This window comes from Xiphophorus hellerii, chromosome 16 (assembly GCF_003331165.1).
Source record: "Xiphophorus hellerii strain 12219 chromosome 16, Xiphophorus_hellerii-4.1, whole genome shotgun sequence".
In the NCBI taxonomy this organism is placed as follows: domain Eukaryota; kingdom Metazoa; phylum Chordata; class Actinopteri; order Cyprinodontiformes; family Poeciliidae; genus Xiphophorus; species Xiphophorus hellerii.
Genome location: NC_045687.1, coordinates 12,568,833 through 12,857,190, shown reverse-complemented (window position 1 = coordinate 12,857,190; position 288,358 = coordinate 12,568,833). Strand labels below are relative to the sequence as shown.

At 39.0% G+C, this 288,358-nt stretch overlaps 9 protein-coding genes across 22 annotated transcripts; 2 read left to right on the top strand and 7 right to left on the bottom strand.

Annotated features, from left to right (window-relative positions):
- Positions 1-20,410: 20,410 nt before the first annotated feature.
- Positions 20,411-42,785, bottom strand: pdgfab (platelet-derived growth factor alpha polypeptide b). Of its 3 annotated transcripts, none has more exons than XR_004342450.1 (7): positions 42,105-42,785; positions 41,278-41,374; positions 35,795-35,929; positions 33,741-33,931; positions 23,917-24,043; positions 23,263-23,388; positions 20,411-22,259 (listed from the first exon to the last, which is right to left on the bottom strand). XR_004342450.1 is itself a non-coding variant. In XM_032588011.1 (6 exons), the coding sequence occupies exons 1-6, from the start codon at positions 42,162-42,164 to the stop codon at positions 22,246-22,248; spliced, it is 627 nt and encodes a 208-aa protein (XP_032443902.1). In that variant the 5' UTR covers positions 42,165-42,775; the 3' UTR covers positions 20,411-22,245. The 3 variants fall into 3 exon arrangements, 1 of the variants encoding a protein (XP_032443902.1); XR_004342449.1 differs by having other exon boundaries at positions 41,278-41,377; positions 42,105-42,783; XM_032588011.1 differs by lacking the exon at positions 23,263-23,388 and having other exon boundaries at positions 41,278-41,377; positions 42,105-42,775.
- Positions 42,786-56,537: 13,752 nt separating this feature from the next.
- Positions 56,538-124,710, bottom strand: prkar1b (protein kinase, cAMP-dependent, regulatory, type I, beta). Of its 2 annotated transcripts, XM_032587537.1 has the most exons (11): positions 124,569-124,710; positions 121,798-121,985; positions 108,517-108,687; positions 103,836-103,927; positions 85,435-85,496; positions 81,957-82,003; positions 77,805-77,963; positions 71,008-71,068; positions 67,462-67,583; positions 59,526-59,607; positions 56,538-59,309 (listed from the first exon to the last, which is right to left on the bottom strand). In XM_032587537.1, the coding sequence occupies exons 2-11, from the start codon at positions 121,969-121,971 to the stop codon at positions 59,137-59,139; spliced, it is 1,143 nt and encodes a 380-aa protein (XP_032443428.1). In that variant the 5' UTR covers positions 121,972-121,985; positions 124,569-124,710; the 3' UTR covers positions 56,538-59,136. The 2 variants fall into 2 exon arrangements, with proteins under 2 accessions (XP_032443428.1, XP_032443429.1); XM_032587538.1 differs by lacking the exons at positions 121,798-121,985; positions 124,569-124,710 and adding an exon at positions 111,679-112,103.
- An 865-nt stretch (positions 124,711-125,575) lies between these two features.
- dnaaf5 (dynein axonemal assembly factor 5) lies at positions 125,576-153,138 on the top strand. The gene is made up of 13 exons (XM_032588324.1): positions 125,576-126,137; positions 127,568-127,752; positions 127,961-128,085; positions 128,326-128,444; positions 129,953-130,185; positions 130,512-130,736; positions 137,766-137,909; positions 139,535-139,700; positions 142,903-143,050; positions 147,190-147,340; positions 148,914-149,070; positions 149,349-149,540; positions 152,544-153,138. The coding sequence occupies exons 1-13, from the start codon at positions 125,606-125,608 to the stop codon at positions 152,687-152,689; spliced, it is 2,523 nt and encodes an 840-aa protein (XP_032444215.1). The 5' UTR covers positions 125,576-125,605; the 3' UTR covers positions 152,690-153,138.
- Positions 153,139-154,172: 1,034 nt separating this feature from the next.
- Positions 154,173-157,983, top strand: LOC116735787 (MAPK regulated corepressor interacting protein 2-like). Its single transcript, XM_032587881.1, has 5 exons — positions 154,173-154,624; positions 154,701-154,770; positions 155,194-155,333; positions 156,811-156,909; positions 157,642-157,983. The coding sequence occupies exons 1-5, from the start codon at positions 154,570-154,572 to the stop codon at positions 157,710-157,712; spliced, it is 435 nt and encodes a 144-aa protein (XP_032443772.1). The 5' UTR covers positions 154,173-154,569; the 3' UTR covers positions 157,713-157,983.
- On the bottom strand, positions 157,109-165,330 carry trap1 (TNF receptor-associated protein 1). The gene is made up of 18 exons (XM_032587880.1): positions 165,123-165,330; positions 163,683-163,853; positions 163,511-163,593; positions 163,281-163,421; positions 162,402-162,473; positions 162,065-162,225; positions 161,871-161,980; positions 161,710-161,783; positions 161,441-161,596; positions 161,153-161,273; positions 160,974-161,043; positions 160,054-160,201; positions 159,787-159,972; positions 159,569-159,707; positions 159,407-159,492; positions 158,750-158,895; positions 158,593-158,665; positions 157,109-158,497 (listed from the first exon to the last, which is right to left on the bottom strand). The coding sequence occupies exons 1-18, from the start codon at positions 165,229-165,231 to the stop codon at positions 158,396-158,398; spliced, it is 2,148 nt and encodes a 715-aa protein (XP_032443771.1). The 5' UTR covers positions 165,232-165,330; the 3' UTR covers positions 157,109-158,395.
- A 3,304-nt stretch (positions 165,331-168,634) lies between these two features.
- On the bottom strand, positions 168,635-208,878 carry crebbpb (CREB binding lysine acetyltransferase b). 7 transcript variants are annotated; one of them, XM_032587753.1, is made up of 31 exons: positions 207,993-208,878; positions 196,564-197,183; positions 190,318-190,485; positions 189,290-189,542; positions 187,090-187,203; positions 185,419-185,658; positions 185,212-185,311; positions 184,965-185,105; positions 184,769-184,886; positions 184,498-184,672; positions 184,322-184,384; positions 183,989-184,104; positions 182,681-182,866; positions 182,244-182,594; positions 181,139-181,321; positions 180,877-181,057; positions 178,053-178,171; positions 177,721-177,960; positions 176,706-176,794; positions 175,723-175,833; positions 175,574-175,630; positions 175,397-175,474; positions 174,643-174,710; positions 174,392-174,542; positions 174,123-174,269; positions 173,915-174,028; positions 173,668-173,833; positions 172,715-172,882; positions 172,372-172,533; positions 171,997-172,278; positions 168,635-171,864 (listed from the first exon to the last, which is right to left on the bottom strand). In XM_032587753.1, the coding sequence occupies exons 1-31, from the start codon at positions 208,075-208,077 to the stop codon at positions 169,582-169,584; spliced, it is 7,329 nt and encodes a 2,442-aa protein (XP_032443644.1). In that variant the 5' UTR covers positions 208,078-208,878; the 3' UTR covers positions 168,635-169,581. The 7 variants fall into 7 exon arrangements, with proteins under 7 accessions (XP_032443644.1, XP_032443649.1, XP_032443646.1 ...); XM_032587758.1 differs by having other exon boundaries at positions 175,723-175,803; XM_032587755.1 differs by having other exon boundaries at positions 180,877-181,054.
- Positions 208,879-209,902: 1,024 nt separating this feature from the next.
- On the bottom strand, positions 209,903-248,279 carry adcy9 (adenylate cyclase 9). 3 transcript variants are annotated; one of them, XM_032587761.1, is made up of 11 exons: positions 247,423-248,279; positions 244,953-246,778; positions 222,820-222,977; positions 219,576-219,683; positions 219,007-219,263; positions 218,693-218,795; positions 218,000-218,208; positions 217,290-217,449; positions 216,700-216,842; positions 215,260-215,280; positions 209,903-215,016 (listed from the first exon to the last, which is right to left on the bottom strand). In XM_032587761.1, exons 2-11 carry the CDS (start codon positions 246,763-246,765, stop codon positions 213,669-213,671), a joined length of 4,320 nt encoding a protein of 1,439 aa, XP_032443652.1. In that variant the 5' UTR covers positions 246,766-246,778; positions 247,423-248,279; the 3' UTR covers positions 209,903-213,668. The 3 variants fall into 3 exon arrangements, with proteins under 3 accessions (XP_032443652.1, XP_032443651.1, XP_032443653.1); XM_032587760.1 differs by having other exon boundaries at positions 244,953-248,279; XM_032587762.1 differs by lacking the exon at positions 215,260-215,280 and having other exon boundaries at positions 244,953-248,279.
- A 2,640-nt stretch (positions 248,280-250,919) lies between these two features.
- On the bottom strand, positions 250,920-270,988 carry srl (sarcalumenin). Of its 2 annotated transcripts, XM_032588230.1 has the most exons (7): positions 270,888-270,988; positions 261,994-262,086; positions 261,586-261,681; positions 260,138-260,173; positions 255,356-255,472; positions 254,858-255,091; positions 250,920-254,281 (listed from the first exon to the last, which is right to left on the bottom strand). In XM_032588230.1, exons 1-7 carry the CDS (start codon positions 270,946-270,948, stop codon positions 253,470-253,472), a joined length of 1,449 nt encoding a protein of 482 aa, XP_032444121.1. In that variant the 5' UTR covers positions 270,949-270,988; the 3' UTR covers positions 250,920-253,469. The 2 variants fall into 2 exon arrangements, with proteins under 2 accessions (XP_032444121.1, XP_032444122.1); XM_032588231.1 differs by lacking the exon at positions 260,138-260,173.
- A 1,940-nt stretch (positions 270,989-272,928) lies between these two features.
- On the bottom strand, positions 272,929-283,001 carry tfap4 (transcription factor AP-4 (activating enhancer binding protein 4)). 2 transcript variants are annotated; one of them, XM_032587984.1, is made up of 7 exons: positions 282,568-283,001; positions 279,649-279,814; positions 278,859-278,963; positions 278,591-278,761; positions 278,364-278,507; positions 276,594-276,761; positions 272,929-276,451 (listed from the first exon to the last, which is right to left on the bottom strand). In XM_032587984.1, the coding sequence occupies exons 1-7, from the start codon at positions 282,654-282,656 to the stop codon at positions 276,299-276,301; spliced, it is 996 nt and encodes a 331-aa protein (XP_032443875.1). In that variant the 5' UTR covers positions 282,657-283,001; the 3' UTR covers positions 272,929-276,298. The 2 variants fall into 2 exon arrangements, with proteins under 2 accessions (XP_032443875.1, XP_032443876.1); XM_032587985.1 differs by having other exon boundaries at positions 278,865-278,963; positions 282,568-283,000.
- Positions 283,002-288,358: the final 5,357 nt, after the last annotated feature.

The following is a 288,358-nucleotide window of genomic DNA, read 5'->3' as shown; positions in this document are numbered from 1 at the left end:
CATCTAAATATACAGATAGGGCATCTGTAATAATAACCTGTTGTTGTTGTGCGTGCTCATATTCTTTGAGAAGTACTGAAGTGTTGTAGTGTAGGAATTATGATTACCTTACCTAGTCTACAGGCCTGTGGTGGAAATGTTTTTGATTTTTTGTTTGTGTGTTTAAATATCTCTTTTTTTCCTTTCATTTGTGAATAAAATATCTCTACATAGCCCATGTCTGTTACACAGCTCCTCCATCATCTTTACCAACATGACTGGTAAGAGCGGCGCCCATCATAGAACAATAAAGAGACAAACAGGACAAACTACCACCCACACACACCAGAACCAAAAAGACCATTTTTGAGGGGAAACCCAATTAAGCTTACAGTCATGTTTTTTTGCTGTGGGAAGAAAACCAGAGTACCTGTATGCAAACTCCATGCAGATAAAACCCAGGCTGGGATTTTAACCCATGACCTTCTTGTGCAACTCATTTGTAAAATATTTAAAAAAAGAAAACTTTGGGGGAACCCCCGGAACTTGGAGGGCATACTGTTTGTGTAAGCCCAGCCCAGGAGTTGCTACTAAATCATCTTCACATAATCCTGTAGATTCTCTGTAAAGAGAACATAGGAGGTGTATTTAAATATTTTCTCTCCCATTTTTGTTGGTCATCAATCATCCTCTCAGCATCACTTCCTCTGTATACAACCACCTCCTATCCAGTTTGTTCTCTCTCATCCAGTCTAACATAGATTTTGATCAAAGTGTTACATTTTCAAACGTGGATGGCTCATAAGTGAAGCTCCCTGTTTGGATGGGTTCGTCGTAAAGCTGCAGGTGTTAATTTTATACTCGTAAAGTTGTTGCTTTTTGACCTGTTCGTCCTCAACGGGGGTGTGGACTGAAAGGCAAACATGCACAAACCAAAGACAAATACACACCTCATGGATGATGTTTTACAAAGTGTCAGCAGATGGACTCAAGTACTTTTGGTGCATTTTAACGGGCTACTATTAAAGTTGAGGGGGAAACACATTCTCTTGATTCTGGGAGGGAACGGTATTTCAGGCCAACTCTTGGTTTCAGCATCTGTTTGTGTAAACCAAATGGAACTTTGCAGGAGAACACACAGAGCTTCTTATATTGAACAATTAACACAAGTAATGTTATCTCTGTTCTACCCTCCACACATAAAAGCTTATTCCTGAAAATATACAATTTGGGTGGTTGTGGTAATGGAAAATAACATGTAATATTCTGTACAGAGTTATCAAAGTGTGGAGAAAAGACTTCCTTATAATTATCAGCACCCCTGGTGAAGATTGGCACAGAAGAGTAGAAATAAATGACAATGAAGATTTTTTTTATGCCACTGTTGAACCAAACTTCTTCTTATGCAGACCTATTTTAAGTTGAGGTTGTTTAAACTCATAAATTGCTGCTCTATCTTTAGCCACTGGCAACTAAAGGTCAGGCATCTTCCACAAAAAGCAAAAGTATGAATCAACAAATGCTTCAAATACTTTTATTTTAAGGAAACTGTTATCAAAATTTGAGGCATTATTTAACTAAAAACAAAAACATCTTAATTGTGTCATCACTGTATAAATGTAACTAAATTAAAGGCTCATGTAACCACTACTTAATTTAATTAGCAATAAATTCAGTAGGAAAGTTACTTTTGTTCTAGGGTCACACAGGAGGATGATAAGCATACAAGTTTTAACAACTCAAGTTTATTTTTCTTTCCCCACAAAAAAAATAATAATCCAGGTAACACTAATTACCTTAATAAAATTAAGGTATAAAACTTAAATTGTCCACCCTTATATAAAAATATCAAATTAATATATAGAAAATTGAGGGTAGTTTTTTTTAACAGTAGCTTTAAAGCTTATTTCAACAAAAGAAATTACATATTCCAGTTAGTCCTTCAATATAACAGTTCAGTCAGTCAGTTCAGTCAATGTGCACATAAGTTGTCCGTTATGAAAATGTTCATGAACAAATAGTTTGTGGAATAAAAATAAAAAATTTGGGGGCCCCCTTTTCGTTCAATAAGCTTATCTGTTGTCCACGCAAAGTATCCAGCTCCAGCAGCACCAGGCCCTCCGTCTTTCCAGGCTTCAGTCCGAGTCACAAAGATGGCGGCGGAACCCTCCTGCTTCTGGAACCACTGGCTCGTTCAGGTATCGGTCGTCCAAAAAAAAAAAAAAAACAACCAACCTGCATGCAGAGAGTAAACCGATCATGCAGGTATACGGAAATCATATAAATCTTTCAATTACTTCTCATAAACAGTCTCATTTCACAGAGCTATGCTACTTACAGAGCGACACTTTATACTCCGGTTTGGGTTTTTTTCCAGTTCGAAAAAAACTGAGCAACGTTAGCTCCCGCTAGGTAGCCATTCTGCGTAAGTAAGCAGCTGAAAATAAAACAACAGACTCACCGGAGAACTCTCAGAACAGAATGTACATTATCCAGTTCAAAATAAACAGATTTCTCTCATATCACAGCAGCACTTATGCGTAGTAACTTCTCTACTTCTGCTTAGTCTGCATTTCTTCTTCCCTTTTCTTTACTCTTCTTCTCGTACCGACACAGGAGAAATGTGGGTCTAGTGCCCCCTACAGGACATTCTAAGAACTAACAAACACATTAAACATAAAGACAGATCAGCATAGTTTATGGGGGTTACACTCAGGTTTTTCTAATAGTCAAATATTTTTCAGTGAGAGATTATATAAGTGCAATAATAGATGAGTTTATTTTTGGACTTTTTCCACATCTTAACCACCTGCAGTAACATAGTCAGAAGCAAGGCTTTTTAATCTTAATAGTGAAGACTACCTGCAAACATCTAAGCAATATTTATGTAAATTCTTGGGCCAATGTACATAAAAATAAATGTCATTTAAACACACAGATACTACGTCTGTCATTTAGTATCTGTCATTCATTGGTCCAGTAATTACAATATTCAAAGAAAAACACGTAGTTTGTGTAAAAGTTAGAATCCACACACGTTTAATTTGAATTGCAAAGAAATTATGAGCCGAAATATCAATGAGTCATATCAAAACAAAGAGGAGACAAGCTAACATCAGACTAACATTTCAGCAGATGTACCCCAATGAAGACCCCTCTGTAGCCATAGATGCCAAGTTGCTCTCTATAGAAATAAAGGATGACACTTTATATGTGTTAGGTAAACTGTAGTTAGCTCAACATAATAGTTTTCGATACCTAATATTTCGCCATAATACAAAAACAGAGTCCTGTATCTGTCAGTCACTTAGATGACTGAGAGACACATTTTAAGAGTGTATGTCAAATTATGTAAAACAAAACTAAAATGTGGAAAATTACTTTTAAATATCACCAAAATAATGTGAATAATGCCGTAAAATTGTACTCCACAAGTTTTCTTTCTACTACACTCAGTTTTTATTCTCTATAGCCTGTGCAAGACAGCGCAGACTTTCCTTTTATTATCACAGGGCAGAACCAACTGGTTGGATGCTTTTCTGGTATCAGTGAAGGACACAGATATTTGAGTATAAATAGCGTGAAAAGAGGAACTGTGCCAGACAGGAATGTCCTCCTCAAGGGCATCGCTTGGACAATGCCCAGAATGCCATGATGGGTGTTAAAATTTGCTGAACTGCAGCCAAAGGCAAGAGCGGGAAACAGTGGTCTGGAAAAAGACAGAGAAAATTGTCCAAAGGGAGGCCTGTATAATGTTTTCTCTCCTCTTTAATCTATTTGGAAGGGAGAAACATATCAAGATCCATGTGGCAACAGGATCACACATCTGTGCAGCTCAGACTTGAAAGCAGGAATAATTACATTACAAAAATTTGTAAAGAAGAAGCCAAAACAGACAAATCTGTTTTATAGACACTCGTGTAATTCTGTTGGAGAAATATGCAACAGCCAGAGCGTAAACATAATGACTAAAAGGCAGAATACAAACCAGCCAATCAGAAGCTGCCATGTTGATAAACAGACCAATAAGAACTCAATTTTAAAAAAGTAATTCCATCAAATGTTATTGTCTGTTTTTTTAGTATGCCATATGTATTGTACCTTATAAAAAATGCTCTGTTACATGGCTTTAAAATCTTTTTTTTATTGTTGTTTTTTTTTTTTTTACTTTTCTTTATGGGAATTTTGAGCATTTTTGTCTGATTTTAAAACTTACAGATTATTTCAGAAGATAAGCTACAGGATGGTATTCAATTGGTTTCCTACTTGGTCTGGGAGACTGGCTTTGCTTTCACTCAACTCAAATAGCCGCTCAGCTGTTCTGAGCCACCATTACCTGAATGTGAAAATCATAAAAAATGCACTTCTTGAAGAGAATTTTGGGCCACAATAAAGTAACATGCCAGGAAAGTCTTTAAGAGGGCAGTATTTTACTTATTTTCCAGACACAAAGTGTCATTTTATAGCACAATCAAGTAACTAAATTGACTTCAGTTGTTATAAAAATGCTGTAAATATAAAACATAACATAAAAGAAATTTGACTTTGCAAATTGAAGCCTAGAAATTTCCTCTGTCTCTTTAAGAATCTCCTACTCTTTCTTACACTCTGGAGAGGAGCATCACAACAATGCTCCTCCATTATGCTGTTTACAACAGAAGTATTTTGGCATGATTTTGTATGATTTGGTGCATACTTTCCAGTGTTGAAGTCCTGTGAGGTTGCACAGCTGTGTATCTATATGCATGCAACCAGTAGCCTTGTTGCCTTGTTTGTAGCAACAGGAGCTCCTGTCAGTCGCACAGTGAGCCTCCTATTTTACAGAGGTCAAGGGTGAGAGGTCAATGATGTGACACTGGGATTGTTGGAAGACGTATAGAAAACCAGCCAAGACCTAACTTAACAACATAGAGCTATGGGCTCTTTCTCTGTTAACGTTTTGGCATAGAGATGGTGAATCAATAAAAAAGCAACAGGAAATTTTGAGGACATTTGATCATTTTGCCACTGCTGAAAAAAGCCTGAGTGTAAACGAACAGTGTCATTGGCGTGTTGCAGCGTGACAACTTATGAATCAAATTGCTGACAATGTGGAGACATTTCGTGACTTCTGGCAACAGCTATTCACTGAAAAATGAAGAAGTTATTGTCAGTGATTGTGAAATTTAAGATTATTTGATTGTGACACCAAAGAAGTCATTGACCTGGCAGTTCTAGGAGGAGTTCTAACTGTTTTCACCATTTCTTTCTTACAGTTATTGTGAAGGGTCAGTTTCCTCTCAGTAACCACTGGTTTAAATTTCCAGTCCAAAATTACCAATATGTTTTTGGTCAAGATTTTTAGGTAGATATTGCTGTAAGATGAGTTAACTACATTATAAACCCTAAAATTATCCAGAAAATATAAAACATATGAACAAATAAATAATAAAGAGCAAGAATATTCTCCATTAAATGTTCAACAAATTGTTCGTGTACTAGGCAAACAGCAACAGAAAAACTCAGAGTCAATAATCACACAAAACACAAAAATATCTTGCATTGTTTTTTGAACAACAGCAACATTTGAATAAAAGGCTAAATACACTTATGTGATTCAGAAGGAAAAACTGAGAGCTTTGGCAGGAGTTCTTGGGTTTTTGACAGTTGTTTTCTTCCAATACAAATTTGATAAACATCTTCTCATATTTAGTTTATTTACAAAGCACAAATTCATAACAGATGTTATGTCAATACACTGTACATCTAAAAGGTTTATTAATTTATTTGCAAGTGCATTTTTATTTCTTTGGCAGTTTTATATGCAACATAATTTTTACTTACAAGGCAGCCATATTGGATTTTGAGATCAGGTTTATTGTGCATCATTTGACTTCATTTTTGCCGCAGGATGGTTATTTTTTTCAACTTGAATTTTGACATTTCAATTGCTAATGGATACAAATGTTTTTCATCAAATAACATAACAGTCCAAATCCCTACAACTTACTGTAGAGAAATTTCGATCCATATGGTGGAACTGGGAAGCCTATTCCTCATAAAGTGGTATATGTGCTATATAAGGTGTACAAAACTGTGCAAAGCTAACTTTCAGTAAAAAGTACAGGGAACATGCCACCCATACATCATCCTACAGGTTTCAATGAGTTATGCTGCTCCAAGTGTTACAAAAAACACATTAAAGCAGGAAGAAGACTGGGTGAAAGAGCAGAAGGTTGCCATCAATTTCCAGTAATTCAAACATTTGATTTCACATCTTTGTGTGTATCACAGTGTGGAGATCAACAGAGAAAGAGACGAAGAGTGGGGGTGTGTAATGAGAACAGTGTGGGCATGTACTGTATGTTGTTCACTTGATTATCTCGCTCCTCCATCAACTCTAAAACTATAAGGGTTTTTTTTTACAGAACTGAGGTTGCAGCAAAATAACTACATAAATATTTAAACACAGTACATCTTACACTACAACTGCTCTTTTCATCTGTCTTATAAAAGTGATTTCATTCAATAAATTCACAAGCATTCTGTCTACTTTGTTATGCAACTTTGTTAACCTGTCTTCAATTTAACTGGAGCTTCTGTTCTTTACTTCCTCCTCTCCTCTTTTTTCCATGTACCTCACTTCTATCTCATCCTGCTCTCCTCTCCTCTTACATGTCATTATACTGTACATTTACCCAGGTGGCTGCATGCCAAGCGATCACACACAGCAGCCATTGTTCCGATTTGCTCTGAGACAAGCGTTTAAAACCTTAAATATCCTCAAATTATAAAACATAAACATTTACCCATTGAAGTATTGGTTTCCGCTGTACAAACATGCTATCACTGTCTTTGGACTCCCATAAACACACACACACAGACATAAGCCTTCAAGCATTGAGTCTTGGATGAACTTAGCATTGAAATGTACACTTGTGCCACTGGCATTGGAGCAACAAAGGTCTACACAGGCCCTGTTGTCCTGGGACAGTAAGGTAGTTATCTGTGCCACAGTGGGAACATAAAGCAGTCAATAGATGAATGCTATCTTTATATCTACTGCACCAGAGGTGAATTGAAATGCTGCCACTGGACGTCATGGAGCCCCGCTCTGAAGCACTGCCTTTGAAGCACTGACAGCAAAGACAGAATCAGGCCAGCTCTTTGATACGGGTGTTGGGGGAGAGGAAAACTTGAACCTTAAGAGGGAGCATTATTTAGTTACAGCTCCATTTAAAATTCAGAACTTTACGGAAAAGCCCTGGAATGATAATAATAATAAAAAATAAAAAAACATGAGAGAATTGCGTTTAAAAAGGCTTTACTTCCAAGTTTGTGGCTTTTACAAGTAAAACAACAAGAATTTAAAATCTACTTTGGAAGAAATAATCTAAAATACAGAAAAGAGGTGTGCTATTGCAATCAACAAAACTGTGGAAAAAGTGCAAGGGTTATGTACTCAATTAGCCCAAAGGAGTTTAATTATCTATCTATGTCGACTTGTTTTACCCAAACTTCCTGTTTTTCAATCCTATACCGTCTCTTTTTTCACTTCCTGCTAGTGGGGCTTCAGGTAAACCAAAACATTACATCATTATAAGGAAACCCTGAAGGCCTTTCTGAGAAGAAGGATAAACACCACTGCTGAGAGAGTTAATTGCGGCCGCTGATTCACTTGCTAATGGCTGGATCACTTTCTGCGGGGTGTTTTTAAAAGGCTCCAGGAGCAGCAGCGTTGTTTTTAATGGGACTCTGAACATTTAGAGCTGGGAACACAAAGTGAACCACTGCTTTTACTTGTGGTGCAAAGAGAATGATCTCATTAAAGGCCTGGTAATAAAAGAATCCCGGAGTGATTAGATCATAAGGAGCAGAACGAAACTTAACATCATTAACAGTTTTTTGCTACTTAAAACACACCCTGAAGCATTTCTCTCACCAAAATCACTCTTAATTTCTATTATTGTACAATTGCTCATAAAACTTTCACTTTATCTCAAAGTCATACTGTACAGTTTCTTGTCTTTGCAAAGAGAATACCATTCAGAGAACGAAAAAGGGTACACTACACATTTGACGCCAAATTTTTAGGGTATATATATCTCTGCCATAAATCCCTCAAACCAAATTAAAATGGACTAAACCAGTTGTTAAAAAGCATAATAAATAGTTTTATACATTTAAGAAATGACTGCATGAGATGAAAGCAAATCAGCATGGAAAAGCTTTTAATTCCACAGCTGTTACCATAAAGCAATAAATTCTAAATTTGGAAAGATGAAAGCTAAAAAAAAAACAGCAGCTACAATATAATGTGTGTAACTTTTCTAAGTCTGGTCTCACAAATGTAAATTGACTTTTTAACGGCATATTTTGTGGTGGAGGCATGTGATGTGTTAAATTTATGTGCCAGTTCCACAGAAAGCAGAAAGAGTTTCCAGTGTTCACTCAGTTACCAAAGTGACAAGTCCAAACTGTAGGCGGCATAAACCTGCTGTTTGAAAAGTAAAGATAATAGGGAAGTGCAAATTGTATGAAGGAAGGAAGCAAATGCAGTGGTTGAAAAAAGGATGTCAAATTCAACAGAAGCATACAGAAGAGTTACTTCAGTTCTTGCTTTATTTGTCACTTTTTGAAAACATTACTAATTGCTGGCTTTTGTCGTATTGTTTTTTTTATTATGATGTAACTTGCTTTGTGTATTCTATCTAAAGAGTTGAAAATAGATATTTACATGCACTGTTTAAAAAAACACCCATTTTTTCTTCTGCAAGACTGAATATTTTATGTTAGGTAATTTATGATTACCCAAACTATATGTATTTGCAAAATTGCAGTAATTTAACTCAACACCTCCAACATTCTAGCTTCTTTTACAAAACATTTCCATCATAAACAAATCCTGCAAACCTGTGAACTTTCACAAATTAATCCATCAGTGTGGAACACCAGGAAGTGTAGCCCCTGGGAACAATTTGCAGATGACTGAAGGTGCCACATTAATCTGTTCAAATAATTATAAGCAAGTATAAACAGCATGGGAATGTCCAGTAATCATACCGTTAATACTGTTAATATAAGCAGAATATATTACATCCTAAAACATTTTTAAACTTCAACTCCAGTGACCAAAATGTTAGAAGTCTCCTGAGTTCATAGTGTACTGGAGTTTCTGAGATTGATCTGCCCTTGTCTGATACACCTATTTTAAGACATACAGAAGACCACAAGTCTTGAGGGAGCACTAAACTAAAATCTATGAATACTTGACACCTTCTTTAAAAATGCTAATAGCTGCTTATTTTAACTGTTCAAACACCAAATATATCTTACTATATACTAATATGCTCAGTAGAAACTGTCTTACGCTAATATTTACACTCTTCCTTATTTCAGCTTCTGAGTGCACAGTGACAAGGAAAATGAAAGCAGCTGCAGGATTGGCTGCTTTGCAAATGCCAGCCAGTAGCATGTTGAGTATCATTGCAACTAGATCTGCCAGCTTCCAAAGTTGGATTTTCTTCCAAATATTTTAGATGTTCTCTATGAAAAATATCTGTGAGTGAATGTATTTTCCTGCAGTTAACCTGGAGTCGCATTCCACAGAAAAATCAGCAAATTAAAGAAAATCCATACAATAAGAAAAATAATAATAATGCTGATTTCATTTGTCATCATTAGAACCAAAACTGATGAGGCTAGTAATTGTTGTATTAATCTTGATTATTTATTTTAAAAAAAGAAAAAAGAAAAACATTTTAAAGGACATTCTGTAATATTCTAAACTTGACACTAAAGGCTAACAGTTTAACATCAGAAGCTGGACCATAGTAATACCATTAAGTCTAACCATTGTCACAGGTCTCAGTTGAGTTGAACTATTTGTTCAATGATGTTAACATACCAGTTCAGCGAAGACAACGCATCAATTCAGCTTCAACTTCTCCGTGTTTGGGAAAGCAGATATTCATCTTGAATTTACTGTAAGGGATGATGTCAGTGCTTCCACCAATGAAAGAAATGATTATGAAAAAAAAATCTGTTGACACATTTACAGCTGAGGTAGTCACTTCACATCAGCACTCCGTCTGTGACGTAACAAGAGGAACGCCTCTTGTCTCAGTTCATTCGGCAGGTATTATAGTCTTGTTTATGCTGAACACAGCTTTCCTGTTTTATGGGAGTATCCTGAAATCACTTCTGAAGTCAATTGCTGCCTCTCCTCATGACTTACCTGTGAGTCATGAATCTTCACTTTAGTCTGAGCACGAGGCATATTTCCAAGTGGAAAATCACATTACAGTCTGGTTGTCAACAATAGTTTTTAGAAACTTAATAGTAACAAAAAGAGCCTGTTTAACCTGGTTTGGCCTGGTAGGAAGGAAAGATTCAAGACTGTGTTTTACAAATGTGAAATTAATTACGTTTAGCACAGACGGTGTATGTAATGTCTGACTCTGACAGCAAGAGACGTAATCAGCGATTACTAATTAGAAACATGCTCATTGTGTCTCGCTTTTACTCTGAGAAGAGAAAAGGAGTCACATTGATCTGAACCCAACACGTCTGCCTCTCTGACTGAACAAACACATTTGCTTATTTACCTCCAGCTGCCTCCTACTGTACTTTGTGGCGTCTTTGTTTAGGCTTATATGAGCCTTAGCATCAGATCAAACTGAGACTGAAAGGAATGTTGTTTATTTTTTGTTTTATTGAGTGTGTTTAAAGACCATTACATTTTGCAATTTTCTAGGCGAAAATCGCATTAAAACTGCTTATGACTAAAGACAATAATTGTGCAGAGTTCTAAAGGATTTTATAAGATATCACTAAAGTAATGTTTTGATTTTTAAAGAATCAAAATCTTGGAAGCTTAATTTTGTATAAGTCATAATGACAGCTGTTGCCAAACTTAATGAGTTTTTAGGCTGGTGTAAATCTGCCTAGATGCTGAAAATATGGCACTTTCCTTAGAGGATGTTCTGACAGCTACTGAAAACAGATTGCTGTAAGTTTCTTTCTATACTACACAGCAATCCTTCTCTTTAACACTGACCTCAATAAAATTATATCCAACGTTTTGAGTTATATTTGAGTCAAATGAACAAGTCGTATAAAAACAGAGACAGCATGCTAATGTTACTCTAGCAGATAAAGAAATTTTCTCTGGCATCAATTGGAGAAATGTTTGCCCCACTACTCAGTTTCAACTTTGAGACGTTTGAGGGATTTCTTTAAAGCTGGAAGCTAGTTTTAAATCACCCCACAATATCTTAATGAAATCAAGGTCAGGGCTTTGACTTGTCTCAGCACTTTCCATTCCTCATGTTTTTGCCATGTCCTCTGTGGATTTACTGATATATTTTGGGTCATTATAATATTGTGCGGTCCAGTTCTGCTTCAGCTTTAATTTTTTTCAGATGGTTTCAGATTTTACTTAAGCATTGTCTGATGCTAGGTTGAATTCATGGCGGATGAACTCAGTCAGTAGATGGGTTCTACTGCAACTCGGAATTACATGCACCACAGTAAAAGGTTTTCACTAGATTATTGTATTTGGTTGAAGCCGAACACGAGCTGTGATCTGTTTTCAAAAAGAAAAAAATAATCTTAGACTGAGCTCTAAAGAAAATGATTCCTAAAGTATTGATATTGGTCTGTGCTCTCTCAGACAAACTTTAGTCAGGTTTTCTTCTCACACCTAAGAAATTTAAACTTGTGTAACCTGTTTTTGCCATTTTATAAGGTAATAAATGTTGGTGTGTCCTAATGCTTTAGCTTTCAATTATACTTTGTTTTTTATTTCATTTTTGTTGCTTATTTACATTATTTGAATTTAGTATCACACATTCATGTGTCTAAATCTGTTACAAAAGTAAACAGGTTGTCATAAAGCATCACAATAATACAAAGCTGTTTTTTTAAAAAAAATAAAAGAAATAAAAATTCAGGACATTATAGTAACATTAAGAATCTCTATGAACAAAAATATTGATGAAAGAGAATAAAAATGTCTGGAAGAGACAGCAGAGTCAGTAAAATCATTGATGTGGGAGAAAACGGGAAACAATCCATGTTTATGTAATGTTGTCTTACTGCACTCTACAGCAGCAGATGTTTCGAGTAAACACTCGAAACATTGCTACCTGAAACATACGAAACAGACGGAAATGTTCTTTGCCTGTAAAAATAAATAAGTAACCCAATTTTAAAGCTGCTTTCTCTGATTCTTGTTCATGTTTGCTATTTTACAGAGGGAATCCCAACAAACACAATTAAAAATGCTGACCAGACAAAATATAACATGTGACGAATGAATGTGTGTATGCTGCTGAGTAGAGCTCAAATACGAAGGGAAGGGAATGAAAAGGGAATTCCTGGATGCCGAGCAAAGACACTTTGCTCTGCTTTCGCTGCTCGTAGAGTCGGGGATGTCAGTCATTTGTGCCTCACTCAGTCACTCACAATGATTTACACCTTCAACTCAACACAACAATGAATATGTCATTTAAAATAGCAGGTGTTCACATGCTGCTTAGCTCATGGAAAGCAAATTAAAGAGGAATGGGGTACAGTCAGAAGGGTGTGGGTGTCTGTGTGTGTGTGTAAGGGAATAGGACAGGATGGGGCTGAACCTGAATTAAACTCTTTAAATTGGTGTAGTCAAGCTGGCATGCAGGTCACTGAGTTTCCCAACCACCAGCGGGCCTGTTTCTCATCCCACCACAATAACTTTGCCAGGCGGCTTCCAGCAGCCCTGGTAGCACTTATGCTGCTGTTATTAGCTTTTGGTGAAAGTCATCTCAGAGATATGCGGGTCAGACTAAAACCGCTGAATATAAAACACCAGGGTTGGTGGGAACTGTGCATGCATGCATCTGCGTGTTTTTGATTTTGCCCAATCTGCGATGACATCACCCTAAGTATTCCAGCAACAGACACATGAAAAAGGACTGCAGATAGAAGCAGATCAAATGAGCCAGTGGACAAAACTGCCATTTTATTTCAGGGAGGGGTGGGGAAGGGTTGACAATATGACGTTAGATGGAAACCCCGAAAGAAAAACAAGAGAAACTATAAACCTTCTTGCTATTTAAGGCATGACAAGGAGAACAAATGGAGTTCTGTGAAGTCGGAGAATTACTAATGTTACCGCCCCCCAATATCCCCTGGCACAAAATCCCTTCAGAAGCCCTCCGTGAAGGCGGCTTCCACTCAGCATCTTTCAGCCTCACCTCCCATCAAAGACGGTCATATGGGGGGAGTGGGGGTTGTCTTTAGAAGATAAGTTCACAGAAACACATCCCAGCTTTTAAGTGGATGTGGCAGGAAGTCCACGGCCAGTTCTGGAAGGTTCTCCAATAAGAGAGATCAAGAGGTTATCAGGGCAGCTCATTCTTTTGCTCTCACACTGAAGTTCACAGGCTTCCTCAACATGTCAGACAATTCAAATTTACATAAATTATTAAAATTATACAATTATGTTTTAAGGGTGAACTAGAAAAAAGATATCTGACATCTGTATCTTTTGTATGTGTATGCCACACAATCACTTTGCAATTAATTTGAAAATAGAAAAAAACTTTCCTCAAATTTGGTGACTAAAGTGGCTAACTGGGCTCAGTTTTCACTTAGGGTTGTACTCGCTTTTGTTGCCAGTGGTTAATAAATAATTGGCAGTGTGTTAAGTTATTTTGAGGGGCCAGCAAATTTAGAGTATTAATATTTATGTAAGGGCTCTACTCGTACTCACTTTGTTAAAATGACAAAATGAAAGCAAATTAAAGAAGATAAAGAGATGTGACAATAACACTGAAGCAACCATTTCCTTCATGGGTAAGTCAAACAGTAATATTTGCTCTTCTGATGTGAAATAGCCAGAGTATCCAGATGTTTTTAAATGGTCTCAAACTCCCGGTCAACTATTTACTTAATAAAATAAGAAAAATCTAAATCCTGAAAGGCATACACAAGGACCACAACAACAAGATCTAACAAAAGAATCTAACTAACAGAGATATCTGGACTGGAGAGTTAATTTCTGAACAATGAGTAGGTGGTTAATTAGAAACAGGATGCAGCTGAGAAGGAAGTGAAGTTGGTTTAACTCAGGAAATAGGAGAAATTGCAGATGTTATACATGGGGAAATACGAAGAAGACTATAAATACCAAATTACAACAAAGCACAAAAGATTATAGTCTTTTGATTACTTTCACACTGAGCTCATTTCTGGTAAAAGGAAGTTTTCTTTTCTTCCGTTTTGTCTATAATGAGGGACAGTCTACTGTTGCTACATGCCTGTCCAGAAGGAACAAATGCTCCAAGTCAGTGACTTGATGCAATCTGCTTTGTTTTGTTAGATAGGAAACCTCTTGACCAATTTGAGTAATAAACTGAACTTCACTGCATTGTTTGATACCTACAGTCAATTTGAAATGTATGGAATTAAGTCTGAATCTGTCTGTACGATTGGATTGGATTGAATTGGATTGGATTTGCAATGTGCCTTGAGACAATGTTTTTTGTTTTTTTTAACTGGTGCAATATAAATAAAATGAACTGAACTGAATAATTACTAAATGTTGCCTTTTGATTGGTTCTCATCACAGAATGAGCAGACCTTGGATGTCCTGAGGGTTTAACATGGTTCATTTACCAACGATGGAAAGACTATAGTATAACAACAATTTAAAGCAGAGTTTGAAAATGAAACATCCCAAGGACAAATAATTGCTGAGTACAAGAGCTAGAAGTTCCTGTTTTGTAGTTTACCACAGGCCAGAGGAAATGGCAAACATGTGAGAGAAGATGCTCTGGTCATATGAGACTAAAACCGAACTTCTGTAAGTGATGGAAAACTAATATATATCATGTTAAGTGCTGTCTTGAACATTTCTTTTTGTGTTCTTAACCCTGATTGTTTACCAAATAGTCCCTTGAGGGACAGTAAAGGTTTGCGATGAACACAACACAACATGCCATCCTAACAGTAAACCACTTTGGAGGTTCATCTTCCAGCTGTAACCTAAGCTACTGTGGAGTTGTTTAGCTCAATGCATTTTTGTGTTAGAATGTTTTTTTTTAAATACATTGATGCTTGTGGTTGTTGTGTGACACAATGTATAATGTTATAACAGCAATGAAATCTACCTATAAAGTAAATGACAATTTTTTTTTTCTCTTATTTAATTTGCACTTGAAGAGAAAACAGAGCAATTAAATTTTAAAAAACATGATCTGCTTCGGAAATGTCCACAGCGTGTGCTTAACAATAGGTCCCACAGAGATGTATTTCAGATCTTTCTTTTCTTTGTGAACATGTCCGTTGATCCACTTTGGCACCAGGTGTGTTTGCCACCTGCCAGCTGGGCTGAACAGTGTGAGGTCTGTGATGCTCTCATCATACCCTCATCAGACAGATAGGAGGGTGCCTGCTACCTCACTTCTTCCTCATGCCATCTTTTCTTCTTTTTGTCAACACAATCAGGTCTGTGTGTGTGTGGGCGTGTGTGCGTGGGTGTGCACTTCTGCCCAGTTTACTGACAAGATTTTTCCTTGAAGATAAGGGAGTGCTGGGTTTCTGTGTGTGTCCATGGCTGCTAAACCAGGTGGTGTCATCAAACAGCTGAATTATGGGACTGTTCAATTCATGCTTTTACTTGGACTGCGTCTTGACTGGGCTCAAAATAACGAGGCGAAGAACATCCTGAATATCATCATCTCAATGAAGTCAAGCATCTCTGGGAGGCCAAGTTCAGCTGAGTACATTACTCCTCTGATGATGACGGATCAAAGTAAACACTGATAATGGTTACACTGCAATCAATAATACTGCCGGCCCAGGAATGTCGGTTGCACTGGCTACTCCCGACCTCACACATACAATCGCACACACGCACATAAGTCCTTATTTCTCATCAGCAGTGACAGATTCTGAGCTCTCATCCTTTCTTCCCACAAGCCAAACACTCCTCACTCCTTACTTCTAATTGTAGACTTTTGATTTATTTGATGTGCAAAGGAAAACTGGCTTCTCCTGCTGCGCTCCCATCAGAAAACATGCACCCTCACACACTAATCCTCTCTCGAAAGCAGCCACTGGAAAGCAGCGCTTCCCCCTTTCTAATTACAACACTTTCGCCCATTAGAGGCTGACTTATCGCTCTCGAGAGACATCTACTCTGTAGTTTCTATTCTACACCCACTTTTTCTCCCTTCTTCTCTTAACTCTTCCTTCCTTGAGTTTTATTGGGACCGACAGTAGACCTGTCACACTCACCTCAGCCAGACACCGAAAAAAATATCTGTTGTAAAAGGAAAAGAGATACAGTTTCTAGAAAGAAATTCAAAACCAATTTCAATACTGCTGTTAAAAAACTGCGTACACAAATGTGAAGGAATCTGTGCTACTTGGCCGCAAGTTCTTATCTTTAAAAGTGCCACAATGAATCTATGGTCCAACTCCAGTTTATCAGCATTCAAATGCCTCTCTTCACTTGACCGAGGTCAACACTGAATTTCTAGAGCTATTTCTTTCCTTTTTTTCTCCTCTACTGCTTTAACTTGAGTGTAGTGGCTCAGTAAGGTTAGAAGTCCATTAATTTTACTGCAAGAATATAACTTGATTTTATTTTATTTTTTTATGCAGGTGAAGGGTGAGGTGAGGAATGGGCAGTGTCAGAGAGGACTCTGGACAATCTAACAAGGTTAGCCAAAGAGGAATAGGAGTTAAATAAAATTAAATGTTAGATATTTCAAAATGTTTCAACATCAAATGCTATTTTAATAGAAGTTGAAATGATTTGAGGTATTTACTCATTGTTTAGATAGTACATTGACATGCATCAATAACTTTTAATTGAATTTGTTGCCCTCATCTTTATACTATTGGTCTGTAAGCAGTAAGGTGCTTATATTATAAACTTATGAATGTTATATTTAGCTAGTACCCAACATTTTGTGGCTTTTGGAGCAACGCTACAGTAATTCTCCGAAATGAGAAGGTGAAGGTTTTAAATAGAGCCCAAAAGGTCATAAAATAGTGTTTTGCATCAACACACATCTTTAAGTGATTAAAAGTTTGACCTTTTTTTTTTAAACACAGTCAACATTGCTTCACCTGAATGAGGTAAGAGAGTTAAGTGTTTCTGAGGGACATGCCACCCAGAGGTGAAACCAGAAAGTAGAAACTCCAGAGCACAGTCAAAAACCATAACCTCAACTATCTGTCGCTTGAATAAACCTTTCCTGCCCTAATCCAGTGTTTACATTCAACGCTGGGCAGTAATGATAGCCATGAGACCATGGACCACACCACGGGCCCTATACACCTTCCCCTCTCCAACCGCCTCGCCACCTTCCACCGCTAACCCCCGAAGCTGTTTCACAGGAGCCAAATACCTTAAATACATAATTAGCGGGGTCATTTGTACAAAGTGGGCCCCAGCAAGGGCATGAGTGTCTTGGTGTGAGATTGTGGGGGGCAGATGGAGGATACTGAGTGAAGCAAGGGGGCGGTGGAGGGAGTAGGATATGAAGATGTAGGAGGACGGCGAACAACAAAGACATTCATTCATGGCTGTGGCCCCAGACAAACTCGGCTGCCGCCTTCTTCAAAGGCCACCTCTGCCTTTCCTCAAAACCCGGAGGCCACAGGTTGGGGAAGAGAGGAGAAACATAACAGGGGGGGAAATTGGGGAAAAAAGTTAAGGGGCAGATGGCGGGATGTAAGAAATGATGGTAAAAGCCATGGCTAATCCTGACAATGTTGCTCATTAAGATCTAGATAACATCTTCAGAGACATGCATTTAGAGTATTATGAGCTGTAATACAGAACCAGAGGAAGCTGATCTAAGCTTGACGATTCATTTAGCACCACTTGCCACATCCTCTTATGATCTGTGAACCCTGAACTCCGACCCTTTGTATTGTAGGCATTAAAATCTCAGTTTGCTCTTTGGAAGAGCCTAAAATTCCAGTGGGCCGTGTTTCACACTGGGAGACCTCCTCTGTATTGTTCATATGCATGCACAATCACGCACATTTGCAGACTTTCGCATGCAAAGGCATACATGCACACAGCGATATAAAGCCCATTCAGCAGCCCGCTTTTCACACCTTGCCTGACCTTTGTGCCCCTCTGGTATTGTTTATAGAAGCACGTCCACTTAAGAGCTGACCTGTCTGGCCTCTCTTGCCGTGGTGCCGATTATCCACATCTTGAGTCCACGCTGTTCCCTCTTTTCTTTATTTTCCAACCCCCTGTCTCCATCCTATTGCACTCTCACTCCTCGGGGTATCCCCTCTCCTCCTCCCTCTTTCCACACCATGACATATTGCTTTCTTTTCTCTGTGTGGTGAACACGCCATGCACTCTAAATCCCCACTTCAGCCTCTCTCCTCGCCTTTTTAAAATAAAGCCGTGCATGTCAGATAAAAACAATAAAATCAATCAATTCCTGTGCTCTTCCTTTTATCTCTACTTTTTTTGACTTTATCCCTCCCGTTCCCTTAGCTTGTCGAATTGCTGTCTCTCTGATCCTTTCTTCTCTTTCATGTGTTGCCTTTCTTTATCTGGCTTCCTATTGAGGTAATAAGATGGGTGTATAGCAGGGAAGTGGAAAGGAGAAGGACTTTCATGTCCCTCCACCCTGGGATTAGGGTGAGCTCCTTGGGAAAAGCAATAAAGCCCCCTGAACCTTTCGTCTGTTCCTGATGTGTACTAGAGTAAAGCTCAGCTCATGCTCGCTGTGCAAACCTGCAAAAGCTCTTATTTCCTTTACATCACCATCCTCACTTGTGGTTTTTTGGGATGCCTGCAGCTGCAGTACTTGTTTAAGTAAACTTCACACATTTGACAAATAGTACACAATGTTTAGTCCTGTTAGAAGATTTTAAGAGCTCGAAGTTAATAAGTCTCTTGGCATCTCTAGTTTGGTATGGACCCACACCCAGGTGAAACCAGATCATATTGAATTTCTACTGTTGTGTACAGCTTCAGTCAATGCACAATCAGTAATAATTATAGCAATGAGTGTGTAGAAAAGAAATTAAATCCTCGTTTGTGGAAGGTTAAGAGCTATTCATATGGAGTTTTAGCTGATTTAATCTTTAGCCAATTAAAACAATTCAAGTGTTTAAAACGTTTGCTGCCTCTTGCTCAATCAAACAAGCTACACTTGCCAATGTAACTGTAGAAGAGTGACATTCGGCAACTTTTTTTTTTTTTTTTTGCAAAAAAAAGTTGCAAAAAAAAAGCTCTGCCGTAGATAGTTTATCTAACCTTTCTTTGGTTTTGCAACATTTTATTCTAAATTGAGGCCTGTTTGTTTGCTATTGTAACTATTTTGTACTTTGAATAACATGATTAATTAAATTGTCTTTTTTTAGCATGTGATAGCTTTCAAAAATACGTGGCATAAGTTTTGGAACTAAACATTTAACAGTTTCATTAACAGAAATGCATTTATTACTGAAAACAAAGGAATTATGATTATTTGCACATTTGTCCAACGGAAGTCTAACATATAGCATAATGGCATTGTTTAATCATGTATGAGCGCTACGCGTGGATCCTGAGTTAGAGGAAATACGACCGTACATTGATGTAATCTTAATGTGAACAGTGTTAAATGATCCACCTCATGAACATGGCACTAGTCAGCTTTTCCAAAAATCACAAGCTGTCGTAAGATTTTTTATGTGATTCTACTCTGGTGACATTCCCTTTGCGTTGTAAAAATAATCCCAGTTTTCTGCTGTTGATCCACATTCATCACTGTTAACTCACTGGTAAAGGAAGCGGTTGTTTGTTCAGATAGGGTGCAAGGTCAGGCCAGCACTGTAATGTTTTCAGACCACCTCAGTGAACTCATCATTTGTCCTGATTGTACATGAGTGCATAAAGAGCAAGCTCCCTCCACAGGGTGGAGTGATTTGTTCTCCTGTCAACACTGGGAGTAAAGCCTGACTAAACAAGGAGGGCATTCATGCAGTCGTCGATTTGCTTTGCTCACTCATTCACTCTTTCAAGGCGGACTTTGCTCTTCGAGGCATAACATGTGCACTTGTGAAGCTGATCGGGCGGGCATCTTCCTTATCAGCTTTCGAGATATGTGTGAAAAACAGCCTCTTGTTACAAATACACAATCTACAACTATCTATACAACACAACTTACCTTTGTGTCTTTGTGGAAATGTTTGCACTGCAAAAAAGTTTTGCTTATTGTGCCCGCAATCAAAGTAAAGGCAAAGCTAAACCCAGAGTTTTAAACATGACAGAAAATCAATCCACAGGTATGTTCACACAAAATGTGAGCTCAAAATGTACCTCTTAAACAGGGCATATAGATTTTTACTTTCAATCCAAACCAGGATATCATAGATGTGTCTATCAATGTTAACCATTGAATTTTGCTCAACAGCAAGCAACACCCTGTAACCTGGATTAATTTAACCTTTAATTTATTTGTAGACAGGGATTTTCAGTTTGCAAAAAACAATCACTAAAAATATGTGTAAAAAAAAAAAGAAAGAAAAAGGACTTCAGTGACTTATATAGTTGTGCTTCATGATATGGACATAAAATACCTCTAACCAAATTTTCCTGTTAATTTAGATACATTTTGCATACCATAATAAGACCAATGTTATGGTATAATTTTATGTTGTTGGGTTTTTTTACACATTTAGAAGTACAGATCACTGGAAACTAACAAGAAAGTCAGTATTCTAGTTTAGTCAAGGATTCTTAACTGGATTCTTTACTTTGTTTGGGCCATTTCAGCACATAAATGTGTTTTGATCAAAACCATTCCATCCTACGGTAGCTCCGGTTATATTTCTGCTGGATAGTGAGTTTCTGCTGCATTTACAAGTTTTTAGCATCCATTAACAGATTTTTGATCTACAGGTATCCTTACACAAAACAAGGAATGTATCTTTAATTCAACACAAGCGCACATAAAATTTTCTTTCACTTCTGACATGGATGTCAGACAAAAATGTCTGTAATTTGGATTCAGCTCACTAACCTGTAGCATTTTCAGACCCAGCTCCAACTACATGTTTACTTAGATCTGCACACTGTGGTGCTTTTTCTGGCACAGTTATGAGATTGTCATCAATATATTGTGATATCTACTTGTTTGTTTGTCTCAAAAAAGGAGCCTGACTGCAGCATAAGGAAATGTAAACCACCACTAGCTATTGATTCTCCTTTTTTATACCCTTTGCACAACAGTGATGCAAACAGATTTCAACCTTACCAATTTGACCATCTGTTAAAATTATTTGCATTTTCAAAAGAAAATAAAGAAAACATAATTCCTGCTTGGATATAAGTATGCATAATATATTTCATAACAAAAATAAAACATCTTCCTTTACTGACTCTCACATCTCCTCCTTGCACACATACATCTGAACCATATGCAAGACTTGACATCAATCAGATATACTGCAATATAATACGAAACATGGTTGACGATGGAAAAAAAAAACTGCTAAAAAACAAAAATGACACTGAGATTGTGATACTGGTGAAAGCAAAGGACTGGACCAAACATATCAGTATGTCTGCGAAAATTAATAAAACATATTTTTTTGTCCTTTCTTGAAGATTGAAAGTGACAAAAGCAAATGTCCACACGCATAAATAGTTTGTAAGCAGCGGCGCATCCTCCGTTTTTTTTTTTTAGATTTATATGTACATAGCAGGTAAGGCAATTTCAAAACCGGAAGTCTCTGTGGCTGTTTCTTCCTTAATTAGAACAAATTGTCCACCAGTTTCAATGTTTGCTGCCTCTTATAGTCCTGCAAAATGAACACTCCCAAACTGTTTCCTTGCATCTTTATTCCCATCTTCCTTTTGCTTTCTTCTTATGAATGCAACAGTTTTTCTATACAAACAGGGCACTTTGAGTTATAGCACTGGATTCACAAAAAAAAAAGTCTGATCCCACAGTCTATTTTCCATTTTGCGTGTCTTTTGAATTGTTCATCCCAAATTCCTTCCATCCTCTTGAAGTCTGAGCTTCATGGCATCTTCTTTTTTACTTCGTAATCAGCAGCACAGTTCAGTTGCCCTCATCATTACTGGTTTTGAAAGCACCTTTGGCATTCTGTATTTTAGTCTGTTGTCTATTTTTCAGTCTCAAGACTTTTTGGAGAAAGTATATTTTCCTTAAACAATGTTTGCATGGTGGGTGGAGAGACAAAGAAGATGGTGTCCTCTTCTGGTTTAGGTCCATCCCGTGATGCTGCCCCTTAGTCTGGGAGGTTTCACCTCACATCTGCTGTAGGACAGAGAGACAAAGCTGAAATTACTATCACAAATGCAAAAAGACTCCCATTTCATTATTACAAAAGAAATCTTTGTAGATCTCTGCAATCACATCCCAACCTCGGCATTTGAATCCATGCATCTCCTGCAAACTGACACAGCACACCAATAATGTTCTGAATTAAGTTTCCCCAGATACAGAACAACTTGATCAGTTGAAGCACAGTTATGTTCAGGGTGATTTTTCTGTGTACAAAGGATAGTACAGGGAAAAAAAATGTGATGATACAGTCAATCCCAAAAGTATTTACACCCCATGAACTCTGTCACATTTTGTCCATAAAGCACGAATTAGCAATGTATCTTAATAGTATTTTATACAATAAACTATTTGAATCTGAGAAATGTGATGAGCATTTGTTTTCAGTCCTGTTTACTTTTAAACTCTAAGTAATAAAACAATCGTTTCCAAGGAGGATTATTTAAAACATCATCTGAAATAGAAAATATACAGTACAACTGTAATTGGCAAAAAGAAAATGAGCACATTACTCTAAACATACTATCCTGACAGAGAAATATGGGGATTGTTTTACAATACATTACTTGGCATTTGTCTATTATGTAAAATTCCAATAAATGGAATTGAGGGTTTATGATTTTTAAAGTGACAAGTGAAAATGTTCAAGGGGTATGAATAACTTTGCAAGGCACTGTAACTTAAAGAGGAGCAAGAGATAATTAAGAGAGAAGGGTGCCTCTTTAGAGGTTAGACAAAACAAACTGCTGATGCACTCAACAAGTCGCAAGACCACTGCTGTGAAACAAAACACATATACAAAGTGAGCATGCTCAAGAGGCCACAAATTCAACATGCACAATTGGGACATGGAGGTAAAACTTGGCAGCCCTCCTTCTCCTCACACTGTGATTGGTGACTGTGATTGGCAGGCCCAGTTTTGGCCTTGGTTGGGCCAGTGTGACACCAAAAGGTGACTTCAGTGCTCTATTCCTACCTGTGTCCTGTCACAGCCTTGCAGTGGACTTTGGGTAATAAGAGCACCTTTATTATGTCACCAATAAGTCCTTGGTGGGCCTTAGCTTTTTAGGTTTCCTTTTTTTACCTTTAACCCTACGATGGCCTGAAAACACAAAAGTTGGGGAGGGTGAAAAGGAAGGAGGATTTAAAGCAAGAAGCAGGCTTTATGGAAACTAAAGATGCCTCAACAGCCCTGGGACAGAAGCAGAGAGTGCAAAAATTTAGCTCAGTTTAAATTCTTCAGGTGCCTTATCTGCGCACATTACAGCGCTTATCTGCACACAGATATAGGAAACCTTCAGATCAAGGCACGTTAACTGCTGTCATGCCAAGCAGCCCTTGAACACACACCCTTAACACACAAATTCTCACAGAGCAAGGCTCAAAGCTTTACAGTTTTCAAACAGAGAGTCACCTTGCAGGTGTGCATGTCTGCTTGGAAGCATTTGGAGGTAAAGGTTCATTTAACCCAAAGCAGACAGAGAGAATAAGGAGGTGTGCACAGTGACAAAAGTGTAAGTGCAGGATTTCGGCCATCAAACTTTAGAATAACAAACACAACATTTGAAAGGGACTTCGGAAACATCATTCAAGGAAGGTGTGAAGGAAATCCCAGCTTGTATTTATTTACCTGTTTCTGCATCTAAGTGTTCTACCACATGATGTTGTGATGTACACACACACTCCAGGTGGTCCTCTAACCTCACAAAGACCTCCTTCAGCTTGGGTCTCCTCCTCACGTACTCCACTTTGGCTACCTAAGGAAAGGAAGAGGAGAAAGATTAGCTATAGGCTCCTGCACATTTACTCTTCCCTGTGTGTGTCAATGAATGCACACTCTATTTGCACACTGGCAAACATCAAGAGATGTAGTCCCATGACTGATGGCACATGCATGAACCAATTCATAAAAAACTCAGCTAAGGCTTTGCTTGTTGTGTTTGGAGTGTGACAGGAGCATTCCTCAGTGCCTGATTCATTAGGTTTCACTTGTTGTGTGCTCTATGGTCTGTACGGATCTGAATGGAGTGTATGACCCCGCTATGAGTTGAAGGAAGAGGGATGAGGGGTAGGATAGAGCATACTGCACCCTCAGGCCCTGGGAAGGTTTGCTCTGGCAAAAGAAAAGAAGCTGGGAGATCCCCTCAGCTCCGACCCAAAGCATCCACATCCAAACAGACACCTAAACTCATTCACCTTGCCTCAACATGTTGATTTTAAGCCGTGTTTCTACATGGATTATGGAACGTTCTGCTTTGCTTGCATGTAGAAAATCTACAGTACCTTCTAAAATATTCATAATACTTGAACCGTTTTATATTTTGTCACCATACAACCACAGACACTGTTGAAAGTAAGCCGGCCCTGTTTGCAACTTCCCACAAACTATGCAGAGTACACACTTCTGACATATGCAAGAAGGCATTCCTTTGCTGATATTCCTTTATATCAAGCACGTCAATGAAGGCAGATGGATGCTTTCAGTACTACACACACAAAAGAAGACTGTTCCAGGACACAGAGAAAATTTAGACCTGTTTGGTGATTTCTATGCTGCTGATGGTCACACTGCTCACAAATTGACTGGTTTGTGGACCTCTGTGTTGGGAGGTAGAAAAGATATGAGACTGTGACAGAGGTTCGCCATTTAACAGGACAATTCCAAGGATACAGTCACAGCTACTAATGTAAAAGCTTAGAACAAAGTATATTATTAAGTATTAGTCAAAGTCCAGACCTAAATCAATTTGGTTAGCAAAGAATTTGGGAAAAAAAATGTGCAAAGAGGCCAGAGACACAACTCAAAACACTCACAGCTATGAATTACTTAGTTTATTAACTCAGGGAAATCAAATGTGAGTTTGCACCCAGTTTCATGATTTAGAAAATGTAAATCACTATACATATTTTATTTGTACAAAATAAAATATGTGACTGCAATGTTACAAAATTTGTATAAAGTTCAAAAGAATATTTTTTCTGGGCTCTGCACTATCAGGTCTAAGCTCAGAAAATGGTCAAACAAGCACAAAAAGTGCAACAAGAATTCCAATCATTCCAAGACACAGCTTGTTACAACTACCAATCCAAGGGTTATGAATGTTCTGAGCCTTCATCAACAATACACTACTGATTAAAGCTCAGATGAAAGCTGAGTAGAAAAGGTTGCATGGAGGTTATGATGATATTGTTGTGCAACTGAGAAGAAAAGTTGGGCACATACTGTTGCCCCGCTGACCTGAACACCAAGAAAGGTAACATCTCAAATCATCCCTGAAGGCTCTGGAACCACAGGGAAACAATTTCCTCAGCTTCACCTATGCCAGTTGCAGCACGAGAAAGGATATTGGCTGACAACCTCCCAGCACTCAGCAGCGATATGAGCAACACAGTCCTGTACTCGGCATGAAGCTTCTGCACGCACAAAACCAATGAGTCTGTTTTCCTCTATCCCATGATGGCACAGTGCCAAGCCTGGCTCTTGGTGGTGAGTCAGTCATGCAGACAAATCAACATACCAATCCCTGTCTGATAAAACAAACAATAATGCTGAAATTCAAAAAGACAGAGAGTTGCTTTTTGTGGTGCGGGGGGCAGGGGGGATAGGGGGGGCGGTTCGACGGGAACTGCGGCAGCTAAAAGGCAAAGGGCAAGCAGTTTTTAGCAGCCACTCATTTGCAATAGTTTCTATCTGTGGAAAAGAAGAGAAGAAGAAAGGCAGTGAAAAGAGGATAAGCAGGCAGGAGAGGTATGTGGAGAGCAAACAGAGGACAATGGTGTCTGGGTTATTGGTGGATGTGTTTGCTGTTTCCGAGCCATGAAACAGAAGGGGAGCGGGTGAAAGGCCAGAGTGAGGAAGAAACTAGGAGTAGGAAGGTTAACCACCGTTCTCATTAGCTCTCGCAGGGGAGTATGCATGTGTGTGTACAAACAGAGGTGGTTATTTAAGGACGGGAAGGAGAACCTCACTATGATCATGACTTGCATTAGAAGGCGTTCATGTGTTACCTATTAACACTGAGTTTCTGGGTTACCCATTTGGGAAATTTATTAAACCAACACTGACACGACAGATAGAAAACTTATCAAAGGTTTGCATTTATCTACAAAAAGTGTGCTAAACATCCCCAAATGGCACGACTTTCTCAGAAAACCGCTGCCAATGTTTAATCCAATTATCTTACTGGAAAATACGGATGAAAGGAGAAAGGGATGAAAGATGGAGCTGCCTTTGCGGACAGCTTGTCTGCTGATGCCGGTTACAAGAATGTCTGTGCTCGCAACTTCTAAGCGACTGCTCCAGAAGTTGCGAGCAGGAAGCAAAGAAGACAAAGTCTTGTCTAAGACTTACTGCTGACGCTAATCTTAATGACTAAGACACACACAAGCTCTGCCGGGCCAAACAAACAGCTATTGACAGAAGGATGAAGCTATGGCCTCCCTGGATGTGAAGCCCAGGGGCACATTTGTTTCGATGACCTGCACATAACAGAACCATAATCGCTCTCATATCAAGCAAACAAACATAATTTCTAATTATAGGTATACCTTCCTACACCATGTTCCAAATTATTATGCAAATTGGATTTAAGTGTCATAAAGATAAAAATTTTTGTTGTGCTATTAAATTTATAGATGGTATTGTGTGTCAGAGCTCTTTGAATCACTATAATTAATTTCAGAGAGCTGGGTTGATTAGTTTGTCTGGTGAGCTCAATTAAAGAAAATCTACTCAAGTAGGATGTTCCACATTATTAAGCAGGCCACAGGTTTCAAGGAATATAGGAAAGAGAAAGGATCTCTCTGCTGACGAAAATCATCACATAGTGTAGTGCCGTATGACAAGGTAAGATGTTTTTGATTGAAATAGCTGTTGATTTTAGTACATGTGACCACTTAATGCTGCATATTCAAAGAATGACAGTTTGCAGTTCTTTATAATCTAGAAAATGTTTAGAAAATCTGCTGTGCATAATAACTTGAAACAGTGCATTTTGAGTTTTTTATTTTTGAAAAAATACTGTTCTCCTGGGGAGCTTTGCTCAGTAAAATTTACTGTAATAGTTCATGACTTGAAAATTATACTGACCATTATTTGCATTGACCATTTAAGAAAATCTGAGAAAATACCACTTGCATAATAATTTGGAACATGGTGTAATACCAAGTAAGGCACGGGATTCTCCATCAGAACTCCCTTAAATATTCTTGGTAAAATTCAACACGATGTCAAAAACTTTCCTAGGAGAATGTGGTCCATATCCTGATTTGTCATTTGCATGTCCATGAAATCGATCTCAATTTCAATTTCACTGAGTTTGTGTAAAATTCTTCCCTCTGAGTTCTGACCTCAATAGGCATTTTCATCCACACAACTGCCCCTTGTATTGTTTTTAATCATTCTCTTTAAATTGATATTTTAGTTGAGTCTTTAAAAACCATATCCAGCAGTTTCTGAAATATGCTGGGCTGGCAATATAATACAAAATGCCATATCACGTTTCAAGTTACATACATTGCCTTTCTTCTCAATTCCGGTGCACAGTGTAAACTTCAGAAAGTTGCCTTCATCACATCTAGATGCCTAGATGTATTGGGTTGCTTTCTTGTGTTAGAAGGGAGCGCTGATGAGGACTTTTGTTGCAGCCTTTCTGTGCATTGTTGTCTTATTAACAGAGACTTACACTCTGTTGCACAGTCAGTGACTTCCCATTTAAAACCTAGATAAGAAAGCACCCCTCTCCCATGCTACGACACAGGGCCCCACACTCTCTTTGTATAAATCAAACAGCTTTAAACTCCCTGGAAATCCAGGCCCTGAGAAAGAGTCCCCTGAGTGGCAGTGGAATGATATCCAATCCAGAGGGTTGGGGGTGAGGCTTGAGGGTCTGGGAATCACACCCCCTCTTGGTTTTGGCTTGTCCCCAGTGTCACCAGCAACCCTTCTGTGTGAAGCCGTTTGTCCGAGTCGGGGCTAATTGGGAATTCCCTGAGCACAGAACACTGACGATGAGAGCATGATGAAGGAAGGGGAAAGTTTTGCTCCGGACTTCCAAGCAAAACAGAGCAGGGATGTGGATGTGCACTGCGGGCCATGGCAAACTGGAACAGTGACAGATTGGAGCAAAAATAAATAAAAAAAGTGCATGTGTATGTTTGCAGAATGGAGAGGGGTGGAAAGAGGCTGGGTAGGGTCACAATTCATCCATCAGGAGGGAAAACAGGCAACAGAGACAGTCTGTGTTTACTGCCCAGAAAAAAGAGGAGAAAGGAGAGGCTTTGTGCATCTCCATCTGTTACTATTTCTGTTTGTGCAATGACATAAATAAAAGAAAAGAAATTACATTAACAAAGCACATTTGGTCTAACAAACATGCGAATGATTGAAGTCTGAAGGCTCATTTCTTGCAAAATGTTGCATAGGCTTCAATATTGCCCAAAAGCAACACTTATAAAGTGAAACTGTGTGACCACAGTTGTATATAGGAAATACACTTGTTCTAAGTTCTTCTTCAGTTGTGAATTACTGTTTACAGACTACGCAGTGACATCTACTGTTTGAAATAAGAGCTACAGTGAGAGTAGTGCGCCTGACGTTGATGCAAGAACTAGCTTGTGCACAAAACCATACCAATTCATACCCAAAACTTTACGGTTTCAAAAATACAACATTTTTCCTTCAACTCATCTCTATGATTTAAACTCCTTTAAAGGGGCAGCAAGGAAAAAATGACTAAAGTAACCTGAGTTTTATCCAGCTGTAGGGAGCACAAATTAGTACCCCACCCCTACATGTTGCTCCATCCTGCCAGTCAGCTTGATGGCTTTTAAGAACGATAAATACAACTGTTTAAATATATCCCCAAAAGGACAGTTAATAAAAGAATTATTATAGTTATTGCCTGAGTAAGTACCATTAAAATATCTGTTTTTTAAACTTGTGTTGCACTAAAGAGAGCAGAGTATTAAGAGGTACGTGAAGTTAGGACAACACATAGCTTTAGAGTATTAATTGAAATTGAAATAAATGTTGTAAAATCAATATGAGACCAATTAAATCCTATTTTAGATTTTTGTATTGAATTATCTTACCAATACTAAAATACCGTGAGAGTCTCATACCAGCCCATGCCTTATTGCAGTAGTCAAAAGTGAAAAAAAAGAAGCAAACTCCAAGTGCATAGACAGAAACCATAATTTCAGAAAGGGACATTACTAAGCAACGCAAAGGATGAAAAGTGAATGAGATTTAATGAAAGAGCACAGATGATGCAGAGACTTGACAAGTGGGGTAAAATTAGAGATTTGCAGATTCAGGAGAGACAGAGGGAGTGAACAACTATTTCACACATCAGACAATCAGACTCCAACACTGAAGTGTGCAGAGAGGAGATCTGGATGGGCTGAAGCATGAGGAGCAGGAGGGAGGACAGCAGGGAAGGAGTGAAGTAAAAATACAGACTATTGAGTCAAATATGATTTAAAAAATACTGCTTCTCTCCCTGCTGAAGTGTTCCAGCCTCTGCAGCAGTAGCCAACATCTCAGACACTCCCATGGTCTGCGACCTGCCCCGCCATGTTCACACAAACTCCCTCACCCTGCTTCATCCACCAGGAGAGTTGACTGAATCAAAGGGTAAATAATTCACAGCTGCAAGGCACTTCAAACACAGAGGCCCCTCACTCCCATCTGAACCCCCCCCCCTATCCTGTCCCTCACATAACCATAAATCATTCTCACTGTATCAGCGCCACACTTTTATTTATGAAACACCCTGTAAGTCAGAATCCCACAAAACCACAGGGGTACAGCTACCGCTATCCCCCGGTACCCCGCCATGACCCACCGTCTGCTGGGATAATCATGTGTGAGTATGTTTGCGTGTAGGGGTCGAGGACCTGGAGGCTGGCGCTGAGAGATATGTGGGACCCCCACATTCTGTACCGGGCCATTTCCGCCTGGCCTCAATTGTCCTCCACTTTGATCCAGTAGCCATCAACACTTCATTACTCTGCAGTCTGTCTTCCTCTTGCTGCAGCTTTGCACAAATGGCCTCATCTGGGTTTGCATCGTGTCGAGGACTCACTCTCCCTCACCCACACTCATGTCCAACAAAGATGTGCCCTGACAACCCATTCTAAACACTGCAAAATGCTTGCTTGGAAGCCAATTATAGGTTCCCAGCTATTAAAAGCTACTAAAAGGTAAAAGTGATACACCCTTTAGATTAGATTAGGAACATCATGAAGCTAATTTAATAGGTTGGTTCTCGTGTTTTGCTTGTATTGTTGCAATTGAGTCTCCAAACTTCCTCTTTCCTAATGTCATTTGTAAACATAACATGTAAACTCAACTTTTTACTCATTTCTTGCGATCACTCACTGCTGTATAATACTTTTTCTTTCAGAAATCTACTTGGTTTGTGTGCCAAGCATTTTTTTTTCAATATGACTTTCTATGGGAAAAAATATATGTAGAGGTAATATAGGTCACAAAGCATGTATCAGTATGAGATGATCACAATATCATAATCTTACACAAAAATCCAACACTTTCACGGCTTTAAGTTGAACTATTAACCTTCCTACATTTTCTGCAAAAAATTTAGATTTCACCAGCTCATTTCTGCCTATTTCAAACTCTTTTCTCAATGAGATGTTTTTTGGCTATGTCACTATTATGTAAAGAAGATGTGCTTTCTCTCACTAGAACTTTGTAAAGTCACTACCCTGCCAATGAACAATACAGGCTTGTACAGAACAGGGCCTGCACAGACCTATCATGCTTCCTTTAAATACCCAGTCTCAAGTGAATGGGCAGAATAAGAGCAGATGTAGAGCTGATTTAGACAAATCTAGGTTGGTATAAGGTGGAAAGAAAACACCAGAAATCTTCTATGCTGATCCTTGGCTTACAGAAGAAAAACAATCCAGACCCCTTGGCAGTCTGAGAGAATTTTTAGCTTTCTAAGAAAAGAACGAAAATGAACAAACTGAGCCTCTGTTCAAAGTCAAACCTTACGCTGAGATAATGTTTCTTACACACAATGTGATGAATGTCACTTGATCAGAGAAAGCCCTGAGGGATGCCTTCCTTTGGGACAAAACGCCTTTCACCCTCCCTGCCACCCCCAAAATATCAGTCTGTTGTCTGTGTGCCCATTTTTTCACCCATGTCATGAGGGGGACACAAACAAAGCTGGATGGAGCATTCCGGGTGAAGCTGAACCGAACGTCTTGAAATGCTGTCGCCAGCGTCTTTCCATCCCTCTACATCGCTCCGATTACAGACAGAGCTCCTATTGAGGATGACATTCACCAACTGTTTGGCAAACAGAAAGGCTGAGTCGCTTCCATGCAGACAGACACAGATGATTGTGTGGTATATCAGAACTCTCGACTTTGACCGCAGTATGAGTCAGCATTTCTGACCAAAAACCTGATGACCTTCGCCCCAGTCTCAAGTCTTTTGCGGCCTAGTATGCTTTCTTCTAGGATTGATCTGAACTTAGATCCATCCATCAAACCAGTAACTCTGTCCAACTTCAGTGTATCTGTTAAAGAAAAGCTTGTTTCGTAATGGGGATGTTATGTTGCAAGTGATGTGCAGAACAATTTCAGGCATACTGAACATTTTGAAAGTTGCCAAAAACCTTAAATTTTGTCCCACCTGGCCAGAGCACCTTCTTCCACATGTTTGCTGTGTCTCCTACATAGATTGCAGTTAATTCCACCTGAGCTGTGGGTCCTCTAGCATTACAAAGAGCCTCGCAGTTAGTTCTCCAATTAATTGCAATCTTGTTCAGTTTACGTGAAAAGCCATATCTTAGAAGTGACAGGTTTTTTTCTATTTTGGATGATGTATTGAACAACTCTGCATGAAATTTTCGAAGCTTGAAGTACTTTTCATAACCATAAACTTGTATTTGTCTAAACTGTTGAAAGCCATGCATCCTCAATGCAGCTTTGTGACAGCCTATTACACAAAATCCCAATAAAATACAAAAACTTCCATTAATAAAAGCTCCATAGCCCAGATTGGCATTTGTTTTATGACTAGACTAGTCTATCAGGCAGAGATCTTTAAAGACTTGGATGAAGGGCAAAAGAAAAACAACTCTGGCAGTCCCAGTAACTGGGCAAGATCAAGCTGTCTGCAGCAATAATTAAGTACAGATATAGACAAACACAGTCAGAGTATTCTTGGCTACGCTGTTTATACCTTGGTTGTCTCTAACTTCCACAGGGCAGACCGCATAGTCCCCATACCTCCGAAAAGAGCAGTTGCCCACTCAATACCGCCACTGTAAATATAATGAGAAATTCATCTCATCTCCTGCCACCATGTCTCCTCTGATGCTGCGCAGAGGGACATGTTTTCAAGAAAGCTATGCTCCTCATTCTTACTGTCATTTTGTCTTCCAAGGGCACACTGTTTCCACAAAAGACAAAAGGATAAACAACAGGAAGACGTTGAAGCAGTCCTGCAGCATGTGACACTCTGACAATCTCAAATATTGTTTTTTTATTTCTTGAAACCTGGCATGAGCTTCCCTCTCTGGGCAATTCCTTCAACAGATATCCCAACCAACAGCTACCTCTTTCCTTTTTCTTTCATCTTCTCTTATTTGTACCATTCTGATGTTCTCACCTTGAACTTACACCAAGCAAGAAACAGAGTGATGGAAAGGGGTTTCAAATGGTAGGGAAAGACATTGGTAGAGGTCAGATGGACAATTTTGTGGGAAGGTATCAAGAGAGGTTCTCCTAAATAAGATATTGGCATGTGATTTAGTGTTCTGTCAAATTTTTCATGTCAGAATTCCAGATATCCCAGTCCTTTTAGTCAAATTTTAAAGTAGAAATATAATTTCACAATGAAGTTGTGAAGTTTCATAGTGTTTTATAATTAGATATTTGAATATCATGCTGATGAGCTACTCTAAAAGATGAAGGATGGGCACTATTGTTGGATACCCTAGATTGGATGGATGGATGGATGGATGGATGGATGGATGGATGGATGGATGGATGGATGGATGGATGGATGGATGGATGGATGGATGGATGGATGGATGGATGGATGGATGGATGGATGGATGGATGGATGGATGGATGGATGGATGCTCTAAAATTACTGTAGTATCTATTTAACTTCTTTGGTGAATGAAATTAGAGAATGGATGGATGCAAAGGGAAGGTAAACATTTTTGCATTTCAATTTTTTTCTACATTTTGCCAGACAAACTCTCTACTTTTGCAGATCTCAGACACGTTGAATGCTACAATTTTTAGGCACTGGATTTAAATTTCCAGATTTACTTTCCCAAAAAGCACAGAGAAGCGTGAGTTGTACAGAAAACAAAGCCAGACAGACTTACCACATGAGGGTAAGAGACATGTTTATACTTGGCTTGATGATGATAATTGGTTTATTAAGGAATCCAGTCTTACCTTAACGGTGCGGTGGTGCTTGCGTGAAGGGTGACAGCGCATGTTACTGGTGTTGCAGCATCCTGTGCAGCGCTTCACCTCCACACAGGGTGGCCATATCAGGAAGTTGGCAGATGTGGGATCTACCTGGCTCCGGGGGATCTCGTAGATCACCGTCCGCGTCTTGCATGCTGCCGGGACGGCCTCTTCGACTGGAAGTGAGACAGTGGCTCAATGCATTTGTTGTGCATGTTACAACATCTGGTGACGCATTTCCCGACCTCAACTAAGTGCTTATGTATTGTTGGAATCTGATCTTCACACACACAGCTGCTTGTACTCTTGATGACTCACTTGATGTGAGAGCTGCTTGTCTTGCCTCATATCGTACCTAGCATCTTTTAGGAGTGTTAAGAACACAAACTTTCCAAAAGCCTGATCTCATATCAGTTAAAAGTCTAAGGAACATGTGGAACTTGAGAAAACAGCTGCACTAAAGGCCCTCGCTGAGGTTAGCGTAGCATGACTTGGCAGGACAGCCATTACTTCAACAGGTGGGAAATTTAATAATCACAGATGTTTAATCCAAATGCTACATAAAGCATTTGTGTACAACCCACAAAAAAGGAATTTTTGTGGGTTGTATCATTATTTAAATGAATCACAAAGGTTTGAAAACACAATAGGAAATTGTTACTAAATTCTAACAAGTTATTTTATGTCTGTAAAAATATTGTACTTAAATATATTGATTAGAAATGGTTTATTCAAATGGGTATCTTATCTCATTGTTTATGTGTAGTGTCCAGCATTCAATGGCAAAGTAGGTATGTGTCTATTGACTATATTGTGGATGAAAATTTCAATTTGGTAAAAGTTAAGAGCCATAAAAAACTTGTAACTGGGAGAATGTTTGTGTTAGAGCAAGACGTTTGTATCCAGCGTTAGATAGTTAAGCAACAGGGGCTGGAGGGGTGTTGGTAGTGGATGCATTAGGCGTTGCCATGGCATCCGCAACCCAGATGGGGGGGGGATAAGAGAATCAGAGGAACAGGGGGAGGTTCAGACAGGAGGGTATGTAGGGTAATCTCATGCCAAAGAGGCCGCCCTGGGAGGTTGCCCATTTGTCTGTCAAACATAGCCTAATTCTTATTTTGTGTTTCTTTTAAACTTGGGAATATAAAATTGTAAACTTAAAGAGTTAAATGTAAAAGAAAAAAATAACCAATTTATTTAAGATTTTCTTAATTTAAAACACACCATTTTAGTTTCTTAGAGTTATAATTTATTTTTAGAAATACTGATTAAAATATGCTTAAATAAAATGTTTGCAAATGTTACACTCATTTTGTTTTATAGTTTGTCTTATCTGTGTCCAATGGCTTGAGATGTGTAAAACTGTTTGCATTCTAATAATTATCCTGTAGAGATGAAATTCCAATCATGCGTTGAATGCAAGAGCTTCTGTGGAGAGCAGCCAAAATGCCATCTATCTCATAATCCTATGGTGCCGGACAAATAAATGAAACATGACCAGCAGCTTCGTCCACGTCCAACTTCTCCACTGCTAGGAGTAACGTGGAGAGCATGCACTCTGCAGGCTCCACGCCTCGATCAGATATCGTACCGCGTGGCATTTTAGGAAGAAATCTGACTGAGGGAAGAGGCGAGCTGCAACTTGAACCCTGAATGTCTGGAATTTCCACGCTCGAGGATATATTTCTCCCTTGACGCGTGTGTCTTTAGATCTGCAAGCCTCGGGGCAATTAAAAGGCTTGGTGTCAGACGTCCCCGTCAACCCCGCGCTCTAGCCTCCCTTTCTCATGATTCCTTGATTGCAAATAAATACTGGGTAGATGACTTCATTAGGGTGCCTCTCATCCCCCTTAAAAAGCAGTATAAAAACCACTAACTGTTAGCTTTGTTGGAAATTAGTGTAAAGCGATCTGTTTCATGTCCTGGGAACTTCTGTTTTAGAAGTGAGACTTCAGATTATTTTCAGGGCATGTTGACGCTGTGTGTGCCAAGTTGTCACGCATGTAATGATGCAACTTCTGAGCTCCGACTGGTCTTACCAATGCTCCTCTTGCGTCGGCTGTGCAACTGGGAGCTTTTCAGTTCATTGTAGTAACCATGATGATGGGACGAGTTCTTATGGTGGTTGTGGTGCTTGTGGTGCTTGTGCTCCTCAACAACATCGTTTCCCGTACCTCGTCAGAACAGAAGGACGGCATGTTAATGATGTCACAAACAGGTTATTCAACAAACAAGTTCAAGTTCAACTTTTATGTTGCTTGTCATGTTCACAGGAGAAACATTTTTACCAGAAGCACCTAGACCCCATTGAACAGCAGCGCTGTTTGGCTTGGTAGACCTCAACAAAGGATTACATTTGAACTGCAACTCAGTTTAAATAAGCTAAATGTTGTTCTGTACAATTTTAAGTCAGATCCATTTTTGCAGCACCAAATTCCAACAAATCTTGGCAATGAGCGCCAATTCACACACATTTAAGTAGAATAAAATAAATGCAGTTCATTCCAGTACAGTGTAGTTACATAGTCACATTGACATTCAATTACACAGTGCAGTTCAATCCTAGTTATAACACAGTGTAATCAAGAAGCTCCTGAACAGATAAGTAAATGTTTATAAGATTGATTTGCAACTGTTTATTCAAGAATTTTAGATAAGAAGTGGAAGTAGGAAAAAGACAGTGATTTCTTATGTAAGAATTGAATTAAAGCATCCTTGTAAGCCTTTGATACTATATGAATCCTAACACTAAGCATAGGTTTATCACACAAAATATAAGGGTGGGAATGAAAAGGAAAAAAAATCTCCCTAAATAATTTCGAAGAGGCCTAAAGTGCAAATTGAAGGTTTTAGATGAAGAGAACAATCAGTCAAAGACCTCAAGATGTTATAAACTATTTAAATACAAATCATGTTCTACATTTTCGTCACATTAAGAACAAATTCTGCCTCTCTCAGTCATGACCTAATTATGATATTTGGAAGGATAGAGTGAATTTTATTTCTGATTAAACCAATTCTATACGTAAAGGTTTCTATGAAGGCACTGGGAGCTCAAGGAACACAACTGAATGTTTCTATGACTGGAAGCTATAAATTGGTGATACACTGGTTCCTATACTGGAATGAATGCTAAGAATTACATTTCTCAAAGAAACAATGTTATTTATAGAGAATCCTGTGACATCACTACAGCTCAAAGTTAAATGGACATGCGTCTCAACAAAGTTATGACTCAAACATATGACACATTGTTAGTCTGGCTACTGTACTGGGAAATACGCTATAAATTGTATTCCTGATAGAGACAACAATGTCATGAAGTCATCACCGCAGAGATAAAGGAATACACGACTAAACAGAGATGTGACTCTTTGCTAATCTGGCGACTGCAGTAAAAAAAATGCACTCTTGTTTTTCGCTTAATGATGAGCAATACTCTGTTATAAAAGCATTTTCAGGATTAAGTAAGAATCTTCAACTGCAATTCTAAGAACCAAGTATTGGTTGGCCACATAGCCATAATGAAATAAAGTATCTTTTATGTTCCCAAAGGGTTTATACAGTTCTCTTAAACATGCAAGCATGGTAACTTCTAGAACACTGGCTGAAGGTAGGAGGTTCAGTTGTACACTGGTTAATTGCTGGCATTATATGTCAGCCTCCCTCAGTGACTAGGCTAAACTTTTTTTTAGCTGTACAAGATGAAGGTGAGTCAGCACTGACTTGAAAAAAACAACCAGCTTTCACAGACACAGAGGCTTAAAGTGGTCATTTGACAGGTAGGGCCCAGTCACCTTTATTTTAGGCCTAATTAGTGGTTCTGTGTCCCTCATTTACTGCAAATGTTTGCTTTTCAATCACTTTGTGGTTTTTTGGGGAAAGTACATGTTTTGCTAACATAGCCAGTTCAGTTTTTTCATGTTCACGGTCATCTGATAAGACGTGCTTGTTTTGGTCTCCACCCAGACTTTTAAGGTGGATTAAGAAAAAGTGCAAGAACAGCAATAAAATTTTAAAGCTTGTCTGCAGGATTCCAAGAGCGTCTGACTATATTTGCAAACTGGGTGGGTCTGCCTTTCTTATGGTATATCATGCTTGTATAGGATTATTCTACACATGTACACTGAACAAAAAGACACTGTATAACAATCGGAGAAACTCTTCTCATTATCCTACATAATGTGGAAAATCCTTAAGTACACATATCTGAACAGAGTTCAACTGTGGGCAAACACAGTCCACTCTCTCAGCTTTTTTGTGCATTCGACCAAAGTAATTCAAAGGGATTTCCTCAAACTATACACCGTCCACCACTGGGATCGGTTGTTTATTTGCTTTTTGATCATTTCTTTTTTCAGGTCTGTCTGTCAGAGGCAGTTCAGGGAATTTCCTTCCAGCTTGTCATGGAGTCAGTCAACCAGTTGGCGACCCAGGACTAAAGGTTCACTGAAGGGAAGTGTTGCCTGCAGCTGAAACTGGGTGTCAAACAAAGGGCTGAGCTATCATTCTTTCAGACCATTACACTCCAGCACACACATACTGTACATAACATCCCAATCTATAAATCTTTTCATCTCTTACTGTCAGAAATACACAAAAGGTAGGAGAAGAATATAGCAAATATGGAAAGTTTGATGTAAGGGAAAGTTATATTAGATTTGACAGAGAGGTCACATAAGAAACAGGAAAGAAAGGGAGGTGGAAAGACTACAGCAGTGGAGTGAGGGGGCTTGATCCTTTCCCGGTTCCAGGTGACTAAGATGTATGCACACGCCCAGAGTCTCTAGACAAGAGACCAGAGGACAGGAGACAGTCTCTTACCATGAATCAGGCTTTCAAGACTGGCAAATTACTCCCTCCATTAGCTAAGGGCCTTAACTCCCTCCTTTTGCTTCTTCTCCTCCACTCTCTTTCATTCTCCCTCTCCTTGAACAAACAGCCAGCATGTTGTTGACTTTCAGTGTAAGGGACTCCCTTCATCTGTCATTCTTTCTCATTTGTCTTCTTTTTTTTAACAGTTTTGTGGCTGAGTTGACAAAATGTAGGCTTAAGTCTAATAGGCAGCAGGGTACTTCTGCGGTTGTGGGTAGTAACAGGTGGCAAGCAACTCCCCTCTTTAAGTATCAGAGTTATCTGTTAACTGTGCGGGAGACAGAAGACAAAGCAGATTGCACAACAACCTGCGGCTTCTCCGATTGAAGCCGGAGTGCCGTCTCAAGATGTCTCCGACTCCCTCCTCCACCTCTGCCCCTTACCAAGAGTCAGGTTCCCTTTTCTGTCAAAGTTCTTCACTGAGAGAGATAAGAGCAGGCAGGCGAGGGGCCACCTCAGAAGGGAGACAGGGACAGAGAGGAGGAGGAGTATAACGAGGAGAGCAGCACCTCGGGGGCCAGACAGCCATCTGCAGACTTCAACAGGGTCATCTCATCTGACAGTCAGAGCTGAGGACAGGGACTTTGTAAAAACAAATGCAAGCCTGCACTGAGCACAGGGGTATTGCAAGCCACCCCTGGGCGCCCTATTTATCCTGCCACTTCCAAACTTCACCCCCTCCTGGGACAGAAATCACAGAACAATTAAAAGCTAATTCTGAAAAGTTCACCTATGTTTTAAAATCTCCCCTCCTAGATGATGTCATGTTACATAGTATTTTGCCTAACACTGATAACTTCGCTAGTTCAAACAATCTGCAACAAAAGCTCTGAAAATACCCCTCTGGCTGGCGTCTGGGGTCTTTTAATGGGCTGGCCAGGGCTGACCAAGCTGACCCTCAAGACAGATTTATGTCCTCGTATAACAATAATTAGCCTACTGCTGTTACTCTGCAAAGCATTAATCTGTTTGAAGAAAGACACGTTAATTCAATTATAAACACCTTTTCTCATCTATGAGGTACCAAAGCGGTATGTTCTGGGCTCAGAGTAAAGCAAAATGATGCCTGCTGTGGAAAGCAGCCTGGTTTAATGTTAATTAAATCCACCACTGAGGTTGTTCTATTAATTAAATCCTATAAAACTTTGCTAAAACTTTCCCACATTTTGTTAGACTCCAACTACAAACTTCAGCATATTTTATTGGGATTTTATGGGATAGGTCAGCACATAATTGAGCTAAATTTTAAAGTGGAAAGAAATGACAATATGGTCTTCTGAAAAGCATATTTCTATCCAGGCCCTTTACTTTGATGCCCCCAAATAAAATGTTCTGTGCAATTACCTTCAGAGATCACCTATTTCCAACCATGTGCAATTTAACGCCAAGCGTCTGAGGCAGCTGTAATTTGAAGGCTTCAGAAGTTTGTTTGAGAATGTTGGTGAGTAATAAGCTTGATGTAGACTAACAAACGGAGAAAGTTATATAGATGTTTAGATCAAGGTGACATTATGGATAGAGTTCATCGTCATAGAATGAAAAAGATTTGGCACAACTGCAACTGGTTCAACCATCCCAACAGTGAATCATGGAGGTGGTAGCATCATGATGTGGGATGGTGGTCACAGTTGACGACAACTGGGAAAACATGGGAAAAATCCTAAAGTTGAGTTAAAAGTTTCTGGACTGGAGCAGAGGTCCTCCTTCTAGTCAAACAGCAACCTTAACCATACATTCAGATCAACAAGAGATTGGTTTAGTATGTGTGGGAAAAGCCTAGTCAAAGTCTAGACATAAATTCAATTCACTTTGTATCAGTAGGTGCTCTCCATCCAACCTGATTGAGCTCAAACTATTTTCCAAAATGGAATAGACAAATGTCAATATTTAGAAGAAAACATGCATCCAAAAGCCTACAAAGTATTGAATTAAGAGGCGCTGAATAGAAAAAGTCTCAACATAAGCACAAGTCAATTTCTGTCTATTGTAAAATTGTGCACTATAAAATACATTGAAATATGTGGAGGAAGCTCAAGAAAACACAAAACGTTGCTATTACAACCTATAAACAACTCAAATTCCAGTCTCTGCCTTTGTTTGCTGAATGTAAAATCTAGAGAGTTGTAAAGCAGGATAGATAATTACCCCTTTCTGTTGGCAAATCTGCACAGAGGGAGCCCTGAACTTGATATATGACAGCAGCCTGTGTAAATAGAGGCTCATGTGAAGGCAAACAAGTTCTTCCAGCACACAGATGTAATTTAATCAGTAAGACAGTCTGGGACACAGAGGGAGAAGAAGCCAGCTTGACCTGCAACCTGCTACAACTTTTCACCGGATTTATGGCACAAAAACATGCGGCAGTCTGGAGGCAACAAAGCAAGTTCACTGAACTCACCCTTCATCACGTGTGCAGTAAATGCACTTGTCTTGGATCATGCGTTTTCAAATGTGCAAACTATTATTTAGGTTAATCATAAAGCCACAACATAAGAGTCTTGACTTTCAGGTTAGGTTTAATCAGATTAATATCCAAAAGCCGGGGTATCCGACTTGCAGACACATTCCGCGCAAAAAATAAATAAATAAATAAATAAATAAATAAATAAATAAATAAATAAATAAAGTATCAAGAGGCAGAATTTACCTATGGAGTCAATCTCCAGTAACCGCTGGAGGTCGCTGATGCTGTGGATTTCACTGTTGGAGAGTCGATCGATCAGCTCCTGTGGAAACTCCACTTCCTTCTGTGGCAGGGAGCGGGGCAAAGAAATCACACAAGAAAATAAGGTTAGAGATGTGTCGAGTGATTGGGAAGCACATGGGGATTTGTTTGGCTGTATAAATAAAGGCTCAACTGAGGAAATCTTTTCAGAAGCCAACTTTGCAACAAGGTGCCAGAGAAATCCGTTGCGAATTTAGTGAATAATCAACAACATTAGACCCCTGAAATACACATCACTTTCTTCCTCTAAGCTGGAGCGCGAAACTCAGACCGCTGGCTGTAAGACTGCGGGAGCGGCAACCTCGCACCCTTTGCACTTGTCGCGCTTCATCCAGGCACCTCGGGTTGAGCAAGACGTGCACAGCCCTTACAGGAACAGGAACTATTTTTATCAGCCAGAGCGGTTCCCATGGACGCGCTTGGTCCAACCAAAACGTTTGCCCAGTTGCCCTCAAGCTACAAACAGATTTGGCACCAAAAAAGACCAAAAATAACTGCGTTGTGCGCCCAAGCGCATGCAGCGGTGTTTACTTTGAGAGGCGCACTTGTGAGAGAAGCTGCCTCAAATCATCTTAGTGGTGGTTTTATTGTTTTGATTTTCTTTGCATAGGCATTAATTCAAACTTCATTCCTATGGAGTTTAAATTAAACATCGCGTTTCAGTGTTATGTGTATGTATGTGAGGCCCTTGAGGAGAGGACCTTTGCACTCTAATTGGAATAAAACCTGGTTGAACCTGGTCACTTTACCTCAGCAGTGGCCAGCAGGTACGTCGTCCACAGCAGGAAGCAGCAAATTGTGGCTCTCATCTCCTTTTACTGTAAAGTCTCCCTCAAACACGAAAAATGTGCTGCCGCGTAGGAGCCCCTGAGTCGCTCCTGGCTCCAGAGGATCCACAACCATCCCCTCAGGGAGGGAAACGGTGTAATCAGAGCAGGTCGGCCAGACGCGCTGCTTGTACTTGCTTGAAACTCTCGGGCTTAGCAGTCTTCTTTTTATTCACATTGAGCTGCGTCCTCTTGAAAAAGCCCTGCGCTCCAGCACAGCATATACCTTCCTTACGCACGCCTGAGGCAAATCCAATAAACAAGTCTAGCGCACATTGCACTTGTCCTTCACCTTAGCAAAAAAAAAAAAAAAAAAATGACTTCACACTTTGACCCAATGCAATGAGAAACCACACATTAAAAAAACCGCTGCTTGTCTCTGAGGACAAGTGAAAGCGCACTGTTTTTTCTCTGTTCTGAAAGTCTTGAATGAAAAATAATCCAAAAGATGCCCTAATCTCCAATGGAGAAAGGAGTCCGTGAGGGGCTGTTCAGAGCGTGTCTGCGCGCAGGTCCTTGGACGTGTAGGACTCTGGAGTGAATGGTGTCAGAGCGCCTCTGAGCCGCTGAATATAGAGAGCCAGCAGCTCTGTGCCCATTGCGCCTCCCCTCGCGTTTGGGTGATCGTGCATCCATTCAGCAAGGGGAGCTGGTTGGCTGATGACTTAAAACTCCAAGATCCGTCCCCGTGCCCCTCTTACCGCCTCCCCCCTCCATCCTGTGTGAGCGAGTGCATGAGTGTCTATGTCCTTTGAAAAAGAAAAAAAAGAGTCCTTCACAGATTTAGTGTGTAGTCCGTTTTTATTTACAGGAAGACTGAAAAATAGATCCATTTTTCAAAGACATTTCCTTCATCTCATTTCCCACCACTGCACGGATTGATAACTGGATTAAGAAGAAGTAGGAGGATGCTCTGGGTTTATCTTTCTGCAAATAATAGATAAGTCGCTCCGGATGCTTTGTCTAAAGGACATCATGGTGAATCTTATTTTCAGCTGATGGTCATGACTCATGACTAGAGCTTTCTAGGTTTCTCTGTTTACTCCTCCCAACTTGTTTTGCTTTACAAAAATGTTTCACCCGCTTGAACATTATCACAGTTTTTTAAGTGAAAGCTACAAACTTTAGTTTAATTTTGCTGTTTATGTGACCACCAGAAGCAGAGCTTCATTGTCAAATGAAAAGAAAGGCATACATCTTTCTGAAAATACTTTTTGAAGTAAAAGCCTTAACAGTCCACGATGCAGCTTTTGATCAAGTGTCGCCAGTTTCTATCCCCACAGCATCATTCTGCCACCACGAGTTTTCACGGCAGAAATTAGGTATTTAAGGTGACATTTGTTTCCCTGCAATTCAGAAAGATTGGTCATCGCTTTGTATCATATGTATGTACTGTGTTTATTTACTGCATGATGACTGAATAATTCAGCAATGTTTTTTTGGGTTTTTTTGGCCAGTTGTCCATAGAAGCTAGTTTAAAAAAATACATTTTAACTAATAATTTGATTACTGCAGTTCCTTTAGAATTGCCTTAGGTCTTTTCACAACTTCTGTTTACTTGGGGTTGCAGTTATGTCATAATTTCTTTCCATTTTCGAGGATGGACTGAATAGTGCTACCTGTGAAGTTAAAAACATGTTGTTTAGCCTTTAAGCTTCTCCCCAACTGCATGCCTTGACCTGTCAGGTGACCTTTGTCAGCAGCTGATTGCATTAATTTTACAAAAGTTGTCAGAATAAATGGATCTGAAGAAAAAACTTTTAAAATCTTTATTTGTGTAACTTTTGAAAACCACACATCACTGTCCTGCACCATCACTGTTACGCAACATAATCTAAAATTTCAATAAAATACCTTTATGTTGGAGGTTATAATTTAACTAAATGTGAAAAAAAAATCAAGAAACTGTACTTTCTTGATTACGTAGGATTTCTGGACACAGGGAGTCACTGCCTGCCTAACATGCCGATTCACAACCAACTGGTCTTATCTTGCTCGGGGTCTCTCGTCCTGCACTGGGAGGTCTGGGAATAAAGCCTGAGGGTCATCTCGGAGGAGACATGCATGCAGGAGCAGAGACACAGACAGACAGAGAGCGTGCAGACACATTATCAGCCAGAGGTGAGAATCGGCAGGGAGCTACAGGTCAGCCGGCCAGGTGGTCCAAGCCTACACCTTGTCCGCTCAACCCTGGAGGGTGTTGTGGCTGGAAATCCTGCAAAGAGAAATCACTCCAGCAGATGGTATGGTAATTAATGCAACCATTTTAATAGGCCAGTTGAGCTCGGTTGGTGTCATAAAATGAATCAAATATTTTTACAGTGGAATTCCCTCTGCTGAAGTAATTTATGACAAGTTGTTGCAACTGAACCGCCTTTCCTGAGGTGCATGTTTCCTTTTAAGAAGGCTGGTTTGGTATGCATGGAGTAAACAAATGCTATGGCAACAGGCTCCATGATGTTAACATATTAATTTTACTCGAAAGGGTTTATTTTTAAGTTTAAGACATATACACGCGGTGCAGATAAAAGATAGAGAAAACCTCCGATGCATTATTCTTCAAGGTAGAAACATAATCTTGAGAGAGGAGAGATATGTTTAAAGAAACAAAAACAGAAAGATCTCTCTCCTTCTTTTGCTCTCTTCTGTGTGAGCTAATAAGCAACATGTTTACTGGCAACTGAGGCCTGTGTACCTAACAACATTAACCCCATTAAATGACTTTATAGATGCTGCTGCACAGTAAATAGAGCTATAAAGACTGCAGAGAGGACGTTGGGAGTGAGGTGATGACTCCTATTTTGCCCCCGGGCCACACATAGTTCCCAGTGATTGAGACAAAAGAAGACAGGGGAACATTTTTGAAGAATGCGTTAGATATGAGTTGCATAGCCTCTGGAGAGCTGATGTGAGCCTTTTAGTCTGGGTGATCTGTCAGTTTGATTAATCTTTTTCCATGCTTGAGAGATATTGAGAAACATTCAACTCTTTTTTTGACATAAAATTTTTATTCTTATCATCAAAGACCAAAAGAAGGATTTTATGTGGTATTTGGTATTAGAGTGCCCTCTCCAGTCAGTTTTGTATTTAGTAGAAATCAAGAGAGATTGGGATTGCACTTAGATTGTTTTAACATCCACAAAATAAGATGAACTTTAAATACTGAAACTGAAAATGGATGGTTTTTATTTGTGATATATAAAAAGGGAAGATGCTGGAACACCAGTGTCTCCCGTCCAAAGTTGAAACATGTTTTTAACTCTGCCTTCCATAAAGAATCTCCAAAATCTATGCCTTTAGGTATGACCGACAAATCAAAAGTCTTCTGAGCAAAAGTCCTGGTCTAAGATTGAGTTATTTATCATATCACAAGAAGTACTCTTAGGAGGAGGTCTTCAAACCCAAGAGACTGTGCCAGCTGTCAGTCATAGTGGGCAGCAGCATCATCATAGCATAAGTCAGTTTTCCTTCCAGTAGTCCAGGTACATTGCACTTTCAAATCCTGCAACTTCCCATTTACTCAACAGGTAGATGTTGATTGTTGTAGATGTGCAATTCTGTGTTTGCGTCACTCTTCCACCATGAAAAAAAATAGTAGTTCAAATGGTTTTGTGTGTGTTTTAAATGCTTTACTAAACGTTTTGTGACCTGTCATAGTAGTTGCGATGACAAAAACATAATTATCTAGGGCTTCATTTTAGCTTGAACTTTGACCTGGCAACGAAAGCAAGGAATCTCACACTTCAGTGTGCCAGAAAATCATAAAAAAGATAGCAGGACTGACAATAGAAACTCCATGAACTGATAGCCTCATGTCCCTCATTTGTTTTATAGCTCTAACTGTGATATTTCCTTCAATAGAAAGTTGTAAAATGTTTTCCACAGGGCATCCCCCGTCTATAACACCTTCTGATGACAACAGAGACAGAGACTGGATTGCCTTGCAACAGAGAAACAAACACAGATCTTAACCTGGTGTCCCCCCCACCTCGAGCACCACCCAGCCGTATCATGAGTATGAGTCAGGCCCTTCGTAAACTACTGAGTGATTCCTTCCCTCCTCCCCAGGGCAGAGCTTACTAACTCGAGCCGTTGCCAGTTCATCACTGTCCATGATGACAAGGTTGATGTCATTAGTGGTTTGATGTTTTGTAGTTGTACAAATTAGGAGCGGTGGTACCGTTTATGGTTAGGTTACTCGTGTGCACGTTCAAAAGCACACGCACACAAGCTTAAGTCATTCAGGTGAGATTTTCCAGGAGCAAAGGTGCATTCCACACGCTGGCCATAATATAGATTGGACTTGGAAATTATCCAGAGCAGAGTGCATATCCAGGGCAACCTCTGTATTCATAAGCAAACACACAGTCTTACTTAAATTATTGTTGAGTATTGGAGACAGTAAAGGTGCAGCAGCCGCATTTGAAGTTGGTTCTGGATACAGCTGCTCTTTTATAGGGACAATTACTAGAAACCATTTAAGGGACTTAATATGTCTAACATGCACTGCAACCTGAATGCATTGCTCTGTGGGGCCTCTCAGTAACCCTCCGAACCCGTTTCCTTCAAGGCTCTCTAGGTGCGCAGCCATTCGGGGGCACAGTACCCGACTGCTCTTTCATAAGCCACAATACAGTCGTCAAATTGGCCTCAGGGATGAAAAAAAAATGACACCACATGCACACATAAACGTACAAAGATGTCGGTGCAAGGTATGTGAGGCAGCTTTCCAGCTGCAACACATTATACATTACAGCAGCACACTTTAGTTGTTAAGGGACCATGGCATCCTCTCTCTGCGATCTCCAGATCTGTCAAAGTGGGGTCTGGTCTTGTCATAACTCTGACATGATTTTTTTTTCACTCTGACATTCTTGATGAAATGTATCCTCGGAGAACTATACTTGGTCAGTGAGAAAGAGAAACTGTAAACACAGTGGTAAGGTATTTTTGAACCCCTTTAAAGTTTTTCACATTTTGTTCTATTGCAGCCCCAAATTTCACTGTAGTCTCTATAGATTTTATGTGCCACAAAAAAAAAACAAAGTTGACAGTAAGTGTGGACTTAAGTATGGTTTAAAAAGATACTCAAATTTTCTAAACAAATATTTTCAAAACTTTAGCATACATTACCAGTCCCCTTTACATGGCACCAATAATATCCAAAACAAACATCAGATTCAGATCAAAACTCACTGAATCAGCAAATGGAGACATGTGGGGGTGGGTGTGGGTATGTGGGTGTATTGTCTCGGTATAAATCCATCTGTTCTGTGAAGGTATCAGAGTTTTGTTAGAGAACGTTACTGAATAAACAGCATCACAAAAACCAAAAAAACACAGCAAACAAGTCCAGAAGAAAGTTGTGGAGAAATTTGAAGCAGAGGTTTCTTCTCTCAAGATCATCAGAAAACTGCGAGTATACTACAACTCTAAGCCTAAAAAAGACATGACAGCCCACCCCAACTAAGGCAGAGCATTGTTAAAGAAATAGCTAAGACACCTGTGGTAACTCTAGAGGTGCTGCAGAGATGGAGGAATGCAAAGCACCATGTATGGTGGAAAACTAACACTGTGCACACAGCTGTATAATGAAACATGGTAGCAGCAGCATCATGCAGAGTGGATGATGTCTTCTGCCTGAAGAGGAAACTTGTTGATCTCTGTGTTGATCTGAGGATGGATGGAGTTAAATACAGGACAAACCTGATGGAGGCTGCAAAAGACTTGAGACTGGATAGACAGACAGAGCGGCAAGGGGATTGTTTAGATCTAAACATATTTATCTGTCTGATTAGACCAATTTTGCTTATAGTTCAAGCTGCATGAATATTTTTGCAAAGCATTCTTTATTTCATTGCTGAGTCACCATCTAAGTCCCATTAGACCCATGGAAATGGACTCTCAACCACAAAAGTATAAAGAAAACCTCAGGCAGCAAGCTTCAGTCAAACAAAATTATTTAAGGGATTTCAGTTCTCTCACACTTCCATATAGGCTACATTTGGGAAACTTTACACATTTACACACCTCCACCCCCTCGTGCACATTTACCAATTTCTTTAACTGGACAGACAGACATGAAGCAATGTGGGCACAAGTCCCTGCAAGCAGCTACCCGTTCCCCCTGTCCCAGCTCATTTTCCCCTTAAAACACTGCCTCTTTATTCTCTATGAGTGAAAAAAACCCCAACTCTTTCTTACTGCACACACACAAACATACACACACGCATACACTTTCTCGCACATGAAACAGGGGACTTCCAGCCTCTAAGAAATAGCAGTGTAATTGCCGGTGCTCTGTTGTCTATCAAGACCTGACCTTTTCAACATGTGTGCGTTGTGTTGGGAGCGATGGGAACCGGCGAGGAGGAAGACAGGGGTCTCCCCGACTCTGCGGTGGTCTGACCCAAATCCCCCTCCTCCTTTTCCCCCCCTCCAACTCCAACGAATCTCTGGGAACTCCCAGTGTGTCCGGGCATCGGGTGAGTTCGGAGGCTAGTACAGGGGAGGACGTGACTAACCCACAAATCAGGTTCTTGGCGGGGCAAACATCAAAGCTGGGACAGGACGATGTGGAAATGGCAGACAGGGCACAGAGCTGCCCTGTCTCGATGGAGTCTCAGGGGACAGAGGAAAATTAGAAGTCTATAAGTAGAGTCCAGACTTTATGGTAGCAAGCTCTTTTACCAGTGCCAATGGGAAAGTTGTGGACCAGTATTGCCTTACATTATCTGGCCCTGGAATAAGTGCTTTATAGAATGTAACATACACAAGGAAACATTCATAATAAATACCTAACAGTTTGCAAGATTTTGCATCAAGAGAAGTCATCAAAACAAACAAGAAGCAACCAATACAGAGGGTAAAAGAGAAGATGTAGAGTTCATGGGAGAGCGTTCCTGAGGATGCAATAAATACAGAACAGGCAAAAGAGATTGTCCACAAATCCAATGAAATGCCATCTTCACATCCATACATGACAGACGAGCTCAGAGGGGGCACACAAAGCTGACTTCGGTGGTTTATTTGGAGACTATAAGCTCATGATTACTCCAATTTGCAAGTGTGGCTTCCACCTTCTTACCTTTCATTTTACTTGTCTTTCACTTGCTATAGTATAGGCACAATTTTTGGGACTTTAAATCGAGGGTAACCAAGGTGGTTGTGATGATGGTGGTGATATATGGGATTAAGAAAAAGATTTCTAAGCTTGGTTTAAGGGACAGAGGAATGAAGATGACTTAGCTGAAAAACCGAATGGGGTAAAGAGACTGGAAATGGTTGGATTCAAAGACGTCTTGAGAATCCAATTTGGTTGCTTTATGTCCTCAGCATCAGCACCAAATGTCCCTGGAGGCAGTTTCGCAAGAGTTAAACGGAGATTTTCCTCAACACACTGCAACTCCTATGGCAACCACACCAAACTTAGCTCAAAAAGCACTTAGACTCCAGGAGAGAAACCCCTTCCTACTTTATGGTCCGTACTGCAAAGCTGTTTCGCACGCATCATGCTAACGATTAACTGAGGCTAATGTAATCCTTCGACCCCCTGCCCAGGTAGCTGCTCTGAAAACAGCACCAGTGCTGCTTTTAAAAAAATAATTACAGAAGGTCTTTTATTGTTGTTATTATTGGAGGCCATAAAAGCAGTAGCAGCTATGATCCAACCTCTGGGATCAGGAAAGACTTTTTCTGGCATTCTTGTCTTCAGTAGAAGCTGCTGATGCAGGCACAAGTGTACTATACGTAAAATACGTACTATGGAGTTCACTGGAGGACCTGCATTAGAAAAACAAAATATTTTAGGTTTTATTTGACAGAAATCCATTCTGTCATCAAGGTGTAGCGAGGTCTGCTGTCTCTGAACTTTTTTTTTTTAATACACTTCAAAACGTCTTTGTGGAAACTTAGGTCTAGTCAAAACAATGTTTCATTTGCCCAGGTCATGAGCTGCTATGGTTAAGGTGTATATACAAGTGTCAGACAGCAGCTATTAAAGGTCCTCATAAAAGGGACTGAAGTAAGCTGGTTCAGTAAAAGATGCCCAGCGCATATGATCAGGTTTGAGTCTGTTCAGTTCTGTTATGGTGACTCTGGAGCAAAAATCTAACAGATGATGATCACTTATCAATAAGAACTTAGACCAGATCATGAATCCCATTTTTTAGGCTTCTGTGGGAATGGTAAACTCCATTTTGGTTTACTGATCAAATCCATAGTGGGGCATTGGAATAGAATTTATTATAACTACAGTGTACAAAGTACTGTTAAAATAATGATTTCTCCAAGGGAAACAAAAGCTTCCCAGAAAAGTTGCTCCCTAAACCTAATAACTGGGTTTGGGTTTTTTATGTCACTGTGGAGGAACTATGCCCTCCTCTCTTTTCCAGGATTGTTTTAATTCATTCTCGCTGGAGGGTTTTTAAGCACTAAGGCTGAGGAAAAGCATCTACAACTGTATTTAAGTCTGGACTTTGAATAGGCCTTTTTTTATTAATTTATGAATTGGCTCATTCTCCTAACCAAAACCCGATGAATGTGCACACTCCTTCATGATTTCCTTTGAGACAGTCCTGGAAAAGTAAAGCAGCCTTTGACAAAGAAGTTCCACCTTTGTCTTATCAATTTCATATTTTCCCATCAGTCTTGGGGATCATCATGTTATTTTTGGGGGGGGGGGGGGAATATTTGCTGGGATTTTGCTCACTTTCTCTTTGAGTCATTTTGGTAGGAATTATATTGCTTTGAAGATTCACCACTGATTCATGTTTCCACTGTTTGTGGATAGTATGCCACTCACTCTGGAGTCCTGGACTCCCAAAGTATTAAACATGGCTTTCTAGCCTCTTGCAGACTTTGTTTCTCATCTGTTCTTGAATTTCTGTAGGTTGGGCTGCTTTTTGACATCTTTTAGCCTACTTCAGGTCGTCTGACATGTTAGCCTACTTCATGTGATTTCTTAAACTTGAATGTGGCTGGTTAAGATTAATAAGGTGGCTGATTAGTTTTTCACATGGCAGCAGCTTATTTTGGACAGGTTTTCTTTTTAATTTTCAAACCGTTATTTGCATTTATTCAGATTAACTTAGTCTGACATTAAAACTTAATTGATGAGCTGGAACAACTGTGAAATAGAGTGAATAAAAACCATAAAAAGATATTGGCTATTTTCATTTTCTACAAGTCAAGATGAAGTGACTAAAGAGAGAGATCACAACAAGGTGATTATCAGCAGGAAGTGGCTCCATTATGAGCTTAAAGATGGGAAAGAGTGCTCTTTGGTTACAGCTCTCAGTCAAATCTACACATTCCATCGGGGTTTAGGGTAGAGCTGGGTCACCCCTCTGATGGATCCTGCAGGGTTTTAGGGATAGGTGGGCCACCCTCACTCATTTCTCCACCTGCTGCCCCGGTACCTGGAGCGCTGCTTTGGGCACAGTGGAGGATGCTGGACGGATTCTAGGACACTTGAGGAGGAAACGGAGGGTGTGTGGATGTCTGTCAAGAGACACTTGACAGCTTTTTGCTTTGACCTTGTGAGAAGTGGTGTTGTGAAGGATGAAGGTTTTCAGAGGCGTTGGGAGGGGAGGTGAAGCACTCACACTTAATTATCCCTGAAATGTAGGAGTTTCTGCGGGGGCTGAACGTCTATGCATCAATCAGTAAAGATATACTGTATCCGATCCAATCCGGAGAATCAGCAAGAGCAGACAAGCAGTTTGGAAAGCCAAGGTGCTTCAAGAGTGTTAATCTGAAAATTATGAAGTAAATCACATCAAGTTCTAGAATATCTCATCTTCTGAGTCAGCCTTTGTGACCATTATCCTAACAACTCAGCAGGGACTTGTTTTTTTTTTTCTCATGGCATTCCTTCATCTTCCTGATGTGATTAGAAAAAGAGTGTGAGCACTTTTTACGATCTGTACTCCAATCCCCAACAATTCCCCTGAGAGCAGCAGCAGGGGAAAAAAGAAATAATTGAGACAACCGCCGAGCTGCCTCCCCTGGGAGTGAAGTCAGAGCCCGACTGAAGAGATGCATTGTTCTGGGTTTGGATCGATGTAGGCAGGAGACTGCAGAATCATGTGCATGATGGAATATCTTACTCTGAAAACTGCTTCTGACTCTTTCCTTTTTTTTTTTTCTTTCTTTTTTGTCCGTCCGCCTCGGCGATGCAGAATGTCGGGGGAACATTCGGTTTGTTTTCTCTACACGTCGTTTGGAGGCTGCGCTGACTGGGAAATAGCTTTGAAACTGAGGCCAAAACTGAGGCAAGATGGGGAGGCCCGGTCTCAGTGTTGGTACATGTATACATGTGAATTATTTACTTGTCGTCCAGCAGGAAATGAGGAACGATAACAAGCTTGGGAAAGAAAAGCAGAATAACAAACAGATGGTATCGCATCCACTTCTCTTTTTTTTGTAGTTTTCTCTTTTTGTCTTTTTTCTCTGTTTCTAGTCCATAATTTCTTTTATGTGCCTCAGTGGGATGAGTTTGCTAACAGGAAGAGAGGAAAAAAATAACTTTCTGTATCTGATTCCCAGCTGCAATTGCTGGGTTACATTGACCAGAGTCAGAGAAACACCTTTCTGGCTGCGTCACTCAAATTTGAAATATTTCTTCAAGCAATTTAGAAACAGACCAAGTGACACAGATGTCTAAAACCAAAACAAAAAATACCCAGGATTTCAGCAAGTGGGCACATGTGGTCCTTTGCAGAGTCATTGACAGGGTTATTTTTAACTATACACAATAATATTTTTAAAAAATGCAACAGAAAAATGGAAGTTATAAGCTCAATGAGAAATCTACAAAATTATGATTACAGATTGTCACTGAAAATGATCATTTGTTCTCAACCAACCTACCTAGTAACATAAAGATAAAATAAAATAAAAAATATAAACGTTTTTAACTCCTGCACTGATGATACTGCAGCAGCATTTTTGAATGGAAGCTTTTATGTGAAGTTTGTGAACAATGTTAAGGTTTATTGAATATTTTTATATTATTTCTACAGACGTACCGACACAACTAACAAACTATCTATATTTACGCTGTAGAGAATTTATTTATTTTTTTTAGCTCAGTATGGAGTTTTTCTCCTCATCATCGCTCATCCTTAAAGTCTCAATCCTATCAACCTCACTGTTGCTCACCCACCTGTGACAAGCCTTGGTGGTGGCCTTTGACCTGAGAAGGTCACGATTAGAGCTGAGAATTAGAACTGGGGACCCAGCAGAGGAAGAGGATGCCGCTGGACTGAGATTTTTTTCAACTAAACCAGGCTAAACCGGCTCTGAAGCCAACAGGTCGCCACACCCAATATATCCTGACAGCTGAGTATCAGAGTCCATGATCATTAGTGCAGGTGGTTGGGGTCGGGGACTGAATCGGAAAGTGGGAAGCAGGAAGAAACAATGGAGATCACCAAGCATTTTAATTAGCCTGAATCCCTCTGGTGGAGAGGAGGGGGAGATGGAGCAGAGGTGGCATCTGTGGGAACACGGAGAGCAAGCAAAGAGGGCAGAAAACAAAAGAGGGAGTCAAGAAAAAGACATGGGGGGAGATGATGATGCTGCTAACACACCCCATGGCACTGTGCCAGGTTTAAATATCTTCTCATAAAAAGAGTGTGTGGGTTTATACAAAAAAAAAAAAAAAATGCACAAAAAACACCAAATTCCTTCCGGATAGTTAATCTTGTAAATTTTAGGCACTCGTTATAAAACTTGGAATTTGGAGGGATGTGCATGAGAAGCCACACTGTAAATGAGTGGGGAAAATGTTTCCATGTCGGGATGAACTCTAAAGCGCTCATGTGAGTTACTCTCAGAGGAGTTCAGAAAAAACTAGAAAGCCATTGTTAAGGGTCCCACAGTGTAGCTTATGTAATCTTTCACTTCTGCCTCTTCATTGCTCATTACCTCCTCTAACTCCATCCTCATCCTCTAGTCTCGTCCAGATTTTCGGAGACAAGGAGTCAGCAGACTTACTCATCAGTGAGTGTGAATATGGAACAGTGTAAGAAGTAAGGTTGAAGTAATAGTAGATACCAAGATCATCAGTAGTTGGCATCATAAAAGTATTTCTTAAAAGTTTACCCACAAACTTCAATTTGTTTTGGTGACTTTATGTGATAGACCAACACAAAGTAATGCATGTTTGTGCATGTTTTTCACATTTTCACAGATAACAATCAGAAAAATTTAGTACATTTTTATTTTCAGCCCTCTGCACTGCATTATACCCAACATTCTCCAGTGGGAGAATGCAAACGACTTGAGGTGGGCTGGGCATCGACCTTCTGCCACTAAACATGCAATCAAAAGTTCAAAAATGACTTAGATAAAGATGCATTAAGGTCTCAGAACTGACTACTCAAAGTCCAGACGTAAATCCAATTGAGAAGCTGGTAGCTGTAGCAGCAGCTCAGGGTTGTTAAACAAAGATTTGCCTCAGAAAAGCTGAACACAAACACACTTCCCATTTTTTAGATTTTTATTTGTTAAAGAAAAAAAAAGGAAAAGGAAACCATCTTTCTTCGATAACTCTGCACTGCACTGTGGTTGTCGTAAAGATTCTAGAGCTGCTATTTGTTTTTTTTATACTCCAACGAAGTCATGGAGAGTTGCGTGCCATTGAGAACCTCTGCAGCAGGACCAAGTGATCTAATATAAAAGTAGCACAGACTGAAAGTGTGTGTTTGTGTTTACTCCTATACTGGCTCTGTTCCATCGTGTCAGGGCTTCATAACACTGCACATGTGACAGTGCCAAGATTTGTCCTTAGCTAGCCCACCCAGGATGGCTCGGTAATGGCCGTGTCTAATCTGGTACTCTGAACACACACACACGTACGCAAGCCCCCCCCACAGATACAAAAGGGAAGGCTTAGGTGACCAGTTCTTCTTTTGTTAATTTAGGCGTACCCTGTCATACAAATGCTGCATTCTTTGGTAAATGCTTGAATAGTAGTGGTACTTATAAGGTTCAGTTTCATGCTATTTCCAGAACTTTGAATCAAAATGAATGGATTTAGTGAGCTGTCAGCAGGCTGGGCTGTGAAATGGTTGGTTTGCACCTGTCCTGAGGTCAACCAAAGAGCCTAAAATACCTGGTAGCTAAATTCATTCTTTCCATTTCCTCACAATAACTTTAGTCAAGTTTTAACCCAGCAACAATCTCATTTAGTTTTCCAGTCAGTCATGTAGAATGCTGTAAAAAAGGTCTTCCAGACACAGACAATTAGACAAGATGCACTTTCAAATGATTTTTTCTGTTAACTATGAAAAAGGACAGAAGAAATCTATCCAAACCTACGCTGCCCTGTGTGAATCCCCTCTAAGCCTAATGAACAGCTTTGCTTAATGAAAACGAATATGTGCAGGATTGTTTTAATGAAGACATTGTAAAGTTTTCAATACCACAGCATCTCAGTCAGATTTAAGTCTGCACTTTGACTAGGCCCCACTAATACCTTCAATTTGGCTTTTGTGAGCCAGTTAGAGATGGATTCGCTGGTGGATTTTGGGTAAGTGTCCAGCTGTGTACCCTTAATGTTCTTGAGCTCAAGGTCAAAAGCCTATGACTGGACTTTCTTCTTCAGAGGTGAGAGTGGCTCAGAAAATAGCAGAGCTTTTTGTAACTAGTAGGTTGCTGGTTTGAATGCCAGCTCTTTCTCTCTCAGTCATTTTGTCCTTGGGCAAGACACTTAAGGACCAAAATTGCAGTCAGAAAATGTTGAACCGATAGCTTGACACCAACCTGAGGAAAAACCCAAACTTGTTAAGGTCTGTTAGCATACATTGTGAAAGCAAGGAAGTTGTGCCTGTGTGGCGAGGGGAGTATTAAACTCAATGTCAGCGAGTTGGGGGCACATTCCTCAGTTGATTTAGTGGACATTAAGATGAAGAGGAATGTGTCAAAGCCGCACAGGCTTTGGTCCACGGTGGTGTAAACCGCCTGGGAGGAGCTCCGTGCCTTTCTGACAGCCCCGCTATGACGGATGACTGACACTTGGCTTAACGTGAGAAGGAGGACAGAGAGCAGACAAAAGACAAGAGCAGAGGGTGGGAAAAAGAGGGAGAAGCCCGTAGGAAGAAATATGAGAGACGTGACTGAGGAGGTAAACAGGAGAGAGAAGGAAAATTATCAAAGATCCAACAGCTAACAGAGGTTATGTGCAGTCAAGAATATGAGGTGAGGTAAAGAAAAGAGTAGGAACTAAGTCCAGTCAAGGGAGGCGGAGAAGGTGCCAAAAGCTGGGATAAACGGGAGGAAAGAATGTGAGGAAAAGTCACACTCCCCCAGGGACCAAAAGGACCAAGACGAAAATAACGTCAAATCAAAAGAGTTTCTGAAGCTTATCTTTATTTGCTCAAGATGGTTTGATAGTTGAAAAAAAAAAAGATACACAGAAGAGAAATACAGAAAGACTCTTTTTCTTAAGGTCCCATTTTTACATCGGGTCAGTTGTGCAATGCTGACAGAACTGTAGATCGAAGGAAACCAACACAAGTTCTTAGTTTTCTCAACTTTCTCTTATTGAGAACATTTCAAAACATTTGAATCAGACTACGGTGCTGTCCTAACGTTTTAAACTTGAAAGTGGTGCAAAAGTACTAAAACATCAAACAAAATCACCTCAAAAACAAGCAGATTTTTTTATTCAGTCCTGAGACGTGTAAGCCTTTAAGGTTCGGTCGCATGGAGATGACACGACTGAATCTTTGGAGAACAACAGCTCACAGAAACATTAGAATCTCTACATATTTTTGTTAATTTTCAACTAACCTGACAGAACAGCTAAAAACAGGAATGAAGAAGTGCTCTCAACAAGTACTGTCTGTGTATCAAAAGTGTGATGCTGGGCCGCAGTTTCTCATAAAGTGGGGAAAAATGGTAATCATATCAAACTGAGAAGATGCTATTATTATCTTCACAGAGCTGACATCTTCAGGCTCCAGCAACTGATATATTGACCAAGATGAACTTCCAGTTTAACACTGCTCAAACCATTCAAGTAAAAGGTTTAATAAATGTGTTTCTTTTCCCCCAAAATAGTGTTAGAAAATTCTTCAAAAAAATATTTTCTTTAAGAAGTGAATGTCACACTGAAAATTTAGAAGAAGAAAAAACCTGAGTACATTTATTATAAGTAGGGGGGAAAAAGTATGTTTCCAGAATCCAAAAGTTTGATTATTTTTTCCACATATTTTAAGTTAACCAGAAAGTCTCTAAAGTTTTGATTAGTAATCAAGTAATCTTGTTTCACTGGGGAATAAATATGATGTGACTCAGAAGCCAGGTTCACACTGTGCAGGGAGAGCCTCTGGGAATAAATATGACAAGAAACAGAGCATAATTTCTCTCACCCACACTTCATAAATGAATATGATTCAAAAGATGCAGGGTTTTCACTGAGCAAAGCCAACTTATAAAAAAATATTAAGGGGACATTTATAAAAGCTTATTACTTTCCTATTCCTCTCATCTAGGAAAGTAATAAGTGTCTCCACAATGTCTTCTTTTCTTCGTTCTCCACTCCTTCTGTCCATGATCCAACTCTGCTTTCCCATCCAAAACTTTCCATTTCTGCTGTGAATCTGCATTTGCAGCAGCCCTGCAGTCTGCCATCTCCCGTCGCACAGAACGGCATTGTTACCAACAACCTTTTATATAATCAAGCTCACACAGTGTGACATGTTCAAAATCCATTTCAGAATCACTCGGTGTGTGCCTGTGTGTTGATCTTCCTAATTCAGGAAATGGCTACAAGTTAATAGCTTCTTGCCTCGACTTGCTCACAACTGCAGTGAGAGTAATAATTAAAAAGATTAAAACACCTGGAACTGTGTCAAGGACGGATGGATGATGATCCAAGTTTATCTGAGCAAGATGATGTGGGAGGTAAAAGAAAATATCTCGGAAGTTCGCTCTGAACATCAGCTTTAAAATTCAGATCCAAGCTCCGCAGAGTGGTTTAAAACAGGCCCAGAGAGCAAGAAATCACCAACTGAAGAAAATTGAGAGAGCAGCATAACAGATAAAGTAGGTAAAAAAAAAATGTTTCTACACTGCAGTATCTGACAGTAATTATCCATACCATTCTGTCAAATTGGCCCCAATAGCTGCTAGAGTTAGGAAAACCAGTGCAAGAAAGAGCTGCATCACTCTTTGGATGCACAGACAGTATATTTTAACCCAAATTTAATGTTTTTTTTATTGTTGTATATGTTAGCAATAAAAAATCTACAAAGTAAGCCCCCAGCTACATGTAACAATCTTCAACCTGATAAGGATAACAAAGTTATTCCTTCGACGCAAAGAAAATATTAAAACAGCCAAGAAAAGTTTTCTTCATACCTCTCTGACTACGGTACATTTCAGGAAAGATTACAAAGATCTGTGTACTGCATGTTTGTTTTGATCGAGAAAAGATGCAACGCACAGGCAGAGATAAAATAAAAAAAATAAAAATAAAAAGGCATCAAAAAGCAACAATATCCAGCGAGCAAAGAAATGTGTACCCACTTCCTGACGCTTTGCGTAAACATAACTTCACTTCCTCCGTGGTTCCTGAATGTGTCCGCATGCTCCGTAAAATACATCAAAGTGCAAACACCATTTTTATGCAAGTCCCCCGTGCATCGTAAAGCGACTCATTCACATTAGATCATGATTTAAATGGTTTCTGTCCTCTTCTGATTTTTACAGCTACATGACAAGTAGTTTGAGTCAAAGTGCACAGGATAAAAAAACAAAAAGAACATAAATTGAAAGAAGTAAAGGTAAGAAACAAGCTTTTTGTGTCATTTTGTATTTAAAATTGCTGTTCACCCTGTGTCCCAACACTCCCCTTCGTTCCCAACCCTGACGCTTAACCTCTGATGCTGCTGATGATGGTGCACAACCCTGCTGGTGGAGTGGGAGCTAAGGGGCCGAGCTCTCACACGGTGAGGGAAATGAAGCTGTTGTATCTCTGGATGTTCCTCTTGAGGATCTCGGAGCATGGCCCCAGCACGCGCTCGAAGCGGGGCCGGTCCAGCTTCACGCACTTGAGGGGTCCGCGAGCGACGACGGTGGCCGCCCGGGGACGGTTCAGCAGCAGGGCGATCTCACCTGAATGCAACAGGAGTCAGAGACAAAATCAGAGACAGGTGCATCTCAGCAAATAAAAACATCACTAAAAAGTTCATTCATTTTGCAAACTAATTCCACACAGAGTAATACAATTTTGTTATCATCATAGGCCTACATATTGGTAAAAATGCTCAGATTGGTGCATTCCTAAAATAGCTCTAAATATGAGAAAGTAATGAAAAAGATTACACTCACCAAAGTAGTCTGAGGGTCCGAGGCGTCCGACCTCAACATACTCCTCATTGTCAGATCGGCGCTGCAGAACAGAGGCAATTCCCTGCACACACAGAAACAGAAAGGTCCTCAGCTATGTAAAAGAAAAGCAAAACTGTGGAAAAAGTGGATAGGAGACTGAAAATCATGAGGAGGATTAGGCTGAGGAGAAAATTCCTCTGCTTCATAAGAACACAGGTGCACTGGATTTAGTCGTCTGTGCTGTGGGACGAACACCTGTTTGAGTGGGACGCACATGAACAGCAACGTCCAAGACGGGACAGGACAGAAAAATCAGTTATCTCTGCCCTGGTTCCTCCACTGAATAATAAACACAAACATCTAAGCCCACTTGGGGATGAAGTGAGTCATCACTGTCTCCATCACAAAATCCTCTAAATCAGAATTAATCCGTGAACTGGAAACTGCTGTATTGTCCAACAAAGAGGAGCTTAAAGTCCTTAAATGACCCTCAAAACACTGCACACACACACACACACCCCTCCACACACATAAATTCTGAGCTAATATTAGAAAACTCTGAATCAAAAAAGCACTTTAGACTGTAACAACTCCAGGTGATGCATATATTCATCATGCGTTTTTGTTGTTGTGGGAAGCTTGAGTGTGTGATTCATCTATCAAGCAAAGGGAAGGGGAAATTATTTGGATTTATTTTGGCCAACAAAGGATTAGTCCTGCAGCTGTTAGCAAACTTCAAACTACATGCCTGAAAATGTATGTTTTTCCACAATCTCCCAGACATACGTTTGAAGCTGCACTCGATGCATGCTTTGCAAGCATATTCAGCGCTAATCTCGAAACATGTGACATTTAAAGAGCTGCTGTAATTGATGGCAGGTAAAAAAAAAAATTTAAAAAAAAGGAAAGTCAGGACGGGAACTTCCTGGCTTGTCTTGGACTGCTTTAGAAGACAGAGTTGATTGTTCCAGCAATCCCTCAAACGTTTCTAATCCCTTTCTGCTTTCTGTGCTCCTGGTCGCTGACCAGGCTAATAATGCTAAATATGAATATAATGAGGCTTAATGAGAACCCCCCTCAAACTGCCAGCTACTCACTGCTGGCAGACAAAGGTGAGACTGTATTTCAACAAAAGGATGTGTGTGACTCTGTGAGTTTATGCTAGAAATGAGCTGTGCAGAGTATTTCAAGCAAGGAGTAATTTGCGAATCCCCTTTTCAAATCAGTGCTGGAAAATTTGTACTGTGCAGTTACCATGTTGACTATGCAACACGTTGCACAGTGTCAGTGACAGTCGGAGAGACCATGGGAAAGTCATATACCCTGTTGTGCAGCAGCACTGTCTTCATATGGCACTTTATTCAGATGACTTGAATGTGATAAAATGTGATTTATCTGATAACTAATGTAATCAGCCAGGAAAAGGAGAGTGTTAAAAGAGCAGCCAAGAGGTCTGGAGGAACTCTGGTGGGAAAATCTGTTGACATGACAACCACAAGTCCTGAACTCAACAAATCTGGCCTTCATGGGAAAATGGAAGATGTGACTTAAACGGTTTTGCTTAAATTCCAGCAACACCGGATATGGAGAAAAATTAACACTTCAAATCAATGGAGGTGGCAGCATCATGCTGTGGGGAGGCTTTTATTTAGAATATCGAGGGAATCTGGTTAGTGTTGAGGGGAAGTTTAATGCAGTTAAATCCTGGAAGAAAATCAAACTGGATTTACAAATTTTATTACATTATCATTTTAGCAAGCAGGTGATGAGCTATATAAATATACTCATTTCGTTTTTTTGATGGTTAACACCTGGTTGTTTCGAGATTAAAAAATACTCATCAGTACTTCACAGTTTTTTAAAAGTTTTATTGGCCTTTATTTAGCTGTTTTTAGACAGAAAGGTGGGTTATGAGAGAGGGGGGAGACATGCAGCAAAAGTCGGGCCAGGACTTGAACTCAAAACAGCCGCGTCGAGAACCAAGGCCTCCATACATGGGTCACACTTTACCCCTGCGCCACTGATGTGGCCTAAAATTACTTCACAGTTGCTGTTTATGATGAGAAAAAGAATTTTAAATCCCAATAAATGGTGAATCTCTTTCAAATTTAACTCCCCATTATTGTTTCTTCACATTTTTAGCCCATTCCAGTACTATTTTTGTAACTTATAAACTGCATTTGTAGGATTGCAGTTGGATCTTTTTCAAGCTAAAGGAGAAATGAATAAGCTGGAAGGTAGCGCTCCTGTGTTTACAACCACTGTAATACTCTCCTTTCCATTCATGTCCAAACAAAGAGAGTGAGACAGTACAGCGCTGCAACAACAGTTGTTCATGAACAGGCCTCATCCAGTGTGGTCCAGATAACCATCTCATACTGTACCACCTCAGGGGGAGTGCTCTGCTCCACAGATATTTCTTTTATAAACATTTAAGAGCTTCGCCTGCCTAACAAAAGCCGCTCCAGACTGCTGACAACAAAAGACGACAGGAGAGGTCAGGCATAAAGAAAAACAAACAGAAAATAACAGGGAAACACAAGCGAATAAAGAGTTCACGCCAATTAAATAAGAGACAAGCCGCCGTCTGTCCCTCAGCAGGTCCTTTGTAACAGCTCATGCACAGAAATACATATTCACATGCATCAGCACTTAAATAAATACGCCACAGGCGGAAAGTAATGAATCAACTTGGGATGACAAGTCAAAATGTAACAGCTTGCTTGTAGGAGAAGCATTGGAACTCCAACACGCTCAGAGAAACACAGACAGGGGCACAGGCCGAGATGGAGAAAGGTGATATCCGGAATAGCCTGTTCATGGGGCCACCCAGCGCCAGGAGTGTCTGCACCTTCTCATTCAAACACACACAGCTCCCTGGCTGCAAGCAGCACTGTTTCTAACTAAATTTGCTCTCTTCCATCCGCGCCTGAGGGCTACGCTAAAGCAATTCCAAAAATGGCTTTACTCCGTTAGGACCTGGTAATCTTTACCTTCCTCCGAACCACCTTTCGATATGAAAACCTCAAATAAAAATGACCTGCTTTATGAACTCCATTGATCTGCCCTCACTCAAATCAGGCATCAGCTGAACCGCACGTCAGGAAACAGGTTTGGAATACAGACGAACAGCAGATGATATATGCTGTTGGAAATCCACAGAGGGTCTTTGTTCTGCGTGACCCACAGGGACCCTTTAAGTCCCGTCAGTGTGATTACTCTTGTGGGAGGTCAAAAGACAAATGTGAGACAGCTTATGAAATACTGTTTAGAATGATGACTGGGGGAGACGAGGGCAAATATATGAGCAGAGAAGATGACTTCATGACATGTCTTACCTTTACAACCTCTGTGTTTTATTTACATAATGACATTTAAAAGAAAATTATAATGTTTTCTACTGAACTAACTTCATATTTGGAAATAAAAATATAAAACCTTAAATATTTTCTCATTCAATTACATTATAACCACAAACTTCAGTATATTTTTGGGGATTTTATGTGATGGATCAACATGCGTTCACGTGATTTCAAAACACTGTGTGTGGGAGGAAACATCATTTCCACGTTGAAACACAGTAGTGGCAGCAACATGCTGTGGGTAGGCATTGGTTGGAGGTTATTATTTTGTCACATCACCACCATCTCCTACAGGTTTTCTTTCAGGACCGCCCTGAAAGTAGTTCTGTCTGTCTTCCCATCAACTCCAACCCTTTTCCCTATCTCTGCTAAACTCAGTCATTACCCCAGCATAATGCTGCCATGGCCTTACCTTGCATAAGGATTAAGGATTATTTTATTTGTATTCTAAAATGAAAAGGCTTCCATTTATGACCACAGAAGAAGAAGAAAAGGAAGAAGAAGAAGAAGAAGAAGAAGAAGGCCAGAAAAAAGTAGCAAAAGTGGTTGACGTTAAGGAAGTTGAGATTCAACACCTCGTGGCCCCTGGAGCCTGTGAGGGCTTGTTTGTACAGTGTGAGAATAAAATGTAAACATGTCCTTTTTCATTAAAGCCTCAATCTTCCATCCAGGCCACAAAAACATGATGTCTCTATAAGTTCTTTCTTGTAAAGCAGTACATATTTAATGGTGTTTTTTTTCTTTTGCTGATTCACAAATAACAGTGAGAGGAGACAGATTAGGACACAAGGGAGGTATGAGCAAAGTCATTGCAATCATATAAATAGCAATAACAACCATAATATGTGCACATGAGAAGACAGAAAAGGGGAGAATATGGTGAGATTGCAGGGAGCTTTTCTTGCAATTAGTCACACTTTCAAAATCCTCCTTTATTTTGCGGTCTGCCCACATGGCCTGCCCTCCTTTACTCATCCCTTTCTGCCTCTGTCTGTCTCCCTCGCTCTCTCTCGTCTCCCCTCCGGGGAGGCTGGGTCTCCTGACCCCGTGTGAAAGTCAGTAACACGCATTCCAACCCAGTCCACGGCACGCTGGGAAAGTTGGGCTGCCATGAGACATGAGGTTACAAACAGAACCGAACCGCTACTGGGCGCAAAAGTAGGTGGAAAAACAGTGGGTGTGTACAGGCCCCGAAAGATTTAAGGTGGGAAACAGCGATAAATCTTGTATAAAATGTAGTCATCGTCCTTAATGATAAGAGCGACTGATCTGTGATAAGCACAAGCTAAAGCTTGTTTGTTGAGTCGGAAAGCGCATTCCCTCTTTGCTCCTACTTTTACTGTATCTCCATCTTCTATTCCCCTCAGTCCACAACATATTTTTCTCCTTTTGGCATGTATGATCGGTGAGTCATGCAAAGCTGATTGTTTTTCTTTCTTTTTCTATTTTCTGCAGAGTTAAACTGACCTTTGAGGGATGTCTGCAGCTAAATTTGGAGGCCTCAGACACGACCAGCTGGTGAAATACAATGTTAGGAAGTTTAAAGAGCTCATTCAGCTAAAACCTTCCCAAATACTCTTGCATTATGACACACATCAATGCACTTTCTTGGCATTTTAAGTAATAGACCAACACAGAGCATAAGTAACTGCAAGGTTGGAGGAAAAGAATGATTTTTCAACACTTTTTGTCAATACAAATCCAAAAAGTATTGTGCATAAATGTAGACAACCCTTGGGAGAAAATACTTTTGCTGCAATGTCTCTGCTCTCTTTGAACATCTACAGACTGACAAATTTGTTCATTCTCCTTCACAAAATAGCTCAGATTCATTTAGATTTAAAAGAGAGGATACTAAGTGTTGCCACAGAATCCCAATAAGTTCCCAATATACTCTGGATTTTGATTGGATCATCCTAACACATGAATTTGCTTCAATCTGAACTATTCCATATTACTTCAGATCGTATCTTTAGTCTTGTTGTCCTGCAGCAAAGTGAATCTCCGCCCCAGTCACAAGTCTTCTGCAGGATTGCCTTATAATCTGCGCTAGTCATCTTCCCATCAACCCCGACCAGCTATCCCTGACCACACAGGAGATTACTTATCGATTCTCCAATCTGATCTACAGCTCCCTGGGCCTCCTGACTGCTTCATGTTGCTCTGTCACATAAAATCCAAACACAAAGCTTGTGGTTGTAAAGTGTGCAACTGAGAAAAAGTGTGAAGACTTTGCAGAGTTTAATTTAGATTAAATATTTTGCTTTTTATGGAAGCAATAACGTGCTTAAGGAAAAACAGGTTCGGAAAATGAATCAACTAATAGCAGGTTGTTGCTTTAGTTAGTCTAGGTTTACAGATTTCTGATAGCCTTTAAATCATCATTTATTTGGGCACTAGCATTCTTTAAAGAACATGAGTAAGAGGAAAACAAGGAGAGGTTGGGGAGTGACACAGACACTAAAGTCACTGCTCAAATCAAGGATGGCTGCAAGTGCTGTTGCAGCTAAATATAATGTTTCACCATGTTTGCTAAAGTACAGCCTGTAAACATTACATGTGGCCACTGTTCACGAAGAGCTCAATTTATTGTGTGTGAGATTACAACCTGCTAACCTCATTTTACTGCTCCACAATAGCTGGTTTACTCAGTGTAGTGTGTGCGTATGTGTGTGTGTGTGGCATCCTGGGTGTTGGTCATTAGGGAAACTGGTCTTCATTGCCACACATTCAGTTTAACAGAGTGTGCACTTCTCACTCATTATGCTGTCAGGCATTTTTTTCCCCCAATTCTCATGGCTGAACTGGAGCCAAACGCAAATACATGTCAGTGTCAAGATAAGACTTGGTAATTTTACGGCAACATCTGGAGGTCCTGTACTGACTTGTGGTCAGTAGTAAGAGTGACAATAAGCTGTCCTTAAGAAAGAAGATTGTAGCAGGTAATGTAAGGGACTTGTGGGGTGACTTTAAAACATTTCACAGCTGAAAGTGAGGAGTGGGGAAAACTTTCCACAGACTGACGTCAGAGGCTGGTGGATGTCTGCCTCACTGAAGTTGTTTCAGCCAAAGGGAGTAAAACTAGTTGTTATGGGGGAAGGTGTTCTAGCTTTTACTCAGTTAAGATACACATTTTTTGTTTATATTGCTTGACTAGTAAAACAAGGCTGTTTAGTTGCAATTAAATCTGTTTATTTGCAAGAAGCAAACAAAAAAATTACATATTGAGAAAAAAATCTTTTTTGGGGGGAAGTGGTGTCTTATTTTGTTCACATGACTGTATTATCATAGCAACCATTCCATTATCAAACATTATCTCTTGAGAGGCAGGATACACCTTGGACAGGTTGCCAGTCCATTGGAGGGCAACAAAGACAAACAGGACAAACAATCATGCACGTACACACACACGCAAGCGCGCCTTCTGAGAATTTAGAGAGATCCGTCAACCTGACAATCATGTTTTTAGACTGTGAGAGGAAGCCACCCATGACCAGGGAGAACAAACTCCATGCAACGTGGATTTGAATCTTCTTGCTGCAAGGTAACAGTGCTACTGCAGCACTGTGCACTGGGCTTCTGTAGTTCAGAGTGATTTCAGCAATCCCAACGTCAACCATCTTGTTTGACAAGTGTGTTTTACAATTTCTATTTATTTGGACTTTGAATTCAGGTCAACTCTATGATAATACATCACTTTCACAGAAGAAATGTTAAGAGTCACTTTCTGAAAACATTTTCTGTCATCTGTAATTTACTTTTAGAGAAAAGAAAGTGAAAAAAAAATATTGAAATCGGAAATTGGATCTGGAATGAGAAAAATCTGAGACATTGCCCAGTCCTAATTGGAGTTGAAGCCAGGCACAGTGATCAGAGTGAAAAAGATTAATGAAAAGAGATGTAGAACAAAGGGAGAGTATTGTGTAGGAAGGAAACAGGTGAAGAGAAAAAAACTGATTCAGTAAAACATGGGATAAAGTCTGACATCATTCAGCCTTCTTACATTTCACCTCCGCCTTATCTAATCTTGCGTACTGTAATCAAAGCTAAGAAGAAATCTCGACAGACACGGACATTACTACTGGCATGTGATGAGGTGAGCATCACCTGCAGGAGAGTCTGAAAAGAGGAGAGGAAAGAGAAGCAGGGTCTCCCTCCCATCAGGAGCCCTCCGGTCAGAATCCTCCTGGCCTGACCCCGCTGAAAGCTATACAAGTATGGAGTTAATCAAAACTGTGTTAGGATGACAGGCAGGGGGCCCTCTGAGAAGCCATGCCAGGGGCCCCTTTTCCACAAAGCTTGCACTGTGAAGGGGGCCTGCTCTTTGCACAGGAATTGTGGTTGAGGGCCAGGGCAGGTAATCTGTCTGCTGGTGGCAATAAACTAAAATCAGTTCTGATGTCAGCGGAGCCGTCTTCAAGGCTTCGGCTCAATGACATGAACGTCAACCCTTGTGCCCACCTGATGACACATGCATATACTCAGGTCCTACATGTCAGCACTTACACTTTAGAGGAAATGAGACAAAGCGTTGAAATTAGCAAACGTAATGGGCAGACATGACAGATCCTTACCTCTGTAATAATGAAGAAGTCATCTCCAGGCTCTCCCTGCACTACGATCTTCTCCCCATCCTCAAACTGAACTGGCTCCAAAGCATCAGCCACAGTCAGGCGCTCCCACTTATCCAAAGACTCTGTGAATAAAGCACATTAAACTGTGAAACAGCGGACGCACAAACTCATATTCAAACAGTGTATGTTTCACGCTCACAGACGCTGCCTTCACGATTCTCCAGGGAAGTTGTGGGGATAAATCCCATTCCAGGCTAATCCGGTTATTCATCAGGAACCATTACATTTCAGATCCTTTGACTACTCCCTCGTTTCATGGAGGCCCAGGGAGCTTAAACACCTTAAAATTGAGCCCTAAATCTGTTCTACTTACGGTGGCTTGTGGTGACAGAGATATGATTTATCCCCAAAAAGAATCTTTTACTCAGCAGTAAGCTACGGTATGAGAGCATGCTGAATGCAGCGCTTTGCAAAAGTATTCAAACCATGTGAACGTTTTAATATTTTGTGGCGTTGCACCCACAAACTTCATTGAGATTTGATGTGAAACAACAACAGACTTTTGAACTAGTAAAAACAAAAAAGCACACATCTGGTTGTTGTTGTAGAGAGAAAGTAAAAAGCTACAAAACGTCCTGCTTAAAGTTTGCAAAAAGCCACATATAGACCTATGCAAACATATAGTATATTATAAAGATGCATAATATTGGGGAAACAGAATGCTAACCAAATATTGAAATCAAGTTCTTTGTGATTGCAATTTTATACATATTCAGGGCTGCAACTAATTATTTTAGTAAATGGTTATTCTGACAATTAAGCAATTAATCAGATAAGAAAATGAGAACCTTAATATAATAATATTTAAAAAATGCACAAAAATTTATATACAGGAAGAACCTAAATACAGGAAAGTCTTGGCAACAAAAAAGGCTGCTAACAACTTGTTACTGGGATGGAAATTCACCTCTAACAGGAATGGAACACCACATTAAATCGCACTAACAAATTTGTGGTTGCAAAAAGAAAGAAAAAAACTCAAGAGGAAAGAAATTAGACCGATTAAATAAAACTTCAGGTCTATTTAGTTCCTTTTACAACCAGTAAATTAGTGACCAAAAATAGTGGCTAATTATAATTAAATATTTCCAAAACATTTTACAATAAAGCAGGATTTAAAGTCTAACGAATCAAGCCTGGAAAAAAGGAAAATCCAATCAGTATTTTCTTTCAGTTTCTGGGAGATCTTTCAGCCAGCTGGTTGTTCCAACTATCCGACCACAGAGACATTGACGTGGTTAGCCCGAGATATTCCTAGAAGCCATTGGTTATTTCACAGAAACCAAAGCGGATAGTTTCTCATCTCTCTTGGAAAAGAAATGCTTCAACCAAAAGAGATTAAAGCAACGCAAAATTTGATGTTTAAGAAAGAACGATCGACCGGTAATAACCGAGTATCTCCACACAGATGTTTGACCAGATGATCTCATCCTTCATTCACAGTTCAGCAGATCAGTGTGGGCTAATCTTCCCCAGTCCTATCCATCTGCATGTGGAATGTGGCTTATCTGCAGCAAAAACACTCCTCATCCTCAGCTTTGTCTAGATAAAAAGATGATTCCCTGTTTTTATTTGACTAAGACGCGAGTTAGAGGCATAAAACTGCGGCGGGCTCCCTTTGCCTGGCAGCATTGTCTCCTGATGAGCTCACAAACTGATCCTGTTGTGTCTATTTATCTGTGTGTATAACCGTGTATGCATTTAGGATTAACTAGGATAGGCCTGGCAGTTTGGAGGTGTCCAGTGTCCTCTCCGGTGGGGCCACGCTGTCTGCCGGACCCAGATGGATGTCTTCTGTCTGGCTGCAAACTAAAAGGCAGCAGGTCCTGTAGAGAGGTGATCCTTAACGGCAAGGCAAGTAACACGATACAGAGATGTCTTGACTAAAGGGGCTACATTTTACGCTTCACAGAGCCTGCACCCACTTGGATCGGCTCGCTGTAAACATCTAGGGACCTCACTGCTGGGATGTCAAAGCCTGTTGAAGTGCGGGTGCGACAAACATTTGTTATTTCTCACTTAACACCAAAACATCAAGGGCTTGCACCCAATTTTGTGGCTATCTCTGAAATCAAAGACAAACAAAAACACTCCCACCCCTGTCCCTCCTGCATTTGACAGAGGGCGAGCAGAGAGGCAAAGCGGCGGAAAGGGGGACTGAAGAGAGGTATTCTACCTCAACGAGGGAGGCGGGTTCTCGAATTCAAGCCTCAACAAAGCTGTCAAAAAGGGAGAATAAAAATAAAAAGAGCCGACTTCAGAGAGACAATCTCCTGAGTCCTGAATTGAGTGTATGTGTTTACTCACCCAGCTAATAACTCTGTACAGGGGGCACGGCCTTAACCTATACACCACACACACACGATCAAGCGGATGGGGATGAGACGTCACTTCCAATTGCAACTCAATTCAAAAGTCAGAGTGAATCTCATTCACCTTCCCTTTAAATCCAGTGGCCTGTGTAGGCTGGGTGTTATCCAAATTCCAGCAGGAAAGAGAGGCTTATCCTAACCCCCTATACTTTAATTGTCCACACAGAGACATTACAGAGTGTGGCAGGCTTAAGGGTGAACACTGTGAGTAGATTAAGACTGTAAACACAGACCTTACTCAGCTATAGGCCCCGTGTGACAGCGTATGCCTGTGTTTATGTGGGCTAATCTATAATATATGTTAATTTAACTGCCTCGACTCTGGATGCTGGGACTTATAAATCAACTTAGACCACAGGTTATTATCGCTTGGGCAAAAGTACATATTCTTTATTAAAGAAGAAACAATAAACGAGTTGTCTTTCTCGTGTAAATTTCTTCAATCACTTTGTCTCATTAAAACCGCAAACCTCAATGTATTTCATGGGATTTTTTGATAAAGCAGTAAGAGGTGAATAGACAGCATGTGTAGCTTTCCAATTTTTTGAGAATAAAAATCTGGAAAGTATCTCTTGTTTGTTCCTAGCCTACAGTATGTTTTTTGTTCAATCCAATCCAGAGGACTTAAAAACGTTGAGTGAGTCAGGCTGCCTGATGAGCAGCCGACTCAATGGTTGAAACAGTAGGAGCATCTTTAAATTTTCCCTTTGAGAGAATGTGGAGGACCATAGGGTTGAAGCTTAATTTACGGCAAGGCATTTAAAAACAAGTCATTTTAAAATTAAATCTCAAACAGACAGGAAGTCAGTGGTGTGGTGCTAAAACTGAAGTAATGTGTTCTCATTTTTTGTACCACTTAGCAGACAAAAACTTGTATTCGACACATATAAGACTCAAATTTGATGACTTCCGAAGGAATTTGGTTGTGCTGGATTTTGATTTGTAGAATTAAAAAGAAATGTAGCCCACACTTTTCTGAACTTTATTTAGAAAACAAATTGAAAAGAATATATATTTCCCACAATTTCACAAATTGTAAATGACCTATGTGAAAATGTTGAAGGCTTATGAATACTTTTAAACGGCACTGTATTGATCTGACAAATACACTTACCGAGGATGGAGACCTTGCTGAGGAACTCTTCGTACATCTTTCTCTTTCTCAGAGTACTTCCCTGTGAGACAAACAGAAATAACATTATCTGATCGATACAGTCCTAAATCAACTGGTAGCACAGCAGTTTCATTGTGCTGCTAAATACTGAAGTCATTCTTGGAGTGGCTCGGATTCAAAAAGCACATTCTGATTCATTTTGCAACGGTTTTCATTTTTCTCCCACTTTCATCACTGAAGGATTAGCAAAAGCAAGTGTCAGCAAAACATGAATTAAGTTTTTAATATCTAAAAATATTTGAATGGTTATTACTTTTCTGTATCTTGCATGAACATTTTTGCACTGGCTATCAATCATACAGCAAGAAAAGTCCAGTGCCCATAAAAGTAAACTACAATACAACGTTTTTAAAGATTAACATGTCACAGTTCACGGGGTCATGCTTAGGGAGGTTTGTATGAGATATGGAGTAAAGTTTACTGCGTGTGTGTCTGTCTGTGTGGCCCGCCCCACCCACCAGGCAGGGGACTTTCCCTCCCTGGTTTTGCCATGAAAATCAGGTGCTTCCTGGCAAGTCCAGACCCAGAGGACCCCTTCCCTAATTGTGTTTCTTCTTCACTGCACAGAGCCACTCAGGGAGAGCGGTAGAATAAAGAAGGCAAAAAAGAAAAAAGAAAAAAACCAGTGAGGACGGGCAATCTTGTCTGACCCGTTTCTGCCGTTTGCATGTGGTAGTGATATATGTATTGAGGCTTGGGGTGTCTTCAGCACAAGTGCTTGAGTCCCACTGCTGCCTCTAATTTCATATAATTTCACATTTTGTCTTAAAAGGGGAGAAAATCTTCCCAAGTGAGTCAACGTCAAACTGAGGATCGTAAACAACTTGATTAAAGGAATTCTAGGCTGCTCTGCCTCCCTCCTGGATAAATGATTTGAGTGCGTGCAGGCAAGTCTGTTTTTAGTTCGGCCACTTATGTTTCAGTGCTATCTGAGCAGGGACAAAATTTTGAGGCTCTACTGTTAAACTTTCACATGCACACTGCGCTCCAACTTTTACAGCCTTGCTGCGAAGCTTAAAGATTCAAAATGATTGCCATGCAAACATAAAATGCATACAGCACGTCTGATTTATGCGAGTGCTGCAGGAACAGCAGGGTGGGCCCAAGTAAAGTGAAGGATTTGCATTTCCAAAAGTTACCAAATAAAAATATGACGCTACTGAATGTCATACTTTCTAGCAGCCGTCTTTGTTGGCATCTATCCTAATCCATCCTGTCTACCTGGGAGGGCTTCAGCACACGACCATGTGTAAAAATGTCCTACTTCTCTTTGACCTAGTGTCTTCACCATTTATGTGGTTAAAGATGAACCAGCATTTTTGTCTGTTTGCCGTCTTTGAGGTGGAATCATCAAAGGCTTGAGGTGTGGAGCGCAGCCAGACTAAACCAACTGTATCTTAAGCCCCATCGCTATCGCCTTCATCTCCGTCCAATGTGACACATAACCGCTCCCTCACCCTTCATCACTCCTTTTTCTTGCTATAATTTCCCCTTGTTTCCTTTCGTCTTGTGTTCTGTTTGTTGACAGTGGTCTGTCAGTTTGATAATAGCTTTGGATGTAACTGTGTCTGTTTAAATACCAAGATGACACAACAACACTGGTATTGTATGACTGATGGCAACACAATGGAGAGAGTGTGTTTACTACAAGGACTGGTATTACATTGTTTGCTCAACTCTTGAATAAGGAAAGTGGTGGGATGTGTGGGTGTGGTGGAGTTTGAAGGGGCGCCTTGGCTTTACTTTACAACATCAAATGAAATGTTACACATATACTGTGTCGTCAACATGCCCATTGGTTAAAATTATTTATGATAAATTTAATAATGTGATTTACTCTTTACTCTTCCAGGAATAGACTATGGTTTTCATTTCAACTTTAAATGAAATCTATAGCTGTCCCTTACCCTCCAGTCTCTGTACAAACAATACAATCATTTTCTAAATTACTACCTCTTTGAAATATTTATTTTAATTTTTATTTAAAAGTAACAGTCACCTTTAATCTTACACAGCTACACCATCATTTACAAATCTACAGAGCTGCAATGAGGAGTTCCTCAGGGTTTGGTTGTGGGACCTGTCTTGTTTTTGTTATGGATTCTGCCATTAGGTCAGATAATTCAGCAGTTCAAAGATGTTTTTTTTCTGACAACAAGATTAATTAAAAGGGTTAACAAGGTCTGATTTTAAATGTCTTAGTTTAGGATAAATTTAAAAGAATTACAGCATAAAACAATCAGACTTTAGAGATATCTTTCTTGAATATAGACAACCATAGACCAACATCAAATAACAATGTTATTCGTGCCTGTAAATGAATAATATTTGAACTGACAGTAGTATAGTCTTATAGTACTTGCACTCTCTTTGACCAGTACATTACATTTGTATCAGTTAATACTTTCAACATTTCAGCATTTCATTTTGAAGCATACTGCAAACATGCACTCCATTACAGATGTCTCATCTGTAATGAACTTTGTAGTAGCTGTGATTTGATGTTTATTTACTTCAGCTTGCTTATGTTGTTTGATTCAGGGTACTCATCTGTTTGCTGTAGAATTCCCAGACAGAGTTTCCCTCCTCAGGGAATACCATAATAATAGAAAACAGATCAGTTTGTTAGCACAAGCTTTCTTCATTTTAAACAAAACCCTGTAATCACGTAAAACATAAAATCATTTATAGAGGCTAGTTCTGTGTACTACTTTTGTGTACAATTTTTCGCTTATTACATAATCAAGGATGTGTGTTGTTATGCACAAAACATATTTGAAACATTTCTGACCTCCAGGCACCAATTATTTCACTAAGGGGAATAAGCCATATCTACAGAACATATTTTAGGAGCCCACTTTATGTTAATGATAGTGTTTATATTCATTTTTCTGTAGTGTCGTCAATCAATTAAAAAATGTGAGGTTAATTAGATTCTGCTGCTGTGATTAATCATTATTAACTATAATGTATAACTTTGCAAGCTCCTGCCGCACTCCAATTAAAATACAATCAATTATCATTTTGTAGCAGAAATTGGTAACTAAGGGAAATGTACTACCCTACTCATGCATTCATAGTAGCAAATTTGTTCAGGGAACAACTGATGGATAAGATATATCTTATTTTCTAGTTCTTGGATAGACTCCCCTTTCTGATGTTGCCCTGGGCAACATCAGAAAGGGGAGTCTGTAATGAATGCAATCTGGGCAACTGCCCAGATTGCCAATATATAAAAAAAAAACTACCACCCTATTTTTATAAAATGTTTATATTTTGTTGTCCCAAACCAAATATTTCTGAGGATTCTCAGTTTTCCATGTTTCAGGAAGGTTTGAAAGAAGTCATATGGTTTTAAGCATTAATTTAGAAATGTGCCTCTCCCTTCATTACTGACAGTCACTTATCTTCATCCAGAAGCATACGTAGCATGTAACATAATGGGTGTGTGTCACAATGCAGGGTGTAAAATGAAAACACACTGCTGTGTAAGGACAGAGCAAGTCAAATGACTTTTGACGTCACCTGTCATTTTCTTCCTAATCTAAATATAACAATTGCCTAACCATTTTGAACTGAAAGTTAAAATCTTTGCCCACAGCCCATGACTGGTTGTAAGTGATCAAATAATTATTGGCTAAATCAATCAGAAATTAGATCCAACTCCATAGCTACGCTAGTCACTTCAAGCATCTGGGATGCTGAGTTGAGTAAATCTTCATTAGTGCAGACACAAATGCCTGCATAGTAACACAGGAGAAGAACATTAATGGGAAGGCTCTGTCTGAGAGGAAAAAGCAGATGTCTCGCAATCGGAAAGTCCAGTTTCCTCCACCATCTGTTGAAGCTCTATTGGCCAGACGCTTAACCCCAAGTTGCCTATCAATCAATGCTGGTGAATGTAGCTCTAGTGTGAAAAGAACACAATGTAACTTCAGTCAATTTATCTTGTCAATGCTCTGATGTTTGTGTAGCATTTACTGAAATTTTACAGCAGTGGCACATATGTGTAATATACATGGCATCTCTAGATTTTGGCAGTCATGTTACAGAATATTTCAACATCTCTTAAAAAACGGTGGATGCTTTGCTTAGCTAGAGATAAAATTTACTTTGCTTCACAACCAGATGTGTGCAAAGACAATACTGTGTTTTTTAATGTAAACCACATAAATTTGCATGTTTTTGAACTCCAAGAGTGAGAATGAGAATGCTAATGAAAGAATACTGTGACAAATATATGTAAGTAGTTTTTTTTACTGATAAAATAGGGATTAGAGGGATTGGATTAAAGTAATGTACAGTATATCCTTATACCATTAGAGGCCCTTGTGTTCTGATTGTGTTCTTGCTGTGTCTTAATGAACAAATTGTGTTTTTGTCCTAGTTGTGATTCCTAATCTAGTTTTACTCAGCAACATACATCGATCCATTTTCATTTCTTTCCTAATCATATTCAGGGTGTTTAGGAGGCTGGATGCTACCCATCAGTCCACTGGCTTGTCTAGCTAAATAACTCCAAAGAAATGTCAGCACAAGTCTGTGCAATTCTACAAATGAGTTTGTCTTGAAATCAAATGGATCAGTAACAAGTTAAGTGGTAAAGTGGTTAAATATTACTTTATCTTATAATTTGTAGATTATGCAGACAAAGAGGACAGGGGAGCAGATGCGAAAAAGTCAAACAAACAGCAGTGCCAATGCATATTTCAACCTCAGTGCTAAGTAGCTGCAGACCCAGAAATTCAGCATAATTTTTTTCACTGGGAAACACACATATTCTTACACAAAGAAAGAATGTTCATTGTGTTGGCCAAAGAAGCTGCCAGAATACCAGACTTTGTAAAAAAAAAAAAAAAAAAAAGCTTTACAAATCACTGACAGCAATAATTAACTACAGGTTTGTGTAATTGAATTCTGTTTTCAGTCCCGCCACCCCCCTTCTTCTAGCTGCTGCTGCTGGAAAGAACGAAGGAATGAGAGCAGCAGTGAGCGAGAATCCTCTCAAAGAAAGGTTACCCGGGCAGATTGAGCCGTCACTTTAACTATGCGCTTAAGAGGTGACATGAGTGCTAGGCAGATTGCTGCCAACTTTACAATGAGCTTAAATTCCACTTCTCAAAGAAAAAAAAAAACCCTTCTTCCATCTCCATGAGCTCTGTTTGACATAAAACAGAATTTTCCCTGCTGCCGATGGCAAAGTTTAGATACACACAGGAATTAGGAAGGTTAATTGGTGTCTGACTAATTTATTTGAAATAAAGTGTTGGGAACGTCTGAAGTAATGTTTAGCTAGACAAGGAGGTCTCACAGAGACGTACTCAGACGTGCAATAATTAGTCATTCTTACAGAACAAAAATATGTCTGTGAGTCTGACAGTCACTGCAGAGTACCTAATGTTTCCACTTTAAACATTTAGACATTCCTACTAGATAAGCTCCTGCAGTGGGAAGTGCATGTACAGGCATTAGGACTGACCCTTTCTCTCCTCATCAGCCCCCACACACCCACTGCTTTTACTTTTTTCCCTTTCTTCATGACTAAGAAAGAAGAAAGGAGATCTAGGGATATATTAAAATGGGAGGATGGACTCCTGTGTGTGCATGCATGTGTCGGGGTGCACATGTAAATGAAAGCAGGTGCTGCAAGTGTTTAAGGAGTTTTAAGTGGCTAAGTAGGAGGAAATATTGGAAGCAAATGAGCATGAAAGATTAGTGTTGACGACCTACTGCAGAAGATCTTAAATGTATGCACATATATCATACTTACAGTACTTCAGTATTAAATTACAGTATGACTGATGCTACACTGCATTTTTATGGTTTAATGCTACTTTTATCTTCATTAAAATGTCAGATTTTGGTCAATTTTAAACTACAAATGATAAAAGTTCAAAGTAAGTTTTTCAGTCAATTTTGTTTTTAATATGTGGAAGTGTTACGTATCCCTTAAACTTTTCCACATTTTGTCACATTATAACTAGAAACTTAGAAAAACGTATTGCAATTTCATGCTGGAAAGTAACACATTATATGCAGAATGCATACAAGAATGATTTAATAAAAAAGTAAAAATATTACATTTCACTAATCTCAATCCTTTTGCAAAATCTAACAAGTTTTCTTTCAGGATTGTCCTGTATTTAGCTCCATCCATCTTCTCACCCACTATGTCCCTGTTAAAGTAAAACCTTTGCACAGCATGATACTGCAATGTGTAACCACAGGAATGGTGTGTTCCAGTGATGTGTATTTATACTGAGATTAATATACACATCCATGCTGGCTGCAAAGATTTTATTTAGGAGCATGAAAGTAAAGAGTTAAAGAGACAAATGTACGCAACATTTTTGGATTTTCCTGAAATTGTGTCGTTTTCTGTCCACTTAACAGTAACACACAACATGTGTTGATCTGTTGCATAAATTCATTAAAAGTTCATTGAAGTTCTAATGTGACAAAATCTGAAATAGTTTAATAGTTCACAATACATTTGCAGGGGATTCTATTTGCAATTTAATGAGAGTTTGATATTCAATTACTTAGAAAAAATGTAATTTACTGTATTTTATTGTGCTAAAATGTGCTAGGTGTATAACGATACTGTTTTTTAATACTAGAGATTTGGCCAATTCAAAGTAATTATAACAGCAACATTGGCTTCATCCAAACTGCTCAGCACTCAGTACGTTACCAGAGAGGATGCAGATTGGATTTCAGCTTGTTGGGTTACTTACCATGAGGATGCGGCGATAGCTGTCCCGGTCAATGCCCCACAGTTTAAGATCCGTTTTGGCCTTGACGGTGGCAGCTCTTGGAGTCCCATAGATCAGGGCCAGCTCGCCAAAGCTTCCTCCCTCTCCGATATTGGTCACCAGCTCACAATTCACATAAACCTGCAGAGATACAAAGAGAAAGAAAAGATGGACAGGCCATGAGATTGTCTGCTTCAAAGAGTACTGACAAATGAAAACCGGTTGCACTCTAACTTTTGCAGCTCTCACAAACCTATTGACTTTTTTTATTCTAATCTAAGCCTTCAAATGAGATCCTCTAAGGGAATCCATCCCATCTATTTCTTCACTTTTCTCTCCAGTCATCTGAAAGAGACTGAGTTAGACAGATGTGTAAAACAGTTCTATCCTCAAGTCAAACTCATACACACTCCCTTGCTTACATGTAGAGCTCTATTTAGGCCAGCTGGTAGAGCTCTAAAGACAATACAACCTCAGTGAGGCCGTCTCTGGGGCCGTTACAGTTTCAACTGTCAACACGCTATCCACTATCTTGTTGACTTAATAACACAGGGAGACAGGAGGGAGGGAAACAGAAGGAGGGTTTATTCCTTTGCTCTTTGCTGTGAATTGCGAAAATAGTTAGAAGACATTATTCAGACTCTAAGGGGAACCACAAGGGGCCCATCCGTCACCATATGCTGGATTCTGTTCAAAGAGATGCAGAGTACTGACTGTGGTTACGTCAAGGTTCGAAGAACAATTATCCGTTGCAAAAGCGTTACATCAGAGCAGAATGGCGGTGGTGTTTTTACGACAGTTTCCAATCCTGTTCCCAGGTGGTAATTATTTTGACTTAACTGTTGTACTAGCAAACCTTTATTCAGATCCCTGGAGTAGTCGAGTAAATTTGAGGTTTTGGTAACACTAAGTGCAGCTCTATAAAGAAAGGCTGAAATAAAGCATGTTTTGCAATTTTTACAGACTAACTATGAGCAGAGAGTTGTGTGGCTGATTGAAGATAAGAAACAAAATCAAAATGTAAAGTATGAGGATAAAGCATGAATTTGTGCTTAAGAGTTACTTCATTTGCAAAAAAAAACCTAGTTTAGGTTGAAAGTATCAAGCCTGCTATTTTACAAATTTCTTATGTGCTGGTTTCTCTTGGACAAAAGACAGTGGCTAAAAGTAAATAGATTTGTGTGCAAACATAAGGGGGATTACATTAGTAGCAACTTTCAGGCAGTTTATGAGTCGCTGGCTAATTTACACCCCTGTCTAATGAGAGACATCTTCACACTCTCGTAACATCTGCACTGTTCTTGATGTAGTTTAGTGCCAGGGTTGTGGCTGGGAGGCAGCCGCTGTCTGTATGGGATGGAAGAGAGGGAGATGAGGTGAAATAGATGTAGAAGAGGGCGAGGTTTGGCAATGGAGGGAGGTGAGCTTGAGGATAGTCTTCCCACAGCTTGGGTGCAGGCAGAAAAGAGTCTGTGGGAGCAGATTCAGTGGTGAGCAGGACACATCTGGTTTAACACATCGAAGGAGGAGCAATCAAGGCAGAGCAGAGCAAAGCTGCAGCTGCAGGATGCTGCAGCTGTTGAGTCAAAACTTCATGGAAAACTTTAGGAGCAAGTGGAAATATGATAATTTAAGCTCGGGATATGTTAAAATAAAATGCAAAAGATGGAAATCAAAACTACAGAAAGAAATCTAAAAGCACAGCATGGAGAAATTTTGACTATATAATTCACATTTGTGGTCAACATTTTTAATGTTTTAAATCATGCTTAAATTTCTTTATAGATTATAATGTTAAATGTATAGGCTCACACAGCCAAATGATCAAGGTGTTCCAATCACTTCCACAATGACAAGATGTGTAGAATCCAACTAATTAGTATGCAAACTGCTTGTACAATCATTTGTGAAAGTATAGGTCAGTGAATTTTAGTTTCCTACAATGAACTGTGAAACCGCAGTAGAAAATTTTCTTATAGCTAAATATTCCAAATTCAACTGTTGGTGTTATTATAGCAAAGTTGAAGCAACTGGGAACACAAGAGTTAAAAACATCTCCAATGGGATCAGTGGTTATATCGTTTCAAACATGGCTTTGGATTAGCTCAGGATCAGTCTGTAGAGTGCTTCATGTAGTGGCTTCCAAGGCCAAGCAGCTGTTTCCTAACCTTATATCATCAGGTGCAAGGCAAAGCCTCCGACTGGTGAATAGCACAACACCACTGGACTGAGAAGCAGTGAGACATGTTCTCTGGGTGGACAAATCAGTTCCAGCCACATGGAACATGTTGCAAACAGACTGGAAATTTAGTGAACATGATTCACTGAGCACTTTTAAGTCCAGACTGAGAGCACTAGAGATGACTTTCTTAAATTGTGACTGTTTTTAATGATCATTTGTAAGGCATTTTAATTGTGTTACTAGTTGTAATTATTGTGTAACCCTTGCTGCCTCTTATTCGGGACTCACTTGACAATGAAGTTTTTAATCTCAATAGGACTTTCATGGTTAAATGTATTCAAAACATTTTTTTTAAAAAGCCCCTTTCTCCAGGCTACTTTTAAAGTGCACTAAGACTTTTGCACATAGCAATGTTTCAATGGGTTTAATATGGATTCATCATGTCCTTGTCTGCCTGACAGAAACCAGAGACAGCGTTGAAACAGTTCCTGTTGAGCACGATATCTTACAAGAGTAATAATCAAATTTCTACTTAAGTCCTTATCTTCTATCTAAATACACTTTACGTTTAAACAAAAAACTGAATGATGTTTTGTGCACAATTGTGGCTCACTTCTCTTTCACATGAATTTCACTATAGTTTAGATTACGGTACTTATCTAATCACATCAATAAGACAATCTGAAACAATGCCAGTCAAAATAGGAAGATTAGAAGCTATTTAAATTGTGGCGGTTGTAACAAGGCACCATCTCAGGGCTTTGCTTCCTACTTTCAATTTAGGATGGATTCCTGGTGTTGGAAACCTTAAAAAAAACTCACCAACCTGCCTCTCTTCTCTTATCCAGCTTTTTTTTTTTTGGTCACTGCTGTAAGCTGATAAGGTCACTTCCTGTTTAACTTTCCATCAGCTCCTGTTTTATCTCTCCATTTAAGTCTATCGGTTGGTGTCAGGCTCGCAAAGACAATAGATCTTCTCAATTTGGGAACCGTCACGGGGCGCTCACCTCTGAAGCGCCATGTTCAGATTGTCATCAGACCAGAACCAGACTTTGAAGAGGACAAAACATGAGGGCAGCTCAACAAACCAGCCCATCTGTAAGGGTGCAATTTTGTCTTGACATGACTGGAGAAGTAAGGTTTCTTAAATCAGGTCACAGTCTTGTTTTACGAACTATCTAAAAACAGTGGAATGCAAATTCACACTGATAAAGTTCCAACTAGAATACCTTCAAATATATTTTTTGAGTACTTTTCTTTTAATATCAGAAGAATTGACAAAGTGAGAGGACACACAGAGATACAAAAGGTGTTTAGAAGAAAACTGTATTTTCAACAATGGTTGAAAGAGAGCATGCCTTTCAACAGATAACAGGAAGGGTGAATGTATTGCAGCAAAAGGTCCGAAGTAATTTTTTGAATTTTTAAGCTGTTTGTCACTGGACATGTCACATGTTGGAAATTTTTGACACAATGTAAAGATCTGCATTCTCTACAAATACACATGACTGCTGTTTTTGCAATGGTAGCTGCACTAATCGCTAATATTAGAGCTACACTTGTTTTAAGAATTTAAATATTACTATAAACCTATCTAAAAGTGACTAGTCTCTTAAATGCATTCATGGCATGAAAGCTATTAAACAAAAAACATTAGAGTTTTGGAAATAGATTTAAAAAAATTCTAACTAGTGTGTCTAATTAGTGTGTAAAAAATATGTTAAATTTAACAGTGGGACAAACAGCCTGTCAAAATTTAGCCTAAATTAAGACATTAAGGACAACATTTGTTAGGTTGTTTTATTAACCTCAACATTTCAAAGACATTTAGACATTATCAGACATGTTTATGTAGATATTTTATCACCATTCAGTCACATGTTCATGCTGTTTGGACAGACGACAGCAGCTTTTTGCTTGGGGTTGTGTGTTTGTGTGTGCCAGACACTTACATCCACTTCACCTTGGTCAATCACATAGAAGTTGTCTCCTTCATCGCCTGAAAAGGAGAGAGGAGGAATCATTAGTTAATAACAATAAAGAAAATAACTAACAGGCATGCAATCTAGCTTACTTCATTATTTCCTATAAAAGGTTCTTGACAAATAAATCCTGAATTATATATTAGATAGGAGTAGGTCTGGACTGGATTCAAATGCAGACTTGTTTCAGTAATACTCAATCTTACTACCAAATTGAGCTATAATTGTAAACTAAAATGGTTTAAACATACCAAAGGACACAAATAACTTCACTCTTAAAATAATAACAATGCAAAATGGAAGGTCTGTCTGATTTGTTTATTTTCCAAAAAGAAATAAAACAAATTAAAGAACAGTTCCAGTACTTTAGGTCCTTATAAATAAAATGGCTTCGAGCTTCTGGGTAGTGCTAAAAGTGCTACTGCCATATTGAGAATACGTATTTCATAGGCCATGGCAATAACTTTGTGCAAATGTGCTCTTGCCAGCAGAAAGTTGCAGCAATGACAGTATTCATTACTTTGGTTTAATAGCGGAAACTTTGAAACATAAGTGTCTGAACATGCAAAGCTTTAACACCTCAGTGGGTTGGAAGAGAACAGTGCTTAACTACAGGTGGTTGCTTCATTCATTATGGTCTTTATATTACTGAAAACTATATTTATACTTTAAAAGCAACATTCAATCCATAAAATGTGGTCTAATTGCCTCACTGTCATAAAAAAGCTGTGCTTTTAAGGTAAACTCTCAAAGACATGAATGGGGTATGTGATTGATATATTCTAAAAGCATCTCTGGATAACAAAAACAGTAAAACATAACTAAATTTAGAAGAAAAAGTAGGCAAAGTGAGTAAATGAGACGTATATATATAACTGCAGCCTTTTGGCACAAGTAAAGGTGCAACTTTGAGTGTATTTTTGATCTAAGTTTACCTGAAGACTTAAGAGGACCATGTGAGTAAAGTTCACAGAAGTTCACATGGCTAATTAATTCAGGGAGGATTGGAGGGCTCATTAATCATAGTGCCCTATTTGTCACACGAAATGTTCGTTGTCTGTCTGAAAGCCTACCCCTGAAAAGACCCTAAAGAGTCATGCGCACACACATATTCACACAAACCTGCTGCAACCTGGCCCTGCCATAATTTTTCTTCTTTTTCTCTCTTTCATCTCATCTATCCCTCTTTCAATTTCCTCTAACTGTGTCTGTCTTTTCTTGTACTCTTCCTGTCTTTTATCACTTTGGTGGCCAGGTCTTTGTTTTGTGTCTTTCACTTGAGAGTGCAGACAAATATTTAACCAGAACTTGTGCTCACAAACACACACAGATATACGTCCTCACACAAGCTGAGATACCTCATGTGGCCTTGTTTCAATAGATTAATTTTCATATATACTGATATTGAACCAAAGGACAACATGGGTTATATCTTTGATCTCCAAGGTGTTGTTATACCCAGAGCACCAATATTAGTGGTTTAGCAGAATAATATTAAGAGAATAATTGGTTAAGTAGCAGCAGTAGTATGTTTCAATCGTATTGCGTTTATTGATATTGAAAAACATGCAAGTTCCAATGACACAAGCAACTTATAGCTCACTATATGCAGCTTCATTAGTGTGCGTATTAATTGACATATTTATACAGAAGTCATAATACTACTGAAATTTTGATTAATTTTTGTCCTCTATAAACATGCTGCATTTAACAATTTTGCTAGCATCCCAATCTAGTAAAAATAAAAAAAAATAGGCAATACATAGCTTTATTTTTTAATCCTGGGTAGGGTTTATATAGTGCATAAGTAGCTAGTAGTAAGGTAGGTTTTGTTGAAGCTCTACAGTAGTCCAAACACTAGCTATGACATCAGCACTTTATACATCACACTCTTGGTGTATATAACAATGGGTTGTCTGGGTCGGAGGGCCCTGCATAGTAAGCTAGACTTATTATCACCAAATTAGGGCTGATATACTCCCGAAAGCTGTTTTAAGAGTAGGTGGGAGGCACCAGCAGTTATCCTTCACTTAGTGTCTGTTTATGAATTAAATTTTTTTTTTCCCGTTTTTTTTTTTTTTGAGTGCTCTACAGCTGTAACACTAGGTGATATTGTGCAGGTGTTAACATGACATTATCTAAAGTGGAGGCTTTTCAAGAATGTGTGTTTTTTGGAGTTTTAAAAATATATGATTAAATGTCTGTGTTTGATAGGAGCTTCAGAGAGGGAAATACAGGAAAACACGCAGTCTGGTTCTCCTGGTCTGTTTTTCTTCCAAGTCTAGGGATGACTACTGTGGAGGTTTCTCTGTAAAACAGAGGAAAGGGACGAAGTGATGCATGTTTGAGAGGAATGTGTGAATAGGGCAATGAGGGGAAAAGGGAGTGGTAGGATAAAATAAACATGGCCAATGGTGGCAGTGCAACTGATGTATACTTTGAGATAAATCTATTGTGGATAATCAGTAAAAGTAGTGGTGTCTTAATTGCTTCCTTTCTATTTAAGTGGTTTAGTGGTTCAAGTTTATGATAATAGGTCACCTATTATCATATCAAGGAGCTAGCAGCAAAATAGATTCTGTACATTGTTCAACACCAGTCGTCATCCTAATTTAGTCAAAACTTCAATCCTATTGTCTATTAGAATTTAGTGATTTAAAAGAACGAATTAGGGGAAGTACATCAAAAATGCAAAAGTTTTCACATCCCTTTAACTTTTCAAGTTTTTACATTACAACCACAAATCATGTCTAATTTAATCTGTTGAAATTTTTCTGTTTGTGAAACAATGATTTTTGTCTGGAAGGTGCTACATGAATCAAACTTAATGGTAAACTTCTATGCATATTATTTCCTTACTTTTACTTCCACCAGCTGAATGTTTGTGGCAGAAAACCCATCTTCATATTCATCTGATACATCTTACGGATCCCCTAACCTGCTTTAAGTCTGGAGTCAGAGACTAGAAGGCAGAACATTTGCAGTAGCCTTCAATACGTGCATGTCTTCTGAATTTCTTTCAAAAGTGGTTTTCCTTTGTCCAACTTTCATAAAAACAGATTTGATAAACCCGATAAATATCTTCTTTAAAGACTCTCCCATTTGGGCTGTATCACTATACTCTTGCTTAATCCTGTCAATTGGGTGGGTGGCCATGTTTCGGTAAGTTTTCAGGTGTGCCATTATCTATCCATTTTCAGATTATTGATAACGATCTATGAGATGCTGAAAGTTTAGAATATTTCTTTATTACCTAACCCTGCTTTCAACATGTCCGCAACTATTCACTGATTTGTTTTCATTCATCCCACAAAATCCCAACATGACAAAACATTAAAAAGTTCCAGAGTTACAATACTTTTGCAAGTCACATATATAAATGTTCTCAATATGTCATACAAAACCATATTTTAACACAAATTTTTCTAATCAAATTGTTTGTACTAACCTTGTTGGATAACTATTTCCCCTGCAATGTGGGTGACAGGGAACATGGCATCAAATATGTCACTGCAGAGAAACAGGAAAAAAAGGAAACAATTAAAGCACACATGCTTTCATTCTTTACATTGTATTTCTTGATTTCATTATAAATTAAATATGCAACACTTTCAAAACTGCATCATAAACTTGCAACATGAATGTTTTTCATCATCCTCTGAATACAACCAAATACATGCTGTCCCCAGTTAAAGCGATAAAAAAAAACCCACTCAAATACAATTTCACAATTCATGAATGAACATTTGTGAAATAAGTTGTTATGGTTGTCATATGAGAATTCCATCAAAGACAGTCAAACGATTCAGCCACTTAGTCTGGATCTCTGCACAATACAGGTACAGTACGTGGGCCGATTTATGGCTGTTTTGTTTCAGCTCATGATCAAAGCTTGTATCTCTGAGAACATCTTCCTTCAGAAGAACAGAAAAAAACAAACAAAATGACAGTTGAACCCAAGCACAAGGTTTCTGCTCCATTCCGCCAGGTAAAAGCGCCTGTTAGATGGCTGCTAATCGCACAGTTTAAATGCATGAGGCCTCAGAAGATTAGAATGTGGTGGGACAAAAGACATTATCCTCCTCTCTGGGTGTCTCCCCCCTCCAGGGTGTACTTTTTCTACCTAATCAGTTGCATACCATTTGTCTTATAGAAAAAAAAATACAGAAAAAAAACAATAAACTAAGATCAATTATATCAAAGACTTACAAAAACTACAGTGAATTTGGGGCAAGTTTGAGCTTGCGCTGAGTTATGTCTCTATGTGTGTGTGTGTGTTTCATTGAATGTGCATGTTTAAGCCAGTATGTCTGAATCTGAGTTCATATAGCCTATGAAAACACTCAGGTTTGGACTAAATAATGTGTGGGAGAGGGATAACTGCATGCTTCTTAACCTGCAGCACACAAAATACACATAAAACACAGGGAAAAAAATAACTATATGTCAACAGCTGTTACATGGAGATCTAAGGATGTCAATGAGTGGTTTGGAAGGGAACGTACCATGCTGGTATTTATTTATGTGACACAGAATAGAAAACAGACTTAAGAAAGTGGATTTCAGCCAAATACACCCACAGGTAAACCCAGTGCACTGCAGCTGGTCATTGACTCACACCCACACACAAACACACGCCAATGCACCCCCGCACGCACTGGAGGAAACACTTACATATGCACAAAAAAATCATGCTTGCTCTTTGAAGTGCGGAAACCCAAAATAAAAAGATACACAACCACCATACAACATGTAAAGAAATCATCAAATGAATGCAAGCCGTAGGTGAAGCTTTGCATGTCAGCACACTATTAACACACATTGGGACAATAACAACAAACCTGTAGACAGGCATTTTTGATGAAAAAGTCCTAAATGGCAAGATGGCAAAGAGCTTGAACACTTTGATGGGGATTAGTCAGAGCAACATCTGCAGGTCTGCCCTCAGTTCTCCTCACATCTGTGACCACCTGTGATTGGTGCGACTGCTTGAGCAGGGAGCTTGGAAGCAATCAGTTTCAGGTCTCAGCTAAAGATAAAACTAAGTTTTATTTATTTATTTTTTAAATTGAGAACAAGGCTGGTAACTAGAATCATTCCTCATCTGGCCCATTTGAAACTCAACATCACTCAATATAAGATACCTAAGCACCACAAGGTTACAGTAATACCAACATTCTTCACATTCTTCATTTGTTCTGAGGGAAGAAGAGCCGAAATGATTCATTTTTAAAGTAAAATGAAGTCAGTAGATACAACGATGTTCTGGATAAAACCAGGACCATAAATGGCCAGACAAGAGTCATGTTCCATTTGTACGACTGGCAATAAATTTCAATGCAAAACTAAGCTGGGCGATCGACAGTGTGTCACCAATAAACTGCAGGAGCAACAAAGAAAACCAAACCTGACTTTAAGTAATTACACTTGACCACCTCTTTCTTTCAATGTCCCACCTCTCTGCATCCCTTCAGTGTATGCATCAGTGAGTATAACAAAGAAAGTCATGATGGTAATTACTTCCCCCTGTCTCTACCCATCTCTCTATTCTTAGTCACCTTTCTCCCTTCCTATACCCTCTGAATGCCCCCCTGCTCTTCCCTTTGATTCATTTCTGCCCCACATTTTACTCCCCACCCTTCTGTCCATTCCCCCGCTCCATGTGTCCTAGATGAAGTGATTAATCTTGTCCTTTCCGCTACCTGTTGCCCCCGCCTGACCTTATGAAAAGGCAGAGTAACTCAACCAACAATGGATGTGCTGTTCAGACAGAGACGGATAGAAAGACAGGGAGGCAAAGGCACCTAGCAAAAAATGGTGATGGCGGTAGTGAGGCTACGAAGTTCATCTCAATCTGCAACCTGTGTAAAGTGTTTGACACACACAAGAACAAATCCTGGGCACAAATCATATATTACCAAATTCAAACATACAGTGTGTGCATGATGGCATTAAGGATTAATTAATTAAGAATTTAAAAATGTGCGGTGCGTGCCGTGGTGGCGTAGGAGTTAGCGCGACCCATAGTTGGAGGCCTTCAGTCCTAGACGCGGCCGTCGCGGGTTCGACTCCCGGACCCGACGATATTTGCCGCATGTCTTCCCCATTTCCTGTCAGCCTACTGTCATATAAGGGACACTAGAGCCCACAAAAGACCCCCTGGAGGGGTACAAAAAAAAAAAAAAAAAAAAAGAATTTAAAAATGTGCAAATTGTGAAGCTACTCATAGTGCCAGACTAAAATACTGTTACCTCCAGTTGCAACTTGCACATTACAACAAGTGTGGGACAGGAACATTTTATTTTTGCCCTTCACAATAGCTTATTATTGTTCTGCAACACTCATAATATAATTTTTAGCTCGGGGCATTTCAGTCATTAATGAAGTCTAATCAGGCTTGCTTATTGTGGCTGGATTGCTTGTTGTTGTTCCAGGTTGGCAGTGACAGCCGCTCTCGCTCCTTCACCTCCTACCCCGCCACCCTCCTCCAGTCTCTCTTGTTTATTTCTTCAGCAGCAAACATCTTATCTTTTACATTACTGTGTCAACAAACAGCGCTGCCATTATTCCATTAGCACCAAACAGGCTCTTTGACGCTGCCGCGTGCCGCCTGTTCTTTGGGTTTCTAAATGACCCGCAGAATGTTGACTAAAACAGCCAATCCAGACTCATCAGTCCGTTTGGGTGGAAGAGATTTTGTAATAAGCAGAACAATCAACAGTCTCACCGCGTATTGGGAACTTCCCTGTTTTTCAGGCCGTGTCTCAGCTTGGCAGCGACATGCCACTGGTTTGGCTGTGTTTATGCCATGAGGGCCTGAAGGAGTAATTTTCACTGCCACTGTTGATTCCAATTCATTGTGCTGATTGTGCCGATTCTGCACAATAATCTTTGTTTTGCCAGCATAAACAATTCCAAGCAAAAGGCGATGGGCTGAGATTTGACAAGTTTCACCGGAGAACGAAAACAAGCAAAGCTGTCTTTAATGTTCATATAGAACGAAAGCAGTAAAAGAAGTGCATCTTTTATTAATGTGGTAGCTTTGAAACATCTTGTTGTGGTTTATATGTTCCTACATGCTGTTTTTTCCAACACCTCAGAAAGATAGGAATGTTAAAAAAGCCCGCTTTACTGCACTTTATCCAAAATCAAGAGCTTTCTGCACATTCTCAACAACCTAAGTGGCAGCTTACCATGAATACCACACAACTCCATGCAGATATTTGTTTGGCAGCTGTTGTGATTAGTCAGCAAAACATTTAAGGCTCGACTTAATTCACAAATATGGCCAAGCAAACATAAATTAGACTTCCACTGATAAGTGGAGGTATAAAAAAAACTGTATAGCCTGTGATGGTTCGCTGGAAAACAGCTTTACGAGAGCTGACTAAGAGCTGCAGTTTAATGTCCAGTTTAAATCTGTGCTCACCAAGCCAAAGTTACCCACATGGAACAACCAACTCACACCACCTTCAGCCATGCTGTTTGTGTAGATGCAATCATTGTGCTTTCAAATTGCATTTTCAGTTATATGACCTTTCAAGTAACCACATGCAACGTCCTCACACATAGACAGATACCCTCCAACATTAACAAAGAGAGAGTGAAATGCTCAGAAAATAGGGAGATGAGAAAGAAATAATTACAAAGCGTTGAATAATTCCGTGGAAATATTTATGACATAAAAGCTTGCGGCACGCGGTCCTATTCATTCTGGAGACCAACACATAGGAAGAAAAAGAAATCATTATGGGGCTACTGCCCCTTGCTTTTATACTGCCACTCAGAACTATGCAAAGAGTGTTAAATGGTAAAAACAAAAATCACAACTACAGTCCATTTCTTAAGCAATTGTTTATCAGAATAAAGTTAACAAGAAAATAGGCGCATTGTTATGTTCACACAAATCAAGGGATTTATCGGTTTGGATTTGACTTGGTGTGAGTACACAAGTCTACCTGTGTGGAGTTACAGTGCAGAAGAGGAGGTCAAGCTGTCTTAACACAATTGTTGTCAAAACTAGAGTGAAATGATGTTTAGCAGCACAAGATTTCAGCTAATACAATTTTTCTTCATCAACATAATTTGTAAGGCTGATGGCATTACTAATAAGAAGACATTACCTCTTTATTGTTCTTACTTTAAATCATGGAATTAAAAAAAAAACGTCTTTCATTCATCCATCTCAAATTCTATGGACAAGAACACCAGAACTATGAATAGTCTGAAATGATTATCGTTTCCAGATGTAAAATTAATTCATTCAATTACTTGTAGATGGGGATTAGCCAATAGACACAGTTTCACATTATTCATGCATAAAACTTGTCCTACCATTATTTCTAAGACCAAATCTTTACCAGTTATTAAAATAAAGCTGACTGAAACTATATATATGGAACAGTTTCTAATACAAAAGCGTCAGAGATAAAACATAGTTGCAAATGAGACTACGAAAGTAGATGACAATATTATAATTTTCTCATAGAGTTTCAGATTTGTCTAAGAGTACATATCCAGACAAATAATTTGATTTTTATTTTAGGCCATTTTAGATGCCTTACCATACACTGCACAGTGCAGACTGTAAACTAAAGATTAACTGGTTTCATATTTCAATTCCACTGTAATAATCCTATTACTACAGCTTCCATACAATGGAATAGGCTCTATTAATAATAAGAGCTTGTCCTTAAGGTTTAGAGATGGACATTTGTCTTGATAAGGACCAGTAAGAGATGGATGGAAAGGATGTCCAGAAAAGAACATGAGAAAGGCAACTTTCACTTTTAAAAATACTTAATTCCCGTGGATTTGGACCTCGACCCTACAAAAACCCTTCTTATTAAATTGCAACCTGAGAGTCAGTTTAAACAGTGAAATAAACTGTTGCTTTTCTGTATCATCCCTATAAACAGAGGTTTTAATATAAAACGAAGGCCATTGAGCCACACACCTGGCTCTTGTTGTTTATAGGGGTGTAAACCTGAATGCATCCTGTTGTCTTAAAGTGTGAACATGTGCCTCAGGATGTGTGTGGCAAAGCCAGAGCACCTGAGGGCCAGTGCTTTCGCTCTTATGAACTGTGTGACCTCTGAACGCCTGCTTAAACCTGATGACAGGCACCGCAATGATCAGACCAACTCATAGACAAAAAGAAAGTCATGTAGGAAACAAGATGCATTAAGTTAACATCAATAGGGTTTATTTAGGCTACCCTGGACGTGGACGATAAATAATGGCTGTAAATGCCAAACTAAGATGAGGGTGATTATAGCACTAATTAACAGAGCAAATTTGGATGTTGTACTTATTAATGAATCAGGTCCATAAAAGCAATTTTGTTTACTTAAATATGTGCCATACTATTTTCATAAACTGCTACAATTTACATTCAAATTAGCTGGTGTAAACTTTTGTTTGAGAATGGTTGCATTCAAGTTCTCAGCAGGCTTTACTGCTTTATGAAAAGGTTTTTTGATTTTTAGCTCCATGAGCTACAAAGAGTGTTCTCCAGTTTTCAGTGAAGTTAGGCACAATAATGGTGTGCGGAAGATATCAGCCAACCAAGCTGACCAAACAAAGATGTGAGGAATGTGCAGTGTGTTTGGAGAACTGTGACCTGAATGAAACAACTACACCAGTACAGTTTTATAGTGATCTTTATCCTTTGAAAACAGGACAGATTATTTACAACTTCACGAAAACAAGCATGTTGTAGGATAGCACAGGGGCTCTAATCTCCAGGAGCTCATCAGTTAAACCAGCGCAATGACTGGTTACCATGGGGAATCAGGCAAACGCAGGCATGTGGGGAGATGCTGCTGAACAAGGATTTAAACCAGATTATAGAGCAGGTGGTTCTGCTTATTTCACATTAAGCGCTGTCACTGGTGAGGCTGCTTGATCTTATAACTTTCAAAGCAAAGGTGGGAGGTTTTTGCTCTTTAAGGACTAAACAAACAAATGTCACTGTGCCAAACCTTGCGTAATATAGTTGATAGAAAACTAAGAACAAATGTTATCTTCTGGCTACTTTATTTCATACTTTACTTAGCATAAGTTGTTAAAGTTTTCTTTTATCTTTTAACAAAAGCCGTCTGAAAAAAAAACAAATAAAAGCAACATATTCTGATTTGTGCTTTATGCATGTTTTACTTCCAATTAATTTTTCTACATAGAATATTAAATGACAAATTAGTTGTTACTTCATAATAATGTGAAATGGAATAGTTTACGGCCACTTTCTTAAAGTAAATTTAAACTAACTCTAAATTTATAGAAATCTGAAATATTTAAAACAGCTGTTACTATTAATAGAACATAGTTCCTATTTTTCATAGAAAAATGCCAAACCCTTTTAGACTCAGCTTTTGATCCTTCTGAGTTCTTTGTGTTATAAAATAAAAACATTCACCAAGAATTTATAGCACCTATAAAACACGTGCCGTTTACACATGGTACTAGCAAGACTAGAAGGAAGGACATTAATGTATCGAAGGAAGGACGTAAAGGAAGGAGTGAAGGTAGGACACAAGGGTAGAAGGAAAGGTGGAAAGAAATAAAGAATGAAGAACATGAAAGAACAAGGATTTGAGTCTAGATATAAGAAAAAGAAAAAGGAAGAGCAAAATATAGGAGGAAAGACAAAGGGGAAAGACACAAAAATAGGCAGACAAATGGAAGAAAATAAAAAGGACACATGGAAAGGACAGAAAGAGGGGAGGAAAGTCAAAGGGGTAAAAAAGCACAAGAGATGGAAAGAAAGAAGAAGGGATATGAGAAATTGAGAAAGGAAGGAAGGACATAACGAAGGAAAGAACAGCATGAGCCAGGACATAGGCACGGAAGAAAGCAAAGACACAAGGATGCAAAAACACAACAGTGGAAAAGGATGGTGTATAGTGTGCTAACACACTATACACTATTATCTTTTCCATCCTTTTCCATATAGTATAGAGCTGTTAATACAACAATGACAAAACATTTAACATATTTAATTTTTTACTAAACGGGTCCCTGTTCAGGTGGGGAGAGCAACTAGTGAATTGTACACTAACTTACACAGTAGCCTTCTTCGAACCTTTGAGCCAAAGTTAAATCAGGAGCCCCAAAATAAAATACCAGACTGAGCACCTTGGACCCTGCAAACCTGCCAATAACAACCTCAAGAAGACTAATAACTGTCTTATCACCTCTGGTTGCCTTTCCAGCCTCCTAAAGGATGAAAAGCCCTTTTTACATGTGCAGAAAAGGCACAGTAAGAAAGATTTTATCTATCAGAAGAAAAAGATATTAAGATATGTAATTGGTGCCAGATCCACATTTGATTTGCATCTCATGTTCTCTTATATAACGTGATAAATTATCTTAGTAGCTGTGTGATGACACAAGTCCAGACTCTGCTCTCTTTTTAACGCATTGTTGCATGTATCAAGAGTGACAAGCCTGTTTTACATCCCCACCTGTGATCCAGCACACACCACCTGCTGGTGAAGCCATGATGTCAGCCTACAAGCACTAAAAACATCACAAGCAGGCCCCATCCTGCTGCCTCTCCTCTGGTTTCCTCTCCCTTTTCTGTTTTTTTGTCTTTGCCACCAAGCTGCCGTGCTGTTGCTTAACTTTACAAGAACTTCTTTTTTCTCTTCTCCTATTTCGGACCTTTCTCCTCATGCTGTCAGTCCATATCACATTTTCAGCGATCAGGGATTTTCACACTTTCCTAATGCCCCCCGCTCTCTGTTGTTGTTTGCCCCAGGGCAGGAAAAAGCGAGCTCTTCCTCCACTTAGAGACAAAAAGGGTCAGGTTGAATCAGGCGCTGACAGGACTAAGCCTCTGCCTCTCTGATGTGTCTGCAGCAGACATGTCACTGCAATGAGGTAAAACAAGAGAGAAAACCTCTTCCTTGCCCATTAAGAAGACATCAAGAAAAGCATTTACCTCAAAGAATATAAATATAATAAGTTTAGTTAAGGTAAACATAAAATATTAAGTGAACTGTATGCGCCAAGAACTTTATCCCCTTCAATTTTCTCTCTGGTTTGAGAACAAACACATTTCCTGACATGTTCCTGAACATCACAAGGAACGCCGCAATCTTGAGGGCAAGTGTTTTTTTCTTTTTTCAACTCTTCCCTCTCCTCCTTACCTGTCATTCTCAGCTCACAGAGGACAACACCTACAATGGGATAAGGTTGAAGAAGCAGATCAGGACGTAAATTGGTCTTTGTGGGGAATTAGACCTGCGAGGTGTTTACACAGGTATGTGGCACATTACACATACCTCCTGGAACACATTTACATGCTGAAACTGAGAAGGAAAGAAACAAAGAGGCAATCAAACGTAGATAAGTAAATGAGTAAAATGAGAAGACTGAGGGCAAAGTATCCATGGTTGAAGTATTCATACCCAATGGCCATTTTTATTCTCAGAAGCTGAGACAAGTTTCAGGATGCTGAAACCATAGTGTGAGACTCCTGATCTAACCCAGTGGCTGTTTTGTTTACAGTAATTGTCCTGCTGGGAGATGAACTTTGATTTGGTCACTCCAAAACATTTGTTCTGTTTATTTCAGTAATTCAGAGGTGGAATCAGTGAGTGAATTGATGCACACACCCTGCCAAAAAAAAAAAAAGATCATTTATTTTACCTCTTATTCCAAACTGATCTATGACTTTACTAAATAATTTTGTACAGTTGTGAATTGAAAAATGTAACCAGTTATAATTATTTGTGATCCTTCAATGTTAGAAAAAGAGACTTACACAGCAATAACAACTTTTTTCAGGAGACATTGGTGACATGATGACGTGCAACAAATGTGAAATACAAGCTCCATGAGATGCTCCTTTCTGAAAGTCCTCAGGCGTGGTAATGCACTGAGCGCCTCTAACCTAAATAAAACTCTAACAGAGTGACACCATTAAACCAACGAGTAAGTCATGGGAGAATTAACACACTTTAACAAGACTGTTGTCTGTGTCTGTGAACTGGAACCTATCGCTGTAGCATAGACAAAGCAGACATGATGTATACAATAGGAGGCCATGGGGCAACCCTGGCAGTTTTGTCAGATGCAACGTTGCTCTGTCCCCAGCTGATGCATGGCGGTCAGTGTGTGGCTTGTTATTTGAGCCTGATTGAGCTACAAAAAACACAGAAAGACTGCAGGAACATCATGTTCCCACACTGAAGGGAAACAGAAGCAGATTTACTCTGGATATTCATTCAAATGAAATAAAAGTGATCACAACTAGCATGAGTGACTTCTACCTAGTTTACCTTTCCTTACTCCAGTGCCTCTTAGGACACTGTCTCCTAAGAGGCAAGAGGCAATTTATTCTCTTGGCTTTTGACTCTTGAGCAATTTTTAAAAGTTGGACTGGGTCTCTAATGGCATAAGCTCAAAATAGTCAAGTCAAATCTACAGTTCTTTTCAAATGAGAAGCTGTGGCAAGACTTGAAAACTGATGTCCATAGATACTTTACCTGTAATTCAACTGAGCTTGTGCTATTTTGAAAAGATAGATGTGAGAATTTCAGTCTCAAGATGGGTAAAGGTGGTAGAGATAAACCAGCCTTGCATGTGTCACTACACTTCCACTACTTTGTGTTGGCCTGTCATCAAAGAAAAATGCACTGAAGTTTTTGGTTGTGATGTTAAAAAAAGGAACATCTCAAGAGGTATGAATAGCTTTGGAGGATAGAAAAAGGACAATATGAATTAGAATCAAATTGCAAAAAAAATTTACAAACATACACAGGAATATAAAAGAATATTTCTGTGCAGTTTTGGGGTGCATGTGAAAAGAATACAAAGGTGTAAAGAGATTCCAAACACGAATACTGCCACACTTCTTACTTGTTTCTGAGGATTTGACAGAGAAACTGATGCAGGTGAATGATATGGAGCTAAAGTTTCCAGTAATCTATCTAAATACTTGGTTATGTCTACATGTGTGCACTGGCTGTAATTTAAATATGAGTACGTGTTCAACAGCATACACAGATACAGCTTGCCCAATACAACCTGCCTTCTGATGACATGTTTGCATGTACACCTAATGATTAGTGTAAGCGTTAAGGTGAAGTTGTCTAGACCTGAATCAAAGACGGGACAATCTGGGGGAGGTAAAAACTGCTGGCTTGTTAGCTGTCTGTGCGCTGGACGGTGGTGGGGATGGTGGCGGTTCAGTGAGGCCTGCAGCTCTCCTGTGGTGAGTGACCTCACCGCCTGGCCCCTGGCATTGTGGCAGCAGCACAAAGCCATCCAGGGGACAGAGACAAGGGGCATATACATCAGTATGGGGGGAGGGAATGGGTGAGAGTGGACGCGGACATGAATGAGCAGGAAACAGAGAGAGACAGGGAACAGAAATAAGGGAAAGACAGAATGTACTGAATAGAAAAAGAGATGAAAAAGAGGACCACGAGACTTTCAGGAAAAGCACTCATAAGAGCATGTGGGAGTAAAGCGGGAGAAAGTTACAAGAAAAGTAGTCAAACATCCCCTAAGAAATGTCTGTTGTCTGTTTCCTTCTGCATTCGGTTTACTGTTCTCTGTGTGCTGCTAGTAAGTGAGAATCTGCAAATTGTCCCCCAACTCCAAGAGAAAGGCCAAAGCCCAAGTTAATCTTGAATAGATGCACTCCTTTATTTAATGTCATTACAACAGATGAAGAACTTATGGAGAAATGCTACCTGTTTTATCCATATATGGCTAAAACAGCTATAAGGCAACAACAACAGGCATTACCTTTTCTAGAGATTAATGATCAGCTGTGGTAATGATAGCTGATTTGGTTAAATGCTGGGCTATCCGTCTTCCCACCCTCTTTGTAGCTTTGTCTCATCACAGAATAATTCTATAAACAAATAATAAAGCAACAAATTTGTCTCTGGTTTGTTTTATTCATTACTGCACCCATCGCCAGTACACGAAAGATGTTCCCCGTCAATCTGCACGGCCTAGTGATGAAGGTGCAGAGGTCAGAGTTTAAGGGGCAGGGGTCAACTAATCAGTCACTTCATCAACTCATTACTCAGCTTGTTAATTAGAGGATTAAAGCAGGCAGGATGAAGAAGCAGCACCTCTTCCAAATCCCTCTTCATCACTGTACCTTTACTTTAAAGTTGAACAACATTTGTCTTTATGTATCTTAGAAAAAAACTTTTCTATAAAGAATTTAATTATTTACGATGTGAAGTATTGCATACATTACATTGTGAACATTATATCTCTTGAGCTACAATGACTGAATAACTTCTTCATTTAGTTTGATTTTTAAATGCAGAAGCATGTAGATTTGAAGAGTACACATGCAAATGGCAATGAAAGAGCTTGGATGTCAAAATTCAACACATTCACAGACATGTAAAATGAATGTCAAGTACCAGAAATATACAAATTGTGAGAATCTGTGGAAAAAAGTAAGAATTCAACAGGAAAATTTTCATCTGCTGATTATTTTTACAGAAATGTGCTTGGAATGTAGTCTCATTAAGAATGAGCGTAGGAATGTGTTTGATTTTAATTCAAACATCCTACATGTAAAGGTGAGCCTAACTTTGTCAGCCCAGAAACAGAACCTTTATACTGTTGCCTGATGCTAAGTGATGTTATTGAGTTATTGCAGCAATATTTGCGTAGCAGTATTGCATATATGCGGTATGCACAATGTGCGACCACAGTGTTAAAAACTAAGGAAAATGATGCTGACATGTTCTTTACCTAAGATAGCATTGTTTCTATTTTCCAACTTCTTGTCCCATGTCTAGTATTTTCTGTCATTTTTAAACTAATTTCTTAAGGAAAAACCTTAAGGGGAGTAAATGATTTACACTCATTTAGACTGTAATCCTATCATTACCCAACATTAATCACATCAAAACCACATGCTTTTTCATTTCGAAACATATTTACAGTATATAATGGGTGCAGCAACTAGATTGCAATGCTATTTTTAACGCTTGTAGGAGAATTTCCTCATCCAGGCTTAGCAGACTGTTTATATGGACACAGAGAACAAGGCTTTAAGAGTGTGTTTTATTCCCCAAGAGTGGTTTGTGGTATGGGGGTATTAGAAGACTGCAGACAGGCAGGAGGAGACAACTTGATATGTTTATATGGGTCTTTGTTTTATCACAAGAAAAGCTGGAGATCATCAAGGTGTGTAGAGAAAAGCAAACCAACGCCCCTGAAAACTCTATTTATTACTATCAGATGTCTTATTTCATGTCAAAATTTGTACTCGGATAAGAAAGTAGTTTTACATCAGGATCTATGTAGAGGTGATAGTGCCTCCTCTGAGCATTTCAAAGCACATATTTTGAATGAGTTTTAATTTGGGGAAGTGATGAAAAGATAAACTAGCAAATTAAGTTGCACCTGGACGACATGGCTATTTATACATCACAGTATACAGTAGAAGCTGAGGCCTTACACCTAACTCCATTATCTTCCTGATATCTGAATATTTTAAACTTTTATCTGGGGCATTTCCTTATCTTACTGAAACCTAAACACATAAATCAGATATGCAGGTTATGAAATAATTTCCTCTGATAGGATAATTTTTGTACACCTCTATCTTTACAGCAGCAGGTGGCTGGACACTATGTGAAATCAGACACCTGCTTACAGCTTATCTTGAGAAAGTATGTATGTTTGTGAGGGCGTGTCATAATGAGGTCATTCTGGCAGCTAATGGGCAGCAGATAGACGGGCCTTTCCTTCAGTCTGCTGGCAACAACATCCTAACAGATGTTCAGATATAACTGCAGAGACCAACAACTGTCTGAAAAATGAACAGATTACCACAGATTTCTCTAATGGTTTGGCGTTTGCTTATTTGCGGCTGTTATACCTTTTAATTTAAAGTTATTGCAACAATTAAGTTCTGATGGAGCTGGTCTTATTTGATCCAGTCAACTAAAGTTTAGAGAACTAACTAAGTTTAGAGAAGCCAAAGTTAACCTGATGCAGCATGTCTGGTCAGAATGTGTCATCGACTTCGCTGGACTGATGTTTCCTGATACATATGCCACTTTTCAACATCTATTATGAGGCGTAGCCATGCCAACAAGAGATTTGTTTACACGCGGGAGCAGCTGGAGGAGCTTTTCAAGGCCAAAGTAATGCCTGGAATAAGACCAAAATCTTTGACAGGCTGACTTGGAGATGTGACGGATGTAGGGCAGGGGCATAGCAGAAAATAAGAAGGGGAAAGTTTAGCCTTTCTTTCCCTGATAGCCACAGAGGTTGTGTGATGATTGACAAATAAAGAGGACAGAGCAAACACTGTGATATGTATGTAATATTCAGCTTTCAGACAATGTGAAAAGCCAGAAACTGCAGAGCAAAGGTTGACAGTATTTGATGATCTTTGTATGCTGAATACCAAAACATTGACTGTGAGTTTCCATTCAGATTGTCCACTGAGCCAGTTCACCTGTTTTTTCCTCCTGAAGGTGACGTTATCAACCCGGTTGATGCCAGGCCACAAACAAAACCCCAAAGCATACATGGAAATCTCTAAAGATTTTAATAAAGCCTCAATCTCTGATAGATTTCAACTTTCTTGAGGTTTGTCAACTCACTTCTTAATCATGCTTTTCTATTTCATTTTAGTTTTCCTTTATTGTCCTTTTTCCCTTTAATTTAAACAAGAATATGTATTCAATGTTTAACATTAATGATTATAGTACAATTTTTTAAAATATGATGTAAACTTATGACAACAGCAAAGCAAAACTGCATTAGAACCAACTTTATGTATCCTTCAAAGAAAAAAAAAATTCTTGGAGTCAAATTATCACAGGAGATATGGACATTACTAATTGAAGAAAGTGGTTCTTCAGGTTCCAGCTGGTTATCACTACCACATATGCTATAGATGCATCTTAATCTACTAATGTTCTGCAATGAAACTCATTAAAATGCAATAAAAACTCAAGTGTGTATGATCTTATAAATGAGATGCCTTTGACTGATGGTAGTTTTCATCAGAATGCATGTATCCATGAGTGTTGGTTTCACAAATACATGCACCGTTACAACCCTAGATTAAAAAAAAAAAAAAAAGAACTCAGGTTTTACTTCTATATTTCTTTACATTCCTTTCGATCACTATAAATGCTACAAACTGGAACCAACGCTGAATAAAAGCAGATTAATTAAAAGTCTGCAAAGCAGCAACATTTTATTTCCAAGCAGCTGAGGAGGCAATGACTACATGCAACGCATTGGCGCACATGCGGCTGGTGGAGCTCAAAAACTTTGAGGCCATAAAGTTTGACATATGGAATGGCGTGTTAATCAAAGACTCCACACTCCCAGCTGGAGCAGACACACTGGGAAAACATTCTGACATGCTTACTTGAGAATGTTCTTATTAGTGTGTGTCTGCATGTGGACACATCGCGCATGTGTGAACAAGTTCCTCATGATATTGTCCTTTGAAGAGATGGTGGTATGTGCACCTGGTTATGTGCTAGTGTATGTGAGCTAGTTTCACACTTACACTATAACTATTAGGAAGAAGAATCAAAAGGGTTCAATACAATGAATGTCAACATGGGGAACTTTGTGAAACAGACGTTAATGGTCATGTTCTAAAAATGTGTTCATCATCTGGATCAATTATCTTCTGTATGACTCTGTGCTGTAATAATACATTTTGTTAGGCCTGCACAAACGTAAAAATAAAGGTTCAACTTTACCTAACCAAAAAAAGTACCGTCGCACACAGTGAAAATAACATATTATCTAAAAGTCTTAGTCATAATACCAAAAAACAAACCAGTTGAAGTGACAAAATGATTTCATAAGGAAGTAATTCTGGCTGTCCTGTAAAACATGGTGATTAAAATAAATGCTTAGGTTGCTAGGATTGTCCCTAAATTCCTAGAAAGGCAGATAAGTAAGTTGAGAAGATGAAATGGCTTAAGAATGACAGATATGGTGAGATGGGATAGTACAACAAGAAGAAACAAAGCCACATAAAAAGAAATGAAAGCAGAAGAAGAGCTCTGCAGACAGCAGAGAAACAAAGAGGCCTTCATTGTTTCTAATCTTGCTCACTACTGAAAGGGATGATAGCATAATATGTTTGCTAATGGGGGAACAAATCTTTGGCGCTCAGCTTACATAACTGCTGACTGACTAATCATACATGCTGCCTGAAACACACACGACTGTCAGTCAGAACATTTCTCCCTTTGTGTGAGCTAAAGTTGAAACAAGATACTCAGATATGCTGTACAAAGAGACGAATAATGATTTTGTTCTCACTATCTGACATTAAATCAGACTAAACTTTTCCTGTTTTACATTGGTAATAATTATAACAATTACTTCTTTTTGCGAAATGCCAGAATAATGAGGGTGAGAGTAGAGAAAACGGCTTAATTTCAGAAGTTTACATAAACTGACTCAGTATTGTACGTATGGCTCAAATTCACTCAAAAGGTTAAAACTTATCGTTATTAAAAGATTACAAATCCATGCTATCCTTTTCCACCCTTTCAAAAATTGTTTGAAGGGATAGTAACATTAACTTGTGTAGACTTCCTACTCAAGTTAATGTATTTAGCAAATAGAAATAATTATGATAATTCTATCCTAGCACATGTAAAGTTTGGTCTGATTTTTTTTTTAAAAAGTACAATTCTATTTACCATGCATAAATATCTGGTTTCAAATGTACCAAATTAAAGGTATTTACACAATATAAATACATATAACTATATTGCCTAATGTACTGACTGATCTTCAGAAGATGACATTTTAATAATGTACAAGTATTGTGATGTTAAATACAAGCTAATACCAGAAGTAATTGTCAACTGTCACTAACTTCTCACACACTAGCACCAGATCTGCAAGAACATCTGACAAGCCAAAGAGCCAGCTGCTTGCAGTCTGAGAGGAGAGCAGAAATGAAAGGGTAGGAGGCTGAGAGGCGGCTCCATCTGCTGATCTGCGTCAGTCAGAGGCAGCACTGGCACATCTTGAGAAAGTCAACGTCCCTTACTCTCCGACTTCGCCAGTGCTTACAGCAGATGGCATCAACTTATTCTTTAATTTGTAGCTTTGTTCTGCTTCTCTCTTGTGGTTTGTTGTAATTGTGATTTTAAATTACAGCAGATTATCAAAACTGTGCATCATGGTACCATGTTATACAAAACTTCGCCTTTCAATTCTGTTATATTCTTGGCTTCTAAACCAACTGATTCATGTCAACAGGCACTCTGGGTTTATTTGTGCTGTTTTACATTTGTAAAAGTCTACACTTTTGAGCATAACTGCTAACTGTTCAAGTTGACAGTGAATTTATGAAAACCTCAAAGTCATAAAATACTATCATGGCTACAAGTGAAACAAAGAATAGAAAGGACAACAAAACAAAGAGTAAAAACAAGTTGCCAACTTGCTGCTTCATAAGTTATTATTGTAAAAAGATAATATGCTTGGGAAAACCACTTTAATTCTCTCCATGAGCAACCCTAAGTTTTGTTTCCAGAGTTAGCTGATGTCTTCAAATACATTAATGTAATTTTTATTATCATTTTTGTCAGATAGTATCTGTGCAAGATATTATATCTCATGGCCATTTGATCAAAACTGCAGAACAATCAAATAAATTTATTTAGCCATTTTCCATCTGTGTGTCTGTTCCATCCACCCATCCTCTTATGTTGCAGGAGAAATCGTACCTTTTACAGATTTAGCATTCCCAACATTCCCCTGTAGTTTCTTTCCAGTGGTTTATATGTTTTGATATAGATATTATATTGTACTATTATAACATAAGTATAATTCCAGATTCACAAGCTGCTTCAGAACAAGAAAGCACATCTAAAAATCCTACTGCATGTTTACCCAAAACTTTCAAAAGGAATTCTTGTATGAATGATATTAATGGTATATGCTAACTATGCCTTTTAGAGAAAGCAAACAAGACAGCCAGTCAAATAAAATCAATTTTTTGCATGGCTTCATGAGATGATGTCAACTGCATTACATGGCTTGGCATTGCAAACAGATTTGTGTATATTAAAACCCGATGCCTTATCGTCTTTTGCTAGGTACTTTTCTTGTTGGGCCCGTAATCTGCCATGTCAAGCACTCAACAACGTAGTTTTTTAAACTGTCCGGACTCATCGCATGTTGCAGCCCAGTCGAGGCTCCTTCAGAGGCAGTGACAGGCAATCAGAGGCACGCTTGCCAGCGCCAAGGGAGCATTGAAGACTGTCAGCTGATGAAAGAAAGGAAAAACTGTGTTTTGGGTTTGGTCCGTGTGGGCTCTAGCCAACAGGAAAGCGCCAGTGTTTTCCTCTCCATGGGGCATAATGGATTCTCTCCGCCAATGAAATCCTATTCCAGCTGGGACAGATGTAAGCATGATGAGAAGACGGCTAAAGAGAGGAGGAATATGAAAGAATACAAGCAGATGATGAAGAACGGAGGGATTGGTGAGGCTTGCCAGCTTTATGTTAAAAAACAAATGGGAATAATTCTTGGCTTCGAACTAGCCTCTAGACCACTGCTATATCAGTGTATGCAACATGGTCATGTTGCCCAGAGAGGTTACTATATCAACCAAAAACATAATGCAATACAAGTAGACAGGGCCCTGCCCCAATCATCAATGTATCACTTCCTTGGCTAATTCTGGCAATGCCCAGCTCCTCGGCTTGAGTCTTCAACATTCAAGCAGCATTGACAGGCAGTGGTCACCAGGTTAAAACAATGGCACTCATACATATTTAAAAGAAAGTCAAAGTTTCATCCATCAAAACTCATTCAAAGTTGGCGTACACTGGGCTAAGAAAGACTTTGTACCTTCTCTCATTGTCATCCAAATGAGCAAACAACACATTCTTTGAGATGGCCTTGGCCAAGGCAGTCATGGTCTTGTAGTCCTTAGGAATCACCTGCATAGACAAAGACATAATTGCAGTTAAGTGGGCAGCAACAACAAAGCACAGGTGGAACCATGAAACAAACCAGGGCAAACTGACTTCAAAAGCTGACCAAGATGAGTAATTAAAGAGCAGCACATTGGCAAACCCTAAAAGACATATCCCACACATGCATCTGAGTATTTTTGGGAATGCCCATCTGCTCAGTCATAACACTAAAATGTCACAGATCTTAAAAAAAAATTCACAAGAGACCTGAAATTATTCATAAAGCATGCATTTTTTTTTTGTCCCAGATTCTGCGGTACATGTTCAGGCAAAAAGGGGAACAGCAACATCTGAAGCCACAAAAAAGAAGCTGAACACAGAGGTCTGTGTTTATGGTATCTAACATATGCCAATTAGAAAAATTCTATAGAGAGCACAAATAATATTGAAAACATAAAAAGGAAGAAAGTTTTATAAACCCAGTGTCTTTCTAAAAGACCAAAGAGATGTAGACTAGTGTGTAAGTATGTGTATTTGCCTTTCATTCTAGGAAAGAGGAGGGGTTAGGCTGTAATTAAGTTAAGGCAACAGATGTCTCCACATGAAGACAACCACACTGCACAGTGTACAATATGCACACAAGTGCACACATAGCCACATCACACACAAATGAAGGAATACTACATTTGTATCATCTGTAGGACTACAAATATGACTATACAGCAGACAGAAAGAGAATGATGCTGGATTGAGGAGGGACACAAATTTTTAGGTTGGATATTATATGCAGGAGATTATTAATTATGAGGATGCTGGGGCTGATATCCAGTACAAGGCTTTTGCTCACCAAGATACATAGTTTTCGGACCAAAAGTGGCATCCACAGAACTCCCTGCAGGAATCAGCAGTGAACCTCTCATGTTACGTGCGGTAGAAGAAATAAGACTAAGGCAGTTTTTTCTGTAACTGTGTGAAGCCTTGATGATGCATATTTCTCCTGCTTAAATTAGCAATTGAGCTTCCCCTGCTAGTGAAAAAACAGGGAGAGAAATGATAAGACAGGATATAAATATATGATAATTGCAATGAGCCAAAAAGCACTGTTTTACCGACTAAATCATCCATGTTCTGGTGTATTTTCTTAGATGTGATAAATCCTGTGTTTAGCGACTGTGAAAGGCTGTTGCACCACAGTCAATGTTCAACCATTTTTATCTTTGGCCACAGCAAAGTGCTGTGTGTTGAAAGCAGTATTCATTTTATACTGTTGCATGGTGCACACAATACAAATGAAAGACTTTCTGGGTGCAGAGCCACGTGGAGCCACTTGTGGTCTGAAAACTTCACTAGTCCACAGAAGCATAGCTCCTTTCTAGAGCCACTTGTGTCCTCTGCATTAACAGTGTTAGTTTTTGTGATGCAGCTTGAGGCTCCCAGTGGACATCGCTACAGAGCTTCTGCAGAACTTGTAGCAGAAGAATCTGAAGGATATACATTTCTAATATTCAAATATAACTACACAATTTAAACATTAACTGGAATGTGTGTTTATTTGAGCTAATGTTGGATTAGCTTTTCTCTTTTTTCTGTCTAAAAGGGACGAATAACTTCCATTTAATTGGCTGATTTGCTATTTGTGTAAACAGACTCTTCAACAAGTATGGTTAATAAAGTGGCTGGTGTGTGTACATCACACCCATGTATGTGCAGGTAGAAACCAACATCACACCCATGTACGTGCAGGTAGAAACCAATAAGGTTTAAAACTCTAGACTGCTGCTTTTCCTGCTTGGTGAGCACCTTGTCCCCTCCAAGCGACAGGTCTATTTTATATTAACCTACAACAAAAGTTGTTTTTTTTTCCTCATCAGAAATGTTCAACATATTCTGGTTTTAGCAATGAGACACGCAGTCTGAGCTGCTCAGTCTGAAACCCCGACTGAGTGGAATCTCGACATTTTAAGACAATCTGCTTTTTATGGCAAAACCATTTTAATCATATGAGCAGAGTTGCTGATTGTTAAAAACCAACATGGAGTTTCACACTGGATCTGGCTTCATGTTCTAATTTAATTTTGATTAACTTTCCTCTGACGGGCTTGTTGTGTAAGTTAAAGACATGCAATAAATTGTCTATAAACGCCACTGATGTGGTTTTGTGTATTGTGTGTTGGGGTATACATTTGTGAGAATGTGAGTCTATAAATGGGAAAAGAGGGGCGTAGAAAATACACGAGCTGAAGATAAAGGCGGGGCTTTCACAGCAGCACAGGCTCTGCCAGCAAGACACCTTAGACCGAGAACTGCTAATGCATGTCAGCGCAGACACACACCTCTCTCTCTCTTTCTCTCACACACACACCCCCACACAATGTGCACTTCCTGCAATTACTATGTGGTGATGTCGGCTTATGCTGTAATGTCATTATCTCACAATTCATGTCAGGTTAATTACAATTTAGAAAGTATAGGACTGATGCAACGTCTACGCTTCACTGTGCATATGTGTAGATGAAAGAATGTGTGTGAGACATGAGTAAACATAAAATATAATTTCTGCAAAAAGTACAAGCTACAAAAGCCTCAATGAAAATGTGGACATATAATACTGACAACGTCCTAATATTTCTTTCATTTGTGTGTGTGTTCATTAAGGCTGTTGTAAACAAATATTTTAGTAATCACATTCTATCAATTATTCTTATTATTAATCAAGTAATCGGATAAAAAAAAAAATAAAATAAAATATTGGTAAATCTAACATAACATTTCAGAAATCAACTTCAATCCATTTTTATATATTTGAGCCTCCCTAACAATTACTTTTCTGTAGTTTAGAAAATTAACCAGTAACAATAATAACTCACTTTCTAAGTTAACCTGAAGAAAAATAATACAAAGTAATTACTTGAAAATTGGATGTTATGCTGAGGGAACTTAGCAACAACTCATAGGTGGAAGTGATAGCGCTGCCCAACACAAATAATAACCCGGCCAGAACAGGGTGTGCTAATTAATAAAACTTAATTTAATGAAGCTTCAAGGCATATACATTTTTCTCGGGGAATTTTAATAATTTAGGTACTCGAATCATTGGAGGAATCGTTACAGCCCTGGTGTTCATGTGTAACTAGAAGATCAAAACACAAGTACAATTTTTTTTAGAACAGCCCTATTAATTATGGCAGCACATCTTAATTTACTTGGGGCAAAAGCCTTTTGATTAAAATGCGTTTTAGCTTTAGCTACAATTTAGCCATAGACTAATATCTAATTTTCACCTAGCCAGATATCTGGGAAAACAAATAAATTTTTATACATTTTGGCCTTTTATCCACATAAAAACCAATATCACTAGAGATTATTATTAAGACCATCGCTGAGCAAAGGGAAGTTTTAAGAAAACTCTATATCTATGTTTGCATGTGTACATGGAAAAATGGAGAATCGGGGTACCATGCATTTCAGTCTACGACAAATAACGTACCAACATTTCCACATGCTTGCTCCTGATTGACATCGTTGTTTTATTAACTTTATATTGCAATACACTATTTAAAATTAGTTCAATCTATATATATCTGTCCACACAACTGAACCGCCTGGTGCCATGCTTAAATGATTGACTAATATAGGTTTTAGCTTTGTGCTACACCTCCCCCTATCCATTTGGCATGTTTAAAACAACGCTCGGGGTGGATTTGGGTGGGTTAATGTAGATGAAAACTTTTCTGAAACCAATCCGTGTGCAAAGCTGTTTTTTTTTGGTGGCTGTTTTTTTGTTTTTAGAAAGACCTGGGTACGTGTGTACAAGGCCCTCCATCATTTCTGTATCATTTTATTCATAGAAAAATCTCTGTTATTCTCATCATAGTTCTAGACATACTCTATCAGTTTTTATTCCCCTTTCAAATACTGTCACATAACATCCTAAACATTTTAGTTTAGGACTCAGCTCAGATTCAGCTGAGTAACATATTTCTGAAATCAGATGGATTTGTCATGCAGTGTGCCTGCTCTAATTGTGCACAAACCTGAATATTGCTGTTCAGAAATACTCTCCAACCAATCTTGAGCTATTTTGCAAGTTGTGAAGATGTGTACCCCAAAATATCTGCAGCTGTACCTACTTTAAATGGTGGTGATTATAAAGGTATGACACACTTTTAAGTTTTTTTTAATTTGTAAAAAATAAATACATACATAAGTAACATGCTCACAATCACTAATTATGCATTACTTTTTGTTAGTCTATCCACTAAAAAGTCACATAAAATCAAAATAAAATCCATTAAAGTTTGTGGCTGTAAAGTGTCTTGCAAAATAGGCATGAAGGCACTGTAGCTGCATTGTTATGCAAGTGCTGACAATGTGATGCAAATGTAAACCGTCATAAAAATAGTGATTATGAAATGCAGATACAGTCTCAGCGTTGGTCCCGCAGATTTGTTCAGTAGAACATTCACCATCTGTGCAAATAAATTCACTGATGTGTCCAATTCTGTTCGGTGATGGCTTTCATAAATTTTACCGATTCTTCATCTACTGCCATTCTGCTCTTTTTGTCCATCAAGATGGCAAGTTGGAGGTTTTGAGCTGATGTGTAATCTGACCTTGCGTACGTAGCTGACAGCATCCTCCTCGGTGTACACTTCCGCGCTGACTCCTCCCCTGCGGCAGCGGGCCTTGACGACCGGGTTCGGAGGAGGAGGAGAAACCTCATCGTCGTGAGAGTCTGACTGGCTGTTAGATTTCTGCCGTGCCATGATCTGCTTGCATTCTTCCTGTAAAATGAAAGACATAAAGATGTTAAGCAGCCACCATTTTCAGTGCCTGAACAGGAAAAGAAAATGCAAGCAGGCATCGTCCCACTTTAAGATAAAGAACAACAGGTAGCAAAGACATCAGAGGAGACCCAGGAGGCATGAGGCTGGCTGTGCTTCCAAACTCTGAACACAGCGGGTGATGAGTTATTGACTACTTTCTTGATTAAACCATTAGCATACGAACTCAATTAAGGCACTGTAGCTTTGACAAAATGAGAGTGCTTCAAGAGTGGGATAATACCTTCTGCAAAAGCAAAACAATAAACTGACAGCAGCTATCACATTACAAGTGAAATTTAAAGGAGAAAAGAGCAAAACTTTTAATGCCATAAATTGGAATTTTTTCTGACAATAGCGTAAGTGTACCATCTATTTGCAGTTGCTTGTTCAATCTTTCTTTATATAGCTGAGTAAGCAATCTCAGCTATTATTTGTGCCTCCAGGCCAGTAGATGGCTCCAGAGAGTATTTGACTTCTCACACATGGCATATACTGTATGTTAAAACTTCGGAGTTTCATAGCTAGGTTTGTGTAGAATAACCTTACTTTTAAACATGCTTTTATGGTTTCTGGACATCATATTTGGAGCTTGATTTAAAATCAAGATTTAGTTAGGATTCAGAACAACTGAAGGGCTGAACGATACGGCTGAAAAACATCAAGATATAAGCATTTCATATCAGTCGATATCAATAACTATTGACTGGTTTATGTTTTAAATATCCGAAATCCTACCAAACTGGTGGTGTTACCTGTACTCTTTCCTTCAGTTTCTACTGCATGCTGTTGATGTTCATTTTTAAGCAATTAAGAATAACAGTGCGAAAACCTTAAAGTGCTGTGCCAGTTACTCAACAGGTTGTTGCTAAGTAACCAAAATGCAAGTGAGTTAGTTACTCACTTTCATCGTTGTTAGTTACAAACGTTAGTAGTAGATGGTGAGCGATATCGCTAACTGAAAGTGGGGCCCCTGAACACATTCTGCTAAGGCCCTGTGTAATCTTGGTACGGCTCTGTTCTTTACAACTCAGGCAGGCAAACCTTAAGACAAAATAATCTGGTAAAAACTATCACAGCAAAGCTGATGTAATTAAAAACTTCATAGACAACAGAGAGAGCTACAGTAGGAAGAAAAACACATTTTCCAAACTGAGAACAAACATTAATCTTTGGTCAACAAAATATGGAGATGTGTTGGAAGGGAACGAATAACTGATGAATATGGTCGGGCAAAATCCATTCCCCATTTTGTCTTTTGTCAAGATTCCTATCAACAAACACAGAAGCCCGTTTTTGTGGCTATACAGTATTTCTGATCATGGCTCATGTTCTTTTTGAAAGAGAAATTTAGAGCAACTGCTGTGTCCAAACCATGGGAAACTGCCTTTTCAAGAAGGGAATCTTTTTTTCTAATTTTAGCTTTTTATAAAACTATCCTTAAATAATAAATAAGTTTAACTGAGCTTAGCTGAACCTTATTAAAATACAGTCAACAACATTTGTGATTTTACTGTAAGCAATCACAGACAATGACTGAATAAATATATAAGTAGAAATATTTCTTCATCTGTAAGGTAATTGTCTAAAAATCTAACATATTTTTATGCAGAACTGGGCAAAAGTCTCCTTCCATTCCTGACATCTCATTCCAGTCATATGTTATATAAATAGATTTTTTCCTGTATGCAGAACATGTACTGTGAGTTATATTATGGTCTGGTTCATCGGTTCTTCGGGCTTCCTGTTGGCTTTTCAAAGGTTTTATTTCAGTTTTAGCTGATTATCACAAACTGTAACATTAATCAGTTTTCATCGCTTTATGAATAATATTATTATTTGAATTTAGTAGCATGATAAATTGTTTGTAGTTTTGAAGGCTACAAACAGCAAGACGCGCAAGATGTGAGGAACAAACATGTTAAAAAGCTCTGTGATTTGCTTGATCTTTAGCAGCTGAAATATTCTTGTTATTCAGAGTTTTTTACAGCATGGTACTCAAGTTACATCTCAGTGCTTAACATTTTTGGCCAGGTAGCCATTAAAACCACGACACACCATATCTATAACTGTGATGAAACGGTAGCATTTTACTAAAGGTTCTCACACCATGACTATTACAAAGTACCCATTCCTTTCATGAGTATCTAACCAATTAATTAAGTTTAAAAACCATCAATTTGTTGAATCTGACTTCTTGCTATTATGAATGATGCATTTTTATCATTTCCAAAACACTTCTATCCAATTTTATGCCTCACTCACACACAATCTTACTGTTCAACATAGGCTGAGGAGCGGAAGGAAAGAAATAGAGAGGAAACAGACAACTTATGCAAGTTTGAAAACACCACAAGAGATTAAACCAGAAAAAGGCCCCTTTTAGATCTGTGTTTAAATTCTCTAAAAAATGTCCCAGTTAGAAAGTCAACAAGGAATTCATTAGCTTGCACTGTGACCCAGTCTATGAAATAGTACCCAACTAATGAATTAACCACAGAATCGCTCAGTTTCACTGCCTGTCCTGTCTGAATTTAAGTGTTACTCCTCCCAGATTTACACTTACAAACACGAATCAGAGAGGCAAGCAAAAATACTCCCAAGCACACACTTTCACGTGCTTCTTGCTTACGCACAATCGTGAACCTGAGAGAACACAGCCTGCAGCATGAGAGGACAATAACACAACTCTCTCTCGCCAACACATGCACAGGCAGACTGCAGAGGGAGACGGTGAACACACAAACACTGTTAAATTAGGACGACAACATCTGCAATCAGGTAACTTATGCATCCGAAGAGGGGTTAATTTAAGAAAAAAACATGCATGAAAACATGAATCTTTCAGCTTCACATTCACAAGCACTCGCTGGAACTATTCTAAACATGTTTATCTAGTGATAAAACCCAGGTAGCAAACTCCAGGTCAGGTTTGTCTTCAGAGGTATTTACCATGGCATGTAGGGCCCTCGGTCAGGCCTGCTGTGTGTCCCCCAGCAGCATCAAGTCTCACTGTGCGTTCATGGGAATCAGCACACATGGATTTCCATCTCATACACACCTGACACACATGCCACAGTGCATCAGCATCTTCCCGTTAAAAGCACAGGCAAGCAGCAATAATCCAAGCTGGCTGCGTGAGACGAAGAGACAAAGAGCGATGGAGAGCCTCCGGTCCCCACGGCGATGAAAATCTGATCACAGCAAAAAAAGAGCCCGACTTCCCATCGCTGCTGCAGCACAACTCTGTGTCGCTTGTTTTCTGCCCTCTGTCTGGCTCTCTCGCTCTCGCACTCACAATCAGGTGGCGCAGTGAGCGGGCTCTTCTTGCTGCCCTCCGTCACTATGACAACTGGGTGCTGGAGGAGTCTGATCGGGAAGACACAGCAGCTCGGAGATGCGCTCACGTTCGCGCACGCACAAGTTCTTCTGACGCCTGGTCTGCAAAATATCTCTGGTCCAAGTGAGTCAGTTAGCAGAACGGGAAACGTCACTTTTCCTCGGCACGCACTTCTGTTCGGACCAAGTGGTGCGTCTGTATGTTGAGCACCACATTCTCTCACTTCCGAACCTCCTCTTTATGCCAGAAACTTCTTTCTGACCTGCGTATTGATCTCTACTACAGCCTTTCTTTTCAGATCAGATGGTCCAATAATACAGGTAGTTATCCACCAACACTCTAAATCTCATTTACTTTCACCAGTTATTGGTAGGTCAAATAAAACAAACAGAAATGATATTTTGCTATTTTTCCTGGTTCAGTACTGGAAACTTTTCACAGAATAAAAAACTGATCAGAAAAAGGTCTAATTTTGTACATTTCAGATTAGAGATGCATTTCAATGGATTGGATTAGAATAGCTTTGCAAGACTGTATTATATAACTTCCTCACACAGACTGATATGTTTCATTATGCATTTTCTGTTATTTTTTATGATTATGACTTGCAGCTAAGGAAAACCCAAAATTCAGTTTCTTTAATAAGCACATTATTGGGTATGAAGGTTTTAATCTTCCCCTTGAAAACACATTAATACCAATGTACTGGTACTTGTGACAGTGTGGGCTGGAAAACATAATCAGCATCTCTAAACCTATCAGTAGAGAGAAGCATGAAGGGCTCTTAACTTCCTGGATTACAGATATTCTATCAAGGGGGCTGTTATGCATTTATTGTTTATGCTGCTTTTTCTACAACATTTTTTCCTTCCAATTAACCTTCCATTATTGTGCTTGGATACAGCACTCTGTCACAAGCATGATACTTCAATTGTGACCTTTTGTGGTTTACCCTCAACAACCGTCTGCTGGACAACTGTGAAGTCAGCAGTCTTCAGTATGATTGTGTCGGGCATAACATAACGTTTCTGAATTAAAAATACTTTTATTGATTTAATGTAATATTAAATATTAATTGGTTTAATTCTAATATTCACCCATAAGCATCTAAATTACAAGAAATAAATTACTGAAATAATTGAACTTTTTAATGGTATTCTAATTAATTGAGATTCACCTACAGTGAATCTCAATTTACTCTCTCTAAATAAAGCATATAGATTCACCTATATGCTTCGATGCATATAGGTGAATCTCAACCTGCCCCACATGTCAGACGTCCTTTTAAAGCCGACGACTGATTTAATCTGTGAATTAAAGCAAAAATTTCCTCAAATATGTTGGTATGAGATACAGAATATTGGAGCAAGCAGTCAACTCCTCAAAGAAAGCCAAAAATCGGTATCAGATGGGAAGAGCTGATGTTTCAGTAGGCTACAGCTGCAAATACATATTACCATTTACAGTGGTCATATTCTATGCTTGTATGTCTACTATAATAATCTTTTATGCTCATATTTCTAAATTTTTTTATTTCTTGTGAATTTTTTTATGTATATTATATCTTGCTTCAGCTTTAAGGCTGAATTAAAAAACTTTCTAACTGCCTGATTTATCCTGGTTTCTGTTGATGTTTCAGTTTTTCTGCTGATCCTGTTTTCCCTTTCCTTTCTGCAATCAGGCTAAGTCATTTTAGAGCAAATAATATGAACAGCAAGGTAAAAAATGACAATCTGTGTAGGTTTTGCTGCTGCTTTCATAAGAAGAGCAGCACTAGAGTGTTAATATCATCCCTTCGGTTCTGCTTCGTTTTCAGCTAAAAGAAACCGCGCCATTGCCCTACATTAGGCTCTCTCCTTTCGTCTGTACTCTGCTCTTCCTGCGTCATCATCTGCAGCTGCGTGCCAGACAAGAGAGGACGGGGCTAGAAGAAAGACGTTAGGCGACAGAGGACATAAGCACAACCAGTGCTAAATAATAAAATAAAAACTCTCTTAAAAGTGGGCTTCCAATTAGCAAGAACGCATAAAATACAAACCCAACTCCTCACACAATCACTCTAAAAAGTCACTCTTGTTAAAACCATCATCTTTTCCATTTAAAACTAATTCATGGATGATGAGGCTCATTAAAATTAATATATTCTGCTCTGTTCGTTCCCTCAATCAATTTGCACCCAACAGACATAAACAAAAGTTATGTCTGACTCATTTTAAAAGCCGCGACTAACAATTAATAATCAGCACGAGGACCCTACATGCACAAGAACAAACGCATTCAAATCATCAACACAGATTAGTTAGCACTGGCCATAAATATTTGAAAACACAAGTCACTCTAAAAAGTTAATTTCTGATCAGAGAGGGGGAAAAAAAGTACACAACCCTAAGTGGTTACCTTCCGTTTACCTCCTCCAGTGTCATCCACAGTTTCACTCTGGGACTGTTGGAGTTGAAAGTATGTGAGTGAACCAAAAACAAAAACCCACACACGCACACACACACACCATCACATGCAGTTAATGAAGCATGCAGGGGCTGATCCACCGGCAGAGCTAACAGTCTACTCATCACTCTGTTCCACACCATTACAGCACCACAATGGGCTGAATTTTCACTGCTGCGTTGGCTCTGACAGCGCTGATGATGTTCGTTTTGTTCAGTCTTTCAGTTCACAACGAACTTGTCTCCCTGTGTAGTATATGTACATTAAATTTAAAAAATTAGTTTTCAAATTACCTATATCTGAAATCTGCTGACAGGCATAAGTGGACTAAATAGAAAGAAAACAACAAATCGGCTCAATAAGAGCTGATTTTCCTCCACTGCACAGGTCTACTGAGAAAACAATACAAATTACTTTTTGAAAAAACAAATGAGTCTAAAACATCCCAGGAGAAATCACTGCTGGTTTTGAACATTGTTTACCTTTGTTGGCTGCCATTTCTTTCTATAATCAGTTTTGCACAATTCTTCTGTCTCACAGAAAGCAGAAACTAACAGAAGAAAAATGGCAGGAGGCAATGGACAGATGAGAAAAGACAAAGAAGGACCACCATGGAGACAGAAGCCGAGGGGTCCTGTATAACTTTAGGGGCCTTCAGGTGAGCCATGGAAGAGGATGTTTGGCTTCGGGTCACTGCGTGGAACCAGAGGTAATTTCACAAACTACTCTGCTCAAAGTGCAGTGGTGAGTGTGGATACATTGCTTCACTATAACTTAGAAAGTCCTTTTGGGTAAAATACTGATTATTTTGATCTTAACCTTACCTCACAATTTTACATCAGGGGCACTAAAACCATTTGAAACTGTATTCCCACCCGTTGCACGGTTTCATATTTCGGTACATTACAGCCCCATACTTCAGCATATTTTATTATGATTTTATGGGATGAACCAACACAAAGTGTGGCATAATCCCGGACTGGAAGAAAAATATTACATTGCTTTTTTTATTTTGTGCATTTGTATTTAGCACCTTTTCATTCTCACTCTCTCTAAATAAAATTCAGCACCACTATTTAGCTGTTTGGCTTTTTTTTCCACAAATGCACACCTACATTGAGTCCATCTATGTATAATGCAATGTAAATGCAGCTGTTCTGTGAAGTCTTCAAAGGTTTGTTAGAGAACATTGGTGAACAAACTGCATCATGAAGACCAAGGAACCAACTTTAAATTTCTTGAGGAAAAAATGTAGCAAAAAGTTGTTCTTGTCGATGAGACCAAAATTACTTCCTACATCCAAAGAATTTATAAAATAAACTATGTGTTACATTATTGTTCTTCTACTTCACAAGCCTATAGCAGTTTGCAATGGTATATCACATAAAACCCTATGGAATATATTAAAGTTTGTGGTTGTTCCTTGGTAAAATTCAAGTATTTTATTTTTTTTATTAAAAAAAGATAAAAAAAACAGCAACAAAAATAGATAGTTGATACAACACTTTCCAGAATTTCCAGATCAGCTGTCTTTAAAGGGACAGGCTGATTTGTTATGATAGGTTCTTGGTGACGGCAGAATGGCTGCCAGCCCAAGGCATCTTCTCGTTATACTGAAAAAGTGATGACAGCAGCTGATTGACTGACACAACGAAGGAATCCATCTAATGCAATCTCACAATCAGTCTTAATGCAGCAGAGTTGTCACTCGACATGATGCATTATGCAGAAAAATTACTTTTCTTCTCCCTTCTCTTCAGCTCACTTGGCAAAATTTCACTTGTTTACTGAATCTGATTGTAGTTCATATTTTAGCATAATTTTTGCACACATTAAATGGATGGGTGGCAATTATCATTACATATCAATTAAAAGGCTACATTTATTTTTTTAATATTTATACTAAGAAAATATGAACTATTCTCTATTTGTTTCGTTTTTTCTTCCCATGACTTAAAGTGTTGTGTATTCCTAATGATCCCATAATCGTAAATTTGTTTCATGCTTTCCTCCCAGCACTATATATTTTAAATCTTCATCAACCATTTTCCCATCTCTCTGCCTTCAGCATTTCAAAACTTGTCTTTCTCCATTTTACTTTCTCTTTACTTTTAACTTACGAAAGTAAAACTGCAACTTATTTCGTCTCAAATCAAGACAGAAAGAAACACATTTGAAATTTGTTTCATTTGAGTAAGGCTCTAAATTAATTAGTTGTAACTTACACAAGCACTGACGAGAGAGACACGCTTTGTCTTGTTTTAACCTCTCTACACCTGCTTCAGAATGCATTTCAAATTACAGTGTATATACTGTGCTGGCCAGATTTATTGGTGACCCAAGTGAATATGAATAAAAAGTTCTAATTTGAATCTTTTATTGATTAGGCTGTCTTTTCTTCAACTCGTCTCAGGATTTGGGTCTGGTGGCTCAGATGATCACAGAATAGAGCTCGATTTGTGTCTAGTGAATCAATTCTGTGTTGATTCACTCATATGTTTCAGAGCATTGTCCTCAAGAATGGCCCAAAGAAGACTTTACTGGTTAATAAAAATGTAACTTAAAGAGTTTATTATGCATCATAGTATGGTTCCAAGTATCTTTCGAAGGTCCCCAGCATCACGGATCCGCCACTGAACTTATCCTCAACCGTGTTTGGCATGAAGTTCTTTCCTACAACATTATCTTTTACATCACACCAGAAACTTTTGGGGTGTTTGTTGCTAAAACGATTGGTGTAGACAGTTTTTTTTGTTTTTTTCCCCCCAAAATAATCCCACTCAAGCAAACTCCACATGTTTACATTTGTGGACAGAAAAGGATTTTACCAGGCATTCCTCACAAACAATTGCTGTGATTATAGAGACTTTGTGACTCCAAGAGGCTGCTTTAACAGTTCCCTAACACTGAGCTTTGGTGATTTTTTCACATCACTCTCACTGTGTAAATTATGGGTCTTTCCCCTGTGTAGCTGCCAGGGACTAAAAGAAACAGGCTTTTGTTTCAGTTCATATTTAAATCTGAGACACAAAAAGTCATGGGTTCCTCATTATGAGTTCCTGGAAATGTCAATAACCTTAAAAAATGTAAGCATAAATGTAAAAAAAATGCTTTGACTATATTTATCATAAAGGGTTTGTGTTAGGAATATTAGAAAAAAAACTATCATTTCTCAACATAACATTTTTTCCTAACCGAATAAATGGACTCAAATTGAAGGTTGGCAATGTCTTCATTTCTAGTGTGAGATTCTGATTTTATTTTAGGCTTTATACACATGTTTTAAACTATGAACAATAAATGTGGTTCTCTCTGTATTAGAGTCATAGCTTTCAAAGACCTCATCTTATCAGAAAGACACGAAGTGTTCTTCATTATAAATCTTAATAATGATGTAAATCAATATTTCTTATCCACAACCCCAACACCACTAAGATCCCAGAAGGAAACTATAAAACCTGCAGATGCCAAATGCCAGAAAACATCTGTAATGCAAGCTGCTCAATGGGCGACACATTCACAAACACCATTATAGTTTCAGCAGATGCAAACTGTTGCAATTACTGTTGTGCAATTTACATTTAACCATTCAATACAGATGGTGAGAGCAATTATCTATGCACAGATGAAATTTCTGTTAATCACTAATGTATTTCTTTAAAACTAATCCTGTCAGACAAGAATTCAGCTATGACAAAATCAAATATTGCTTTGTGTTTTTAGGCTGAACTGATTATGTCAAAAATTAGGGGCTTGCTTCTCCGCAGTCAGAGCCAGACAGAACACACTGAGCTGATAGACATGATGAGACCAGAACACCCATCTGAAGCCTCTATTGTATGCACAAAAGGCATCATTACCATGCATAAATGGGCAGGAAGAAAGGAACCGAGATGCCTGTCATTTACACATTTACTCTGTAGGCGTGTTAATGTACGAACGCAAAGGCTAAAAACAAAGTACCTACTGTGATGATTGCAATCAAGACAGAAACAGAAGAAAAATTAAGATAGAGAAAGAAAAAAAACAATCATATATATCAGTAAAATATGCATGAAGGAGAAGGTTTCTGAGAGTGGACAATGGAGAAACCAAAACGAATAAGGCTGCATGCACTGTATGAATCTTTTCAGGAGAAAAATGAGGTTGGGTTTGACAAAAGGACAGAAAGATTACACCCAGGCAATCTAATTTGCACACAGAGAACCCTGACCAGATTAGGGAATAAACTTTGTGAATACAGGATTGATCTACAGTCTGTCTATCCTCTCCTGTTGCCTAGGTTACCGCCTGTAGTGGGCGACAGAGGTGGCCCTGAGAGAGGGAAGAATCACGCAATCATGAAAGGGAAAAAGTAAAAAGAAAGATTTTCAAAAAAAAATTCTTATGTTGTATTTTGGAGATGAAAGAAGCATCTTCCTAAGGTAAAAATCCAATAAAGTCCAACACCAAAAATTCTGGCAAAAGTTGAAAATTTAGCATTTTCTCTTAATCTCAGACTTGGTCCAATGTTTGCACAAATAATCGAAAAAGATGAATCATAAAGATTATGATCTTGAAATAAAATACTGGTTATAAATCAGAGCTGAAGGAAAGAAAAACATTAAGCCTCTTAAAAAAACAGGGACACAATGAAAGCGTGCATAGCCTGTTTCAGCTCCACCAGTGATTGGTCTCATAATATTAGCCCAGATTTGGACTGGTTGACTGCAATCAGGTTGGGCTTCTGTTGACCGTACAAGGCTAGAAAAGAGCAGTTTTTATTCCAACTATTTACAGTTCAATTAATTCAAACTGCACAATAGTAAGAACTCTGTTTCGTATTTAAACTAAAAAGAGAGTGCTGCGATCTTGCATCACTTGCAACTTACTGTTAAAAGTCCTGTTGTGATAATATGGGTTCATGCATGGTGGCACAGTTGGTGCAACTATTGCCTTACTGCAAGAAGGCTCTGCATTTGAATCCTGCCCTGGAGGTTTTCTGAGTTTGCATGTTCTCCCTGTGCATATGTGGGTTTCCTCCCACAGTGCAAAAACACATACGACTCTCGTGTTAATTGGCTTCTCCATATTGCCCTTAGGTGTGAGTGTGTGATTCGTTGCTAAATACAGGAACAACGTTTCCAAGTTAGAAATAGTCTAAATAATACAATAACATAAAAAAAAATCAGGTTGATAACAATTATTGTGTACCAAAAAAAAATCCTTTTGCACACACTGATATTGTGATGGCGATATATCCGCAATATATTGGAAAACACAAGCTTTTTGTTGCCCATGACAAGGTTCTGGTATATTTCTGCCTGGATATTTGACCACTATTTTTGTTAGAATATGTAGAGTTCAACTGGTTTATTTTTTTAGCACTGACCCATCTTTCAAATACATAATCCGAATTATCATTAATTCTGACAAGTAAACATCTCACTCAAAGTGCATATGCCACCTATCCTCATATCTTCCATCTTTATCTCTTTAAAAGGGGTGGCCACATATACAAAACAAGTTTATTAATGTGCTTTCCATTCAGTATTCCAATTCTGCACAGACCTGCAAGCATGCAATATTTGGCAGACTAATATACTGTATATGTATATATATAATGTGCCATTCATTCATACTCTAATAATATAATTTTCCAGTTAAATGAAGATTGACTGTTTTAGATGTTCAGATCTGATTTAGATCATTATCAGAATCATAATGACAGAAAATAAAGAAATTGATCAAAAATATTTAACAATAATACATCTTGTTTTTCTAACACCATGCAACTTGACTTATGAGTACATTTTAATGTTCATATGTTATTGAGATTGTAGTGGTGTAGCATGAATCCCATTAAAATTGATTACTTGAGATTTTTATATGATGATCTCTACCAAAATCATTAGTATTCATGCTGCCTCTCTGCTGATGCAGCATCGCAATCCCAAATAACAACAGCACAAGCAGTTGTTTGCAGCACTTTATTCTTTTTGACGTTAACTATTTGTGACCATTCTGAATGCATTTTGAACACGAAGCTGCAGACCATGGAAACCAGAAAAACAAGTCTGCTCTAATTATTTTAGTGAAATCAGTCCCCAAAGAAAGAGATACATGGGAAAAAAAGTGGAGAACGACAAAGAGATAAAAATGCAATTGTTGCTAAAATCTGGTGACTCTCATGATACCATATGCACACACATACACATGCACACATCCCTGCAGTAAAGATGAGGAGCGGTACCACCTCGACCCACCCTGCAGATAATGCAGTCGTGAACTTTAATCCTTCTGCATTTGATTTTTCTGAATTACTTCCCTTGCTATCAGTTATGTTACAGCTACATCCGTGTATGTCGACCTAAACATTTTGAAGTATGCAATCTAAGATCTACATTTCAAAGTAAATAACCTAATGTTTGAGAGGAAAAGCTCTGATTTTCTATTGGATGTATTAGAATGTAAAATGATTCATTAATTCTAATTTTAAGAATCCTTTTATCTTATTCGATTAATATTTTATTCCTATTAGGATCAGAGGCGATGTCACGCTGGGTTTGTTTGAGAGAATAGGTGGTGAAGTAAAAAGGATTGGGGTTTTGATCTTCTGTAAGCCAAGACCTAAGGGTCGCTAAGAGAAGCAAGCTGTTCCCCTGTTGGTTCCAAACACCAGCAAATCATCTAAAAAGATCCTGGTACTCAAAGTCACCAAGAAGTCCCATTACTTGTCAGCAACAGGAAATGTACCACAGGGGTCACCACCTCTTCACCCACTTTGTGATTTATTTTCAGCTGATTCCAAAAATCTCTCTCCTCTCTGTAGGCTGTTAGCTTTTAATTAACGTGTCATCTCCATTGTTTCTCTGCTCTGATGTAGACGGGCTTACAGAAAGAAAGATACAAACAGTCCGCTGTCCGAGTCTGCGAGCAGGACACTGGCCTTTTATGGGAATCTCTGTTGCATCCACTAATGGGTTCTACTATTGTAGCAGAGAAAATAAAGGCTCTTTTATAATATTTCTTTTTATGTTTTGCTTTGGGTTTTTCTCTTATCATCTCTTCTGCTACTGTGGAACTGAAAATGTCCTAACAAGGCACTAGAAAGACTCTGCTGCAATAGAGTAATCCAACAAACAAAAACTGCTGAATAAATCATTGATGTACATTAATCATTGCAAGCATGCATAGCAAATAAAATCTGTCTAAACCTTTTACAAACTCAACCTAAAACACATCAAATTCCCACATTGCAAAGAAGAATCTTAAACTAAAGACTTTTTTTTGTTGTTTTCACTAACCTTCTCCAGCTTTTCAAAATGCTCCCGCAGGAACTTCATAGGACGCTCGGGCTTGGCAATGCAAAGGTTCACGATGCACTCTTTGAGGATCTGCTGGATGTTGTGCTTCTGCACAAAGATTTCACACCCCTTCAAACTCTCGTCTTCTTCCAGAGCTGAGGAGGAGGTGGCCATCTTATCTTTTATCTCTGTGGTAGTGAGATATAAACAGGGTGGACCATGAGAGGAGGGGAGGCAAAGCAGGACAGAGGGGAGAAAGGAAAGCTGTAGCCAGCTTGATGAAAGCAGGAAATACTGACGGAAGGGGCAAAAATGGAGAACTCATAAAGCACAAAAAGAGGAGAACAAAAAAAAAACAGAATAGCAGGAATCGATGTATAAAATTAATTGCAATAATTATGTTGAAAATAAAATTGTTGGCATCCTCCTGAATATAATTACTTCATCAGCAGCAAGAGAGGCAGCACTGAATGTAACTAAAGAACCTGATATGTGTTTTGAGTCTGTTCAACTTTCCAATTTATCAAAAATATTAGCTTCTTCCAAACATGCAACTTCCATGTTGGACCCTGTCCCAGCTAAAATAGTGTTCCCTTTGATTACTGTTTCCATTTTAGATATGATTCATCCATCTTTAGTAAATCAATGAATTCCACAGGCTTTTGGGGTAGCTATCATTAAACCTTTATTTATTCACTCTGCTATGAATTGGCCCTAAATAATTAGCCTCAATTGAATTTAATTCTGAAGAAGTCAATGATATATGTAATCGTCTCTTGGCCATGACTTTCATGTGAACAGTGAAGAAAAATGTTGTAGGTCCTTTTTTTTTTTTACCTTTATTTAATGAGGATTAAAACAAACTCATTGAGAATAAAAATTTAATTCTTGATTTTAGTTTCTAGCTCTCATATTTTTTTTTATTTTCATTCAGCCAATCAGTCTCACTTTTTGTGAGACTGATTGGCTTATGAACATAATTTAACATGGCCTAATATTGAGTCCTAGATGTGCCGTGTTCCATGGATGTTATTCAAGATGGGCACAATTAATAGTAAACAACATCTGTAGATTGATCAGCATATACTTATGTATGCCTTGGCAGATGATGGCTTTTAAGGATCTGGGTTGTTTCAGCATGATAATGTCAAACTACAATGACCAAACATTACAGCAGAATGTTTAATTATATCTGTAATTCAATCAAAAAGGTTTAAAGCGCTGTGGTCTGAAAAGCAATTGTTTTTAGAAAAAGAGTAGGAGTCATATGGCATTAGCAGGTTACCTAAATCACAGTTTTAAAAAGTTATGGTTTCTATTTTACATCATACCATTTCTTCTAAAGAAATGGTTAAAAGTAGGAAGGCACAATATATCGGCATTAGCATTGCTATTGGCCCATGTTGCTCATTTTATAACGTACTGGCATCAGTCCTATAAGTATAATTGAGCCAACAACATTCTATCCTGTTGCCATTCATGGATGTGATTCAGGATAAAAGGGGGTTGGCCATGCGCTAATTTTTCAGGCATGTGTCAGTGTTAGTGATGCTGCGCAGGACTGTTGGGTGTTTAACTGAAGCGAGAAGCTATTTCAGCAGTGTGGTCATATTTCAGAGGCAAAAGGGCAGGAATACACTGATATCAAAAATAGATATCGGTCTAAATGTTTACATCAGTACATCCCTAGCTTAAAGTCCTTTTGAATGAGATACCATAGAAAGTGAGCTGGGAATTTCACTCGTCACTTGAGTAACACAGAGCTACACCTTCTCCTCCTAATGTTACGCACTGCAGGTCAGCTGGATGCAATATTGCTCCTTGGGAAAGATATATAAAATTGGCTGTTTGGAAAAAATACACTATTATTCTGAGTGTAATAATCAATATTATATAAGCAACACGTTTTCTGCTTCAATTCACTTAAATTAGTTTCATTGAGTTCTTCTTATGATAATTGTGTTATAGTTTCCTTTGTTTTGTATTTACTCCTTGATTGTATTGTGCTTGTTGTTTGATCCCAGTTATATTTTATATAAGTATATAATCTTTTAAACAGACAATAATGGCACAAGGGATTTTATTATTTAATGAAGATACTTTGTAAATTATGATCTACAGGCTTTAAATGACTTGGGATTCTTTTCTAATTGTTTTTATTTACATTTCTCCCCATTATCCAGCTTTTAATAGTAACATTCCAAAATAGATTTGCACAAATGATTATGTTTCAATCATAAACAGTTTCGTTATCTTCTAAATTTGGGTAATTGTATATTACTTAATTGTATTATGTTAAGATGCTGGACATGCATCAACAGCTCTCATTGTCAGAATAGGCTAGATCAAATAACACGCTGTGAAGCATGGTATAGCTTGACAGTCCAGGAAGAGGAGCATAGATAACCACCTTGTTTCACTTCCTGAAAGGCATATCACGTTTACAATACGAGTATTATTGCATTATGCATCATCAGATTATAACTTTGGTGATGACTCCTACAGTGTCTTTTTTTTCAGAGTGCATGGTGCAGCAGTGTCCATGAGTAGCAAATTAAATGCAAACAGTGTCGCTTGTGAGAGAAGTGAGCACCTGCTCATCCGCATTCAAAGGGAAGCTAACAGCTAGCATTACAGTGAGCCCCAAACCACAACGTAGGGGAATTACAGCGACTACAGACATCATAAAAGCAAAACAGCGACCCCATCCATTGTATAAAAAGCTATTTTATAAGCACGGTTCCGTCGGAGCTGTGGCGTGTGGTCCCTACCGTTTGTTTGTGGAGGACGCTCAGGTAGAAAACACCTGGGGTTGGCGGGTTGATGATGTACCGCTGTTTAGCTGGGATGCTGCTACTGCTGCTGTTGCTGCTCTGCCTCTCTCTCTCCTGTCCGCTCACTCTGCGTCAGTCTCCATGACGTCAATCTGTCATCCACTCGACCGCAGCGTCTCTCTCGAGGACAGCGGCACCTGGCACGCGGCAACACAATCAGCACAGAGTGGGAAACGTCACAAAGACTTTAGTTAGATTTCAGCCATTTTAAATGTCTACCAGTGCTCATAAATAGAAAAGCAAAGGTCAAATTACTTCAATATTTTTTTACTCAGGTAAAAAGTAGTCACCCACAAATGACTAAATTAAGAGTAAAAATGTTTTGAGTAAATTGCTTACTAAATGGGTAACTGTTTGGTCATAAAATCAAATTTGTGAAAAATCAGACATATAAAATAATTATAAAATTGGGTGCAAATTCTGTTACTTTAAAGAATGAAACAAACAAATTACTTTACATCACTACAAAATAATAATTGATGGAAAAGAGATCAACCTTTAATTTTTTTTTATCATATTAAAACTATTATAGATGCAGTACTGTTTATTGTATATTGTTCTCTAAATGGTAGGCTCCGCAGATAAAAATAACATATAAAAGAAATACGTTTTTTTTACGAGAATTGAGAGAATATACTCTAAAGGTCATCTGAAGTTTAGAAAATCTAACCACTGAGGGAACATTCCCCGTAATTTCCAAAGGTATTGTATGATGCTAATTTAACTGAGAGCTGACGATTAATATGCCATTTCTTCTTCAATTTGCTTATACGTTACACATTAAATGGTTAAATGTAGTTGAATTTCAAAAATTAAAAAAAGGCCTAAAAACATACGTAGTATGTCCTGCAAATTTATGTTGCATTTTGTTACTTTGTAAACGTTTGTAAAGGTTTTGATTTTGAATCTACAGCTGTCGTAAAGCAGACGTTTGTTTTGTCGCGAAGCAACCGGTTGTCATAGCGATAGTTAAGATGGCAGTGGCTGGAGACCAGCATGCTGCCTCTGAGGTTTTGAGAGGTATCAGCCGACACTTAAACTGCTTGAACGAGGACAACAAAGCGACACGAAAGAGGGCTCTTGAGTCGATAAGGAAGGAGACAGTGAATAAAGGATTCCCCAGCGGCATTTTACAGGAAGTATTCTCTTCTCTCCTCAAGCCTCTCCTCAAGTGTCTGTCAGACCCAACGGAAAAATGCCGAGAAACCACCATTGCGATCATAACAGAGTTTATTCGTTGTGTCCCCAAACCGGAGGAAGCGTTGCCCTATCTCATGCCCTGTCTGGGTCAGCGGTTCGGCGACAAAGAAATCTTGGAGCCGTCGGAAGAGCTTCGGCTCTCGGCTGTGGAGCTGTTGACTCTGTTGGTGGAGGTGTGTGGTAAACATTTAGTGCCTTATCTGAACGAAACGATCAACATTCTGCAGAGAACCATCGTTGACCCGTTTCCGGATGTCAAAAAGGAAAGTTGCAGATGCACTGTTGGCTTTGCAAAGTCTGTGCCAGGTTGGTTACCTTGGATTCATACTACACACGCTTTTACAGTACTCTCTACTGCGCAGCCGCAGTTCCTATTAGTTGTTTTTTTTTCATTCTCGGTTAGTAGTTCTCAAAGCTGGAGTATTGAGATGATTACAGGTCAGACATTATTATCAAAATGACAAGAAATAATATTTTGAAGTCAGGATGGAAAGAGAATAGTATCATGGGTGAAGAAGTTGTTTATGGTGTCATGCCTTTTTAAATTTAAAGCTACTGGTCAGATTAATCAGTCCGACTTAACTTAAGTATAACTTTTACTTATTAAATTCAAATTAGTTTTTTTTATTTCTTTTGCTGCTTCTGTTGTTTTTAAGCACATTAAATTAATACAAAATTACTGTCAGAAACCAGGTAAATGTGCACATTCCTTGGATGACATCACGTAAGGCAATAATCATTTACTAGTAAAGCAGTACCAGTCGATAATTTAAAGTCAAGGTTGTGACTTCAAACATGAAAAATTGTCAAATGATCTCTACTATTTCAAATAACTTTATCAAGAGATCACAGAAAATCAAATAAATTTGCAGTGTTGCTCCTCCCCTACCTGTTGCTGTGCACGTCTGGTCAGCTGGATAAAGGAGCAAGGTTACATTGTTTTTGTCACACTTCCAGAAAAGTCCGATTTGGCTGTTTGGAATTAGTTCAGTTGCAAAAACACACACAGACAGTGAAGGCTGGAAAAAAGTAGAGTTTGGTTTCATTCTCTTAAAGGCACCTTACACTCTTGAAGCTGACTTGCGGGTTGTTTTAAGTAAAACTAACTAGTAGTGGTGAAACATTTGAATAATTCAGAAAATTTGTGCTAATGCCTACTTCACTGCCTTCTAAACATTTTATATCAGGTGGCAACTAGTGTTTGCAGGAACTAAATCAAATTGAAAGGGAAGTTTGGAAATGTAAAGAGTAGATGTATCATCCATCTTTACCTTTAACTGACTCAGAAGTCTGGTCCAGCCAATCTAGCTCTGGCTTCCTGTTCCTTAACACTTTGGATTAATGCAACTCAAATGTTTTAGACTGTGCCAAAATCTACTAAAAGACACTTTTCCACAAAATTGTTTAGCACTGACAGCTGATTAGCTCAATTCCAGGAACTCTAGTGATGATTACTGACAGAATCATAACTGGGATTTTTAAAATCCTTTTCTTTTTTCATCCTGTGCTCTTTGTGTCTTGTGAGATCTAGTGAAATTAAATACATTAAATGATCCTTAAATACATTTAAATTGATACAGATGAAATGGATTAATTTCACAATACATCTAAAGTTTTCCATTTTAAGCTTATTTATTGTTTGGTAATGCTTCCTTATGAAATTAATTTATGTTCAAATCAGAAAGTCCAAATTAAAATGTAAGCACGTTGAAATCCGCTTTCTTTCTTTCTTTTAGAACATTTTCACATGCAAGCTGAGAGTCTGGTAAAGCCGCTCATGCAGACCATAAGTCATCAGCATTCACGGGTCAGAGTTTCAGTCATCGAAGCCACTGGAGCAGTCATACAGCATGGCAGTGGAAAAAACGTGGATGATGTGCTGTCACACCTAGCACAGAGACTATTCGACGACTCGCCTCAGGTTTTTCTTTTGTTATTAAGTGTCTTTTAGAAAGCTTTACCTGTGTGCTTTCTATCCCCTTCTGTTTGCTTGTTACTATGTGGCTTTATGGTTTGTAAAAAAAACTACATTCTTACCTTTCAGTAAAGATTTTCTTATTTTATATATGAAATAAAACGAGCAAAAACGTTTTTGGTTTTTTTGCATCTCATTTTCTTTTATATTTCAGGTGAGAAAAGCTGTGACTGCAGTTGTTGGTGACTGGCTTTTAAACATGAGAGATCGGTATTCATATTTCCACAAACTCATTCCACTCCTGCTGAGCAGCATCGGCGATGAGATCCCAGAAATCAGGTTTGAATTGACAATACAATACAATAATATTTACCAAATATTAGATAGATGAGATTACAAATGTAAATGCACCCCTGCTACACATTTAGTACAAAATTCCTTTATGTATTATCCATATTTATTTATCAAGCTCAAAAAATGGGGTTTTAGATATTCCTCCTTTAATAATGGAAATCTCAATGAATTCTATGAGAAAGTGGTTAACTAAGAAATATGGGATGTTTGTACCAAATGTTACAGACTGTTAGCAGCTGATTTGTGGAGACAAGCAGGCCTGCAGTGGGAGAAGGAAAATGAGGATGACATAAAGGACAAGATGGATTTCCTTCTCAGCCCGCCTCCTCACTATCCACCCGGAGGTCAGTCACTGTACCAATAACAAGTTTACTTTCAACTTCTGTGTGTTTCAGTGAAAACAATAACGTGTCACTTGTTTGAAAAAAATGCAACAAAAAGTTTGTACTTGCCTCAAAATAACTGTTGTGTTTTCTGTACTAAAAATATCAGCCTTCCCTCTAATCTGCTGCAGACCGTAGGCTATTTTTTTACAGTCACCATAGTTTGGAATATGTTATGTTTTTTTCTGATTGAACTTATGTTAACCAAATGTCTGTGCACCCTCCAATTGTATTTTTTTAGATTGGGAAACAACAATTTTTCACGCCTTAAATTGATGGAAGAACTTTAGTGTAAGAGTATTTGACCCTGAACTGGAGCTGCACAACAAAGGGGTTTCTCCAAAAAATTGGAGTATCATTGAAAATTTTATTTCTTCTAATAGCTGGGTTTAAAAAGTGAAACTGCACTATCCCAAAGTATAACGTAGATGTCCTTAGTGTTATTTCTGAGAAATGTGTAAAGCCACAGAGCAGTACTAATATTGCCACTTTAAATTATTATGTTTTTTTATTTATTTTCTTCTTTAAAGGGTGTAATAAAATCCTAATTTATATAGCAAGAATTTAAAAAAATCATCTTGTTTTTTTAACTAATACAAACCATTAAGAAAAAAAATTATTTGAGAGTTTAATCTGATTTTTTTTATATGTTCACATCTGCATATTGAGGTAATGTAATTGCACCAACATAAAGTAAGCCATACATTTTTGTTGTAGCTTCTCTTGGTTATTACATTTTATGAAAATAGGCTTTCTATGACTGTTATGTTGTCAGGGCAGGCACTGGCCTGCAAAGATTAATGTTTGCCTCAGGTCACAGAATGAGCCTGAACCTGAACATGGTCACCACGTGTTACCTAAGAACCAGGGGTGAGTGTACTCTGCGCTGCAATAAAGCTTCTGTCCAAACCTCAGAGATAGCAAAGCAACATTATGGATGAAAACCAACTCTGCCTACAGAAGGAAAAGAAAAAAGAGGAGGCTTTTCTTTTCCTCCTCCTTTTGTCTTTCACTTTCTTGCCATCATAAATCTGCCGGCTCACCCCGAGTGAAGAGGTCACTGTCAGACAGCAAGACATCCAGAAATGGTCTTGTTTGGGCTTGTTGTGGTTTGCCTCTCTGATTTATATCCGTCTGCTGTTAGTCTTTGCTTCCTTTCTCATCAGTGTTCCTCTACAAGAGAGAAAGGAAGCGAGGGTTGGCTAAATCAAAATTAGCAATGAAATTCACTCCCAATATGCTCCATGTTTTACAGTGCTTGAATTTTTTTACAATGCTTAATCTTTCTCCATATTTTGCCTTATTATAATTACAGAATTTAGTGTGTTCAGTTGGGTTTTTATTTGACAAACCAACACAAAACAGTGCACATTTGTGTATTGGAAGGAATCAGACACATGCTTATCAATATAAAATATTGATTATGATATTATAATAAAAATTATTATGATAAATTTGTTGTCCTTCAGTGGAACGTCCAGGACTGGGCTGTAGAGAACTGGTGGTTAGAAACCTAAGCAGACTGGTACCAGCTGTCGCCCACGATGTGACCGACTGGCTGGTGCCGACCCGAGTCCGGACGTCCCAGCTTCTCTCCGTGCTGCTGCTGCACGCCGAGGACCACACCACGCAGCACCTGCAACCTCTGCTGGCCTTGCTCTACCGGGCCTGTGCTGACACAGAGAGGGACGTGGTGAACAATGTAAGACCCAGAAAACCTTTGATCAGCTGGGAAGGACGTGATGCATTATTTTGTGTGTGTGTTTATTAAGGCAACAATAAAAATTTTAGTGCGACAGAGGGATTTGTTGAGTCAACGGTTTAACATTCATTTAAGTTTATTGTTTTTTTTATTATTATTTTAAATTGGGTCAAGCAGCGTTCAAGGACTTAGGATGCACCTGTTTACAATAATGGATTGTCAAGATCTTTGATGTGTGGTAGATTAAAAAAAGAACTTCCTCCTCTTCTCCTTCCTGATGTCTCCTGTTTTTTTCTGTCTCCTTTCCTGTCTGTGCTCACTGACAGTGCCTGGCTGCTGCTAAGCTGATTGGAATTTTTGTCCCACCACCTGTCTTTCTGAAGCTGATGCTTGAACATGTGACGACTCCGAGCTCTCCCTCTCACCCTTGGACACCCCTCATGGTTCTGGCTGCAGTCCTGGGAGGCGGCTCCAAACCGCTTCTAAAACCACATCTTCAGCAGGTCGTAGACACTCTGGTGCAGCCTGAAGTCTGCCAGGAATATCAGCAGGTCAGCGGAGGATAACTGGAGTCTGAATAAGAATGTGGTCTACCAGTTTTATTTACCAGACTTTCATAAGTACTTCAGGCCATCTGAGTCATTTGTGCCCATTAAAACACATAGTGGTATCCAGAAGTTTACAGAGACTCACAGTCCATATATTTTTTATAGAATTAAGATCAGGGCTTTCCAGAACCTTAACATCAACCTCATTTAATGTGTTTTGGGGATATTTGTCCAACTAGAGCATCAAATGCTGTCAAAGAGTGCATTCACACTAGCCCTGTTTAGTCCGCTTTAATCAAACTAGTTAATTTGCCTGGCGACCCGAAACGTTAGCTGGAGATAGACACCAGCACCCTCCCGGTCCCAGTACGGACAACGGTGTAAGAAAATGAATGGATGGATGGATGGATGGATAGTTCATTTGCCTAGAAAGTCTGGTTCGATTGGGGAGGTTTGAATGCACAATCGTACTCTGATGTAGACCAAAAAAGCCAACTCTGGTCCGCCTAAAAATCTAGATCTCAGTTAGTTTGTGCTCATGTCTTCTGAGATTTTGTGTCATTTCCTTCAGTGGTTCTTGGTGGAGTGATTTGTGGTGCAGTGCCACCACGGGCAAGGGGATGAGCAGGTTTTTCAAAGAGTTTGGATTGTTTGACACTGTGCAGTATGAAAGCGAACCACATCAACGGAAAATACTCAAAAATGTTATAGTTTTGGTTCCCAATCAAACCAAGTCTACTGGACTATAAGATGTGAACACACCCAAAGTTTCAGCCATCAAACCCAAATTGTCCCCGTTAAATGAAAGGAAACCAATTAGAATGACTAAAAACAATCCAGGAATCTTTACTTTATTGCCATGCATGCACGTTCTACATTCCAATAATCTATTTGACCTGCCTGTTTAGCGGTGTGATCAAGAGATTAAGGATCAAAAAGAGTGTTGGGGACATTGTTTGACATGTAGTTTGGGTTATTTGTAATCAATACTCAGCAGTAGTATCACAATTAGATGTTAGGGTTTGTTATGCTGTAATTGACTATTGTGCTTTGCAAATAGTATGTGGAATAAAGATCAAGGACTCCTTATGAGGTCACGAATTTCCTACATGTCTGAAACTTTGACACAGTTGGTATTCTAACAGGACAGTTAGAAGCGTGGTCAAACATTCAGGGTGAACTTTGCCAGAACCTAATTGGTGACTTCAGTAACTCCATAGCTTCTCTACAGCATAAGAAAAAATGTACCGAAGGTATTAGTGGTGATGGAAGCATGTATTTGATCCATAGTGTGTGAATTTGAAAAATAGATTTGTACATCTGGTTAAATAATCATTTAAGTTCCATCTCCTTAAAAGCATTTATGCTGATAAAAGAGCAGATCAAACACCTCTTAAAAAGCATGAAATTAGTATAATAATCCTGTTTGCGAAAGATGTTTACAATGTATTGTTGCTCTTACTTTAGCCCATTTGATCAAGTATAATGATAGACAAGTTGGAACGTTTGATGAAGAGTATGTTGTTACGACAAGGCGGCTAAAAAGGGTCATACGTTGGAGACTATCCAAGAACAGCAGTTGGTTTGTTGGGTTTGCTTTTGAGTAATTCCAAAAAAACATGCCCATTCTGGTAAAATGGTTGCCAGCACATGTGATGTTTTTCTAATCTATTATTTCAAGACTTTGATCAGACCTTCGCTGCTGTCACGCATCTCTTATCATCTGCATCTACATTGTTGCGCTTTTTAGAAAAAGTTTCCTTACTTGTGGAAAAATCTAAACATCTTTTTTGCTTTTACACCAAATAAGTTTCTCTTGCTGTTGTCTGGCAGAGGGCTATTTTTGCCCATGCTTTTTTAAAACTGGAATGGAGCGAGAGCCCCATTCCTCTTGCTCAGACTGGGCTTCAAGAATCTCCTCTGTGAGATAATAATAACAAAAATCCACTAATTTCGCGTGACCCCTCATGGACCTATGGAGCAGGCGACGCAGCACACAAGATTCACCGCTATAGTTCAGCTGTGCCTTCAAATTTTAAAGCCTAACACGGTCAAGGCCGGTGATAAATGAGGAGGGGAAATTGACCTCCTGTCATCCCCCGTCGCTGTCCGGCAGGGGTCGAGCGGACAGAGAATTAACAGGACGGCAGAGTCACACGCTGCCGCACAGATGTGGGCAGACCTCTGCTTCCTCTTCGTCTCCTTCTCCATCTATCTTTCTTTGTCGCTGTTTTTGAGGACAAAGCGTAGCGAGCGCTGTCCCTGAAGAGCTTTGAGCTTATATAAGCCCACCTGCGACATTCTTTTCATGACAGGCATTGTTCACAGCAGAGAGCTGAATCTTTATCTGTAAATTAGACCACCATAGATGAACCAACCACTATCAAGCATCATGCTTTTTGCTTGTTTTCTTTTGTAAAATTATTTCGTTTAATATATTTACCTCTAGACACACCATAGCAGCTCTAAGTCCTGGAAACTAAACCTTTCATTTTATTTTTAATAGCTAAGACATTTATGAAGTGTTTGGATTTGACCTGATAGAATTACATGCCACTTCAAACAGGAGGCAAAGAGAAAGTACAGTAGACATGATGTTTGACTTGGATGGAACTATATGCCTGTTTAGAAATTAAACATAAATAATCTTCAAAGTGAGCAGAAGTAGTGGGAACCTCGAGGCCCGGCTGGGAGCTGAAAAAAATGAAAGCTGATATATGAGGCGTCTGCACGACGTAAGCTCTCAGGATCTTTCAACTCTGTTTTCTTCTGTATTCCTGTTAAGAGGGAAAGACAGCGTACAAAAATAAACGGCAGGATGCTCAGCGGGAATTAAAAATATTGGTCGTAAATTGGAGACGAAGAAAGCCAGCAGCTATAGAGGTTACCATCTTCCCAGTGATTTACAGTATGTGCTCTGTCTTCTTTTTGAATAACAGAAGAGCTCCTTTTTTCAAAGTTATTTCAGTCAGAAATAAGAAAAATAGAGCTGGAGTTCAAGCTTAAATTGATGCCTTCTTGAACTTTTTTTTTTTCTTTTACATTTTTTCACATTACAACCATAAACTTTTATTAGAATTTCACATTCTGTATATTCTTTCTGTAAAAAAACATTTTTCATGTTACTATCAATGACATAAATAGTGCTGTATTTATGCTGTATTTCCATAGCATCACACTGCCACCACCCTTGTTCACTAGGAGGTTGATGTATTATTAAGCCAAATATTTGTTGATTTATATTTTAAATTATTTTAACTTACAGTAAAAACATTTCCCAACAGAAAATAAGATTTTTAGCTCACTTGACAAATTCAACTCCGATCGGATCGCTCCTAAAGATTAATATTATTCCAGTCAGTAGAAAGATTACATTATATATAAATTTGCCAAATGTATGAATAATTTTGAGCTTAGCTTTATGGTATGGTACAACTTTGCTTTCGAATCAACTGACTTTTTTATTGCAATCGTATGCATTCAGTGTTTCTTGCTATTTCCTGCTTGTGCTACATTTTATTTGGGGAATCTGATTTTAGAAGGCTCAGTATAAATGACTGTGACACTTTTTTGTTTCTAAAATATTTTGAGATGTCATGCCATGGATCCATTTTCCTACTACTTCACCATTCCCTGTTTCTTTGTGCTGATATTCCACATAAAAAACTATTGCAATGCATTGTCAAGTGTTTGTAGCATTGCAAAATGAGGAAAAGGTTCTAGGAGTGTGAATACATTTTTGATAAACAACCTGGCTTTCTTAAGAATGAATATTTGTATTTTTGAAGAATGCGTAACCCCACAGAGCAGATCTGCAGGAGGCCGTCTTAGTCAAACAGTCAAAAAAAATCTCACTTTGTTGCACCATAAAAGATTTTGCTGATTACAAAAACATGTTTCCAACATGAGCATGCCTTGCACGTGTATACCAGCTGGAGACTGCTCGCATCCAGTGACACTCAGCTCCAAAAGGGGCAAGTGTTACCCGACTGCAAAGGGGTCTACCCACACTCTCACACCCTGCCGGTGTTTGTTTCCCTGTTGCCATAGCAGTGTCTCTGGCAGCATGGGGTTAACTCCCCTCTGGAGAGGAATTCATCGCCTGCTAAGGCTCCTTAACAGAGGAGCTGGCTGGATGTAAGTGATGTACTATACAGTGGTGGACAGATGCGCCACATGGCGTAATGAGGCCCCCGGAGCATGCCTATTACAATATAACCAGGTGTATATCACCTGCCTCCAGGTGTCAACCTAGTCATTAAACTGCAGCACTTTTTCCGCTCTCGGTTTTTCTTACCCCATTCCAGCCCTAATGGGTGTTTTCTGCACACACGTAACCTGTGTGTCTGTGTTTGTACACTAATGTGTGCAAAGTGCCTTGCTAAAAGTATTCATACCTCCTTTGTTTTCCCATGTTTTGTCACTTGCCAGCCATAAACTTTAATATATTCAATTGGAGTGTATGTGAGAGAACAACCCAGAGTAGATCATAACTGATAGGAGGAAAAAAACTGAAGCTTCACTAAATCGTTATTGTTAGATCAGCATTTTGCAGTAGTTTCAACTGCAAGCCTTGTGTGATATGTTTCAACCTGCTTGGCATATCTAGAGATTGGGACGTTTTGGCACAAACTATGAATTGGATTTAGCTCTGGGCTTTGACTAGACAATTTATAATGTAAATAATGTAAATGTAAATATATATATATCCTTTGATTTAACCCTGGCTGTATGTTTAGGGTCTTTGTCCTGTTGAGAGGAGAATGTCTGCCCCATTCTGAAGACTTTTGCGCCCTCTAACATATTTTCTTTAAGGATTGACCTGTATTTAGCAACATCCTAAATACAGGATGCATGATGCTGCCACCACCATGTTTTAACATAAGAATGGTGTCAGTTATTCACAATTTTTCCACATTCTTGTTGAATTCTATACAAGGCCTGAAAAAAGAAAACTGGAGACAGAACATCTGTCCGCTCTCTTTCAACAATAGTTTTTTTATTTCGACTCTTCCATGAAAGCCAGATTTGTAAAGTGCATGAACAGTCGTCCTGTCAATAGACTCTCCCACCTGAGCTCAGGATCTCTGCTGCTGATCCAGAGTTAACATGGGCCACTATGGATCTTTAAGTTGTTAAAAAAGTGTTTAATAATTTTTTCTTCCACTTCACGATCATGCACTACTTTGTGTCAGGCTATCACATACGAGCCCAATAAAGTACATTGAAGTTTGTGGCTGTAACATAAAAAAAAGCTCAAGGGGTGTGAATATTTTTGTAAGGTATTAAATGTCAGCAGCTTCTCCTACAAGCCACTGAGAGGCTGATTCACACTTGAGGATTCCCACATCACTGACTCATAGCACACAGCAGGAAAGCATTTGTCTTCCTATTTGCTGATCAGTGGTCCACAACAATAGGTGTGTAGACCTATTAGACCGTTCACACAGAAGAAAAACTCTATTATCTCATTGTGAAACTCACTTAGACCTTTCTGTTACAATCGCTCCCTCATGAAACCCCAAAATGACAGGTGAAAACAGGAAAAGAGGTCTTGATCCCAGTGATGGCATGGAAATTAGCCTGAGCTGCAGCTCTTTGTATAAACATGACCTCACCACAATAGCGGACAAATGATGATAATCACACATTCCCAGACTCTCTCCGCTTCTATTTTTTGCAGGAGGAAAAAAGGGAGAGTTACTGCTTGTCTATTACATTGTGGAGGTTTTTCCATGCTACAACATTTTTGTTTCCATAAAAAAAAAAAAAAAACTTTTTGAGATGCATGCCATCAAGTCATTTGTGGCATCTTCTGACTGGAGATATAAACCCTCTGTGAAGAACCTCACACTGGAGTGAACAAATCTGTTGCTGCACGGTCCAAAAATGATGACATAGTAAATCATGTACAATAAATTGCAATGTAATGCGTGGTTGAGGTTGCATTATGCTCTGTGGCTGCTTTGCTTTAACTTTAACATTGAATTCCTTACTGAAATCAAAAAGAAGCTGAAATATTTTAGCACAATTTGATTTTCCCACAGTAAAAAATGTTTCTTTGAGAAGAAGATATTTGTGTTGCAGCAGCATAAGAAAAGCAAAGTTGTAACATCAAGTAATGATTAAATATTTAGAAGTTCTATCAAAAACCTTAATACAAATCCAAAATAAATAAAACATGCAACATTTAAAGAACCAGAAGCCACAAATAAAATGTATCAGTTTGCTTAGGTGACACCAGAAACCTTCCACAGCAATAGACAAGCTGCTGACATACGTGGTGGAGGCTGCGTCATGCTGTGGGGCTGCTTTGCTTTTAATGAACATTTATTTTGCTTACAGTTAAAAATATTACTTGGTCTTGCAGCAGCACAACAGAAACAGGAAAACCACTGACAGCGACAAATATTGACTAGAAATACGACTTTTTATAATGTTGTTGAAATGGTTGACCACAGCTGAAATCAATGGGCACAGGATGGGAATTATGTGTATTTCAAAGAAACTGAGCACATTACGAATCAACAATGGAAGAAACTTTCAGTAGAAGTTTGTAAGAAATCTCTAAATGGTACATCTGTTACAGAATATTGGGTTCACGTTTTTCCAAACTTCAGACACATCTCAATAAATTCAGTTAATTAGGGTGAGTAGTTAAATATAAAGAGTGACACTCATTTGTGTATCTCAAGCTATTATTCCTGATAATTTTGATAAACATGACAAAGCTAATGAAAAACTAAATTAAGTTAATCAGAAAATGTGAATATTACATAAGGCCAATGTTTTTAAAAATCTGCCTGGATACAACAGTTTTAACACTCTGTAGTTTTTGGTGACTTACCCTCCTTATGGAAGTATCAAACCAATGAAATGTGAGTTTCTCTTTTTAAATTAAATAACTTCAAAAAGATTGTAATTGTAATTTATTGAGATGCGTCTAAAAGAATCAACAGGTCAAGTGTGTGTGAACTTCTATTGGTATGAAGGAAACATGGTAATTATGCTTTCTATGTATTTCTCTCTCAGGTTACATACTTGGAGCAGTTGTTGGCATGTGTGGATGTGCTGCTGCATCAGTGTGAGTCTGACTGCGGCTCAACCAGCCTGCAGCTGCTGCAGGTGCTGGTCACCATCCAGAGCCTCTCCACTGATCCACAACTCAGTGCAAAAGTGAGGAAATGCAACACAAAAGAGAATTATTCCTTCTGATCAGATAGAACAAAAGTCCTGGCTAAAAGCAATATCGCTCTCTAAAGTTATATCTTTCACAATTTTTTTTTCTCCTGCTTTTTATTAGAAAGGTAAGCGGGTTTTATGAAGGGAGAGCTATTCAAGGAATGTAAGCATTAGTACAGTTTCAAAGTGAGTACGACCAGCTGTATAATTACCCACTTAGCCAGGGAAGGTGAAATTGCACCTTTGGTGTGGAACTTTAAAACCAGTCTTGGGTGAAAGGAGGCGGATCAAGTGTGCAGAAAGAAATGAGACTGACAGGAATAGAGGAAAAACAGATGGGGAGAGATGAGTGGTGTTTCTCAGTAGGTTTGTGTCATCCGTTGAGCTCAGTTTGCTTTCATAATCGGCTTCACAAAACCCAATTCATTGCTCGACATTAAAGGTTTGTCGAGTGGTCAGTCTCCAAACCCAAAGCGGCTGACAGGAGCAGTGAAAAGCGAAGCCATCGGTGTCTGAGGGCAACGTGTCATCCAGCTGCTTGTCGCCGATGTCAACTAATGACAGGGAGGGAAGCGGGAAGAAACTGGCACAGACGCAGACACCACACCGGCCACCAGCGTGACTGTGTGTTTACGTCTGTCTCCATCCAGTGTGTATGTTCACACAGGCAGCGGTATTAAAGATGAGATGGGAAGGAATGGATTAGGAAGGAGAGGGAGGGTGAGAATTGGCCCTGGGCATTTGTGGACCCAAAGGAAAAGAAGTCTTGTTTTCCCAGAAATAGGGAATGTCTTTCCCATCAGTGGGCAGCTCAGGGTTGTCCAGATTTTTGCAGAGGAAGTTAAGCTGTGACTCAGAGAGTTTCTCTGTCACCGTTCAGCCCCGAGGGACGAGAAAAGGAACTATGAGATGGTCTTAAGGTCAGTTTCTCTGCCCTGAACATGAGCTAATAGTTGGTGAGCAGCCCCATGATGGATTGCACAGTATTAACTGTAGAACATGTAGTAAATGTTAGCTAACCCACTGGTATTGGCTGAGATTTTATCATCCAATTGTTAGCTAATGACGGCATATAAACAGTTATTCATTTAACATGCCAATGTTTATATTTTCTAAATAAAAGTCTTCCTTTTTCATGGTTTAATTATGGCTGAAGAATGTCAGAGAACTTTAACGGGTTGTAAACAAACCCAGCAACAAAACCTTTATTATGGTGCCAGGTGGTATGATCCAAGACACAGGGACCACAAAATGACTTCAGGACTTTCCAACTTCACCATGCTATCTCATCTTCTCCTCTCCCCTTGGTTTATAGAGGTGTTTTTTCGCCTGTGTGTGTTTAAAAAAGCAAGTTCTGGAAGCTCTTGTGTTTTTGCTGCCTTCAGTGCATGAGTTTTGGTTTGATTGATTTTAGGTATAAAACCTTTTTGTCTCTCCATTTTTGTTCCATCCATAACTTTATTGATTGATTTTGTATATCTACTGGGAATTAGACCTTAAAAATCAATGAACTATGTTCAGTAGCTGAAATTAAAGTTGTTCTGTCCAGTTGCTTTACTTTTTACCAAACTTTTGTTGTTTATAGGAGTGGTATTCATGCTTCTACCTTTTTTTCACAGGCCTTGGAGAGCGTAAATTTTTTGAGTAAGGTTCAGGACTTGGACCTCTTGGAGCTCTATAGGCGACATATGGGACAGTTGCTGGACTGGTTGTCTGCCTCTGTCAACACCTGGTCCAGCTACTCCCCACAGAGACTCCAGCTGCATATCGTTCTCACGCAATCAGGTGAGATTTCAATACATAATAGAACAGAAGTTATGTCAGAAAAATAGGTAATGTGGTTAAAAAAAACCTAATTAATCTCAACATGATCACATTCATACATCTAAAACTTTTTAAAATCCTAAAATGAAATGATTTTTATTGGGATTCTCTGTAACAGACCAAGACAGATTAGAGCATATCTGTAAAATGGAAGGCAAGTGAAGCATGTTTTGTTTAAATGTGGTGCAAATATAAATCCAAACATTGTGGCATGCATTTGTATTCAAATGTGGCAAAACTTTGTAAAACACATTTTGCTGCAATTACAGTTGTGAACATTTTGTGGTATGTGCAAGAGGCTGACATTTCTGCTCTTTATTCTCTGCAAAATAGCTCAAGTACAATCACATTAGCAAGATGTAATTCATTAAGGATTATTAATGGTGTTATAGAAAAAACACTTAAACTTTAGGATTGCCATGTATTTAGCTATATCCATCATCCCATTACAGCATGATACTGTCACTACACTGTTTAACCAGGTGGATGGTGTGTTCGGGATCAGTGTTGTTTTTCCTCCCAGAAACCATGGTTATGAAACCATAGTTTGTGCTTTTCAGTAAAATATTTACCATAATTTATAAGTTAGAAAGATTGTTTTATTTTTAATGAGTCTGGTAGAGTCTCTCGGATTTGCCATTTGGAACTGTACCAAAGATCTGGTGTATGGTTGAGCATGATGCTGTATTCTAAAAACCTTTAAACCCGCAAAATTACCTGAAAAAGATTCTTGCAGCAAGAAGGTCCTGGGTTCGATTCCCGGCTGGGGTCTTTCTGCATGGAGTTTGCATGTTCTCCCTGTGCATGCGTGGGTTCTCTCCGGGTACTCCGGCTTCCTCCCACAGTCCAAAAACATGACTGTCAGGTTAATTGGTCTCTTTAAATTCTCCCTAGGTGTGAGTGTGTGTGTGAATGGTTGTTTGTCCTGTATGTCTCTGTGTTGCCCTGCGACAGACTGGCGACCTGTCCAGGGTGTACCCTGCCTCTCGCCTGGAACGTAGCTGGAGATAGGCACCAGCAACCCTCCCGACCCCATTAGGGACAAAGGGTGAACAGAAAATGGATGGATGGATGGATATATATATACAGTACAGACCAAAAGTTTGGACACACCTTTTAATTCAATGAGTTTCCTTTATTTTCATGACTACTGACATTGTAGAATCACACTGAAGGCATCAAAACTATGAATAACACATGTGGAAATATGCACTAAACAAAAAAGTGTAAAACAACTGAAAATACCCCTAATATTCTAGTTTCTTCAAAGTAGCAACCTTTTGCTGTGATTACTGCTTTGCACACACTCTGCATTTTCTTGATGAGCTTCAAGAGGTAGTCACCTGAAATGGTTTTCACTTCATAGGTGTGCCCTGTCAGGTTAATAAATGGGATTTATTGCCTTATAAATAGTCATGAAAATAAAGAAAACCCATTTTAATTAGAAGGTGTGTCCAAACTTTTGGTCTGTACTGTATATATATATATATATATATAGTTTGGACACACCTTCTAATTAAAACAGATATTGCTGTTTCATGTTCTCAGTACACTCCTTTGTTCTTCATCTGATGGCTGAATGTCTCGTAGGTTGTGATGTGGCGTAGTTTCATTTCCCTCCTTTGTTTGCAGAGAGATGTTAGGGCTTAGCAGAAGTGATTAGTGTTTTCTTTATTATTATTTATTACATTGAAATATATTCCTTTATCTGCATTTACTCATAAAGAAGTCCATGAAATTCCTTTGTTTAATTCTAGTTAACTAATTCCTTTTAATTACCAAGGTCTCCTGTTGTGTTTTTCTCCTTTGTCCTTTGATCCCTTTATGAGGCTGGCTCACATCCTCAGTTGGTGTCAGGATTTCCCCTGTCTCCTCTCATGCTGGTCACTGCTCAGTCCAAACAGGGCACAGGGACTTATCACCAACTATAAACACTATGCTCACTATATATAGCTGTGTAAACATGTAGGTGGACTGATGTTAGATAAGTGTGTGGGCATGAATGGAACTGGAAATACTTGCAGGTTAAGTTACTTTCCTGTAAAAGGTGTTTGTTTAAAGAAAAAAAACACTCCATCAAAGGTCTGGGTATTTCCTCATCACTCTTTGTCACCGTCTGCCTCACCAGTCCACTGAGGACTGATTATTGTTTTTAAATAGTGCTCCAGTGGGCAGAGGAATGGGTGTGGGTTTTAGTTGCCGTGTCATTTCGTCATCTGTCTATGTACAAAACAAATTAAAAACAGTTGGTTTATGCTGTTTTTGCTTTTTCTAAGAGTTACTGTGACTTCTCGCTGAGTGATTTTTTTACCTCACAGATAGATACAAGCTTTCGTTTCCCTCAAAACCCTGAGCAGAAAAAAAGGATAGTTATACATTTAGAATAAAATATAGAATTAATTTCACTTTGACCAAGTGGTTTGGTTGGCCATTAAACAACAATATAGACCCAAGGACTGTTGAAAAAACTGCTTTATTTTGGTAATTGATGTGTTTTTATGCACTATTGGCCTAAACCCACAAACTGGAAAAGAATTACTATGAATAATACCAAGTTGAGTTGGTGACTTGACTGAATTTCCTCTTAAGTTTTAATTTTATGTAAAATTATGACAATACAAAAAAAATCTTAATTCAGGATAATTTGATTATTCTCAAATTATCCTGGCATTTTTCATTTTTTGATATGTTTTGATTTTTTGACAATATTATATCAAGTTATTCTGAATAAAGTCCCACCACTGCAGGCATATCAGCTGTAAATATGTAAACATTTTTATTTATCCTTTGAAAGTTGACTCAAAATGACTGAGATTTCTGGAAATTTGAGTTGTTTTTTACATAAAATATATGTATTTTATTAAGAAATACAATTTAAAATTCTGGGGTTGGATAAAATTGGATGTTTCATAAATGTTTTATTTCCTATATCTACAACTTAAAAGTTGACTTACTTACTTCAGGTTGTCAAAATATATATAATTTTTTTTTTCTCAGAGAAAAAAAAACTCTGCAGCCATACTGTCTTAAATGAGTTGAAATGCTTCATCAGAAAGTACAGATGTGACGACAGTGTGGTTAAAAAATGTGTCTGATGTTACTTCCTCTGTTTTCTACATAATAGATTATCATAAAAACGGTCAGAACATTTCTGTGTTTGTAGGTCCAGTTATTGGGGAGTTTTTGAACCAGCTGATGCCTCTGCTCCATAACTGCCTCCAGCCAAACAGAGACATGGAAATGAGGATGAGTGTTTTCACGATGCTCGCCAAGCTGCTGCTGGATGCAAAAAACACACTGGATTCCCAGGGGTGAGAGAGACGCTTTACACACTCTAACTTTAAAACCAGGTGAAACAGTTTCCTCCCTGTTGTCACTGCAGAAAGGCATGGTGAGTGTCAGCCTTTGTCTGATTCGGTCTTGTTTTTTGAGTAGTTACCATTAGGCCTGCTCATTGTTTATCCTCCCTGTCCTGCACTTCTGCCCCACATGCAAAATCCTGTTGACTTTTATGATGTTGGCTACTTTTAGTAATGTCTAAGAATAAAAAACTGCCCCTCTCAACTCACCCATTTGCTGCGTCTTGCAAAGGTTTACGACTCTCCTGATTTTTTTTTTTTAACCTTTTGTCACATTACAACCACGTACATCAATTGATTTTATTGGGATATTGAAGATAGACCAATGCAACACTGCGAGATGTAAGAAAAAATATACCTTATTTTAATTTTTTTAGATTTATATACAAATCTGGAAAAAGTGGTATGGACATTTCTCTACCTCCTTTAATCTTAAATAAGCCTAAATTAAATCCAGTGCAACTAACTGCTTTCAGAAGTTATGTAATTAGTAAACAGAGTCCACCTGTGTGTGATCTAATATTTGTATAAATCCATCTGCACTGTGTAAGCCTTAGAGATTTGGGTGAGAAAATCATTTTGACTAAAAGTTATGCTACAATGACATGGCTTAGTTCAAAGAATATTAATTTCTTAAACTGGCCTAGTCAAATTCCAGACCTAAAGCCAGAAAACTGTAGCTTGCAGTTGTAATTATTGGCTTAGAGGGGATGAATACCAACACATTTCATCCTTTTCCTCCCACTTCTTAATAATACGCTATATTGTGTTGTTCTATCACATAAAATCCAAGTAACATACATACAGGTTTGTGTTTGTAACATAACAAAGTGAAGAAAGGTTAAGAGATATAAATGGCTTTCCTGTAGAAGGATGACAGCCTTCTTAGAAAAAATTTAAACAGCAATTTAATGGTCATTGACTTATTAGGGAACTGGGACGACAGGAACGTCTTGACACAGCTTTAGCCGTTTCCGCCTGCTTCCTCGGAGTCCCCAGCTGAGCGGCCGCCAGCTTGGACATCAAGCTCCAGACTGAAAGAATGCTTTAAACATGGGGGCCCTCTCTGGGCCCCAGCAGTCATAACAGCTGCTCCTGTCCATCCAAAAGACAATCGGCACACTGTACGGCAAAAACTAGAGCTGCAGCCAAAAGGTTTGTTTCCACTGGTTGCAAACAATATTAGAAGCACAATGAAACATAGTGCAAGGAGCCCAACCAGAAAGAATATCGTTGTCACTTAAACAACAGAAGGAGCTCTGGAGCCAAAATATTCTGCCAAAGATTGTGCAAACTTGAAGTTCTACATCGGTCTGATTATTTTCTTCCATCTACAAATGTTGATGCAAAACAAAAGAAGCCACTGTTCCTTGTGCACTCCCTGCTCAGCCACCTGCACTCTCATTCCTTAGCTATATCTCTGCTAATCACATAACCACCAAGAGACAGAAACCATGTTATACCTTCAAAAAGGTTTCAAACAAATGCTTAACTCACAGCGTGCTGAGCTGTGTGGTCTGCCATAACATTTCCATTCACTCCCTCCATCCATGATTTACGGCCTGATCTTTGTTCGGCAGATTGCAGGGCCACACGCGCGCCGCATGTCATCAAGAGGACAATGATAGTCATGCAGAAGACTTTGGTTCTTTGTTGTGCTCCCAAAATGACATAATGACACCTCGGTATAGAACCTGAAAGGGAAAGTTACGTGGAAGGTCCTTTCATCCGCACGCACTCATAATGTTGCTTTTCATGTGGATTTGCGTGTCGTGATTAAAAAGCTGAATATGAAAGTTAAGTACAAGAAACGAAAGTTTATACCTTTTCCCCCTGGATGTGGCAGACCAAAATAACGTGCCGCTTATAAAGAAATAAGAGTCCGCTTTCAAGCTTTTGTAGATGACTAAATCAAGCTTCTTTAATTTCAAGCTTGGAGATTTACCACAAGAAAGAAAGGCATATTCAGATATGGATTTCTTTATAAAACAAGCCATAACAAAGCAGTTAAAACTGTGCCCTTATCTGTAATGACTATAATCTGTAACATATCCGAGAAAATTGCTGAAACAAGACATTCCTGTCTTTGTAACACATTTTTAGTCAGTTTTCATAAAGAAATACTTGAATAGCTAATAGATGTTCATAATCCTTTGGATGTATTACAGTATCACATTTTTTTCATGTCATTACAGACAATGAATCAGCATTTTTCACGTACATCATACTACACTAAATTGTATTGAAATGTCACTTGATAGACACAATTGAGCAGTGGAAGCTAAATTATATACGGATTACAATTTTATATTCATGTGATCTGTAAAAAGCTGAAAAGTGTGGTTTGGTTTTCATCCGTTCTGTAGTTGCCTGCAGAAGGTGCATTTTTTTTTTTTTTTAAGTTTCAAGAAAGACGTAATTGCTGAAGGAGAGCCTTAAGACATTCCTTTTATTTCTAGAAGTCATTCATTAAAAATACCATCCGCCAACCCCATGGCGGAGGCAGCATCATGGAAGGCAGGATGGACAAAATCGTAGAGGAAAACCCATGAGAGGCTGCAAAGTAATTAGACAGGTCACAAAACATACAGCTATTGCTTTGGTAAAATGATTTAGTTAAAAGCATAGTCACTCAGAGAATTACCTAATTAAAGTCCAAACTAAAATACGTAGACTCCAGGTATTCACTGGGGCCAGAGGCCACAGCTGTTCATCAGTAGCTGAAATCCACAAATACTTGAGACTTTGTCTAAAAACATGAAAAAAAGCCACAAATGGTATGTTAGAGATTTCTCCTTAAACATACATGAAACAAGCAGCATCAGATGGGAGTACAACTGTAAATAATAAATGTTAACACATTAATAATATGTGTTAACAATGTACTATTAAGCCATTTACCTAAAGATCAGTGATCTATTAAAACAATAGAGGATGCAGCAGTAATCTCCAGGTGTATAACGGGTAATGGCACCAATAATTTAAAGCTACAGCAAATCGAACAGAGAGCAGGCGAATTTTGGGAGCACGTTTTTGTCACTTGAGACAAAATTGCATTTGATAAAACCAGATGGCATTTAGCTTGCTTAAAGTGAATCTGGTCTGACCTCCAGAACAGTGGGGAGAAGCACAGAGGGAGTTTGGGAAATGACATCTGAAAATGATACAATAAATGTCAGAATGTGGCCTGGATGGTTAGTAGCTTTCTTACCTTGCAGTTAAAAAGTCCAGAATTTGAATCTCGACCCTGGACTTTTCTACATGGTCTGTGGTATATTTGACATTTCTGAAGAGTGATCTAGAAAACTCCTGAAGTTTATTTTAAAGGATCATAATGTGCTACCATGAGATTGTTAAGCAGATTCTTTTATTCTCCCTCTGTTGATTCCTGACTGGAAATACGAAAGAATAAACCAGTTCCAGTTTGAGTTTCTGTGTCATCTTTAGGAGTTTGAATACATGCAATCACAAAGTGAGGTCCGACTCCTCAACACTTGGCGACGTTCTTGACAAGCTGTCAACACATTTTATGTTAAAGAAACTTAGCTAGGGAGGTGTGAAAGTTCTGGCTGTATTTTTGATGCACAGTCGCCCCCTACTGGTGCTGAAGTCATTACAGTTACTTTATGAGACAGGGAAAGCACCAGTTGGATTCTCAGTCCAGCACAAGAGCTGAAATATGGAGGAAACGCTGGTTGGGGGATGGCGAGAGAGCGCAGGTGCAGATAGTTTGATATCAGAGGGTCGAAGCCAGCATGGAAAACGGAAAGAGAGGGAAACCCAGATGTTTTTATTTCTGTTTTTTTCTTTCTTTCTCCACGAGTCTGCCTTCCAGAGTGTGGGAAAATGACTGAATCACATCAGTTATGTTGCAGCAATGAATTAGTGCAAATACCTGCTGCTTGCTACTCAAATTCAGTCAGATTAGATGGGAAGCATCTGGGAACATTCATTTTTAAGCCTCATCATAGATTCTCATTGGACTGGACTTTGACTAGGAACATTTTCTCAATTCTTTTGCATCCTCTAACACACGGCAAGCTCTGCTACGTGATGTCATTTGGACTGACTCGATCATCATGTCATCGCAGGCATTTCTGTGACGAGTCGGAGAAGTTTCTGCGTGACGTTCTCCTTCCTAACCTGGTGTGGCACGCGGGCCGCACCGCCGCCGCCGTCAGAACCTCAGCACTGAGCTGTCTGCTGGCCCTGCTGCATGGAGGGGCTGTTACACCTGGACAGGTGGGTAAACACACAAACACAGAAGAATTGACATTATAACATCATGATTTCATTACCAGATGTGCTGGACGACTCCTGCTCTGGAAACAAACATCAGTTCTGGTCCCTTTCCAGTCGAATGACAACCTGCAAGAACACTTTTTATTGACTCGGACGTAATGCAAAAGGTGCATTCTAGAAACCCTTCAGGGGTCGACTTCAGATTTTCTGTTTAAACTCTTTTTTTTTTTTATCGTTGAGGAAAAACAAGTTGTTCCACCATCTTTTCTTCTTGGCTCTGGGAGTTGGCCTCAGCAGGTAGCAGGTGTACGAGGAGGCAAGCGGGTTCACATACCTTTGTCCTAAAGGAACAATGCCGGAGCTGTTCTGGACTTTGGTTAAACGTTGGAACTGTTGCCAAAACTCGGCCTCGCACCTGCCTGCCGGGTTGCAGTACGCGCACAAACACATGCACATCTGGCAGCACTTGTCCCTACGTTTGCATGCTGACCTGTCTGTCCAAACTGGGTCAAGCAGCTTAATTTGGTGACACATCCTCAAGTGCAAGTTGGTGCAAAGCCCTGGGGGACAATGAGAGAATGGTGTAGGTGTGCATGATCGAACCGCTGCTATCTTGTGTCACCTAAATATCCTCACAAGATTAGAAAGCCCGAAGTGTTGAGATTAAGTAAGGCCGGGTGATTTTAAGACCGGATGCTTAGAATGAGCTTACAGTAGAGATGAAGTAAATAACACGTCCTGACAGATGGAACCGCAAAGAGTTTGTGTGTGTGTGTTTCCACAGGTGAATCAAGCAGCCTTTCTTTTTATAAGAACATTGTTTCCTCTCTTACTCCCTGTGAAAACAATTTACAGCTCCAGTTACACTTGGCGCTCTCAGATTGTCACTGATGTAATGGCGGATGAAACATCTGCCAAGTTTTCCTCCTCCTCTTGTATCCACTGTGGCTCTGTGTGTTTTTTCTTTTTTTTTATTGTTTTGCCTGCCTGGTTTCGATAGCAAACACACAGGGCGACAGAGGTTTAAATAATCACATCGTAGCTTTTGGCTGAGTTCACACAGCTTCACCTTGTTTATCCATTACCTCTGTTTCACACTTTTGATTAAAACATTCCCTCTCACCACTTAGGGCTCCTACACACACCGTAGAAATCTCTCATTTGAATTTAGTATGGAAAATTTTTTTAAAAGACTGAAAAAAGTGATTGTATTTTAAGACTTTATCTTGAATTTTCTTTTTCTTAGTTTGTTTCTTTCTTCCTCTCTCTATTTCTTTCTTTCCTTCTTTTTTTGCCACACAGTCATGGTTAAACCTGGACTATGTTTTTAAATCTAATACTGTTTTTAAAATGCAGATAAGACTAGTCTGGTAAAGGTTATATTTCACTTTAAATGTAAAATAAAACATTATGTCCCTAAGACCATCATGTGAGATTGATTTAATGATGCTTTAAAGCATGTGCTTCACTAAGCTGCAGGTTCAGGTTCTGAACTTCGATGCCTAAAAACACATTTGGTCAGTTGCTGACCAGGTTTATCCCTTATTGAGTTCCAGTCGATGTCTTCTTGCAGCTCCTGAGTCTGGAGGAAAAGCTGAGCTCCTTGGTGTTGTCGGCCCTGGATGAAGACTCTCAGATGAGCCGAGTGTTGGCCTGTCGCTCTCTTTCTGCCACACTCCAGCTCGTTGGAACTAGTTTACACAACGAGGCTCTGAACAAGATTTATCCTGGTAGGAGACTTTTTTGCCTTATTTGCACTTTGGGTCAAACAGGGGTAGAGGTTATCTCTGCCTTCTAGTGGCTCTCCACACTTCATTTGGAGAGCGCAACAACCTCTTCCCCTTGACACAGCTGGATGCAAAATGAACTTTTTACAGCTTTGGAATTTATAACCCCTTGAACTCTTATCGCATAAAATCCCAATAAAATGCATTGAAGTCTGACACTGTAAAATGCAAACATCATGTGCCATAAAGGTCACCTTGACAGCGGCAGGTTTCTCCCGCAGAGCTGCTGAAGCGTCTGGACGACAGCAGCCAGGAGGTTCGCAGCGCCGCCCTGCAAGCCGTCGCTCTGTGGCTGTCCAGCCTGACCGGAGGCTACAACCCGGAGCTCTGTGCTCCCCATCTGCAGCTCCTCTTTCAGCAGCTCCTGCTGCACCTGGATGACCCTGACAGCTCCATGCAGGACCAAGTGCTGGGTGAGACCGGTGGGGTGTTGATAGGTGGAGATGCCTGAGAAAGACAGCTCTGCTTCTTTTGGCTCTTTGAAAGAAAGGTGCAGATTCATATTTAAGAAATTAGTTTGGTTTTTTTTGTTTTTAAAAAAAACCTCTAACTCATGGGGATGAGAGAAATTCAGGATGACCTCTGTCAAAACATTGTCTTCCTCTGGAATACAGCCAGCAGGACCTCCTCTCTCTTATTTCAAAGCTTTCTTTTATTCTTCTTTTGCGCTCAGTTTATCACCCAGACCAGCGTGAGCATTTTCTCCTGCCAGAATACTTCAGATCCGTCGAGAACCGGGCTGGTCGGTCACTGACAAACAATTAATGACCGAGCGGTTTCACTGATTGAAGTCGTAATATCTAAATAAGTTGGTGTTCAAGTACTTGTGATAGATGGATTTAGTTGTGTGTGACCGGCCTAATGATAACCACATGGGGACCCTCTTCCTCCCCTCTCTTTCTTGCCACCTCCTCACGTCTGTCCACACGTTCATCCCACTTAATCCCTCCATCTTTTATCTGTCGGTATCCCTTCCTCTTCCCCCCCCGTTTTCTACAGCGGCTCCGATTTACAGCCTCATCAGTGGAAAAAATCTGAGCGGCTTTCCCCAAAGTGTGCGGCTCCCCGGGACTTTCTGCTCTTTCCTGACTTATCAGGAATGTTAGCTGTCATTACTTCTGACAGGATGCAGGCGAGCGCTGACGGCTCGGCCAAAGCTGAGAGGCCTCTTGATAGGATCTCTCATCTCCAGCGCTCAGGAAGACAAAGAGAGGGTAGCGTATTCTCATGCTCACCAGATAAAAGACGAGCTTCCATGCATTGTTTTCTAATGCGGCTCCAACATTTGAAGGCCTTTTAAATAGGCTGAGTAATATTTTTCTACATTTTTAAAAAGTTGAAGTTGAGTTTGGTTTTTTTGGGGGGGGTTTTTTAAACTGTTCCCCTGCAGTGAAAATGTACACACCTTTATAGATTCCATGTGTCATGAAAGAAAGGTAAACCATCATGTCATCGATTAAGAGAACAAAAGCGATCCTGGTCCACCTGTATTTTTTAATTAGAACTGACCCCTTTTTTGAATCAAAAATCATTTGTAATGAACAAACCTTTTTAGGTTCAGTTGTACTAGTTGTGTCTAGACCTAATTACTGTCCTGCACAATCAAGAAAACAAGTAAAAAGAACTTTTCTGACAACTCGAAGTAGAAAAAACGTGGGGTATCTTACCCTGATCTACTAAAAATTGTGAACAGATTAGAAAACCCAACCTTTCCTTTGAATTTGTGGCCTACCAGAAATATTTGCATCAATAACTCACCCAGGAAGTCACAACACTGCCCAGAACAACATCTGAAGCACTACAGAACTCAGTCGCTAGGCTAGGTTGGCTCTTTGTGAACTTTTAAGAAAGCACTCGCATAATAAAAAAACAACAGATCTATTAATTAACATATAATGAACATAATCAGGGCTTGCCAAAATCACATAAATATCTCAAAACTTAAATTTATTTTGTTGGAATTTGTTTGGTAGAGCCACAGTAAAGTTAAGCGGCTTCTTTGTTTTTATTTCTGAGCATCAGAGTAAAGGGGGCTGATTCCAAATGCATTCCACACTTTTCAGATTTTAATTCCTAACGGTTTTTGAAATCAATGTACTCTCAGCTAAAAGCCCAATAAAATACATTTTGACGTTTGTCGTAATTTGACAAAACGTGAAAAATTAAAATGCCGTGAATACTTTTGCAAGGCTCTTATACAGTTTACATATTCCTTTACCTGTCAAGTGCTTCCATCCTATTGTTTTGAAGTTCATAAACACATGGGTGAGCTAGGATTCTATAAAATAAAGCAGGGTGCGTTCGCAGACACCTCGGAGTCTCTTTGTGAAACGGGAGGACCTCACATCTTGCTGAGCGACCGTCTGCATCTGACCGCTCCCCAAACGTGGAAGCATTCCTTCCTGGTGTTTGAAGCGCTCTTTGTTCCCTCCACCCTCTCTTTGTTCTGCTTTGTCTCCCCCTGCTTGTTTCGGTTAATAGTTGATCCTTTTCTTACGCTTCTTATATTTCAAACGCATGTCTCTGAAGTGGCTGGATGTCTGCGGCGCATCCTGACAGAATGATGGACAGCGTTCCCGTCCTCTCCCTCTCATCCCTCCTTGTCTCACTGTTGGCACAAGTTTAAATCACTTCTCACAAGCCATCATTGTTCTCCTTTATCTCAGAGTTCCCCCCCACCCATTCATCTCTACTGGCACTTAAAGAAAACCTGAAGAATCCCCTAAACAACAAAAGAAAGTATAATACAGGCTGAATCCTTCAATCTGGTGGCATGTCACCACTGGACTTTAATATTTTGATCACTGAAGAGTCCACCTGTGTAGGAAAACCACTACACTCCTAAAATCTACAGATTGTTGGAGAAAAATGAAAGAGGCGGATTTATCGCCTCCCTGTGGAAAGAAAAGGAACCTTTTCATGAGTAAGAGAAAGCGCTCTACTTCCATCTGCTGGTGAGGTCGCTCCACTAGAAAATTAATTCAAGTTAATTCTGCCGTCATTTGGAAAGCAATAAGATATTTTAAATGGTTAAAATATGTTATTGAATAAAAAAATCAAGTACATTGACATGTAATGTAAGATTAAAAAACACATGATCAAATTACAGCATATATAATATACTTAATGTCCTCATAAATGTGAAGGTTCTTTGTTACTCCTCATTCTTTATAGTTTTCACTAGAAGGGGGTGTAAACAGTTAAAGCTCATCATTAAATCAGACTCAGTTTTGATTTAGGTCAGTTCAGATTACCAAAGTCATGACTGTTAGCAAGATGCCAGAAGAATAACGTGCTACTTTCTTTTAAAGTAATAAAATTGTTTACCTAAAGATTTCTGGTGTATGTCTTTAAACGGTGAAAGCCCAGTTGATTTGCTGTGTCATTTTCTTTGTGTGTGTGGTTTCTTTGTGCAGAAGTCCTGAAGAACGGCAGCTCGGTTCACCCCTCTCTTCTGCAGAGGGAGGCTGAGGCTGTGAGGGACAAACACAGGAGCCCCCTTCACTGTGACCTCCTGCTGCAGCACATCAGCTCACTGCACACACACACTTCGCACCACTAGACGCAGACAAGAAAGATGCAAAACACATCCAGACTGAAGTTGGTGCCTTCACTCCTCATCAAAACCAAAACTCTGTATTGTAATTTACTGCTGAGTTAATGTTGTTTTAATTTTTTTTTCCTTCAGTCATTCCTACAAAACGGCTGATGTTGTTTGTACTATTAAGATATATTATATGGGATTAATGTAATGCCACGGTGCTTTTTTTTTTTTACATCAAAAGTGGCTTAGTCCGATTTGAAAATAAAAATAACATCTAAATAAATATGAATTAAAAACAAGTTCAAAGTGTATTGAAATGTAGGTAGCTTAATGATTTTCTACTGTGATTTTAAACTTTGTACTCTTTGTGTGTAATTTGCATTTCCAGAACAGATTGAAGGTAATGCACCTTGAAGTATTTTACAGTTCTTAAAAAGTTTTCAAAAAATAAATTATGGAAAAATGTTTTTGTTTCCCTTTCTTTCCTTCCTTCCTTGTGCTATTTCTTCCCCTTTATTGTGTTCATCTTTTTTTATTTCCTTGTCTGTTACCTACTTCTTTTCTCGCTGTCCTCCTTGTATCAAAAGTCAGCACTTCATACCCTGATCTATGTGGATTTCAGAGCAGATGAGAAACAGACATTTAGAAATAGAGGAAAGATTACATTTTCCCAAATTGTTCAACTTATTAGGTACAGATGAGTGTTTGCCAGAGCAGGAAGTGAGATTTTATATGAGTGTGGAAGCAGTTTGTTCCCCTCTTTACTTTGAAGAAATTTTAAGACTGGTTCCATTGAAGTAATTTCATGCTTCTGTGATTCTGGCAGTAATCAGGGGTTAGTTTGACTCTTGAATTTAAACCAAAGAATTCGGTCAATCATTGTTAATTTATGGTTAACACAAGGGACTGTACCGCAGTACCAGGTTAGTTTGGGCAGCTTTACGTCCGTAATCAAAGAAATTGTTTATTCAACAATGAATTATTAAACAAAATTTTTGTTCATTCTAAAACATGTTTGTTAAAAATAAAAACATCTGAACGGGGGCAAGTACTTTTTCTTATCATTGTATATTACATCATTTGAGTCTTAAAATGAAATTGGTTTCATTTATATTTAAATATTTGGTGACGGACGAGTAGGGTAAGTTAAATGTTTAAAGTCCTGCTTTGATGTTAAACCTTCTGAATTTTTACTCAGAAATTTACTAATGAAAATCTGTCCAAATAAAACTTACCGATAATTATACTGTAGTAAAATGTAAACAGTTATCAGCTTGTGTGTGGGGTGTGTGTGTAATATAAACAGAGGCTGTTGGTAGGTGGGAGCGTTGAAGAAAAGTTTTCTTTTTTCTATGCACAAACTAAACCAGATGATCATCCATTCCATTACTTTAGTTGTTATTAATCGGTGATATTCGGTTTTTTTCCCCTCCTAAAATTGTGGCTGCAGGGAAAAGGCGTAAAAGGGGGACGCTGTCTCTTTAAGGCGTTAAAGGAGGCGTGTAGGGGACGTCGGCAAGACGCGTCCAGAGTGAATGACTGCCGCTGCGTGTGTTTGTGTGACATTGTGACAGGACAAAACTCATCAGAAACAAACGGTTCGGATTCGCGTCTGCAGGTGAAGCAGAATCAGAGGGAAGGGACGTGGGATCCGGAGATGCGTCACGGTGGTTGGTGTCTTTACGCACAGAGGAGCTGCGCGGCGCACCGCTCACTTTCATGAGATTACAAAACAGTTTAGCCACTCTGCAGCCAGCGTGTGAAATTCAGCCTGCCTGACTGACCTACATCCCCGGAGTTTTTGGTTTTTTCCCCCCCTCAAATTTCAGAAGAATGTGTTCACCTTAAAGGCGTGAAACAAAAATTACTGTGAGCAGCGCAGGTGGATTTCCTCCCGCATGATGTACACAATCACAAGAGGTCCAAGCAAACTGGTTACCCAGAGGAGAACAGGTGAGTCTCCTAACTTTCAGCTCCCTCCCACCTTCACTTTTCAGATACGCATCGGTGTTTTTAATCGTTTCCGCAGGACCCACTCAGCAGCTGGAGAGCAAAATAAATGACTTCAAGCACAAACAGACGTCCTGGAACATGCCGGAGTGAGTAAACCGATTCTTTAAACTCATTTAAAATTAGAGGAACCTTCAAGTTGCCAGAAATGTGAGGGGTGTTTTTCTTTCACCTTCTTCCTAAACCCGAGCAACTTTCTGCCTGTTCCAGTGTGCTCAAGTGAATGTGGGTGCAGCAGTTTAAATCTCCTTAATCTAGAACACACCTTAACTCTCTGCCTGTTGTTACCATGATGACTTTGAGGCAGCAGACACGACCCTGAGTGTGTTTGAGTGTGACCTTGGCAGCACATGCTCCCTCTCTCATTCAGCTGTTGCAATCTGACTTCTACTGAGTCAAGCCTGCTTGAGTTTAGGTTCAAAGGGCAACTTTTTTTCTTTTTTTTTTTTTTTTTGTTTGCTTTCAAACAGTGAGAATTAACAAAATCTCTGATTTCTCTTTCCACTTGTCAGCCTTCCTGCACCCAAGATAGTTTTCAACCGTCTGAACGGGAAGAAGCACCATCTTCCCGCTCTGGCGCTCCCCGCAGACAGCAGGCATGAAGAGGCTTTCTCCCCGGAGCACGAGGAAAACGTGAAGTTCATCTCTGAGGGTGAGGAAGGCTAAACTGAGCTTTTCGTTTTCTGCACTGCTGGTTTCTGTGAATGACTTGGCTACTATCAGTTTTGGGGGTTTTTTTTTAAAGGCAACGGATCAAACACCTCCTTCCCTTCCTCCCAAGGCGACTCCCAAACAGCTGCTCTGACACTGATAGAGCAGAGAAACTCTCTCACACCCACATTTCACACTCGTCAGGACAGAAGTGCTGAGGGAGGCGGGGGGAGCTTTTGATTTCAACCCACAAGATGATCTAATTGGACTTTGAAGGATAGAGAATTTGTTTGGGTCAAAAGAGTCTGGGGTTATTTTTTTTGTTTTTGTTTTTGTTCCCTACATTCACAGAATCCCTGTGTCTCTAGGAAACCTTGCTTGGCTCGGCTGTTTTTGCTTTCTGCGTCCTGCCAGTTGTTGGCATTGAAGCTCAGCCACAGCAGCCCATAAACAACTCCAGTAACCTTCTGTTTGATTGGACAAGGCCGTAAAGTAGAGCCAGCTCTGTAAAAAAAATACTGTTGTTTCATTTCCATCAAACCTTTTCAGTTTTTCACACAACAGCCACAAGCTTCAGTGTGTTTTAATAGACCATTACAAAGTAGTTTATCGTTTAGTCCAGTAAATAAACTCCCTCCAGAAGTCCTGCAATAGAGTCCACCTGTGTGAAATCTAATCTGAGCATAAATGCACCTGTTGTGTGAAAGCTGCAGGCGCTTCCTAGAGAACATGTTAAACAAACAGCAGAATTGGATGATTTAAAAAAAAGTATTCGAAGCTTTGAATGTCTCGCAGAACAGTCAGAAAAAAGTGTGTGGCTCAATTACAAACATGCCGAGGCAGGGCCTTTCTAAACTGACAGGACCAGCAGAGATCCAGAGTTCAGGGGGGGAGACTACAGTCGGTGCTCCACAGATTTAGTCTTCCTTCCCAGGATGACCAACAATGTTTGTGAAATGGCCCTGTCAAAGTCCAGACCTTGGTCCAATTTTGAATCTCTGGAAATAATTGAAAGTTCAGAAAGTCAGTGTTCAGCCTGCCTGAGTTTGAATTGTGATGCAAAGAAGAATTGGTGAAAGTTTCCCAAATATTCATCATTTTAGTTTCTAAGAATCTTTTTCAGATTTGTCTGGTTTTTTAAAAAAAATTTTATAGAATGTATCATTTTTCCATCACTTCATGGTACCTGGTCTATCATGTAAATCTCATTGAAATGCACTGAAGTTTGTGATTATGCGTTGGATACCGTTGTAAATCCCTGCAACTACCATAGATTTAATCAGTCACACTGCATGTGGCTGAGACTCTGAATGATTAAAAGTACAAACATTTCCCTGCAGTGGCCTTTGTTCTGGTGGACTTTGCCCCCCCCCCCAACTCTGTGGGTGTGTCACTTTGATGCAGAACTGTTTTCATATTTCTTCATTAAACACTAATTGTTAGATATGCGGTTGTTAAAGAGAGCTGCTTTCATTCAGCCTGGCAGGAGGTGGCTCAGGCGGAGGAAGGTCGAGGAGAGCAGGACTCCCAGACGGCGGTTTACTACAAAGAAGCGTCTGCTGGACCACACATGGACAGTGAGTACAGCTGCTTCTCTTCTTCCACCAGTTTGGCTACAAATACATGCAACAGACAAATAATTCAAATGAAGAGTGAGCTTTGCTTTTTATCATTTTAAGAAGAAATTAGAGGCATTTGCAAAAGGTGTTTTCAATGTGGCCCTGTAGAAAATAACAAGAAAATATTTCATTTAAATCACTTGCACATTTTTTAAAGTCAATTTTTTTTTTTTATTGCTTTATTCATAAGCGTATCAACACTAGAGGGCAAAACACATTTTAATATCCATAGTTTTGAAACTCATTGCAGTTAACAGGCAAAGTTTATGCAGAAGATATTTTACATGAGTTTTATGTTATCACAATGAAATCTGCAAAATAGTGACATATTTTAACTTTATATAGCAAAGCATATCAATTGTGTATTTAAGACTTTGTTTTAATAAAAAAAAAGTACTTGCATCAAAAGTAGTATTGAGGAATCCTTTGGCTAAATATTTTTCACATCTAAATACGAAATAATGTTCTAATAGTGGACATGTTTTGTTAACTTATGTAGTTTCTGATTTCGACCACTAGAGGGCAGTAAAAGCAGCATAAAAGTCTATGAAAAATTAGTTTTTTGACTTGGTTTTTATTCCAATCACAATACTGAACAGCATGATTTTGTGAATCTTGTTTGGAGCAAATCTTATGTCTTTAGATTTTATTTTAGACCGATGAATCAGATCCTTGTTTCTTCCTTTCCAGGCTTTGTGCCCATAGATCTGGACGAGTGGTGGGCCCAGCGCTTCTTGGCCAACATCGACAAGCTGTCCTGACGTTCCAGACTGGATCTGATGCTGTTTGCCAGTCAGGAGGTGAGAACCGAGGAACGGCTCACCGAGGAGAAACGAAGCCTGCTTCTGTAGGTGTGACGGCTCAGACGGCCCAGGGATGCTTTAGATGGACTGACAGCGCTGGGACGCTGACCCCAACGCTGCTGAGAGCTACTTCAGTGTCTGAAAGACCAGATGCAGGATAAGGTTTCTGGTGGTGTTTATGGTCACAGCAGAGACAGTTTGAATGCAGTAAAATTATGTTTTTCCAAGACTTCTGGGTTTATCTTTTTTTTTTTTTTTTTATTTCACTGCATTTGTAGTTTCCACTTTAATAGTTAAACAGCTTTATTTGGCAACTGATGGTGCCATCCCTAATCTTAAATGTAGTTTATGAAATGTTTGGAGATTTAAATTTGAGAACAAGACGGGGAAACTTTAAAACTGACTTTCACACGTCAGACATGAACGGCGTTTGAGTCCATCAAAAATAAACCAAGAAGTTCGTCTCAAAATGGATGAAATTTCTCATACACCACAACCAAACAGAGAAGCGTTGTTTTCATTCTGATTTGTGCAGCAACAAATTCATCCACAGTAGTCTATATTGTTCTCCTGAACTGTCCTCGGTCAGCCTTTCTTGGTGCTGCGAATGCTTCACTCGGCATCTGAAGTGAGACGAGCCGTCAGTGTTTCTCCAGAGCTCTGGCCAGGAGCTCATTGAGGCGTGAAATCATCGGCCGGGGGTCGTCGTTCAGGCCGGCTGCAATCATGGCGTTGTCGTAGATCTGAAAACGAGTGACGGTTTAACGTCTCGTAATCAGGCACAGCTGTAGATGTTTAACATTTTTGTTTAAAACTAGACAGAAACAAGATTCAGTACCTGTTCCAGCAGCAAACCAGCCAGTTCAGAGTTTGTGTCCTTCAGTGAGTGCAGCTTCTTGATCAGATCGTGTCTAACAGGTGAGGAGAGGAATTATAGTTAGAAGTCCTTACTTGTTTCTTTTGAAAGGAACAAAACGGTGAAGTCTGTGTTTTACCCGGCGTTTATCTCCAGGGTGGGCTGCAGGATCTGGGCCCTCTCCTCAGCAGTGCGCGCTAGCTGCTGGGTTCGGAGGAAGTGGCGGGCCGCGCCCATTTCCAGCACCGTGATCATGGCGGGATGAGTGTCGAGACGAGGAGTCAGCTGAGCGTTACAAAAAAATGACATTTGTGGAATTATGATTTCAGTTCAAGACACTACAGCATCCTGCAACAGTGTCTACATTTAGCATCACTGGGACACATCAAGGAAAATCATCAAAGGAGTTCACGGAAATGACTACATCTGGGTTAAAAACTCTTCGGTGCATCATTAAAATTGGAAGATGAGTGGAAAAACCAACAAGTTTAGGGAAGGAACTGAACAGCTGCTAATTTCATGCTCCCATCATGCATAGTGGCAGCTGTACAAGCCTGTGATGCCACAGGGACCACAGGGACACAAAGCTAAGAGGGGTCCAACAAAAATATTAGCACTAGTTTTGTTTCAAACTAGAAATTTATATTCCTTGTTCTTCACATAAATACTGTAATAGAATCCGTTTAATTTTGTGGTAAGATGACAACATGCCAGACATCTGATATTCATGGAAAGAGATTTTTTTTGGAGCTTTTCAGTCTTTGTTCCCTAATGTTGACACCATTCCTGCGGTTACCTTTATGTTTGTGACTCGGGGACCCAGAGCGTTCTTCATCCAGGCCATCAGGTCGTCCGCCTGCTCCTGCGTCAGCCGCTCAGATGCTGCGGTGGAGAACAAGGCGGGGTTACAGCCGTGACAGAGATCACCGCCCGCCCTCAACCTGAAGGTGGGGCTCACCTGGCTTGCTGTCCTCAAACTTCTCCTCCTTGTAGTGATCCACCACGATGTCCGTCTCCACCGAGATCAGCTTCTTCTTGTCAAACTCCCTGAGGTGAAGCAGGGTCAGCTCGTCGAACTGCTCATAGCAGAACAGGACCTGCGAGCATAACCAAGTTAACCCTCATCTGGCCTCTCACTGCATGAAAACATTTTCAATCGCTCGTTATGTCTCCCACCTCCATGTCTTTCTTCTTCATGGCCTCAAAATACGGCGAGTGCTCGGCCAGATGTCTGTTGGGGGCACACAGGTAGTAGATGTTGCGTGTGCCAGCCTTCATGCGGGATCCATACTCCATCAGGTTGGTCTGCTGGCCGGCCGGCAAAGCGGACGACTCGAACCTCAGCAGCTTGGCGATGTCTTCCTGCAGAGCGACAGACCAGCTGGTGAGGACTACGCTCCTTAAAAGCCTGCTGTGTGGGGAGTAACGTATCTAATGCAGCACCTTTACATCCTGTTCCTGGGTGGTAACAATGCCCTCCCGCATGAAGAGCCCGTAGTCCTCAAAGAACTTGTTGTACTTCTCCGGGTCCTTCTTGCTTTGGTCCAGCAGGAAGCGGATCACTCGCTGCTGCAGGACATTTCGAAGCTTTCTGAAAGAGGAGATGCACATCAGCACATATGGTCACCAGGATTCCCAAACACTCCTCTGGTCACAGTTTCAAACTTTTCCAGATGGAAATTTCCAAAAGTTCTCAGCTCCTTTTAGACAAACAGGAAGGTTAGTGAATTTACTCTAGATAATATTTACACTGCAAAAACACAAACTCCTACCAAGTATTTTGTCTAGTTTCTAGTGCAAAAATCTTACTTTACATAGGACAAAGCCAACAAGTAACTTTTGAGCAAGATATAGGAGCATATTTTAAGTAAATAATTAATTAATATTGAAATTTTTTTTTAAAGTACCACTGGCAGATTATTCAATTTATAACATTGGAAAAATGTCCTGTTAGACTTTTTTCTAGAACAGGTAGAAACCAGAGAGGAAGAGTGGATGGAAGGCCAACATTGATGGATCAATCTGGGACAAGATATCTGGCCAGAAAATAAATTCACTGGTTTGAAAAGAGCATTAAAACTCTTTTCTTTTAGCAATAGTTGTATCTAAATAAATATTTAAATCCCAGAAAATGCAAATAAAAATCTGAACCAAAGGAGCTTAGAGAGGCAGATTTGTAGAAACCTGATATCAATCTTACAAATTAGATTTTCAACAAGACAATAAACATAAATTTTTGAATGCAGTAAAGCTCCACAACATTAATCTACCTGGACTGTATGCTTTAAACCTAAAGATTCTCAAGGTGAGAATGAGCCACAATCAGAAACAAAAGGTTTGAATTGAAAAATACTTCACTCTACCTGATGAGGGCGCTCTCCTGCAGCAGTTCTCTGCTCAGGTTCAGGGGGATGTCTTCGCTGTCCACCACACCTACAGCCGCAAAAACAAATGGTTACATTCCTGATGTGAAGTGTGAAATGGAACTAAAAGGCAGAGTTCAGTAGACCAGCGGGTGGAAAAGTTCGGGACGACGCAGAACCTCGAAGGAAGCGCAGCCACTTGGGCAGGATGTCGGTGGCTTTGGTCTGGATCAGGACCTTCCTGCTGTACAGAGCCACGCTGGAGCCCATCTCTCTGCTCACGTCAAACATGCTGGGTTTCTGTCAGACGGGACGAGGATTAGTTCAGTTTTATACGATCATAGACAAAATCCAAACTTCATTCAAACATTTTCCTTATCAAATCAGCTACACATCAGTACTTTTTCCTCACCATTTCCTAACTAAAATTCCTAAACTTGACCTAAAATTCACCAAACACTCCTCACCGCGTCAGGGACGTAAAAGATGCTTCGGATGTTGAGCGGCGCGTCGGCGCGGTAGTGAAGCGTGTAGCGCGGCTTATCGTAGGCCTGAGCGATGTAGCGGTAGAACTCCTCGTGCTGCCAGTCACTGATTTCTTTAGGCTCCATCATCCACAAGGCCTGGTGGACAAAACCCAAACAAGAAATCCTTTTGAAAGCAGTCAAAAGGTTACAGAGTGTGCTCGGTAAGTTTTGCGTTAAACTCTGAAGATAACAGAAGGACTGAGGCTCACCTGCAGAGTGTTGAGCCTCCGTCCGTTCAGGAAGATGGAGAAACTAACAAAGTTGCTGTACTTTGTCACAACCTCTGAAACAGATTCATCATGGAGTTGCTGTATGAATTTTATTGTACACAGTTGTGGTTCAATAGATCATGGTGCAGTTTGAGTTTTACCTTTAACTCTGTCCTCAGAGGAAAACTCCTTACAGTCGTCTTTGAGGTGCAGCACAATTTTAGTTCCCTGTTGAACGCCGCTGGCTTCAGCGATCTCAAACAGTCCAGAGCTGAACGAGGAAGTGAAAATGTCCACTTGAAGTTTAACAGTTTTACAAATAAAAACAGAATAAACGTGGTTTCAGTGCTCTCACCCATCGGAGGACCACTTGTATCCGGGAGCGTCCGGCTCCGCAGAGCGGGAGAAGACGTCCACACGGTCAGCCACCATGAAGGCGGAGTAGAAGCCGACACCAAACTGACCGATGATGGTGCTGCTGGCTTCTGCCTGGTTCTGCAGGGCATCTAGAAACGCCTGCAGTGAAGAGGGGAGAGAAGATGACGAGAAGGATGTAAACACATCAGTTACAGGACAAATTCAACTTTGTTAATATAAACACAGAGCCAAAGCTCAGTCACATTAATGTTTAAAGTCATTTGCCTCCATAACAACCACCATTGGCGTTCACTTTGCTGAACATGAGCACTGACCTTGGATCCAGAGCGGGCGATAGTACCCAGATTGGCCACCAGCTCCTCTTTGTTCATGCCAACTCCTGTGTCCTATCACAGAAACACATTTTTCACTAAAACGTTTCATTCAACATGCAGCGGCACACTACCACCACCAGATGGCAGCACATATGAGAAGTCAAACAACAGAGCAGGGTGGTTTGTCATGTGTTTAATATTTGTAATGGTTAAAATGTTCCTATATCTTAACTTTATACTTTATAATTTCCAGTCTTTCATGCTACAGTAAAATTGTAGAAGTAAATGGGAAACATCTGGGGTTTTCAAAATGTAGGAATCTGTGAATATCAATTTTCTCACCTATAATGTCTGAATTTTTTCATACATACCTGAATATTAAAAAAACAACTATTTCTTATACCATCAATAACTGGACTGCTCTAGATTACTTCTCAGAGGATGAATGCAAAAAGACTTAATAATAATAATTGAGCTTTATATGCATTTCAGGGAGTTACAAAACACTACAATTTTCATTTCAGATGCAATTTTATCACATTAAAGTATAAGCTCCAGTTGCGCTCTGGGTCACCTTCAGCTTATTTATTTTATTTTATTTATTTAACCAGGAAGTCCATTCATAACAGATCCCCCCCAAAAAACTCTTCCAAATCCTTTAGTGAATGAAAATAACTGCTGGTTGTACAAGCAGTGAAGCAGCTGTGTATCAATAACGTAAACAATGTCAAAATTCAAATAAAGCCAAGATTCCACAGCTTAGTAATGCTAAAACATACAGTGCTGGGATAAATCCAACAATATTTAAATCACATACAAACACAATAACAATACATTTAAAGGCCAAGATAATTCTCATCTGGCATTAGATGTGGGTACCTGAATGGTAAAGGTTCCTTTAACACCATCAGTCTGCAGGTGGATTTCCATCGGAGCCGTTTCCCCGCCAGCTGTGATCATTTTGTGTCGCAGCTTTTCCAAGGCGTCGCTCCCGTTAGAGATCAACTCCCTGATGAAAACCTGGTGGAATGAATAGATAGGAAATAAATACAAAGGAGTGCTGACAACACTTGAGCAAAGTGGAGGAAATGTCTTTCACAACTTCTTACCTCCTTCTCTGAGTACAAAGATCTGGCAACAATGTCCAGAAGTTTCTTTGTTTCTGCCTGAAATTCATGTTTAGAGGAACTACCTGAAATTTTTTTTAAAGAATGACACAGAGCTTATGAGCTTTGAAGTTCAAGAAGGAGAGAAAGAATAACTTTGCAGCTGTTCAGACACCTTCTACAGACTCCGTATCGGTGATGATGGTGTGTAGAGGTTCTTCTTCTGGCTCTTTCTCCACTTCCTGAGTGCTGTAGAAGGACTGCTGGTTGAAGCCCAGAGAGGACCACTGAGACCTCCACACAGTGGGCCGGCTGCTCCACCTCTGCTGCTGTCCAACCTGGAGATCTAATGACAGGAAGTGCACAAGGGAAGAAAGCTGCAGTATAAAAGTGTACACAAGAAATATAAACATACTGTTAGAGATTTTTTGGTATTATCATTTTATTCTTACTCTAGTTCACCTTAAGTCTATAGATCTTAGTGATTTTCTGTTTAAAGTGATTTTCTGTTTAAAGTGTTCTCTTCTTTAAATGACCTGGAGGTCACTACTGTCTGTTCAACTTTACGAGAAATAGATAACACTGAGTTTCTCAGACTTTAAACCCTTTTGCAAGAACACCTATTGTTTTCTTGACAGTATTGACCGAGATTTGAACCGGGCTCAGACCTTTGATCAGATATCACATCTGGACCTGGGTTGTTAGATGTTTGGGTTAGAAGCTTTACGACCTCTGTTGTTTTTCCTGACTGCCCCCTTGCCTGTCCTTCTTTGACAATAAAAACAGGAGTTTTTGTGAGAACAGGTCAGAACGCTCTGTAGAACTGATCGGAGGAGAGGTTTTGATAGAGCGTTCTCCTTTTGCAAAAGCTCTACATAAAATTCATATACGTTGTCTGTGGTTCTTTCTTTTATTTAGGTTCGAAAGGAAAATACCTATCACATACATTTTGGACTTCTTGGGAATAGCTGTTTTGGCAGTCTCTTCAAATATTGTGTAAATTGCAATGTTCTTTTTTCACATGCAATAGTTCTGTCCTGAGAGTGGCTGTTTTATAGGCAAAACAAAACAAAGTACATCTTGTTAGCTATACGTATTGTTTGCCACAGTCAGTGATGTTTCAGTGCAGCATCCAACAGGACATTTTACAGTTGTTTACAAGCAGTATGGAGATGCTGCAGTTATCCTCATCACTCATGCTCAGTTAAAAGCCTATTTTTACTACAGCTAACCTGTTGTAGTTTGCCATACTCGTGACCGTGTAGTCTAAAACATAACACCTCTATTTTAAAAATACTTTTTTACTTTATTTATTGTGTAATAATATATTTTTTATTTTGTATTGTCATGAGCTACAAAACATGCTATTTAAAAATAAAAATATAACTTAGAATGTATCAATGTTTACTTGGCGAATTAAATAATTCAACAACATTCAAATATACAGAGTTGAATCAGTCTGTTTTTTTATTTTGATTATTTCCAATTTTTTGTTTCCGAGTGAACGAAACTAATATTTAACCTCATTAGCTGAAGGTTATTAGTAAAAACATGCAGTTCCCAGCTGATGGAGGGAGACTAAGCTAACTGCGCTACCTGACATAATGCTACCTACCTCGCGAGACATTTAGCGTGCTCAGTCCACGCGCACAAGACGTTAACCGTAAATTGGTCCTGTGAGAAGAGCCGAGCAACAGGCGAGCCAGGCCGAGGCAGCGGGACATAGTGACAGATATCAATAAGCAGGTGGAGACTAAAAGTCACCGGACTGGGGGACACACGCTGACCGGTGAAGACCGAAGATGAGGCTGCGCTTGAAAATGACATCACCAGGGTGTCTAGAAATATGCCTGATGAGAATTGGAGAAGGAAGGTTTTATACACTGCTCAAAAAAATAAAGGGAACACTTAAACAACACAATATAACTCCAAGTAAATCAAACTTCTGTGAAATCAAACTGATCACTTAGGAAGCAACACTGACTGACAATCAATTTCACCTGCTGTTGTGCAAATGGAATAGACAACAGGTGGAAATTATTGGCAATTAGCAAGACACACTCAATAAAGAAGTGGTTCTGCAGACCACAGACCACTTCTCAGTACATATGCTGTCTGGCTGATGTTTTGGTCAGTTTTGAATGTTGGTGGTGCTGTCACACTCGTGGTAGCATGAGACGGACTCCACAACCCACACAAGTGGCTCAGGTAGTGCAGCTCATCCAGAATGGCACATCAATGCGAGCTGTGGCAAGAAGGTTTGTTGTGTCTGTCAGCGTAGTGTCCAGAGGCTGGAGGCGCTACCAGGAGACAGGCCAGTACACCAGGAGACGTGGAGGAGGCCGTAGGAGGGCAACAACCCAGCAGCAGGACCGCTACCTCCGCCTTTGTGCAAGAAGGAACAGGAGGAGCACTGCCAGAGCCCTGCTAAATGACCTCCAGCAGGCCACAAATGTGCATGTGTCTGCACAAACGGTTAGAAACCGACTCCATGAGGATGCTATGAGGGCCCGACGTCCACAGATGGGGGTTGTGCTCACAGCCCAACACCGTGCAGGACGCTTGGCATTTGCCAGAGAACACCAGGATTGGCAAATTCGCCACTGGCGCCTTGTGCTCTTCACAGATGGAAGCAGGTTCACACTAAGCACATGTGACAGACCTGACAGAGTCTGGAGACGCCGTGGAGAGCGGTTTGCTGCCTGCCACATCCTTCAGCATGACCGGTTTGGCAGTGGGTCAGTAATGGTGTGGGGTGGCATTTCTTTGGAGGGCCGCACAGCCCTCCATGTGCTCACCAGAGGTAGCCTGACTGCCATTAGGTACCGAGATGAGATCCTCAGACCCCTTGTGAGACCATATGCTGGTGCGGTTGGCCCTGGGTTCCTCCTAATGCAGGACAATGCTAGACCTTATGTGGCTGGAGTGTGTCAGCAGTTCCTGCAAGATGAAGGCATTGACGCTATGGACTGGCCAGCCCGTTCCCCAGACCTGAATCCGATTGGGCACATCTGGGACATCATGTCTCGCTCCATCCACCAACGTCACGTTGCACCACAGACTGTCCAGGAGTTGGCGGATGCTTTAGTCCAGGTCTGGGAGGAGATCCCTCAGGAGACCATCCGCGACCTAATCAGGAGCATGCCCAGGCGTTGTAGGGAGGTCATACAGGCACGTGGAGGCCACACACACAATACTGAGCCTCATTTTGACTTGTTTTAAGGACATTACATTAAAGTTGGATCAGCGTGTAGTGTTATTTCACTTTAATTTTGTGTGTGGCTCCAAATCCAGGCCTCCATTGGTTAATAAATTTGATTTCCATTGATTTTTGTGTGATTTTGTTGTCAGCACATTCAACTTTGTACAGAACAAAGTATTCAATGAGAATATTTCTTTCATTCAGATCTAGGATGTGTTATTTGAGTGTTCCCTTTATTTTTTTGAGCAGTGTATTATTTCTGTTTGAAAACAAATTTACAAACATCTGTAGGTTTAATAAGTGTTTCATTAAAGGCAATTTTTTTATTTTGAGAAGTTACTGTTAACTTTTAAAGGATGCTAGTCCAGTGGCGTTGTTCTTCACTTACACTGACAATAAAAACAGCTTGGTGATACATTAAAGGCACTTCCCCGTGTGAATCCCGTTTCCCCCAACTCACTTTCACGTATATTTGTACGAAATTGGCATATAATTGAGCCCAAAATAGGCTTGTCCAAAAGGTTACATAATGGTCCTATCACTACCTACGGATAACCAGGTAAAATAATTGCACCTACCTGAGTGGCCGTGCTGTAAAATTGATTTAAGAGATTTACATATATAATTCCAGGTCTCATTTGGCAGATGGCACCGACTGTATACCATTTGACAACTCTAAATCTCAGGGGTTTCTCAAAGCTCCAGTGTCGTACCGCTTTTATTCAGTATTTATATCCCCCCCCACTGCTCCAATTACGATGAAGAGATTTAATATCTTTATGCTGATGAGATAAAACTACTATGATCTTAGTGGTAGTGTCCATAACATCAATAAATTTCCTCCAGCTTGAGAAGGGAAGACATTGTTTTTGGTTTCAAAAATCCAAGACTAGAGGACCAGCACCGGTAAAGTCATGAGATCAAATACTTTTCAACATACCTCGACACTAATAGACTAGATTTCAACACCCACAAAGATAAAAACCAAAACTGTCTACCAATTCTTTAAAAAATAATGCAAGAATTAAGGGTTTCCTGTCAAAACAAGCCTGATAAAATATTGGTGCACGCTTTTAATTTTCTCTGGTTTCGTTATCATAATGTCTTTACTCATAGGTAAGCTCATCCAAAATGGTGCTCCTACAGTCCTAACCAAGAAATTACTACACTGGCTCACTGCTTGTAAAAGGTTAAGTTTAAAATCTTAAAGGTTTATGAAGCACTGAATGATCTTGAGAGTAAATTCATTTGAGAGTTGCAGGTCAGGAATGGGAAACCCAGCTCCCTGAAAATATGCAGAAACTGTTTAAGATCTGAGACTTAAAACTATAGTTTCCTGGATTGTTCCTATAAAAGTAAAATATTACTTTACCAGTTCATTCATCAACTCCTAACCGGTCAGCGTTTTAAATTTACGACATACATTTTCATGTGATGTTTAAATGCTGTCATTACTCTTAGTGTATTTCTTTCCCTCAATGCAAAATGAACTTGCTTTACAAAACGAATCTGAAACCCAGCGAGAACTTTCATATTTCAGAGGAAAGGGTGATATCCTGCCTGGGTGAAAAGTTTATGTAGTTGGTCCAGAAAGTGGAAGAAGGGTTAAGCTGCAGAGAATCATTACAGAACCCCAGGCTGCAGCATCCCAGACAGATGTGGAAATAGCTGTAAGGATTCTGTGACCACTTGGACGTATAAGGATCTTTGTGTCCTCCAGGAAGTGCCAGAGTGTCGCTGAGAAGGATGATGTCTGGGTTTTCCACTTGGACCGGCTGCCCTACAACTCGATCTTGGATAAGTGGAAGACAAATGAAGAATGGGACCAGAAGAGCAATTTCTAAAAGCTCTAGACAATCAAGTTTCTTCCTAAAATGCTTTTTCACACACTTTTAATGTTTGGTTGTGATAGGTTAAGAGACAGATTCTGTGGCACACAGGTTTATTTAACAATAAGGTATATAAGTACGAAATGAGCCATTTGAACCAGTTTATACAGTGATTTCATTCTCATTTTCTGCATATTTACAGTACTGTCTAGCTGCTTGATTTACATTAGAGAATAGTTCCTCATCAATTCAAGTTTAATGCGAGAGAAAAATGCTGCACAAAACTCTCCGAACACAAATCAGCAGTCAAACAATTACATATTTCCCACCACAGGCAAAACAGCTTCAGTACTTAATGACAATTTCTTTAGAATAAAGAACAGACAAAAGCAAGGTTTGAAAATCTGCAAGACAATCGCTGGGATCGGGCCAGGTAAAAAGAACATTCTGGCACCTGTGAACAACAAGTTTCAATGCAAGCTTCTCTTTCACCAGCATGTTGTGTTTGTGTGTGCAATAGGTATCCTAGATCTATACAAATACGTTAATCTCCTTTAGACTCTGCAAACAGGAAAGAAATTAAGGCTTTCCTAAAGGCAGTCCTTTTGAAAAAAATGGCATATTAGAATAAATTAGCCAGGAACAGGAAAAACTGAGAAACTGGCGAAAAACTTCACAGACAACTTTACAGACTTCGCAACACAAATACAATATTTATCTGCAAAGGTACAAAATAAAGATATTTTTTTTGTTGTTTTCAGATTTTTTTTTAAAAAGTCAATTGAAAATCAAAAGAAAAATAAAATAAACCAGCAAAGACCAGGGCGAATTCTTACAATGCTGGTCTGAACCAAAAATATATTCTTTGTCTTTGTTTTCTTTTCAACAGCAATTATTAAATCACTCTGTTTTCAGAAAAAGGAGTTTGTGGTGTAAGGAAAGTTCACAGTCCATAGGCCTCCAAAGACTTTTTCTAAAATCAGTAAATAGAAAAAAAAATCTCAGTGGAAAACTGGAGCAGGCCTTTCTTCTGCCTCAAAATGCTACAATCCTTCAACGAACCTCTCTAGCGTGTCTCCTGTTGTGTCGCCCACCATGTTCATGTCGTTGCTCAGCCCTCCTCGGTTTGGTGTGTTCAGCTGTGGGAGCATTGCGCTTTGCTCAGGCGTTCCCATGTGTCCCTGGTCCATAGAGCCTGACATGGGGCCGAGGCTTGGGTGAGGGGAGCTGGAGTGGAGAGCCCCGTGCTGCGGCGAAGGCTGGGGTTGTATCCGCGGGGAGGAACCGGAATGGGGGGCTTGTTGTGAAGGCGGCCGGGGCGACTGCACCGGAGCCGGGGAGCGGACCTGGTTTCCCAGGGTGTTGGCCATGGTCTGACCAGATAGATGAGCTGCGGTCTGACCTTGGCCCTGCAGCAGATGAGGTTGAGGACTCATCGGGTTGGCCTGCCCAGGAGAACCCATCTGCTGCTTCATCATCTGATGCTGAAGCATGCGCTGCTTGAGGTGGTTCGGGATCCCTTCCATACCCATGCCGGGCTGGCCCATCTGCGACATGGGAGGAACCGACCCCATTGGACCGGAGCCCCCTTGCATAGCCATCTGCTGATGCGCGCGGAGCTGGGAGAAGCCTGGGGGCCCCTGCTGCTGGGTGGGGAACTGGCTGTGGCCCTGAGGCACGCCCCCCTGCTGCTGCATCTGCTGCATTCGGAGCAGCTGTCTGTGGTACTGAGGGCTTCCGTTTTGAGCCGTATTCATCATCTGGCCTTGAGGACCCATGGGGGGCATACCCTGAGGGCCCACCAGCTGAGGAGGCTGCTGCTGCGGAGCCATCCCAGTCCTCTGCATTTGGTTCATAGCTGCCATGGCCTGCATCCCAGGCTGGGAGCCCAGCAGGACCTGAGGGTTCTGCTGCTGGACCTGTTGCTGCTGCTGGACTTGTTGCTGCTGCTGTTGTTGCTGCTGCTGCTGCGGCACCGCCTGGCTGGCCTGGTACTTGGCCGCTCTCTGTTTGATGAAAGCCGCCATGAGGTGGGGATTGGACTTAAGAATGGTCAGCACCTGCTGCTGTTGCTGTGGGGAGCTCGGAGACTTGAGGGTGTGCAGTAGTTCCTGCACGGCACTTGGAGTAATATTTCCAGGCATTACCCGGGGCATGTTTGGCTGCTGCTGCGGTGTCATTCCCTGTTGGGGGGGCCCCTGAGGAGGCATGACCCCAGGCATTTGGGGACCCGACTGCTGTGGCATCATGGGCCTCTGCATGAGTGGGGACTGCTGAGACATGGGGGTTCCCTGAGCCTGCTGGGAGGCCATGGGGCCTTGCTGAGGAGGGACCAGTGGCTGATGGCCTTGGGCATTCTGCATTCCCACACCCCACTGACCCTGCGACACAGCCTGCATCACCTGGGGACCCCGGGGACCCGGCATCATCTGCATTTGGTTCTGAATGGGGTTCATCATGCGTGACTGGTTCATGGGCATCCCGTTCATGGCGTAACCCTGCTGCTGCTGCTTTACCTTTGCCGCCATCTCGATCTGTTGTGCCACTTTCATTGCTGCCAGCAGCTGCTGCTGTTGCTGCGGCTGCTGAGGAGGAGGAGCCTGCTGCTGATGCGGCATGTTAGGCATAGGGGACAGCTGCTGATGGAGCGGCGATGACTGTGGGCCAGGTTTACCTTGCGGCACAGGCGTGGAGGGCTGACTGCTGCGGCCGTTGCTGGGGAACCCTTGGCCCATGTTGCCGGGGTTTGGTGGTGGTTGCTGTTGCTGAGGGTGGTTAGGCATGGGTTGTGGAGTCTGGGGCGTGTTAGGTTGCTGCACAGACGTGGGGGTTTCTGGAGCAGCTGAGGTAGGTGGAGATGGCATCGGCATACCTCTTCCAGCCATGGTGGCCATTCTGCGGCGCATCATCTGGGCCTGCTGCAGCCTGTGCTGCAACTGCTGCTGACGAAGCTTCTGCTTGATGTTGAGGCAGAACGGAACCGGACACTTGTTCTCCTGACAGTGCTTGGCGTGGTAACAGCATAAAGCAATCAGCTGCTTGCACACCGGGCATCCACCATTGGTCTTGCGCTTGCAGCCCTTAGTGTGCTGAACCACCCGCTTCATCTTCTGGCAGGACGCGAGGGAGCAGTTGGCGTTCCTGCACTGACAGGCGTGGACCAGAGACTGGATGCAGCGCTGGATGCTGAGGCGCCGACTCTCCTGAGGACTCTTTGAGGCCTCGCCGCTCTGACTGTTGCTGTCATCATCGATACCCAGGCCCCACTTCACCATCTGGTGCTCGTGGCCCTTAGTGTTGTAGCAGTTAATGCACAGGTCATAGTCCTGATGACAGATGAGGAAATACATGTTAAACTGGAGATCTGAGCATTTATCCAGTCTCTAAGCTCTGAAATGTAATACCATTTGAACTTTTTCCTCACATTTACCCACAGATTTCATGAATTAGGGTCTTACCTCACAAACAGTGCAGTGCCAGCGAGTCTCCACATGATGCTTGCATTCGTTGCATGTGTAGACAAAGCGGTCCTGGCCCTGGTTGTGCAGCTCCACCAGCATGCACATGGAGCTCCACTTGCATCTTCTGAGCGAGCTGAACTCCCAGTGCTTGTCCCTGGCCAAAGTCAGGAAGGCGTCACGTCCATCCATGAGGTCACAGGTCAGCAGAGGGTCGGGGTCCATGATAGGTGGGAGGGTGTTGATGACAGGCCCCGAATGGAGGTGAATTACAAAAAACACCTAGAAAGAAAAAAGATATTGTAGCATTTAACAGCTGTTTGGCTGAATGATCTCTTGTAGGGTTAAAGTTCAGCTAAACTGCAGGTTTCCCACCTCCTTGTGTTTCTCCATGGTGGCGTAGAGTTTTTGAGACAGATCATTGGCTACATTTGGCATGCCAGGCTTCTTCTTATTGGATCGGCTGACGCTGCTCTTGTTCTTGTTGGTTTTCTTATTATTCTTCTTTTTGGCATTCTTACTGTCAGCCTGGACTCCCTTGTAGGGCAGACATAAACATTTTAGAAAACAGAGTCAAACCATGGTTGTGTAATTAGGTTGAGTGGGTCTACTTTCCCTGGAAGGTTTTATTAAGCCAACACGTTAGGGTGATCAAATCTTTAGTGCTCAGCTGATGGCATAAAACAAAGAGCTAAGTCAATCCAGCTATCTAACATACCTCTGTTGTCTCCGAGGAGGCAGTGTTCTCCTCCTTCTTTCTCTCCTCCTCCTCCTGCTCCAGCTCCTTGATGCTCTCCTCCAGCACATTAGGCCAAAAGTCACCCTCAAAGTATGGCAGCTCGTTGGCACTGGTCAACCTGTCTTCTGTTGCCTGCTTGAAAATGTCCTGAACAGAAACACAGCAACTTCTTATCTCAGGCAACGGAGAAGCAAAACCACCACATCAGAAAAATCATCATGTTCTTGATTGAAAACTTTCCACTATTGTCATATTTGTGCTTGAATTGCAATTTTTAAACTGAAATGAACTCTAAATAAGGCATATGCATTACAGGCACAAATGTCATAGGTAAACAAAATGGGCTGTAAAAGCACAAAATATTAAAAATGTAAAAAAAAACAAAAAAAAAAGACAAACTTCCTGTTGAAAATAATCACATTCATTATAAAGACTGGGAATGTGCCTGTTTGCCACAATCAAAGTAGACAAGATTTTTATTTTTATTTTTTTTTAATACACATATTTTTCCACCATACCAATCTTTGTGTTACACCAAAAACAAGCTGAGTTTTTTTCCCCAATTTGTAAATTTTGCTCATTGTCTGTTTTTCCGCTTTAAATAGCTCCACTTAGGTGTGACATTATTCCCAGAGATTTAACATAAAATGTTTAAAAGTTCCGATAAAATGCTCATGAAAGCTATATTCTTGTTGAATGGGGCAATTTTACAATGATTACTATTATACTGATTATTGATAAAGACTCAGGTCATTTTTTAATGTTCATGTTTAGGCACAGTCACCAACTTTCCTCTTATTTCTAAAGACAAACTCCTCAAACTTGTTTCACAACAGAAATTTTCACACATCTTTCTAAAATGCATCGTTTTATATTAAATTTCTCAATGTGAATTATCTCAAAGTAAACTTTTTTTTTGTTTGTTTTCTAACCTTGTAATCATGAATGATCCTCTCTGCAAACGCCTTGTCAAGCATCTTCCTGTACCACTCCTGCAGCCTTTTGGGTTTAGGGATCTTCTGGTCCGGAGGGTGGCAGTGGAAAATATAATCATCTCCTTCACTTGGTGGGCAGGCCCAAATGTGACCCATCACATACCTGCTCAGAAAATACACAATGAGCACTACATTCCTATACCGCATAGGTGGTAAGTGAAAAACAAAGGGTGCTTGGACTTACCCAAGTTTCCTCACATACTCCAGGTAGCCTATCAAGATCTCGTGGTACACTGCAGTCCTTAGCACACGTGGCTTGAAGAAGTGAACACTGTCGAGGTATGATATGTAAACCCGTCTGAAAGGAAAAACAGGGCAAAGCATTAGAAACCTAAATAAACTGACAAATTAGTAAGACATCTGTTAAGGTTTTTATTGAACTATAGCATTACCTTGTGTTTGGAAAAGGGCAATCTGAGCCATACTCCTGTACATGCATGCCGAAGAAACAAACGTCCACGCCGTCGATTTCCTCGAATGCAAAAAGTGCTTTGGTTCTGTAAGGGAAGTTCGCCATCATCTCACCTGAGTCTACAAACCTGTGGGCGCAACAACAAAACCTTAGTCACAACAATACAAAAAAAAAAAAAAAAGAAAAACAAAATGCATACAAGATCAAAGTGCAATATAACGTATCCATCTTGGGTGTAACATGCCTCACCTAGACTTCATGCCAGGCTTAATATCCACAGTTTTATCAGAGCTGGCAACAACTCGCACAAACACTTCACCAGCTTCTGGGTGGTTCTGCCTTTTTAAGTATTTGTTTACTCTGTCTTCAATGTACGTCCCCAACCTTGTAGTCTGCAACCCTAGTAAAACAAAACAATTTTAAAATTAATTCAGATCAAAGACATTTAGTTTAGAGGAAAATATTAACCTTTTTCTTTTTCCATCAAATGCTAAACTCACTTTTTGCTGAGAACTTGTTCTCCTTCCTTGTTTTTCCCGATTTTCTCAGGCAATTGTCACACACAAAGCTGGAGACAAATTAAAGATTTGGTCAACCTGCAAGGCTTTTAGAAAATACAGCGCCTTGCAAAAGTCAATTGATTTTTGTCAGATGATGAGTAGGGCATAATAGTTGGTTGATGTTCTTTTTTTGTAACCAATAAAATGCTGTAAATTGTGGTGACCATTTATATGTGGTCAACCTCCTGCAGCTAAACGTTTTTGCAGATTCTTCTCTGTAAATTACCCAAAACTAAGTCAGATTAGACAGAGAGTGTCTGTGAATGGACATTTTCAAATCCTTCCACAGACTGTCCAATAGATTTTGGTCTGGACTTTGACTAGGCCAGTATCAAACATTAATCCATTTTGATCTAAACTATACCAGTGCAGCTCAGGCTATATGTTTAGGGTCACTGCCCTGCTGATGAACTTCCTAAACAATTTTCTTCCAATATTTAACAAAAATGACTAGTTGACATCTCCATGGCGTCACCACAGCGTGATACTGACAACACCATGTTTTGCTGGGGAGGTTATTAGAGGAACTAGAGATGTCAGAGTAAAAGGGTGAATAAATGTCTAAAGAACTCTGCTCTGTTTGTCTATCACATAAAATTGTCAATAAGGTCGTAGTTGGAGTATCAATACTTTTATGTTCCTATAAGAGCATATTTTGTTTGTTTTAGTCACAATGTTGAAGAACAAGACTCACCCAGAGGGCCAAATGACATCGTAGTGCAGCACACAGATCTGATGCATTTTTCTTCCACAGTCTTTACATTCAACAAACCTAAAAACAGACAAACATGTTTCATTTTCACCAAAAGCTATAGTGAGACATTTCACTCAAATACTGTTGAACTTCTTGTACTGGCCACAGTGCACTCACGGTTCAGGGTCCAACGTATCATTTTTCTTCTTTTCAAACTGATCTTTAGATATTTTCCTGCATGGAAGAGAACAAAGAAATATGTTGACGTTGGCACATATGAGACAAAAAGATGATCCCCAGCAGGTTTTCAGGCTTGGGCCACTCACGTCTGCGGTTGTGCCGGGTCGTCCCCCAGGTTCACACTGTTGCCCTGGATCTCATTGAAGCACTTCTCACAATAGTGATACCTGTCGGCAATAAGGCCATATTTGGGTGAACTGCAGCCAGCACACACAGTAGCAGCACAGGTGGGAGAGTGCAGAGCGAATGGAGCACATGGCAACAAGGGCGGACCGAGCATGGGCGGATAGACGGACAGATAGATGGACGGACAGACGGACGGATAGACGGACACACACACAGGCAGAGGTACAAGTTAGTCACAACTGAACTGGTCATGATTCAGCGACTCATGCAAACTGGAAAAATGATGAGGAAGGCAAAATACTAAAAACTGTACGTTAAGAAAAAGTTATCAAAAAACGAGAAATTATTTCAAACAGCATGCTGGTGAATGGACAGTTTCACTGTAATGGTTTATGACATGACAACATGCACCAGGGATGGTGAGAATGAATGTCACGATGGTCAGAAGAGGCATTGATGCAATAACAAATACACAAGCTTTTATTTCAAGCTAACACAGACACTTTTTATCTTTTCATCTATAAACGCAACCTAGGTGCATAACTGGCTAAAGGGAACATTACACTTTGACAAAATTACGTTGAAAGCCAATAGGTTAAACAATGGTTCATGTAAATCTGTGGAAAATACTTGATATTAAGATGTGAAACATCAAAGCATTTGCAAGAGTAGGAAACTGTATTGTGTTCCACTAAGGTGCAGTAGCACATTCAAAACAGAAGGGGGGGCTTTGGTGCCAGATTCTTGTGAAAGTAAACCTTTGAACTGAGCACAGACTGATAAAGAAAGATACCAGCCCGTTGTGTCTGCAACCCTCCATAATTACCATCTCATTACCTGAGCGTTAGGGTTTTTTGGGGGGTGTAAAGTGTAAAGAGGCTTTCTAAACCTTTACAAATATTCAAGTACAGCCCCCCCAACCAGTGTAATAACACCCTCCTACCTGTTCTGGTAGCTGTAGTAGGTGCTGTCTCTGGAGATGGTACACAACTGTTTGCCGTAGCAACAAAGCGTCTGAGGTGAAAACTCGTACTGTTGATAAAAATAAGAAAATGTTATCGTCCAGACTCCTCTGAAAGATTTCATCTGCGGCCATGGATATATGGAATGTTTTGGAAAAGTAATCACACTAGAGCTGGGTCAAATGGACGAAATAAATCACAATATTTCCCCAGCATTGAACAATTTTGAATATTTATCGTGATGAAGTTTCAAATGAACAATTCGGTATCTAATTTAGTATGTTTTTCATTAAAAGCAAAGAAATGTTTTAAATAAAACCTTATTATTTAGTAAATAAACTAAACTGCATAATTTCTTTAAGCATTGGGGGTGTTATGAATTGCAGGTCCACTTCCTCAACTAGAAAAATATTGACCAACAAAACCTGCTTGCAGTTCTGTTTAAAAGTGCAAATATGTCTTAGTGCAAGCTTAAAGTGATGAAAATCAAGTTGACAGCTTGAAATACGGCGTCCATCTTGTATGAGTGCTTTCAAATAATGATATCTCCATGCACTGCCAGAAAGGCCACATGTATTTATTGAATTTTAAAGCATACATTTGTATATTTTCATTTCAGTTGCTCTATAAAATGTTGAAATTGCTCAGCACTAACTTCCATGCTCTTAAACTTATTCTAACTACAACCACAGACTTTTTTATTGGCTCAGATTCTGAATCAGATTTCATTGTGGATTTTGACTAAGCCATTCTTAAAGCTAAATATGGTTTAATCTAAACCACTGCGACCTAATTTTTCCTTCCTCCTTGCATTGTTTTTGTGTTGATTTATCACAAAAAATCTGTAAGAAAACAGATTAAATGTCCTATTCATAATTTCAATGAGTTACGGGGGATATTAATCCTTTTTCAAAGCACCACAAGTGTGAAGTGAAGATGCTTTTAATAAAAAATGAAGCACATAGGCATATCTGCGGCGCTGTGTTACCGTCTCACCTTCCTGCCACAGCAGTAGCCCAGAACCTGCATGACGGGATCAATCTCTGCTTCGAACACCTCGGCCAGCTTGGTGCAGTACTTGTAGACGCGTGACGTTTTGCGGTTATACAGCCAGGCGTTGTTGAACATGAGCCAGATGTCGTCCACATACTGCCACGGCTCCTGGTACTGACCCGTGTCCAGCTTGCGTTTGATGGTGGATAAGTCGATGGGGTTCTTCACTATGTCAAAGTAGTCCTGCAGGAAGACAGGTGGGACAAAGATTCCAGTTCTAGCAGTGTCTGTGTTATGGAATAAATAAGTCCGTTCAGAAAATTATTGACACTTACAGGAATGCCGAGCACCATGGGGTCTACAGGTTGCCTGAAGGGTAGGGACTCGGGGTCTTGTCTGTAGAGGGCCTCAAGAGTGGGCATCAGTGCTTGTCTCAGCTCCTCTGGCTTGAAAACTGGATGGAAGACAACTCTTCAGTGGAACTAAATAACAGCTTTCTTAAGTCGGACTAAAAATGTATGTACACCAGTGTTTTCCAGTGGAAACAAGCAACAATCAGGATTTATTGATGGCTTAATTAGGCTTTTAGGCCAATTTAGGTTGGGTCAAACCTTTAATAGTTGCAGTAATACTGCTTAAATGATCACAAATTCCAAACTGTGTGTTTAATGATATCAGTTTAATGTACTACTGTTTAGTCCAGGTTTAATCAGTTGGAGTATTTTAGATAGTAATGAAACCGAAGTTGCTTAAAAGCTAATAAACTGTAAAGCTTTGTCCTCAAATTCTTCACTCTCCTTTTAATGCCGACCCTAACTTGTTAGCAGTAAAATGTCATTATCGTCGCTCCCATTAATTATGAGGGTTTGAGATGGATGTGCATTGGAGAATAACAACAATTGGAAAAAGTGCTCAGCTTTATGTTGCCTATTTGCTAACAGAAACATTTCCTTGGTGTGTTGCCTATGTATAAGGAGAATGATATTTCTAAAGACTAGATTTTTCGAGTCAATATAATAAATTACGTTCAACCACTGCAGGCCTAATATGATTCACCACCTCTATCTGTACTCAAACGTATTTAACACATTTTAATAACAGTCTAACCAGCAGGGGATTGTATCAGAACTGGGATTTCCTGAAAAATCTGAAATCTGGCTTTTTATCACTCAGCGAACTGGTCATTCCTGCACCGATGAAAACAATCCTCAGAGTGGTTGCAGAGCCTCAAGGAAGGGCCCTGACAGTCAGTCATCTTCAGTATCAGTGAGAAGTTTGAAAACGGAGGACAGAAAATGTCTGCGGTTCGTCCCATATGCAACAAAGCCAGAAATTCAGCAGACAAAGGAATAGTTGAAAATTTGACACAAAAGTTGCTGTTTTATACTTTCAGGCTTCCACCTCTGCTTATGAACAAGTTGGTCAGGATCTACACTCTGGGGAATAAGCACAAAGGCTGTGACTAGGCCTGTCACGATGGCAAATTTTGCTGAGCGATTAATTGTCTCAAAAATTATTGCTATAAACGATAATATTGTTTGAAGATCTTTTTACACTGATTTAATGGAAATGATGTAATAATCCATGCGATTTCCTGCCAAAGATAGATACACTTTATTTTCAAAAGAACACTAAACACTGGAACTGATAAACAAAATAAACAAAACAACCAAAAACAAAAATAAAATGGATTCTCAGTCTCCATTAACAAAAAACTCACTTGGAAAAAAAAACTAAACATAAAGCCAAAGTGGAAATAAATACTGCATTCAACCTAAAGACTGCAGATTATGAAGTGTGTATACTATGTTGCCCTTCAGTAATAATTAGATTTAAATAGAGAAGATGGGCACATCGACTACCTGATGCAATAATTCACACTACATGATTTTTGCTCCTATTTTTCCCCTTACAACAATCTTAGATCGTTGGTCTTTCTAAGATTGTGTGGTGTGTTATGGTAGATCGTCGTTGCCGCTCCGATCCAAATCAGGGGTTTTCACCGATTGGGATCTTAACGCAGCCTGTTGAATGTGACAGGCAGCCAATCAGAAAGCGCGGATTCTCCTCCGTGTTTTCTGATGGGAAATTACGTCGGGGAATCCCAAACAGCTGACACGGCGCAACCCGAAGTCCAGCGGACATTGGAGATGATATGTGGAAACAACATTAATGTTTCTTCAACATGCAAAGAATATAGAAATGACAAGGGGAGCAGCTGGAGCGAAACTGCTACCGCAGTTGATAAACCCGGTAACTTTTCAGCTGTTCTTCGTTAACGTGACATAAATAGGTTATAATGATTTTCATTCGGTCAGGACTTTACGCTGACACTAGCCACATGCACTGCAGGTAGATTGTAGTAAAGCATTGATTAATGCCTGGTTTTAAAATTAGTTCACTGAACCTGTAGCCATTATTTTGTGCCCATTGTTGGACACCACAGGGCAGGAACGAACCCGATCGAACCGTTTTACCTAGGATTTCTGTCGGCTAATGTGTGGGTCTCTCAGGTTTTGAAAATGAGCCGACAATCGGCTGGCAGCTCTAAGATCGTGAAGTGCGCTGGGCTTTACACTAAGGAAATGAGGAAGGGAGGCACCGGAGTTGAGCCTTTTTTCATTCAGTCTCATTAGCTGAAAGAGAAAAAGGTCGGAAGAGACGATAGTGCCGATAATTAAAATGACGTCGATAGCTTTAATTTATCGTACGATTAATCGATTTATCGTTTATCGCGACAGGCCTAGCTGTGACTTTAATAATGTTACCTGTGCTAATTGCTAATATAAGTTGCTAAAGCTAGTTTAAAATATCAACTTATAGATTCACACACCAAGCAAAGCTGTCCTATCTATATTGCATTAAATGCAACTTTGTCATCATTTTGACCTTTTTATTATTATTATTAAAATCCTGATATACACTAACTGCTCTCATACATTGCAGCGGCATGACATAGCTTTAGTTCCCAGTATAACTAATTAATGATGGGCTATGGCAGGTCTTCTATCTCCTTCTATTATAGCTTAGGAGAGATCTGACTTGAACAGAATCAGAAAAGGTTGGTCAAAGCTGTACGAAAATCAGGTTATCAGAAACTGGTCCTAAAATGTTAATATTGTCAACAAATAAAACATTAAAGAGGATGAGTGGTCTTACTTTTCTTGCGGTTCTGAGCAGTGGAAGTGGCTGATGTGCTGGTGGACGCACCGTCCTCCTCTTCTTTGGGTTCCACCTTCACCTCTGGCTTCTTCTCGTCCGTCTCCATGGGTTCCTGCTTTGGTTCTGCTGCATCCGTTTCCTCCTTCTTCACCAGGGAGGGTTTGGTTTCATCGTCCTGCTGGGTAACAAGAAATAAAACCCACATTTACCTTCATAGCTTTGCTCCAATTTCTTTTAAATGCAAAGTAAATGTACATACTTCCATCTTTACATCATTTTGCTTTTTTCCAGACTTGCTGTCCTCCTCCTCTTCTTCTTCCTCTTTGACTTCGAATTTGACCTCAGAGCTGGTCATGTCAGGCAGGGCCTGCAGGGAGCTCAGTTCAGCCACAGAACCAGGAGTGGGTACTCTGTTATCAATACCGGCAGCAGCCTGGGACAACTTCAAGAGACAAAATGATCACTACATTAATCATTTTATCAAATAAGGATGAATGATGAGAAGATTTAAAAAGACCAGCCAGGAAGTTGAATTTAAACCAGTGGTGGTATACGCAGGGTTCATACACTTTTCCCACAGTAAAATTTAAGAACTTTTCAAACATTTTCAAGGTAAGTTTTGAAAATTGTCCTGCTTTGGAGATAAAAACAATACAAATGAACTAAAAAAAACAGTTTCACTATTGTATCACATCATTTATTACTATTATTAAAGTTTTGTAATAGTATTCCACAGGGAAAAGGTATATGAAAAAATAACAAAATTTTACGTTTTAAAATGTTCCTCACACACAGCCTATAAACCTGACTGATCCAAGAACAAAACACCAACACCTGAGAATTTCAATAACTAACATAAAATTTAAGTCAATGTTCATTTCAATTACACTGACCAATACGTCCTTGAGCCATTAGGAATAATAAATATTTGTCACATTGACAGAAACCCAACCAATGTTAGGCTAAATGGCCTAATGTAATGCTTAAAAATAACGTACAAAGAAAGTTACAAAAAAAATTATAAAAACAGAAATAATTTTAGTAATTCTAACTGACCTATGCCAAGAAATTTTTGGTCTGACGTAACGTCAGACAGTGAGAAAAAACATGTTTGTATCGTTTCATTAGGTGTATAAAAAATACCTAAGTAACAATTTCCAAGTTTAGGCTGTTAATCCAGTGTTAAATTGCACTTTATTACAAAACTATGCTGTTCGAAATTTCAAGGACATTATACAGAAATCAAGCACTTCCCAAACCTTGAAAACACGAAATTGAAATTTAAGCATTTTCAAGGATTTTAAGCACCCGTACAAACCCTGTATAAGCCAGTTTTTAGCATTCAGGCAGAACAAGGATCTCACCGGTGTACTAGGGTGCTGAGGCTGCACAGAGGTGGGCTGCTGCATCTGGCTGGGGGGCTCAGAGGGAGGTTGCAGGGGTGTCAGAGGCTGGGAGGGGTCAGGGGGAGTGCTCATAGCTGCAGGGGGGCGAGGAAGGCTACTTGGAATGTGGGTTGGGGTAGAGGGGTGTCCTACTGCAGAGCCAGGAGTGGAGGGCTGCTGCGGCACCTGGGCCTGTGTGGGAGCATGCTGCTGCTGCTGCTGCTGGCTGATGCTGGGTGGAGGGGGCGTGCCCCGGGTGGGTTGGGTGGTGGGTCCAGAGGGCAACTGGGAGCCCAGTGCATTCAGAGGGAGGTTAGAGGTTTGTTGTTGCTGGGAAAAAAAAGGAACCTCACTATTAGCATTGCCTAATATTTATTGGGACGACTAGTTTCATCCAACTTCACAGATCATCTCACCTGTGCAACGGCAGCCTGTGGCATAGTCTGACCCATGCCTATATTCACATTCATGGCTCCACCTGCAGCACCAGGATACTGACCCTGCTGCAGGTACTGGCCTTGGGTGGCTGGTTGAGTCATGCTATTAGCATGATTACCCATCATGCCTTGGTTCGGGGGCATCCTGGATGGAGACATGCCCATCTGGAGAGTGGTAGAGATGACACAAACACATCAGAAAATCAACAAATGGATTTTTATAGAAAATTATTTTTACTCTGAATGTAGACTACACTGCTAGAACCATAACCAAAGAACAAGATATTAATTAAAAACATAATAAAAAAAACTGTATTAAAATGCAGAGGAGGAAATCAGTTTGAGGTTTTAATGAAAGAGCTATCAAGAAGGAAAAAATTTAATGTTGAAGATTATTCTTTTTGAATGGACCTATATAGCTTAAATGTGAATTATCACTATTGTGAATTATTTATCATTTCTGAAAATAAATTGAGGCTTCTCTTTCCTTTATTTCTTTAGAACCAGGACAAACGTTTTCCTTGATTTCTCTAAAAATTTAGCGAAACGTTAATGGGATGTGTTTTATCACATTTGTAGTAAGTAATATCACTCCTTTAATATAAATGTAATGTCTTCCTGTAGTCACATTATACACTCTGAATATAGAAAAGTCAAAATCTTTCAGACGACTTAATCAATAGAGGAAAGACCCCCAAAAATCCCATTTAAAGGAATTTATCTTTTTTCAAGTTATCTCTTTTATTTGATCTATTACTACCCATTTCTTTTAAACTAAAATTAATTTTCTTTCTACTTGATTTTTCAGTTTTTTATTGCTTTTAAGTATTTTATTGTCACTAATCCATAACATCTAATTTCCCTGGCATATGAATATGAGGGGAGTCTTCAAAATAGGAATAGTAAGAGAACATTCAATTCAAATAGAGCAGATGGCTACAAAATAGTAGATGCCAACAGGAACATTCCCTCCTCTACAGCTGGAGCTGCAGCGAGAAAATTTAAACCACCAGAAGTTTGATCAGCCTCAATTAAAGGCACCTTACAACAACATTAACAGGACACTTTTGATATTAAAATTAAAGACTGATCTGTTAGGTGAAATCTACAAATTATACATTGTCATAGTTTTAACATCTTGTTTCATGAACTTGTTTTCAAATGTAAAAAAAACAAAACACCTAATATGTTAAAATAGTTGAAAAGGGGATTTTTGCAATGTGTTCTTGAAAGAAACCAACATAATAATAATAATAATAATCATAACAGCTGGGAAACCAATCTCACCACAGAATTCATGTTCATCTGCTGTGGATGGCTCATTGGGGAAGGAGCCCTCGCTCCCAGGGGTGCCTGAGGCATCTGTGCATTCTGCATCGCCATTGGGTTAAACTGATTGATTCCTGTGGGAACATATTTATGTACAATTACATACCTCTTCAGGGGAGTTGATGTAATTTAATATTCAATGCCCAAATGGGCTGGCAGGGGCACTAAACCAACTGACTGAAAGAGTGGTTCAATAATCTCAGGCTTTACTAAACAGCTTTATTAACATAGTGTTTACAGTTATGGTTCTGATATTAATTAGAAACACATGTAACAACTTGATAGATATACCTTGATCCACCTGCATACGGTTCATCATCTGATTTGGCATGTTGGGCATTGTTGCAGGTCCATCTGCAGGGAGGTAAGACAGAAATATGCTTTATTAAAAGTTGCTCTTAGTATCTGAAAACAAAGCGAGTAACTTTAACCAATAAACCAAGGTGTTACGGGGTGTTCCTACTAACTTGGAGGTCGAACGGCCTGTGCAGGGCCCATGCTGTTGGGCTGAGCCATACCAGGCTGCTGGGGTCCCGGCGCGCCCACCATGATGGGCTGTTTCTGCAGACGCGAGCGTCTCTTCTCCTCCAACTCTTTCTGGATCTTGTAAATTTTTTCTGCCAGGAAGTGGTAGTACTCATCCTAATGAGATGGACAAGAAAACCATGAGATCAGAAAAGGTTAAAGAACAATTATTGAGTTGAAATGATAAATAAAGCAACTAAGAGTATCATATACCCTGCTGTTTGCTGACTCATACATGTCTCCCTCAACTTTGCGTGCGTAAGCCACTAAGTTCTCCATTCGCCTGTCCTTCAGAGCTGCAGGGTCTGGGGTCGGGAATATGGCTTGTACTCTGCAGGATGAGAAGCTGAGTTTATCTGCTGAACAACAATATATTCTACAGACACACCTGCTTATGTAGTAAACTTACAGTTTGTGCACCAGATGGGAGCGCAGGCCCTGAGTCACGTGTTCATGCCAGGCCTTTCTTACCCCTGAAGCAGAGAGAGGGGTGGCAGCGGGGAGGTTTCCCATACCTTCTACCTCTGATCCATCTGGCAGTAGCTGCCTGCTGGACAGAAAAGGCTTCTCTTTAGGCTCATTTCATAAAAGAAGCAGAATATGGACAGAGACCATATTCTGTAAGAGTTGAGTCAAGTAGAAATAATAAGGCTCACTTGTTGAGCGAAGAGGGGAGCGAGGAGTCAGAGAGCAAGCCCGTCTGGTCCGAGGAATGGCTACCCAGGCCTCCTGCCATCTGGTTCATCTGATTAGTGCCTGATATTAACAAACATTAACAAAAGTTTACATACAAGCACAGTAACTGAACAGTTTAGTTAAAAACCAAAAAAAAAATTTAAGCTAAAGGCTTTTTGGTTTCATACCGAGTGGGTTCATATTTCGTAGCTGCTGGTGTGCCTGGGGGTTCTGCTGAGCCGGACCCTGACCCTGGACCTGAGCAGGGGAATGGTTCCCATATGGGAGGCCCAGAGCTGCGTAAGCCCTCTGCATAGAGCTGGGGTCGATGTGTGTGGGAGCGCTGTTGATGGCTGTGGCGCTCGGCTGGCCGGGTCCGACTGTACTGATGGCATTCTGCAGGCTGGCTCCGGGAGAGCTCAACATGGCTGGAGAGATAGATTAACACACCCACTGTTTGGTAAAACTGAATAAAAATAATTATTATGAGGTTATTAAGTACATAAGCAAACTTTGCAGCTTGTAATTTAAATTATCTATATCAAAAATGCTTGTAAAGTATTAGTATCACAAAAGTAATGAGTCAAAAAATGAACAAAACCTAAAAATGGTTAAAAAAAGAAAACGAGAATGTGAGTTAGAAAACTTCGCATCTTGTGCTTTTGTTTGCTCTTATTTATTAAAACTCCAAAAATAATGTTGCTAAATGGTTATCATTCTGAATCAGAGAGGAAAACAATAACCAAAAATTAAACATATTCCAGATAAAATATAAAAGCATATAAGAACCATCTCAGGCTTTTGTATGTTTTTAATTATTGAAACATACATAATAATGGATGTAAATGAATTATTCAGTGGGGAAAAAATTTTTTTAAAAATATTGAGTAAAAAATTTGAAATTGAATTATAACAATTTAGCTTTTTGGCTTGGTTTGTAGCTAAAAAAAAAAATAATGCTAGCAAACTATTAATTTCCACATATAAAATCTGCATTTTTGTTAAATGAACACATAATAAAGAACATAAAAATTAATAAGTTAAAAGACCTATAAGTAACAAAACATTTGGCATCAATGCATTTTTGTCCGCTCTTAATTATTCAAAAATCACAAGCAAGCAAATGGGTTAAAATCCCAATATTACTTAATTAGTGGAAAAAATATAATATAATAAAATGACTAAGTTAAACTAAGTTGATCAAATGAAGAAAATAGAAGAAAATTGCATCTTTTTCTTATATCTTCTCTTGCATCACAAATGTTGCTAAGCATGTTTTATTTCAATATTAATCATAGTAAAAAATGTAAAAATGAAAAAACGCTAGAAAGATATAACGCTCCACAAGGAAACTTTTTCTCCTTTTGACTACTTTAGTCATGACAATAATTTTAGTAAATGAGTAACAACATTTAATAATGTATTTAAAAAAAAAAAAAAAAAAAAAAAAACAACAGAAAATGGCAGCTGAAGAAGGACTCATGTAAAACCTGTGCAGCTCCCTGCTGTGTTGATTGCTGACAGTGAGCATGCTGCCTCTGTGGGGGATTTAAACCTGTCATAGAAGCTTTTAACCAATTAGAAAGCATGCTGTCCTGAGACCCTGCCCCCCGCTAATAGCAGAGCCACCAAGCCCCTCCCTGGGTGTCACATTACAGGCCCTCCCTTTCTAGAGGAATCCTCTCACAGTCAGAGCTCAGAGCTAGCGAGCCAGCACAGCCGTGCAGCAGGAAAACTCCGCCTGCAGGTGGCACCACTTCATGATACACTTACTTCCTTGAGGCTCGCTGCTGTTTGTTGAGCACTTCTTAAAATGTTTTAAAAAAAGCTACTGAGAACACGTTCCTGGAGTTACTTACGCTGCTGATTTCTCTTGTCACTTGCATTCTTTAAAGGCAAGCAGACGGGGCAGTCGTGTCGTGTACAGTTCTTCCAGTGAGAGATGATCTGCCTGGATGATGCACAGTGAGCCACTGAAGAAAAAATGAAAGCACACAGTAACTCTCAGTGAGAAGAATTAACAAGTAAACCAACACGCTCAAATCACCCTGCAAATATATGAAATTAGCAATGCAAAATTAATTTGTCAACATGTTGTAAAACCATGAATGTACCTTTTAATTTATTTAAACAACTGAAACAGCATAAACATTAAAGTTCAAAGTTCACAGACCCTTGGTGTCTGATGGGGACTAGTGTAAACATATTAAATGTAAAACAACCGTCCTTCCAGCAGTTTGAAACGATTAAATTAATGTTTGCTGATGTTGTCAGTCACTAGGGTTCAGCCAGTCAGCTGAGGTAACCGGCTCCACTATAGCAATAAAACATGGACACGCAGACGTTTAGCTATATACTCTGGGAAGCGGGGTAACTGCCTGGAAATCGCACTAAACAGGCATCAAATAACCCTCCTCCAGCATCTGTGCTCAAAGCACTTTACACACAAAATCACTGCTTTTTGCATCTTGTCATGTAAACAAGATACTAACAGAAGCCGTTTTATTAGGCAAGTGTACCAGTGTAATCACTTGTTAGAGCAAAAAGTTAATCTACGGTAGTACCTCTGTTCATTTAGGCATCTGGACGTGGAGAAGAAGATGAAGATAACTAGCTTAAGTTCAAAGAGAGCATCGGAATAGAGAAGGGTGTTAGTGACAGAGAAGCTGGTCTAGAGCTGTGATTTTACGGCAGAAGTGTCACTCTGACTTATAAATTTTACAAATCATTCAGTGAAAAGCAAGTATGTGAGTGAGAGGGCAGATCACTTTTTTAAGATATGTAGAAAACCATCTATGGAAATACATCAGGTTGAATAGCTATCCCAGATCCTGTCAGTTAACAATAAAAAAGTGTGGCTACAGTTCAATTGGACAATAGTCCTGGAAAAAATATTTTATTTTTCACACTTTGGGCCCTTTTCCATCATTTAAAAGTGACTGCCTACCCGAGTATTACTGCTGATGATATTCAACCAGTTATGACCAGACTTTTCAGACAGACCTCTGATAGCTACTTCTGTCTGGGGTTGTCAAAATATCTAAGATTTCAACAAAATCAATACTAAAAAAATTATTTATTCAATGTACTCGTTTGCATTAAAATCTATGCTAACTGATTCATTTATAATTGCTAGACTTCTTCTGGCAGCAGAGCTGCAATAGCAGATACTGAGCTTCATCCCCTCCCTGCAGACGCTTACCGAGCCCAAAACAATGAGCCGCTTCTGAAAGACTTCAAATTTTTTAAAGAAGTTGCTGCTGTATTGAAAATGGTATCAAGTATTTAGAATTTTTCTTAGTACTGGTATCAAGTTTGAAATGTGTGTACTGTAACAGCCTTTCCCCAAGGAGGAACCCAGCCACCCTGCAGAGGAGGCTCATTTCAGCTAGGGATATCATTAGTTTGACTATGACCAAACTAAAATGTACCAGTAAATTAAGAGCTTTGCTATTCGGCTCAAAACTGAAGTATAAAACAGTGACTGTACTACTGCAGGCAAGACAAGAAATTAGCAGAAGCTAAAGTTTTACATCTCAACCAGCTCTGTACACTAACTGACCATTCAAAAATCAAAAAGAAAATCCAATCAGTGAACACACCGATTGGTAACAGCATCTACACCAACATTCGTTGGTGTAGATGCTGTTACTTAGAGAAGAAAGTTCAAGATGTCTATTTTTAGTGTCAGTGAGGTGTTATAAGGATGTCAAAGATATGTTAAAAAAGCTTCTTAAAAAGAAACGTTCAAGATAAATAGCTGTTCAATGATTCATTTTGGCTGTTAGAGAACAAGACTTTAGCAGATAACAGGAAGGTTAAACGTAGTCAAGTTTCTGTTTTCTCCATCTAAGCTTTCAACCTCGGTTTGTTTTGAAGAATCATTGACTGAGAAATCAATCGACATTCTCAAGGGAAAACACACAGACAGCACTGTTTTAGTAATGCTATCTATGCTAATCACTCACACCCAACAACACCTAACAAAATATATGTCAACTCTAGTTTTTGTCTTTTCTTAATATCAGTAAATGTTTATTATTGTAATTTTTTACTCACCCTGGCAAGACTTGCCAGCTTGGCAGTGAGTCATGTGGTTGAGTACGTTCTTCATGGTGCGGCAGTGAGGCAGAGTACAGGCCCTCACTTCTCCATTGGCCTGTTCCCGCCGTTGGCACTTGTGTGCGTGGAGCAGCAGGACCAGCTGCTGCTGAATGAGTTTTCGTTTCTCGGGGTCGGCAGTCGGCCCTCCAGATACGCCGCCAGCCCCCGGGACCATACCCATCGATGTTACCTGCTGCTGCATCTGGGCCTGCAATGGCGTGCAGACACACATGGTTATTATATTACTCCATTGTCAAATGTTGCTCATTTCAAACTTTAAAAGTGTATGAAAATAAAATGATGTGCATAATGAAGTGCAAGAATTAAAACTTGAGGTTTGGCTTTAGCAGATTAACAAGAAAAGCAGTTAAAAATAAAAAAAAGATCAACACAAAAAGCATAGAAATTGAAGAAACATCTAAGGAGCAAATGCAACCAGCAACAACAAAAATAAACTGGAAGTCTGATGTCTAATTATAGTAGCAATGTTTATACCTAGAAATTGAGGAAATTACCTTTAATCCCAGAAAAAGTCAGAATTAAAAATCACAAAATTTTCTGTTTTCTTCATATTTAAATGGCTCTCAGTTAAACTGGTGGTATGAAATGAATCAATGAAGTGAACAATTGAAGTTTTTACACCCCAATTTTAACTACAGCTGTATGCAGACATTGTGAAGTTTAAGCTGTCGAGCAAAAAGAGGATTACCACTTAGCCACACTTTAATGAATTACGTGGTCATTTTAGTCTTAGTTTTGTTTAATCAATTTCTCAAAACCAACAGAGCTGCATAAATCCTACATTTTGTTTTGAGAATTATTAAAACCTACAGCTTATATTTTAAAGAAATGATGAAGTAAAACATATATTAACAAGATAAATAAAACCAACACTGTATTTTTTTTCTACAGCATTGAAGGATGACTTCAGAAACGCAAATCAGACAACAGGCAGCAGGTCATGTAGAGGCTAAAACACTCACCATGTTTGGCACATTCCCAGCTCCCTTTAAGTCAGCAGGGAATGGGGGCAGGTTGTTAGAAAGGGCCGTCTTGTTCTGGAGTTGTTGGGCATTGACCCCTGCTGTCCCCATCTGCTGCACCCCGGCCTGGCCATACTGCTGGCCGAACGGAGCTCCTGACATCACCATCTACAGAGAGCAAACAGGACAATGGCTGGTCACAGGCTGAGTCTCAGCATATCGCAGTTTCTCCGTTCCTGCCCAAACATCCAACTGGTTAAAATTGAGGAGCTTGGCTGGCTTTCTCTCACAACAAAATAGCACTCCTTAAAAAAAAAAAAGATTTTAGGATGGCTAAATTTACTCAAACTGCCAAGTTTGGGCCATGTGCAATTAAGTAGGGAGTAAGCTAAACCTATCAACCATGATGGAACATTTCTGAACTCTGATATTCTTTTAGTTTCACCTATGTCAGGGGTGCCCAAAGTCGGTCCTCGAGGGCCAGCATCCTGCATGTTTTAGTTCTCTCTCTGGTGATAGTAAAAACCTTTTCAGCATGTCAATGTACTTCTTAGGCCTTCTAATGAGCCATCATTGGATCCAGGGGTGTCAAACCAGGAAGAGAACTAAAACATGCAGGATGCCAGCCCTCGAGGACCAACTTTGGGCACCCCTGACCTATGTCATTATCTAGTAAGAAACATACGCAATTGTGCAAATAAATGGTGGAATCTTAAGGGGAGTTGGAATTTGTACTGATAGAAGTGAATCCAATCTCCCAACATCATTTCAAAAGAAGAGCTGTGGTAATATCTACCAAAAACAACTGTAAGATACAAACCATATTAAGGATAAGGTGTTATTTGCCCACTTTTGTGTTTTTCACTAATAGCTCATAATGCAGGTGACTCACTAGTGAATAGTTATTTCAACTTACTAAAACCTAAATAAATTCTCTTTAGCTATGGTTGAATGTTATTGGGAAAATGTAACATTTAGACAATTTCATTTAGAATGCAATGATGATGCTGACTGCAATTAACCCACACTGACTTATCTTAGGTCCCCTCCACACAGGAATGTTTTTTCTTAACAGGTTTGCCAGTTTCAAAAATACCAATGTCAACACGGAAACACAGAGATCGTCCCAAAATGCAACTTTTAATCCCCCAGTAGCGCAATGAGACATGTACATAATGTCTCAACACCAGGTTAGAAGTAAACACAACAAGAAAACAAGAATGCCAAAGGTGCAGAGCATCCCATCAAAAATACTTTTGAGCGTTTCTCCTACCATCACCCCAAAAAGATTAAGGTTCAAAGTTAAAACGTATATCTAAAATATGTAAATAATGCCAGATGATCACATCATGAGCTATTTCTGTCCCTAAGTGGTCGCTCCTCTACTTTCAGCTCGCTATTATGAAATTACGAATTTTATAAAAGCTGGATGAAAACACACGCTTCATACCTTGTCACCAACGCTAACACACTGCAGATCATTTGCTTCCGTGCTGGTGAATACACACAAACAGAAACCATGTTGCAAAAACTTGCAAACCGAGCAAGCATACCCGTGTCTTTTTAAACAAGCTCAGCTTCATTTTGATGGAAGCACTTCCTTTCTGTGAGAAGCAGCAGGAGCAAATCTCAGGTACAAACATATAATATAGCCCAAACGCTTCATGCCCTGCCCCTGACAAACAGCAAAAATCCAGTCATCACTGACTAAAAGGTTTTGACCTGGCTTGGCTGTCGGAGGGGAAATGCTCCCTCTGGCTGTATAAGACTGAGCTCCGTAAGGAAATATATAAATGAGAGAGAGAGAAAGAGAGAGCGAGAGAGAGATACAGTAGACAAAGACTGAAAAGCACAGAGACAGAAACATTCAAAAGCTGAGATAAAGACAGAAATATGAAGATAGATAAAAATATAGACATGAAGAGAAATATATAAATACAGTAGAGAAGATGAATTATGAAGATTCTCAAATTTGTCTTCCTTAGGAATATTCTGTTGAACATGTAGACATATTCAAGACATGTTCAAGTACTTCTTCAGTAGCTGTTAAATATATTTAGTTTGTATTAATGGCTGTTACCTTGATTACATCAAACAATTGCTCTACAAAGCAATTGCTGATATTAAAAACAAAAAAACAATGAAAAAATTACCTGTCTAGATATTTTTTGTCTTTGCAGAACCCCCGCCCCTAAGACAAAAGTCCCTAGGGGAAACACTGTTCTTTTCACAAAATCCAACATAAAGCTTATTTTGAAGTGTCATATTATGTTTGGTACCCTTGTACACACAAAAGATAGCAGCCTAACAAAGGGGGAATTTCCCAATTCAAATTCAAAACAGAAGCTTAATATACAACCATGTGTTTTCTTTGGTATCAAATTCATTCTTAACAGGCATTAAATATGGTCAACAAACTGAAATTGTTTCCATTTTCTAAATGCAGGAATAATGTGAAGTAATGTGCTTTCATTTTTCAAAATCAAACATTTACATATATTTCCTCAATATTTGACAGATAAAATTAGGACCAAATCAAATTTTTTCTGTCCAAAAGTAACATTCTGGCAGAATGCTTATGGTCCCTGTCAAATACACATTCACTCCTAATAACTTCTTGACAATGTCTGGAGATTTTGCTACATTATTTCCACTTAATGTTCTTAATTGGAAAACACCCACACAACATGATGCTGCCACCCCCATACTTCACAGTAAGAATGGTGCTCTCAGGCTTTGAAGCATTTCCCTTTTATCTCCGAATGTACCAACGGCCGTTATGGTGCAAAAATTCTAATTTAGTTTGATCAGACCTCATGAGACGTCTGTAAAAATTAAACTCTCTCTGTGCACATTTCTAATCTGTAATCTGTCTTTTTATGTTGCTTTTTGACTTGGTTTAAGATGCCTTTTAGCCCATCTTAAACTGGACTCGTTTGACTGTGGCTGATGAGGTTCTGGAGCTGATATGCAAATTTTGCACTAAAACATGTTGATTTCTGACACATGCAACCCTTCCAGAAAAGTATGATGGTTGGATATTCTCACAGATGAACATGGCATTTTCAGTCATCTGGAAAGTTTATCCAAATATTAAGGAGAATCCCGATAACTTGGTTGATTTCTTGAAATACATAGTTGTGTCTAAATTTCACTTGAAAGTCGTCAACATTTTGAGGAAAGTAAAAATTCTCAAAAACTAATATTTGGTATTTAATTTAAAAAAACACGTAGGGCAGAGAAAAAAAGTATTTTACACATTTTATGTGAATACCTGGTTTCTATACAAGGAGCATCACATTTTATAGGAATGGGTATATATTGCATCATTTATTGGACCTTTGAAATTCATCCTGCAATAATGGGGCCCAACTTCAATTGACTGACTGATCCAAAACCAGATAGTATAAACAGATTAGTTTTTCAGATTCATTTTGTTTAAAGTTTGATAATAAAAGTTTATCAATAAATGCATTTACATTTAATAATTTGCAACAATTGTGCACTGTTTAGCAAAATTGTAACGTTACTGTTGAGAGAAGAGATTTGTTAACATAACTTATTCTGGTTTTAGAGCAATATTTGTGTTGGTGAGGCTCTTACTGTATGCAGTGATAAAGATTTAAGTGCCAAAAAGAGTCAAAAGACTTATGATTACTTCAAAACATTAAACACTTTAATATACTAGAATATTACGATAAAAATTATCATCATCAGCCCCTGCACTATAGTGGAATACTTACATTTTTGTGGTATATTTTATTTGTATTATCACTGGAATGGTTCACAAAACAACTCTTATGTATTTTAAAGTTACAGTTCCATTTCTATTTAATATGAGGAATAAAAGCTTTTAGCTGACAGCTTTGTTGAGCAGTGCCTCTATAAAAATTAGCTTGTGTTGCTAACATTTTTAAATGCAACACAGTTAAAGGCATGCTGAGCACCCTTACTTGTTGGCAGGAGGTTCAGCATTTTTCTTTCTCAATTAAGCTTTTCTATAATTAGTTGCTCCCAATGTAAGGATTATGTATTTTCTTCAATAACTGGACCACTGCAAGAAAACTAGAGGCACATGAAGCTGAAATCTATGGGAGAAAAACAGTCAAAAAGAACAGAAGTGGATTAGTGCTTTTATTTTTAATTAATTAATTAATTCAACAAATTTAACAGACGTTCCTGGCATAAAGCGATTTGCTGCCGGTCCCGACTTTCTTCTTCTGCCGTGGCTTAAGCAGCCCGACAGAGCAAGCCCTGCCCAGTCTAAAGAAAAACGGTACGTGACACACAGAGAAAGACCAGCTTGCACAACAAATGAGCACTGCACCGCTGCCTGCCTGCCTGCCTGCCCCTCCCCCTCCCCTGCACATAAAACCCACAGATGCTTGTCTGCCTCTCATTCACACATCCAACCTCTCCTACCAATGGCTTCTCCCACTTGATGAACTGCCTTTATCAGGGGATTGTCGGCGGGGAAGAGGAAGGCAACGCAGCAACGGAAAGCCTCCAGTACCTCCCCTCCCTCAGCTTGTGAGCCTCATTTCTTCAAGTGTTAATAATAAACTCTTACAATGAGTATAAAACTTTGCATGTTCATTATCCTCAAGTGTTGGGAACTTCCTAAACAAGTTCTTATATTTAAGCTAACCATTTACCGCCAGAGAAGGACAGATCAAATGGACAACTAAAAGTGATGAACAATAAAATTTTATATTTGACACATCGGTCTTGGACCATTTCAAACATTAGAAATGGCTTCTGTTTACTCAGATTTTTTTTTATTTCTACTAAAATTGTTTGCATAAAGAAAAGAGAGAAAACTTCAATCTTTTTCATTTCAAACAGTAGCCAAGAACACAGGCTGCACAATTTTTTAGACATTTTTGACACTTTTATGCAATCTGCCAAGTAAATCAAGATGATGCTTTGGTCTCGTGCCAATTTCAGCAGTTTTTAGTTGTTCCACAGTCGTTTCATTTTCAGATTATAGACTGGCTCTGTGAGATGTTCTGACCTTGTTTAAACTTTCTCCCTCACCTGTCTGCTGTGTGTTTTGGTCTTCAGGATGCTGATTCTTCACTAAAAATCTCTAATAATCACTTTTGAGGCCTTCCCATAACAGTTGCGTTTAGACTTTCAGCTATGCAGATGTGAGTTCTATTTACTTATTTAACTAGCGAGTTGTAAGCATAGTTGGTCGCATGGGATTTCATTTAGGGGCATCACATTAAAGGGGCAATGAATACAAATTCATGTCCAACTGTTTAGATTTTTATTTGTTGCACTGTGTAACATTCCTCTCACTTCGCTCCGTCCGAACCAATTTCAATAAGACATCGTACAAAATAGAATTAAATCAATGAACTTATGAAGCACATAGTGAAAAATTAAGGTGCATACGTCTGCACAGGAAAGGAGGGGCTTGTTTCATGTGGTGACGTCTGCTGTAACAATGTCAGTGAGACCTAGCCTGTTGGTTTTAGTCTTGGCTTCCCTTTCAAACCACAAAGCCCTGTATCTCTCAGACAAGCGGAGGAACAATTTCTCGCATTGAGCACTTCAAAGTGCTTGAAACTGTAGATATTCGGAGACAATAAAACCAGCAGAGCACAATACAAACCGCTGCTCATTCAAAGATCGCAATGCATTAATGCCAAGGAACGAGTTTTCAGCAACATTTTCACAGCTTAACCCAATTTTATATCACTAAGAAGTGAAAAAGGCCATAATTAACAGATTGATTATATGATTGAATATTAGACAAAAACAAAATATAAATCCAAGATTACAAAGTAGAACAGGAAAGGTCTAACATATGAACGATTGTTGGACGACACAAATCCAACTCAATAAATTATATAGTTTTAAAATGAAAAAAGATAAGTTTTAATGTTGGTTGTAACTTCAGGCCCACACACAAGACTGTTGACTTGACTGTTTTCTAGCAGACAGCCACCGACATCCTCCACAAGGAGGCTGAGCCAGAAAGGACATAGTTAAAAAAGCTGACTGTTCACAATATGTTGTATATAAACTTAATAATGTAAAGTTTAGTAGAAGAAAAAAAGTGTGGTAAATAAAAAAGAAAAATTTAAAATGCATTATAAAATTATTGGTGTTCATTAGCTGTAAATCAATGATGAAAATGAACAGAAATGCTAAAAGACAGCAGTGCTTTTGTGATCAATCTAATTAATGAATTTCTCTCTCATATTTTGTCAGACAAATTAAATTTTTTAAACTCACCTTGTTCATGTTTCCAGCTTGTTGGGCATTCATGGTGTGCGGTGCACCCATCTGAGGTCCTCCTTGAGTCAGAGTCTCTGCCAGCACACTTCCTCCAACACCAGGTCCAGCGCCTCCTTGTGTCCCCTGCATTGCCTGGCCTTGGTACTGCATGCCAGGCCCAGGTCTCCCTCGGCCTGCTGGTCCCATAGCACCATTCATGACCTGTCCCACTTGGCCCATAACACCATGACCCTGACCACTGTTCAACATTGTCTGGTTAAAGCCCAGGACTCCATTTCCTTGTCCAGTGGAAACACCTTTCTGGCCTTGGGGCGACTGATGATTGGGTGAGCCCTGGCCCAGAGGCCCTTTGCCCAGCACCGCACCCAGCTGGCTCGGCACCATGCCTCCCTGTTGGGGACTGCCAGAATTGAGCGCACCCCCCAGAATAGATGAGCTTCCGGGTCGCAGGAGCTCAGAAAGTTGCTTGTGTTTGGAGGCGGCATCAGGTATAGCCGAGTTGAGACCAGGTGGCATGCCACTTGGACCACAATTAGCAGACGGCCCATTTCCTAACTCTCCATTGAGGATAAGTTCATCAGGAAGGTCGTTTTCCAGATCAAGCAACGATACAAGATCTAAAAAGAGACAGGAGGGAAAAGGATAAGTTAGCCACCTCACTTCCAAGGGCTTTAACTAAAACTTACAATAGCAACTGCTGGAGAAAGTAGCTAAAAATAAAACACATTACTAATACGAACCTGGATCAAGCATTCATAATCTTTGCTCTTACTAACCTCCCCCTCATAAAGTACCAAAAGATCCTCATCCATGAGTGAATGACAATAAATTTGATTTAATCCAACTCAAAAACATGACATGTACAAAAAGATGCTCAATGGGAGAGATGCCAAAGTTTATTTATGTGGATATGCAACTCAGCATTTCATATTTCAAATAAATTGTTGACAAATCTTCACGTTAATCTAAAAATACCAAGTATACTAATTTTAAGGAAAGGGTTAAAACAGAATATAAATAACCTTTATTGTTCATAATAAGGAACTAGCAGCAAAGTGACAATCAAAGTCTGCAGATTTAGACAGAAATAAACACAGAATCTAGAAGAACACACTGTACAGTAGGCGCCATTTGCCTCCCTTGACTAAAGTTGAAGAATTATATAAATCCACCCCAGGCATGCAGGTTGGAGGAGGCTTCTTTGTTTGTTCTAAGTTTGGGCAAAACTATTACAGATAAATCAAAATGGTCTTGCAATGAAAAATGTTTGGTACACAAAGTTTTTGTCTCTTTACATCCCCAATTTCTACCTTTTCATTAATTTCTTTGTGAAAAACACCACATCTATCCAGTTCTTTCTACTCTAAAGCTAATTTTGGTTAATCCAAATTTACTTCCAATTAATTAATTAAACTTTAATAAAAACAGCAAAAAACTAAATTTGACTCTTATTGCTGAAAATAAATCAATTTGTTTGTACTTCGTATCAAACAAGCCCACAGAATTTACATGTTTTTTTAATAAGATAAGCCTACTTTTAAGTTTTTGGTGTTCAATGATCGACACTCCTTTCCTACAAAACATCTGACTGCATTATTTGTCGAATTAAAACATTGCATACTTAGCTTATTGTTGAGCAAAAAAAGAGTAAACCATTTTTGTGATTTCCTTTTTAAAAGCGTGATTTTTCTGGGCCACGAGTACTTTTTATGATTTAACTCATGTGACAAAAAGGTTGAACACCTCAGCTGTACAATAAAGGCAAAAGTAAATGCATTTCCTAGTACTAAATACATCTATTGGAAAGTCACAAGAATATAAAATTTGACCTTTTTTCAAAACAAAAAAGCACCTACCTTTTTTGACATGTTATTTTAAAATGAATTAAATTTTGGTCATTTTTAATATTAGCAGTGACATGTTTAATAATGTAAACAGTCAAAATAGCCTGTTTACATACTCTCATATTTGTGAAACTAAATGATTCAGCTGGTGCTATTTGTCAGGAAGCCTTTTCATTTGAGAGAGAAAAAAAAATCAACATGTATACATGTATTTATTCAAACAAAAAAGGAACTGGCTATTTTCTGGGTATTAAAATCATTTTAGTAACTGTAGTTTACTTAATCAAGTGACATGTTATGTTTGAACTAAAAGTTGCAATAGAGTCACAGAGAAGCAAAGCCTTCCTCTGCAGTTGTGCAAATAACAAACCAACTACCAATAAAAATACTGAAGTCTAAAGCCCAAATCACGTGGCAATGCCAAGGTCCTTCCTGTGTAGGTGTGCTTTTGTATGCAAGCCAATAAACAACAACCACACCCCAACACACACCTTATTCTATGTCGCCACTGATTTATAACAAAAGAGGAATCCAACCCACTTCTTAATGATGCATTTTCACAGTAATTAGGAAAATTAGACACTTCAGTTTTCCAAAGATGAAGGCTAAAACCACATTTAGAAATTTCAGTTGAGCCCAAAAGTGTGCTAAAGGAAATAAAGCACCGTTAATCAAAAGGCTAAACTCGGGCCTTTGACATCATCGCAGCCGTACGGTGCTGCCATACTTACAGACAGCAACATAAACAAATAGACAATCTGGCATTTAATGGAGGGAGCAGCTTAAAAAAAAAGAGACGTTACATTTACTGGAAGCAAAAGCCATTCCACAGAGAAAGTGGGGCTGCTTCTAATGAGTCGATCAAACAGTAAATCATGAGAGTTTGTACTAGCAAGAAGCTACATTGTGGCGTTTAACTTTACAGAGTAAACATTCAGAGTTATTTTCACAAACAAAATTTGGCAGAACGTGAATTAGATATGTAAATTCAGCGTTTTTTTTATTAGTTGTCATTATATGCACATTAGGAATGACTCATTGCAAAGTCAACTAACCATTAAACAGTATGAGAGTAAATGTATAACCACAAGCAAAAAATACAGTTGCTTTACAGTAATAAACAAACAAACAAAAAAATTTTATATAGAAGCATAAAAAGTACAACAGAATTTAAATTATTTTGTTAAAAATCCAAGAGCAACAAATATTGGTGCTCTCAGCTAACATAATATTATGTGATAACAATTGAGAAAGAAAACTTAAGAGTGCCGTGACAGTGACTGTGTTTATTTTGTCTGTCACAATGGGAATAAATGTAAATCTGTTTCAGGTAAACTTTATTAGCCCAAAATTCAGATTCTTTTTATTTTTTATAAGTGAACGCACCAAATACGTTCATTTTTGAGAAATTACAATATGTGTTCTGATGAGCCTTATTAGATTAAAAATACCTTTTGAAATTTGAAACCTTGAAGCAGGTATTAAATATATTGTTCTATTAAGTCCATATTTCTGTATTAAAAATATTCCTTTTAATTGTTTTTTTTTAAAATAATGTTCTAATTCTAAATGTTTTTCTTTGCTGTGAAAGTTGTCACTGAGGGAAGAAGACTCCAAGTTTTCTTTTTTCCAAGGTGTTTAAAAACTACATTGGAGAAAGCCTAAAATGTTGGCTTTTCATTCATGTTGACACTTTAAAACGCACAGCTTGAATTCAACAAAGAGAACAGCTTACAGTAAATTTAAATACAACAAGTTTACTCATTTTGTTTATACATGACATCTCAGTAAAAACTGAAGGGCTGCATTCTGCAAGTGAACAACAGACTGCTGTTGACATTTGCTAATGTTTAGTCTGCTAATTGTTTGTACAAGAACATTTTAAAATGTTGACTAAGTAATAATTTTGTTTTAAATTAATTAGCAGATAAGTTTAACAAGCCAGCTTTAAATCCTAATAATGGCCATTTCACTTTTCAGACAAATGTTTTGGTTATGAGAAGGACATTAAAGGGTAATTTTTTGATTATTCTGTACAAACATTTCTGATGCTTTAAAGTAATTTCTTGTATTCTATTTGTCGTTTATAAAATGTAAATGTTAATTGGCCACAACAAATATTATTTATAACCTGTTGCTGAAAATTACTTTGTTTTGGTCAGGCATCATAAACGCGCATATATTAGAAAGGTCAATGGGCCCAAATGGGATTATATTCAAAATGAAAAAAAGTAATATAAACTCTTTAGGAAAATATTTTGCAACTACATTAGATTGGAAGATGTGAGAAGTTTTATCAATATTAATTTCCATAATTCAGCAAAATGCTTAATTACCTAAAGAAATAAATTAAGAAGCAACAATTAAGTTTTTAAATGGTAACAAGTGGTGTGTTGATGGTCATAAAGCTGGATATGAAATGGATAAATTATCTGAAGCTTTTATTCAATATGCAATTTCATTTTCCACTGTCACTGTAGCTGACTAAGGAACAATATTATTAAAGCAGAAACAGTTATATTTCTAAAAAAAAAAAAAAATCTATATGACAATGGAGTATTCTCAAGGTTTGTCTGTTTTCTCCATGCTTTTTTTTTGTTTTCTTTGGCATCACTTCATGTGCTTCAACTTTATCTCTGAACATAAACATACAAGTTTAAAACACTGCTGTGTCCTGGAATAAAACCCATACTGAAATTTTTCAGTTTGAATGTTGCTATCATTACATTCCTAAATTCTTTTAAATTTATTTAGAAATGGGAAGCAAACATTACGATTTTGGCTAAGTTATCATTTAGCCAACATTATTTGTTGTCACAATTTCTAGCGACAAGAAAGGCACCTCAAACTGAGCCAGATTTAAAAAAAATCTTTTTCATGTCTTAAGAATTAGGCCGAGCGGCACATTTACAGCTGTTGGTTACAAGAACTAATAGCTGTAAAATCTAAATCATTGAGTTCATTTTGAAAGTTCGTTTGTTATGAATTGAAATTACAGGACCAGATAACGAACTAGGTCATATCTAACTGTCCTGAAGCAGCACAGCAAGTTTTTACTGCTAAATAAACCTGCATAAATCTTTGATTTTACACATGATTGTTCAAAAGTAAAGCATAAAGTCAAAGATCAAAATAAAAACTTCTAAAATTAACACAACTAAGATAAAAAAGTAACTGTCCACTGATTTAAAGACAGTTCACAGCAAAATTATCTGTTACAATCAGTCATTACAGCAAATTCAGAAGGAAAACAAAATCATGTATCTGAACTGAACATATGACATTCATATTCATATCACCTTAAATTTTTAGTGCTCATCACTGTATCATGAAGGCTGCATTTCTGGTTCAGCAAAGGTTTGTGGTTTTACTGCCCTGCTTTGAGCTCCTAAACACCATCATGAGAAAATGGTAAAATAATGCTAACTTGTAAATGGCTGTCACTCTGTCTTCTTAGATGCACATACACACATATTTAAATGATAAATAATAACTGATTTCCTTGTCAAACAAATTTGAATAGAAGTTTGCTTTAAAAGTCAATTTATAAAGTAGTCTTATTGTCCTGTTCCCTGGTCAAGCACTGGCCTTATCACTAGCTTAAAGCAAACTAAACATCTGCTAATCAAAGTCTGCATTTTCATTCATCTTGTATTCATGTGACATAAGCTACATCTGAAGTTGGAGAAAGAACTAATTCAGAAAAACATCTGTAAAACTTTATATATGCAATTTTAATTTCAAAATTGAAGTTAAAAATGTACAAAATTTGTAGCACACAACACAAGTAAAGCTGAGAGAATACAGCTCTGCTTGTGTAAACAGCATTAGCAATCATAACTACTTATAAAAATGTACGTGAACACTAAAAGTTGAAGAAAATAGGAACCCCATCCCTTCTTCACACAAATATTAATGAATGAAATCCTCTCAAAAAAGAGAAAACAGTAATATTGGCACACGTGTCAAATGCAAAATGTTAAAAGAAGACACGTAGAGAGGAGACAAAGGGTATCTGGGTGGCTTCCAACGACACCCACCCTTCATCTCAATCAGTTCCACCACAGCAGACATCAGCTATCTGCCAAAATGTTACTAATCTTGCAAAAGGGAATATTTTTATGCCTTTCCCCCCTTCCAATTGTGCAAATGCTAACATAAATGTTGGTCCTCAGAGACAAAGAAACCAAGCAAAAAGCCCAATAGGTGAGCAGTCCCATTAGCGAGTGGCTCAAACTTGCCCGTGGTGTCGACGCGCCCATTCAGTTACACAAATGGACACAAGCCTGACTCTGGCCTGTGGCCACGGGCACAAACACATACTGACACGAGTCTGGAGCCCCATAAAAAACTGTCGCACATTAACATAAACATCAAAGACTGCTAATCTGTGTCCGTGAGCAACAGCTCAGCATGCGTGCTCCTCCGTCCTGATGCCAAAAATGAAAATGAGACCCAAGTAGAATCAATTTATGTTCGCAGATATTAGGAGTACGCAAATCATCGATTTTTTGATTAGTAATTTTAACTGAAAAAAAAAAATGCAAAGAAAAAAAATATTATGACAGATTTACTATGTAATCTTAGAAAAAACTGCATTTATTGAATTCATGAAGTCTATGTATACCATCTACAGGCCTTCACATTAAATCACTTGTCCTTCATACAATGAGGGATTATGTCTGAGTTGCCCAGAGGCTGAACTAACATGTTGAAAATGCAAAACAAAAGCCCTACTTAAATACAACCAATCTATAAATCAGGCATACACAAATATTAATTCATTAGCTGACAAAACATATGAAGTCTGGAAAAATGGATTCTAGCTCCATACTAATTCCCAAAGAAAGATCCCATTTAATAACCATTCTAACAGAGAGCAATTCATTTTATCGGTCAACGCCGCTCTGATCTGCCACGATGTGGACAAAAACAGTTTAGGGGTATCCTGCAGTCTGTGTGTTAATTCTCTCTGCAACATTTCCCCGTTTTAACTCGCTTTGACCAAAATGAAATGCCAAATATTGGACAAAACAAAGGTGGGAATTCCTGTCTTTCAAACTGCTGAGGTCTAGTTTGTTTAAAAATTGCTGTTCATACACATTTTGTCATGCTATTCTGCTTCATAACAGTTTAATGCTAAAAGTCAGTGTTTGAGTCAGCAAATATTCCCACAGATGCTGCGCCACATGGAAAAGGGAACTTGTTACAATAAACACGCTTCTTATTTATTAAACTTTACAAGCTAAATTGCTTGAAATTTTGATGTCAAGAGATGATAAATCTATGCTATGTTAATTTCAAACTCAGACGTGACCCATCAAAGGACAGTCTGTAGGCTAACTCCAGATGATTAAAGTTGGGGTCGGGACTTCACCAAGGTGTGGGTACTTTGTATTCCTCTTCAGAGATTAAGGTGAGTAAATAAAATACAGTTGTAAAAGCAATTTCTGTTATAAAAATAAAAAATTAAAACCGAAATCATAAAAATGCTAAAATCTAACTTATTTTAAATGTAGAACGCAACATGTAGAAAGTTACATTTTGCACCAGAAGAAGTTGGAAACTAAACGGCAGAACTCAGTGGGGTACAAAATGGCGAGGGGGGGGGGCACTGTCCGTATGTTGGGTGACACTACTGTACTCAACCAACAGTTGGCATCTTTTCCAGTTTAATTTGTGGGTCAGAAGTTGATAAGTTTGGTAACAATGGTCTGAAAGACCAAAAAGTAGGACAAAAACCAAGACAGAGGCATTCAAAAAAAAAAAAAAAACTCCCAATATGAATTAAGAACCAGAGTGAGTTATAGGAGAAGGACAACGGAAAAGATTTATCCCAGACTGTCATGCCATTGAACGGGGCGTAACTGACGTGCCTGTAGTAAATCACACAACATGGTACACACATCTTTGCTAAAAAAAAAAAAAGTAAATGGTTAAAAATAATTAAGGGATATCTAAGGTACTTTAACAGCAAGGCAACCTGTTTTAGCTGTGAAGTCTAAATCTGCAGAAGATGAGGGCTCATCAACGCGTTCTATTATGATAAAACCACAACCACTTTTCATTTTTTATCACCATGTGCATAATTAACTTTCTTTAAACTATGTGTCAGTTTTACGACAGAAGGCTGTAATATATTCAAAGCACAGATGTACAAATTAAGTTTTTCTTGCCAAACAGAGTAGAGGTGTGCAATTAATCAAATGTACAATTCAATTTGCTAAAACAATTTAACCACTGAAAAATCATTGGCTTTTTATTTTTGGATAATCAGATTTGTAAGTGAGCCATTATTTTACAGTATCTCCCAAATGAAGCATGCTTCCAGGCCTTTCAAAGGGTGAACTTCATGAGTTTCTTGTTTTGAAAAGTTCAAAGTAAGGATGGAAGAAAGAGGAGGAAAGGAGCTGCAAAGTATCCTCCCAGTGGGATCTAATTAATACACTTTTATCAGGGAACGTCTTGATGTACACACTGCTGTTTCACACCTGGAAAAAAGTCTGGCATGAAATGACCAAGTCTGCAGAGGTCTGCAACAGCAGAGGAACGGTTTATCAAACCATCTGTGAAATTTCTTGAAAAAAAGTAAATGACTTCTAGAATCTTTTAAAAGTTGCATTAAGATGCTGAAAAGTTTGACTGAAAAAAAGTTATATATTTATATAATAATTTTGCGATATGTTGATGTACAGTAAAATTTCAACTGAGGATCTTGTTTTTCAGAGATTGCAGAAATACAGGATATTGCTGACTGTGTGTCTATATTTTTTTTTACATATTTTGCATTTAAATTAAAAACTACTGGTTATTTTAAAGAAATTTTTCACATTTAAGGTATTTCAATGGACTTCGAGTGCAACTGATGGATTGTGGTCATGTTCGCAATATCAGAGTGTGAAACATCGCAATCTCCAAGAACTGCTTGGATGTAATATTTAGAAAATAATATTTGAAGAATCCTGTGTTCACGCTCCCCATATATTTAATATATTTAACCAGAAAAATGAACAAACTTGTGAGCAGGAGTATTTCTTTAGTGGCTGAGATGCTAAAGGTGAAATTATATGACGTGAAAGAAAGAAAAATCTCTGAAAAATTAAGACTTAATCTTAGTGCATTTAACAACTACAAAATTGCAATCCAATGGTTTTCAACAATTGTGCAGCTCTATTTAGGGGTTGGGCATTTGAACAATTCTGGTTCACATTTTGATTCTCCGTTTCGATTCCGTTTCTCAACAGTTATCGAATCCATTTTTAATTAATTTTATTTCTACAATCTTTTTACCTTTTGTAAAACTTTACTGTTATTTTTTTTTTTCATAGGGCTTCTTCCGAGACTTAGGAACCAGTCCAGGTAAGCAGCAGCTACAGTATATGATCAGAAACGGTGCTAGGCTGAAAGTCCGAACCGGAGGAAGATCGGCACAGAAATCAAAGACCTGGAATTTGATGGCGTCAGTCAGAGGATTGGGTATCAAAACTAGGAATCAAAATTTAAAAAGTTGAACTATTCCAGGAGAACTGAAATGTTAGTACCAGTTCCAATACATTCTTGATGTCCAACCCTTCCCAAACATATATATAAACATTTTTCTTTTAAGCCAAACTAGTATAGTTTGTCTATAATTTTGCAACCCTAATCAAAGTTCTAATTGTGTATTCAGATTTTTGACTAATTAGTTATTTGTGTATAAACTAAAACAAGAAAAAAAGTGCAGAAAAACAGAAAAATTCAACTTAAAAATTAAGGATTTTCAAGATTAGTCCCATTTATGTAGCAAAGCATGTCCCTAAACGTAATCTGACTTGTATCCTCCTCAGGAAGTCTAAGAAAGTAAAAGTTGTTTTTCAGCATTTATTGCTGCAAAATTGAGCTCCTAGCTTAATGAATAAGCAAAATATGTAAATCTAATTGTTTAGCATTTGACCACCCAATCAATGACCACCACCAAAAGAGAATAAAAAAGGTAAAACTACCCCGTTCTGATATCTGGCTGCTTGATAAATCTGTATTTTATACAAGAGGCCAGATGTAATAGCAGGTCCAACCTAAATGAAATGTACCAGCAAATTAAAAGAAATCAAATATTTGGGGGTTTTTTTGTTTGGCATTCTGATAAGAGACAATACCTTTCAACCATAGGGTTGAGGCTAGGCTAGGCTAAGGTAAGGCTAATGTCGCTGCATGCCAAATTAATATAATACACCTGTCACATGCCCAGAGGCCTCACTCAACCTTGGAGAGAATATTGGTTTAAAATCCGGCAAAATATTTTCCAACAAAAAGGCATGGGCCGGGTAACAGTATCACAGCAAATCAACGTTTTAAGAGGTTTTGATTTTGAAACCGCAAAAATGTTGCACCATACACTTGCAATGCTTTTAAGTCTGAACAGAAGTGACCAGAAATACTTCGCCTGGCCTGGAATCTAAAGGAGCGCTACCTGTAACTGTTATTATCTTTAAACCACAGTCAAGCAGGCAGTAGAAAGCTGGAAGCCCAAGTTGATGGACCAACTAAACTAAAGCTGTTATGCTGCCAACGTTACTCTACACAAAAAGAGAAATATGCTGTTCTTAGCTTCAAATGACAGCAGTTAGCTCCTGTTATTCGTTTTGGTCTTAGTTTCATGTTTACCTAATGTGACATGCTAAATGTAGTACTCATGGTTAAACTGTGAAAATCTCCTTGCATATAAAAGCTCCAATGTATAAAATACTTTGAGACATCCTATTTTAAAAGGACAAAGTATAACACTGAACTCAAAAGATTAAACCTGGAAAAGTGTAACTTTTTTTGGAAAGAATCAGTTAAATCCCCTAAATTTACTGCAAAGAGATGATATCCATAAAATATTGCTCATAATATACACAAGCTTTTTCTCCTCCCCACTTGAGTGAGAAAAGCTGCTCTGCAAGTTGGGCAAGTGAAGACATGGACCCTACGGCTAATCAGTAATGTTCAGCCTTAAAATGGCAGGCAGTTTTATAAAGTCCGGTACGTTTCCTCTCCTAAAAAGAAACTCAACAAGTGACAAAAAAAGGAAGTTTAATCTACCCAAGTTATGTTTCCCATTTCTTTCCTTCAAGCACTCTTTTGAGTGATGGACAGATGTTTACTTTTTCATGACATGTTCAAATAGACTTAAAAAAAAAAAAAACTGTTCAACTGGTAAAATAATGCAGGATTTTTGTTAATCTGTGCAGAGATTTTTATAAACACACAAACTAAGAGATCAGAAGCAAAATAACTAATCCAAATAGTAGTTCATTTAAAAGATGTAACTGTATTTAAAGTGCCATAATGGCTTTATTTTTGTAGCAATGCAGAAATAAGTTGGAAAATATGAGTTTCTGAGATTATCAGGTGTTTGAAACTAACTGGTTTTTAATACTGTTATGAGTTTATTCATTGGAGGAATCCAACAGGAACTTCATGTACAGTTCCTCTTAATATTTGCGCATCCCACGACTCAGGTGGCAGCTTGGTGTTATTTTACTCGTTCCTGTTCTCTGTGTTCTGGTCAGTCTCCTTGTTATTAAGCTATATGGGGGCAAAGTGGTGTTGCGTCCTTACCTGGGCCGTCTGATCCCGATATGGGTGAATTAATCTTGGGTCGCTTTGCAGTAGGGGGTCCCGCATCCAGCAGATTGTCAGCCATCCTGCTCGGTGAAAATTATCAATGGATGTTGATGCCGGGAAAATAATAACAGGGTCAGATCAAACCTTGAGTCTCTGATTTGTAATAATGCGTAACTTTTTTTCCTTCCAATGTTGCGTGCGAACAAGCGACGTTAGTAGTTTATTTTCACTTGACTGGCAGAGTGGTGAAATGCTGCCCGGAGAAGACGAATTTTAAAAGAAGGGCAACAGCGCCACGCTTCGCAACCGAAGATCACCCCATGATAATCCAACACCCAACACCCACATAATTATCCCCAATTACTACGTCCAAAAAATATTTTAGTTCGAGAAAAATAAATAAAAAACAATTACAAAATATTACACAGCGTACAGGCAAATCCCTTAGCTCGCAGATGGCCGGTTTCACCCACGTACAGAATCATTTTTTAGCAGTCGAAGTAAGCAGCGATAAAATCCAATTTTTGCTTAAATAAGAAAAGGAAAATTCAGAAAATATTTTCTATGAGGCGGATATTTTTTCTCGTCGCTGTCTCCCCAGCAAAAACAGCGTTCCATGGACGGAGATACGGCGACAACCAGCGGCGCTCTCTGAAAGGGAAATCAAATATACAGTGGCCTTTCAGGACGGTAAAAAACCCCGCAACCCTCACATGTTTGGCCTCATTCTCTGCGGAAGAATCTAGTCTTCGATTTTCGACCGGAAAAATCCCGTTTCAGCCGGGTCTGGGTGGCTCCGGTCGGTTTTAAAAATTGTGCTCCTCCGAAATTCCTACTCCGAGCCGCGTCAAGATGGCGGCTGTTGATTCCTCCGATACAAAAAAAAAGTTTTTTTTTTTTTTTTTTTTTTTTTTTTGGTGGTAGGAGGGGGCACTGCTCCGACGCCCTGACGTAAACCTGTATCCCACCGTGCGTCATGTGAACGTATGAGAAGTTACCTTTAGGCGTGGAATAACATAAAAAATTAAAGGTGTTCAATCTGTATTAAACTTTTAACGATATACATAATGCATTTTGTGACGTAGAATCGGCAAATAAAGCAAAAGCGATGTATTTTCGAAAAACAAAAACTGTAAAAATAAAAAAAACTTACAATAACTCATTTGACTTCTCATTACCTTGTCATTTTATAAACCTCAAGGTATTTTATTGTGATTACGTAATATACCAACAAAGAAAAAATCTCCTTCCAGGTGGAAGCTTTAAGATTCATTTTCAATTCTTAATTTATGCATGCTTATGTATTTCTGTACTTCTTGGAAGAAAACCTGCAAGAGCCTGTCAAAAAAAAAAAATAATTAAGACTATGGCAGAGGATCACCTTTCATCGTAGTCGTCAAACTCAAGACCCAAATCCCATCTGAAAACAGTGGTTTGGCTTGAAAATTGCTTTTTTTAATGAGACAATATATGCCATCTGACTAAGTTTGAGCAATCAAGGTAAAAGTCCACAGATGGACCAAACTTGAATAGACGTACTCCAAAAAAACATATTTTTTTCCAATAAACGTTAGTTCAATAAATTGCTGACTCTGGTCCAAATATAAATCCACCATTATGTGTTAATTATGTACAGATTTCTGTTAGTCTAGCACATGAAATTCTGGTCGCAGTGGCAAAATTACTTTACCCTGAACGTTTTTGTATTTTTTTAATAAGGGGTTTTTATGTAATTACACATATTTTTAGAAAATGTCAACATTCATCCATTTTTAAATGCAAGATACAATAAGCTCTAATTTTAGTTAAAGAGTACAAGACAACAATTTGTATGACTGACTTACAATCTTTTACCTCCTAAAACAAGTCAATGTAATGTTTAGGCTGCAAATTGAATCATTCTCTTTAATGTTCAGCAAGTGACTTTTATTTGAAGTTAAATTTCACTTCACCTATTAGCGTGCCTTATACAAAACATAAAACAATTTATTGTGTGGGAGTAATAGCAAGCTACTCCACTCCCTCTGTTACTATATACTATGAGGAAAAACTGGGTCAATTGGTAAGACCCTCCCCCTTCAAGATATTAAAGAACCTCACACTTTTATAAACACCCATACAGATTTACACATGCAAGCCAACAAAACACACAAGCATTATTCCAACATTGTTTAAGTTGTCCAGTTCTAAACTATTTAATACCCAATTACATGCTCTTATACAAATAATAGAAAATGCTTTACAGTAGAAAGGCATAATGTAGATCAAAATTGAAAGCCTTGTGCAATTTAATTTTTACAGTGTGTGTGTGTGTTTGTGGGGGGGAAAAAAACAACCAGAAAATGGAAACAACACACAACAAAACTGCATGAGATGGCAATGACACTCTTTGGCATCAACATTTTTCTAGTGCACTATTCTGCTGGTTCAGAATGTCACCAACATCTCAATGAATCCAGGTAAATTAATACACTGTATGCTCATGTACAGGCAGGAAAACAAAAGGGGTTCAAAATCAAAATCTGGGAAAACACGTGTTCATTGCTGTACCCCAAAATAGTCCAGAGTTCAAAAAGTATAACAAAATGATCCCCAAAAACAAAGGCTTGTCAAATTCAGGCCAAAAAACACCTTTACTTTTACCAGTACCTACCTGTACAGTAATATTTTTCACATATTAAGCTATCAGGGTTGTGTGCTCATGAGCAAAGAAACACAAGTTTGCTTTTCATTTTTTTATTTTTACATATATACTACACCATATCCATATGGCATGCAATAGCAAACTTAAGTGAAAAAGAAAAATTTACACATGCATCAAGAAAAGGAACTAGGCATTTTTGAAAATTATCCAAATAAAATATGATTTAAGCTATAGATTCACATTTTATGCTTTGTTTTTAAATATGTCGTAATAAATTAAATCATCTCAAAGTGAAAATCTGAAAAAAAAGTTAAAGCGCAACCCAAGCATCAGAGACATAACTTAAACTATGAAAATATTACATATTCATACAAATTATTTACAGAAGATGAGGAAAGGCAAATTGGTTCCCATTTATAAAGCTAAATTGCAAGTTGAAAATATGAAGTGGCAGGTTTAATATTTGAGGATTTGCTATCCATTATTTTTTGAACAAATCCAAATTAAGACAAGTGAGTGAAATTGTATCTTTTTGCTCTTGAGCACACAATCCATTTTTAGCAAGAACAATGACAGAAAATGCACTGCGTGGTTATTTAACATTATAGCATGAAAAAAAGCTTTAAAAACACCTAAGTATATGAATCACATCTGAGACACGCTTTTTGCATTTACAGTGCTAACACATTAAGTTTCATGCCACTAAAGGTTTTAAGCAGCAAGTGTCAAGCTGTTCGCATCCAGTAATGTCTTTCAGATCCTGGAGAATTAGACGTCTTAAATGAACAGCTTAAGTTTCATGTAACAACACAAACACATTTGTGACATTCCACATCAATTATCCTCGTTTTGAGAGAACTAAGAACTACTTTAACACAGTGTAATGCAATTCAACTTTAGGCAGTTATTCTTTTGTCTTTAGTCTTTCTGAAATCATAGCTTAAAACCATCTATAGATTTGTTAGCTTCTTCTAAAACACCAAACACATCTTGAGCTCCTGCTAAACTAAATTGTGGGCTGGGGGAACAACTACTAGAAGCCTATAATGCTGCAAGCATGCCAATAAAGTATATCTGACGAAACCATTTCCTAGTGTTTTGGAAATGTAACTGTAGTCAGAAAAAAAAGGTGCCACAACAGCAAACGAGTTTGTATTCCAGTCATCTCAGAAACTCTATGGGAGCTTAACCATATATGAATATATTATCCAATAAAGGTTACGCAATGTTAAATGCGTGCAGATATCCTCACACAGTTCAGACTGGTCCGCTGTGTCCTTTACCAATTAGTCCTGGTCATGCCATGAGTTTTCTAGTTTTACACAAACTGAGGCACGGCAGCAATTATTGTGCAGATTTTCCCATGTTGAAATAGCAACAATTTCTTTATAGCTTTCACTTAAAGGGATACTTAGGATTTTTTATGAAAGGTCATCCATAAAAGCTTACTCACTGATGTCATTTCCTGTCAGAAGTTTATAAAAAAGTGAATAAGTCCTCATAGCGGTGAAACGGTAATAGCTAATATGGGGGCAAGCGTTTTTGCCGACTTCAGCAGCTTAAAACAACTCAAGATGAAAATGTTTCCATTTGTGGGATACAATGCTACATTAGTAGACATTAACTGCCTGCACTTTCAGTTAATATCTGCTTATGACAACAAGATAGGATCATATTTGTTGCCATTTCCTATGCTGACACAGGTCCATGTGTACTATGCTAAAGTTACATTAGTTATATGTGCTGTCATTTGCTTTGTCATCTGAATTAATTTGCCTCATCAGCTTTGACTAGTCAGTTTGCTCCAAGTCCACCAAGGCCAGAATAAGAATTTGAATTGAATAGCATTGAAGATTATATGTTATCCATGTCTCATAAGAGCTAGTCAAATGGAGAAATTAACTATTGAAACCTTCGCAACAGGCTATTTTTACTAGTAAGCTGAACGTTTGTTACTGTGCTAAAGTTATTATGTTAATTCATGCAGGCTGTATCAGTCTGCCTTTTCACCAAGCCCTGCAAGATGTAACTAAACTTCTGGTGTGTTACATAACTTGTGGAATGGACACCTGCTTTTGATAATTTAACACATTTCCAACCACAACAGAAAATGTGTAAATACCTGGGATACAAGGCTGTTACAGGAGGTATTAACCATATAAAGTTTTATAAGAGATTGCTGTCAAATTTGTTGGTGTTCTCTAAACTGGAAATAATCTGTTACTACACTAAAAATCTGATGGTTTTGTTACATTAGTGACGCGTCAGCAATGACTGCTTTGGATTTTGTCAGACAGCAGTGAAGATGCTAAATTTGTGCTCTTAAAATGTTGAATGGTAATATCTAATAATAAAGTATCGTATCCCACATTTGGAAACATTTCCAGCTTGAGTTGTACATCGTTGGGTCTACTTGGTAGCTTTCCTCCATTCTTCTGACAACTTCACATAATTCAAATTATCCCTTTATTTTGGTTTCTTGTATTTCTGATTTCCTCTTGGATAAAAAGGCAAAATAAGTCATTGGAAAATATTGTTTAAAAAAGTAAACCAATAGCAAAAGTGAAGCTTTATTCCCAAAAAGTTTTCATGTGTAAAGTTTTCCCTTTTAATTGTTAGTTAAAAAGGCCTTGTTTACGTCTTATTCTATTCTAAAGGCACTTAAAAGACATTTGACAGAAACAATCAAGATTAAAGGTGCAAAGATAATCAAGTAAGTTAATGACAGACAATGGGGTTGCTAGGAGGCAAATTTCCATTTTCTCTGAATATCTTCCCAACACCCTATGTGTGGTCCACCAAGCACCCTTGATTATATCAGCCAAACACATTTACACTACAAACAACCTTGTTCTTGGCTGATGGAAAATCTGGTCTGTTTATACAACTCAGATTTCTGTGTCTGTCCAAATCCACCTCCTCTACCTGAAGTTGGACAAAAATATAGCTTCTACACATGCCAGCTAGCAGTAATGAGAGCTTAAAGGGATGAAGGTTGGTAGTAAGAGTGCTTCTGTAGCAAATGCTTAAAGCCTGGTTAAATCGCCACCATTATAGTCAGAGTTATCCTCTAGCTTGTCTTTTGTGTCTTTTCTTGGTGAGTGTTGTGGTGCATGTTGTTGGATTGAGGATGAGACGATGAGCTGTTTGTTATTTGGCGAGTGTCCCTCAAGACTGGTTACAGGTACTGATGTTAAGCCACTGTGTGACATAGATCGTCTGGCACAAGAAGCGACCATGGAGGAACATCTTCCATTGATGTCTGAGTCTTTCATTTGACTAAGCCCTGTTGTGTTTGAGGAACCAATGCTGGCACTGGGGACCATCATTTTGGTACTGCTTCCATTCTTGCTGGTGGTTGGCACCATGCTTGCAATCTCGTCAGTGGGAGACCGCCCGATGCTACCATCCACCTGAGCTCGGATCTCCGGTGAGACCGAGAGCTGGTACTGAGGCACGGGGCCACTGTCGCTGCTTTTAGGATAAAGAAATGTCTTCATTTGACCTTTCCCTTTGACATTAACCGTTCCCCGATAATCAAACTCGTAATCCATGCCACTGAGCACGCAGTAGCTTTCCTCACTGACCTGAACACGGCACTCTACACCCGTTGTGTCCATGCGGCTGGCGATGTTGACGGTGTCGCCCCAGATGTCATAGAGAAGCTTGGTGGTTCCAATTACGCCCGCTGTCAGGGGCCCGTGATTAAAGCCAATGCGAAGCTTGAAGCCGAAACCAAGCATGTTCTTGTTGAAGTCGTCCACCACTCGCATCATTTCCAGGGCAAATTCAAAAAGGGCTCGAAGATGCTCTTGAGGATGAGCTGCATCCGCGCACTGCTGAGTGTTGAGTCCTGCTGCAGCCATGTATGTTGCACCAATGGTTTTGATCTTTTCAATATTTGCAAAGGCAGGCTTGCGTAAGAGCTCATCAAAGTCACCAATTAACTCATTGAGGACGCGATAGCACTCTTTGCCTCCCTCGTAACTTTCTTCATAAAACTCACTGAAGTTGACAATGCTGGCAAATATGACTCCCACATTGTCGTGGTTCTTGGAATAACTCTGGGTAACCTTAAGTTGTTCCGCTACATGGATTGGAATTATGTTGCGGAGCAGCCAGTCGGCCTGGTCCCTCATGTTCTGAATCTTGATGCGGTGCTGATCAGCTTCTACGTTGCCATGGTAATGCAAACGGTAGCTGACCTCGAATTCACGGTTAAGGAACCAGACGAGGAGAAGGAGCAGGAAGAAGGCCACACAGGCTTCAGGAATAAGACGTTTGTGTGGGTCAAAGTTGGGTTGTTGATCAGAACTTGTTGAGTTGTCGGACAAGATTACAGATCCGTTTGTAATGTTGCTTTGGGCATGAGACCTGGTGGAAAAAACAAAGATAAGAAAAAGGAAATTAAGAATAACAGTAAAAAGACAGAAATGCAAGCATGCAATCAAAGTATTACTTGGCAATTGGAATTTCACACTTCTTATAAAAAAAATGAACTTGGGGATTCTTTTTAGGAATTGCCAAAATCTCACTTCTAGTGGCATTTGATGATGGCATATTAAAAAGTAATATTTTTCATATTTATTTCACATTCAACTTTGTCAAAGTTCTTACCGGAAAAAACTCTCAATAACACTGAAAGAGACAAAAACAACAATGATATTTATTAATCAGCCTAATACATAAAGTGTGAAAGATACTATATGTAACACATATCTTTTCACACATTATTGTGACTCAACAATTCATTTTATAAATAATCACTATACAGCTAGAGGCGCAATCTCGCAACATAACTGTTGATCTAAAAAAAAAAGTGTAAAATATGGGTATCGGAAGATAATGCCACAGAAAGAAAAAAAAATAATTAAAAACAGGCTTATAGTGAAAAAAGGTAGAAATAACCACTGTGTGAAGAGAAATTATGGAAAAGTCAAATGTTGCTTCTTTCACATATTGGTAATAAATAACTACATTTCCATCTAATTGTTATGGAGCTTTTGAACAAACTTTAAAAATGTCTCAAAAAGGAAAAGTCGAATTAGGTATGTTTCCATCTGCTGGTTTGGAGCAAAGCAAAATTTTGTCAGATGTTTACATTACTAATGGCTGCAATGAATGAAATATAGAGGTTGAAAACTAGCATGGACCACACATCTTTAAAAAATAGAAAGAGAGTCTCGTACCCCCCTCAACTCCCTAAGGCAGAGGTTTGGACTCATACATTTTCCAGATTTTGTGCCTCTGGTTTGGCACAAACCCACAAGTGGTGCATTTACTCTTTCAGAAAAGTCAAAAACTATCACAAGCGAGCGCCAACATATTTTTTTGCAAAATTGAGGACATTATTTTGACAATTGACCTTTGATCACGGTAGAGCAGATCATTGCTATTTTGACTATTCTACAATTTAATGGACAGAGGTTTTTGTTTTCTACCACAGTTTCCATTTTAAAGAAATTTAGATCATTTTAGATGAACTATCAATTTCTGTACCAACTTATACATTTGCTGCTGCATCTGCTCTAGTGAAAATTGCCTGCAAAAACCCATTCCAATTTTCAGTGAAATACATTATAACCAGCATTTACAACATTTTCTGCCTTTCAATTAATGATCCAATTACACATAATGAGTAGCCTGCAAATTATAGCTTTTCGGTCTGTTGCTTTCTATTTCTCTACTACACCTTCTAGTAAATTACTTGCTATGTAGAAATGTAATTTTTCCCAAAAACAGTGATTAATCTGACTAATGACTAATGAGGTTGAGCTGAAATCATATTGAACAGAAATGTGTGCAAAGACAATAAACAAAGGAAATGAACACTGCTTAACTCATGACTGAAAATTATAGCTAAATGACGTAAGAGTGATGATGACGACATTAGGGATATGAAATGAAATGTCATATGACATTAATATATGTGCAAGCACCACCACCGAGGCGTCATCAATTTGAAGCACGAAACGCCTCATCAGAGTTTAAATTTTTTCACCTTCCAGTATTTTGACCAACACAACATTTACCATGCATTTGTTAGCTGTGTCCTACCTGCAGGGGGAGCAGCAGAGCAAGGTAAGCATTGTCAGCCCCACCAGGGTGGCTATTGTAGAGCGCATCCAGTAGCTGAGATGGCAGAAGTTACAGTACTGAACAATAGCTATGATGATGGCACAGCAGATGAACATGGTAAACTGAGAAGAAATAAGAAGAAAAGGAAAACGTCAAGTAATTTAAACATCATCTTTAAATCTCATCTAAAAGTAAAGCCATATAGTTTTATTGATTTAGTTAGGCCTGGCCCGGTTACAAGAATCAAACGATAGCTACGTTTTGGAAGGTTGCCATGTCCCCCACCTGCTTCTTAAGCCTGGCAGTTACAATGTTTAGAAAAGGTCAGATACTTTTGCTTTTTATTGCTTACAAGAAAGAATCATTATATACTTGCTGTTTTAAAGAAAAGCAATTAATCAATTAACACACTGTTGCTTGTACCATAACATTTAAAAATTGTTGTATTTTTAGTCAAGACTATTTTACAATGAGAATCTAATTTCAGCCCAAGCCAAACTACTGTTGAAATAAAGATTAAAGGTTTGATTTACAAAAGCCAGGAAATGGTTACGAAGACTGAATTCTACCTGGATCGAATTATACATGTCACAGGTGAAATGGGAGTAGACTGTCAGAGCAGGCAGAGACACCAGGACAGCTCCAATGAAGTGGCGAACTATCCAGCCAGAGATGGCCCTCATCAGCACCCGAGTGCAGCTCAGTACACTGTCCAGATAAAAAGCCATCCTGAAGAAGGAATACAATTGAAAAGACATAACTTATACACAACCTTTCACTGCATACAACATTAACATTTCAGAGGATTGTCTGGAATGGGTGACCTGGTGCAGCATCTTTCTGCATGGAGTTTGCATGTTCTCCCTGTGCATGGATGGGTTTTCTGTGGGTATTCCAGCTTCATCTCATAATCCAAAAACATGGTTGTTAGGCTGCTTGGCCTAAACTGACCTCAGGAGTGAGTGTGTGTGTGTGTCTGTGTGGATGGCTAAGTGCCTACTTGTCCGTTTTATCCTGTGACTGTCCAGAGTGCAACCTGCCTCTCATACCATGACTCCTGGATTTAAGATTGTGCTAGTGCAAGAAAAAATCTTATTTAATGCTTTATCAAAATCTTTTACAATGTTGCCAGTAAATGCAGGTGGCGCTGTAATTGTTCTTTTTTTACTTCATATTGATACCAATTATAAGGCTGCACATTTTAATTTGTCCTTCCACTGTCTGAAAACAACCCACAGCCTGGTAGTTGAAGATCCACACTCTGTATTTAGTATCTCACCGAATGGCAAACAGCAGAGCCAGAGCCTCCAGCAGGGCGACTACAGCTGTCAGAATGAGTGCCGGAGTGGATGGACTCTGCTGGGTGACAAGAGGTCGGAGGAAACAAGCAAGAGAGAGCGCCAGAACAACTAAACAGCACAGCAGCATGTCCAGGAAAGAGCTGAACGTTGGACTGGCGAACGTCTGAACCGCTGCTTGATTCTCCACCTGGGAGGGAAGACAAAAATGGAAATTAATATGAAATGAACAGCAAATGTTTCCACTTTCTATCACCTACAGCTGCAGTCATGCCATCATAAAATCACTTCTAAAGTTACACCAGCAGGGGGCATTGTAACCTAGCACATAACAACTTTCAAGGTCCTGCAGTCATTTCTCTTTGCCGCAGTCTGACCAGTCTGGTGATAATGTGGTGCTAACAGGCTTCCGAGACGAGACTCAGACAGAGGAAAACTCACACAGGTAAATACACAGAAATCTAACCTGATATCAGCATAAATATAAAAAAATAGGAAAAAGAGATTGATTGACATCACGAAAAGATGCTGACTAACACTGACAAAAATGAGAACAGCAGAATGTTACTAGCTAAGTATACAGCACCAACAAATAAACCCTAACTACATTCATATGCATGAACACTTTCAATCAAATTCAGGCAGATGGAGACCATTACATCACAGAAACACACCTCCTCCTGGTAGCTTATCCGGTAGGCAGACTCCAGGCTCCTCTCCAAGAAGGTGAGGCTCAGCTTGTGTAGGGGAGGCTTGTAGAAATAGTCCTTCATAAGACTGATAGAGTTGCATAAACAGCAGAGAGAAAATCATGTCCACTTCAGACTAAATTGTTTTATATTTTATCATGATACACCCACAAAGTTTGATTTAATTTTTAAGTGGAGAATGTATTGGATGAATCCACACAAAGTGCCCAACTGAACTGACACCCAACCCCTTTGCAATAGGATTTTCTAATAAAAGGGACAGACAGGGTGGTGATTACCTATCCTCCTTGATAACATCCACAAAGTGAGCATCACTCCTTTCCCGGAAGTTCTTTGATCGGAGCGGGATGAGCGCCGAGTGGTCCATGCCCATGGCTCCTCCGCTCCAACTCTTCTTCTCTTTTTCCTGCAGCATCTCACACAGCGAGGTCTGGCTGTTATTCAAGGCCTCAAGCTGAGGACTGAGCAGGCCATTCACCGTCTTGGGGCTGCGGCCAACTGATACCGCAGGGGAACACTTCAGATTTGAAGAGTCCTAAAAGAGAGAGGAGTTCAGAAAGAAAGAGATCAAAAACTCTAAAGACAGAAGGTGTGATAGTGCAAGCTTTGCTCTCTGGAGAAGATTTTATGTAGTGAAATAAAGGGGACATAAAAATGAAAGACGGTGCTCCAGTCAGATCCATTCAAAGGCAACAGTTTAAATCAAATTCATCTGGGACCCATTGAGTTATTCCTCAGAGCTCAATATTTTCCATGGCTTTTATTACAAGATATAAACATGCTGAATAGCTTAAATTTGTTTTCTTTTCACAATTCAGGTACACGTTTACACGCTTCCCTTTCTCACCTTGCTGTTATTGCTTTTGTCATCGTGGCAGCCATTATGTACCATTCCTTCTTCAAGAACCTGATCCTCTCCTGTTATAAGGGTCACACTGCAGGACAGGCAGGGGGACTGTCCGGAGATTAGAGACAAACATATGTAGTCACACAACAAGTGGGGGAATTAATAAATTGTGCAGAAGAAAACATGAAAAGTCAAGGTTGAGGAATCACAAGAGTTATGTTACGTATTCAAGAAACATCACGGAGACAGGTTCTTTTTATAGCTTCAGTCTTTGTGTCCACATGGAAATGGTGGTAACAGAAAAAATGCTCTGTTGAATCTTCCCTTCGTTTCCTATAAGAGTTACTGATGTTGAGTTGAGAGTTTGATTTTGTTAATGAATTAGGTAGAAAATAATCTGGAAAAAAGACAAGATTAATAGAATAAATTATTTTAAAACAAGACATTTAGAGTAAGTTCAAGGAAAACCCAACTGAGTTAAGATTTTACTTAAACTTTATTTTATTTGAAACCCCTTAAATCAATTGAAAGGTTGTTCTCTACATGCATTATGTGCAAGCCCTGCTTAAGTTATCTCTCAATTACAAGAGATGAATGTAGATCAAATTTATTTAGGAAATCAGTAAGTTTTATCATTAACCTCTGTTTTATGTTGTTGTTGTTCCAAAACATTTCAATGTGGATTAAAAATAAAAGATAGAAGAAATCTACATAAGGTAGAGAAAAGGTTTCACAGTAATGTGTCAAACGAGCATGTAGAGTGTGAATGCAGGAAATTGCAAGAACAAAATAGCCTATTATATATAGCATTTGTGGTGTCCTATGGTATTGCAATATTGAACCCTTTATAACTTGATATATTGTGCAGCTTACCTGAAGTCAAAGGAAATAATTATTTATTTGCTTGTTTACGGATTTTCCAAGTAGATAAATATGTAATTTACAAAAAAACAAAACAGTACCCCTGAATCCAACTCCAACATTTTTTATTTCTTCTCAGTTTTAGGATACAGGATTGTCTTAACTACTAAAGAGTTATGGCATGCTTTCTGGTTATGAACGAAGCCTTTTTCAAAAACAACCCAACCTTTTTTAGGAGTAATAAATATATAATTTGAAAAATTATATTGTGTGTGCACTCTGGAATAATTAAAGAGAAAGAATATTGACAATTTCGTGTGACTAATCTGACCATAGTAGACTAAGCTGAGCTGACACAAAGGTAGTGTGTGGTTCTGTGAACCTACCAAATGGGAGCAAGATAACTCAATAGGTGCATTTATGCATCATTAAGCATCCAAATAATGCTGTCAAATGTGGCCAAAAAATATTTTTACACATTCAAATATCATTCACTAATCTATTTAAAGATCCCACATCACTTGATACGAGTCTGTTTTTTGAGGAACAGCTTCTCAGAAGACAAATGGCTTTATATGGAGGAGTCAGACTTGAAGAGTGCTTCTCTGCATGAGCTAACCCATTACATGCCTCCCACTGTGCCCTTGATTTGTCGACTTGCTACAGTTAGAGTGAATCTAAAAAAGAAATGCAACACACCCTTGTTTAAATGGCTGATTCTCCTTTGATAAAAAATAGATCTTTAATGTGACCCATACTCTTTACAACCCAACTGAAAAACAAAATGGAATCTTTTACGGGTAAAACAACAGACTGAAGTAACATGAATGAATAAGTGTACATGCTCTTTTCTAACTGGGGAGGTGGCTACGTTTGGAACAATCCACCACGTTTATTATTGCACTATATTTTGAGAAAACATGGTGCAACAATACATAGAATACATTACATAGAAGAACTGAAAATCTAAAAAGACAAAAAGAAAAAAACTGGTCAGGAAGTCTGCCAGGAGACAAACATTTAAAACAACTTCACAAATTTCTGAAAAGCACAGACTGTGTGGTTTGTATAACATCAATCCCCTATGCTCTTCATATATCTGGGCTAGGCTGTAGGGTGGTGAGAAAATCAAGTTTTTGCTTCTTTTTTTTATACATTCAATGCAACCTCCCCCCCCCCCCCCCAAAAAAAACACCACCCCTATCATTATCCATGGTAGCATTATGGTTGGATGAAGACAGTTAACTGTTTCAAATATCAGCATTGGTAGAAAAGTCTTATGGTAATGCTAGATAGCTAAGAAGAAGATTATTAAGGTTTTTGAATAGTTCATCCTCAGTCCAAATCTGTAGCAGATTGAAAATCTGAAGATATCTGCCTAAATGCAGCACTCTCAAATATGACAGAGTTGGTGCATATTTTTTTCCACAGGTGAGTGTGCCAATGTATCAGAATCTAATTTTTACATGGCCATTCATAATTACAATGACAAAAGTGATTAACACACATTTTCCCAGTCATCTTGTTTTCCATCACCAATTTTCCAAGACCACTTTATGTGAGGATGAGCATTTTGGGGTCTGAAATCTTTGTCAAAGTTGTGCATCAATATTAGTAAAATCCACCCAGATGGCCAAATAGATTAGTTGCAATTGATATTGCAAAAATGACTGGAAGTTGCTATACTGTACAGATATAAGGAACATATTGTAAAGTCACCACATGCTAAAAAATCATTAGCTTTAAGGTCTGTGCACAATTTTTTCTTTTTCCTCTAAATGATTTCTGTTTTACATGTGAAAACATTTCAGTTATTTTTTTCCTGTCACAAGAAATAGATTTTCTAATTGGTGCTTGCACCTTTTTTACATCCACTATACATTCCTTCTACAGTTAGATTTAAAGAGGACCATCTGCACTAAAGGTTTTTTTTTTTTTTTTTTACAAAAAATACCTGCTAAAAATAATACTATATTTCTAAAATTGTTTAATAAGATGTTAAAGTGTTGCTTTCAAGTCTCATAGCAATACAACTATGACTAATGGAAGCATTTTTAATGGTAAATCCATGTAGGTGTATAAAAAGTGAGCTACTCCTTCCCTAGAGGATGCATAGGGTTATATTAATGTAGCTGGAAGGAACACATAGAAAAATGAGGCTACATAATACTGGGCTAAAAGTCAATGCAAAGGCAGCGTCTCTGCATGCAAAAAAAAAAAATCTAAAATATTTATAAAAGCTTCTGATACACCCACATATAGCAAAAGAGGTTGTAGTAACACACCGTGTGCCGTGTTCTTCCTCAGGCGGTGTAGCTGTGCAGCTATAAACAATACACATTCAGCAGCATCTCGAGCTCTCCCAGAGATGGTTACTACTCGCCTTGTTTTTGTCTAAGGGGAGGGTGCAGGCCCCATCAGGCGTGTGCAACCTGGGCATTTGGCACTGAGAATCAGCATCCCCTGGTCCAGACAGCCCCGTCTGGGTGCAGTTACAGAGGGCCTCCACCTTTCTGCCGGAGATGAGGTAGGTCCTCATGCCTGGAGAGGTGACAAATAGATTAGATCAGAGGTTTAGTCGTCTCTCTGTGTGTGTAGAGGAACCCTGGGGTTGCATTAGGATTCAGCTAAGGCTTAGTGAATTCCCTCATTTATTTGTCTATGTAGGAAAGAGAGAAAAGAATTCAATATAAAGCTCACCTAATTTGAAAAAAAAAAACAAGGTCACATAAATGAATCATTCTTTTATGCCAATGTGGATGTGTATCCACATCATGTCTGGTGCTTTATCCCCAAGTGGCTTTTTTATATAATACAATATAGAACAGATTGTTCAGACACACACAGAGAAAAACTTTAAAACTTTAATAGAATAGATACTTTAATCCAACCTCCATCATTTTTCTACATCACTCACTTCACTCTACTTTCTTTCTCTCTGTGGAGGTTAAATTTATGTCCTTCACTTATCCACTTTGATCTCCAGTTCCTCCACAATGTGAGATTCATGTGCAGCACCTTGCAAAAGGATTCATACCCCTTGAATGCTTTCACGTTTTTAAGGGCATGTCTAACAATGTTGCACATTTAAATAAATACTAACATTTCTTCAAATGTTCTTTGGACATCCCCTCAAAGCAGATGGGATGGAACACACATTTTCAAATCTTGCCACAAACTAGTTTGATTCAGGTTTGGACTTTGACTGGGACATTCTAACACATGAACATGGATTGTTGTAAAGCTCTGGCTATATTTTTAGGGTTGCTGTCGTGCTGAAAGAAGAACGTGCGCCCCCAAACTCTATTCATCTGCAGCCTCCAGCAAGCTTCATCTATCTTCCTTTAAGGTTTTACAAGCTTGGTTGTTCCCACTCAACAAGAGTAGCCCTCCAGCATGATTCTGCCGCCATCATGTTTCACAGAGAGGATGGTCGACTCAGACACACACAGAACAGTTGTACTTCTTCTGAATCTCTGATTGCCCTAATAGATTTATTTAAGAGAGATTTGGGGATGGTGAAAGCAAACCCATGCCACACTTTTCAGATGTACACTACTTTATGGTGATCTTGTGGTTGTAACATGACTAAATGCAAGAACTGAAAAGGTGTATGAATACTTTGGCCATGCATGGTACATTAATATGGTCAGAAGGTTTAGGGGTTATGTCATGTTCAAACACCTGCATGTTTTCAGTTTAGCATTTCTTAGCATTCCAGCTCGTACAGGTTTTCGCTGTGTTGGTGAAGCTTTTTTTCCCAGAATTTCAACTATGAAAACAGGTCAGTTCACCGTGATAGCTAAGCCTGGCTGTTTTCAAAAAATAAAACTGATTTATACAAATGAGAGAATATAGATCAAATCGTTTAAAATGGTGGCTTGTGGGATGCCACAGAAGCTAGCCCAAAATAATTCTATTTGTAAACTTCATTTATACAACAGTGTGCTGCATTTGATACTTTTTCAAACAGTTTTCATTATGGGGTAAAGATGTTTACATCAAGACAGTCACAACAGATATGAATATATTATGCACACAGTATTTTAGATTAAATTGTCTAAATAAAGCCAAATGTAAACAGATAATTACTACTTCTGAGCAGTCAAAAGAGTGGACTTTATATCAATAAAGAAATTCATAAGCTAAATGAAACTAAATGCATGCTGATAGTTGTATTTGTCTCTTGGATTTAAGGTATATTAAATGCACAGCATGGTGCAGATGGTTATAACATTTACTAGGTGAGAGCAAACAGACAAAGTGTGTCGTTGACTCTGTTCATTTTCCTCCACTCAGTCAACATCATTTTGTTGTCACCAGACACAACTTCAGTTATCTGTTTGTTGTCAGAGCAGGTAACTACATGTGACTCCGTGCTTAGCCACATAGCTCGGAACCAAGTAAAATCACAGCCTCCAGCACTGAGCATTGTCTGCACTGAGCACTCCAGACAGGCCTGCCGCTGCTTGTGTTGAACCACCGCAGGGCTGTACCGCACAGACACGGGCCACACATGACACCAAGGTACAACAAAATGTTGGATAAATGAATGGGATGGAATACGAAAGCAACACTCATGTAAAAATGCAAATGAAAAGACAAAAAAATATATTATATGGTCATAAAAGCGCCTCTCTGTCCACCTACACGCTCAGTCAAACACCTATGCACAAAGTGTGTGGAGGAGTAGGAGGATAGCTTTGCTGTAGCTTGTCAACAGGCCAGGTGGATGAGATTCTAGGATAAGAAACCAGGGTACTCAAAGGCAGAAACAACGAACTAATTCTTCGCACCAGTGATGCAGAATGGCACAGCGGATGAGAACAGGCAGCGGGAAGCTGAGAGGAGTTTCTGATGGCCTCTGAAAGTCAGAGCGAGTCCCTGCGACTGTGTTAAAAACAGAGTCGGGGAACGAATGGCTAATCGAATCTCATTCTGCCTCCCACCGGGAAGCACACATCGACTTTTGCTTGTGGGTCAAAATTGTTATTTAGCTCCTCTATTCACACGTCTCTAGCCTTTGTCTCAATATCTGTGAGGAAATAAATCAGCTGAGAGTGAATAGAGGTGCAATTCAATACCTTGCAACATCATTGATTTGTTTTTAGGGGTTTTTCTGGTAGTTCAATTCAAAAAGTGAGACTGATGCAGATTCATCCCACGGGGATATAGAGCAAATATTTATTGCTTAATTTATATTATATTATATTAACCCATAAAAATTAAGCTTTATGACTGAGATTACAGCCTCTATAATCAGGGGAGTCATTGTTGATGACTTAACTGTTTTCCAACAGCGTCATAAACAATTTGAACAAGAAAGGTAAACAATGAAGAGTGTAATGCAGTGTAACGCTGTTAACGTGCTGAATCTAAAAATATTTCTAGACAGTTGTGTGGAAGAAAAAAGATGCATACCATCTCCATTTTAGACTGAAACATGGACATTTTAATTCATGCCCAGACTGCAAGATATCAGAAAAATATGAGAAAATGTTGACGCCAATATGGCTTGCAATAAATTCAGAAGTACTAGGATGTACGGTGCCCATGTCTCACTGATTTCAGATAGAAATCTTGCATTGGGTTGCAACTGTACTGTTGGCAACAAAAGGAGTTTCTTACTGATCTTAGCAAACATGTTTCACAAAATATATATCACTGCAGAACAGAATGCAAACATGTATAAATAGTGGATATGTATTGTTGTCTAAGCACCTTTTGGTGATATCGATGCTGCTGCGCAGATTGACAAAGTGATACCCATAAAGTGATGATATACTGTGCAGCTCAAATTTACATGAGTAAATCCGACCGAAAAACTAACGGCACCAGATGAATTAGATGTACTGGATGGAGACTAAGCCAAATCTGTTTTAAAGAAATTAATGGGCCATTCAGTCTCTATTCACAAATACTTTAAGAGCTTATTTAGCACACCAAACGGTAAGTATAAATTCTGGCCTTATCAAGTCTTTGCATACTTTCCTCCCAAATTTCTGGAAAATGTAAAGGTTTGTACAGATCATTTGGCATAAACTTGAAAGACTAAAGCTACATTTGCAATTACCCTAAAGTAATTAACCCTTCAGAGTAACATCAGCATTAATTGTTGGGCATCTTTTTTTATGTCTGGTTGTGAAAAGGTTAAAAAGTGCAACTGACACTGAAAAATGTCTGCAAAAAACCCAAAAGACCAATGGAATGCTTTTTATAAGGTCAAAACAATGCAGTCACTAGTGATGCCTATAGAGACAAAGTACCAAGATGGAGATAATTTGACCTTTTGGAGGAAAAGATAGCATGGAAAGTTCCCTTCCAAACAAACTACCAGTCCCAAAACCGTATTAAGAAGAAAAGAAAAAATCCTTGTTGATGTAAGGCACTGTTCAGTCACAACCATCTAAAAAAAAACACCAAGAGAGATTACCTGACCTCTCTTTTTCACCAGACTTAAAAATCATCAAAGAAGGCAGGAAGGTTCTGAATTGGGACAAGAGAGAAATTATTCATTATTAAAAGTACACACCTATTTAAAAAAAAGAAAAAAATGCTCATGGAGTGAGGAGAGAAACAAAGTGGGACAAACTAAGAAAAAAACCAAAGTAGTTCAGAATTTGACAAGCTGGAGGCAAAGTAGATCAGATGTGGTTCTGCTTAAAGCTTTGAGTAAGAAATAAAGAAAACATACAATGCCTTTTAAAAATATTCACACCCCTGGAACGCTCTTAGATTTGTCCCATAACAAACTTCAAAATATGAAGGCAGAATATAATTGCTAATAGGTTGTAAACTGATACATAGTTTTAAATTATCATTCATATATAAAAATGTGAATAGTGACACACGAAATTATTTGTGGAAATGTTTGCTAACTACGCATCATTTTCCTTTAATTTATTAATCATGCACAGCTTTGTTGGCCCATAGAATTAAATATTAATAAAATATAGACTATTGTGTTTGTAGTATTAACACAATGTGAACATTTTTTATTATGTATTCAAGGTAATTGTACAAAAATAGAAACCGTGTTGCTCAGTTGGTTTCGAGACGGTCTCTTGTCACACTGAAGCAGATCATCGTAGATCATCTTAAAAGACAGGAATCCATAACCCTGTTAACTTCAAATGTCAAAGCCCAATACGAGCGAGACAAATCAGGGGCAAAAAGCCTTTCAAAAGCTACACAATGAACAATTTGTGTGTGTGAGGAGCTGCATGAGCTTTTAAACAGATTACTGCGTTAGTGCCCCTGATTCTTTCCTGTCAAGGAGAATCTCATCTGCAGTCTTAACATGAGGTAGCTGAAATAGCTGCATGGGGGATCATGGATTGAAAGTCCTGAAACAAAACTACGTTTTCATCCCACTTCAGAATACATATGAGCTCAAAAAACCTCACAGGGAAAAAGGTCAGGAAGCCCCAACTCTTGTTGATAATTTCTTTTCAGCTCTGTGTGGATGTTCTGCTTTATGTCAGTCTCTCTGTCAAAACTTTCGAAGGTTTGTGAGGCGGATCCATACATGCGTTTGACCCTCTCACGCTCGGTTGTCCTTGGGCTAATTGAAGAACATCATTACTGGCAGGCTCCGAGCATTACAGGATGTGAAGTGTCCTGTCGTGTGCCATCAGCAGACTGGGAACAGTAAATAACCTTTTCCCGTGAGAGCCCAGTAACATTATCTCCATCTCTTGAGCCCTTCTGTTCCGAACAGATGAGCGCAAAATGAGAAAAGCCTTTTGTAAACAAATCTATTACTACCTTACACAGCCACAACCTCCTGGAACAAATGTCCCAGAGCCCTCTCTGCGCGATGCAAAGAAAGAATCAAACAAACACAATAAAAGATGGACGCACACACAGATGCATAGCAAAGTGGTCATTTTAGACACTTAAACTTACCCATCCACCGGTCTGAGCAAAGAGAAGGGCAATTAAATGGCAGCCCTGCATGATGGCCCACTTTTAAATGCCCTTTATGTAAAATTGAAAGCCGAAGTGATGGAAAATGTGACGCACACTAGGCTGCCACTAATCTCCCATTTTTAAAATGGGATGATGAGGCTCACTGCCCTGGGCGTCCTTCAATCAGAGGGCAGCACTGGAAATCCAGAAAGAAGAAGTTCTCAGCTTTGCCTGAATCTAGTTTTCTATTGCTCACTTGCAAGTTGAATAAACAGGAAGTGGTCGGAGTTTTGAATTTAGAGTGCAGTACTACAGAAGGCCAATGATGCTGAAGTTGGTACATTACTGTAGATTTATATTAAATGCAAAACTAAAAAGCTCTATTTATGTCTTTTTGTCCCCAAACAAATCTTGGCTACATTTGATCACCCGTAGATACAATCCAAACGACGAGTTTCAGGAGCGTATAACCTGGGCACTGTTCATGCAAGGACTCCAAGCACCTGCTAACGTTCTCTCTCTTTTTCTGGGATCACTTTTATTGTCATCAGATTATAGATTTATGTCAAAACAAACTTTTAATCCCATCATTAAGACACTTTTTTTAAAAGTCTGTTTTCATGGCATCTGAATGTTACTGCCCTTGCCTCTTTAAAGGAAAGCTGCCAACAGATGCATCTGAGAAGAGACAGATAAAACTAATTTGAATAAGGCTTACTGTTAAATTAGACATAAAAAAATCTTTAAAATTATAAACTGTACATTAAATAATGATTAAATACTTCAAAAGCAACCCTGTCTTATTTAATGTAAACATTTCATGCTTGAAATGGCTAAGAAACAATTTTATTCATGAAATAGTTATGGTTAAAAATGTAAATAATGTAAATATGTTAACATATTCTGACTATTTACTTTTCAAGAACTCATTTTATCCATGAAATAACTGCTACAAGGATGGTAGGCCAATTGTATTTGAATGAAGAAATATGCACTCTGATGACACTAGATGCCATTTAGACCACTGCATTTTACGAGTGGAGCATTACGGCTTTTGCTATAATGCTCCACTTCATAGATATATTAAAAGCTCTATGAGAATCTGGCTTTGGGTTCATTTCAAATATAGTGCAAATGCAATGTAAAGGGAAGAAAAGAAAGGGAGAAAGGTGGGGTAAGGTTTAGAGGAAAAGAAGAAGAGAGAAACAGGAGAATACAGGATGACACTGTAGAGATCTGCTTCTACACCTACAAAAAGAGAGAGGAAAACACTAGTGAATCAAGAAAGAATAGCAACAAATTTATGCATACAAAACAGCTACAACATCCCTGTAAAGTCCCTGGTACTAGTTGATACAAGAATGCATGCAAATGTGAAACTCACTGGACATTTATTAGACATACGTATTTTTTTCTTTCCAACTATATTTGCAGCCCGAGCTTCACAGAAAGAATATATATATATATATATATATATGTATATATATATACTGTATATATATACACACACTATCCCCATCCCAGAGTGGCTTATTAAAAAAAAAGGAGAACAGAGGGCAGCAAAGAGAAAAAGAAGGTTTGGCAGATTTGCTTGCTTCAGCACACAGCCACATGAACACAAACACATTGTGGGTCTGATCATAATGACAGATTTGCCTTTCAGGGCCAGGTATCGGAGCAGGAGGGCAGCAGAGCAGGTGGCGCACAGAAACTTGCACTGCTATGCCGAGCAGATCTCTGTGCCATTTGGCGCGTCAGCAAGAACCCTTCCTCCTTCTCATATCACACTTTCTCTGTCCAAGGATATACTGTACGCCTTGTTCCCGTTGATGGGGAGAGAGCAGGAGGGGACGAAGAAAAAGAAAGAAAAGAGTGGAAATTTGTCCAACATTACAAGCTGTTTAAGAGAAACTATTACTGTGGAATGGTGTACAGGGGACATAAATAGAAAATATGCTCAAGAAAGATTTGAGGGCCAGTTTCATTAGAGGCAGAAATAAGAGTCATCATGCAGTTGTGGATTGACAAAGGAATATATAAAGCATGTCAGAAAAGATTATTGCCACACATAGCAGGCATTCATAAGTTATAACAGTGAAACCCTCAAGAGCTAAGCATGGGTGAGATTTGTGGTTGGGGGAGGTGTTCGGGGAAGATGACCTTCCTCTTTGGAGTCGAACAATTCTGCTGATCCCGTTTCTGATGGGGCTTTTTAAAGGACATCCAGTGATGTGAGCAGAATTATTTACAATGTTAAAGTGAGGGGAAAATAGCGTTTTCTATCAGAAACGCTCAGTTCCCATGCTCAGCAACATACTGTAGAAAATGTTTCCGGAATTAACTGGAATTGTTTTCCTCACTTGAGAAAAATTCAGGGGACGGTGGAATTATATCCACAAATTTGTGTTCGCCACAGATTTGTAGAGAATACAATGAACTGAAGTTTTATCGACATAATCTTTCACCTGCGCTGTGAATCTCTACAGCTTCTCCATACAAGGGGTCTCTCAGCTACTTCTTGCCCAGCCTTTTAGTTCAAGTGGAAGGTCATGATTAAGAAATAGGCGACTTCCATAGGCAGCTGGTTAAATACTTTATTTAAGAGTACTTAAATAATGGGGTAGAATATAAATGCACAACACTTTTCCAATTTAAGAAATTAAAAAAAATAAAATTAGGAAAAAGTTTTAATAATGACTCGTTTCTTCCAATTTACCTGTTGCTGGCTCTCTCCATAGGTCCCAGTGACATACATTAAAGTGTCTGTATGTAACATTATGAAATGCGAAACAGCTCAATAGATATGAATGTATCTATAGGGCACTGTACATCTTTTAGCTGCATTTACCCACTGATAGCTACAAGAATCCAATAAATATGAACTCTATTTGTCTGTGGGAGCCCCCTTTTATTCTTTGGTTTTACAATTCAGACCTGGAGGTAATTAAAAAATGTGTTATAAATAATAGAGAGACATCTAGCGAGATAAAGTTGGGAGTCACCTCTGTAGATACTTGACAGAGTTACTCCATGTACTACAGGCACACTGAGCCAAGAGTTACAACTAACACCACACCTAAAGTGTCTGTCAAACAAAGGCACAGGTAATTCAACACAATTTCTTCTCAAACACCCTTGATAACCTGCAGTGACACCTGGGATAATTTACGCAACCCTCTGCGTTGATAAGAGACAGGAGGTGTTACACACCACCTGGCCTTTCTCAGCCTGACCTTTTCCAGTGTAGCACAAAAACACTGTCCTAATCTGAGAATAGTGCCCTACTTTCTCACACAAGCACACAGCCCTCACACAACACACCATCCTGAGATTTCCCTTCCTTCCTTCCTTCCTTTTCCCGTTGCAATCAACAGAAACATATCAATATCCTTCCCCTCTTTATGTCTGTGTTCTGAACAGAGGTGGACGCAAGGTTAAACGTTCATATTTGGGCCGTGCATTTTTCCTGGCTCCAGGCCAGCTCCAACACAGAGCACTCAAAAAAAAAAGGAAAACATCAACAACAACAAAAAAATAACTCTCGACATCTCTCCAGCGCGTTTAACTCTCACTTGGCTGCTCCTGTCTCCGACACTCTGCGTTCTTTTTGTATTCTGTGCCTGTTATCCCTCCTTCCTCGACAGTCTGTGGCTGTCATGCTCTGTTGGCTGAACAATAGATACAGTTGAAATCCCTCCAAAATCTTTGACATCCTCACTTTCTGTTGCTCAGTGGCCTGCATTCACTCTTCGTTTTGTCAGCTTTGCTCAGTCTCAGTGCCCTCCACTTTCTCTTCTTCTCCCTCTTGCTTCCCATCCATCTGCAGTGTGACTATCGCCTGTGTTCCTTTGTGTCCAAGCCCATATCCGTTTGCTTCAGCAGCACATCAGCACAGAGTTCTTATCTCCATAGAATTGCTACAGCTGACATCATCTGAAGAGCCTTTCCTCATTTTCCTTCTCGTCACCTTTTTTTTTTTGCATTCTTTCCTCGCCTGTGTACTGAATGTTAAAATTTTCCTACATTGCTTTGCTCCCTCTCATAGCAGTAACCATATGGCCAGATTGGTCATTCAGCACATCTGTGCAGCAGAAACGTCCACACTGCAGAGATCATTGATGCTTTTGAAGGAAAACTTTTTTTTTGTTTAGCTTCTAGCTGATTTTTAGTAATTAAGATGATTTATTTCTAATTTTGCCTTCAAATAAGGTACACATTTGACCAAAATTATTTCTCCTGCTAGCAGATCTATGTTTATATTAATCTTTTAATTTGCCCAACATCACTCTTCTGACTGGAAAGAATCAGAAGAGTATGATGCTAACATGTGTAAGAGATTTCCCCCCAAAAATAAATGGCAGGGTGTGCTGTGGTGGCGACCCGCGTTTGGAGGCCTTGAGTCCTCGACGCGGCCGTTGTGGGTTCAATTCCCGGACCGGCCGATATTTGCCGCATGTCTTCCCCCCTCTGCTTCCCCTGTCCTGTCAGCCTACTTTTATATAAGGGACACTAGAGCCCACAAAAGACCCCCTGGAGGGGAGAAAAAAATAGGCAAACGGCATGTTCAAAAATATCAATATGCAAAGTAAACTGTGGGAAAACAGTATCCTTATTACAATCACTAAAATAATAAATAAAGAACTCAGTGAGAAGCTACATAAAGGGCCATAAAAATGTCTAAGTACTATACTTAATAAAAATAACATTATAAGCTCAGGTGTTGTATTTAGGAAAAAAATAATTAAGCCTTGTTGACCTCTCCCCCCTCCCTCCCACACACACAGAGAGAGCTTCACATTTACTTGAAATGGTTGAAATATCTCAGCCTGAGATCATATCGATGTGCGGTTAAGAGCAGCGCTACCCTATTGATTTAACAGTGACCAGAGATGTGAGAGTGGGAAAATGATCAAAGTGCACAGCAAAGCAAGACAAAGCTCCTTTCAACCTCTGATTCACCACCTGCCCCTGGTTTTTTGCTCTAATAATAACACATTCTGAGTGATGGCATCTCTTCAATGGGGGGCTGATGAGGAAAATGTGCTGGATCCTCTGCAATAAATGAGGATCATAATTATCTCAGCGTCTAGTCTGAACAAGGGATAAGTTATGTATACCGTCTTTATATCGTGCTGCCTCACACTCCTAAAGAAGAAGAGTCGACGGGTTCAAAGTGACTCATGGATTAGTAAGAAGGGCAGAAACAATCTGATACCAGGCCTGCCCAGAAACATTCCTGTAATGTTGCATTGTTGATGATGATGCAGTTTGAAAACAGCAAAGGCAGCACTTTGACACAGTTACTCAATGAGCGAGACAAAAGCAGAGAGAGAAAAGTAGACAGAGTAAAGAAAGAGGAGGAGATGGACAACTATAGAGTGATAAAAGGACAGGGAGTCACCTCTGCAGGGAATATATCAGGTACTTAGCACTCTGACAGGCCAAGTCAGTAGTGGTCTTTAGGACTGCCAGCATGTGAGATTCCTGAAGGTATGAAGTCTGGAAGGAGGAGCAGCTGACAGCTAGTGAGACACAGAAGGGACATGCAGATGGAGAAGAAACAAGGACATCATCTGTATAACCACAGTCTGATCTCAGTCAAATTAAACTGAGTAGTTTTAGGTTCTTCTGTCACACATTAAGTTATGGCACCATCCAATGTACAGGTACTGAGACAGACAGCCAGAGAATAAAATGAAATGGAACCCCCTCCTCTTTTCAGAATCATTTTTAGAGATCTTTTGACCATTTTAAAGAAACACAGTGACGCACTAATCTACGTCTTCTCTTCTCTCTACAGACACGCATAGAAGCACAAAGCCAAGGAATAGAAAAAAAACTACAATATCATTTTTACTCTCAAATATTTACATTTTTACTGATTCAAGCTCAGTACTGACTGTTAGTAATTCCTCTTTATGCTTCATCTCACTGCAAGTCATGCAATAAATTGGTGTGGATTGTGAAAAAACAACACATTAAATGCTGATTAAGTACCAGACAGCCAGGGCTGGTTATAACACAGTTCCTTGTAGGGATTAGCAGCTACTACTACAGCATTAAAGGCAAACTCCCATCTGAAAATCTTCAATTTGGGGTTTCTTTTTTAACAGAAAATTGAAAAACAAGACAAAGAGATGCCAACACAAGTTACCGTAATTCTTACTATCCTTCAAAAAGACGAAGATGCCGTGAGCAGGAAGAATCTCCGGTAGCTTTCTGTATTACAGTGACTCTGAAGAAACCTCTGACTAAAGACTGTCTTATGAAGTCGATGCTCAGGGTTGTCTTTAATGGTGTTCATTTTTACAAGAATCCTTCTTTGCAGCATAATCTCAGCGGTTCCATAGTCATCCTCAAAACAGACCCCACTTGCTGCTACAACAGATGGTGGCAGAAGACACTGTACTATCCGCAACAGATTAATAGAAGATACGCAGCTTCTTGCTGCAAACACTGAAGGATCTTAGCTTCCTCAAGATGTATGCTCTAATGTACATAGTGAACAGGAATGGTAAGAGTACATTCCCCTGTGGTTCTTCTGTGTAGCCGACTACCGGGTTGGACACAAAACCTTTTATTCTTTTATTTATTCTGTTTGTCAGGTAGTCAAGGCTTCAGGTGATTGTTGATGCATCTACCTGTGTCTTCTGACGGTAAATCAGGTTAATTCTGCTTTTTTGCGATTTTTCACACATTGATATTATGCAACCAGGCCCCATTGTTAAATACTCCACATCTTACGTTTCACTAAGTGAGTAAAATGCCATGAGGGAGTTTGATTAATGGTGACTGAACTGCAAATTTGTCTCCATCATCTTTTAATGTTCTTCCTTTAAAACAGCAACTAAAGACTTAACTGTGAACAAATAAGATTGAATATGTAGGTTGTGCATTTAGAACTTTAAAAGGATATGCAGCAACAAAAATTAACTTGACCTCCTTAGAGTTGCATATCCATCCTCCACAGAGGTTCCCCTTCTGACAGGCTGAAAGCTCCACTGACCTACATATAAAATCATCTATGGAGCAATTCATAGCTCCAGCAATCCAGTTTTTATTCTTTTTGTGTGCCATACATGAATGAATAATGCACCGTCAAAGCTGACAAGCTGCTAAAAGGATATACAAAAGCTTCTCTGAGGAAGATATAAAAAATTCAGAAGGCAGTTAGGACGTGCGAAGTAAATACAACTGTAAATGTCAATGTGATATTTTATAAAATGTTAAGAAGATAAAGACCCATTTGGAGAAAAAAGGCTTGTGGTATTTTAGTGCCAGTTCTGCCTGCCACAAAATCAGAGTTTGCTTTGAATGGGTTGCAAGAATATGGTTTGGTTTTGCTCCAATCCACCAGCTCTGAAGAGTGACCTGCTGGTCAAATACTGGAAAGAAACTAAAAAGTAAAATTTTTCTACACATTATTAGATGCACTTTTCTAATAGCTAGTAAAAAGAATATATCTAATAGAAGTTAAGGACACCTATCCAAGTTAGGAGGGATTTCATTTGAAATTTAATATAAATATTTTTACACTTAAATCATCTTTGATTTATGACTTCCTTTCAGTTTGTCTTAAAAGCAAACCGTCTTTGGTTTAAATGCAAGGACCTGGTATTCAATTTAAATGCCCTGATGTGACAGATTTTAATTAATTGAGAAATCTTTAATATTATTCCAAGTTGGACCGAGTTGACATAATTGCATGTTCATATTCTATTTGTCAACACAAACCAAGTAAAATGTGCACTTCTGTATAGCTTCTGTTAAAAGTAAAAAAAAAAAAAAAAAACTGAAATATGCAGGTCAGACTTTAAAGAAAATCACAAATAAGTAAGTATGGACCAATAAGGACCTGATTAGTACATTTCTGATATACTGTACATCTGCAACAAGAAAATGGAACAAAAAGAGTACAAGACCACAAAAGACCACAAAAAAAAAATCACAAACTGTCTATGAAACTTACAATATTTTACTAGACTTGTGGAAAACGTTACCACATCTCTTATAAACCACAGACAGTGAGTTAAGAAAATAATGCAACTACAGGGAAAAAGAACCAGAAACAAGTGGTCAAACGGAAGGTGAAAATAATTGCTCAAACATTTTTAGAAGTAACACAGGAAGGGTGTGTGAGTCCAGCATGTCAGCGTGCTTCCTCGTTCTGAGACTTGAGAGTTTAAAATGGCGTAATTCAATTTCGCATAGTAAACTGTCAATAATGAAGCAGTTAGCAGTAGTTTATTTATAGCGCAAGCAAAATTGCACAGGCACTCATTAAGGAAAGTAATTTCTAAATTGTGTCATCAATCCATGCAGCTCAAGTACAGCAGCAGCGGGCTTCAGCAGGCACCGGCAGCCCTTCATCTTCACTCATTCATAATTCACACCGCTATTTATCACATGCTCGCACCTCGCTGAGCACAGGGACGAGTCCCTGCAGCCACAGACAGGGTCTGACTGCTTGTGAAGCCGTCTGCATAAAGACAACTGGAAGGGCAAGTGCAGAATTAGGGGTCTAACACAGAGAGGTGTGGTGGATCGAGCGAGAGGTTACAGTGTGTCCCCTCAACAGTGAGCTCCATCTGTCAATGTCACTAAAGGCAAAGTGTGACTGTTGAGGACTGCTGGCATTTTCTGCACCTTTGATCACAAAGGGGGGAAAAAAGCTTAGATGACACAAGTGACTCATGAAAGCAATTCATCACCAGAGCTTCCACAACAAAACAAATGCTGAACCAGAGGAGAGTTAAATGACAAACCACGAACAACGCATTGAGAAAGCAAGAGAAAAACACTCTCCTTACACTTTTTTTTCCCCAAGGCTTTTGATGCTTTCAGAGGCATTTCTGCTCCATTTGAAGATGTACATGCTTGGCTGTTTGTTTTAAGATTCAAGAAAAAAGAACAGGCTTTACTTTGCAACAATCTGGAAGTCTGAGATTTAGTCGAACTAAGTCAATTTGGCTTATGTCTCTCCATTGTAGCACCAGTCCTCCTGTCAAAAAAGAGCCAACTGACCCTCACTTCATTCAATGGCTGGTTGCCATAGCAGTTAGCCTTCGTATGCCCAGGGTGCACAGATTGAGTGTGTTGCAGGTGTGATCCAGAAAAAGCCTTGCATAGGAGAAGTCTTAAGAGGTAACAGTCCATCAGTCCATATTTAACTGCATTCAACCACTGTTCAGCATGGCCTTGTCTCACCTCTTCATTCACTGAATTTGTCAGTCAGGAAGCAAAACAACAAACTCGTCTCTGAACTCAAACTGCATACATTACAATATAGCATTGGATTGGGCAGTTTCCATCATTTTAGTACTGTTGAGCTTTCCTTAATTTATATCAGATTCCAAAGGGTTTTGTTTTATTAGTGAATGTAATTTTTATTGCATCGTGTAAAAATGAAGGACAATCACTCGTTTCTAAATCAACCTTCTTCCATATTTCCCTAAAGTAAATGTGAAAAAAAAACATCAATCCATTAAATATTCAGTTCTTTGTCAAAAAATGTAGACATATCAATATCTAATATTTTCAAAGGAATAACATCACAAACTTTCCAGTGTGAGGGGTTTGGTGCATGTACAGCTAGTTTAAAATCAGCCCACAGTATCTCAATGACATCCAGATCTGTTCTTACTCATCATTCCTTAATTCTCAGCCAGTCCAAAAATGGAATCTATGATATATTTTGCCTCACTATGACGTTTAGCTTTTTTTTATATAAATACAGATTTATATGTTCCTCAAACCCTAAGATATACAGTAGAAATCATGGTGGTTTCTATGATGTTGAGCTAACCATGATATATCCACCTCCATGTTTCACAGCTACTTTGAGGTTTTATTCCAGGAATGCTGCATTCGGTTTATGCTAAACACGTCCTCAGCTCTTGTTTCCATATAACATCATTTTAGATTCATTTGTCCAAAGAACATTATTCCAGAAGTCCTGGTGTTTGTCTATGTTCTGTCAAGTATAATTTAGTCTGGTCTTCTTGTTTAGTTTTCTTTCTTTCTTTCTTTTTTTTTGTAAAAAAGCAGTGACGGTCCAAAACCTATTGAAAGCAATGACTGCATTTTAATGGCCTGTCTGCATCATCTCACCACTTCAACAGTGGCTAATGGAGCAGCTAAGATACAGATCTGAGCGCACATTTCTCTCTTATGTCATCAGGGCAGATGCTACAGCTCATAAATGGATGCCATCAATATTTATGAGGCAGAAAAAAATGACTTGATTTATCACTTAGGACCAGATTTACCAAATCAAACATTGTTACGAGATGTAAGGTGTACAAACCTTTTTTTAAAAACATAATTTTTTATTAACCATCTCTCAGTGGAACAATATTAGTTTAACAGAAACTCCATTGATATAATACAGAAAAGATAGCACATATCTTTTACTGCTCAATACATTTCCTTTGTTGTGCACATGTCTGAAGCAGCGAACAGTACACCTGTGAAGAAATTTGAACATGTCCAGGTTTAATATCCCAACTGAGCAGATAATCCTAATGATTTCAGGTATGACACATCAGCTCTTCTACACATCCCAGCCCTTCAGTAACCTTCCCACAATGCCATGGTGTTTGTGAAGAATGACAATGGTTCATGATGCCCTGCACCCTAGTTCAGATAAATGATACCGAATTGCTGCCAGCTACAGTTCCATGCTTTGCTGAAGTGAAATGCGCAGTACAGTGCAACACAGTGCAGTGCGGTGAGATAACATTGCTTTCTGGGTAAAGCTGTAATCTGCCATGCAGAACCAAGATGCTGTAGCTGGGGATTGGTTGGATATATCACAGTTCAGAGTCTGGCTGGATCTTTCACTCCCCTGACAGATCTGTGGAGTCGCATCGTGCTCCAAGACTCAAGGGAACGCCAACTATGAGTGAATCTACTTAACACTCATTCATTTTACAAAACGCCATCACAACTGCAGCCACACCATCCCCACACTGTCTTAGTATCTACTTCTCCAACCTCCACTTAATGCAGTTCATCAACGCCGCTTACCTGTCTACAGCAGAGATGTGTATGTGTGGGGGAAGCGGGGTGTGCGGGTGTGTGTGTGTGTATACAGAGTTGGTTTTAGAGAGTAGATATAAATGATGCAAAAGGTTTGATTGCCACTGTAGAGAAAGGATGGCTGACTATATATTGAGGTGAAAAAGCCAAACTGCTTACATTTAGTCAAGGGCAGCAATATGTAGGCAGAGCACGGGCCCAAACACTCTGGCAAATGGTGTCTTGGGAGAAGCGTGATACAGAGGTTTAAATGTATATGGCCTCATTTTACCCCGGAGCTAACTGCCAAGAACATTCACACACTGCTCCTTAGCTCAGACATCCATTGGACTGAAAATCTGTCTCCATCAGAATCATTCAGGGGTTAATCTAATCATCATTTATTGGCCACTGCTTCTTTAAATACAGCTGGAATTACAATAATGTGACCTTTGACTTAGAGAGTGTTTCAAAAGACTTTTACACTAAAGCATTTTAGTGCTACATGCAGAGCTGCGTAAACAGTTTTGCTACTTAGAGGTTAAATAGAACCTGACAACATGGAGGCCATAATATCTCAAAAAGCAACACATATTGCCACAATTTAAATTTCAGAACAAATGTGAAATGAAGTACAGCATTTGACATCATCAGTTTCAGAAAGATTATGATGCTATTTCTGGGACTCAAACAAAGCATATTTTCGATACGTTTTACTGTCAAAGTTTGTTATATCACCAAACCTCTGACCATCAGATGTGTTTCTTTTGAATTAGTTTTGTTAAAACCAAGCACAGAATCTGGACAAAGTTGATAGGTGTCAAAAAAAATTTAAAAACATAAAAATGATCAACTTTAACAATCGAAAAACAAATCTTTGTGTATTTTTCTGAATAAAGTGCAAAAATAAATAAATAAATCAGCATTTGAGAGCTAATCAAAACATCTTCTAAATACAATTGAGAAACTATATTGCAAAAATAAAATAAATTTCAAGAGGGAATCTGAAAATAATTAATCAATCTTACCACACTATTATCAGTCTAATACCGACTTAGTATCAATATTTTTAATCGATCTGCCCACCTCTAGTTTATAGAACATCACTTGAAAATCAGCTAAAATATATGAACTATCTTACTAAGCACAGAAAACACATTGGTGGATTTTCCTGTTTCAATACAAAATGACACTGAAATGCTTCTAAACTGATCTGCTCAAAATTTTCTTTAACAAAGCTGAAGTAAAATTGAATGCATTCAAACAAACTGTTAATGTAGCTCAGTTCCTTTAACCAAACAGCATTTACAATACAAACCATTAGCCTGAGAGAAAAGGGAATTGCTACATAGAGAATAAAGTGCTTGGCTAAAGCTTAACTGGCCTCATTTGCTGTAATCAAGGTCAAATGCTACAGCTGTTACAGAGCTTCAGGCATATATTGTACAATTTCCAAAGTGACAGTGCAGCCCGATGGGAGAGCATTCACATGGTAGATGTGTGAAAGTGTCTGCATATGAATCTCCCAGTTTCTTTAATAATAACAAAGGACAAGAGTTGCATCATTTAATGCAACATTTGCAAGTAATATCATGATTTATTAAGGTTTGCACAGAAGCTTTAAATGGTAGAAATCTCACCGCATTATACAAAAACTGTCTTCTGCGTCATATCGCACGCTCTGCCAAGGCTTCTTTTCTTTTATATCCTACATGAAACACTTTCTCCTTCTCTACCCCATTGTTGCATCATCGCAAATAACCACAGTCATGACAGTCTAATTATAGGCAATCAATATCATTTCCAGTGATAAAAATGTTTTGCTGGGCAGGCATTCGCTGTGTTCGAGGGTCAGAACAACACCGGCTTAGTGTGGGGAGATATGTCGAGGCAGAATTACTAACATTAATCACTTTAGCCACAGAGATTATCTAGTCTTCCTTAATTAGAAATACCCCTCAGGCCAAAAAAAGAAGATCGTGGTGTGGGAGGAGGTGATACAGCTGTCCAGTAAGCTTTACTGGGCTGAAGGGAAAGACTGCACTCTCTGAAACAACTGGTTACTGAATATCCTGCCTGATAATTATGCAAATGAGCTGTCACAAGTCCCAATGAATCAAAGCTTTTTGAAGATCATCAAAGTGAGGAAGACTTCATGTGGTTTAATTAATTCCTCCCAACTTCAAGCATCAGTCTGGAAGGTTCACAGCATACATACCAAACAGCATAACTCCCAATAAGCATAAAAAATATGTCGAAGCCCCTTCAAACCAACAGCTAAGTATGCACAGATACTACAGCCCACCCTCGACTAATTTTGCATCTCAACCAAAGAGCTTTGACAGTTTTCAAACAGACACGGTTCTCTGCAGGGTGAAACCAAGCAGGAAGTTTTCTTTTTTAAGACAGCAGCAGCTGCCATGTGTGGAAAAGGTTGTGGCATGACTTGACAACTGGAAAAAGCTCAGACTATAAAAGTCCACAGAGAGAGAGAGAGAGAGAGAGAGAAAAACCTTACCATGATTGTCTGAAGCAAGTTGCGGTGGACTTGAATAACTTGATACCTGAGGGATCATTTCAAAACGTCTATTACAAATACGAATTTGTAAAGTTCTCATGGAGTAAAAGGGTTAAAAAGAAAGGAAAATTTTATATCCCGACACACAATCAGCGGGGAAAAAAAAACTGCCGGAAACAACACTTCCTTGAAAGAAGAGAACAATGTTGACTCTTATCTGCAGCAGAATACAGTTAATCTGACATTTCCTCCAGTGGGATAACATTAACCAGGAACCATTACTCTGCATTTAGCACAAAAGGGAAAACAGATGGGTAGTTTCCAAAGGAAATTGAAGTAAATATAGCCAACTTCTCCTGGTAAAAAGAAAAACACAATGCAGCACAATTCTGATTTTAAAAAATCAAAACTTATTAAAGTTGTTGCATTCAGAAGTTACAGAAATACCCTGTTTATTATGATTCTTAAAAATTATTTTACAATTTCTTTTACCTAATTCATGTACAGTATATATTTAATTTGCAGCCTAACGCAATTATTTTCAGAATAAATAAACTTTGAGACCGGCAAAGGGAAACGTAAGCCTGTATGTTTCATATTACCCGTTTTAAATAGATTTAGTATTACCTAGAATAATTTTTAAAGGCATTAGATGTCACCATCAGAATGCTTTGCTGCACTAGTGACTGATAAAAACACTATTTTGTAGAGCTAGATGTGGGTCTCAAGGATCAAAATAAATTCACAGGAAGAACTATGAATCTTTGTACACAGTCCTGAAATCAATTAACAACTGTTGATCAATATTAAATGTTTTTAGACTGCAGGAGTAGCCAGGGCAGAAACCCCAGAACAGTAAGCACAGAAAAACTCTGAACAGAAAGGCCTGCATAAACACCCCTATAAATTAGGGATGTTACAAATCTAAAAAGGCAATGTCTGAGTCACATTTGAGATTTAATTAAAAACTACAATTAAAAATAATCTATATGATTAAAAACTTAATAGCCATAAACTCCAGCAAAGACACAATTAATATCATTATTATTACATGGTTTAGTGTTGAACCTAACACATTTACAGTTGGCAGCTAAGCCAACATGATAGCATGATTCCTCTCCTTTTCGATTATGTTTTGTTGATGATTGAACTCCTGCCTTGCAATATTATTTAAAACAGTTCCATCTCATGTTTACAATATGTACAGGAAAAGTTGTCCCCTGCTTCATAAAATAAATGCTTTTCATCTCAGGAGCACAGTGAGCAGAACAAGTCGCAAGATATTTACCATGAATGGACCAATATAGTTTTCTCAGTCTTGCAAAAAAAAAAAAACAAAAAAAAAAACAACTGCCTTTTATTTTAACTTGGTGCACAAAAAAACTGACTGTACGCCAAAAATGTGTATTTGATAGAGAGATTAGTTTGGGACTCCATTTTCAATCACTCATCATTAGATCCTAGGCTGAAACTTGGGATCAGATCAGGACATCCGTCAATAGAAACAATGTTGTACAATACGGCACCATGTGCACCATAGCTAAAACCACATTTCAATCAGTTGCTGAACCACAGGTCACTGATCGGAGCCCAGAGAGCAACAGGACACAGCTGTAGCCTTTAACTTACCACATGTGGTTAACGTTTTCACAATGTGCAGACACAAAACTGTTCCTTTAGTCCGTAGTAACTGGAGCCAGTAACATAACACACTAACTCAAAAACAAGGACATCAAAAATACATAAAGAATCGGCTGCACAGAGATCCATATCTTTGACAAAACAATTTTGGAGGTAGAGGTAAGCTACAAGGACCACAGCCAGATGGGACTCTGCAAAGTTACACGAATGATTTACACAGACTGAGCCAGACAGCACAAAGATTTTTACAGCCCTGGCGAACAACCACCTCCTGACAGCCAGTTTTCTCATTGGCAGAGAAAACCTACAGGGAATGAATAAATCTTCAGAGGGACGCTAAATAAATGATGAAGGCAAAAAAAAAAAAAAGAAGTCAAGAATAAAAGGAGGAGACAGATGACGAGGAGGGGGTGAATACACTACAGGTAACACATTAATCCTTGAGAGGAAAAAAAGGAGCTAGACCAAGGATGGAAGTGACTAATGTGAGAGTTGGGGAGGAAACACATTCATAAATCACTTCTGCTCTCTAGTAAACAATATCCAATTCACTCAGTCATGTTCCTTTCCTAGGAACTGAAAGGATTTTAAGGGAAATTTATTCCATCTACGAGTCAAATGGTTATTTAGATAAATTGATAATTTATGTAGCCCAAATTATTAATGTGCACACATGAATTGCTAATGTGCGTGAATTGCAGGTTAGTTTTAATACCCAAGGAAAATCCAGGTACCACATCAAAACTATAATGATTACGGCCCCTAATTTAAAGAGAGCAAATGAAGACCATCTGAAACACCTTTCGTCAGACGCCGTCTCTTCCCTCGCGATTAGCGATAATGGATCAGCAAGCTTTAAAGGATGAAAGGAGCCATTAAGCCCCCATTTGGCAACACTAAGGTGATTTGCATAGATGTATAAAATAAAACCCCTGCAGTGAAGCAGCTTGAAGGTGGAATAATGACAAAGGTAGATGGATAAGAATGAGACTGCAGGAAAATCTCTATTGGGATAGGGGTATAGCTTCAAAGCAATCCTTCAGGGTCAGGGAAAGGTTAAAAGAACAGGACGCTCTGAGGACGTTTGTACAGGAACGTAATTGAGCAAGAGGACAAAGAGTGAGCTGAGAGGGTTGGGGAAAAGATGGCGTCTGAATGTGATACAATCTCATAGTCTAAACATCACAGAAAGGGCAGATAAACTTAAAGCTTTGACGGAAGATCAGTGCAGGGTACAAAGCATGTTTTTAACCCTGCATCAACCTTGAAAAGTACCAATATGCCCCACAGCTGCTTTAGTAGAGGAAACATTCATATATTTGCAGTGTTGGAATTTGCAAACAATTAACAGCAATAATTGAGCTTGTTGGTTTACTGTATTGTAAAAATCTGTGACAGCCAGTAAAAAACAATAAATAAATACTAACCTTTGAGTTGATCAGCCACCACACTCTGTCCGATCCTCTCATTGACCTGTCCATCTTCATGCTGGTATCGGTCATCCAGGAAGTCAAAAGTGGCTTGCGAAAGGTGGACTTTTCCAGCAACACCCAACTGCTCCATCAGATTGGCCAGATTGACATCGTTTGACCAAACATCAAACTTGAAGCGTTTCATCCCCAGGATACCGCACAGTACGGTACCAGTGTGGACACCCACCCTCATGTTCACCATCTCCCTCTTCTCCTGACAGAACTGCTCAATGGCCTGAATCATCCCCAGGCCCATTTCTACACAGCAATAGGCATGGTCTGGTCTAGGTTCTGGACAGCCAGCTACGCAATAGTAACAGTCTCCCAGAGTGCTGATCTTCTCACAGCCGGTGATCTCACAAAGTCTGTCAAAACGTCCAAACAAGTCATTTAGAAGTCCAACAAGGGCATGAGCAGATTTGTTGGCAGACATTTTGGTAAAGCCGACAATATCTGCAAAGAGGATGCTGACGGGGTCCATTCGTTTCATGTTGAAGGGTCTGAAGATTATCTGGCCTCGGGGAATTGAGGTTTTCTTGCGTTTGTTGTTCTTTGGGCTGGAAATGGCTGCAGCTGCACCACTGGTGGAGTAACGTTTACCACAATTATCGCCAATCTCTTCATCACCTTGCTTCATCAGCTCATCTGCCACAATTCTTGGCATCACTGAGTGGATCATCCTCTCTTTCAGGGCTTTTTCCACCTCCAGATCTTTTCCATGCATAATAGCCTGTCCGACTTTAAGAAAGGTGCTGCGCGAGCGCACTTCAGACATAACGAACAAATGGATGCCAATTGCATGAGCGCAGAGATGAAGCAGGGCTTTGGCTGGACCCAACCAACTGAACATCTCCAGCTCTGATGAAAAAGCCCAGCTCCAGTTCCCTCCTGCCTGAGTTGGGAGTAGACAGCCCAGGGTCTCAAATAAGACAGAGTACAACAACCCAAGCATGAGAGATGCATAAAGTCGAACATGTAGAACACTGTACAGCAATAGCAGAACCTCAATACAGAGAGAGAAAGTGCCCACAGGAGAAAGGCAGGGGAACTTATTAGAACCCCTAACGAGATTGTCGTTGGATGTGTTGTATATGGGTCCCATGCCACTGAATTCTTCCTGATCTAAATCAGGTGACATGTCATCTGGGTTCCTGAATCCTAATGTCTGAATCTGAGGGGCCAGGGTCAATATGAAGGTTACAAGGATAAGCAGCAGAGATGCTTGGTTGTAGCAGCGGGAATAAAGCCTGGTAAAAGTCATTAGGAAGAGGAGAAGGCAGAAGATGAGGAAGGAAGCTGTAGGGAGGAGAAAAACAACTATGTCGCAGCAGGAAGGATGGGCAGCAAAATACAACCCCCAGAGGAAACTGGCAGCCACCAGATAAAAGAGCACATAGCGGAAGCGCCGCCGGGTCTGAGGGAAACATCGCTCTCTACAGGCCTCCTCCAGGATAGACGAGTCAAACTTTGGGTCCCAGAAGTGACCTGCTGACCTCTCAAATAGCTGGGGCATCCCTTTATGAGTGCGAAAACTCTTCACCACTGGCCTCCTCACCCCAGACTCCCCAGAGCTGCAGCTAGAAGAGATGCTGTACTTGCAGTGCTTGGTGGCCCCGATGAAGCCTCCCCCGATGGAGCCCAGCGGCCCTCCTCCGTGCCTGTGCTTGACACTGCTGCCAATTCGCACCGAGACGCCTCCGTCTCCGCTCGAGTCACAGCTCACTTCTGTGTTGTGTGGCAGCAGTTTCTGATGCTGGGGAGATGCCATGTTGTCTATTGCTCTATTCAAAATGAAAACAACTATTAGAAGGCACAGTTAATCATGACAAATATCTAGGCAGAGAGGTAAGGCAAAGCATGTGGACACAGTAGAAGAAGATGAGTTCAGTGCTCTGGTTGCAGCAATACCAGAAGACTATTGAAAGTTTTTAAGTAGTTCATTATTGCCCCTCTTGACGTCAATCGCTGCATTCCTCTACATTCCCGTCTGTTTAGATGCACTTGAGACTGCAAGGTTCATTCGCTGCCTGCTCTGTTCCACTCCAAGCAGCCCAGAGATTGCCCCTGTCATTGGAAAAATATTACATAAAACTGTAAATCTATCCCAAAAGTAAATTTTAGGAGAAGGAAGTGGCTCAGAAAACTATGAAAGCATAATTGAGAGTTTTTTGAAGAGCTTTCTGTAGACAACACACCGAGTACCTCAAATAATCAGTCCACATTCAGTCTTTAGCCCCCTCTTCCTCAAGTTGTCTATGTAAAGCAATACTTCCTGTAAAATAGCATATTTTGTTTACAGGACGGGGCAAAAGTTCAAGCAAAGTAACTCGTCCGCAGAGTTACGGGTTCTCATATTCCTAGTTGTGATCAAAAAGACGGTCGACTTTTCCCACACCTGAGGCGACGTGAGCGCAGAAATGCACACCAAAAGCTTCTGAATGCATGCCACATGCTTCTTGCTGCAGGGCCTAATCCCAAATGTTCTTACACACGGAGCCCCGTGTTTTCCTGCATTCCCACTCCGGTGTCTCCGCCGCTTCTCCGTATCCAAACTCACAGGGGATTCTGCGCGAGCTGCTCTTGCAGAGGTCCAGGCGCGTGTGGAGGAAACGACCAATAGGAATGTTTGGATTATTTTGCAAAAGAGTGTCTGTGGGTGACTCCTGCCCAAACACGCTGCTTAAAGACATTCACGGAGCACTTTTTTTTTCTCTTTGTTTGTATAATCCCACCTCATGTCACCAGTCCGCCGTGACAGAAAGAAAAATCTCTATATGTAGTCCAAATATACGGAGCGCAGGGAGAAAATAAAACTGTAGCCTTGAGCGGAGTGCAGGACTATTTCCTTTTGTCTGAAGTTTCCCTGTAAAAGCTGGGTCACCCTTTGCGAACGCAAGAAGACAGAAAGCCCACAGAGACTGAGTGGAGCTAATTAAAAAGGTCCCCACCTCCGCTCCCCTTCCACACCTCAGCACCACAGGTTAAAAAGCAGAGCCCCGCCTCGATCCAACCACTTTAATTGAATCAGACAGGAGATGGTGTTTTCACCCAGCTCTAAATGATTCCACTTTACCCCGAGACTAAAACGATATCAGAGCCTTTCTTTGAATCCCTCTGTAGAGTCCACATTGCGACGAGAATATCTTCTCTCGGGGTTATCTGGCCATGTTTGACACGATGGAGCAGCTGAAACGAGTGTGTGGTGGGATCAGAGAGGCAGCAGCAGCCACCATCTTCAGAGCGCTGACAGCCGCGACCACGGAGAGACGGTGTGTGTGTGTGTGTGGGGGGGGGGGGGGGGGGGGGGGGGGTGTGCGTGTGTGTGTGTGAGAGAGAGAAAGAGAGAGAGAGAAGCACGGAGAAATTTACCTCAGGGTGGAACAACAACCACTTCCGCTTTTCCCTTTAGCAATAAAACGGTCATCTGTGCATATAATTTTCCAACTTTCTCCCGACAACCTTTGAATCCTCAAAGGATTGTACAGCGATCCTTTCTACTTAAGAACATTAAAAATGCTGTTTTTGGCGGGTGGCTTTTGCATTTTATGTGAATGACCAAGAATTAAATTAGTGCAGTTATGCGTGGTGCAAATTTATTTACAAATAAAAAAAAGTGGCATACGTTTTTGTTAAACCCCCCTGAACCCTTTGTTGCAATAACAACATGCGCATCTTTGTCTTTATCTTTGTTTGTCTCGCAAAACTTTGCAATTTTTAGACATTGGTTGCCTGACATATGACTGAGTGCCATGCAGCAGCTTGCTCCTCACAGTCAGCACTGAGAGAAGCACTATTTTTTTTCTATTTATAGCCATGTAAAGCAACTTCAGTCTATTTTTTCAGTCTAACAGCAATTAATTTTTATGAAGTGCTATTCCTTTATTTCAGTCTTTGTTTTATTTTTCAAGCTGTTATTAATCGGCAGAAATTAGTGTCAGCTGTTACTACTGTAACTGCCTTAACATCAATTCCCTTCCCTGAACTAACAAAGAAGTTATTTAATAACTTTGCAACGCCCTCATAATGTACATTATTTAGGTTTATTTTGAAACAGCCTGACATCCGGTTTCTTTATTTTCCCCCCCATTAGCTTTGACGTTGCTGTTTGCTGTGTTTGGTGTCCACACGCAGAGGAGCTGAGCGATAGGAGGGAGGGGCAGACTAAATGCATGTACCTGAGGGAAAAACAAAAGCATCAGGATGATTTCAATGACAAAGCCTCACAATAAAGATGCATCTGCAGTTGCATGACAGGAAAGGGAAACTGTGTTATTTTCCCTTATTATATTAATTATATCCATCTAGGTATAATAAATATAATAACTAAATGGAATTTAACAGACCTGATAGTCAAAATTGACTGGAAAACAGAGGCATACCAAGTAAATTACAAGAAAGCTATCTAAGTAAGTGCTTTCTTGTAAAGCACTTACAAGTACTTGTGCTTTACACTTACACTTACAAGTGTAAAGCACTTGTAAGTGTGCTTACACTTACAAGTGTAAATCACTTGTAAGTGTAAAGCACTTACAAGTGCTTTACAAGGTGGGACAAAAACAAGACTATTTTACTGTGTGTTCTTTATTCAGATGTTTAAATGCTTATCAGAAAGATTGTATGTTTTCTGCTTTCACAGTCTAGTTTATTTACTGGGCTTTAGTTTGAAAATGAACAGAAGTGTGTCACTTACAAAGTGTTTTGTCACACATTTCAATCAGAGTGTTATTAATGTTGTTGTCATTTGGGCACTGTGAAAGGACTTCTTATTAACACGCAGCAAATGTTCACTGAAGCTAGGCTGCATAAAATAGGAAAATAAGCTCTAATCATTTGAAAACAACCAGTACTTAAGGATTAAATTAGGAATTTTTTCATCAATATATATCAGAAGTGCAACTTTATGCTTGTGTAATTTTAATAATTCAGATTTGGACCTTATCTTCATTCATGTTCCAGAATTGAGCCTTTCTTGCTTAAACATCTAAAACATTTGTTCCCATTTGCAAGCATCCCTCTGAGTTAATACTGTAGAAACATTTCTTTGTGCAATACAAACCTGAAGATCTCCTAGCTTTGCACATATAAACACTGGAGTTTGCATCAGTTTTTCAGACTTTCTGCATCATCTCAGTTGGATTTAGATCTGGACTAGTTTTGATCTAAACCAGCAGTGTCCAACTTTCCTAATATGCAGAGGACATTATTAAGGGTTGATATTAGATGTTAGTCCTAATAAATATTATTCCAGAATGAACTCCACCTGACTTCTCATCAACTACAACTAGCTTTTGTCACAGAAGAAAAGCAGTCCCACAGCATTATGTTGCCATCACAAGATTCTGTAGGACTTCTGTAGGAACTGCATGCTGATGTGGCATTTCAGCCATATTCGATTTGACTGTGTTGATATCCAAGAGTTGCAGAAAACTGGACTGGTCTGGATCAAATGCATTAAACCCACATTGTAACACAGTGCAGTATACTTATCCAACCTCAAAACTCATTCTACTCTCAAGTGAGCCACAATAAAAATTTTTTTATAAAGAATATTAAAACAGTTACATTAGGCATGTTTTTTTTTAAAGTCAGCTCTTGTCAAGTAATGGATGTTTTTATATGCTTAATCATGTGAAACCTTAGTGTTTGATGTTCTATTTGCAATAGTTGTCCTGATATTTTTGGGGGTTCTTTTACAGTTGGATGCTTATGGGTATGGCAGTTCAGAATGCTGTGGCATGGACTCATGCTGAACCACTTTCCTCTCCAATTTATGATAACTGACTAATTTCAAACACAAATTGAGACTTTTTTTCCTGAAACACTAAGGGGCAAAGTGTGAGAAAGAAACTCAACAAGTGGAAAAAAGATTATTAAAATCTTTCTGCATTTTAGCTGAATAATCACAACATTTTTCTGAACAAGTCAATCAAATATTTTTTATTCTTTTCTGTCAAACATCCACAACTTGGGCCAGGGGTAATGTCAATGTTATACGAAAAGGTGAAACGTCAACTATATTCGACAGGACACACATCCATTCATCGTCTAAAAGGTGATTAAAACTGACACCGAAATAGATCAGAAGCACAACTAGCTTTTGTCTTAAACCTCTCGCAGTTCACAAGGCTTTCTTTTACTTTTTTTAAACAGCACCCTCTGGTGGCCATGTTCCGCCTCTGCAGTATAAAGACAACATCCGGAGCACTCACCTGTGAACAGAGTTGGGAAAACAGGTTTGTTCGAGCTTGATTTTTGCTGTTCTCTGCATCATGCCTCAAAGTGTGGATGTGTAAAGCAATAAAGGATGTTAATGAGGTAAATTGGAAGTTCCTGTGTCTCCTGACTCAGCTCCCTTTTATGTCGAGCTCTTGCAGGACTCAGAACTTTGTTTTTCACAGACTGTGAAGGCTTTTTAAAACATCATGGATTTTCTCTCCTAAAGTAAGACAGGCTTGTCTTACTTGTTCTTCACATATCTTAAGTCTGTTGGTAACAGAATATAATATGCTTGATTCTCAGACGGTTGTTACTACCTAGTGGATTTGTACTTGAACACGATATTTTTTGCAATGTTCTTGGGATAACAAGGTCAGAATCTATCTTGTTCCCACAGAGGTCAGGGCTAAATTTGTGAATCTTCAGTTTTGCATTTCCCTGCTTTGTGCTATTTAACAAGTAATTCAATCCACAAATTGTAACATTTTAGAAAATCTACATTTAGAGTTTAGCAGAAAAATAACCATATCATGTGCTTATTGCACATGATATGGTTCTGCTTAGATTTTCAGCGTGCATTGGCCTGGTCAGCAGCAAAGTGTGAGGTGGCCAAGAAGAGTGTCAGTTCCTTTAAATCTCAGACCTGGAAAACAGGTTGATTGCTTGCTTTGGGTTGTAGCTCAATCCTTGTCTTGAGTAGAGTGACTTAAGTGTCACTGTGTCTCTTTCATAAGTGAAGGTCAGACACAGTGGGAGATAGGAAGACAGACTGGACCCTTGTCTGCAGTAATGTGTCCACTGCTCCAGTCTGTGGTGTGGAAGAAATGGGTCAGCTAAAAAAAAAACCCTCTAGATTTCCATCTTACTTTCAACTCTTACTTATGTTCATGAGTCATAGATAATGGTTGAGAGTCCCAAGTAGATCCAGTCATGTGGTGGAAGTTACGTCACTGCTCCTTTAAATTGAAAGTAGTCAGATGTAGTGTTTGGACCATATTATTTGGATGTTTCTTTGAGCATATCTCATTGGTCTTGGATGTTTTCTTTGGGAGGAGACTTAGGGGAAGATCAAAAACTTACTGGAAGCACTGTATGTCCTTTCTGGACAGAGATCACCTTAAGATCCCACAGGAACAAACGAGAAAATGTTAAGAGAAGTAACTTAGGTTCCCCTCTTCAACCTGTTACCCACATAAAATGGTCTTGGATCAGCGAAGGACAATGGATGGATAAATGTACAGAAAAACAATAAATATATATCTTTTAAATGTGCAGAGAAAACAGCAGAGTAAATGTAAAAAAGACAGCTGCAACTCAAGCACATCTTCTTCAGCTTCTATTGTGATGAATTGGCAACAAAAATGAGAAGCAAAATACACCTAAAATAACTTTTAAAATTCTACCAAAACCTGGCAGTTTAAAGATTCAAAACAATCAGAAATAAAAAATATATTTAAGAAGAGTAGCAGACTGAACATACTCTCTCTGCTCCAAAGACTCTTGAACCCTGACCTCTGTTTACTTCATCATCAAAAACCAAGAGTGATGGGCATACCAAGCTAAGAGAAAAAAGGCCTTGTTTGATGCGTGGTCGGTTTGATGCTGCATGAGTTTTTTTTTTTCTTTATGGCAGAAGAAAAGCACACATATCGGTAGATAAAAATGGAAAGTCTAACATGCAAAGATAATCATTTGATCAGATAGACATACATGCTTTTGCATAGCACCCACAAAAAAGGCTACTTCAAAAACAACCTCTGAAGAGTTTGGAATTGACCTGCTGCAATGCAATTCATATATTTTTACTGTACATATATCTGTTTTTTTCACCTTTTGTTTTATTCACATAGAAGGGAACTGGTATCATCGGGGGTTATCATTTTTATGTCAACTCACTTGTTGATAGCCATTTTCTTGCATTAGTATCCTCCCAACCCATTGGTGTGAGACAGTCCAGAAATATTGTGCCATAACAGAGAGAAGGGTGTGTGTTTTAATATACTTTGATATCAGAGACATGTTCTCATTTCTCCAGCATTAGTGTCCTTAAGCTGCCGTATCGAACGATGGCTTCCTTCTCCCACTATCATATCAGCTTATTCTCCTGAGGACAAAACCCCCCAAACATTAATCCTCACCGTATCTCCTCAACAATACAAATGTCCAGACAAAAGCAGGGCTGGCTCCCACCAGACCCCCCTTTCTCTTCACCTCCTCTGTCACCATTCTTCCTCCTGACAAGTTATTTTATGTTCCTCAATTCTTTCGGTAGCGATTCTTTGGCTTCTCACCACAACCAGTGACCTCACAGGACGACAGGCCGGGCTGCTTGCCAGAGTTAATGCTGCTCAGGAGAGCAGGCAGCTCGTTGGTGATTGCCTTCTCAATCTTATCCAATAGGCAGCCTCCAATGTAGGAACATTGAGATGCCAGGGACTTGAAGTTGGCGATTGGATTAATGCCAAAGAAGTCACGATAAGCATCCCGGTTGGGTAGGTCAAACTTGCTGACGTTGGTCTTGGCTAGAATTGATTTGAAAATGTAAAACTTGTCCGGCTCATCTACAATCTCCTGGAAGACCAATTCTGGGTCACTGAAAAAGGTCATCTTCTCTTTGAAAGTCTGGACGTAACGGTCCACAAGCAGGGCATGGATGCGCACACGGATGGCATGTTGGCGGATGAAGGCGATCTTGTTCTCCATCCGGTTCTCAATCACCTGGTTAAGATCTTCCAAGAGGGAGATTTCCTCTCTCTTGAAGAGTTCGCGACTGGTGTCTGGAGCATAATCATATGGCCAGAAGGAGCTGACGTAGACACGAGGCGGCTCAGTCACATTAATAAGTGGAGCCAAACTCCAGAAGAGTGCTCCATAAACTCTCATTAAGTCCTGCGTGGCCAGATTGTCCGCCTTGTTTAGGATGATGCGGATCTGTGACTCCCGGCCTTTCAACTGCCGGAACAACATCTCGAGCTCAAGACCAACATCCAGTTTGGTTGGGTCAAACACAACAAAGATGAGATCAGCACGGTCAATGAACCACTGGCAGACATCATTGAAAGGATAACCTGGGTGGAAGAAAACAAATTGCGTTACAATTTATTTTGTACTGTGCAGTGCTTTACAAAAGCATAAACATGTTGTTAAAATAATCACAATGCCCATCAGCTTTGATCAGCATGTCCACAGCTTGATGCTGCCACCACTATATTTGCCCGGGTGTTGGACCTGTTCAGGATGATGCGCACCATTAAGGTGTATACCTAGTCTGCAAGAGCAAAGCTGCAGAAGCAACATGCTGTCCTTCTCTTTTTGCAGCATAAGTTCTAGAGTTTTTACAGCTTGTTATTGTTGCTTATTCTGGACAGAACATTTTTCTTGCATGGTGTCAGAATTATGTAGTGGGTGTGCTAAAGTGCATAGGAAGACTTCTGGGAGCTCTGCATTGTAGCTGTTTTGTGACGTTTGAAAAATCACTGTTGCTGTTTTTGTAGTCTTTAGTAAAAGATCAATTTCTCACACAGAATCCCGATGAACAATATTAAAGTCTGTGGTATATTGAGACAAATGCTAAAATGTTCAAGAAATGCTTTCTTTTTGTTTTCTTTCTGATATGCATATACAAAGTAAACTGTCTCTGTTACCTCTTTCCTGCTGCTTTCGGTTCTCTATGATTCCCGGTGTGTCCACAAAAGTCACACGTTCTAGCAGCTTGTGAGGCATCTCGATGCCGATGAGCTTTTCCAGGAAGTTCTGGCCAAACTTTTCAAGTGGAGAGAATGAGCGAGAGCTATCTGCTGCCATGACGATACCCTCTACAGAACGGATTTTCTCCCCGTGCATTATAACAGTAAACTCAGAGGTAGTGGGCTCAGCTCCTGCAGAGTAAAATTATTAAGGAAGAGAATAAGTTAGCAAGAAAGGTGCAGCAAATGGCCAACATATTTTTTTCCAGGCAATAAAAATGACAAACATTCACCAAAGAAAGGAAGCATCAACAACATTCAGCAAATGTAGTTAAACATCCATTTGTGAGAGTCAATACTACTCTTCTAATCTTCCTGTAGATGTTCTTGCTCAATTTTCCCCTGAAAATGACTCACTAATATGATTTATTGGCAATACGTAGCTGCGTGGTATACCTGTGTAAAGCTGATATGGGCTGTCGTGCAAGCCCAGGAGGTAATTGATCATTGAGGACTTTCCTACACTCCAGGGTCCAAGGAACAGCACCATGGGCTTGGAGGTAATCTCTCCATCTGATAGGTGAGAAATGAACATTTCAGTGAGGTTGCAAAAACTGTCAAGAGGAAAATTCCACTTTTATTCAAAATGTAAACTCTTTCCAAACTAAAGCCTCTATGTTCTAATCAATCAGCCAAAATGTTTTTAAATGGTGCTTCTTAAACAGTTGTGATGCCGTATTAAAAGATCAAAAAGAAAATTGAATGACTTTGTAATGTATGCATCATTTTGCATATGATGATAGCAAAAACAAACAGCTTTAGGATGAATAATCTCCAAAGACACCATCTGATTCATAGAAAACAGGTCAGAGTAACAATGAAGCAGGTTTTCATAACATCTACCATTTACAGTGCCTTGCAAAGGTATTCTAAACATTTAAACTTTTCCAGAGTTTGGCATACTATAACCACAAGCTTCAATGTATTGGAATTATATGTGCTAGAGAAACACAAAGTGGTGAATAATTGTGACATGGAATTAAAACCACGCACTTTTCCAGTCTGCAGGATAATTGTTTGCTCCATTTACAACTGCAAGTTTTTTTTCCTGCAGGTTTGTAAAGTTTTGCCCATTTGTCTTTTTTATAAAAACATGAACATCCACGATCTGAATTATTCCATTGTAGCTCTGGATGTAGGTATAGGATCACTGTCCTGCTGTAACGCAAACAAACATCAGTATCAGGTTTCATTCCAGTTTTCCACTGTATTTAGCTGCGTCCGTCTTCTCATGAACTCTAACTAGCTACAGTACATTGTCCTTGTAGAAGAAACTCAACCCCACAGCATGATGCTGCCAAAACCATATTTCAGTGTTCAGCGTGATTGCATTGTTGGTTTTCTAAAATAATGTTTAACAAAGACACCAAAAGGTTTCTGAAGGCAACTGACTGCACTGGATTATAATTGGGAATATCTGAGTAGATACAGCAGCTAAATACAGAGGCAGGCAGCACTTTAATAATTTTTATATGTGAAAAAATCTTTAAAAATCATGTATAATTTTTCTTTCAGTACAAAAATATGTTACTTTGTGTTGGTCTATTAAATAGAATTCCAATAAAATACATTGCAGAGACTGGATGTAACATTAAAAATGTGAGGAAGCTGAAGACATTTGAGTACTTTTGCAAGGTACTATAGAAAGTATTGCATTCTTGTCTGTATTGATGCATCACACTGCATACAAAGTTTTTCAGGAAAAAGAGGTTTATACATTATTAATGAGCAAAGGAGGAGCTCTGTCAGCCTCAGTCATGCACATGGAGGCTGCAAAGTTAAGGTTCGGGCAAGAAATACAAAAATGGGCCAAAAACACACACTGAAGCTACAGCTGACAGGTGTTAGCAGCAACAACATATTTTTAAAAATGCAGCCACAGCATAAAAAAAGAGTATGAGAAATTTTGAAACAGATTCAACACTGCAAGTTGTGTGTCCAGGCAATCTGCCACTTGTTATGTGGAAATGGTTAAGGGGTGGTTGGATAACATGGTCTGTAATGATACTTTATAAAATGAAGTATCATTACCTATACTTATGAAGAAAAATTTAAAGAAAAAAACTTTTTGAAGACAGTAATGTAATGCAGGGATTTGATGTTCTGGAGCTAAATCAGGAGCAAAATGTATTTAGTCCTATCTGAACACAGACCACCCAGACCCTGCTCTTCAAAGCTAAAGCCGAAACTGCACATCTCTGCCATGCTTTTAACACTACCTGCACAAATCAAAGATTCTCTCCCAGACCCCAAAATTAAAGAGCAAAAATGTTTATTATTTACTTAATGTCCTCCCCATTTTGATTTGCATAGCTTCCAAAAACGGCAGCGTTCTGTGGACAGAAGCTTTAAATGAAAGATTGTTTTGATGACAATCCAATACAGGACATCTTGTTTTATACAAAGAGAAGCATGTTTGAAATATTTACAGTGTCATGAGAAAGCATTGTCCCCAATACAGATTTATTTTGTTTTTGCCACACTGAAATTCTTCATCTCATAAGAAAAAATGTTGCCAGACATAGATAACCTGGATAAATGCAACACATTTAGGTGATTTTAAAAAGCAATTACCAAACAGAGCATTTGTTATTTCTTTGGCAGCAACAATGCCATTAAGCATATAAAATATTCTTCCAAAATTACCAAAAATGTTTCTTTAAATTAAATAACTATTTAGGAAATATTTGTTTAATAAATATTTCTTAAATATTCCTAAATTGCCATTTGTTGAAGGCATCAGTCAACAGCTGAGTTGGTGTGTAGGTTAACCAGTCAGATATTCTTGTTTATTCTGTGAGACACAACAGCATTTAGCTAATATTTTATGATGTACTTTATAGCAAGCAAAAAAGTTATAAAAATGTTTTTATGTGAACTTTGCCATATATATGATTGTGATTTTGACTAGATTTCCCAAATGAATTACTGCATTCATTTGGAATGTATATATATATATATATATATATATATATATATATATATATATATATATATATATATATATATATATATATATAATGCATTTTCATTAATTTTTAATGTCAAATATATATATTTGACATTAAAAATTAAGTAATGTCTTAAAAAGGTAAATATAAAATATTTTCGTCTAGTTACAGTTTGTCAATGGTAGAGGCAGATTATCTTGTTGCCAGCCCAAAACAAGGTTGTCATTGATTACAAGCCAGCTACTACCCCCAAATTAAAGAACAGTGACTACAATTAGCTAATTTCTGATGGAATATTGGATGTGGTTAATGCAAAATATTTTAGATGTTCTTCAAAGAAGATCTAGTGTTAGTGTAATGCTAAGAGAAAAGACCTTTACGTTGGTTTTGATCAGCTGCTTCACCTATGAACAATAAATGCTAATTGCTCTATGAGGTGCAGCTGGCAGTGGTCTTTGTAGGACCCAAACAGGGAAGGGTATATGCAGCAAAGCTGAACAGCAGAGTTTATTCTGCAGTTTTTCTCTGCTTGCTTTGTCTCAAGCCATAGCACCTGAGAAGCAAAAGGAAGCTGCTTTTCAGTCAAAAGCCATGGCTCTTGGACTTCTTTTGGGGTCTGTTTTGTTGCTGTAGGTATGTACAGTAAGTGTTTGTTTAGAACTGAGTTTGATGATGTTGCTTTTACCCCAATGTAGGATTTCCTTGCTGTTAAACTATTCCTCTGTTGGTTCAACTACAACAGGTATGTATTTTTTTTCCTTCCACCTTTGATCTTGCTTTGACAACACTTATCTGCTTGCAGGAGGTTGATTTCAGGCCCCAGCAGATGTTCACGTTGACCTGGATGACGAGTTCTTCAAAGACCTGGAGATTGCTGAAGAGAACGATTTAGGTAGCCAGACAAGCGGCCCTGCCCTTGTAAGGTACACTTGGCCTTTGGCCCCTGCTAACCAAAATCCACCCAATGCCATAGGGCAGGCAGAACCCCAAACTCCACCAGTGAATGCTGCGCCTTCCCAAAGTGTATCTCCAAATGATGCAGAGTGGTCTGGCCAGGGCAATGAAGTTGACTGTCCATCTGTACATGTCTCTCCTCCACAAAACCCTTCAGCTCCAAATCAAGCAGACCAGCCTTCCTACAGAGACTGGATGAGCATACATTTTTTTTGACATCTTTAATGAGGACCTGTTCTTTGGTCAAATGGGTTTCCAGCCAGAAAATTCTGCCAACTATGACATGCATTGGGTTCCGATGTGCTTTCCCCCGATGGCCTACCAACCACCCCCACCTCCTCTTCATCCCAGTCGTAAAAGTCTGATCAAGATGTCCAAGAACGGCTATCGTCGTACAAGGCTTCTCCAATCCAAAGATGCTTACTGGTCAGATGTTGGAAAGAAGCAGATGAAAGATGCTGAGAACTTTGATCCCACACCAGGTTCCAGAACCATGAGATGGTTCTGCTTCCAGAAATGTGAAGTGTTTCATTTGATGATTGCAAGCCAAAGAATCGCAGGGATTAGCGTCTGTGGATGTTGCAAGAGGGATGGCAAAAAGAAATGTCAGCAAATTCTTGAGACTGAAAGTTCAAGGGGATCTTCCAAATGACTAGTGATCCTACAAAGGAAGCCAAATTAGCTACACAATAGCATGGTCAGCACCATGCTGACCATAGCATGGTCAGCATGGTCAAATGGCTCTCAATATTTGAGGGTACAAAAGGGTACAGATCAGACTTACACCCACTCAGACAATATTAAAGTTGTTTAAATTTTGTAGAATACTAAACATTCAGCCTGAATGATGCAATTTAAAAATATCTATCAAATCTTGAGGAAATTACTGGAGACTTCAGTCCTGTGTGCTCTTTGTTTCAGCAGTAGATTTCACCTAAATTGGGGTAAAATGTGTTTCTGCTTCAGATCTTGTCTACTTCATCTTGTCAAATTCTATTCAAGTCATTTCTTGATCCTTCAGCACAGGCAGCAAACAAGCCTTGGTGTGACTAATAAAACTAAACCAGAAAAATGTGGCTAATCCCAATTCAGAATTTGGTAATTTTACATTAAAATTTGATCTGGAAAAAAAGGAAAAGTGGTTTAAATTTCTAATGGGGCAAATGTTTTCACAACACTGTAGCTCAACAGACAGCAAATTTGTGAAGGGTGAAAGGAAGGGGCTTAGCTCTTCAGGCAGTGCCATGCACAGGTAAGCCCTGCCCACACCCACCTGTGGCCGAGTCGCCCAGGGTTCGTCCGGGGTATGCTGTTAGATGAGGGGAGATGGGGATGAGGGGAGGACAGAGAAGTGAAGGTAAGAGGAAGTGAAGGAGAGCTCAGTAAGGGAGTAAGGTTTCTACAAGCAGTGGGGAGGGGAAGAGTGTCGATGTACATGAATGAGTTGGAGATCATGACTGGAATTTACGCTAGCATATTTGACCTACAAGTCGTCAAACATGTCTGTCAACAAATGCATGGTGTGCTCATGTGGTCAGGCAATGACGGGAATTTACTGTCCCTCGCAAAAAGGACATTCTTAGACGCTGATAGAAACTAAATGTCTGCATGCAAACCAAGCCTAAAAGGCCATATGAGGGTGAAAATTATTGTATTTCATTCTAAAAATATTTCTGGTCTCCTACCAACTCAAAGCAGGGCATAAACGTAAAAAAAAGGATTTTTTTTTTTTTACAATTAAAAATTTGAAAATTGTGGTGTGTATTTGTATTCCTGAGTCAACAGCTTTTAGAGTGTTTTCACACCTGAGTTATTTAAACCTAAATTTAAAACAAACTCTGATTAGCTTCCCTTCTTTGTGCAGTTTGTTTGTGTAGGTGTGAATACAGCAATCGTACCAGGGTATAAACCAAGACCACTACCTATCTGAGGTCAATCCAGCACAGTTGCCAGGTGTCCATTAAAGTCAAATTGAGTCAAATCTCTTCCCATTGTCTGGTTGATGTTGCTCTGTGGCAATGCGGAAGAGTACGCAAACAGCTTTTCATTTCCATAGTTCATAAAGCCTTGTGCAACTTTCAAGATGTTTTCTCAAAATCCATTCGGTGTACTAAGTTCTAAGATGTTTTTTGTTTTGTTTTTTTTTTAACCAGAAATGACACCCAAAGAAATACTAAGGCAAGGACTACAGTCTCCATGTTTTTGACTAGCTCAGAAAACAGCCTCTTGTTCAGTTTTCAGAATGACACACATTGCCAGTTTTCAACCACAGATAGTTAGTTACCATAGAAACCTCAGTGTTTATCTCATCTGAGCAGAGCATCTTCTTTTCTGTGTCCCATGAATGGCTTCTGGCAACCTTTAAACTCGACTTGTTCATTATGCCACCCTTCTACAGTATATTTGCTGTTTGTTCACACCACACCTTTCAGCAATTTAATTGTAGAAAACATTCCACATCATATAAAAGCTCCCTTCACCTTCACTCCAACTATGTGTTGGTTCATCTGATAAATTCCCTATGAAATAGATTGAAGTTTGTGGTTGTGACAACTAAATGTGGGAAAGGTCTGTCTGTACTTTTGCAAGGCACTGGAATAAAAAAGAAACTTTCTAAACCTCATTAAACAGTGTCAAAAAAGTGTGCATAAAAAAGTTAATCAGTAGAATCCACACAACAGATAAAGCAAAGACAAACTGAACACTTAGTTTGAGTGATACCTGAAATCTCATGCTGCCTGAGCTCGTTGTACTTGTAGGCCTGCTCCATGGGTTTGATGGACGTATGGTAGATCTTCCGCAACTTCTGTATAGCCGCTGGAAAATGAGATAAGAGAGCAGAACATAGTGGACCAGTGTCAGAGGAAGGGTTTACAAAAGGAATATCTACATAGGAACAAAATGTTGCCACAATTTTTTGTTTAATAATCTGGAGATTTTCACTCAACGAAATGTAACTTTTATTTTTGGAATTGCAGCAACAAACATAAACATACTTATTTATTATAGAAGTAAAATCAATGTTTTTCTATAATGTAGTTTCTAACACTAAAGCACCTTGGTTAAACTATTCAGTCCTCTAATCAGCACAAGATGATAAAAAAACCCAAAAACCTCTGCGTTCCTCACCGGCATAGTCTGCTGCTTTTTCCTCAGCTGCAAGCCGCAGTGTCTCATCAATATGAGATCTGTCTCTTAGGACAGAATCAAATTCTTCCACCTCTGAAAGAAAAGTAAAAAAAACCACACAAAACATAAGCAAGATTCACCTGCCTAGTGTGAATTTTATGATGCCCATTCAAAGCATCCAACAGAACATTAGAACAACAATGGCTTTAAGTGAGGCAGACTTTGGATGACAAGTTTGTTGACATCAAGAGTTTGTAATCTGAGGTTTTAGATCACCCAAAGCCTTTTGCTAAGCACCATTTGTAAAACACTATTATCACAATTGAATATAGAAACTGTAGGACCAGCGACGCCTGATTGCTTCATATTCAGTCAGTTTGTCTGTGGGGTTTAATGACCAAAAAAAGACCTGAATGTGAATGTGGATTCTTTACCATAACTGGCTACCGGTTGTTTGTGTGAGGGAGAACGAGGCAGAGGATCTGACAGGGACATATTTGCTCACTTGTCATGTCCTCTTCTGAACCTATCAGGTTACTTAGATCACAGCTGTTAGTACGATCAGCTCTTAATTTAGAAAGCAAATGCTGAAATTAAACACACAAAGACATGGCACCGCCGGAGGCTTTAATGATGGCCATCAGCGATAAGCCTTGGGACTTCCCCGGTTTCACAAAGAGGTGAGCCAATGTGAGTGTTCCCTGCAGTCACATGCATTCAACAATGATCCGCAGTCTTCTGTGGATTCTTTTTTTTTTTTTAACAAAGTAGGCACAGACTGATGAGTTCTGTTCAAGTGCATAAACATCAGAAATAGTTGTATGTGGGATCTATCATTAAAATACTCTGGAGGTTTCACATTTTCTTTTTCAAATGAAGCTGCACAGTTTGACTTTCGAATTAATCTAAAAGTTTTTACAGAATAAACAATTAAAACTGATATCAAAAGATGTCAGTTTAGCACAACTGGAAAGTATTCAGAGCACTTCACTTTGTCCACATCTTGTCACATCAGATGACAACTAAATGTCAGATTATGACAAAAAGGGAGAAATTTTGAGTTTTATTGTTTTTTTTTGTACATTTATTAAAAATAGTAAAAACCAAGGTAATACATTTACACAAGTATTCATAGCCTTTGATCTGAAGTTCAGTTTTCAGCTGTTTCCACTGATCATCCTTGATATGTTTCTACAGCTAAAATGGAGTTGAAATTCAATTGACTGGACTTGATTAGGAAAGGCACTCACCTGTCTATATAAGGTACCCTAACCCTAACCCCTGACCCTATGCAGATTGCAAAAATAAATAAATAAATAAATAAGACCTTATATTCAAATCTATGAAAATTCACTGTAAATGGGAAGTTTTATAACCTGCTATGACCTCAAGTGCACCATATTATAAAATCAAGAATTCCTGCATGGGAGGATCAGAAAGCATGAAAACGTTTATACTTGTGCTCAAAGAGCAGCCCTCTTATCTCAGCAGGAGGCTGGCAAGAAACGGTGGTGCCTATGCGATTTATGTAATACTCATCATAAACTCTTTGTTGTACATTTCAGACACCAGGAGGGGGAAAAGTAAAAGATATTTATTTTCTGCAGATTTGATCTTTCCTTGTTCAGTTTTGTCAAAATAGACTGTCTCTTGTAGAACTTAAAAAAATAAAAATAAAAATCATAAGTGAGTTCTCCTTTTACAAGATCTTTTCAAGGGTAGTCAAGTAAAGGGGGTAGATAAGAAAAGTATATGCACCGTTGATCATTTTTTGTTTCGCTAAATAGTTCGATTCACTCAATTATGAACGCCAACTTATCAATGAAAAATGACTCCCATTTTAGAGGACTGTCCACCAACAAACTGGAGCAAAGCCACCTGCTATGTGAACAATGACTTGTAACGTTTCTGACCAACATCTGAATAGCACATTCACAAATCAAATGACAAGTCAAATCATGAAGGCATGGTTGTTTACAAGCAGGATGCAAGACTAACTGGTCAGAACTAACTGGAAAATTAATGAGACTTAGCTTTAAAGATATTATCCAACAATGCATTTCTTCATCAACAAATTCAGTATAAACCTGCAGGAGATAGCAATGCAATATATATTTCTCCTACAGGATTTCACAAATTATATTTCACAAAAAACACATTGAAGAAAAAACAGCTAATCAAGTTTTGAGTGTATTTGAGTTGGAAGAGGCTAAAGAATCAAGCTGATCAGACGGGGTTACACTAAAGTAGACTTTTAACAGCTTTTGACAACATTTATAATCATTCAAGTTACAGTATGTATCAATGAGATTAACCTGCTTAGGCAGAATCTGATGTTGGAAATTTAATTTTGAATTTTTAAGTCATGACTGATAACTGACGGAAAAGGTTTCATTTTCAGGGACCTAATTGTATCACACAACTATTTGAAAATGCTCAATTAAATTGTAACTTTTGATGAAAACTGATGATCAATAAAAAAATTTTTTTGCTAATAACTGACCAAAACAAACAAAAATCCAACATGGACCAGCAAACAAAATCAAAACACAACTTTTACTGACATAGAGGGCCTAATCAAAGCCCAAAATCTGAAACAAATGAAAGATTATGTCTTAATTCTGATTTCTAATTCCTAACTTCACTCTGAAAGAGAAAAGTTTTAATAGTTTTATTCTGGAATATGTTTTTTCCATGACAACCAGACACAACCTCAGAGGAAAGAATACAACACCTTACTCGTGGTCCGACTTGCTGCTTTTGTAATGCTCATTACACTGGCCTAGTTTCTGTGCATCTGCACTTCCCTCTCTCTGTGAGTTGGATATCTGGATGATCCTAACTTTATTTCACCTGGAAACCGGGTGAAACGACTTCGCAAGGTAGTCTATTGTTGATGTTTTGAAATGACTGGCTGCCATTTGCATGGTTGGGTGTTTGACTACATCTATCGCCCCACAAGGTCATTTAAAATGCCCTGCAAAAAGAATGGTATGTTCTGTTGGTTAAATATTACATCTGAGATGATTGTTCTTTGCTTCATTGACTATTATTACACCCCAGACCACGATGGATACTCCTGTGCATAGCAAAGCGGAAGCAAACGACTGTGATGGTAAAGATCTTCAGAGCTCTAGCTGGTAAAAACCTGTTCATTTTGCTGTTTGAATTTTTCCATCTATTACATTTTTGCCTCAGGATAAATCATCTTAAGTAGCTGGATGATTTGGCAGTAGACTGACACATCATGTAGTTAGACTACTTTAGCTTACCTAAACAATTTATCCCACTATAACAATTTTTTTCTATAAAATAGAAAAACAAATTGTAAAAACTGATCATGACATATGAGTTAAACTGAATTTAAAGTGAATTTAATTGAACTTACTGACCGTTCTGGCTGGTAGCCTTAAAAATACTCAATGAGTGCTTAGCAATCAATTATCCACAATGACTAATTAAACCTCAGAAGCTTTATTTGCTATAAGGCAGCAGGGATATACACTTGGTTGAACAACGCAATAGTACTGATTCCTATGCAGTCAGCCAGCTAAAATTAAATCTGCACAATGTTGCTGCCAACCCTGTGCACGACAAAGAGAAACCAAAAGGTTAAAAGGTTATCAGCTACACACATAAAGGCGTGCACATCTATATTTTGCAAACTATTTTTTGCAAGCAAATTTTATCATATTTAAAATAGATTGAAAGAGTTGTCCTCCCAAAAGGAATCAAGAGAACACACAAATTAAAATGTTCATAATGTGTTCACATATTCCTTCGAAAGGATTCATTGCCTTTCGACTTGAATCGCTATCTGTGGCCGAAGTCCTCAACCGTAACCGAAGCTTCTGCAACTTCCCTCGTCACTCAGAGCTTCACGTCTTTTAACACCAGCTCCTAGAGTGTGCCAAGCTGCTGTGAACTTGTTAGCACCTTCCTGAAGAAGTCAATACCTGATGGAGGCCTCCCAAAAATCACAGAAGAAATGTTGTGCAGCGGAGACGGGGAGAGTCTTGGTATCGCAGTACGGAATTAACCCCGGAGGCGCCAGAGGATCTGAGCCCCCTGGACATCTGCTTTCTGTTCTCGTTGAGCTCGTTGCCACTCAACGCTCGCTCGGTTTGGAGAAACATTCTGGTGGCATCGGCACATTCTGCAGGAATGCCGCCAATTTAAGCCTACCATTACCGCTCTGTGACACGGAGTCATACATCAACTATAGACTTCTCATTAGGGGACCGTTCAGTGAGGATATTTTAAAAATGAACAACAGTAGAGCTCAGTTTTTGGACTAAACATTTTAAACATGAATAAGATAAATCATACTTGTGATAGTAATTGAATCATTCCTTTTAATACTCATTGAACTTTTTAACATTTTTATCTTTAGAACTGCAAACCTTGCTGAATTTAATTGACATTCTATGTTAAATACCAACGCAAACCAATGTGTAGCGGTAAAGTGAAATGATAAGAAATATTACGTGGTTTTTCATGTTTTTTGGAAAATATAAACACAAAAATTATCCTTTGCCATGGTATTCATCCCCACTTTACAATGAAGCCCCTAATTAAAATCAATAAAAAGCAGTTTACTCAAGGTATCAGTACACCACACTCTTTTTGGTCAGTCTATTTCTATAGACTGAAATGTTCCTTTTAGCATAATACCTCAAGCTCAGTCATATTGAGTCAAGAGCGTTCATGAACATTTTTGAAGTCTTGTTACAGATTCTTAATTGAATTTAGCTTTGGAATTTCACTGGGCTATTCTAACGCATCAATTAACTTTTATCCAAACCAATGTATTTTATCTCTGACTATGTTTAAGGTTGTTGTTGTTGTTGGTGTTGAAGCTCTGACCAAGTGTCAAGTCTTCATCAGCCTTTACTTATTAAAGCTATTCTTCCAGGATTGCCCTTTATTGAACTCCATCCATCTTCACATCATCTTTAAACAGCTTCGCTGACATTGCCAGAAAAAAAAAGCATCTCTGCAGCATGATGCTGCAGCCACAATGGTTCGCAGCAGAGATGATGTGTAAAAAAGTGAAAAAAAATCTTCAGTGCTGGGAATACCTTTCCAAGAAACTAAAATAATGTCAAATCTCACAAGGTCTAGATGAAAGGGCAGGTAATGTGCTAAATTTAAAAATGTGTATATTTGAATCTGCTATGAGTATTTACACAGTATCAACATGGATGCATTTTTCCATCTATCTGAAGACCCAGGATTATATTTCACTCACAGCAGAGTGGAGGCAAATTTAGTGAGACTGAACATGACAAGAGCCGAAAGCACAGGTTAAAGGATTTAACTTGAGAGCTGAGGGATTCAGACGTTTATTAAAGGTCAAGACGTTGCACCGGAAACCTCAGTGGAATTGCATTGATCTTATTTTCATTTTAGCAATCTAGAGTACAGATAAGGTATATTTTGTTTGATTTGGAAAGACAACTTGTAGCAGTGTAAATGCACAAGATTTCTCTTTCAGAAAGTGTCAGATGTGAAGCTACTTAGCAGAGTTTGTGCTTGCTGTGGTGAGGAGACGTCACAAATGGGAACAGGTGGCACGGCTTGGGCAGCCAGTGCTCCCCCACAGTCAGAAATAGACTCACAATGGGTCAAAAGATGGACAGAGAAGGAGGAGGCAGAATGACTGCTGCCTATTTTAAGGTTTCCACTGTCAGTATGGAGACGCAGACATCAATATCCCACAAACCTGACAGTGTAATACGCAAAACAGAATAGACCAGGGAGATTTCCTGCTGCTTGTTGTACTTATTTGAAGCAAATTAAAGTGATAGCTCTGAATTTTTAAGGAAAGTTTATATTAAGTTTTTGTGAGCAATAGATAGATTACATGCAGTAGATAAGTCTCAATGTAACTCTCCGCAGTTAGTTTAATCCGGGGTAGTTGGACCTGAAGACTAACAGCTGGACCAAAACCAAACTGGACAAGTGGTCCCACTCAATGGTCTTCCTTATGAAACATACAGAAAAAAGAGCATATTAAGCGTTTCTGGTTTATCTGATAGTAAGATTCGTTAAGTAAAAGAAAAATAAATAATTTCCTCAAAGCATTATGACAATTACTGGATTGGAGTTTTTAAAGATGTTACAAGATCATATTAGTCTTGGCCCCTCTTGTGTATTTTCTTCCAAGTGGAGCTATTACATTTTGCTCTCTATATAAAAAATATTGACTTTAGGAGTTGCACAAAGAAAGAGCGTGAGCTCAGAGGGTAAATCACTTCATGCTGGGGAGTTTCTGCAATATGTTTCACTGTTAGAAAAGCACCCAGGTACATTTGATGCCCTTGGGACTTAGGTGCTACTCTAAGAAGTGTTGTAAGGTCATTTAGTGCATCTGTTCTTCTCCTCCTTCTACTACAGCTAGGGATGTCCCAGACATGCCACATGCAATTAGAGGGACTCACATATCACTTGGAGACTGCTTTAACTTTCAATGTCTTTCCTGGATAGATAGTGTTACCTCCAGCTATAAACACACCACTTAGGACTTATAAATGCCAGTAAATGTCAGTAATAATGTGACATGTGCAATAAATGTTTAACACTAAATGCTTCTCAATTTTTCTCAAAAGAATTTGAATTGTTGTGTCTTGCAAGTACTTTCAGCTTTCTGATTTTGGTCCACCTGGCACAAATTATGGATCTGACTGTTGCATTGCTTTTATTATATTGTCACCATTTAACAGATAAACTCTATGTTTGACATAAGACACACAATGCAGCTTAATTTATTTTCATGTGCCATCAAATTCATCCTATGACATAACCATTTGCTTGCTTTTTCATTTAGAAATGTGTAACCTACTTTAAAAGTGAATACTGATCTAAAATGGATGAAATATGATAAAAAGATAAAATCAGATGAAGACGAACTTAAAACTTGATCACGTGCACACAAAAACCTGTTGGGTTAATACTTTAGACCAGATTCTGAGTATACACTGTTAGGACAGATGTGTTAATCAAAGATTTAACCTAGTATTGGGTCAAAAACAGAGACCCAGTTTGTTCACTCAGACAAGAGACCAGAAAGGGCCTTATTGTTCTTTACAGGCAGATAAAAATTGCTTTATAGTTCAAGCAGGTTGCTTGAACTATAAAGCAACCTGACCAGACTTTACTGAAACTCTTCCACAGTATGAAACAAGAAATAAAACAAGACTGTGTAACAATATTGATGTCAGTTCACACAGAGAACATATTTATCCCTTTAAAATTAGCCTTTTCGCTGCAAAGTGCTTCGTGAAAACTACAGCTAGCTTGGTTCAGTGTTGAAGTCAATGAAGTCAATATAACCAGGCAATATTTATTTTAGTGGTTTATACTGAATATGACTTTTAAAATCTAAATTCAGATAATTTTCAATAACTATAACAATAATAACTATCACCTTGACACATATTTTTCCTGAAAAATGCAATTAAATTTTTCCTGAAAAATATGTGTACCTAAACCTATTTTGTTGGGTAAAATCCCTAACGTAAATTTGTGTATAGGTTGTCCGGGAGTGGTTTAGCAGAATTACTCCAATTTGGTTGTTTTTAACATACCAGGTTTTAGAGTGCTACACTGTTAAGTATGGTGGAGGTAACATCATGCTGTGGGTATTGTTCCACTACATGAGGTACTGGTTAACAGTGTATCAGCAGACAACAAGCAAATAAAAAAAATTTCCCACCACTACATGCTTTCAATAAAAAGATGATGGTGTTCGTGCTGCATCTACAGGATCTGTGTTCATCAGTATGTTTTTACCGCGAAGATTACAATATACAGATACAATATACATTTTCCTCTAAAATTTTTAGAGTACATCATTGGCTGTTTTGGTTGTGAAATGTTTGTGTGCTGAGAAAAAAAAAGGTGGTAAATCTGATTCTGAGGAACCAAAAACCCACCTGTGGGGGTCTGTAGAGACAGGCTCCCACAGTTTAACCCCTCCTGCATGGAGAATGCATGTCCCTAAAAGGCCAGTTGCTGGGAATAAATTGCGATTGTGACAGTGCAGAGTGACAGCAGCTGCACAGCATATCTAAAGCGGACCATGATGCAAAGGGGAGGGAGGGAAGAACTGTGGCGGACAGTGTTGGGTTTCAGGAGGTCTTCCAATCTTAGGCACCTGACAAGCCTGGAATATAGAAGCCTGGTTACAGACTGTAGAGGGAGAAACGGCACCCCAAGGACGGGCAGGGGTGACAGACAAGGGTAACAATAACTCCAACAGCGGAGACCCAGAGGCAGGGCCACAGGTTTAGAAAGTAAGCCAAAGCATCAGAGCATCTGAACAAGAAATTATCTTTACTTTGTTCCACATTATCTAGCTTAGGACAATATTCATGATAAAAAAAATGCACCCAACAAATACAGACTCTTCAATGCATAACCTAATTTTTAGGAATGAAGTGAGGAGAATGATTCAGTGTCTATTAAAGGTCCCCACATGGCCGCTCCACTCTCCTTAGTTAGACTAAGACTTTCCATCAGCTGGTGCCATGCCTTTGGACAGCTGACATGCAGTCAGGCCACAGCAGAGTCTAAATACTCCTCATTGTCCCTCCTTCAAAAACGTAAATCGGACTTTCACTTTAGACAATTAATTAAACTATAACTTAGTGGTGAAGTAACATGAGCTAACTACAAACAGGGCAAAATTTCTGTAGTTTTCATTCTATCTCAGATTCAGTTCAGCTTCTCATTTTACCTTCTGTAAACTTTAATTACAACAGCCGCTAAACTTACAGATGTTCATCAAATTCATCCACCAAAAAGCAGTAAGGAATAATTTTATGACATACCATAAATGCACCATCAGATTCAAAACAGAATCTTTATCTACGAAAGCGTCCGATTCTTACCTGCTGTGGCCTGCAAAAGCAGCAGGGTGAGGAGACAGCAAATCGAGACAGTACCCTTCATGATGGCTGCCAGGAGAACTCTGATAGCCTCACAGACTATATATACCAAGGCAGGAAGGTTAAAGTGCATGCAGAAGGAAGAGGTGGGGCAGAGACTGTCCCACTACTGGCATGACTGGTGAAGGGGCTGATACCCATGTGTTTTAGGAGCACCAGGTCTGACTGCTGGTTCGTCAACGGGACCTTTGCTGCATGCAATGCCCAGTTGATCAGGACTCCCTCACAGAAGAGATATTGTATATTATTTTAAATGCCATTAGAAGCTGAAAAATAATACTTTTTTTCTAGATTAAAACAGAATACATACACTTTGCCTTAATCAAGTGACTAAAATGGCTTTAACACCATCATCCACAAACTTAAATATCACAGACTGGGCTCCTAGTTGTGGTAATGTAGATTCTAAAACATCCACCCTATACTCACTCTGCTGGCATCTTAGTGAAAGTAATTACCATCAGCAGAGTGAGAGCTGAGAAGAGTTCGCCTGAGTCAGCCTCAACTCCCTCACCCAGCCCGATGCTGGGCGGATTACCGTTTTATCATCCTCACACAGACACAAAGTCGCAAACATAATCTCACCATTCCTCGGGAATCAACATCTTAACTGTAAATTAATCCTCAAATATGGCAGGAGGTTTCTTTCTTTGACCAGGTCCATCCCGAATGACTCGTGTTCAAGCACCACAGCATGATCATTTTGAACTTTCTCATGTCTGGAGGAAGATTCTTAAAGGCAAGATGGCTTTTATAGAGTCTAGACAACACGAGCTTTTCACTTAAATACACATGACAAACACTAGCATTAATAACATTAATTATGCAGACTGTAACTTAATAGTAGCCCAAAAGCCACTGTCAAGAAGTTAAGAGACATCAGGATATTACATAAGAAGTTGATCCTTCCAAATGTGTGGTCCCTACTCAGTAATAAGGTCACTATTTTCAGACGTCCACACAGAACAGACAACCAGTTTTTGACGTGTACAAATAATTAAATGTAGAAATAATTAAATTAAAACTCCTAAAATTAGGTTGTATTATTTACTTCAACAATTTTTTTCAGAAAGTGTAGATTCACTAGAAAGCTCTTAATTGTGTTTGTTTAGAAAATTATAGTTTACACCTAAGCAAAACCTAAAAGTTTCTCATAAACATTACTAAATTACATAAGAGCAATAAAAAGCTGATTTATTCTCACACTTTTCATTTTATTTTTAAATACAGAAATGTAATTTTATGACCCATGCGATTATGAGAGGGCAACATCCACAACAGGGGCAGGTTCCAAAAGGTCACTCATTACCGGTCACTTAATAGAGCTAATGGAAAGTTGAGTGGAAGGAAAAACAAGTCAAACAAAAAAAAGATCTTTCAGGTTTCTAATAGTTGCAAGACACAATCATTGCAATGATCAAACAATAATGCTTAAAATATGCTTCTGTCTATAATTAATTTACATTAGTTTCACTTTCTTTAGTTTACACTTTTAAGCAATAATGTTGGAATCCCAATGAAAAACATATCATAATATAACAAATATATTTTGAGATATTTGTCAAAGCATTTTTGACAAATCAAATGCTTTATTTGTTATAAAGAATTCAACTCTTTTAGAGACCATTTGTATGAAGATAAGTTAAAATAATCATTTAGAATAATAACTTGCGGCATCTTTGGGGAACAAGGAGCTTTGATTGGTTCATTGCGTCTCAGGAAATGACAAAAGATGCCACCCACTGTCCATGGTGTGCATGGTCGCTGTCAGGGAGAAAGTGGTCGCTCTTAATTTAGCTGCTGTAAAGAGAAGGAGGGGCTGGAGGGGGTTCTTCCACAGCCCATCTACCAAACACTCGGCTGCAAACACTTGGGCTTTACGGCCCGAACGACCGCCATTGATTTGAACTGGCAGCGAGACAAACAGAGCTATTCATGTCATTGCTGGTGCTGTAATACCAAAAGAAAACACACACGAGCCAAATGTTTAAAAAACAAAGTACAAACTTTATTATTCTGTCTTTACAAAGGCACAAGCCTCTTTATCCCCAAAACATAAAAAAAACAAAAAAAAAAAACGTAATAGCTTCTTGATGACCATATGCACTGACCGGTCTAACAAAGTAAAAAAAAACAAAAAAACTGAATGAAACAAATAAAAACAATAGGGAAGGAACTGAGCTGCAAAAAAAAGATAAAATACATAAAATACATAAAATGACAGGATAAAAGATGCAAGAAGATGTGAAAGGTAAACTGGTAAATGTAGGAGGACTGACATGGAGGGTTGGGGGATACACAGCTGTGCGGTTTTTTTTAACTCATAACCTCAAGAGCTTCAGCTGAGGAGATCCTCCTTTACACATAAAAAAAGAGGCAAACTCCAGTATATTACAGTAAGTGCTTCGTAATCTTCACCCTATTTAGTGATCCTTAGTCCCTCCCCCACTAATCTGACAATCTGATATGCCCATATAATAACTTTGTAACACAAAACACAGAATAAAGAGACGCAACGGAGAGCAACCAGTTCTGGGATTCAGCAGGAAAACTTTCCAATGCAGATACTGGGAAGAACCAGGAAAAAAAAAAATCCTCCGTTTTCCAGCGACCCTCCCCTTCTTCCTAAAACAATAACTGACACACCTGACATCAACAGGTTTAAAGGGGAATTCCCAACTCTCGTCAATCGTGACGAGGAGTGTTGGGGTTTAACACACAGTCTGTCCAGCAGTTCAAAGCTCAAACAGTCGACTCTAAATGCTGAGAGGAGCCGAAAGTCCTAACTGTGATTTGATTTTTCTGCAGGATCTCAGGAAACCTTCAATACAATCTTATGGAATGTCTTATTATGGAGGTTTCTCCACCCCCCCCCCCCCACATATTTCACACCAAGGGCTCTCGAACTTTCAAATCTAGACATACAGTGCTTTGCAAAAGTGTTCACAACCCTTGAACTGTTTCACACCACATAGTCATTTAGTTAGGAATATGTGATCATAAATTCCAACATAAAGAAGCACACAACTGTCGAGAAAGGAAAAACATGTATGGTTTTAATGTTGTTGTTTTTTTTTACTTTGCAAGTGCTTTGTAAATCACTTGTGTGCAAATTTGGGCTTAGAAAAAAAAAAAACTACAAGAAATCAGCAATTGCGTAAAAACAAGTCATGAATGTAGAAGAAGGTGCTTGAGTCAGATGAGATGAGAACTGGCCTACATGAAAATCAATAAGTGGCAGAAAACACACACTACATGTGACCCCCAACACAAAGTTTCCATGGTTTAAACAAGGTAGTGGCAGCATCATGTAGTAGGGAAACTTTTCTCAATCTTGTCAGAACTGATGGGAGATAGAATTTAGCCAAATCGTGTCTAGAAGAAAAACTGTGAGAGGCTGAAAATACAGAAATCCAATGAAATGGTTCAGATCAAAACACATGCATGTTAGATCAGCCTAGTCAAAATCTGTGGCAAACTCACACTTTTGCATCCTGGTGAACAAACCATCACCGCTAAGAAGAAGGTTAGCAGCAGGATTATGCTGTGGGAATGTTTTTTTTTTTAAATAAATAGAGCAAAATATATGAAAGAACAACCTGCTTGAGGATATTTTTTTTCTTCCAGTTCACCATTATGCACTACCTTGTGTTGACTTTTCTCATAAAATCAAAAGAATAATATTAATGTGAAACAATTGAGAAAAGTTAAAAGGTTTTGAATACTTTTGCAAGGCACTGTATACCCAAACACAATTTTTGCATTAATTTACCTTTAGTATAGTTTGTAAACTACCAACATGTTTCATTCTGGGGCAAACAAATTTTGGGGTTAAAAGAAACCCAAAAATAACTATATAACTGGGAATATATATTTATATATTTAATGACATCTGCCCGGTGTTTACAAGTCTGATCAAAGAGGTGAAAATCAGTTGCCCCCAAATGAAAAGTTTCCAGATTGTTCTCTGAAGCTGTGTGAAGGAATGGCCTCCCTGCAGCCAACCATAAGGGCTCATAATAAGGCAAGCTGTAACCTCTCTTCGCTACAAGTCGCCCAGTCATTACATTTAAAAATGAAACAGAAAACGTACGAAAAGGACAGATATTAGGAAATGCATAGAGCATATGTAGTAAATTCAGTCGTCACCGTGAATGGCACACTAACGAGTTCTCTGGGCATTCTTCCTCAAATTTCACCATAATCCTCCTATGTCCCAAAAGGCGGAACAAGCAACAAAACAGTCTCTCTAGACCGAGCGAAGAAGTGATTGTATGCGTCCTTTTCGTATAAATGAGTCGTGCATTTCAAGGCTAAAGTGGTGGCGTTTCAGACTGCCAGAGTCCTGGGCACCACGAAGTCCCGCTGCCTTAAAACACTCAGACACACACACTCCTCAAAAGTACTCATCATGGCCCAACAGATTAGCTTATACGTCAGGCCAGGGGCTTTTATACTCAGAAGTAGAGGATGTTAACAGTAAAAGAAAAAACAAGCAAGATGTGGGATTACTGGGATCCCAGCCCAGCAAAAACAAACAGAAAAAAAAATAAATCAACAAAACTAAAGTTGTGAACCAGTAAGTGTACTCTCTTTTCGTATGAGCACCAGTCAGCCATTAAAACGGCCTTTAGTTTTTTTTTTGTTTTTTACTTTCTAGTGGAGCATTTAAGAGAGAAACATGAAATTTTGACTTAATAAAATAACAAAGAACTTTTAGGACAGTCTTGCAAACTCACAGTGTCTTTGCAAACAGCCCAGATGGTTCTCGAGCGGAGCTGTTTGAAAGGGCGTCCGTCTTCATAATAATCACGCTCAGTCGGCGGGCGCCGACGTCACACCCGCGGGCCTCTTTCCCGTTTCTTTGATCAGCCACACGACTTCAGGACAGCGCCGGGAGGACAGCGCCGGGAGGACAGTCCTGGCGGCTGATGGAGATGTTTAACAGGCGTTTGAAAGTCCAGTTTCCAGTTTGACCGAGAGTTCATAAAAATCAATTAGTAGCTTTAATAATAGTTCCAAAGAGTCATGAAGAGACAAGAGTTTGTTGTGTAGGTAAAAAGAGCAGAGGTTGTAGTTAAGCAAAAAAAAAAAGAGAAAAACTACGGTTGTGAATGTGTAATTGTAAACCTTCTCAGGCGCCTATTTTTGTAAAATCTGATGTAGAGAAGAAGATGGGGAAAAGCAGTCAAAATGAGTGCTATAATCCGACTACCAACCCGGTTTACGTCCACAGAACAAGAGTGCTGTGAGTTTGTAGTCTCCCATAGCCCTGTTCTGCTTTGGGGCCCTTCTGTGTGTGAGTGTGTGCGTGTATGAAGGTGTGGGGTACACGAGCCTTCAGGCAGGCGAGCTCAAGGCAGCGAGCAGTCGTCGGGTCCGTCGCTGTTGGAGGCCGTGTCTGAGCCCGCAGCGTCGGAGAGGATGCGCCCCGAGCTGACGATGACCGCCCTCCTCTGCTCCTCCTCAAAACCCTTCCCCTGGGTGCCCTCAATGTGCTGGATTGCCTGGAGGCAAACAGGGAATAATAGAGGAGGCACGTCAGAGACTAAGGCGCCCTCTAGTGGTCAGATGTGGCGGAGAAAAGGAAAAAAAAGACAGCAGGAGTCATGTGAAGGAAAGATAATTTAAGTTTTAAGTGCAGCTTACTTGAACGATGGTGTCCAGGTTCTGCCGAGATGTGGACACGGAATTAATAACCGATGTTGGGCCCATGGTTACCACGGTAACATGATGGGGCTGGGGAGTTTGTGCGGGCGCAGGAACGATGACTGTGGCATGATGTGTGGGTGCGGGCGGGGTAGCAGGAGCCAACACCTGAAAGAACGATATTTACACATCATTCTAATGATCCCTAACAACGTAATATGCAAAATTATGCCGTGCTTAACAAATAATTGAATCAAACACTGTTTCTATCACAAAGGCAATAGAAATCTACAAACTATGAGGTGCATTTTTGTGTTTAACCCCCTTGATACTGCTCCCCCGAAATAAAATCCAGGCAATCAACTGCCTTCAAAAGTCACCCAGCAAGTAAAACCTGTGTAATTGAATCCCAGTGTAAATACAGCTGTTCAGTGAATCCCTCAGTGGTTTGTTAGAGAACAAACGGCATAATGAAGAACAGGAAACAAAATTTATAGGTCAGGAAGATTGTTGAGGAGAGACCAGAGACAACAATGAATTAATGTAGATTAATGCATACCTATACGCTCATATGGCCAAGGCTAGGGCTGGATGATACGGCTGAAACATTTATCACAATATAAGTGTTTCATATCAATTGATGTTGATAATTGAACCAGTCATACCCCTCAAAGATTTGCAGCTGTAATTACAGCAAGTGATGGTTCCATAAGGGGCTAAATAAATACAAATGCACTCCACACTATTCAGAATAATGCACTCCTTTGTACTTGTCTATGACATCAAATTAGGAGTTGGCATGTATTGTACAATTTATTGTGAAAACTGTTTTATGACAGGCATTTTGACTTATTGATGTGTTGATCAATTCCAATTAATGATGTTAAATAAAAAGCAAAACTGTGACCGTATTAACGGACATTATAGTTTTACTATTTTAATTAAATAAATTGATGTTAAAATTTATTTAACATCAATAAATATCAGTGAAATGAAAAACATGATTAAATACAGTTATTGTGTACATCTTAGTAATGCAAATCACACTTCTTTCAGTAACTTGCACGCTGAAGAAGACTATTTCTACTGAGAATATTTTTCAAGAATAGTATCTGTGTAAATGGAAATGGTAAATGGACTGAACTTATATAGCGCTTTTCCAGTCATTTTTGACCACTCAAAGCGCTTTACACTAGAGTCACATTCACCCAGTCACACTCACAAACACGCACACATTTATACACCGATACACAGATCGGTAGGCAATTTGGGGTTAAGTGCCTTGCCCAGAGGCACATCAACATATGGCAGGAGGAAGCTGGAATCGAACCTACAACCTTCCGATTGCAAGACGACTACTCTACCAAAGAGCCACAGTGTGATGTTATGAATGCTATGTCATGCATTCACAGTAATGTAAAAAGTTTTTAAATCATAATTTTTATCGTCATCACAATTGCACCGCAAAAATAAGTCCACAATGCCCACCCCTATATCGAATTCCAATAAAATCTATGAAACTTTATTTAAATTTCCTTGTTTACATGACAACATGTGAGAAAGTTCAAGGGGTGAAAATTTCTTTTGCAAGGCTCTGCATATGTGACAGTCAAAATTATTCTGAGTCTTTTATCACAACAAAGATGCTGACATATATTGAAGATAAACTCAATTTCAAATATTTTGTGATGATAAAGTAAAACACCTTCTGAAAGCTAAATTTAGTCATTAAACAAAAGCTGAATTCTTTATAAAACGTTGGTGTTGAACCTGAGGGCTGTGTGCTGGAGTGAGGTCCCTCTCTAGCTGCTTCTGCAGGCGAACAAGACTCTGCGTCTGGACTTGTTGTTCCTGGACCTGCTGGGCGATCGCCTTCAGCTTCTCTGGGTACAGCTGAGCGTCCAGGGAGCGCATCTGCTAGGCGGGACGCATCGGGAGAAAGGTGCGTCAGTCACGCACTTAAAACAGCTGTGTGTTCATTCCCACCCGACTGTCACCTGATCCTCCAGCATCATCCTGACTGTGCGCTCCTTTTCCAGCTGCTGCCTCAGCTCAATCATCTCCCTCCTCAGATCCTCAGTCTTCTCCTCCTCCAGGATGTCTGGAGAGCCGATCCCTTCATCTTTCTCCTCCGCCCGTCTCCTCTTCGGGGACGAGCCACTTAACTCCTGGGGGGGAAAAAAACAAACATAGATTGAGATATCTGGTTCAGATGAGTGCTAAAACCAAAGAAACGTATGGGAACATTTATGCAACTTGATGTACCTGTACCTGAATGATCCGCTTCAGCTGACTGTTTTGCTGCAATAGCCGCGTCTTCTCCTGCTCCAAAGTGAAGATGTACTCTGCCGTCTGTTGCAAGATTGCAGCCTGAAGAACATCAAAGTGAGGTTGTAACAGCAAGTTCAAACCCGTACAGCAACAGCGACTTCAAAAGTATTAATATTCCTTTTTCACGTTGCCATTTTCAAGTTTTGCCACAAATTAGATTTGTGGCTAAAACTTAAATCTCAGTTAGATGTAAATCTTAGCCATTACATCATATCTCCTGTTGTGGGTTTGTCTTGTTGGAAGGCAAACTTTCCCTTAGTCTCAAGTCTCACTTGTCATTGCTCAAGAAAAAGCTTCCCACAACATAATACTGCCAACACCATGTTGGGGTATTCAGGCTGATCTTTAGAGCAAAGTTTTTCGCTAGCGTCCTGTATGTAAAGCCAGAAGTTGAATTTACCGGTAGAGAAGTTTCCTATTACATGTTTGCTGTTAACTGCATTTACTAACTTTGAAAGGCGTTTGACTGCACTAGATTGTATTTAGTGGTGACAGAGTAAAGGGAACTAAATAAAAAAAGCATAAGAGCGATTTTTGTTAGAAAAAAAATTGTTCTAGAACCAAGAATCATTTTCTTTCAATTTTACAATTAAGACCTCCATGTGTTGGTCTAGCACTTAAAATCCAAAATGTGAAAAAGTTGAAGCAGAATAAATACTTTTTCAAAGCACGTTGGATCAAGCTCATCACCTAATCTAATTCAAGCCCACAGTTTGTGACCCACCTTGCTGAGCTTCTCCCCATCGCTGTGTGGGATGAGTGTTTTAAGTGACTGGAATCCAGCATTGATGCTCTGCATACGCCGACGCTCGTTGCTGTTGGCAATCTCCCTGCGAATTCGCCTCTCTTGGTCCCGGGCTGTTTCTGGGGTCAGAGGAATGTTGGCCAGACTGAGGGGGAAACAAAACAGGGAGGGAAGCAAATCTGTTAGTTGATAATAAATTTTGAGCACAGAGGAAGCCTTCAGCTGGGAGTCAGCATCGGCTTAACTTTAGCAGAAACATTTAATGCATACGGCAACTACGCATTTATTATGAAACACTTATTAGTTGCAGTTTTATTCATTTTGTCACCTTATTTTTCCTGCCAATGGTATGACTAGTGTAAAAAATATTTCCATTTAAAATGCATTGTATATTGTGCAGCCTTGCATTAAAAGCAGTAATTAATTACTTAAACAAAAGGTAAACCGATATTTTGTTCTACAAGCAGCACACAGGCAGTGTTTGCCTCTAACCACTACAATTTTAATATGTTCATACTTTAAAACAGTCAAAATGAGCCTTCGTAAGCCAGGTGCTGGGATTTAATTTAGGGGAAATTCTAAGAGAGCTTCCTGCAACATCCTCTGCTTCCACCTCTGTATCTCCTGCCAGGCTCTTATCTGTACTGACTCAGCTGCCTCAGTGCAAACACTGGGAACTGTTGTGCAGACACAGATGAGAAAAAAAAATGTGCATGCGCGTTGTGAGTGTTAAGTGTGGAGATACACACAGACACAAAGCATCACTGCAGCACTGCCAATACAACTGGGCTTTGCCTTCCCCAACAGTAGATTACCACCAAGCTGTTTTAAAGTGCTTTTTTTTAAAAGGGGAGCAAGACAAAGTAAGCAAATAAGGCTGTAATGACTGACTTGTTAATGTAATAAATAATAGACTGTAAACAGATGAGCAACAAATTTAGAAATTAAAAATCTTTCACCAGTCCAGAGACATAATATTCTATGACTTCCATTCATTTTACTGTTCAGTTATACTTTCATTTGCAGAGCCAGGGTCATCTTAACCTGGTGGCACAGTCAGTTTATCTTGCATTTCACATGTAATACTGCATCAATCAGGTCTTTTCTGACAAATATCAATTTTACATTAAAAAAATCCCCAATCATGTATGAAATAGCATCGCCTTAGCCTTTACCATATTTTTTAAACCTAAAAAAAAAAACTATGCAAAACGTACATTTTGTACATTGATGCCCAAAACAAATGTGAGTTGGTAGGAATAGGACTAAAATATAAAAATATATTTTCCTTGTTTGTCCTATGGATCAATAATCAGAATCAGTCAAGGGAAAAGTAGCTGATTCAGATCTCTGGGTGATTGATCGATGCATCGCTAGAAACCAATGCAGAAAAGGAGAAGCACAAATAAACAACAGGATCATCTCTATTTAATTATATTGTGGTTTAAAGATATTCAAACAATAAATCTTTATCAGCTGGTCATCACATGGTGCTTTAGAGAAACTGGTGTTCAGATACTGACAACAAAGTCTCAATGTATTCCGTCAATTCATAAAAGTACATTTTCTCCCCAACTGTCTTGGGAAAAACTGAAAGGTTTCGGACGATATTTTGTATTCCTACAACAATCATAAACAATCGACAATTCACAATTGTGAGACAAAAAAGCTCCAATTCTGACATTGAAAAATAGACCACATATTTGAAAATCGCAATAATAAACTTAAATAGGCTTATGACACTAATACATGTTTATTTATATATCAGCATAACAACATTTATTATACTAACTTGTTTATTTTTATTTTTGCTAACCAAACACCAGCTGACTGTTGGATGATTTGGGACAAACAGAAATAAGACTACATTTCCCAGAATACCCGCGCGCCAGCAGCAGCAGTCGCAGCAGCAAGCAGCACAAGATTCCTCCGCCTCCTTCAACTAGCAGGGCTGCGGACGTATCGACGGGCCTTCCGTGACATACACACCCCCTTATTAATAACTCAACTTTTAATATTCCTGCCTCCCCTCGAACACCAAATATCCCGTTATCTGAAATGTATTAAAAATAATATCTGTAACCGCTAAAAGAAGAGCCAGTCGGTCACCACAGAGCCCGACAGCACCTCGGTGCTCGGAGCAGACTTTTTCATGTCCTCCGCCATTACAACAATGCGGCAGGCAGCATGGCAGAGGTGCGGGATGAAAAGACGCAGTGGAGGTGGCTCGATAGCGCCAGCAAGCAGCACAGAAACCCCAATTATTTTATCGCGACTTAGAATAAGGGCAAATATGACGACAGCTGTTTATATTTTACATCAACAGAAAACGGTTAGAAGAACATACAACGCGAGACTAACACCAGACCCCCCCCTCCTCATCACTTTTAGCTCAAGCCACAAGCATGGCCGCACTACCCACAATAACTTCGGCTCCCTTTCAGCAAACCAGCTCCTTCCAGTAGTGTGTGGAACGAAAACTGGCCCTTTAAAGGACCACAGTAATCGGTAGCAAAATATGTCATTTTCGTATGCAAATTACAGCGCCTATATAAGAGATTATTTGAGGATAAATAGATGTGGGATGTGCTCTGGAGCGGAGTAGCAGCGTGGTGTGCACGGAACCACGTGGTTAATGTTTGTTAGACACAAAATACGTGAATTTTTATACTAAATGAGCAAAATACAAAACAGGAGATATTGCACTGGCAGCATAAGACACCCAGCCGCTCATTTGCAGTGTAACGCCGGTGTTTGGTGTTAATTAGTGCCCGCAGTTCCCCCGTAAGCGGGTCGTGTACACAATAACAGATCAGATCAAACATGTTGCCTCAGTGCGTGGACAGTTCTTACAGTTATAATCATGCTGAATGGAGCACATGTGATTTATATACACACCTACAGAGACCACCAATCACTTCTTTCTCCGTTTTCCTGAAATGTTGCAGCGGGGGCACCTTCTGAGCTGAAACCATGAAATACTCCATGCTCGCCTCTCGCCAGTTTGGCCCCCCTCTCCAAAAAAAATAATAAAAAATAAAATAAAATGAAAAACAAAACGGCAATCTCCTTTAGATTAAAGGGAAACAGATGACAAAAATCCCGTGATCCGAGGCGGGTTAATTCCTCAAAGTAAATCCGAATCCCTCGTCCGTGTATTTTGAGGCTACCGAGAGTTGTAATGTTACTCGACTTCCAGCTGATGGGGTTCCCTCGTTGTGTGTGGCGCTCTACCTCTCCTTCTCCCTCCCCTTTGCTTTCTCCCTCTGCATGACCGTGTCTCTCTCTGTGTGAGTGTGTGTTGGTGTGTGTGCAGCTGATCGGATTGCTTTCAAGGCGGGAAACAGCTGGTAGGAGTCACACACCGCACCACCAAATGCCTCCTTCCGCAGAGAAGGGGGAACTGCGTGTAAACAAAGGACTATTTAGTGCAGAGAGAAGCCAAAAGAATCTGATAGAATGAACTGGGAAAAAATGTAAGAAAATATTGACATATAATTTATGGTTAAATACGCGGATTAAATTGCGGCAATCACTCAGTCGGTGATTCTAAAGACAATAACACACAAACAACAAAACAATGAGTTTAATCAATAAAACCATTGTAAAAATTTACATAAATTTTATACGGCTATTACTTTGATGATTATTTCTGATTAGATACGAGTATATACTAAAACAAATGAGTGAAATCCCAACTAATTTATACAGTGTATCTACTTAACAGCAATAGTTAATTTTTTAATAATGAGGAATTACTCATCTGACTTTTCTTATGGTTAAAAAACTGAAAGAGAAACAAAAAGAGGAGAATTGCTTTCTGATTTGGACGTAAGATGTTTGTGAAATAGTAATAAACGTTTTAAACCAATCCTAACAATGTGACATGTAAACATTTTAACTGAAAAGAAAAGCTAAAATGTCTCTTTCGTGATAAACAGCAGCCCCAGGGTATATGGAAGCATTTAACTGCCACAGATAGGACATAAATAGGGCCAGGATCTCATTAAGAGATGATCCTGTGTATATCTTGTTTATATCTTAAGCTAAGATATAAACAAGGTATAAAACCCGTTAAAACATGAAACTTTCTTGCAACTTGTTGTACTGAGTTACTGTGATGACATTTTTTGTTTAAGCCAGAACCTATTTTGGTTGTAGTAAAACTCATAATAACCAGATTTGCATCCGGTTAAAATTATAATTTTTTATTACAGTGAGACCCAAAACTCATTAAAACAAGAAACTCTCTAAGGAGATATAAAACGTGTGATGATTTACAACCTTTTTGTTTAAATGATGCGGTTTTAATGACTTATAAAACTTGTTATAACCGTATTTGTATCTTGTTTAAATGAGTATGTATCTCATTTTAGTGAGCTTTATGTCTCCGTATAACGGGGAAGTTTTTAATCAAAAATGATTAGGCAGGATTTGTCTCTGCATTAATGCAGTAATTTGTACAAAAGGAGCCTCAAACAAGCACTAAGTGCATCTACTATGCAATACGTCGACCTACTTTTCCGTAGGCTAACAATTATGTTCTAAAAATATTTTTGGTAATGTCTAATTTTGCGAGAAACTGAGTAATTAGTGTTTACTTTCTATAGGCCTTACTAATTATCTAAATTAACACTTAAGAATGATCAGTGTAGTAAATCGCGGACATGAAATTTGACATTTTTAATTGAATTATTGAAATAAAATATCTTTTTAATGATGTTCTAATGTGTTGGGTTGCACATAACTATGAAAATATATAGTAATTTTAACATTTTTTTATTTTTCGCTGTGCATGCCAAAGTGCAGCATTAGTAGTGAGATAGTAATAATAGCTTTTTGTTATATTTTGACAAACAAATAATCAATGTTTTGGGGTTATTTAAAAAAAAAAAAAAAAATCAACTCAAAAATAATATTTGCCCATTGTTGAATGGTGGCACTCACGGTGCTCCATACCACCTGCGCCCTGGCAATTAGGTAAATAAAAAGCGGGAGAAGCCTCTTCAGGGGCGGACACTCCAACAGCTGCGATAAGAGAACAACAGCGATCAGCTGACCAGCTGGCAGCGCTGCACAGCAACAGCGCACCCACCAGAAGGGAGGGCGTTCAGGGACACGCTGCTGCTGCTGCTGCTGCTGCTGCTGCTGCTGTCTGACACACCGCACCGGCTGTACGGTGATAACGCGTAGGTGGCAGGGTAAATACCAACCCGATTTAACAGGTTCAACAGATGCAAGGCCGCGCAAGCTAGTTAAGTGCTGCAAGGATTTGCATAAGAGCACCGCACCGAATGATCACTCGTTGAATGCAACAAAAAGTGGGTGCAGAAAACTGAGATAAAAACACAGCAGGTTTTAAAGCTTGAAGAAATCAAAAATAATTTTCTAAATTCTCTGGATTAGCATAATTTGCTTGAAATTGATTGAGGCTACTTATTGTAATCCAACCTATAAAAACTAAAATTCGACAGAAATAGAAATCGATTACTTATTACTAGTTATAATGTCAAGTGAAGGTGTGGACTCTACACTCAAAGGGCTGACTGTGGGCTATTTAACGACATATGATTTTGTAACTGGAATATTGAAAATATGGCAGGCCAGCACAGTTTGACTCTCTTCTTGAAATTTTTTTAGAGTGAGATTTTTATTGAAAAATGTAAATCTTCTAAAAGATTATAATATGGATAATATTTGGTACAAGACAAAATATTTGTTTTGGAGTCAATTTGATAGTAAATAGGATGACAACCATCGAGAGACTTTAATCAGAAGCGGACTCGGATGTACTCATTCATTAAATTCATTTAGCTACAGAAAACATGTTGAGACAAAAGACCCCTACTCCATTTTTGTTGCAGAGAATAACATTTTTAGAACATTTTAGCTGTTATAAAAAAATGTTGCGCAAAAGGTGTAGCTGCCAAATGCTGAAATTTCATTTGTGAGTGTCAAACTCAAGATGACAACAGGGATTTCTTAACATGTTTTACTTATCAGCAAAATAAACTATTTTTCTTTATTAAGAGGGTGGAAGTGTGAGGCCTGAAGGTTCCTGCGTGGTGATCTTGACAGTTACATAAGTAGCACATTTGTAAACCTTCTATCCGTATATAGTTTGTAAAATGTCTGCTTTAGAAAAGATTTTTTGAAAAGATATAAGTTATGTTTTGTAATGAATAAAGTTATTTCGATGGAACCTTAAAAAGAAACACTAAAATTAGCTTCAACAGCTAGCCATTGATTTAATGTTATCTGAGGTTTCTCGACGCCCTCTAGTGGTAGCTGGTGAGAACTTGCGGGAGGCCAAAAACAGGCAGCTTAGGGCGTTGATTTCAAATACAAGGTCCAACAGCTGTGGACTGACAGTATCATACTGAGAAAATATCATACTTACAGTTTTACATGGGTCTCCTGTTACCTGGGGTGGGAAAAAGGTATTATACGTGTTACGGACACATTCAAGGTGTCATCTTATGTGGACGTCTCCGTGAAAAAGAAATCGCAGCGAGCAAAATTGAAAAAAAAAAACAAAAAAACACACTTCCATCTCCAAGTCCTAGTCATACAACTGTGCCCTTTTGATGTTGTCAGTGTAGTAAATCAACAAGATTAAGTGGAAATTAAATGAAGTAGCTCTTTAATTAAATAACCAGTGATAAATGGCTGGAGCAATAGACTCTAGACAGTGATTTATTTTCTAATAATTTTATGAAATAACTTAAAAATGTATAAATGTCTATAGGATTAAGTCATTGACAGGTGCAGGAAGACTTAATAATATAATATGTTGTCAGAAAGCAACAAACAAAAAAAGACAGCTGGTCCACAAGCCATCAAATTTGCAAGGAAAATATTTTTATCTATGACTGCAATCACAGTTTTAGGTCTAAGTTGCGAACTTAAGTATTTTGGAATTAATTGCAATACTGAAAAAAAAAAAAAAATCTTGGCATTGGGTTCTGCGAAGGCATCAGATGTTTGTTAAGAGCATTTTGAACAAATAGCATCCTGAAGACCAAGGAACACATCAGACAGATCAATAACAAAGCAGGGTTGGGTTACATAACCAATAGTAAAAAGAAATAGGAAGGATATGGCACCACTGCAAAACCTAGCAAGATATATCTGTCCTCCTAAACTGACAGGCCAGGCACAGACTGAAATAATCAAAGAAGCAACATAGAGGTCCTTGGAGAAGCTCCACAGCTCCGGTTGGAATAATACGTTGCCAACTATTATTCATGCATTTCTCCAATTCTGCATTCATTGATGGGTGGCAAGAAGAATTCAATCGTTGAAAGAAACCTATAAGAAATCCCACTTAAAGTTTACCACATGTTGGGGATAGAGCAAACATGTGGAATCGGTTGTTCTGGACAGATGAAACCACAATTGAATGCTGTGACTTATACATGCAAAGATCTCTGTGTGGCAGAAAACTGACGTCACTACGACCACAATGAACCACATGGCAGCATGGTGCTGTGGGTTTTTTTCCTTCAGCTGGCACTGGCAAGCTGGTCAGACTTGTTGGAAAGAATCATAGAGCTAAATGCCGGAAGAAAACCTGCTACGGACTGCAAGACTTAGTATTAGGTAACAGGTTCACCTGCCAGCAGGACAATAACCTTAAACATACAGACAGAGTTACAGTGGTTGGGTTTGCTTTGATTTAAACAGTATCTTAGTTTAGATAAAGGTGTTTAGCCAGGTACACATTTCTGAAGCCAAAGCATGAGATAAATGTAAGAATGACTCTTCACCTGATTCGTATCTACTGGTCCTGTACTCCTGTTCCTCATTTTCTGGGCTTACTGCTTTTCAAAGAGTTTCAGAAAATAGAAACAAATCCTCTGAGAACTATCAGAGACTCAGATTATCCCACTTGAAAGTTGGACTTGTTAACTTTCACCCACCGTACTGGTCCATTGTTCAATCTTAATTAAGTGGCTAGATTTGGTCCTTCCTTGTCATTTCCACTGGATCAGGGATATTATGTCTTTAATGCATCTGTAGAAGATCTGTTTTCACTGAGACTAGAAAGTAAAATGGATATGGTGACTGTTTATGACAGTTTTTTACAACTCAAACAAATCTCTCTCTGAGAATAAACCCTGGCCTCAATATGTTTTTTATTTGTTTCTTTCTCTGTTGTGATTATTAGTTCATTTAGTTATAAAAAATATATTTTTAAAAGATGTCACATTTTATATGTTTTTTTTTTCATTTTCTTGTTATTTCCATTGTTGTTGTTTAATTTAATTTAAAAAAAAAAAGACAGTTGAAAGACTGGAGCTACATAGACAATCCTTAGAGAACCTTGCAGTGAAGGCTGCAAAGGACTTGAATGTGGTGCAGGTTCACTTTCCACTGAGATAACTATTCATATGCAACCAGCTCCACAATGGAATGATTTTAGAGCAAAACATTCATATTGCGTTAGAATGACCCAGTCAGAGTCCAGACCTAAATTTAATTGGAAAATACTGGAGGATGTAAAAACTGATGTTTCCAGACTTTTTCCATCCAATCTGATTTAACTTTAGCCTTCCAAGTCTGTTTATAAGAACTGATACACTTCTAATTACATAAGTGTTTTAATATCCATTTCTTATGTTTTTACTTAACGCAGAACTCTTTTTCCAGTCAAACAGTATGGCAACTGTTACTTCTCTGAACTTTT

Excerpts from the sequence above, each read along its gene's own strand:
- pdgfab (XM_032588011.1), bottom strand. The coding sequence starts at position 42,164 with ATGAGAGCCACAATTTGCTGCTTCCTGCTGTGGACGACGTACCTGCTG. Across the intron at positions 35,930-41,277 it reads ACTGGAGATTGACTCCATAG|GTACGGGAAACGATGTTGTT; the intron begins GTAAATTCTGCC and ends TGTTCTGACGAG. Across the intron at positions 24,044-33,740 it reads AGCACCACCGCACCGTTAAG|GTAGCCAAAGTGGAGTACGT; the intron begins GTAAGACTGGAT and ends TCCTTTCCTTAG.
- prkar1b (XM_032587537.1), bottom strand. The coding sequence starts at position 121,971 with ATGGCCACCTCCTCCTCAGCTCTGGAAGAAGACGAGAGTTTGAAGGGG. Across the intron at positions 82,004-85,434 it reads GGAAATAGTTATCCAACAAG|GCGATGAAGGAGACAACTTC; the intron begins GTTAGTACAAAC and ends TCTCCTTTTCAG. Across the intron at positions 67,584-71,007 it reads CAGCAAGGTCTCCATCCTCG|AGTCTTTGGATAAGTGGGAG; the intron begins GTAAGTGTATTT and ends CTTTATTCACAG.
- dnaaf5 (XM_032588324.1), top strand. The coding sequence starts at position 125,606 with ATGGCAGTGGCTGGAGACCAGCATGCTGCCTCTGAGGTTTTGAGAGGT. Across the intron at positions 128,086-128,325 it reads GATGAGATCCCAGAAATCAG|ACTGTTAGCAGCTGATTTGT; the intron begins GTTTGAATTGAC and ends CAAATGTTACAG. Across the intron at positions 149,071-149,348 it reads TCTGAACAAGATTTATCCTG|AGCTGCTGAAGCGTCTGGAC; the intron begins GTAGGAGACTTT and ends TTTCTCCCGCAG.
- LOC116735787 (XM_032587881.1), top strand. The coding sequence starts at position 154,570 with ATGATGTACACAATCACAAGAGGTCCAAGCAAACTGGTTACCCAGAGG. Across the intron at positions 154,771-155,193 it reads ACGTCCTGGAACATGCCGGA|CCTTCCTGCACCCAAGATAG; the intron begins GTGAGTAAACCG and ends TCCACTTGTCAG. Across the intron at positions 155,334-156,810 it reads CGTGAAGTTCATCTCTGAGG|CCTGGCAGGAGGTGGCTCAG; the intron begins GTGAGGAAGGCT and ends GCTTTCATTCAG.
- trap1 (XM_032587880.1), bottom strand. The coding sequence starts at position 165,231 with ATGTCCCGCTGCCTCGGCCTGGCTCGCCTGTTGCTCGGCTCTTCTCAC. Across the intron at positions 162,226-162,401 it reads TCGCCCGCTCTGGATCCAAG|GCGTTTCTAGATGCCCTGCA; the intron begins GTCAGTGCTCAT and ends TCTTCACTGCAG. Across the intron at positions 159,493-159,568 it reads GTTTGAGGACAGCAAGCCAG|CATCTGAGCGGCTGACGCAG; the intron begins GTGAGCCCCACC and ends TCTCCACCGCAG.
- crebbpb (XM_032587753.1), bottom strand. The coding sequence starts at position 208,077 with ATGGCTGACAATCTGCTGGATGCGGGACCCCCTACTGCAAAGCGACCC. Across the intron at positions 182,867-183,988 it reads AGATGAACATGAATTCTGTG|ATGGGCATGTCTCCATCCAG; the intron begins GTGAGATTGGTT and ends ACCACTCTCCAG. Across the intron at positions 175,475-175,573 it reads GATACGTTGGACCCTGAACC|GTTTGTTGAATGTAAAGACT; the intron begins GTGAGTGCACTG and ends GTCTGTTTTTAG.
- adcy9 (XM_032587760.1), bottom strand. The coding sequence starts at position 246,765 with ATGGCATCTCCCCAGCATCAGAAACTGCTGCCACACAACACAGAAGTG. Across the intron at positions 219,264-219,575 it reads ACAAAAGCAATAACAGCAAG|GACTCTTCAAATCTGAAGTG; the intron begins GTGAGAAAGGGA and ends TCTCTCTTTTAG. Across the intron at positions 215,281-216,699 it reads CTCTGCTGCTCCCCCTGCAG|TGTTATTGAGAGTTTTTTCC; the intron begins GTAGGACACAGC and ends TGTCTCTTTCAG.
- srl (XM_032588230.1), bottom strand. The coding sequence starts at position 270,948 with ATGAAGGGTACTGTCTCGATTTGCTGTCTCCTCACCCTGCTGCTTTTG. Across the intron at positions 255,473-260,137 it reads CCTGGGCGACTCGGCCACAG|ATGGAGAGATTACCTCCAAG; the intron begins GTGGGTGTGGGC and ends CTCACCTATCAG. Across the intron at positions 255,092-255,355 it reads CCCATATCAGCTTTACACAG|GAGCTGAGCCCACTACCTCT; the intron begins GTATACCACGCA and ends TTTACTCTGCAG.
- tfap4 (XM_032587984.1), bottom strand. The coding sequence starts at position 282,656 with ATGGAGTATTTCATGGTTTCAGCTCAGAAGGTGCCCCCGCTGCAACAT. Across the intron at positions 278,508-278,590 it reads GGATGATGCTGGAGGATCAG|ATGCGCTCCCTGGACGCTCA; the intron begins GTGACAGTCGGG and ends CCCGCCTAGCAG. Across the intron at positions 276,762-278,363 it reads CTCCAGCACACAGCCCTCAG|GTGTTGGCTCCTGCTACCCC; the intron begins GTTCAACACCAA and ends TCGTTCTTTCAG.